Raw genomic sequence first — 288,358 nt, 5'->3', positions numbered from 1 at the left:
TTCCCTTTGAGGAAACTTTACTCCATTTCCTGGCCTGTTGCTATTCAAACTTCATACTTCATTGTTGTGGAAACAAGATGGTGCCTTCAACTCTTATTATTATGTGTAGAGAGAGGTGCCCTTGACATTACACCTGCTTCTCCAGGAATCTTCCAGGCTATCAGTAAGGAGCCAGACAGAACAGAAACCCTTGGGGTGAAGCCCAACACCCGTTGGAGTAAGGGGCAACTGACATACTTGGTCTAAGAACGTGCCTCGCTTCTACTTACCTATCCTCATCATCAGGGATAAAAAGGCAGCTCCAGAGACCCACGGTTTCCAACCCTCTATAGTCAAAGTCTCACCCCCAATCTCTCCCTTGGGTCCACACTGATCACTCTATCTCTGTTTATGAGAATTACCTCAAAAACCCCAAACTCCAAGGTCACCCCTCACCTCCCACACTGTAGTTCCATAAGGCTCTACATATCTCCAGTTCCGTCAACCCCTTTACCCTCCCCCCTGACCCCAAGCATTCCCACCGCACTGCCTAGACTCATGACAAATCACAGAGAACAAATCCCCTCTATTGCCACCTTCTTCTCCTGATGTTTGCTCATCTTTTTTTCCAACAGAAACCTGTTCCTCATGGGGACACTGGGCTCCCGGCAGAAAATTCTGGTATTGACTGTTTCCCCCAGACCTGGAAGGGAGGAAGTGTCTTTCTTACTCACCCCCCAACCTCCATGGCTGCTTTCTGGCCATTCTTCTCCCTTCCATTCTGAATCTCACTGTCAAGGTCATTTGCTGACCCCATGTCTTCCCTCCTCATTTCCCAAGGGTTGGTTCACTGTCACTCACTCTGATGCTACTTTGGTTCTAATCTTTAGTCATTTCAATACTCATGTGAGTAGAGACTTCCTTTCCCTGGGCCACTTCTATGGCAGAGACTAAGACCTCAGCATCCCCATCATTTATGGAGCTGTACACACACCATAACCTCAGGCATGTACATCTCATGGCTTCGTGCCAACTATCCTTCCACTCCCCTGAGAACTACGATTCACTGATTCTTAAATCTCTTTACTGTTCCTCATCTTCTTGATGGTTTCACTCCCCTCCCTTCGAGGCTGAAATTCCATGGTCAGTTGTTGACCTAAACACTCTGGTCCCTTTTCCTTCTCTTACGTGTTCCCACGTGCTTGGTAAGCCGCAAATTCGATGAAAGCCAACTTGCTGCCTTCTCGGCCCTCTACCTCTTTAAATACATGACCATAAAAAGCAAGTGGCTTCTTTATGCTGCCTAGCAGTCAAAAGATACCCTACTTTCCAAAACAACAATGCCACACATTCTGTCCTCCCAAACTCCCACACCTTCTTCCCCATCCTCCCTCTCACCCAACAACCTTTCTTCCTATTTCTCTGAAAAACTTGAAGCAACCAGAAAAGAACATCCATAGAATCCTACCATCACTGCTGCCCACCCATCAACATCGATAGTCAATGATTCTGGCTTTCTATTTGCTACCAGATCTGCTGCTATCTAAAGTCAGCCCCGATCCCTGGGTACCAGATCACACTTACGAGAAGTGTTATTTTTGCTACTTATATTAATATTTTCCAAGTACAAGAAGCTTCTAAAAGAACTTGAAGAGGACATTTCATAACAATTTGGCAGTACAGGAGATTTTACTATTATTCTTCGTATAGGCAACAAATCAAAGAGAAAAAAACACTTGTGTAAGCCTTGCAACTGACCACGGGCAGCTGTGAAGTAATGGAAAGAATCTTTGTTTGGGGCTTAAATGTTAGAGCTGAATGACCTTGGGAACTATTCCAGAGTCATAACAACTTGAGCTTGAACCATAATTCTGCCACCGATTTGGGAAAATTATTAAATAGCAAAGGTTTTCAGTTTTCTGTACATGATTGCACTGCCTCATATATTTTTTTAAAGGTTAGATGCATTGAATCCCATAAAATGTACCTGGTATGTATTCTTTTTATGTTTGCTTTCTTTTTCCTATTTTGATTTGTTAATTTTTTAATAAGTAAAATATGTGTGGTATTAAATGTTTAAAAAATTATAATATCATTTCCACGCTGTGGGAGGCAAAAGAAGGCTTACCCCCATGCTCTTCATACACACAAAGAGATGTCCGTGTCTTAATCTCTAGAAATTGTGAAGATGACACTTCCATGGAAAAGGGGACTTTACAGACGTGAGTAAGGATTTTGATGTGGGGAGATTATCCTGCACTGTCTGGGTAGACCCAATGTAAACAGAAGCATTCTTAAAAGTAAAAAAAAGAGAGACAGAAGTGTGAAGCAGAGGGAGATCGGACTCCAAGAGAGGAGGCTAAAGTGACTCCATGGGACAAGGACTCAATCCATGCTTTCTGACTCTGAAGAGGAAAGGGTGTCTAGCATGTGGGCAGTCTTAGGAAACTGGAAAAGGTGAGGAAGTGTGTTCTTCCCTACAGCCTGCAGAAAGGAACACAGCCTTGCTGACATCTTGATTTTGGCTCAGGGAAGCCCGTTTAAGAACCCTGACCTCCAGCATTGTGACATAATAATGTGTGTTGTTCTCGATGATTCAATGTGTGGCAGGTTGTATAGCAGCTACAGAAACCTAATACACATCTGTTAAGTCCAACCCACTCCTCACTCCCACCCCACTTATCAGTAACCATATTTTCTATTTTCGTCTTTATCTTTCCTGTGGATATATTTTTAATAAACAAATGTGTGTGTGTGTGTGTGTGTGTGTGTGTGTGTGTGTGTTTAGAGACCCCAAGATTCTTTATCTGTAAATAGTCTTTTTAGATCTTTATCTCATATCTTTATTTTTTTTCCTCCTCAATCTAAAAAAATTCTTTACATATAAAGGAAGTTAGCCTTGAACAGAGCCTTCTTCTGTAGCTTCAGTGAAGTGCAATTTCTTTAATAAATCGTGTATTTTTTGTCTATCTTCTTCTGAATCTCTGATGCTTTCTTGTTTCATTAGAGACTTTGGTTAGATTGATTCCTTTTCCTCCTTCACCTCTAGGTCTCAAGAAACTCATCTCTCTGCTATGTTTCTCTGTTTCCCCCAGACAAGGGTTTTCCTGAGATTGCTGCTCTGCTCACCTTCCAGACTTTTCCTTTTGACTTACTCCCCAGTATCCAGTCCTCTGGTCACTGGGCTTCAGGCTAGGTCCCCCTTCCTTGGAGGTCAAATCTTAGTTGACATGATCTGTGCTCTTCTGCCACTGAGACCCACTGCCCTCTGGTCTCTTCTGTGCAAAGCCCTCTTAACCATCCCTTCTAATGCAGGCTCTGGAAGCAGCTTTGCTAGTCTTGAATGAATAGTTCCCTAGTGGCACATGAACTGGAGGTTTGTACTACTGTCTCTAATTATGTTATAAAGGTGGGGCATGGGTGATTTCATTTGGCCTCCCTCTTGATCTGTATGATTTGGGGGAAGGGCGAAGATATTCATATTTACACCAGCACTAACAAGATCTTAGTATGCATGTATCTATGTGTGTATGTATTAAGCTCTAAATAAGTGTCTGCAGGTATCATTAATTGTGTTTTTAAAAAAGGATACATGGAAATCTGAAAATAAGTATTGGGAAAACTGGATTGCTCTGGGCAAAAACAAATAAAACTGCCCTCCCACCTAATATCATATTGTTCAAGAGTGGACTATAGGGGTGCCTGGGTGACTCAGCTGGTTAAGTGTCTGCCTTCGGCTCAGATCATGATCTCAGGGTCCTGGGATTGAGCCTGCTTCTTCCTCTCCCTCTGCCTCTCCCTTCCACTCATTCTCTCTCTCTCTCAAATAAATAAATAATCTTTTTTTAAAAAAAGTGGCTAATAGATCAGAATTTTTCAATCTTGACACTATTGACTGTTGGGGCCAGATAATTCTTAGTTTTAGGGGGCCATCCTGTGCCTCTAGGTGCCAACAGCACCCCTAACCACCCAATTCATGGCAATCCAAATGTCCCCAAAACATTGCTGAATGTCTCCCAAGACATTCAAAATCACCCCCCAGTTCTGTACCACTTCTGTAGAGGAAATAAATACCTGAATGGAAAAGAACAACTTTGTGACCTAGGGATACAAAAAAGAAAAAAAAATCTTTAAACAAAGCTTCAAACACACAAACATAAAACCAAACACCGATCAGTTTCATAACCTCACTCAGGGTTTTTGTTGACAATTAGACTGTCAGGAGTATTCAGAATCAGAAGGACCATTTTGGGCAGTTCCTAAACTAACTTAGGTGTCCAAGCTCACACAGCAGGCAACGGTGGAAAGGACTGGGGGTGGAACTGGGTGTGTTGTCTCACTTCACGCACATGCGCCTCACCTCCACTTGCTACCGGTTTCTGGAAAATTAACATAAGGAAGGTTATAGGCTGATGAAAACCCTGAGAGAATTAAGTTAGCTCAAATCCTGAAAGGTTTCCTTAAAATAGGTTATGTGATCAAGTTCAGCCTCTAGACTCAGAGGTATTCGAAAAGTTATCAATAATTTGAAAAATTATGATGGAAAGATCTGAGCATAACATGACCGTATAGTTATACCAGCAGGAAGTGACCCATGGCTGATGAGAAAATAGGACTTTTTCAAGGACTGGCAAAAAATCAGGTTAGAGGATAAGAGGGTTAAAGCTATGCTTTTGGAGTTAAGTCTTGTAAAAATGGCAAGAGGAAGACAGCTCTCGGGACCCTCTGAATAGGACCCACTCTCTGAGATAAGAGAGCCTGCTCAAATGCCACCATGGCCACCATGTCTTTCCAGCATACAGGGACCTTCATGTTCCCCAGCCGAAGACCTAGATGGCCCGTGGGAGGGTGGATTTGGCATCCTCTATCCTCTACTGTATCCACTACCCTGCATTATTTCTGTTGTAGCAAAAAACACACAAACATCATAAAATGTATCATCTTAACCATTTTTAAATGTACAGTTCAGTAGAGTGAGACGTATTTCTATGGCTGTGAAACAGATCTCCAGAATTTTTTTATCTTGCAAAACTAAAACTCTACGCCCATTAAATAATAATTTCCTTTTTTCCTTTCCCCCTCGCGCCTGATAGGGGCTTTCAGTTCTTTAGGCTACACACCCAGAAGTAGGATCTCTAGATCATACGGTAGTTTTATTTTTAATTTTTGGAGAAAATTCCACACTGTTTCTCATAGCAATTGCATGATTTTACAATCCTACCAGCAGTCCACAGGGTTCCAACTTCTCCACATTCCCCTTAGCATTAATTTTTCTGTGTATGTGGTTCTTTTTTAATAGTAGCCATCCTAACAGGTATGAGGTACCTTGCACTTTTAACTAAGCCATGGATGCTAAGACGGATCCAGATTTTCCCTATAGGAAAGGCGTAGCGCTGCTTTCTGGTTGAAACAATGCTGTATTTTCACTATGCTCTGTATGAGATTAAGAAAGTGTTAATTGCCAGTAACTAACATCGGGAGAGTCTCGAGGTCATTTCATAGAGGAAGGTTTGGGTGAGGGAAAATTCCCCCCCAGGTGCCGTCTGCAGGCACCATCACTGGCTAACCCTTCCTAGGCAGGTCTCACAGGCCACCTGTTTTCTGTCACATGTCCTTGCAATAAAATACTGTATTTTTGAATGTTTAACAGTTGAGCTCCTTTTTTTTCTGCTGTATTATTTGGCAATCCAAATGAATTGTTTCAACCTTTTTTAAATCATTTGACCACAAACCATAAACCTGACTATGCCCTGCCTGGACGGAAATACTGTAAATTGATAGCATTTCAAGTCATTCACTGCAAGATTTCAGCCACCAGGTGGCACCTAAGTGTTTAATTTATTAAAATCAATTGTCTGCATTGTTGGTTTGCCAAGTTTTAAATCCATTTGCTGGTCATATAAAGTCATTATATAGTCATTATTTATGATTAGAGAGTTACAACTACTATATTAGTTTCCTATTATTGCTGTAACAAATTACGACAAGTTTATTGGCTTAAAACAATACAGCGCCTTATCTTACAGTTCTGAGGTGAGAAGTCAAACATGGTTCTCGATGCCTTAAAATCAAGGTATCAGTGGGGCTGCATTCCTTCTGGAGGCTCTAAGGGAGAATTCATTTCCTCGCCTTTTCCAGCCTTTAGTGGCTGCAAACATTCCTTGGCTTACAGCCCTTTCTCCACCTTCAAAGCCAGCACTGAAGTATCTTCAAATCTCTGATTCTGACCTCCTCCTTCCACTTATAGGAACCCTTGCGATTCCATTGGCCCACGTGGATAATCCAAGATCATCTTATCTCAGCTCACCTGATCAGCACATTTAATGTCATCTGCGACCTTAATTCTCCCTTGCCAGGTAACCTAACGTAATCTCAGGTCTCAAGGAACAGAACGTAGATCTCTTTGGGGCTGTTGTTCTGCCTGCCACAGCTACTATATGCTCTGGAATTTCTAATGCATCTTGATTTTTAATATTTTGCCCTGTCATGCTCAAGTCAAACAGCATGCTCAACATTTTTTTCTGGAGTATTCAGAGAATCGACGCCTAAATGGAAAGATGTATGGATGAACAGACAGATGGACAAGTGGATGCTTGGGTGAATATTCAGACAAGTACAAGACATGAACCAATGTCTTTTACACACACCAACTCCTTTAAGTTCACAACTTTTTCCCTCATCCCCTTTGGTCTTACAGATATGAATCACTGCCATGGAATCAAACGTCAAATTCTTAGCTTTGGAAAACCTAGTCTGTGGATAAAACAGAATGATTTAGGGTGCCTGGGTGACTCAGTCAGTTATGAGTCTGCCTTTGGCTCAGGTCAGGATCCCAAGGTCCTGGGACCGAGCCCTGCATCAGGTGGGAGCCTGTTTCTCTGTCTCCCTCTCCTCCCTGCTCATACTCTCTCTCTGTCAAATAAATAAACAAAATCTTAAAAAGAAAGAAAGAAAAAGAAGAAAGAAAGAAAGAAAGAAAGAAAGAAAGAAAGAAAGAAAGAAAGAAAGAAAGAAAGGAGGGAGGGAGGGAGGGAGGGAGGGAGGAAGGAAGGAAGGAAGGAAGAAAGAAAGAAAAAAGATTTAAAATAGTACCTGAAAAAAATTTTTTTCCAATTTCAAAATGGGTTTATTCTATCCACAAAAAATTAAGACTCTTCTGGCTGTGAGAGAGAAGACACGGAGAAACAGGAAGATCATCTGCTCTTGTAAGCCCTGAGGTTCAATACTAGATTGGCAGAGACTGTAGAATAAATCAAATGAAAAGTTTGGGGGTCCAAGAAAAAAAAAAACACTTTGTCCACACTCCTATCCGAAATTTTGGAAGTTGAACACTCACATTCTCCCTGCTATACTGACAGAGATTGGCGAGTGAACAGGGCTATGAGGCTGTCAGAAGGGAGCAGTAAGGCAGCCTCATGACTTCAGAGAGTTATGGGGTAATAACTAAATCTTCTGCACACAACTGAGAAAAGGGCATGGAAGTTAGGAGAAAGAGAAAAGGAAAAGGAAAGTGGGACAAGCCATATGGCCAAGGACCAGATATATTCACAGAGTCTCAGCAGATGCCAGCATGGAGGACGACTTATGCCCAAGGACCAGATGGCACCCAGTAGAAGCCAATATACCATAGAGCATGCCCAAGGATTCAAGGTCTTCTTTTCAATGATGGGTGAAGCTAATGGAAGTCTCTAGAACTTAAGTGCAATCTCAGGAGGATAAGAGTGGGGATGGGATAAGGAGAAATATATCCTGAACTGATTGAAATTTACCTAGAGGGAAGAGTTTACCTTAAATAGATATATATATGTATATAATTTATATGAAATATAAAAAATACAAATTATGTATAATATATAATAACATTTTTGTTTAAGATGAGGCAAGTCTCAAAATGAAAATTAAATTGTGATTTTTTTTAAAAAAAACTTTCTGGTACACTTGGGTACATGGGTTGAAATTATATGTCTACTAGACGTAAATATGTAATAAATAAACAGGTAGATAAATAGAATTGCCAAGAAGTCCTAGATCTCAACTTTTTGTTCAAAATTATGCAATCACATTGGCATGCTATGTGGAAAATGATATGCTGGAGAAAACTTTGTACTAGTTAGGAAATTTGAATTTTGATCCTTAGTGACTAGCCCCAGTTTTCTTTCTATAGCCTTTTCTTCACAGAAAGAAATGCTGATGTTTAAGTGCATTTTTTCCATATTTCTACTGGTCAATAAATATCAGCTATGAAGTCAAGAAGTTACTTTAGGGAATACATGTCTAATGCCCATCAACCTAAAAATCTGAAGTATTCAACTTTTTTTTTTTTTTTTTTTTTTTAGAGAGAGGGAGTGTGAGTGTGTGGAAGACAGAGGTGGAGGGAGGAGGAGTGGGGGAGGGACCGAGGGAGAGAGAATCTTAAGCAGGCTCCATGCCCAGCACAGAGCCCAACAAGGGGCTTGATCTCATGACCCTGAGACCATGACCTGAGCTGAAATCAAGAACTGCCTGCTTAACCAACTGAGCCAATCAGGCGATCCATATTTAGCCTTACATGAGTCTTAATCTTCTATATTTCCACAATCGCCCCCATTAGTACTTATCTGAGTATAAGAAGAAAAAAACTAAAAGGTGAAATCAGGATTGTCATATGGAGTAAGGCATCAGCACTGATGCCCAGTTAAAGACAATCTCAAAGGGAGTATTTACTAAGGTCAAGGATAGCGAGGCTCTCTGAAAAGGGGGCTGGGTGCTACTATGTGAGACCCCAGTAATTCTGACCTCTTCAACCTAAGAATAAAGTGAGCATTGGATTTACCCAAAGTTAACCAATACTTGATTCTCTAGCCCTACGGGAACTATATAGGCCTTATAGCAGTGTAGAGGGGACACTAAAGGCATAATGGCAGTGCTGGCTACAAAACAGAATAAGGCTTGGGAAAACTTTTTAACAAATGCGGTCTTTCTCTCTCCCTCCCTCCCTCCTTCCCTTCTTCCCTCGCAGGCTTCTGAGCTGTGGTCTGTGCATCAAGAAATAAAAAATAAACACAAAGGGTGCTAACAAGTCTTCTGTGACCTATGCAGAATAGAATGAAACCCTTACTAATAAATGAGTCATAGAGAGAAGCTCTCATATACAGCTACATAGACCCAACTCTTAGCAATAACAGGTGCCGCCCGCTCCCAACTCTGCCTGACATCAGAGTGTAGGCTACCTAGGGCCACAACTGAGCAAGATTCAGTTTCAATATGGTAAAGACAACAGAAACTTATGAAATCAGCCAGAGAACAGTGTATCCTCTAACACCCTAATTATGCTTCATTTATTCAGATAATGAAATGATATAAAAACAATAAGGCAAGAAAAAGAAAAGGCGTAAGTACTAGAGAAGGGGGGGACTGTCCTTATTTGCATGTAACTAGATTGTATACACAGGAAAAAATCTAAAGATAAGCTATTAGAATATATGTAAATTCAGCAAGGTTTCCAGATATAAAAGCAATATACAAACATCAACTCTTTTCTTTCTATATAATAACAACAATTAGAAATTAATTTTTTTAAATACCAGCCGTGGGTATTATATAAGACTGATAAATCATCAAACTCTATCTCTGAAACTAATAATACACTATATGTTAATTAATTGAATTTAAATTTTTTAAAAAAGAAAGAAATTAAAATAAGTTTCAAAAATTAAAAATACCAAAAATATGCAAAAAACACCAAGTACCTAAAAATAAATGAAACAAAGAAAAAATGCAGACACCTATATAGAATACTATAAAACATGTAGAGAATTTAAAGACCCATGGACCAAAAGACTAACATGGGAAGAATAAACTATGTTAATGAATTAGAAGACACAAAATTGCCAAGCTATTAATTCTCTGCCGGGTCAATGTAACTCCAGCCACAGTCAGTAGGTTTGTTTCCCTGTGAACTGACAAACTGTGCTTAGACTTTTCATCACACACGATGAGGATTACTAACTAATACAGCAAAGTCAGGCTGACCTGGATTCTAAACCTAATTCTGCCCCTTCCTGTCTGCATGATCCAGGCCAAGCTACTTAACCTAGCTGAGCCTCACTTTCCACGTCTATAAAATGAAGACAATATCCCCCTCATAGGATTCCAAGAATAAAATGGACTAATTTAGATAATATCTTTTGCAGAGTTGTCAGCTACTAATATTGCCTTTTTAATTGTCTCTTTCTTTCAGAACGCTATAAGCTCCTTGGAGACAGGGACTGGGTTTTGTTCACAATTATAAGCGCAGTGTAGATGCTATGTGTTCAATTAATAAATGTCTTTGGAAAAAGTAAAATAGGAAATCTATGGCAGTTGGAGTAAATATTGGGCAAGAAGGCGCTCCTGGGGAAGGCAAGAGGGGTTTATAAGTAAGTGGGCAGAGTGTGGTAAAGAACATCTGGAAACAGACATCTGGATCTGGTCAGGGAGGATCTAGAGGAAAAGAGAAGGTACAGGACAAGGTGAAGACCCAAGCTTATACGGACCTCAACTCAGAGAAGTCTATCAACACAAGGCATAGGTTTATTATTAGGGCTGGTACACTATGGAAAGTGGGTCCCAGGAGGAAGGTGGAAGCTTCCAGGTGCTATAATGGGGGTGCATGGTTAAAAAAAAAAAAAAGGCATGTTTAATTACTATTAAATCAGGTAGTTCCACCCAAACAAGGCTTCTTTTGTCTTGAGTAAGAACAAAATCAGTCTAAAGCCTAAGGCAAGTCTGATCCTAAATTTTAAGACTGGGTGACCTCAGCTAGGAGAAAACACTGGAGTCCAAGTAGGCCCATCATGTATTGGAGACCCTTGCTATACACACTGATTAAAACATAAAGGGCGCCTGGGTGGCTCAGTCAGTTAAGCATTTGCCTTCAGCTCAGGTCATGGTCCAGGGTCCTGGGATCAAGCCCTGCACCGGGCTCCCTGTTCCGTGGGGAGTCTGCTTTTCCCTCTCCCTCTGCCTGCAGCTCTCCCTGCTTGTGCTCTCTCTCACTCTCTGTCAAATATATAAATAATAAGTATTTTTTAAAATCATGAAATAATAGGGGTTTTTTTTCTGTTTAAAAAATGCTATTGGGGAGAACTTGTTATTTTTAAGAACTTTTCTACTGAGCTCCGTTCGGGGACAGGGCTAGACAGCTATAGCAGATTGCGAGGTGGGACAGAGAGGGAATAGAAGGAAGAAGAAGCTCTTTCTTGAAGTATTCTGAGACCCCAGTAGAAAAAGCTAATGAGGATGAGAAGGGGCAAAGCTGGGCGGGACCCGCAGGGCGTGAGCAGCCACCGGAGTCCCAGACAGAGTTCACAGGGGCTGGGTAACTGGCGCTTGACCTGGGCCATGAGCACTGTCTACGGAGTCTAAGATACTACAGGGAGCAGCAGCCAAACACACTTGACAATGACAATCGATCCCAAGCAGGTGACCACTGAAGCAGAGCTCCAGCCAGGACGTGGGACAGTCTCCAAGGATGAAACTGTCCAGGGGGGCATGTCAGGGCTCTGGTCCTGTAAGGTGAACTACAGAACAGGGAACAGTCACAGCACAACAGATGTCCAGTAAAACTGACCCCACCAATATAGGAGATAAAGGGCATAGAATGGGCTAAAGACACCCAGGACTCAGGATTCAGGACTCATCCTTGGCACACCTAACCCAGACTGATGGCTGCGAATCCCATGCCCTAAGCTCCGGTGTGTATGATGCTCTGAGCGTGCTTTCTGGAACGGTTGGACGTAGCTCAGAAGTGGGCAGAGTTGAGCTGGTAAGTACAAGTCTTCCGTATCGTAGTGACTGAGGCTGGGAGGCCCGGCACAGATGCTCTACAGAGAGCTTGGGTCCGAGGTGACCCCACTGACCTCAGAGGTGGCCCCACTGACCACAGTCCTGGCGGTAGTAGGAAACCCAGAGCCTAGAGCTAAGACCACTGCTCGAAGGTTTAAAGACAAATATTTGCTTATATTTGAGGCCCTAGTCTTTGAGTTCATTTTAGACTGTGAGAGTCAAGATTAGAGAGGAAGGAAACCAAGGACATGTGGCCTGGGGCCAGAAAGACAAAAGGCGTCCTTGAGGCTCCCAGGGACATGGTCCTGCTCGGTTCAGCAGTCCTGGCTTCCCTGGGAGAATATGACTGCACGCAGAAGTGCTCGTGAGCAACAAATAGCCGAGCATGCCCCCTGCGGCTCTTCTCTGAGAGCCTCTGAGGTCAAGGTACTGGAGATCCAGGGTCACAGCCAACCTTCTTTCCTCATCGCCCCAGTGACAGGTGAGGACACCGGATAACAGAAAGGTTGACTGTTCTTAGACCCCATGCCTCGTAGCACTCAGGTGCTCTCAGAGTTCATAGCAGGGGCTAGAGCCGGAGTTTTTCCTTATTTGTCTTTACTATATAATCACTCTAAAAATCAAGGAGAGCACTGGACTGCCTTCAAAGTGGCCTCAGTCCTGGGCGGTGGAGGGGAGGTGCGGTAAACAATCACATCTCAAAATGTATTCGTGCTGGGTGGCCGCGCTCAAGGTCAGGAGCCGCACTTCCTCTTTACAGGGCCCTCTAAGCAGCCTGCAAGGTTGTTGATTGGCAGGTCTCTAATAAGAGCTGAGGAACATGAAATATTTGGATCCCAGATTACTTTGCCACAATGTGGCTTAGTAAAAAAAAAAAAAAAAAAAAAAGTGAGACCTACTTCTATAGGACACAACATATCACTAACTGTGAGAAAATCTTCACCAACACTCCCGGTCTACCTTGCAGAACGTTCAGACTGTCAATTGCTTCAGCTCGCTCTGCGCAAAGAACAGCCTTAGTGCATCAGTAACAATAGGACGCATGGTGTCATTGGCCACAGGCTCTGGAGAATCAACTCTGGGACGGAGGTTTGCTTGCATGAAGTTTACTGGGGAGTATTCACGAGCACACCCATGAGGGACAGAGAGGGCAGAGGGAGGATCAAACCGTGCTGTAGGGTCAACAGAGGCTGCCGACACCGACCCCACAGGAAGTCCGGAGGTGGGTGGTCCTCAGAAAAGTTCTAAATTTAGGCAAGGGGGCTGGCCCTTTACATCCAGCATCACTCAGTCCTTAGATGCAAGCTGACTCCAGCATGACCTTGGAAGACGCAGCTTCCTTCAGTCCTTGCGGGGCAACGTGAGAGAGGAGCTGGGCTGTGAGCCATCCGCCAGCAACACTCCGGGCGGCTGGAGCAGCAAGGGGCTCTGTCCTGAAGGGAGAGTCTCAGCAGGGCATCATGGCAACCGCGACAAATGCTGCCTTCAAGAATATAAACAGGTGGCCCATTTTCACAGCCAACTTCTTGCAGAATGGCATCACATCTTTGTCTAGACCCACTCTGCTACGTGCTCTGATGCACTTTGCAGATGGCAGGCTTTGATAAATATCGGCGTTAGATTTGTCTGAAATAAGACTTGCCCTATTGTTGGCACATAGTTATGTCACAATTTCATACTCTGATGACCCTATCATGATGGATGCATCTCGTTGACCATTTGTTGACCACAGAATGTACAACGCCAAGGTGAACTTTAATGTCAACTATGAACTGGGGGTGATTATGATGTGTCAATGTAGGCTCATCAATTGTCACAAATGTACTGCTCCGGCTGGGGGTGTTGGTGATGGAAGAGGCTGTGCATGTGTGGGGACCAGGATGAATACGGGAAATCTCTGTACCTTCCTCCCAATTTTGCTGTGAACTTAAAACTGCTCTAAAAGAATTGTCTTTTCTTCTTTTTTTTAATCTCTGGCCATGAGTATTAGTTTGCTAGGAGTGTCGTAACAGAATATCACAGACTAGGCGGCTTAAACAACAGAACTTTATTTTCTCACTACTCTGGGGACTAGAAGTCTGAGATCAAGGTGTTGCTAGGCCAGTTTCTTTTGAGTCCTCTGTCCTTGACTTGCAGTGGCCGCCTTCTCTCTGCATCCCCACATGGTCTTACCTTTGTACTTATTGGTGTCCTGAGGTTTTCTTCTTATAGGGACACCAGTCATGCTGGTTTGGGCCCACCTTTATGACCTCATTTTAACATAATCACGTCTAAAAAGTCTTTGTCTCCAAGTATAGTCACATCCTGGGGAACTGGGGGTTAGGACTTCAACAAAAGAATTTTTAAGGGACACAACTGGCTCATAACAGCATGTGGGAAAGGCTCATGCTTTCACTACCATTTTGTAGATAGAGAAACTGAGGCCAGGGTGTCAATGGCTCTGTGCATGCTCATGTTACCCATCTCAGGGGTTTGTCTTCTTAACTGTAATAGGAGTGTCCAGCCATCTGTCCCCAAGGAACCCTCTGTACACTCATTAGTTTTAGCACGGGAGAGCCCTTACCACTCATCTTCCACAAAGCTTGCTTTCAATTGTGGAATTAAGTGACTAAGTTGTTCGAGAACGGAATTTTTCTTCTCCATTACTCAGAAAATTGTTATTATCCCATACAGAGTCCTTCGCTCTCTTGCACCAGACTCCAGATCCGGTTTTAAACGTCGTTCCTGAGGCCAATCACTCACTCTCAAACCCTGTCCCCATTCCTATCCTGTGACCAGGCCAACCCCCTAGAAGGACGTTTGAAGCCCCCCTCCAGCTCTTGCTCCTGAGCCCAGTGAAAGCCCTAGTATGTAAGTCCTCGATTCCACTTCTCCAGTCCACACCCCTGCCCCCCGCCCGCTACACAGAGCCAAGAATACCCGCCGAGGAAAGGTAGTGCCCTCACACTCCCATCCCCAGACAGAGAGAGGGATGGGGAAGGGGAACGAACTTTTCTCAAGTGTCTCCCATGTCGCCTCCTTCAGTGGTGACCCTCCATGACTGCGTCCCAGAGATCCTGCATCTCTCTGGAAACCAAGTCCCCACTCGCTGAGCAGATTGCTACCTTTTGAAGAGCTGGGATGGGAACTGAGACACCAAGTAAAGCCATCCCTTCAGTTTGTCATGCAAACCTCCAGCCACACCTCTAAAGGGAAAGAATGGGATTTGGGAAGTTGGGAAGAGATGATAAAGATATCATGGGGCCACATAATGCCGTTGAAAAGTGGCTTTCTCTAGGTGCCTGGGTAGCTCAGTGGGTTAAGCATCCGACTCTTGATTTTGGCTCAGATCATGGTTTCAGGGTTGTGTGATTGAGCCCAACATTGGGCTCTGCTCTCCCTCTGTCCCTTCCCCACCCCTTCTCTCCCTCTCTGAAACAAACAAATGAACAAAAAACAGTAGAAAAGATAGATTTCTCAATGGGAGTACAACCTTTGAGTTCCTGAGTTGTGTTTAGAGACGAAAATTACCAGAAGGGAAAAATTCCTAGGAGAAAATCTGTCTTTAAGCTGAGCTGCTCAAGGCTAAGATATTTCTGCCTAAGATTCATGCCTGGATGCTGGCATATTATATCCCTGATGCCATTTTTCCCGTAAGTTCTGTGGGTTTTATTACCAGTTTGCATAAATAGTGTGATGGTTTTTTAAAATGCATGTGTTCTCTTATTGCAAATCTGACTACTCAGCATGATAGTTTCCCTAATATGCCCTAAAAAGATGGAGAGCTTGGAAAATAGGGAAAAGAAAGGAGACTAAATGCTATTATCATAAGAAATTATTAATTTGACCTTGATACAATACCAAGTAAATCTACCAAACTAAAGGCAATTATTTGGCTTGGAATTACACGATCCTCTGGAATTTCTCAGTCTCAGGGGGTTGAGAGAAGTAAAACTTGGTTTCATGACGGCTGGAGTCAAAAAGGAAATGTGGGTCCATAAATTAATGCTCAGGAAATTTTTACAAATATAGAAGTTAGATTCATGTCCCTCACTATGAATAATTTATTTTAATTTTATGAAAGGGGTACAATGTCCACTTGACTCAAACTTTTCATCACTAAAATAATTACTGTTTGATTTGAAACCAATCCTTGTCTTGTTTCTAAACTACCAACACTAAGGGTTCTGAAAGCAGGCTTGCAAAGAGGTGCTCGTGAGTGTGTGCTGTGAAAAAGGGGTGACTGGCCTTTATAACTTCTGCTTTGATCAAATTGTGCACCCCTTCCCCCCCCCCCCCACACATGGCCATCTTTAGCCCTACCAACTGGCTGGTTATTTAAAACAAAGCTGGCAATAGAAATTTCACTGAGCATGCCTGAAGGACGGTAGTGTTGTTTGCCAAATATTTCGAGGTCCTCACCTTATACGGACATGGTAGGATTATATTCCTGGGCCTCCTGTGTGTCTGGTCAATGGGTTGAGGCAAATTGATAAAAGGGTTGTACCCAAGAATGGTGTGGTACCAATGGGGCCACCCACCTTGAATGAACTCACACATGAGCAAGTTATGAAAATGTTCTTATTTTTATTTCTAAATTTTTTTATGTGTGGGGGTTTAAACACTCACACACACACATAATAATAATAATAATAATAATAATAATAATACCTACAGGAATATTTTTAAGTTTCACAAATGAAGAACCTAAAGTCTTAGGAGCTAAAGTATTTTACTCAAGGTCTAAATTAGACTAAAATCAGAAACACATTGAAAAGTCCTCTTATTTTTCTTCTGTTCCCTATTTTTAGGAAACCTACCATGACTTAACTGTCTCCAAAGTAGATTCAGTATTTCTGCTGCCACCCACCCTCCACCCCCATGCCCGCCCCTACCCCTGACCCCGGATCTAACTCCTGTCCCCCAGAGCAAGCAGGATCCATGCACAGTGACAACAGCTGGGCTGATGGAGCCACAGAGCCGGCCTTGGGCATGAAAGCAGACCTCGTCCAGTAGAGCCCCAACAGCTCCAGGCTTGTCTAGGAGCTCAGAAGATGGCTTGCTGTCTTGATCTTGCCAAGGCTGACCAAGAACCAGGCTCCTGCAAGTCATGGGTCAAAGAGTCAGTGGTTCTAGTTCCTTCAAGCGCAGTCACCAAACGTCATTCTCACTTTTCCCTCAGCAAGCGTTTTCACCCCGACAGCTTAGATGTCACTCCTGGCCAGAAGAGAAAGTCTTCCAAGGAAGCTCGGCTGTCCCTCATTCCAGCCTCCCTCTCCCAGGGCTTCACTCTCAGTCCAGGACACGGAACGTCCATGAGGAATGCAACAGCCTAGGCAAAATGGTTAGAACACACGTTAACAGGAAGAAGAGCTGGCATTTACTGGTAACTTAATTTGAACCAGGCGCTATTCTACGAGTTCCGAATATGTTAGCTCACTGAATCCTGAAACCGTCCTGGGAGGTATGTACTATTATTAGCCCCATTTCACAGATGAGGAAACAAAGGCACAGAGGCCTTGAACAATCTCCTCAAAGTCGCACAGTAGGAAGACTATTCTCCCAGCTTCTTTTTTCTGTGCCCTCTACCTTCTCCATGCTGCCTCCTCAGCCCTAAACCCGGTGCTCAGAGCCCTCTCTCCCTCTTCGGCTACCTAAGCTTGGTCTCTGGAATGACTCTGAACTTAGAACTTTACATAGAAAACTGTGTTGCTTCTCTCGGGGCATTTGCTCAGTCAGTCTCATGTCTCACTGGAATGAAGAGTTCTGCATCCTTTGAGGTGAATTCAGGCATAAACAAATATGTGGAAGGGATTTTACAGGAACTGAAGAGACTTCCCTGTCACGCTGGAATAACCCTGGGGAAAACAGGCTCTGTTTGCGTCAGAGGTAAGGCCCGCCCTTCATATGAACAGCAGAGGGCGCTGTGCAGCTGTGGCTTCATAACAAGCCTGTCCTCTCTCCCTCCCTCCTCTGCCTCCAGAATGGGATTCCCCCAATTAGAATCTATATCTGAAGCAAACCGCTGGGTTTTCACACCTCTGCAGTCCTTCCGTGATCTCAAGACCTCCTGACAAACGTTTCCTAACCGTGTTTCTAAGAGCAATCAAACCTGAGGTCACTGGGATATGAAGAGCTTTTCCACCCATGCTCAGGGTCTCAAGTCTCTGAACACAAAGCCAATTCTGAACTCCCACCCCCTGTCTCACCAATGGAATTCTGCCTATCTCCTCAGACCCCATCAGCCTTCAGTTTTGTACTCTGATTTCAGGTCTGAAATACTGCCTTTTCCTTATGGTTTTGCCCTGCCTCGGGCTGCACCTACCTTGCACTTACCAAACACCCGGTGTTGCTGAGCTGTAATTCTGACCTTGACCCATGGCTGGAGCTCCTCCCTTCCTCTGCTGAAGGACCTCCCAGGTGCTGGTAGGTCTCGATTCACTTAGAGTGAATTTCCTACGCCTGATGTCTAACTTGTTGCACCCCTAGCATGGTCCGCCCCTCTGTCAGCTGCTGTTCCTGATCCTTCTGGTTAAATGTGCGCCCAGATGTAAAAAGCACAGCTCCAATTACTGAGAAAATTCAATAGGCACAAGACCACCTATGAAGGATATGCTGAAAAAATGCAGTCCTCAGTGCGTGCCCCACGTCACAGGTTCAAAAATAGAGATTGAAGAATCACGTGGTGAGCATTTCTTTGGGGGGTTGTTAGTATACCCCCACCTCCCTCCCACACTTTCCCCAAGTACCCGTCGAAGCTTTGTGCACCTCCCCAATTCCAGGAAGGAGTGCAGTCCAGATTCTGGGTTCTACGGGTGTTCTCCAATTTTCACTACAGCCAACCAGGTATGCCCAAGAAGCTGGAGATTAGACTTTAACCGTGCCTCTCTTCTCTAGAATTGCTAGACTTAGTATCCCCAGGACGCAGAGTCTCCTCCACCTGAAACAGTCTAACGAACTTCCTAAACCAGGGCAAATTGCGACCTTATAATGGAAAGGTCAGCTTGCACAGGTCATCTGAATTACCTCTTGATGAGTGACTCCTGACGAAATAGTACAGTGATGTTCCACTATGGAGGAGCTCTATGGACCAGGAAATGGGCAGAGGTGGGAGAGGTAACCTTTTTAAAGGACTGCGATATACTTTCTCCCCCCTTTTAAAGTTCTAATATAAAAACGCAAATGTGAGGATGATTGATAAGGATACTATGCTGGTGTTTTCCCAGCACCCCACACATGCCAGGCAGCGGGTATGACAAAGCCCTCTTTCCTTCCCTCCCTCGCCCCGGGACCATGAACAAATGGCCCACAGCAGCACAACGTGCTGTAACACAGCAGGTCCCTTAAGAGTTCTACCAACTCCGAATGTCTTTGATTCCTTGAGATTCTTCCATTTCTGCTTGGCCCCATTGTTCACTCTTCGGCCCTGACTCAGAAAGAGAATGAATGTAAAAGACGGTATGTCTGCTGCCAGATGGTGTTTAAACAAATCTGAGACTCATCTATTTCCCTGTGCAAAGGCCATGAAAACTCTCCAAGACAAAACCACACCAAAATGGATCACCCCTGCCCACATCTCACTACTACCTCTCAGGCTCCTGGCTGCCACTTTGTTACTAACAATCTCCTCGTCACAGATGCCTAATATTTGTGTTCCCCTAATTTCATCTGTGCAGAAATATGTCTCAGAGGTTGGCTGTTAGGCAGCTAACTCGCTGCAATTCTACCCACACCCCCTTAGCGATGATTCTGGGCTCCAACTTCATGACAAGAGACAGGGTTGTTGCTTTGTGGTTTCAATCAATTAAGTCTTCCTTCTCAACAATGAGGCTATTGTAAGTGTCACCACTCACTGACAAGATGGAATTAGGGTGTGTAAGTGCAATAGACAGCAAGGGTGTATCCTCTATCAGTGCAGATGTGATGACATCATCCTCTCACTGAGGAAGGAGAAGGATGCTTGATTTGGGCATGTAAGAATACAAAAATACTAACTCGAAGGGATGTATACACCCCAATGTTGATAGCAGCATTATCTACGGTAGCCAAATTATAGAAACAGCTCAAGTGTCCACTGACTAATGAATGGCTAAAAAAGAAGTGAGATAGATACAGATATATAAATATAGATATGAATATATATATATGAATATATATGTATATATGAATATATGTACATATACTGTACATATATATATAAATATTACTCAGCCATAAAAAAGAATGAAATCTTGCCATTTGCCATTTGCAATGACATGGATGGAGCTAGAGAGTATTATGCGAAGTGAATAAGTCAGTCAAAGAAAGACAAATACCATATGATGTCACTCATATATGGACTTTAAGAAACAAAATAAATGAGCAAAGGGGGATAAAAGAGAGAGGGAGGCAGACCAAGGAACAGACCTTTAACTATAGAGAACAAACTGATGGTGACCAGAGGGAGGTGGGCAGGGAGATAGGTGAAATAGTTGATGGGGATGAAGGAGGGCACCTGTGATGAGCACCGGGTGTTGTATGGAAGTGCTGAATCACTATACTGTACATCTGAAACTAATACTACACTGTAGGTTAACTAACTGGAATTTAAATAAAAACTTTTTTAAAAGATTTGGACATATACACTGAGATGACATAGGTTTTAAAGATGTGCCTATTTTCATTTATGTGCTGGGCAATAAAGAAGTTTCTCATATCTGCACAATATATCCACCTGTTCCCTTCCCACCTCACTCCTCCATCACACCATAGGCAATAGTGTGCTCACAAGGGGCATTAAGGAGTTCATCACAACTTGAAAGCAAAGATTCTCCTTCAGTTTTTAATACTCACATCTCATCTTCAACGATTCATTAACTTAGATCCATTGGTTGGGCTTAAAGATGCATTCTAAATGGGAAAAATGAGTAACAGTAATGTCAGTAAGTAATGGCATTGACAAAAAATGTGTTTATATTTATGTGTACAGCCACCTAGAGATAAACACGTAAAAATGGAAACATAGAAAGAAGCACCTGAAATGACACAGGTGCACAGAATTATATTTCATTGACCCTAATGTTGTTAGCTGCATCATTATTTTTATGTTCCACTAAGAAAAAGAAAGAAAAAAACTGGCCAATTAAATCATGACATGGCACTGATTGTAAGATACATTCCAATTGCAGAAATGTTAAAAGGTAAAGAAAATGCCTATCTTAGAATTGATGAACCGGGGTACCAAAAGTCACACCCAATACTAGCTAACCGTAAATGCTGACTTTCAATGTGTTCAGAACATGTTTTGCTTGTTTATTTTTAAGAAAGTACAAACTGTTGGTTGAGTGAATGACTTCTTTCTAATTAATATGGCAATGATGGCAATTTCAGTTGGTACCTGAAAGACAGATAGCTTGGTCAAAGTCATCTTCAAGATCAATAAGTATACATATACTTCAATCCAAGAATAGGGTTTACTGAAAAGAGTCCCGAGCAAGGAGAATGCAAATTCTCATGATTATCTGGGTGGCTTCAGGCAAATCGTGTAAGTACTCTGGGCCTTGCTTTCCATACCTTTGAAATGACTAGGTTGGACTAGAATCTCATTTCTAACTCATCTCTCATTTCCCAGCTCTGGTGTTTTATGAATCTATGATCCTGGTTTCATGGTGTCCCATCTCAATGGTCCAGATGTCAAGTTGAAATGCATCCAAGGTGGAAAATTCTCTTGAGAGGTATATTCTACTGACCTTAAGCTTTAGTGGGATACTCCAAATTTGTCGAGTGAAGAAATGAACGAATGAATGCATGCCCTAATAGTTCTCTTTGCTAACAAACCCAGAATACTAAGCTATAATATTTGTCTCTGCATGACCCTGCTGAGAACAGAGACCCTTCAGTAAGGAGACTGAAAGGAGGGCTTACCTCTGCTGCCCTTGATCTCCCCTTCAGTGAAGACATCCTCAACCTCAAAGCATCTCTTATCTGAAGAAACAATGACAGTGAAGAAATGACAACATCCCCCAAACCCAGACCCGTGTCCTGAAACTTCGAGACCACTGACCCTGGCAGAAGCAGCATCAGATGGCCTAGCATAGTGCTTAGCCAATAATAAGACTTGGATAAAAGTTGAGGTGTACTTATGTTTACATTTAGGATTAAAATTAAAATTCTGGTTATTATAATTAGATTTAGGATTAAAATTAAAATTCTGATTATGGTTTTCATTCTTTTAGATACACTCACACACAGTCTTCTGTTGACTTAAGTGCACAAAATGAGGGAGTAGAGTTCTCTACTTTCCTCCTCTCAACTGATGCCTGAAACACCCCCATAAACTCACCCCCATGGACCAGGCTTTCTGATCAAAGCTGCTTCATCTCCCTGCTACCCTGAGTCACGTGAAAATTTTTGCAATGAGTGAAACAAATTCAAATTACCTTGTGGTCCATAATGGTTCCAAACAGCAAGATGAAAAACCCCTATGGCAAAAGTCAACAGAAGCATCAGGGATGGTTTGGCAGACCACATCCCAACTGGTACTGTAATACCACCAACTGATACTGTAATACCACTCTTCTAGATATCTCCAAGGACAGTTATTGGATATTAGAAACTTCAGCTTCTACTGATTCAGAGAAAACACAGTGGCGAGTATTTTCTGTGATCGTACCTCAAAGAAAGAGGGTCACCTTCATGTCTGTGCCTGACAGTTATTGCTATTAATTGAATGGCTGCAAATGTAGAATGGTGTTTGCCACCTTATTACATGTTTGCTTTCTTTCCAAATATTAAGTAGCTGTTCTTATTCATCGTAACAGTAACATGACATAACATGACATGGAATCCTGCAGGACAAAGTGACAATCATGGAAGATGTCTTGAGAAGTGAAACCTGGATGATAGTTTACTTTCAGTTGGGGTTAAAAGTCATGAAATAGCAGGGTCTCTGAGCTGGTGGAATAAGTTTATGCATAAAAGAGAGAAAACTGCAGAGATCTCAAAGACCAGGGTCTCTTCAAGTTTAAATTATTTGGTTACCTATAAAGTCACAATAATCGATAGCCAATCTTTTTAAATGGTTGGAAGTTGAAGTTTAAGAAAATTCTGAATCCTGCCATGGAGTGGAAGGAAGGCTGGGTTTCCAAGGATAGTTCCTTGGCAGAGAAACGCTAATCAGAAGATGAAAATTTTTAAATGTGAGTCACAGGGAAAGCTTGGTGAGAAAAGTGGGAGTGTATTTAACTGAAAGTGTTTCAATATTTTTCTGTCTATCAAGAAAAGAGAAAAAGAAGTGATTCGGAAAAGAAATAGAATAAAATTTTCTGGGGTTTAATTAAGTTGCAAAAAAAAAAAAGAAGAATGAGGTCATTAGTCACCAAAGTAACTTCAAGAGTTGGGGAGATTTATGCCAGTCCAGGAGCTTTTGAAAACAAAAAAACAAAAACAACAACAACCGTAAGTCAAATGTTTCCCTTTAAAGCCATGCCAGGCAAAGAGTGAAATAAATGTTCTCCATAGTTATTAAAGAAGTATGAGTAAGCTATATAATGGATCTGAGCTGGCATTTCTTAAACGTCGGCTTTATATTTTGTACCACGTTTTTAAACAGAGTAATAGTGACACGTTAATAGGAATACGTTGCTGCTTTACTAAGCAGTTATATTTATATGTTTAAAGCAGAGGTTGGAAAATTTTTTCTGTGAAGAACCAGATAATAAATAGTTTTAGCTTTGCGGGTTCTACAGTTTCTGTTACAACCACTCAACTTTGCCCTCGTAGCTCAAAAACAGCCATAGGCAAAATGCAAAACGAATGAGTATGGCTTTAATCCAGTAAAACTATTTACAAAAACAGGCAGCAGGCTGGAGTTCTCCAACCCCTGATTAAAAGCACAATTAAGGATATGAACTTGCCAAACTTGCTATTACTCATAGGTATGGAAAGCAGTCTGACAGCTTCCCAAAAGTACAAGCTCGGGAGCCAACATAGAGTAAAGCAACTAATAGAGGGATAATTTTGCCCAACCAAGTATGGTTGAGCAAGAAAAGAAAAGAAAAGAAAAGAAAAGAAAAGAAAAGAAAAGAAAAGAAAAGAAGAGATGATTTTAGATTCGTATCTTTAGCTTACTAAGGAGAAGGGTGAGGCCCAGAGAAAAGTGACACTTCTAGGGTCAGGCAACATGCAGCAAGATCCATTTCAACGAAGAACAGCCTACATTTATTTCACACGGAAGAGCCGTGAGAACTCCTAACTGGTTAACACTCAAAGAGATTGCCAAGTCCTGTTTCGTCATACTATGGAAAATGACTACTTCCCTGAGTTCCCAACTGCTAGAGAAAGGATAAAAACTGCTTTGTTTTGAGGCATACCATGTGAGCGTAGACTCACACATCTTTGACCAAAGACTGGTCCTCTATAAGTCACGGTCAACTTCTTCTGACACTGAAACTTTAGGAGGGATACAGGTGGGTCAGTTGAGGACAGAAGAAAGGAGATTCCCACCCAGTCAGCCTGATCAGCTAAATCCAACTTGACGATCAATAGGGTGAGAGATGCCACAGTTGACTGGCTCTAGGACATGGAAAGAAATGAAAGGAACATTTCGTATTCTGTATTTTTCGATCATAGCCATTTTTTGGTCGTATAGCCAGAATAACAAATTATAAAATAAAAATAATATCTCATAAATAAAATATTAATTAATAATAGTAGCTAAGAAAAGAAGTTTCTCTCTTGGTACTTACCTGGAAAGCATTGAGCAGGGCAAAGATTATATGGAATATCAAGGAAGTGCCTTCTACAAGTGTAGCTACTCCAAAACCCCAAGTCAATCCCAGCAATGGGGTCAGGATGGCAACGTTTTTGCTGATCCTCATAATTATGGCCAGATCCTGAGACTTGGAACTGCCAATAGAGGGCCTCTGAGTGTTGACAGCAACAACCAAAACCACCACAAGATTCACAGCCACGATGACTAAGGCTGGGATGGCAAATGCTAAAAGGGCTTTGGTATTGTCCCAGTTAAGCCAACAGGCATCAGGTCTCATGTAGCCTTTCTCTGGCACTGTGACAGCAACCGTGGTGCCAGCAATGACCAATGGGCACCCATAGCCAATGGCAAAGCCAATGGCCATCATGCGGGATTTCATCATCCTACGGAAAACCACCAATATTCCATAGATGATGAGCAGTGCTTTGAAGAACATCCAGAAAAACAGAGAGAGGTAGAAAAAGTGGCTGAAAAATGTCAGTGCAACACACCAGCTGGAGTCCTGGGCCTTTTTGTGGAAGTTAGAGTTTATGATGAACCACACGTTAGCCATCAGGAGCGACACGGCTATGTTCACGATACACACGTGACGCATGTATGATATCTCCGTCACGACCACCCGGGACCACACCGCGGCTTCAATGATCAGGCAAAGAATCAAGCTAAAGATGGAGATGCTGAGCCCAACGCAGGTGATGTAGTCCAGGACTTTGTTGTCTATAGATCTGGGGGACATTAGAATGGAAAAGGACATCACCATGTTGGTGTAGTTACACAAGCATTTCACTTTGTTCGTGATCTCCAGCGTGGTTTCACAGGCATTCTCATCCCACCTCCTCTTCCTGGAGTGCCAGCCAACACACTGGGCCCTGGCATTCCGGGATTTGTTGATCTTCTCAAAGGTGAATAAGACTTGCTTCAATCCTTCTGGTAAAATCACCGAAAGGACGAGACCATTTACAGGTCTAGGAAGACTCATATTTTGCAAGTGGACTTCCTTCAGTATGGCCCCCAAGGTGGGAAAAGCTATGCTGATGGCTTGGGATGCATTTGGTGGCAGCTCTTGCCTGGGAATTTCTATCATTCCTAAGAGACCCTCTGTCGTACCGTTGATGCTCGCGGAGAAACTGAACTTCTTCTCTGGGGTATTATGGCTGATGCGAAGCCCTTTTGCCTGAATGAAGAGTTCATCCACAAGGTTCTCAGAGTCATTGTGGACGTGGAGTTGCCTTGCGAACAGATTCACGGACTGCAACAAATCCGAGCTGGTATTTTTGTCTGGAATGAAAGCCCAATTTGAAATAGCTGCTGTGTCAAGGATGTGGTTGGCCACTTCACTATAACTCTGCAATGGAGAAAACATGGAAATTATGCTACGGATTTACACATTATTGTAGAAAGTCAATTTCTAAAACCTGAAATTTCTAAAGATCAAATGATCAGATCTTAGTTGACGTACTTCTCTTCAAATTCACTGTTTATTAGAATCTCATGCTAAGAGGTCTTCAGAGAGGGAAGTAAAGTAAAACAATCATTAAAATAATTTAAAAATCACAGGTAAAGTTTACCTGCTTTATTATGTGCCTGGGGCAGCATTTCCAAACTACAGCGTATATAACCCAAGATTCTCATGAGATATTAATGATTGTTTAATGGAGGGAATTGGGGGTGGATTCTATAAAAACCTAAATCTGAGAAATACTGCATACCATATTCTAATCCCCCCTTAGAAAGAGGGCCAAACTTCCTTAACGCATGAAAAGCTCTAAAAAGTCCTGCCATAGGAAACCTGCTTAACTTTGTTTCACCCAGAATTCCTACATCTGCTATGTACAGATCTCCCTTTTAGAAACGAAACCTCCATTAACGTTTCTCAAAGTAATTGTGTTCTACAGAATGAAATTTGGGCAACACTCGAGTAGACAGTCTTGCTCACAGCCATCCTTTTGGGATGTTTTCTTGAAAATAGTCAATCTGTACAAAACTATGTATTAAAAATGTGCTAACTTCTTGAAAACTTACATAAATTAGAGTGAATTGATATGCAAATTTGAAATAAAATTCCTATCATGGTTGTTATGGTTGCTGCGGCTGTCATACTTTGGACCTGAAAAGTACATTTGAAACTGTTTAAATGCAAGAATTGTTTAAAAAAGAAAGAAAGAAAGAAACCTGTCAGTTTTTTAAATGAAATTATCAAAGAATACCTTCATTTTCTCTTGGGTAACATTATCGGACAAATCTGTAGAAATATTTCGCAATAACTCCACTATGAATGCAATGTTTCCAGACGTGGCTTCTGATGATTTCACAACATCAAGTATGCAGGCATAATCAGTGGGACAGTTCCTGCGGATTCCTTGGGCTACACTCTCCACGGGCTCTGGAGCTCGAAAGTCAAGAATGTGCACGGGTATGGATGCTGCTGCAAGGGAAAGGCGTGCTGCAGTATTGAAGTCCTGTTTTAAAAAAAAATGTTGTTTTGTTCAAAATGATTAATTACTTAACATATGTCAGAATAAAGGAGCTAAGGTACAAATACACCACGTGAGGAAAACAGAGAAGCAAGTGGTCCTAAAAGGCGGTTTAAATGCCAAGAAAGATGGAGAGAGTAAGACGGAGTCACGCACAGACAAGAAAGTTCCACCCCAATTCCCACTGAGATCAGGATACTGACCTATTGCTTTCAGGACGGTGGTTTTAACTCAAGTGCGATAAGAGTTTTCTCCAGAGATGTGGAGAAATTCTGAACACAAAATCTGTCTACTTATTTTAATTTTTTGAAGGGGGAGTCTCATGGAATTTGCGTGCGTGGGGGATGGATTTGGAGATTGGCAGGTCAAACAAAGAATGATAAATTGTAATTTCAAGAAGTTTAGGGTTCACTAATTAGGCGAAGGTACACACAAATCCATCTTTAGAGCTCAAACTTTAACCTCTAAGCATTTACCATCATGTGAATGAGTTTCAGATCTATTTTTAAGAAAAGATACTGAGAGGGAGAAAGAGAGAGTGAGGAGGGGGGAGAGTATCCGAGAGTTTGGGTAAGGAAGGAAGGAGAAGAGACAAATTTCACCCCCTCCGCCTTTTTCCCAAGTCTAGATCTGAGATGTATTGTTGTGCCGAACAGAACACAGGAAAATGCCTCTACCATCTCCTGGGAAGTTAGCCCTGGAAGCCAATAGTAGCAAATGTGTCACCTTAAAGAGTGTTTCCACAGAAAGGCTTGTACATGTTTCAGTTGATTTTTGCCACTTGTTCTGATGACATGTGAATCCTATTTCTCCACGAAAGTGCTGAGCACAGGGCTGGCTGCAGTTGGAAGCAGAGATACAAGGTCCTTGGCATTTCGCTGAAAAGGGAAAGAGAGAGGAAGGGGCCTAATTAGCATTGCTGTGCTCTGATGGAGGCAGTTCACTCATTCTAGGGATTGGGGGATTGCTTGCTTCCCAGAGGAGGTGACATTGAGCAGTGTCCTCAGCCCCAAGTAAGGCGTGCCAGGCAGACTGCGGAGCTGCAGTCGAGGCAGAGTGAAGAGCACATGGAGAGGAGGGCTCGCAGGTCAGACAGAAAGGCGAGTTTAGAGCATCTGTGGGGAGCGGGGCAACAGATGAGGATGGGAGAAAAGCAGGAGTCAAGACACGAAGGACTTCAAATTCTGTGCAAATATGGGGGTTCCAGAAAACACGATTGGATTGGTTTTTGAAAGATAATTAGCAATAGCATAGAGCAGAAGGCAGTAAGATTTTCTATAAAGGCCCAGCTAGAGCTGCCAGATAAACTACAGAAAGCCCAGTTAAATATTAATTTTGTTTTCAGACACAGTTCAGTCTCACCATTTGCAGTAGTTATGGTCTATGGAGTTGCTTCCACAAACACTGAATGAGGGGAAATCAAGGCAGGTTCTTACCAGCTTCATTTTTATCAGCTGATTAATACATGAGCTTGTTTTATTTGTGTTTCTATTTAAAGACACTTTATTTATGTTGTTGATCCATTAACATTGAACTCATGGCCAACAGCACCATAACTCATAACAGCACCTGAGCAAAGCTTATCGAACATGTGAATTTTCTCCTTAAGGCCCATCATAGCCCCCTTAGGAACGCCAGACAGCACCTTAGAACTACACTCAGGGCCATCTTAAGCAGCAAAATCACAAACAAAAAGCCCATATGCAAAAAATATGGCATTAGTAATGCCACACAAAGAATGCCACACAAAGCATTACTTATTTATAGCAGGACAGCTAGAACAAGAAGGCTGACAGCCACCTTGCTTGGCTGGGAACTTGCACCTTAGCTAACTCGATTTTTTTTTTTTCTGTGAATGATCCAGAAAGCACTGTGACCAGTGATTTGGGGGTTACAAATAAGTTTCAAAGAACAAATACAGAATCCATGAATACCAGGGATCAACTGAAAATTAACAATTAAACAATGAATAAGTTTCTGGTGTTCGTATGATCTGTGCGTTATCATTTATTGTTTATCTGTTATTTAGGTTTAATGAGGCATTCCATATTTTTATTTGCTAAATAGAACAACTCAAGCCAGAGTATAAATATTTTCAGCGTTGGAGGTCAAGTGGTCTTTGTCAAAACTACTTAACTCTGCCTTTGTGGTATGAAGGCAATCAAAGACAATACGTAAATAAATGGGCACAGCTATGTTTCAATAAAACTTTATTTCTAAAACCTGGTGGCAGGCCTAATTTGATCCACAAATTGGGTAGATTGACTCGAGGCAGAGAGCCCAAGAAGCTGCTAAAGTATTCCCAGGAAGAATTGCCTTAAGATAGCGGTAATGGAATGAAAAGACGTAGATCCCAATGGGAGCTAGTAAGGTATTGAAATCAATACGACGTGGTGACTAATTGTGAGTCAAGGGAGGCATCTGTAGTTATGGTTTGGACAGCTCTGCGGATGACCCCATTCATGGAGAAAAGAAACGAGTAAGTCTGCATTTTTCTTTACCACCTACCCACGGTCCCTGGTTTTGCAAGTTATTTAAGCTTACTGATTCTCAATTTCTTCATCTATCCAGTTTGGAGGTGATGCCATCATCTTTTTACAAACACTGAATGAAGGAGCATCCAGCACTTCGATCAGTGTTGCCATAAACGCTCAATGAAGGCTAGCCTTCTCTCTCCCTCTTTTCTCAATTCCACATCTACGTAGCCATGTATTTTTTGCTAAAAATATATTTGGCCATGTCTGTGCAGAATCCAGTGATCTCTACTCTTTGGGTAAGAACCACGTGATTTCACTATCTTACTAGTAATGATTACCTCCATAGTTTATCTCCGAGTTTTTGAGTAACCCATCTCACCAACACAATACGTATCTTACATCACTTCCGTAGACTTCCCAGCACCAGAGTGTTACGTACATTTAAGCATTCTGAAAATCTCTTCACATGAAGGAATGAATTCTGCCCTGTTCCCTCTTCTGCTCTTGTTGGCTCATTAGTTCAAACAGATTTCCTTTTGGGGTTTTAAAGTGAACACCTGTCTTCTACTCTAAAACGCATGTGAATAATTTGCCAATGTGGGTCATTGACTCTGCCATGGATAATGGTAAAATTGTAAGAAAGTCTATCAATACTGGTAAACATTGAGAACTTGTTAGAGACTGTTATTCCATTTGAGAGCTTGTGGACTGGGGACGTGCTCGGCAATATCCATGCCCTTCGTTTCCTCTACTCAGTCTCCATATGGAAGAAGACTGCTCTGTAGACACATACCTTGTATCCTTCCAGTCTTGAGCCTCCCTTCAAGGTGTTGAAGTTTATCTCCATCCTGTAAAACATAAATTCCCAAAGGTCCTCTTTACTGTGGGACTCTCCTCTCTTATCTCAATGTAGAGGCTCCATGTGGAGGTGAAGAGAAAATGTGTTCAGGACTCAGAAGAAAACTGTACCAGGTCCACGTGTGGTATCGCGGGAATTTACAGACAGAAGCATAGAGGTGAGCACAGAGGGAGAACAAACTCTCCTCTGAGGAGGGCTAGAACCTTGCCAGGGGTCACTTGGGCCCTGAGGGTCCGGTTAGTGAATAGGGTACATATTTTGGAAAGTTTAAGTACCCAGGGAGAAAAGAGATGTAGTAATTATAATGCTAAGCTGGTCTCCATCTGTATTAACTGTAGCTATGAAATGGAGCTAATATGATCTACCAGGTATCATGATCCCCAGAGAGGAAGAAATAAGCAGGTACTAGGAATAATCATTAGGTGACAATAATAGGATCACAAACTCTTTTATAGCTATAAAGGGCTGTAAAAAATTATCTAAAAGAAAAGAAACACTTTATTTTATAGATAAGGAAATTAAGACTCAAAGAAGCAAAATGACTTGTACAACTAATGAGAAATAAAAGTAAGGTCTCGAGCCGAAGTGCTATCTGCCAGGCTAGTACTGCCCCCTCACAGCAGCTGCCTGTCTACATTCTCTGCGGCTTGCAACGTGATTTTTCTACTATACTGTTGCACTCTGTTGCACCCTGCAAATATACTGTTGCAGGGCCCAGCCTCCTCTCAACTTTTCTTGTTCCCTTTAAAAAAAAAAACAAAACAAAACTATCAGCCGGAGCAAAACTGTAGTCATTTGAAAATGTATTTAAGACTATGTTATTTATCATAAATTTAGCCATCTAGGAGGACTGACAAATTTCTCATGGGACCACCTAAGAATGGATCAAACTTACTTTTATGTGGACCTTGGATCTATAGTGAGAACATTCTATGGCCAGAAATAACATTAAACAGCAAATCGTGGTTGCCTGGGACTTCATTTTCACACATTAGGATCTTCACCTGCAATACAGAATGAAAGTGGATCCAGCTGGAGGTGATGAGGCCAGACAACACAAGCCTCAGCCAACTAACCAACCACTTGGTGACCCTGCTGGGTACTCTGAGATGTCCACACCAAAACATCCTGCTCCAAGAAAGGACACCAACGTCTACTTTCGGGCCAGCTAACGTGTAAAAAAAAGGGAAAGATTTTCTCTCAACTGTTAACGTGTCTACGAACAATAGACAGGAAGTGACGGAAGCACCAAGAAAGATCTATGTTCACCAAGGAATCATTTCTGATTATTTAATCCACTATTTTCTTTAACAGTCACATGTATCAAGAACGTGTATTTGCCAATCACAGTTCTGAGCACTTTCTTCGCATTACCTCATTTAATCAGATGATATAAGACAGTATTACCATCTTCATTTTATCAGTGGAGAAGACAAGGAACAAAGTGTGGAGAAACTATGAGTCAAGGGCACTCATAAAAAGTGGTGGAGCCAAGAGTTCGACCCAGATGGTGCAGCTGGAAAGCCAAGCTCTAGAGTGAGATCTCTCAGCACTGGTACTATTGACTTTTGGGGCTGGATGGCTCTTTGTTGTTGAGGGCTGTCCTGGGAATTGTAGGGTGTGCAGTCGCACCTCTAGCCTCAATGCACTAGATGCCAGGAACAGCCTCCTCCCCAGCGGTGACAGCCAAAAACGTCACCAGACATTGCCACATGTGCCCTGGGAGAGAAAATTGCTCCCAGTTGAGAACTGCTGTTCTACAGCGTACTGTCTCTCTGGGCAAATGGAGTCAATAACTTAAAATGAAACGAATATACTCTGTCGTCTGTTGCTGGAGCAAGCACTGAGACTCTCTCTCATAGATGGATTAACTATTGTACAGAGAACTAGAAGCGTGAGAAGATAACTCTCTGTTCTTTGGCCATATCTCTGTTTCTTGCCTTTTTCTTTTTTAAATATATAATTGACATGCAACATTTTATTAGTTGCAAGTGTACGACATAATGATTCGATATTTGTATTTTTATGAAACGATCAGTAAGTCTAGTTAACATCTGTCACCACACATGGTTACAATTTTTCTTTTGATAAAGGCTTTTTCTTGATAGTTCCTCCTTTCAAAGACCAATCTCCAAGAAAGCATCTTTGCAACAGTGGAAATTCATCAACATCGTCATGATGAGCACACCATCCTTTTCTGATAGGATAGTGGAAACTAAGACCAATTATCTCAAACAAAGTTCCTTAGAATGATTTTCCTGGTACAGATGCATCCACGGACTTCAGAGTCAGCGTGTACTAGGTTGTTAATCATATTTATGCTATGGATGAAGTACTTGACCTTGCTGAGCCTATTTTCTTTCTCATCCATTTCATAAAATGTGGGATGATTATTCATACTACGAACCACCCTTTATCAAGTGCCTCCTATTTGCCAGGAACTGTGCCAGATGCTGGGGGTAGGGAAATAAAGGGTGCTGTCATTTCCATAAAGGATGTCCAGTGGGGAATGCAGACAAGCCAAACCAACAGAAGAGAGATCATCTACGTACTGTAGCTAGTGAATAAGGTTGAGCAGAAACTGAGCCTCAGCAAACAAATTCCTTTATGCTGTCATGGAGATGAGCTAAGTCTGATCCGTCTAGGATCACCAGACAATCTGTGGCCAGGAAGCAAAGAAAACCCACTGATCAAGGATCAGACCCTCCCTGGGTGGAGTCAAGACTAAGATGGACTGTCATGACTCCGGTGAGCCTTCACGTGAAAGGATGAGCCACAGGCACTTACAGGAAGGCTTCCAAATTGTCTTTGAGCTTCAAATTCTTTGCATTCCTAACCAATGAACAGGGGGGAAGTATTTTGGCTTATACTATCATCTTGTAGAGCAAGTCTGAGCAAGGGAAAGGAAACATGGCAGCATGACAAGCAAAGTGTGGTAATGGATTTGCACAGTTGCTGGGATATGTGTGTGGGATTCAAGAGCTTACATGAGTGGATGGAAAGAAGTTCTCGTGTACGTGGCAAATTGGTGGACACTAAGCAATTTGCAATATTAATATTATTTAGGATAGATTTTTAACTGTCTTCACAAAAGAAAATACTAGAAGACCCAGTGTAAGTTGTCTCAGATGTAACTGTGCGTTTCACATATACACCTGTGGCTTTCAAAATTTTTTTATCCTGACACAATAATAAAACAGATCTTACATCATGACTCATTGGGTACAGACATATATATGTATGTGTATAGGTATCCATACATAAAAGTGGAAAAATACATAATTTTTATATTTCAAAAACTTTTACGTATTGCTTATCTTTCCCGCCTATGAGCAAGACACTCTGCTCTGTCTATGATTTTTATCCTGCATTTCACTCTGACATTCTTTCAGAAATTGGTTGCCACCCATTAAATTGAATCCACAACCCTTTAATGGATTGTAACCTACAATTTGAGAAGTAGAAATATCGACTGGAAGATTCATTTTCATCATCAAGTCGTAAATCATTCACTTCTCCCACTGAAGTGGTCCCTTTGGTCCTTCTCTTTACTATTTTTCACAGTTCTATCCAAATCTTCTTCCCAAGGTACGTGCATCAGGGAAAAAAGATACCTACATCCAGAGCCAAATAATAGGACTGATGCTGAGGGTAAATGCGATTCTCTTCCACCTAGAGAGCAATGGTTTGAAATGCACAGTGAAATGGGTGAAGACGAGCCAACAGGAGGCCACTTGTAAGTAATAATGCCTGCTATCTAAGGCTTCAGAAGGAAGACTTTTACCGTCCACGGTTTTCAATATAAGAACTTTACTTAAAGTTAATCTTGCTGGAAGAAAGTCAGGCATTTGGCACAATGATGTGATGTGATTTAGGAAGTCCAAAACCATTTTCCTGAGCAGTGCCAGGGCCCCTATAAGCCCACAGCTCCTGAAAGTGTTCAGGGACTAAAGGATCCAATAGTCATGGCATTTTCTGTAGATCATTACGCTCTTTGTGGAACATTATGAAATAATGACACATTCATTTTTTTCTAAGAAAAAATGTACTAACAGATCATTTATGTGTCATATGAAATCATAAGCATGACCACAAGAAACAGAAACTTTGAACTGAGCACAGTTAGCCGTTTGGAGAGTTTTGGTTAATTAATTTGCTATTTCATCATTCATGTTTTTATAGTCTGGTGTATGTAACCCATCTACCATTTTGTATGATAATTATATGGTAAGTGTCCTTCAATAATTACAAGTGGGAAGGAGGGGTTGTTTAATAATGTTACCCAAGAGGAGGCACGGCATTCTAATTGTTGCCTAGTCTGATTGGTAGGGATGGGTCAGATGGAGACATGTGTGCTCAAGGTAGCCCCACATGGTTGTTTCTCTTCTCACCAGAAAGAGTAGAATGGAAACTGTCCTATCGCGATAGAGACAGCTGAAGCCAAAAGCCAGAGCGTTCTGCAGAGCACACAATAAGCCAGTGCTTAGGAGCTCTGAAATGGGGAATTAAAAAATAAAAAGAAGCATATACAGCATAATTCACAATCAGAGGCTGATATTTTATGGAACAGAATGGAAGAAACATACTTAAATTCACCATTGATAAAGACTTAGTAATTAAAGCGAACTTTGAGTTTTGCATAACGTTGAACTGAAAATTTTCTGCAGATATAAAGTACTTCTGGGCACCTGGGTGGCTCAGTCGGTTAAACGTCCGACTCTTGATTTCAGCTCAGGTCATGATCTCAGGGTTGTGAGATCGAGCCCCGCTTTGGGCTCTGCACTGGGCGTGGAGCCTGCTTAAGATTTTCTCTCTCCCTCTCCCTTTGCACCCCCTCTCTTCCTCTCTAAAAAAAATTACTGTATATATAAATAGAAATATTATTTATATAGATGTGTGTGTGTATATATATATGTGAATATATAATATTTCTCCAATACCCAGCATAGTGTCTGCATATAGTAAGTGACCTCTTGAAAGAATGAAGAAAAGAACAAGGACACAGAATTTAAATAAATGTTACAAGAGTGGATTGTCCAAAAGAACATTGGCAAAAACACTGACAGTACTGAAAGAGGCAGCTTTCAGATGTGAACGTAATCAAGGACAACCTGCCTGGCCCGGGGTCTACTAGTGCTGAGAGAAGAGTGCTGGAGTCAAGAGGTCCTTCCCCCATGGAGAATCCAGAGTTATTCTATGTCCAGTATGCTTAGATTGCCTTCATACCTTTCACTGACTTCTGTCTTTGCAGTGTGGTCAGTTTAACAGCAAAATTGCATGTTTTCATAAAATTGCTCCTTCTCTAAACCCCTTGGGTATGGTGGCAGAAAAACGCTTTGTTGGAAAGAACTGTCCCTGGCCATTTAAATCAAGATCCTAGTACCTGGTGGGGGAACATAAAAACAGTACGCGGTAATCCTGACCAAATTGTGGTGCAACAATGTGTATTTATGCCTGGGGTTGACACATATTACACGCCACTTGTTTGCCAAGTTTGTAGCAGGCACCAAAGTTGAATTTTAAAAGAATGGAAGGAAAACTTGACCCTGAGCACATTTGTATACAATGACTTAAATGTTTTTTGATTGCAGGAAATCTGCCTGTTTTATTTAGTACGGCAAACAATACAGTTTGGCGACGATTGCAGTTGGCCAAGATATTGTGTCCTGAAGTGGGTTTCTGTGAAACTCTGGTCTCATAAAAGACCCAGGGGTTCCGTGGTCAGATCAGTCGGAGAAACCGTGTGTCCCAGCATCACCACCCCCAGCTCCTCACATATATATGGACGCAGAGCAGAGTTTCTGGGAATCCTTGTGGTAAAAAGACTGCTTCACTCTGGTCATACCAAATTTACCTTATCATCCAAAGTGCCTGGGGGAATTCAAGGCTACTGTTCAAGGACCACACGCCATCTTGGAACACATTAATGTATCCAGACTCAGACTACACGTGCATTTGTTGGGCACCTACCACGTCCCAGCACCCATGCTAATACCCTCACAGGAGGTCACTCACAGGGACCCAAAGGAGGGCCTCGGAGAGTAGCAGACCTGGCTTAGTGAATCCTGAAAGAAGGAGGCAATGGATAGGCCCACTTTAACACTGAGAAGAGTCAGAATTATCCTGACACGTGATCTCTGGGTGGAGAGGTGAGGAAAGGCAGGCAGAGATGGGATGACACTCAGATGTCTGGGATGATCCCAGGAAGGGGAAAGCAGATTCAGAAATGGATAATTAAAAACAGAAAGAGAAAACAAGACGCAGAAGACTTATGCCTGAGGCTTCTGTGGTGATGAGGTAAACAGTTACCTGACATTTACAAAGAAACGCGCCCTGCCTCTTGTTTTTCTGCCACCATACCCAAGGGGTTGTCATTAGGAGGTGAACAGGAAGGGATATTTCTCAGTCCCCAGCAGAGTGTAACAGGCATAATAGTTACCCGGTCAGCATGTGCTGAATAAGCGAATGGCCCCACAGAGAATGATACCAACTTCTGAAGTTTCTGTTTTAAAATCACAAGGCAACTTCTCTATCTTAGAGGGGAAGGTGAGCGTATGTGCTACTCTAGATCCTTTTGGAACCGGGTGATTTAAGTAGACATGCTACCAGCCTACCCCTTTGATATACTACTTGGAGCCTCTGTGCAAAAGGATTGTGAGGTCCTATCTAGGTTCGGCAAGAGACAACGCCACGCCAGATGAGTGATGTCTGCCCCAGGCATGGCAGCGTAAGCATCCTTTTTGCCCTGTCTCCAAGGTCAGAGCTCACAAGACACTTTCTTGGACAGACCTAGAAGACCCCAGCTGTTCTGAAACACCATCTCCTATTTGTCCCACCTCCCTTGAACTAAGAGCTGGGTTTCTGAATGAGTTGGAATTAAGAAATACGGGGCGCCTGGGTGGCACAGCGGTTGGGCGTCTGCCTTCGGCTCAGGGCGTGATCCCGGCGTTATGGGTTCGAGCCCCACATCGGGCTCCTCTGCTATGAGCCTGCTTCTTCCTCTCCCACTCCCTCTGCTTGTGTTCCCTCTCTCGCTGGCTGTCTCTATCTCTGTCGAATAAATAAATAAAATCTTTAAAAAAAAAAAAAAAAGAAATACAATTAGTCTGCCTGGGTCCTGGAGCTTGTTTCTGATCTGCGCTAGAATGGAGTTGTAGGGTATGAGTCATGGAACCGAGGCACTCCCCGCCTGCCCAGACATGCTGTGCGAGTGCTAGCATCAGGACTCTCAAAGCAAATTTAAAAAGGTACAGCCTAGGAACGATAACCACAATCAGTCAGGAAGGAATGCATTGGAAGCCGTGATCTCTCAAACCCCTCTACACAGAACAACCAAGGAGAGCCGGTTAGGGATGTGTGCAGACAAAGTGGACACTTCCCCAAAGTGTTCCCCTCCATGAACTTCACCCCAACGGGAGAGGGAGGTCCCATTCCACTTGTTGGCTCACCTTCTAGGCAGCAACTCACCTCACACTCATTGGCCAATCCCTTTGATGGGAAGGACCAGTTCAGAAAGGTTAACTGAGGGTGAGGAACTTAGAGTCTGCTGCCCCACATGTTAGGGTGTGTGTGTTTTGTTCCCCTCTGCTGAATTTCATAACCGTACATTCCGTCTACTCCGCTGGTGTAATTAGGGCTCTGATTATAGAGTCAGACAGCTAAACAAGTTGTTTGCGTGTTTCTTGGCCTCAGTAGCAGAATGGATTCAGTCACTCTTACCAGTTGTCCCTTGCCATGGAGAAGCTGTTTCATAAAGAGCCTTGGGGGAAAGAAAGATAGAAAAGATCTATTAGAATCAGAAGCATCTTATCCTGGGCTATTTTAGATGGCTTCCAGCCAATCTCTCTGTTGCTCAGTTTCTTTGCTGAGAATGGCAGTCTGGTTCAAATACTGTTGTGTTTGAAGAATCGCATGATGTCAGAGCTGGAAGGTATCTAGCCTCTCAACAACTCTCTTGAGACTTACAGGATCTTAAAGTAATGGAGAAACTGGGCAATTGTTCAGCTCCAGGAAGAAAGCTCACAGAGTACTGACACACACACAAAATAGCACCTTACGACACACATTTGAAAGGCTACAATTGTCCTCAGAGGACGAGGAATATAGGTGATTAAATGGTGTTCAGTAGACCACTCAAAACAAGGGTAGATGACTTTGCAAAAAGATTTTAGCAGTCAGGGAGGAAATGTTTCTTTTTTTTTTTTTTAAAGATTTTATTTATTTATTCGACAGAGAGAGAGACACAGCCAGCGAGAGAGGGAACACAAGCAGGGGGAGTGGGAGAGGAAGAAGCAGGCTCCCAGCGGAGGAGCCTGATGTGGGGCTCGATCCCATAACGCCGGGATCACGCCCTGAGCCGAAGGCAGACGCTTAATCGCTGTGCCACCCAGGCGCCCCGGAAATATTTCTTTTTAAGTTGATATAAAAAACAGCTCTGTCAGCCCCACTATAAGAAGAAACTACTCACGAATGCTTTATGATAATATATATACAACTTTACATTCAGCCTAAAGGAAGGGAATTGAAAGCTGGTTTGCTTATTCCCTTTATCAAGCAAAGGGACAATCAGAAAACGGAGTCTAATTCCCTGACAAAGTGCTTTGTATTTTCACTCCAAGAGTGAGCAATTAGATCCTGACAAATGACTTTTTAAAGAAAAACAAATGTAAAAGAGATCTAGGAAATACTTTAACCTTGAGCTAGCCAATTTCTAAATAATGTCAGGAAAGCTTCCTGCAGAATCAAGCATTCCAGAAAATACCACCATAAATCACACATTTTCCCCATTCCGGAATACACGCAAAACCAACCCGGTCTTCAGTCAGAGGACGGTTTGGTCCTGGCACGTGTACTCACCGCATCCAGGAAAGCTAGCAGCCGGGCGGGAGGGTTGGCACCGAGTTTCCGGCCGCTGTGCCCCACCATCACGGGTGCCTGCCCTTGCGCCTCCCATGGTCCCCTTCAGTGCCTGTGATCCCTCCTCTCCATTTTTGAAAGGGAAATCCAAGAGGCCCCAGTGCAAACCAGCCACCTGTTGTGAGAAGTCTGAGAACTGTAAAACCGCCCTGGGTTTCGAGGCTTGTGTAAGTCTGTGATTCACTCCGCGATGGGTCCATCAAGCACGCCTAAGAGAAATTACAGGTTTCTCCTGTCTGGAGTAAATCCATTAAAATGAGTCACTTGTTTGTGCTTTAATTCCTCGTCTGTATCTCAGACGATCACATGAGACCGGGCCGCATCTCCTGCACTGGTGTAATTAGAACACGGGGGAAAATGCAGAGTTGGGCCACTGTGGATGATGAGTTTTAAGGGCTATCACAGTTTTGCCTGTGTTGGTGTGGAACTTGGGGAAACACTGGCTAGGAAATCGGTAAATCATGATCTAATCCCTACCTTACACCAAAGAGATTTTTGTTTTATTTTTTGATAACTGGGCCAAGAGTTCTTCCCGAGCCTCGGGCCATGACCATGGGCAGTTCAGACACAGAAGGCACAGTGTCCACTTGCAAGCAGCTTCATGTGGTCTGACTGCCGACAGAGTAGCCGGGTTGGATTTCCTCTCTCACCACCAAAACCCACACATCCCCATCCTAGTGTCTCCTATGTACATACCGCCCCCCCAGCCCCAAAACCTAACACAAACCTCCATTTCAATATCACCAGGGGAAATGTTGACATTAAGGAAAAGTAAGGGAAAGGCGATTTTGTTCCATCTTTTACAGTAATGAAGATTAAGGAGGCCCCGTTTGTGGAACTAGGTCGTTTCTACTGAGGTTGTGAGGTAAGTGCCGGATCATTTGGGAATTGAAAAGCCGGTATCATCAAACCTGTGGGTGTGTAATCAAAGGCCTTTATTAAACACGTTCTACGTGCAACACACCTTGCTCTGCACTTCGGGCGTACGAAAGGGAGTGACACAGTGAGTACAGCAAGTGAGTAACCCGGTCCCCAAAGGTTTAGTCTTATCTGAGAAAGAAAATCTACGTACACCAAAAGGCAGAAAGTAAACGAACAATAAAACACAATAAATACTAAATATAAAGTGAGTGTCACGGATTATAAATATTATAGGAATCAGGTGGGGTCCATCAGCCCTTCCGGATGGACTCATCAGGGAAGACTTCATAGAAAAGTGAAAAGTGGAGCAGAGCTCAGACAGTGTGCCCCAAATAGAGCCCTCGAGTCTTTCCCAGGCAGGGGACTCTGTATGACAATCGTGGTAACACTGAATGAAAGAACTGTCCAGTGATATGCTCGGTGGATTTTGCTAGCTGACCCCCTGATGTTGAACAGACTGAATCAAATGCTTAATTCTTTTATTTAGAAGTCAATGAACTAAATTCCACGAGGGTGCCGGTCTCCAAACTCATGGCCAAGCCCACGGCTGTGTGTTTGCTCGTGTGTCTGTACGTACGTGAATTTACAGGCACTTTAACAAAAACAGCTAACATTTCCACGGCCAAATACCAGTCTAAGTATTTTACCTACATGTATTCCTTTAATCTACAACAACCCTATGAGGTAGACTCTATTTTTTCAATGTATGGGTGAGAAGAACAAAATGTAAAGAATTTAAGTAATTTTCCCAAGAATCATCATGTCTTAAGTGTCTAACCACGAATCTGCCTTAGACACTGGTAGCACCAATTTCTCCTTGAGCCACCTGAGCAAGTCACTTCCTTGGTGAGGTGTGAGTAGGACACTGGATGCCTCTCCACTCGGGGTCTTCCACAGTCACCCTAAACGTGCGGTTCACTGATGTCTTTCAGGAAGGGGCAGACTGGATGGTGGGCTGCAGGAGAAAAGGTACAGCTTCCTCAAGGGATTTCCAAACACTTCTGGAGTTTCTCTGTTAGCACCCAAGGAAGAATGCCTTTACTGCCATCCCATCCCAGGAAGCGGTCTACATCTGAGGAGAGCATCCTAGATGAGACTGTTTCATGCTTAACACACAATACAGATGAAAGACCAATCTCTCTCCCTTGATCGTGCCCAGAGTTCCCATCTATGAAATGAGGCCATTGGACACAGTCTTTTCTAAGGCTTTTCCAGATTTCTAATTCTAGAACTATTTGGCTTCACGAGATTCCATCCTCACTTCAATACATTGACGCTGCATAAGTCACATTTCCTTGTACTGAGATCTCTGCGTCATGAAAACTGGGACTGTGCCTGCCTCACTCCCTTCCCTGGAAGAGACTCGACAGAAATAACTAGGGAAATGTCAAATTAAAATCCCTTCCTGACGTCATTTGAGAAAAATGTGACTGTTGTCGCAAGATAAGCAATGCCACTAGAAAGATGACTTAACTCTGCAGGTTGGTTTCTTTTTCTACCTTCTGATTGACTTCTTCATTGTATTTTTTTTTTTTTTTTGCTTTTTCAAGCCTCCTTACGTAGAGAAAATTTTTTACAGTAAAAAAGAAAGAGACCCCACTCATTCACAAAGTGTGTCTCACTTTCCCTTTTGCAATGTAATATCATTAACACTGGCTTCTTGGTAGGATAATTAGAGGCTATTCACTGCCCCCTTTTCCTTTATCCACTCATTTTCTTCTGATGCAACAGTCTGGTGCTTGCTTTATAAAAGAACTTACCCACCCCCCCCACCCCCCACAAAAGGCTTCTACCTATTGTACTGCCTTCCTATAGGGTGACTCCTTGTTTAAACATCCAATTTGTTTACCTACAAGGTTAAGAAAATGAGCAGCTCTGTACTTGAAATATGATAGTCTCCCTTCCTCATCACTGGTTTCAAAAAAACATTGTTGGTGAGGGTTAACCTTACATCATCGGAGCAGACAGAGTCTCTCAGTGGTTCTGTGTCTTAAGGAGCAAGTTCAGAGCTGGAAGCCAATAGACTTGGGTTTCTAGCTCTGGCTCAAGCCTTGATTAGCTGTGGCCCATCACTCCAGGCTCCAGGCTTCTTAACTGACAATGAGCATCTTTCTGGTTCAAAAGCTCTATGTTTTTCACTTGGCTCACGGCCAAGTTGCATCTCAGCCCAAGCCAGGCTAACCGTGTAATCCATTTAAATTTGGACAGGTGGGCTATGCTGGCAGTTGGATTCCTTTTGTACAAAGAACCAGCAATGACCTATTTAGAGTGAGCCCAACTGTTGGTGACTATTCACGAGGGCCCCTCCCTTAGCAACCAGCAGAATCCAGCCAGGTGACATCCCAGGCCACCTTTGCCAACATGAACCAGACTCTCTTCCTGAGGATAAACATGACCCAACAGCATGAGCTGGAGGTTCCAGCAAGACCAGAGTCCTGCTCCAGCCCATTTTGTCTTTCTGTTCCTTTGTGGATGCCTGGCATGGCGTGTATATGTATGTTGACAGTTGTTGGGGAGAAGGGTTCAGCAGCGCAGAACAGCTTAGCCAGAGGGGCCCTCCGTCCTTCCCACGCTTCATGCACTCTTCCATCAGCAGCACAGCCTGGGAGGCTCCTTCATACTCCCAGAGGCAAGAAGACAGGGTGAAGTACATTTTCCCTGGGGCTCTGCCATTCCTGGAACGTATGACCTTGTCAAGAACAGAAAATCATAACTTTAATGTACAAGCAGCAAGACCCCAAAGCCTCACAACAGCTGCATTATGGACTCACTCTTTCTGGAACAATAAGCCCCTTTGGGTAGAGTCCCCTTGGCAAATGGGAGTCTTTTAAGTCACTCTGGAATCCAGGAACAGGCAATTTTCTGTTGCCTACAAATGCTGGGTTACAAGCCTTGTCTTTCTGTAAGCTGGACCACTTCCTTTCCTCTTGGAAAAGACCCCTTTCTTTGTACAAGGTCCTAGGCTGCCACAGGTCTCAGCCACAGCGGCTTACTGGAGCCCGGATGTACTGGGGTGGCGGAGGGAGGCTCTGTCTCGATATCTGAGCGCCTCACTCTCCATCTCTCTCCACTCTGTCTCTGTCACTGTCTGTGTTTCTGTATACATCTCTGTTTCTTTCTGTATCTTCTGGGTCTCCCTTTGTGGCCTCTCCCTCCCTGGCCTCTCTCTGCATCTCTCTGACTCACTGTGAATGTGGGTATCCTGTGCCGGGTGGCTAATCTTCTCCCTCTGGATCTATAGGGACACGGACACACAGGATTGGAAGACTTGTCTGCGCATGTCCACCTATCGCTGTGGCTTTCGTACAACCCAGAGTCACCACGCCCCTCAGTGTCTCTGTACTTCTGTTTCCCCCTTCCCTCTGTTTCTCTGTCTCTCTCTCTCAGACATTACCTCAAAAGTGAATTAACTTCTCTATTATCCCCGAAGCCTCTCACAGATAGTGTTTATGATAAGTCCTGGGCCACGGTGGGATATGTGGAGATGTTGTTGGTCTCACACCCTGGGGATGGGGAGTTAGAGAGGGGAGGGGGGCGGCAGCCATGCAGAGCTGGCACTTCTGCTCACTCTGCCCGAACTACACTCAGGCTAACTTACAACCACTCTCAGATATGCCTCATTGTTTTACAAAACCAACAAAAGTTTCAGTAGTGCAACCAATAGAAGCATGGACATAACTCTAACCATACCTAGATGAGAATGGCTTGTATAAGAATCCTTTCAACCAAGAAAGAAATCATTCTTAATTACAACAACTCCCTCTGCGACGTTTTTAAAAGAAACGTCATATAGATGGCATGTCTTTGAGAACCCCCTTCCTTCGCACTCACCTCCCAAGTTAGGGGTCTGACCGGGTTTGTTAGCTTGGCCCTTTGGTGGGGTGACAAGAGAAATCAGTAGAAAGGTTCTGTTGACAACAAAAGTAAAACTGCACTTAATCATTATTAGTCTATTTGCAATTATCACAATTATTCCAAGCACAGAGAGAGTGGCAACCTGTAGCAATTGATTTTATCCTTTCACTCCAACCCCTTCTTCTTTATATTAGCACCGCTGACAACATAGGAACAGGCCGGTGTGAGAGCTTCTCCGCGGCACTCGCCTGGCTCCCTCTCCTGAGGGGTCTCTCGTGTGGGAGGGAGGCGGGAGGAGGCAGGTGAGTGGCCTGGAGAGACAGAGCAACACTAGAATGCCTCCTAGACCTCAAATAGCTCTTCTCAGCTGGCGTGCTGGAACCTTCCATGGTACAGTCATCCTTTTATAATGTACGTGAGTCTAAAATAGCCTCGTGTCTTAGGGAAACGTTGTTTAGGACAAGTAATGCATTAACTGGCCGGTAGAATGACCACACAGACTAACGCACCACACTGGATATAAAAAGAACACAGACGCGCACATTTCGTATCCTGGGCATGGGGAGCGGGGACTGACACCTCACAGGCAGTTACTACCTACGAGGGGACAGAGTTCAGTCCGGCCTGTGGGAGGTTGCTACCCAAGGAGCAGAGGTCTACAAGGCAGCAGAGAAGGCCGACAATAAGCCTACTTCCTCTGAGGAGGGCTGAGAAAACTGACTTGCAGCAGCCTAGTTAGTGGGCAGAGGAAGGGTTGCAAGAAGTTAGCATAAATTCACCGGGTTCCTAGACCATGGTCCATAGCCCTGGCAGCTCATCAGAATCGCTGGGGAGTTAAAAAAAAAAAAAAAAAAAGTGACAGGCCCTACCCCCAAGAGTTTCTGGTTTAATTTTCTTGGGTGTACTTGGTATTTCTTAAAAGTTCTCTCGGTGTTTCTAAGGTGCAGTTGGTGTTGAAAACCACAGACTCCAACAACCAACAAACTGATAATAAAGTTCTGGGTATAATCCTGACTTTTCTTTTACGTAAAAACACAAAGGGAAGTGGGCCAAATGACTATTTCTGGATGGCACTGAAGGGCGGAATACCTCTGTGTGGCTGGATGGATTGGTACCGAAACGGTCTCAGAAAGGATCGGTGCCAGATTGGAAGGGTTCGCAAGAGCCCGGCCTCTCCTGAGAGCACCAGGCAGACCAGTGAGCTGGGGCGGGGGGTCCGCCAGGCGGGCTGGTTAGAGCAAATACGTACAATGCTAGGTACTTCAGGAAAGCGTGGATGAGAGGGTCCCAGCATTACAACCACCTGGGGGAGCTTGTAAAATTCCCAGACCCACCGCAGACCCATCCAATGAGACTCCCCAGGGCGGGACTCAGGCAACATGTAGAGAAGCTTCCTAATTGTCTGCAATCTTTGGCTAAGGTTGAGATCCGCTGCTTTAAATAATTATGGATGTTTATTCTCAATAAAACATAGCTTTTTAAAATTTCAGCTGGAAAAGATATGGAGAGATCAATAATCCCCCAGGTTTAGAGACCAAGGACCAAGTTTGGGTAGGAGGAACAGCAAAAGAGGTAGGAAAATAAAGGGAAGAGAAAGGAGGGAAGGTTGGGGGGGGGGCTAAGAAAATCAAAGGAGAGAGACTAGAAAGGCAAGGGATATGGGGGGGCAGTGCTGCCACTCAAGGTCACGGGGTGCCGCCCCTACCGTGGGTATGGATCCCATCCAAAGCTGGCGTGGGAAACTCTAGACTGCCTCTTCTCTTGTGATTGGGAATGTGCCCTGGGCCAACCCTGATGTCTCTTTTGCTGCCAACCGTTTTCCCGTGTTTCCCTCAGAAGGTGCCTTGGCGTGAGAATACATGATTTGTGCCCCGTGGAAGTGAAGGTCAAGGAAAGGCGTGTGTGCTACCAGACGGTAGAGGCTTCCCTACAACATGCAGAGCCGCCCCGGCCTTCCTTACAACTCCAGTAACCATGGCAGCCAGCCCCTCTTGAAAATCAAGCTCTGCGTCCGAATTTGCTTCCCTGGACTTCCACACTTTGTATGGGGTTCAGCCGACTAGAGTCAGAGAGAACGAGCAGGCTGTCACAGGAAGCTGGGATTTTTCTCTTCTCTCATTCCTCCGCTTCAGCACCGGCTTGCTCTCCTGCTGCCTGGGTTGAGGGTTGCCCCCCACCCCCCGCCTGGCCACTCTCCTCTAAATGCCTATAAGTCTGCTTTCCTCTCTTTGGATGTGGCGCCACTATTCTAGAAACAATCTGAGCAGCTGGGAGAGGTGCTCACGGGGCACTTCTGAACCACCCATACCACAGAGCATTTTCGCAACACTCCACATGCAATAATGAGTATGAAGGCTTTACCGCAGATATTCTGGAGATCCATTTTGCAGAAGTTACTCGACTCTTTAAAGCTTCTCTTATCTGGATAGAGAACAAAAAGAGTTGAGAATTAAAAGATTGTGAGAAGTCAACCCAGGTGCTGAGGCCGGGCAAACACTCTGGTGAGATGAGAGAGTGTGTTACCAGCCAGGCCCTGGCGGTGGGATGAGGCGGGGTCGGTAACTGGGAGAAGTGCTTCAGGAAAAAGTGGGGAGAGGGAGAGATGCAAGAAGATGAGGCTGGAACCGGAGACTTCTATTCAGAGGACTGACCCGTGAACCCCGTGGCTAAGAAATACAGTTTGCCGCAAGCTGGAGGAAACTTTGATTTCACTTTGGGAGTGGGTTTTTGGAGCACTTGAATAGTCGGACATTTCCCAAAGCTGGTCTGTTATTTGAACCCCCCTTTCTAGGGGCACCTGGGTGGCTCAGTGGGTTAAGCATCTGCCTTAGGCTCAGGTCATGATCCCAGGGTCCTGGGATGGAGCCCCACGTTGAGCTCCCTGCACAGTGGGGACCCTGCTTCTCCCTCTGCCCTGCTCGTGCTCTCTCTCTTTCATAAATAAATAAAATTTTTAAAAGAGAAAACAACCCTGTCTAGAGGCCAATCCATAGTTAAAAAAAAAAAGAAGAATCCTATGCAACATAGCACAGGCCAAGGAATGAAGAAAATAAGAATAATAAATAATTATATTTTGTTTTTTAAATATATATTAAATAGATTTAACATAAATATAAATATGAAATGTAAATATATTTAATACATATTAAATAATATATATGATTATATGTGGTATATTAATGCTAATGTAATATATAATAATAGAAATTAATATAATATACTAATGAAGCATGTTTATGTATTAAATAATATAAGTAATGTATGATGTATATATAATAACATGATATATAATAATATAAATTAACATAATATAATGCTAATATGGCATATTTATATATTAAGTAATTTTTTTAAGGTTTTATTTATTTATTTGACAGACAGACAGAGAGAGTACAAGCAGGGGGAGAGGCAGGCAGAGGAAGAAGCAGGCTTCCCGCTGAGCAGGGAGCCCGACATGGAGCTTGGTCCCAGGACCCTGGGATCATGACCTGAGCCAAAGGCAGATGCTTAACCGACTGAGCCACCCAGGCACCCCTATATTAACTAATTTATTAATGTATCGAATATATTTTGTTTCTGAAATTATATTTTGTTTTATATTCACATATTTTTCATGCCTGTCACCTCATTTTATTCAAGAAATAATCCCGTAAAATAGAAACTACTATTTCCATTTTACAATGAAGGACATTAAGAACAGGAGGTGACACCCAAAGTCAGTTGACTGCTGAGAAGATGAGACTTCACGTCATGTCCCCAGACTCCAAACCAGCCTGTCATTTTCCCTACATCTCTCCTGAGGAAGGCAGCACTGTCTTATTTCTATTCCATCTTCCCGTCCACTTCGTAAAACGTGATTCACCTCCCGAGGCCTTGTAGTTCTGTCTTCACAGTTAATGGGTACCAAACTGCTCCAGCTCAGCGTGACTTCACGCTTCCCAGGAAATGCGGTATTCTTTGTCACACATGGATCCAAAGGGGAAGAAGCACTCCCTGGGGTTTGGGGGCTGTGTACTCAAGGGTCCATGGGGATATGGGGAAACAACCTGGAGTTTCTATTTACATCTCTTTTTTTCTCACCCTTTTAAATGTTATGTTCATAACATGCAAAATACATACTTTGTAAATTGATAATAAACCCATCTGGGGACATATGCTCACTGCTTTTTACTAATCCTAATAAAAAAAAAGTGAGGATTCCTGGCATAAACAACTTTATGACAATTAATCATGTATGTCCTGTGACATCTTTGAGTCTTGACCTTTTACAATATAATGTTAAATGTAAGAGGTTTTGATCTTGATAGAAAGTTCCATGTCTTAGAGTTCTTTGCACATCTCACGACACCTGGTAAATTAATAAGTAACAATCCTGCTGATGATGCTTTGACAATAAATACTAGTGGTGGCATTATGACTAATAAGAAAAATAATCATATGGTATACAACTGTGTACTACCTTAAATGCTTTCTGTGTTTTTTCACTTGCAAAATCACATTTGTTCTTTACCAGGATCTAGCAGAAGAGGCAGGAAAATCATCATTATCTCTGCATTCCGTTTGGGGAACTGCGCTCCTGAGAATTAAGGAACTCCCCTAATGGCATGAAGTTAGTACACAGAGATAGAAAGACTGAAACACTAACACTCCACCACCTCTAAATAATTTTTATTAGGTCGATATGATAGTCTCATGACAAAATGAAGGACCAGGGTGAAATGCCTCTTTCATAAACCTCAGCTATTAACTTAATAATAGAGTTAATTGATTAATTAAAAATCAACCCTGCAGTGAAGGTGTTTGCATCTATGTTTTTTTTTTTTTAAGATTTTATTTATTTATTTGACAGAGAGACAGCCAGCCAGCGAGAGAGGGAACACAAGCAGGGGGAGAGGAAGAAGCAGGCTCTTAGTGGAGGAGCCTGATGTGGGGCTCGATCCCGGAACGCTGGGATCACGCCCTGAGCCGAAGGCAGATGCTTAATGACTGCGCTACCCAGGGGCCCCTGCATCTATGTTTGAGAGAGTTGCTTAGTTTGCTCACTCTAAGAGGCAGTGTCCTACAAAGGAAAGAGGGCGATCTTAGAAGCCTGAGTAAACGTTTGATATTTTATTCATTTGTTTAGTTTTTATCTGTTTTCACCACTCACCACTGACACACACTCCTCTGTATTTGGAAAATTCCCTTCCCCGAGTCTACTGCTCTTTAAGGTGGAATTCACTGTCCCCACCTTCCTTGGGGCAGAGATGCAGCCATGTGACCCGGACTCAGCCAATCAGACTGCAAAGAAGCAAGTGCCGGTGGATCCCCAACAGGCTGGCCAGGGGTGACCTCCAAGACAACAGGACCGGCAACTGTAGTTTAGCATCTGCTGCCTGACATTGGCCTGGTGAGCTGTGCTATCTGTGCCCGGGGAAGTGGGGAGGAGCACTGCTGTCTAGTTCTGTGCTCTGGATTGGGAATTGTTCCTGGCGTGTCCCCTCCCTGCCTACAAGCCGGAGAGACCTTCCCAAAGATGATCTTGTGAGATTTAATAAATCCTCTTTCTGCTGCAACTTGTTAAGAGTGGGTTTCTGTAGAGCTCATGGGCCGGGTTAATCACTCCGAGCCTTGGTGTCCACCTCCATACAACTGAAAGTAAGAATACCCAAGATTGTTTTAAGGACTAGAGCTAATGTACATAAAATACTTAGCTCCGTAGGAGTTTGCCAGATGGTAGATTTTACTTGCATCATAAAGAAGAGTGATGTCTTGTGCAAGTGTCTGCGCAAATGATTGAGATAGAGGATGCTCAGTAAGTGGTCTTTACAAGCGAGGATTTCAGGGCCAAGTACTGATCATGCAGGAAAAGGAAAAAAGGGAGGAGGAGGAGAAGTGGAAGAAGAAGAAGAAGAAGAAGAAGAAGAAGAAGAAGAAGAAGAAGAAGAAGAAGGAGGAGGAGGAGGAAGAGGAGGAGGAGGAGGAGGGGGAGGAGGAGGAGGAGAGAAAGGAGAAGGAGGAGAAGAAGAAGGAGAGGAAGAAGAGGAAGAAGGAGAGGATAAAGAGAGGAAGAAGGGGAGGGAGAAGAAGAGGAAGAGGAAGAAGAAGGAGAGGAAGAAGATGAAGAAAAAGATGGGGAGGAAGGGGAAGAGGAAGGAGAAGGGGAAGAGGAAGGAGAAGGAGGAGGAGGGGCTGGAGGAGGAGGAGGAGGAAGAAGAAGAAGAAGAAGAAGAAGAAGAAGAAGAAGAAGAAGAAGAGGAGGAGGAGGAGAAGAGAAAGGAGAAGAAGGAGAAGAAGAAGGAGAGGAAGAAGGAGAAGATGAAGGAGAGGAAGAAGATGAAGAAGAAAAAGAAGGGGAGGGAGAAGGGGAGGAAGGGGAAGAAGAAGGAGAGGAAGAAGAAGAAGAAGAAGAAGAAGAAGAAGAAGAAGAAGAAGAAGAAAAATTATCATTATTTATGATACCTTTGGGTCCAGGATTGTTCCAAACACCAAGATGAAGAAGCCCTGAGAAAGACAGAAAAGAGCCATTTTAAATACCAGTACTCATCAGTTCCTATTGTGGTAAAAAAACAAACCAAAAAACCCACCTAAAATAAAAACGATTTATTAAATCTTTGACTCTCTGAAGGTCACAACACCTAGATTCATCCATTCGACGAATATTGATTGCGCGTCTTCCATGTCCCAGCCTCTGTTCTAGACGCTTGGGATACCTCAGTAAATCAAACAGACCAAGGTCCGTGATTCATACCAGATTATGAGACTTTCTTTTTAAATTGGGCAAAATAAAAGTGTTTTGCATTTATCAGGAGCTCACCAAAATGTTTATCTCACCGGAATATAATACTCGGAGTAAGAGTCACAGAAGATGTTACCATGGACAGCAAGCAGCCTTGCAGTCCTTGCACAAACTGTAATGAAAGAAACTTCCACAGGAAAAAATCAAAAGCGGCTATGCTCAGCTTCTGTTAACACTCTCTACCTCCTTCCTCCATCCGCAATCCAAGATTGCTCCAAACCTTGCAAAGAAAAATCAAGTGCATGGGCCCTCAGAAGACTAAGACACAAAACAGATTGAGCTTCTCAGCACATAACGTGTGCTCAGAAACTGACGCTCCAAATAGGAGAACATGGCGGGAATGCCTTCGCTCCCAGATCCCTTGCCAGCCGTACAAAGACAGACCCCATTAAAGTCAAAGGGAAGCAGTTCCTCCATAGGAACAGTCCGTGTGAGCTGGCCCAAAACCACCCTGGAAGAAGGAAAGAAAAGTATTCGTCCCGTTTTCAGACAAGGAGAAAGAAACTCAAGAGATTCAATTTTCAACATGTGCGAGATAGCAGCACGCATTAGACAGTTTCTCCTGAAGGTGTGGCTGCTCGTCCCGGCTCACCTGAGAAGGGAACGAGATAATGACCTTTGGTTAACAAGGCATTCCCTTGTTAAGCTGCTTCGATTTCATAATCGAATGTGAACGCTTACCCAGGCAGAGGTCTATGAAGACACATGGATTTAATATGAATGGCGTCACAAAGAGGTTGCAAGCCGGTGGACCCCAGCAAGAGCAATACCAACCCCACTGCTACCTCTGTGTGTAAAAAAAAGCTTACCTGAGAGATGGAGGATCTCACAGGGACTGGGGCTGGCCATGAAGCTCATCCTTTCCCCAAACATACTAGATGTACCTATCCATTCAGCCAGGCCAGCAAGCACTCCAAAGCTTGGCGAGATTGCTTTTCTGTGTGACACTCTCAGCCTACAAGATAACTACTGAAATCTGTCACTGTGCCTACCAAGAAAATGTCACAGATGGCATGGCCCATTAGGTTACAAAGCGTCATTTGTATAAAGATACGTGGGACAAAAACATCCAGGCCTGGTTTCAATACTAGGAATACATTTTAAATCAGAATCTCCATGAATTTTTGCCTAGGAATTAAATTTTTTAAATATCTAGAAACCGTGACGTTAGCCTGTTTCCTCTAAAAAAATACATCCTTCTGGCTAAAGGACAAAGAGGAATTTCTCTCCTTATAAGATTTCCAATTTCTCGAGGTTAAACTAAGTATATTCCTATCTGCAACACTTGGCATAATGCCCAACACAAAATACTCAATAAATATGGCGACTTTGTCTATTTATTCATGTGCGTACCTGTGTCTAGATCTGTGTGTTTAATGGTTTTATTATGCAACCTGCATTTGTACAGTCACAAATACGTAACAGGGAAATACTCCACTTTTCATTGGTCCCACCTTGGGAAAAGTTACGCAAAATATCATTCAGAAAATTTGAATAAATTATTAATCAAGGGTTTAGTATCTGATTGATAAAAAATTCACTGGTGGCAGCTTCTTTGCGTTTCTTTTAGTAGATAAAGCACAATTTGAACAGATAAATCTCAAGGTGTTCTCCCAAATTTTAAAATATACACTTTATTGTTAGGGAAGGAATGTTCATATCACCCCACCAAAATGTGTCTGTTAAATCCTAGCACCCAATATGAAGGTATTTGCAGGCATGACTTTGGGAGGAAATTAGGTCACGAGGGTGGGGCTCTCATGGACGGGATTTGCGCCCTTAGAAAAGAGGCCCCAGAAAGCTCCCTTGGCCGTCCTGCTATGTGATGTTATAGTAAGAAGATGGCTATCCATCTATGAGGCAGGAAGCGGGCTCTCTCCGAACACTGCATTTCTGTGCGCCTTGACCTTGGACTTGCCAGCCCCCAGAACCATGAGAAATAAATTTCTGTTATTTATAAGCCACCCAATCTATGGTGTTTCTGTTGCAGCAGCCCAACTGGACTGAGACAGTTACTTTTCTCCCATGAAAACAGCTATGAGGGGATCCCCAAACCTTACCCAGCCCACAGTTACTCTCAGTAAAAAGGAGAGAGGATACCGACCAGGAGCTGTGGGTTACACAGTGAGCAGTCAAGTCAGCAACTGACTACATACTGACTGTTCCCTAGCAAGGGGGGTGGTTGAGCTTTAAAACCAATGTGGGTGCTCCCACAGGGCTAGGACCGGGAAACCTCCAGAAGAGAATTTCTCCTACATCTTCTGGACCTCGCCATGTGTTCAGGGGACTCTCTTTTCTGTCTGCTCGAACAGCACCAGCTGCCCCTCATCTTGGTTCATCCTGAGACTCTGCTCGTCCTGCTTCCTTCCTCTCACTTGATTGTGTCCCCCACCTCAGCAGATCGATGGCTCTCCTTTCTTCCCTCCCACACTGGGCATCCCGAGGATGCCCTGGTCCACTGATACTCTGGGAAATAGCAATAACCAGCTCTCCTAATTTGTAGCACTTGTCAGTCTCCCCGGTTAAGTACTCCCACCCTGGCTAGTTTAAATCGAGCAACGCGGCATCACCAAACGTGGAGTTAGGAAGCAGGGGGCACATCATTATACAGTGTTTCCACCGTACAGATACAATAGGTGCAAATAACCTCACATAATTAGGAAGTAATGTATTTTGAGGCTGTAGGTCCTTACACAAAATCTTTGTTTTATTTAATTATAAGTTTACATATTTAATTTTTAATGAGGACAGTTTGCAAAACTCCTGAAAATAAGAAGTCATTTCTCTTGACGAGTACAAACCAGCTCCAGCACACCAGTGCCTACAGCCTGCCCCAGTGTCTACCCTTCACCTGCACCCTGCTCTCAGCTTCTCACCTCCATCAGTACCGGCATTTAGATGAGCTCCACCTTCCTTGGCAGGAGTCAAGGCAGAAACTGAATTGAAATTATAAATTGATCCTGTCACGACAGATAAAGGAGCTCATGGTACCAAAATGCAAATGCTCACAGCCTAGTCCAGAGCAAAACTCACAGGCAAGATGGCCGCGGGGAGACGAGGCAGGGAAATGCGGAGGAATAGATATGTGAGCCCCTTCAGGGCTTCTGACAAACAGCCATGGGGTGCGCTGAACAGAAATTTAAGACCACTGGGTGGTTATCCCAGCCCTATCTGTGACTGGCTGCATAGCCATAGGTAAACATGGGTAGCTGCATAACCACGGGTAAAAAGCTATACAAAAAATGTAGGATGTGGGATGCCTGGGTGGCTCAGTCAGTTAAGCGTCTGCCTTCAGTTCAGGTTATGGTCCCAGGGTCCTGGGATCGAGTCCCACATCGGGCTCCTTGCTCCACAGGGAGTCTGCTTGTCCCTCTGCCTGCCACTCCCCTTGCTTGTGCTCTCTCTCTCTCTCTCTCTATTTCTGACAAATAAATAAATAAAATTTTTAAAAATAAATAAAATAAATGTAGGATGTAATTCACGTTTTCTAGAATAATGCACAGAAACAGAGATTCAAAAGATGAGGTGCCCCTATTATTATTAACCTTGTAAGCCAAGGCATCAAAATGCTTATTGTAAAACAAAATCATTTATACCTCAATTTTGAAAGATAAAGGAGAAACTATTTGACTTCAAATCTCTATTATCCATCAGGTAAAACAGTTTTCTTCAAATAAGCCTACATTCAGAAAAAAGGATTATTTTAAAGGTCGTTAGAAAAATAAAAGCTTTCTTATCAATTAGTTCCTATCTACAAATTTAGCATTCAATATAATGAAAGAAAAAAATGAAAAAAATTTTTGGTAAGGAATTATTGAATAGGAAATACTATACAGCCATTACAGAGACATATTTATACATAGTAACCTAGTAAGAGGCTACCATGTATTTTTAAATGGAAAAGTAAGGTATGTAATAACATATATTTTTAACCCCTAGATGATGTCAAAATATATTTGTATATAAGCATAAAAATTTGGTACGGAGACCCATGAACCTGTGAACATTGCTTAATTCATAGAGGTGAGAGAAGAGAAGGGAAATTATTTATCTTTAATATCATTCTGTATGACTTGCCTCATTAAAATAAGATGGTTTCCAATGGGAACTAAAAATTCTAAATGGAAAGAAATACAATAAAAGTGCACATTTTAATACCACTAGTTAGGTACCTAGATTTGGGGGAAGCGGTGATGTTTAATTTCTAAACAGGAGCAGCTCAGCCTTACCGTTGGGCTATCTATGATCTTTAAGCCATTTTGGTACTTGGTGCCTTCCCACTCAGTGTTTTATTTCATTTTCCTAACACCCCTATAAGGTGGGCAGTACTATACCCATTTTTTTAAGTGAAAAAAATGTGGCTCAGAAACGTTAAGCAAATATCCCAAGAGAACCTTACACATTAGTAAATGAGAGAGTCAAGATTTGAACCCAGACCTTTTTATTTTATTTAAGTTTATTTCCTGACTCACTACACTACTCCAAATCTATTGTAAATACGATTGCAGAAGCTCCTGATAACAAAACTTCTTCCTGAGTTCTCCCACTTAGTACTGGGTCAGTAGCGTCTAGACTTACCTGGAAGGCATTGAGCAAGGAGAAGATAATGTGGAAGGCCAGGTTGCTGTCATCGACGACGGTGGCGATCCCGAATCCCCAGGTCAGTCCCAGCAGCGGTGTGAGGATGGCAATGTTCTTACTGATTCTCACGATGGCTCTCACTTCCTCGAACATGGAACTGCCAATGGCGGCTCGCTGGGTCTTGACAATCACCAGTGTGACTGTGATCAAGTTTACGACCACGATGGCCAGGGCTGGGACCACAAAGGCCAGGAGGGCCTTGGTCATGTCCCAGTTGAGCCAGCAGGCCTCAGGCCGTAGGTAGCCTTTGCTGGGCTCAGTGGCAGCAACCGTGACGGCAGCAATGAGCAAAGGGCACCCGTAGCCGACTGAAAAGAGAGCGGCCACCAGGACTGACTTGGGCAGTGTATGGAAAACAATCAGGATTCCATAGAGGATAAGGAGTGCCTTGGCAAGCATCCAGAAAAACACAGAAAGGTAAAAGAAATGAACAAAAAATGTGGCTGCCACACATGCGTTGTGGTGTGTCATGGGACCACTAAGAAAGGAAGCCACAATGAACCACACGTCAGCCATCAGCAAGGTGGCCGCGATGTTGGCGACGCACACGTGGCGTAAGTACGAGATCTCTGTCTTGGTCACTTGGCCCCAGACCAAGGCCTCAATGGACAAGCAAAGGATCAAGCTGCAAATCGAAATGCCCAGGCCTATGTACGTGACATGAGTCAGGATCGGGCTCTCCAAGATGTGGGGTGACATAAGAATAGAGAAGGAGGTGAACAACTTGCTTGGCCTACATTTGCAAACAGCTTGCTGAGAGTTTTCTTGAATCATTTGACAGGCCTGCTGGTCCCATCTGCTCTCCAGGGGGTGCCAGCCAACGCACTGTGTCCTCCTCTCCTCTGACTTGCTGATCTTTTCAAAAATCAGTGAGATTCTTTTAAGTTCCTTGGGCAAAATGACAGACAAGACGAGCCCATTCACGGTGACGTTTTCCAAAACACTGGCTTCTAGGATGGCCCCGAGAGTTGGAAATGCAATGCTGACAGCCTGAGAAGGGGCAGGAATCTTCTGAAGTTCATCTCTACTGATGAGCACCCGTCCAGTGATCTCACTGCCCGTGTCGTTAATTCTCATTGAAAAAGTGAAATTCTTCCCAGCGTTGTCTTGGGATATGGTGGTGCCCGTAGTATGAATGAAGGCGTCTGATATGTCAATGGGATACTTATTTATAAATAGCTTTCTTGCAAAGGAATTGACCGAGTGTAGCAGGACACAGCTGCTGTTTCTTTCAGGGATGAAGGTCCAGTTTGAGATGCTTCTGCTGTTAAGAATGTGGTTGGCCATGGTGCTATAACTCTGCCAATGAAGAACCAGCATTAGTACTGAGCCACTCCCCGCACCTGCCAGGACAGTCAAGATTCGCTTTTATACAGTGTGGTCCTCCAACTAGCCACCTAGGCATCCCCTAGGAACTCCAAAGGATGGGATCTCAGGGCCCATCCCAGACCTAGTGAATCAGAATCGGCATTGTGATGAGATCCCCGGGGTACACACAGGCCACCGAAGTTTGAGCTGGAGAACACAGAGAGGAAGGAATTGCCCTCGTGTCATATATGAAGCATTTCCCTGTGAGGCAGGCCAGTGGGCAGCCTTCCCCAAGCTCACTGAATCATCGGTTCCCCTTCACACCCTGGTGAAGCCAGCCACTTGCCTCCCCTGTTCCAAGTGTCCGTCATGCAAGGAACACCTATGAAGTCCCAACGGTGTGCAGGACCCTGGACAGGAACATGGCAAATCGAAATTTGATGCCAGAGGCTGAACCTCCTTTTTCTCCTCTGCCTCAAAGATTGAAAATAAAAGAAGTGAATCCAGGTCCACTTTCACACTTCCTGCAGCACACACATATGGCTGTTTTCTTTGCATTCAGTTATTTTCCATTTTAGCCGCCTGTTCTGACTCACAAGGAAAAGTAGGAAAAGTCTCTCTCTGCAGGAACCAGAATGGTTCCTAGGCATTTTCAGTAGCCAAAACAGACATTGGGAAAGCTTAATCCCGTGTCAGATCCAGCACCCCGTAAGTGCTGTCTCTAAACGCGTATTGGCTGTGTTCACTTTCTCCATTCCTTTGTTTATTCTGTGGTGAACATTTACTGAGCGTTTACTATGCCAGGCGTCACAGACACCGATGTGAAAGACCCTAAAAAGCCCACAGAATACTCCAGCGAACCTGCATTCCTTTCCACCAAAACATCATTCTAGGGAATCAAGACCCCTCACCTGCATCTTCACCTCGTCGACACCTGTCCACAGTACCGTGGATATGTTGTGTAAGAGCTGCACGATGACAGCAATGTTCCCCGGGCTCCGGGGAGACTGCCGAATGTTCCTGAGTACACAGGACAGATCCTGCGGACACTTCTGCATCAGCAAGTCTGTGATGGTCTCAGACTCTTTGGCATACTCTTTTATGACTGTATTGCTTCCGAATGGTTGAACCGAATATGAGTTTGTCTAAGAAAGGGCAAAAAGAAAGTCTGTGTTAGGTTACTTTTGCTTTGAATGTGAAAGTAGCTTTGATAAAATTTAAGATAGCCTTATCATGCAATTGTACATTGCAAAATGTTTTTCCATTTTACATCTTCATAGTCACATTTGCTCTGGAATAACTTGCCCTATTACCAAGGTATATGAACAGAAAACCGAAGTTCCAGGTTGCCAGCTGCCGGCTCCTAAACCCTCCCCCTCTAGAGAGCGCATGTTATCTTTAGCATTCAGACCCCTTCTGTGGATACACACCGTATGTATGTCCTGTGCCTCTGATACATTTCTAGTGTCATTGAAGCTTATTTTTACTAAGCGTATTTTAAACATAGAAATTCTGAACTAGATTTGGCTGAAACAACTGACACTAACACAAAAAGAGTGACTGAAAATAGTGATAAACGGTATCTCCTACAGATTCAGGCTCTGGGTCCCACACTTCAGAGCAGGGGTGCCAAACATGGCCCCTGACTGGCTGCCTGTGTTTTTGTAAATAAATTTTATTGGGACCCAGTCTGCTCATTACTGAAGTATTGTCTATGGCTGCTTTCACGCCACCATGGTGGAGCTGAATACTCGCAATAGAGACCCTATGACCCACAGGGACTAAAATATTAACTATCTGGCCCTTTACAGAAAAAAAAAAAAAAGAAAGAAAGAAAACAAAACGGCCAACCCTTACATCAGAGCACACTAATGTGTGGCCTCCTCTAGCCTGGTCCTTCACAAGACAGAGGGACTGTGGGCCTAGAGGATATGCCTACTCAGAGCTCATGTCCCTGCATCTAGACACTCAGAGTCCCCGCTCGGCAACCCCAAGCCCACTTCCGGGGCCTGCATGGGCCTCTTCCCTAAGTCTACACTACCAAGGATGGGCCGTGCCACCAGTATGCTCACCACTAGGCCCAAGGGGTGACAAAGGGACACCGGTTTTCAGGGTTATGAACATGTGACCTTGGCTCCCCACCACCCTGGAGGAGCTGGATAGAATCTGATGGGAGACCGGCAGGACATACTTTACTTAGCAGTCTGGAAACTTAATTTCAAGCATTTAGGTATTAAAACATATGGTACGTGGGTCTCTGTGTGTATCTTTGCCCAGATTCCTCAAATTAGGGGTGGGCCCATTGGGAGACACGCTGGGGGGGGGCAGCGTTTTGAGGTCTGGTCGGGGACTTCAGGTTTAGCATCCACTGGCACTCCCCCTGGCCACCCCCAAAATCACCGAATGGGGATGTTCCCCAGACCAATGCTAACGCATTGACTCCTCTGAAGGAATCAGGAGCCGAACGTCAGAAAGGTGAAGCCCCTACGAGAAGAGGAGCAAAAGAAACAAAAAGAGAAGAAATAATATTTCGCCTGATTGTATTTATCAAGATTGAATTTTTACAAATGTGTCATAACTTGAGTATGTGCGGAAACAGGTTCATTTTTGTGATGAGGAAGTCCTTCCCTTCAGGAGCCTGCTCCTCGTGCTTTACTGAGCCCAGCAATCACCTGGGGGTCTTGACAGCCCACAGCTTCAGATTCCACAGGTCTGGGCTGGGGCCTGAACTCTGCATACCTAGAAGTTCTCAGGGCAGCCTGTGCTGCTGGTCAGAGAAGAGGACATTGAGGACCGAGGCTTTGCAGTAAAGAGCTAAGAGCAAAGATGGAGAACTAGGCCACGATCATTCGCGACAGCTCTTCTAGCTTTGACCTGAGAATCAGGCCCCTTTGCATCATGAAGCATGTGGGAGCCCAGGGCACAAACTTTCAGATCCCAAAGCGAGGACCTCCGTTCTTGTGCAGAGAGAGACAGCGCGTAGGTGTTATGTATTCACGCACAAACGCACTCACCTACCAACCCTGCCTCGTGCCCCCCCTCTCTCTTATTGACCATGCCTATGCATTGCTCATTTGGGGCTTCCCTCTGCATGTGAGAGAAAGGATATTACCTCAAAGATGTTGAAGGCATTAAGAGTCCGGCAGGTTTCCGTGATCTTGTGCCATTTCTTTTGCCTGCATAAAAACCCCGTATTTCCCTGAGTGTCTGGAGGGCAAGGTTGGCTGCAGTGGGAATTGTCCACACAGACACCATCACATACATCTGCAGAAATAAAAGGTATCAGCGTCAGATGGCGAGCTCGGGGCTCTGCACGGCGTGGGCCAATCACCAAGGTGTCAGCACAACGAGGACACATCAACCCCGCGGACGTCAGATGTATTTTCTTTGCAAAGTGGAGGAAGATTGAAACAGATCAGTGATCGTCATCTATTTCAGTGACAAACACCTACTGTCTCCAACAGAATCTTATCCAGAACTCAAATGTATAAAACAGATAAAAGTGGAGCTACCCCAGTTGAAGTGACAAGGAAGAGCCCACAGCTCCCTCAAACTCCTCCAGCTCCCCAGAACACGGTATGGAACCCACTGCACCCCATGTTCTGTGAGAAAGCTCCCAGCTCCAGAACTTCGTAATGAGTTAGGTCATCCATGAGTTCTCGCAGAACTGCTTTGGCCGCTGCTCCAGGCTGGGCTGGCTCAATCGAAAGAGTTTATGGCAAAGAACTCTCTGGCCAGGATGGCACAGAGGGTGCTGGAAGGAGAAGAGGGGAGCAGGGGTCAAAGGTATAATTTAATATGAGAAAACGAAAGAGTCCAAATGCGAGCCATCAAGGAGTCCCGTCTGTCATGCCGTCAACAGAGGGCTGAGCGTGGCTCTCTGTTATAATAAATAAACAAAACTTCCATTTGATCACTAACCACTGCCAACGTACCATGTGGCCTGGCAGGCATCTTCTCCTTGCTTTTGTTGGCAACCTAGAAAGGGAAAATAAAAATCCGCATGAAAACTAATCGTTGCAATGCCAGCCCAATGATCTACTTTAGTCACAGACTAATGGCCACGTGTGAATCAGCTCTGACACCAGGACGCCACCAAAAAGCCAAGACCATGAAGTATGGCCCCATGGCTCCATTTTGTCATCAGTCTGGATGGCGACTCAGCAGGAGCCCTCCTTCCTCTCCAGCAAGAAGGACCAACATTCTATCCAAGAAATACACCATGAGCAGAGGTGGACTTACATGGAAGTTAATGGAGGCTAAGCTTTGGAATCCCTTGCTTGTAATGGGTCCCTTCAAAGCACTGAGAGAGGGTCTAGCAATGTGTTCACACGACCATATATCTAATTAAATTTTCAAAGGCAAAATAATTTAACCATCTTCTGTTCAGACTATTTTTTGCCACTCCGCCTTGCCCTCTTCCCAACACCCTCATTTTGAATGGATAGCACTAGAGAGGCTGTAGGTATATATGGAATCTGGACAAGTATAAGTTGAGTTGGGGATCCATCTAGTTTGAATTTAATAGGATATATTTAAGAAGTTTGCAGTCATTTCCATATTACAATCTGGACATCAACACATAATGGCATTCATTTTAGAGTATTTACAATTCTTAAATAGTATTTACAATTACTCACAGAACGAGAAAATTCTAAGTGTTCTGGATACCTTGCAGCTCATAGTTGAAAGAAACTTATTAGATGCTTCCCCAAAGTTGACAACAGTCTTACATATTTACATGACATTACTAATAATGAAATGAGAAGGTGAAAGATAATTTTCTAAACTAGCAATAATAAAAAACAAATTTGATCAGCAATGATAGAGGAAAAACTGAATAATCTCTCTATTTTCTCCATAGAAAAAAATATTATAAAATTATTGACATGCAAGTATGCAGCCAAAAATACACAGAAAAAGATGTGGGCAGTTTACTAATAAAAATATTGTGATTTTACTGGGTTTATTACTTAATAATGCTGAGTAATTGCTGAATGTAAAACTCTTTAGCATTTCTAAATTTGTTGTAAAATTTGAAATTTAATTAGTTTCCTGGATTTAAGTAGACATTCCTTTTCCCTTAATTTAGTATTTGTAATTTTGTATTCCTGTTCTTTGAGGGAACTCCCTCCAAGTCTGGCTTCCCCCTATCATGAGCACTTCCCACCTCTCCTGATTAAAAACCCTTCTCCATCCCACTCATTCATATCAGACTGGAGCCCTCACTGAAAGGCAGTCTCACATTGTGGTCAACGGATGTACTCCGAGAATAGACCACCTGAGTTTAAATCCCAAAACCACCACTTGAGACCTTAGAAAAGTTCATCTCTCTGGGCCTCAGTCCCCTCACCTGTAAAGTAGGGTGAGAATGATAGTATTATAGGGGCGCCTGGGTGGCACAGTGGTTAAGCATCTGCCTTTGGCTCAGGGCGTGATCCCAGCGTTGTGGGATCGAGCCCCACATCAGGCTCCTGTGCTAGGAGCCTGCTTCTTCCTCTCCCACTCCCCCTGCTTGTCTCTCTCTCACTGGCTGTCTCTGTCAAATAAATAAAACAAAATCTTTAAAAAAAAAAAAAGAATGAGAGTATTATAATTGTGTGATCCCTCAGAGCACTTTAAAGAAGAATGAATGAGATCATCCTACAGAAAACACTTAGAATGGCACCTGGAATATTGCAAGTAGTATTTAGGAGTGAGATCCCATTATTACTCTCTGAATAGGGACTTCCTGAGCATCCGAATATCTATTACATACAAAGTTCAAGTTTGTCCCGTCCAAGAAGTCTTTCCTTTTTTTTTTCTTTCTTTTTTTTATTACAATAATATTTTTTTATTATATTATGTTAGTCACCATACAGTACATCCCCGGTTTCCGATGTAAGGCTCGATGATTCATTAGTTGCGTATAACACCCGTGCACCATGCAATACGTGCCCTCCTTACTACCCATCACCAGTCTATCCCAATCCCCCACCCCCCTCCCCTCCGAGGCCCTCAGTTTGTTTCTCAGAGTCCATAGTCTCTCATGTTTCATTCCCCCTTCTGATTACCACCCCCTTTCTTTATCCCTTTCTTCCCCTACTGATCATCCTAGTTCTTATGTTCCATAGATGAGAGAAACCATATGATAATCGTCTTTCTCGGCTTGACTTATTTCACTTAGCATTATCTCCTCCAGTCCGTCCATGTTGCAGCAAATGTCAAGAAGTCTTTCTTGATCCATCTCTGAAGGACACATCCTTCTCTCTCTGGCTCCTGTAGGATTTATTATCTACACCACCATAGCACTCATTCAATGCTTCACATACACATATACTCACCTCCCTGCTATTTACTCTCTAACATATTATCTCCTCAGGTGAATTGTATGTTCCTTAAGAACATGGATTGTGTATTGTGTCTTTCCTATCACCCTGAGCAGCTAGTTCTGTGTCTCACACGTATGTGTGTATATGTACATATTAACATGTATATGTATACTGACATGTGCATGCATGTTATGTTTGTGTGTGTGCATAGAGAATGAAAAAGAGAGAGACTGAAATTTCCTGTTTCTGTGCCAGAAGTTTGCTCTCTAGTGGCTGGGATGAGCCATGGTCCAATTCTCCAAGTTCCATTCCAAGATGGAAACCACTAGTGACTTAGCTATGTGAGTAACGTGTGGAGTCCATGTCCCTTTCTCCTTCACAATATTGTTTCTCTGTATGTTATCAAGAAACAAGCCCAAATCTTCCATTTCCTCTACCAATAAGAATTTATGGAGGATCTGACTTGAGCATTTTAGGGTCTGTCCAAGGGGAAGAAGGTATCACTGAGGATTCGTGAAATACAATGTCCTTCAAAGCACTGATGTAAAATGACCCCTCGTTTCACAGTCTAGAGATCCAAGCCTTGCTATATGCCCAGAAGACTTACAGGCTTTTGACGCAACAAGAATAATAAAATGGCATTTTTTGCATTTTGAAAGACCTTCTTATTTTATAGGTAAGGAAGGTGAGTCTTCGATAGGCGAGGTGACTTACCTGACGCCACGCAGGGGGTTCCTCTTAGAGCTGGGTCTAGAACTCAGCTCTTCTCAATCCTGTGACACTGTCCTTTCCACCAAGTCGGCCCACACGCAAGTGGAGACAGCAGAGAAGGATGTAGGGTGTGGAAAAATGATGCCCTCAACCCATCCTGAGAGGGCCGTGGTCTCCAATACACCACAATAAAGCACTTCAAAGTGAACAACTCTGGATAAGCCTTGGCCCATTAAACAGACTCCCATGAAGTCACATTGTATTAATCAGATATGTGCGCAGAAGACCATGGTGTGCTATTTACAAGGAATTCTGGAAACTCTCCCTTCTTAAGTGAAGGACCTGATTCACTTCTTCCCAATTAACTTGCCAAAGCACATGCATACCCAACTCCTCCTGGTCGCTTCACTTGTAGGGTAGCCTCTAATATGAACCTTTTGAGCTTCAGACATCTGTGATCTTCAGCAGAATACTATGAAAAAGACCCTTTGGAAACCTGTATTCTGCTAAACCTGAGAAGCTGCCCGAGTGAGAAGAGAGGTCAGGAGAGGGGTAGCACCCAGAAACTCAGCATCCAGCAATTTGTAAGTTGAGAAGAAAAGGACGGAATGTTCGTGAAGTGGTCCCCAATAACCAAGAAAACAAAACCAACATCCCAGGCTCTGCCTGCTCTCCAAGTTCTGTCTTGTGGGAAAATATGGATGTGGAAATGAAGAGGGGAAAGAGAACCAAGCTGTGGGGTCAAGACGCCTTCTGGAAGAGGTCTTTCTGAAGGAGTCTTTAGCCTGTCCCAGAAGCAAGGACAGCAAGCAGTTCAGTGCTATGGAGAAGGGGAGTCATGGAGAAAACTCCCAGCCAGTAGCACACTACTTAAAAGGTAAAGTAAATATCATTTGGAAACTCCTACAAAGAATTTCCAAAGTCTTTCTTTCCTAAGGAGGGTTTTGCTAAGAAGGCACATAATACAATGGAAAGAACAAGAAACAGGATCTGAAGAAACAGGGGTCCTGCCTTGGTGGTCCTGTGGCTGGATAGGTATGTAACCTCAAGAAGATCACATTCCACAGCATGGGCCTCAGTTTCTCCCTCATGTAAGAGATGGAGTTTCACCAGTTGATCTCAAAACTCCCTTCCAGATCTTGTAGTCCAATAATAATACACTATTCCCAAGAACATCAAAGTAGTTTTACGTCTCTCTCTCCATCTGTCTATCTCAATGATCCTCCACACCTTATTTTAAGTAAGTAACGGTTACAGACATTAAAATGACTTATGGGGGGGCGCCTGGGTGGCTCAGTCGTTAAGCGTCTGCCTTCGGCTCAGGGCGTGATCCTGGCTTCTGGGATGGAGCCCCGCATCAGGCTTCCCTGCTGGGAGCCTGCTTCTTCCTCTCCCACTCCCCCTGCTTGTGTTCCCTCTCCCGCTGGCTGTCTCTCTCTCTCTCTGTCAAATAAACAAATAAAATCTTTAAATAAATAAATAAAATAAAATAAAATAACTTATGGGAAAATATTCTAGAGAGAATCATAGGGCTCACTGCCCCACAAAATTTAAAACCAGTATGTCACTACAAACTTCATCCCAGTTAAACCTTGATTGATCATTGACTATCTGAGGGGCTCATGGCTCCTTCCAGCCCATCCATTGTGTTCACTCTCAGGATTCTCAAAGAGATGTCATTTTGGGTGGGACAATGCTTCATTGAGCCAAACCATTCCTAGGTCCCACCCACTAAATGCCATTAAGTATCTCCCAGTCACTGCGAGATAGCCCTCGCCACCCCCACATTTTCAGGTGCCTCTATAGAAGTAGCACCCCTCTGGTTATGAGCAATGAAAACTTTCACCGCCAGAGGATATGAAAATAAAAAGAGTTTATGAACCATAAATCATTTGAGCCTCATTGCCTCTGAGGAACTCAGAAAAAATCAAAGGAAAATAGTTTGAGGCTATTAGCAAGAATGGGTTTTGGATACCTGTCGTTGCAATGTCTTCTGGTGGGACCACTGCCTCCTGCCTCTGCTTGGGCACACAAGCCGCCTGACCGATGGGTTTTCATTTCCATTTGCTTTCCCACCCGTTCCTCCTCCCACCTCCCTTTGCTTACCTGGCACAACGTCCTGCAGGACTCTGTGGGCAGAAGAAACACGAAGTAGTACAGCAAAAGTATATGAGTCATCGTCTTCCACACAGCTGCCTTTCTTGCTTCTAGAAAAATCAATGGAAAAGCAAAGCGTCTCCAGTCTGAAGCTTTCAAAGCTTGTCGTTGCAGACCCAGTCAACCTGTAAGTCTAGGTTCCGTCCTTCGTGCCGTCAACTCAGACTTCTCTGCCACAGAGGTGGCAGCCCTGTGGCCTCCCGTGGACGTCACCGGGGAGCAGCAGCTGGGACTGGGGAGCGGGAAGTGCAGGCAATGGGATACCTGCTGTGGGAATCCTTCCAAAGGAAGCTGCCTGCTGGGCAGTAATGAATAATAGCCCGTTTTCAGGGAACCAGAAGGATGGTTCACTCCCTGGGTTAGGCAGGCCTGAGAAACATGTGGGTGGCTACGGTAGAAGAGCTGGGTTCCTATGTGCAAACTCAGCCCAGAAGTATCTTTGGAAGGAGACTAAGCTCCGGGCTTGGCCTGTGATCCTCACTCCCACCGAACTCTGGAGCTGTGTTTTCATAGGGAGGTAGCAAACTTCAAGACTGATCTTCCACAAGTCCTGCCATTGTTATTTCTGCCCAAAGTGATCAAAACTATGACGGTTCCTTGGCACCTAGAAAAGTGCAGGACACATGGTGGGCCCACGATATGCTCATTATAGAAAAAGGAAAGGAGGGAGGGAGAGGAGGTGGTCAGGAAGAGCTGACGATTTCTATCAGGTCCAGGCTCTGCAGACGACTCACATAAGTTGAATTTTTTTAGTATTAAATTTTAATGATTTTAATATTTTTCATTTTGAGTGAAATCCTCTTTGAAAGGTATTTGAGGTTGCTTTGCTTTTAGATGGAAGGGTGCAGAGGACTTGGTGTCAACAACAAAGGCCAGGAGCTTTTGTGATGGTTGATATTTGCTATTTGACCATTTTTAGACAAAAAGGAATAACCTTTCTCCCAGTCGTGCATAATTCTACAGCAAACAACACCACTATTTTAAAGACTAGGCAAAATGTCTTTTTAAGCACATTGCCTGCAGTGAAATACTTACCTCACTGAAATCCAATGACTATTTAAAATATTTTATGTGGCCTGTTTCAACCTGTTGTTAGGGTTTTCTGAAGGTCCACAGTTCTTTAAGCACAAGGATTACTTTGTTGCTCATAACTTTCAAATGTATTTAGTAGCAACCCAGATGGACACACAATTTCAAGTAGATTTCAAGTAGATTTCACGTTGGCTTCCTTTTTTCCAACTTGTATCTTTCAAATGGATGAAAATCCAGTATGAAAATCAACAAAGTGACTTACCACAATCATCACCAATGCAGTTACTGCTTTGGGTAAAATCATCAAAATTAGAAAGAAATTAAAGCCACTGATGAATTTGTTGACCTAATTTTCATAAAATCTGAGCATGAGTCCATGTTTTTCTGAATCACATGAATTTTACATTAAAATTCTCATCACACAAAATGTTTTCTCTTTAACTAAAACTACCTTTTAAAAAAAGATTTAAGGACTAATAGAAGACAACAAACTTTTGAAGGGTTAGCTCTGTTCTGACCAGACATGCAAATAGATTTTTTTTTAAAGGGGCTGGGAAGAAGTTGAATGATTAGATCAGGTGGACGGATCAATATGGAATCTATTGTTTGCTTAAAATTTTTAAGGTGTTGTATTGAAAAAAAAAGTTTTATCGTCCTGGTGTTTTAAGTTTTAAACATAGTTGTTTTAATGTTATCAAAATGCATTTTGATTATTACTAAAATTGTTTTTGAGCATGGCAAAATGAGCACTTTGTGCTTTATGTGGTAATGACCTTCACAAATTTTACAGTAGGGACTTCTTTGATAGTTATGCTACTACTAAAATTTTGGAGCCCAGAATTTTCTAGCAACTGCTTTGGTATCTGGGACTAGCTTGTCATAGAAGAACTGAGGACCACAACTCTGGAATGCTATCTTTGTGCAAGTTTCAACAACAATGGGACTCTAGGTGCATTTTGAACTTTTTCTTAGTTCTTTTAACTGGAAGAAACATTTTCTAAAGTTGGCTCTTTTGGTATTTTGCTTATGAAACTCCTCCGTAAGTAAAGTGGACTTAAGTAAAATCAATTTTCTTCCAGATTTGTTGACATTAAGCCATAGTCATTAGCTCTTTTTTTATTCCTTTGAAAGCAAAAAGTTTGGAAGAAGCCAAAAGTATAGTGGCAAGATAGCGGCAGGAATCCAATCTTTTGACCCACGCCACCCTTTTCCTTCCCATTTTCTTTTAAAAAGCCTCAGGTCTCCAATGGTTCAGACCTCCTTAGCCTGGCTCAGCCCTACACCTTTCTGCAATGCAGGGGTAGCCAGAGTGTAACTCTTCTCTCTCAAACAAATGTTCGAAAATGTTGGTTTCATGTGTATCCCAAGCCAAAAAAAACTTCATTACAGACATTCATTTCAGAAAAGACTTATCTCTCAAGAACATACAACCTGAAAAAACAGTTACCTCATGCAATTCACACCAAAAAAACATGAAGCAATTACATCAGCGCTGACATTTCACAAAGTAAAATGTACCAAATACAAAATGTTACAATTTTTTCAATGACGAAACCATGTCCCTTCTTCTTTATAAAGAAGGAGAAGGAGAATAGTAGAGTGTACAGGTGCTGTGGCTAGATCTGCAGAGATCATATTTCCAAACATCCAAACTAGAATATTTTTTCCCCTTCTCTGCTCTCTGCTTTCCAAATCTGAACAAGGTGCTTATGATGTTCATGTATGTGTTTATTCAACAAACATAAAATGAACTCCTCGTTTCCCAGCAATGTCCTAACAGCTCGAATTTAAACGACCAAAGGAGAATTTCTTTCCCTGTCTGCTCACCACCTCAGGGAAACCACAGGCTAATGAGGCTTCTGAGGCACCTCCAAGGCTTTGGGAACTTGGATCGGCTTTGCTCCTTAGAGACCTGAAGACTCTAGGAGTCAAAACTAGTCAAAGCAGCATGACAGCAAGAATTCCAAAGTTCCAGATTTCACCAAGCGATTCTCGTCTTCCTTAACAATTTAATTTTGAACTATCTCTTCCTCTCGGTGTCAAATTCCTCCACCCCAAAGCCATGTGGTTGACTGGCAACAGGCACAGCTCACTAATGAAGGACAAAGGAGGCAGAGAGCAAGCACGTGAGTGACATGCCGGGGCGTGTTCTGCGTACGGCCCCATCAGAAACAAACATTTGCTTCATTTAAACACACACACGTAAGCAAGAGAGACCGGAGCAATTTTATAGGGTGATTTTGGAGAAAAACTCGACAACTTGAACCCTTAAATCTTGATTAGGAAAACACAAAAGTATTGGAACACGATTCATGGCAATCACAAACAAAAATAAACAAAACTCCAGACAGAACTTTATCAGCCACTCAGGAGTATTTCAATTCTCAGCTCTGTCAGCTGACAGTCTGCAGCTATTACTTGCATAATTAGGTTTTGTAGCAAATTGCTGAGGCTCCCAGTGAAATCTGCAAAATACTATCCGAGTTCCCAAAGAGATTGTGGGAATATATTTGGGATGATCTCAGGGGTGGATGATCCCACTGTGTCTGTCATTTACCCATCCACTGTTTTATCTCTAGTCAAACACCAACCCCATCCCTCCCGTCTGAATGCAGACATCATGGATGGCAAGAGGAGAATCAAATAGTTACTGTCTGTTTACTCTGTGTCTGGCACTACGTCCACATTAACTCTTTTAATGCCATCGACTTGTTCTGTGAGACTGAAGTGACTTCCACAATGTTCCAAAATTAAGGGGCTAGAAGTTGACCCTGCTGAACCTCGCAGGTACTAAGTGGTGTATTTGGGATTTGAACCCAGGTCTGTGATTTTTTTTTTCCGTATGTCGAATGGTTTTTCTGATAGGAGAAAGAGCTGATCTTTGTATGGGGTTAATTCTTTCAGAACAGTTTCACATGTAACTTTCATCTTAACATCATAAAATTTTATGAGCTAGACAGGTTCTTTAACTACATCATTCTGTCCCATCCTCCTTCTTGTCCTGAAGATGTAAAAAGGCTGATCACCATCTCTAGCACACACACACACACACACACACACACACACACACACACAAGATAGATAGATAGATGATAGATAGATGATAGATAGATAGATAGATAGATAGATAGATAGATAGATAGATGATAGATAGATAGATAGATGATAGATTAATGATAGATGAGAGAGATCTAAGTTTAAATAACCTTAAAGAAATTTGCAAAGTAGAATTGCCTTCATCTGTCCTTTTCCTGCATCATGTCCCCTGCTGCACCCGGACGCTCAGGTCTCTTTTGGCTCCAGTCTAGAATCTCCTTCCTTGGACAAAGCTCCTCACTCTGAAGCAATCTTTCCCACATCAAGGGCCTCCTTTCCTAGGTCTTTGTCCTTCAGAATCCGTTTACCTGACAAGAAGGAACAGGTAACTAATAAGATAAGCTTCCTCGCACTGATGTGAAAACGAATATAAGTGGTTTTGTGATTCAGTCATTTAGTTACTTCTAAAAGTAACCTCTCCCACAGTGGGAAATAAAGGCACTGACCCAAGTCAATGGGCCAGATTCTTGGGAGCAAGGACACTCTCCATGTCCCAAGCTACACCCACAGAGCTACCTACCCACAGGGATAGATGAGCCCTCAGTTTTCTCCAAAAGCCCAGTTTTTTAAACTTAAATCATTTCCATTGGTATCCCTGAACCTTGGCTGGTTTCTCTAAACCTTTTTTGAATTGGCTGCTTTCCTCCTAATGCGTGCCAGTTTCAAGTGTGCCGAGTAATGGATGATTACTCACCCCTGAAAGGTAAATAGTAAACAGGGATGAGTGTGCAGAGGACACCTGTGTCAGGCACTTGGCATAGGTGCGCCCCAAGAATCAGCTCCCTCATGAGTCACCACAAAACCCAGGAGAGAATTTATCTGACAGTCAGAGCTGCCAGGACAAGTTAAAGAGATTATAAAAGTATACAAAATTTGGAAAGGAATGCTGAAAAACCCGGTAAACCCAAATTATTGTAGCACTGCAACACTTCTGGACTCTGTTGTATAGAAATAATTTGTACAGGAAAAAAGCATGATATGCAAATTTGCCGATGGCAGGTTTGTATATACAGTAGCAGAAAAAGAGTATGGAAACAGTACAAATGTCAAACAATAATGAAGGGAATAGGAAATTATGATAAATCTTATATAAATCTATGATAACTCTATATAAAATTATGATAAATCTATATAAAATCTATGATACATCTATATATATGATAAATCTATATGCACATTTAAAAACATTCATGAAGAGGTTTGATAATAGTATGAGTTAGCAATATGACATATTTATATATTTATTAATAAATTAAATATTATAATTATAACATTATATGATATTAATGGGAACATTAGTCAATAAGGTACTCTCTTAATAATATGCACATCCATAGAAAAACACTGGTGGGATTTCTCAGTTAAGATGCTTGATTGGAAATGAATCATAGAATGTTTCCCCCAGCGCTAACAAAATATTGAAAAACGGCAAAAACCTCACTAATTGCAAAAAATGTGAGAAGGGGCAAAACCTAAGGGAACAACTTCAAAAACTCTTAAAGAAGCGGAAAATTTTGAAATGGAATAGAAGGTAGAAGCAGAGAACAGCTCCTAAACTTTATCTTTCTTTTCTCTTCCCCTTTTAGCCAAACTAGAGTGGAAAAAAATCTTCAGAAATCTCCTTAGTACCCCGAAATATAAAGAGAAGCAAAATGTGAGAATTCTCTTATTTCCTCTGTTTTAAAAGGAGAAATTTTCAAATTGGGTTGGCAATAGACTGTATGTGGAGAAGGGAAATTATGACTGATGGGATTTCTCTCTCTCTCTCACACACACACACACACACACACAAACACATGCAATAAGTTCAAGCTATGATTTTTTATTACACATCAGCTTCTAAAAGAAATGATAAAATACATATTAAGATAAAAAAACCCAAAATCAAACTATCAGAAATTTATGGGGGCACCTGGTTCAGCTGGTTGGGTGTCTGACTTTTGATTTCAACTCAGCTCATGATCTCGGGGTCCTGAGATGGAGCCCTGTGTCAGCCTAGATGCTGGGCATGGAGCCTGCTTGGGACTCGCTTGCTTGGACTCTCTCTCCTTCCCTCTGTCCCTCCCCCTGTCCCCCCTGCTTGCACACTCTCTGTCTCTTTCTCAAAAAATAAAAATAAATAAAAATTCATGGGACTTCAACAAAAAAAGGAATGGTAAAAAGTAAAGTATCGATATAAATCTTGAGAAAATCAAGCAGAATGCTGATAAGAAAAGAAAAAGAGAACTACAAGTAGAAAGAAGGTACTAGAAATGGAAGACAGACAAAGATAACCCACAGCAAGAATAAATCCAAACAAAGCCCTGAAAATGAACACAAATAAAGTGTAACCAAAGATTTAAAAAAAAAAAAAAAGAGTGTTGAGATACAAGAGTGTTTCCTTGAAATTTAGAGGGGAGTAAAGATCGAAATAAAAGTACAATGTAGCCGCCAAAAATTAAGAAGTGAAAGAAAACGAAAAGCAAATATGAGGGTGCAAAAACCTTATCCTTCCAGAAAGGAATAAATCCACTCTGCCTAAAATTAACAGGGATTTTTTTTTTTAATTACTACCTCCAATCTCAACAAATTTCATAATTGTTTTTTTAAACATTAGAAACATCTCCTAGGGGATGCCTGAGTGGCTCAGACAGTTAAGGGTCTGCCTTCGGCTCAGGTCATGTTCCCAGGGTCCTGGGATGGAGCTCCCCATCGGGCCCCCTGCTCAGGGGCGAGCCTGCTTCTCCCTCTCCCTCGCCTTTCCCCGCTTGTGCTTTCTCTCTCTCTGTCAAATAAATAAATAAAATCTTTAAAAAAAAAAAAAGAAACACCTTCTAGAAAATAGTATCTCTGGATGTTATTGTAAGGGGGGGAAATCTTCGAAGTTCAAAAATCGCTTAGGTTTTAGATGTTTCTTTTCGTGTGTATTTAATTTAAATAAAACTAAATTTAGTAACTTCTACTTAATAGCAAATATAGTATAATCACCTCTTCGTACTTGTATTGCTTTCTGCTTTTCTTTATCTCTAGGCATCTATCTGTCCTTATAAATCAACATCACATCAACATCACAGAAAATATATGGAATACTATTTAATCATTAACGATGGCTTTTTCTGATATCAGAATCGGGCATCATTTCTTGCATTTTTATCCTTTAAATTTTCTGCTCTCTTTGAATTGTTTTACTGTATGTAGATATTATTTCTACCAAAATAAAAGAGTGGTTTAAAAAGGAGGGAGTGAGGGGCGCCTGGGTGGCTCAGTCCTTAAACGTCTGCCTTCGGCTCAGGGCGTGATCCCAGAGTCCTGGGATCGAGCCCCACATCAGGCTCCTCCGCTGGGAGCCTGCTTCTTCCTCCCCCACTCCCCCTGCTTGTGTTCCCTCTTTTGCTGCCTGTCTATCTCTCTGTGTCAAATAAATAAATAAAATCTTAAATAAATAAATAAAATAAAAAATAAAAAGGAGGGAGTGAGTAGACGGGAACCAAATATAGCAACATATGAACAGCAGGTAATCTGGAGGTGGGCGTGTGGATGTTTTGTTCCTTTCATCTTTACCCAAGGTTTTTCTAATTTCTAAATATTATTTTTTTAAAAGGAAACATAAATAAAAACACTGGAAGGACACCAAGAGTATTAGCAACTACAGGAAAAAGATAGAATAATTTCCCACATACTCCTCTCTCTGTGTAGGGAATATATATATATAGATACATATAGAATAAATTTTCTACAAATAATTAGATTGATAATTGGAAAAAACAAGCTTTTTAACATTGTGGCATAAAGAGCATAAAAGAAGTTAAAAATCAAAAGATCTATGCTCTTCTTCCAATTTTGTCATGATTCGTTTTATGAAATTTGGCAAGATATTAACTTCTCTGAGTCTCATTTCTTCAATCGTTCATTCATTCAGAAAACATTTATCTTGGGCCGGTTTCATGCAAGCACAACTTAGGCTCCAGAGACAGTTATGAAGACAGCAAGACAGGTCTTCAGGAATCTAAAGTGTAATTAAGGAAGACAGAAAATATAAATGGTATAAATTTAATATCATAAGTATTCCCCTTGAGGGATACAAAACATACTTTATGGCAAAAGTCAGAAACTATGGCAAAAAGCCATAAACTCTCCCTATGGGAATTTGGGGGACCATCACGAACAAGGTGACTTTTGGTGTGGATCTTGCTGGAGGCAAGGGAAAACAGCACCAGACAGAGAAACAGCAGGTCCGAAGCAGGAAGTATAAATTCGGGATGACTGGGAAGGTCACAGCGTCAGAACATCAGGTGTGCGTCGGGAAAGCAATATACGCAGCTCATTAGCTAAACCTGTGTTGATGCCAGAGTGAGGTGGGTTATGTGCTCCAGTAAAGCAATGGGATTTTTCCAAGGGAATGAGGAGTCATCAAATCCTTTAATGACAGGATCAGATTTCGTTTAAGAAAATTATTCTACCCACAGCATACAGGATAAGAGAGAAGGCAGAGATGAGGGCCAGGAAGCCAGTGGAAAGGCCACACCTAGTCCAGGTGAACAATCGTAAAGACCAGAACCATGGCGATGGCATTCAGATGGATTCAAAAGACCTGATGACCAAAAGAGTAAGAAGAAGGAGTGGAGAACGGAATAGGATTAAAAATTAGGTTTAGAGGAGTAAGCAAAATTCAGGGAAGAAAGCATATGTGGAAAATGTAGCAGAGAAAAACATAACGTTGCTGTGTCTAGACTAAGCATCTGGGTGAGTTTTGATGACGCAAATCGAGAGGAAGTATAGGAGAAGCAATAAAAGTAAGAAAACTGGGCTAAATATTTAGGTAGTACTTTCAGGGAAAAATGTGTCTCAAGACCGATGTATTTCCATTAATGCAAATTTTCTCCTACTTCTATCATCTTTGACCTTTCCATAGACTTCGGCACTTTTTTTTTTTTAGTAAAACCCTGCTAGTGTCATGGCTGTGGAATGCAGGGAGCCACAACGCACTATGCTTCTGCCAAAGGCTCCCCGAGCTCTCTCACCCACATGAGTGAAGACTCGGAAGTGAACCAGCCCAGCATAGAAGCGCATAATAATTAATCCTTATAAAATAACTGTTAGAAGATGGAAGTGCATAATGGTCTCAATCACCTAAGAATGATTTCTGAACCGTGGGTGTCTATAAAAGTATTAAATTTGAATTTTATATAGTATAAGTGCTCACGATTATGCTTATTGATGAGTCATAATTCCACTTTCTTGCCACAAAATGAGAATATTATTGTGAATATTAAAGTGAGAAATTATAAAGAGCGCCCTTACTCTGATCAGCACGGCAGCAGAGGGATTAAAAATGTGGATTTCTTGGGGCGCCTGGGTGGCGCAGTCGTTAAGCATCTGCCTTTGGCTCAGGGCGTGATCCCGGCATTCTGGGATCGAGCCCCACATCAGGCTCTTCCGCTATGAGCCTGCTTCTTCCTCTCCCACTCCCCCTGCTTGTGTTCCCTCTCTCACTGGCTGTCTCTATCTCTATCGAATAAATAAATAAGATCTTTAAAAAATAAATGTGGATTTCTTGGCTTGGTGCCTTACACGTTACATTAAAATATGCATATTCATTCAACTGGAGATATCTTTACCCAGATCACAAGTTGGAGTTTCCGATTACTATTTCAAATTGAAAATAGTTATTGCAGGTGGAAAAGGTCCATGATTTTGGGGCTCCTTAAGTGCCTCGCACTTGACCCTTGGTACTCTCAATTATATTACATGCATTCGAAAGTAATCAGTCACAACTCATATGTATGGAAGAGTCATGAATAATTATTCTCTGATATAAATAGGAAGAGAAAAATGTCCTTAAGTAGATCTTCAAAAATAAAAATAAATTAAAAAATTAAAAAACAGTATGAAAACAAGGAGCCATTTACCTCCTAAACCTGAAAGGATATTTCCATCCTGGTTGAGTTCTGTGTTTAGGAAAAACCCCTTCCTCTTTTGGTTCCTTACATTTTACATGCTTTCCTGTGTTACACGCCTTTCCTTTTCACTTTACTTCTTGCTGGAATGTACCTTTTTAAACTTCTTTCCATGAAGATCTCTGAGTGGCAAACTCTCTTCATCTCTGAATGCCTGAAAATGTTCTTGTTTTATTCTCATTTGGGATGATTCAATGAAGGAGTAAACGGTCAAGGCATCAATGTTTCTGCTCAAAGGGTGATTTGTTTATAATTCGGTCCTTGGGCAGAAGAGACTTTAGCACCAAATAAGTTTTGGAAGGGCTTTCACGGACAAGATCCCGGGAAAAGGGCAGCGGGCAAAGAGAACCAAGACACGGTGGGCTCAGAGGAGTGAGGCAGAGTGTCTCAGGCACAGCCAGCATTTTGGAGGGAAGCAAGACCTTCCGGATAAATCCACGGAGGAAGAGTCGGTACTCGATGTATTTAGGACAAGTACCCAAAGACCAAGATGATTACGTGCGGCAGCACACACACATTTAGGAGTCGTGAAAGCAGGCTGGCCCAGATGGGACTGTGTTTTGCACTGTGACTGAATTTAATTAGCACTGAAACCCTATTTGAGCCAATGATGGAAAATTCGCCCCTACAGGGTAAAGGCATTGATTTCCACTTTAAACTAGGTCTCTTTTGATCAATTCAATATTTGCTCCTTCTTTTCCTCTTTTTTCCCCCCCGGGGATGATATCCGAGCGTTGGAAGAGAGGCAGGCTTGGTGCCTTACACGGAAGAAGAGAGGCAGGCTAGGATAAGCCTCCAACCCTGCGAGCTAGTGCTGAGCTGGGCGATCAGCGCTGGTCTTCGGGCCCCAGTGCTCAGCCCTGCACTGCCCAGGCTGAACCATCTGTGCCCCACCCCTTCTCTGACAGCCAGGTCCACAGAGGTCACACTGATTATTTTCTCAATGTCGAAAACTACCCAGATCAAGCCCAGTCTCTGCCACTTCCCAGGGGCATGGAGAACTGCCCCTCTGTCTTCGTATGTTCTTCCTCCTCTCCCTTCCTGTTCTGATTCCTTCAGAATCACAGTCTTTCTCTCCCCTAAAGTGCAGTTCTTGCTACAGGAAGCCCAGTCTTTTTGGAACCCGCTGGAAACATGGTACTGTTCAGCCATTTTGCATTAGCTTTGTGCATCTCCTGCTTTTCTTCACCGATTACTGCCCGCCCCTCCCCAAATACCCAGAGCATAGACGCCCTGGTCATCAACAACTCAATGCCCCTGGAGATGACAGGACCTTCTCTGGGTGACTCAGGGGCATGGAGCACTAAAATCTGAGAGCCACAGCATTAGGGACCGTCACAAAAGGTTTGCACCCGAAGCTTGCACAGAAGTGATAGCACCACTCGCTTTCAGTTGCAAGACAATTTGAGACTGCTTCAGACTCAGAATTCTTGCCAGACCCTGCAAGAGGCAGCCCCTTGAAAGACAAGACTGAGATAGAATTTCCTGCAAGACAGTTGGGGTGGGAGGTGTGACTCAGAGCCTGCTAACTGGTTCAGAGAATTTCTTTACGGAAACACGAAAATGTATGCTTGCTGCAACTGGAACATTATGTCTAGAAAGGACCTTTAATGATGCCGTTTATTCATATACATTATTTAATGCATAACAACTTACAAGGCCTGCTTTGATATGGACAGAGTTTTTGGTTTTTGTTAAATAGATTGAATTTGTATTTTGCTATACAAAACTTTCGAAAGAACAGAATCATCCTCCATCAGTCCATTCTTTTAAAACAAAGACATAATTTGAAAAATTGCTATAATAGAGAGGCATCTGGGTGGCTCAGTTGGTTAAGCGCTTGGGTCTTGGTTTCCACTCAGGTCATGATTTCAGGGTTGTGAGATCAAGCCCCGCATCGGCTCCATGCTCAGTACAGAGTCTGCTTGAGATTTTCTCTCCCTCTCCCTCTGCCCCTGCCCCCCCAAGTAAATAAGTAAATCTTTTTAAAAGAGAAAAATAGCCATATTAGGAAATAAAGGCTTTGACTTCTCAACAGCCAGATGTTCCCGAACTTAGCCATTCAGAACGCAATTTGCATTTCTTTTGGAAGAATATACTGGGCACCTATAAGATTATTGTTATTAATAATTTCGCCTAGCTGGCCCCCACAGCACCATGTGGGTCTGGAAACTGCTTCCATCTCTCACGTTTCCTGTGGGTGCAACTGCTTTGAACATGAGCCTGGCCAAAGCTGACCCCAGCTGGGCTGACCAGTCCTCACCCCAGGGATTTTCAAACTTCCATAGGAGAAAAGAAATGGGACTCGTTCGCTTCTAGAGAAGCTGACAAAGAAAAAGACCATAGCAGAAATTTCTGACTCTGAATTTCCCAAAGGAGCTTTGAAAAAAATTGCCAATGTCTAGATCCCTGTCTAGACCCATTGCAGCAGAATTTCTGGCAGTCAGGGGCAGATACTAATATTTCTCCAAAAACTTTCCATTTTATTTTGAATAATTTCATGACTACTGCAAAGTTGAAAGAATCATACAGTGAACACCTACCCACGCCTTCACTTAGATTGCATTAATTGTTGACATTTAGTGATGAATGGGTTATTAAACACTCCCCAAGTGATACTAATACGCAGAATTGAGACCAACGCCCAGTGATACGTAACTGAGAAGAACACAACTATGAAAAGAAGGACAGTACAAAATGAAGCAGATACACCAAGAAGGAAAAAGATTTTTTAAAAAGAGAGTCCTGGTGATGCTCAGAACCCTGTATTTCATGCCCTGGGTTCTAGGAGATACCCTAGAGTCCTTATAATAAAATCACCTTTGGGACTTAAAGTAGTGTGATTTGAGAGGTTGCTCGTTGCAATCAAAGGTTCAAGAATAATACACAAAGGCAGCATGACTCTACAGACTCACGCCTAACTAAAAATAAAACCAGAGTCTATTTGGCTTGCGAGATCAAGATTATGCTAAGAGAAACACATTTTTTAAAAAACACACAGAAGCCATGAATACCCAAGATAATGGGATTAAAGATAATTAGACCACATGGTTAACTATGGTTTTGTGGAAATAGCCACTGTGTTCTAAAGCAGACTGTTTTTCCACCGGTGAATTAAGTCCAACCTTGCATAATGCAGGCAGAGTTCCAAGGCGGGAGGGGCTGGTGGCCGTGGGAGTCCTCTGCCCCAGGTGTGAGAACGAAGTATTTTATCAGTGAGGTGGTTTAGAATCCCTGGAACATGCTGATAATAAAAGGGAGACCGACTTGTAGTCAGTTCTATTATTTTTTAGATACGTTTAGAAATATTATTCTCTGTAGACCCCGCAACCCATCTGGCCCAGACCCAGGACAAATCACTTCCACCCCAGACCCCGTGCCCCCGCTCCCAGGTCCAATTTTAGAAAGACCAAGCGGTCGCCAGGCTTGGCGCTGTCCCCTGATCTCAATATCTTTGAATAAGAGTTTTGGTTTCTGTTTACAAATTTTCCTTCATTTTGCAAAAGACAATGATGCCCTAACTCTGTATCATGCAAATACAGTTGGAAGGGACTTGGGCTCACACCCTTTTAGGATATAAGCTGAACAGGCATAAAGTACGCGTTTCGCAGTCTTATAAGGTGAACTACTTGCCCAGCAATGTATTTGAAATCATTTCTCTGAGCTACAAGTAAGTTGATGTTTCCAAACGCTAAGAATAGAAATGAACTCTGAAAGAGGAAATTCAATACAGTAAACCAAAGATAATGTGAGATAAACTCAAGCCTCACCCTTTCGTCTGTGAGTTTCCCGTAGAAGAGGAAAAACACACTTTGTCAAAATTCAAAGGATAAAAGTTTTTAAGCAAAACTAAACTCTCAAAATTTGCATTCGAGAAATAGTGATGGAGAATCCTTCAGGAAAAGGAAGAAGAGTGAAGCATCCAGCACAGCAGTATTTTAAGGAACGCTGTGAAAATCAGCGCCAACAGAAGCGTTTGGGCATCATCTCCCCTTCACGAAGATGGACGCAATGCAGACAAGCTTACGAACCGAGAGAAATCACCCCAAAGGCCACACTCCTCCTGAGAAAGTCTGGTCTGGGGAAAATAAGGTTCAGGATCAAATTCTTAACGCCATAGGTTAGTTGTTGGAAGCGCAGGATTTCTTTTTTTTGTTTTTTTTGTGAAGGTGTAAACATATTCCTCTGTTTTCAGGGGGACTTTAAAGCTGGTGATGGCTAGTAAGTCCAAACTACAGCTAAAACATTGCAAAGGTTGATGAGGAGAAATAACGATTTAAAAACAGTGAATTCATGTCCGTATTTGCACTCAATCAGTTTAGGTCATCAGAAAAAAATAATAATTTCTTTAAAGATTCCAATTTCCTGGACTCTGATATCTGGATGGGATCAGAAGAGCAGAGGGTAATAAAAACAAAATATTTTCGTACCAGGCTACAGATCTTACCAAATTACATAAAATGCCTCCAACTTACCAAATTCTTTTTTATTATTTATTCGCTGCGTATGTTATTAAACCCCACATTACAAAGCCTCGCAACTGTAGAATCATAATGGGTTGCTCATCTCTGAAATTCCTCTCCGAAGGAAGTCACTGGAAGGAGAAGGAGGTTGTGGGAGTACTCACTGTGGCTAGCCGACAGCAAAGTCACTGGCCCAGCCGCCCCACTCCCTGGCAGCCCCAGGGATCAGTGGCTTTCCTTCATGGTATCTTGCAAGAGATCAGCAGGCTGGGCTCGTGTAGCTCTGAGCAGCCAGTGTAGACCCGAATGGCAGATTCTCAAGCTGAGGCATCCAGGCTGGGCCCGGCCCTGGTGCCAACAGCCAGTCAGCCCCACATACAGGAGCGCTGCAGCCCGACAGACAAGTCCTGCATGGGAGTAGCTCCTGCCATGGGAGGGGCCCAGAGAATGGATGAGTCACACATTGGTGATCCGCACACAGACTTTCACAAAAAGCAAGGGCTTCCCTTTCTGGCAAGGGCGCCAAGACTACAGTGGTGGCATGGGATCTGGGGTACGCAGCCATACCTGTGAACATCCTCATGAACCTGCCTACGCCTGAAAATGGAGTATGTATGGAAAAGAGGAGTATCTATGCCTGTGGCTCTGTCTTTGGCTGGCTTTCGGGTCACGAGGATTATGATAGTATGGGTCTCCGATTGGTCTGGTTGTCCCGACATCCAGGCACGAGGTAGCATGGCAGTTCATAACCTCTCTGTGGGTGGACGGGGTCATGCAAGCTGTTCTGCTATGGTGAGTGCCAATTCAAAATGGTAGCCCGGGTCCCTGAATGACCGTAAGAAACAGAGGGCCTTGCTGGCCTGTGATGGGCATGAGCCAAAGATTGCTCCTTATTATTTTTAGTCACTGAAATTTGAGAATTATTTGTTACTGCAGCGTAACCCAGCCTCTACTGACTGACACGAGGACCAAGGCTCTTGGAAGGCACCATGGACAGTGATGTATTTTTCTAGCTTTGAAACACTCGAAATTCCTTTCTAATTCTTTTTTAAGCATTCATGGATTTTCTAGCTCTCCAAAAAGGCCCATGTTTCAAAAACCACACTTCTGTTTATTTATGGAGTGGCATTTTTCAAAACCCTCACTAAAAAGTTCTTACAATGTTGTGACAGGCCCCCCCTTATTTTTAATCCCAGCACTCTCTCATCCTCTTTTGCTTCTTAGATAGTTCTCGATCTTCTAGGGAGTGGCAAGAGATTTGAGAATCCCCTTTGAGGCTGAAATCCACTCAAGTCCATCCATCAAATGGGAAAATTCAGTATTTTTGCTGTGCATATACAATGTGCCCAATATGCCATTAGTGGTGGATATATTGATTTACATGAAATACGACCCTGACCTCTCAGGGCTCACAGTCTAGTTGGAAAGAGAAGAAACATACATGTGAAAATGGACAAGGCCTTCTTTGTTAAGAGCTGAAGCAGTTGGTCCAATGCAGGGGAAAGTGGATGGAGGCTGGTGGTTGGGGCCACTTCATGGAGACTGCCCGGCTGGGCCAGGACACAGCTATTTATAAGGATGAGCAAATTTTGGACAGCGGGAGAGAATGAAGCTTGCCCAGAGTTCCTTTGTTCAGCAAACTTCTATTGGGCATCCACTAGACACCAGGAATGTAACAGCCGGTAGTGTTCTTACAGATCATCCAAGCCCACCCTCCCACTGCACACTGCAAAAAGCAACTCGACTCTTCTTACCTGGGACACTCGACTTCTTAAAAGGTAAGTACTGGCCTAAACTAAATAAAGCAGAGCTCGCAAGCACGCCTCCAGCCTCTTCACCCGTCGCACACTGACTCACACGTTACACGCTGGTAATGCCTTACTGAGTGTTTTCATCGTGTTATTTCAAGTGTCCAAGCCGCCGTCAAGCTGTGCGCCATGCCCAAGGCCACTTTCCTACCTCCGGTTTCCGGCTAACTCCTTGTCCTCGGTCAGGATTCAATCCCACCGGCTCTTTCTTGAGAGAGTCTCCTCCAGAGCCTGAGGTGAAACCGAGGACCCTTCCTTTTGCACACGTGTGCTTCATCTCTAATTTTGCGATGTTGGAATCTGAATCTTCCCCTCCGAAGTCATCTTCACAGAGTTGCGACCTAGTCTTGTTCATCTTGCTCTAGCTTACAAATTGGTTCATATCCCTTTTCCATTCCACTGGCCTCTTCTACAGCCTGAAAGGCCTCCGCCCACCCCACCCACAGCTTCACCTGGCTGACTCACTCTTGTCTGCAGGTGTTTCCTCTACTGCTGGACCTTCCATGATGAACCACCCTGGCCCAGTTCCCTGAGATCCTGACCGGACCCGAAATCAAGAGTTGGACGCTCAGCCTACTGAGCCACCCAAGTGCCCCTGAACTGTTATCTTATGCTAGTTCAGCTTACAAGAGAATGTTATAATAAAGTTTTAACCTGGCCAAAGGTCTTAGAGATTGGCCTTGTAGACCAAACTTCCAATGAAATACTTCCAGTAATGAAGAGTGGAGCCCTCAGGAAGCAGTGCTCACAGTCCCGCTGCAATGACATTATTCCCCGAGTGGGCTCCGATAGGCTTCTTTGGGATTGACGGCTATGGTCAAGCTGGTACCTATTCATCTTGTCTTTGAAACCCAACCCCAAAAGAAATGCCTTCTCCATGTCTGCACACAAGCAGACGAACCCGGCAGAGATAGAAGTGCCATATGTCACTTACTCTAAGATGTCACTGATTGTAAGATTCCCCTTGCTTGATGGCCCACTGAGAAAAAACAAAGCTGATGATTAAACTCTAAGCAATGATATGACTATGGGACTGTCAGACAAGAAAAGGGGGCAAAACTGACAAAGAATAAAAAAGTCTTTATTTGGCATCTCAGAATTATACTTGGGGGAGCACGGATTCCAGAGTTGCTAGAAAAGTGTCCCACTCATGTAGGGAAAAGAACGAAGTTTTTCCGAAAAAGAAGCATAGGGTAATTACACAAGATAGATAAAGAAGAGAAGAGGGAAAAAGTTGCTAATTTGGTGCTGACCGGTTGAGCCACTTTTGATTACTACCTTATTGATTAATTTATTGGTGCTATCAAACAAAACTGTCCCTGGTATGTATCAATTAACTTCACTGTCCTCATTTGATCAGAATGCCAGTTGCGTTGTTGAAGCTTCATAAGCAACTGCTTTTGAAAGGATTGCTCCTTCTGGCCCAGCTTAAGAGTTCACTGGTGGGAAAGGAAAATGGGCGTTTCAAAATGGAGTCTCTCACGTCCCGAAACTTTATACAATCCCACAGACCAATACTAGAATATATCTCAATTTCAGAGGTGCGTCTTAGAATTGATAAAATACAAAATATGGTAGTTTTACTTTAAAATAACGAATACGGAATTCCACAGCCCCTCTATGCAGGGGTCAATCCTGCTGTGATTTCCTGCAAGCCCCTGGATGACGAACGACAGTACATTTGTTCTCTTCAAACCATTGATGTAACTTCTCCCCACCCCTCGTGGTACCATCCTTACTTCACATTTTACAGAGAAAATAGAAGCCATCAGATAAGAACTCTATCCGCTTCTCACCTCCAGCCCCACAAGCACCACACCCCTCCACCCCGCATGCACTCCCACCTTCTCCTCTTTCCTTCCTGTCATGTTAGAGGATTGTCTTCCTGTCAAAATGTGTCCCTTCCCAGGGGCTCTATCCCTTCTCCTCAGGCTTTCTCAAGGACGGCATTCCTTTGGATTTCCGACGTCCTGCCTCATCCATCTCTGCGTCCACAATAGGTCATCCCATTAACGCTCAAACGTGCTCAAGTGTCTTCCTTCCTAAAAGAAAACAACAGCCCCTCCTTTGTACCCTGTGTTCCTACCGACTCTGCCCCGGGTCTTCCTTCCTAGCTAACCTTCTCCTGGGAATTGTTCACACGGCTGTGTCCACTTCCTAATCTTTGGGTCTCCCTCAATCCAGTTTTTTCCTCACGTTAGTGCAGCCAATGTAGAAAGGTCACCGATGTTCTCCATCTTAATAAATCAGCCTTATCAACTCTGTTCTCTTCTCACTTCATCTCCTGGCAGCACTCAACTCAGCTGACCACTTCTCCCTTTTTTGAAACACCTTAAAAAAATTATTCTTATTTTGGTAAAATAAATAAATAAATAAATATATTCAGGGATGCCTGGGTGGCTCAGTCGGTTAAGCAAGCGTCTGCCTTTGCCTCGGGTCATGATCCCAGGGTCCTGGGATCCTCCCCTGTGTGGGGCTCCTTGCTCAGCACAGAGCCTGCTTCTCCCTCTGCCTGCTGCTGCCCCCTGCTTGTGCTCTCTCTCTCTCTCTCTGACAAATAAATAAATAAAATCTTAATAAACACAATTTACCATCTTAACCATTTTTAACATTCAATAGTGTTAAGTATATTCATATTTTTGTGCAATAGATCTCTAGAACTTTTTCACATTGCAAAACTAAAACTTAACACCCCATTTCTTCCTCCTCCCGGCCCCTGGTAACCACCATTCTACTCTCGGTTTCTATGAGCTTGGCTTCTCTGGGTACCTCACATGTTGTGGAATCATACATTATTTGTCTTTTCGTGACTGGTTTACTTCACTCAGCATAGTGTCCTCATGGTATATCCATGTTTTAGCGTCTGTCAGAATTTCATTCCTTTTTAGGGCTGAGTAATACTCCAGTATGTATATACACACATGTTTATCTGTTTATCTACCAATGGACATTTCGGTTGCTGAAACACCCCTTACCTAAATCCACCTGTTGCTTACCTTCCTATTTCCTCTCTGGTCTCTTCTTTATGACTTCTAAGTTTCCCAAGTCCTCTCTCCTCATCCCTTGCCTCACTTCCCTCTCCCCCTACCCCACATCTGTCCTTACCGGGGTAGCTCCTCTACTTCCACGGCCTCGATCTGCAGGCCACATTTCTCCTCAGCTCCGCATTCATATGTCAGCAAGTCCTATCATTTTTTCCTCAAAATACATCTCAAATCTGCCCATTTCTCTCTATCTCCAGCCAGTCCAGGACAACTTTTCCCCTTGCCTACACTAATACAATTTCACGTTGTCTCCCAGATTTTGCTCTTGCCCCCTCAAATCTGTCTTTCAAAAGTCTCCTCAAACATATATGCGATCATATCATTTGCTGTCTGCGAACCACTGATTAGAACCTACTTTCATCGCACTGAGAATAAGGTTGGTGCTCCTCATATGCCCTGCAAGGCCTGGCTGACCTGGGACATGTCTGCCTCTCCAGCCCCACCTTGGGACTCTCTTCTTCCAGTCTGTTCTGATCTAGACATAGGGCCCAGAAAAATCTCTAGAAACATATCAAGCTGTTTTATACCTCCAGCCATTGTGTATCCTGTTTCTTCTGCCTAGGACCACTGTTCCATGTCTCCTTCACTCCACCCCTTTGCCCCACTGTCTTCTTCACACACACACACACCCCACATTCTTCATGGGACTAGCTATTTCTCCTCTCTAGCATGCCAAGTAGACTAAGATGAAGGAAGAGAGGCACCTGGGAGCAAACCTTAAAGAGGCTCTCACTCAGGGAAGTGCCAAACCTGCGCTTGACTGAGAGTGAAGGCCTCCTTAAGCCTTGTGTCCTCAGCCTCTCTCCTGCTCTACCTCAGTCCAGCCTTACTCTTCTCTCGGGTCTTAGCTCCAGTATCGTTCTCAGAAAGGCCTTCTTTGACCGTTCTCTCTAAATAGGGACCCCCATCCATCTACCCACCTACCCCATCATCCTGAATTACTGCACCATGTGTTTCTCTCAGTTCCAAGCTATAATTATCTGCACATTTATTTATTTGGGGGCTGTCTGCTTATCCTCCACTTCCACAGATAAACCAGAGCTGTACACACACAGTAAATGTTTGGTTGTTAATGCATTCAATACCCACAATTACTTATCCTTGAAAGAACATTGGTTCAAGTTCTATCAGTCTCTGGTCACCTTCTTCTGCCTTCTGGGGGTGGAGGAGAAAGGAGAAGGATAAGAGTTGCCACAGGACTGATACGGGAAATACAGTTCCCTGTGAGCTCTTCGGATTTCCAAGGGTGAGCAAAATTCAAGGATTACTAAGACTTTCTTGGAAGGAGCCAAAGAAATCTTGACATTTAACACAACATTCAAAATTTAAAGGCCATGTGGTGTGATATAGGGGGTTCAATTTCTGACACAATACAACTTTTGCTTCGTACGTAAGAGCAACACTTCACTTTTGACAGGTCAACGGCCCAAATGACAACCCAAACAATTCATTGATCAAACAAAATCAAGTTCGTTAGACCTGTTGTATGTATTAAGAGAATGCCACCTTGGCAGACTTCGTTGGTTTCTGAAGAGGGAAGTCAGGGGAGGATATTTACAGAGTTTTCAGGCTGAAAACTGAAGAACTGGTTGGGATTGGCCAATCTATGACCTGAAGACTTGGCTGGATGGGAACAACCCAGCAAAGGTCTCCAGCACGTCTTGACGAATAAGCTGTTGCAGTCGATAATAAGCTGTTCTATGTGGTTCAGAGCTTATCTCCCAGGGCTAAATATTTCCTGAAGAGCAAGTACTTAAGCTATTTTTGCTTATTTGCGTGTGTGTGTTATTTCACACTGGGACAGGAAAGAATGTTCGGTTCCAATATTGTTTAACACAGGAAAGTACGTTGGTTTGAATTCTCAGCCATCAGGAAAGCTTCTTTGTCAAGCTCTAAAACTCGCCCTCAACTTTAATTTGCATTCCCTCTTCTTTGCCCACCCCTCACCTTTCTTCAACTCCACTGTTTAGGTGGTCGATAACTTCGTTTCCCATCTTAATCACGAAAGAGGCTTTTAGGCTCAAATTTGATCAGCGGGAGAGCCTATCATCTTCCTCTTCCAGCCTTATCATCTACCGCAAAATTAGCCATCGCTGGCTAACTTGAAGAGTCTGGTTGCTGGAAGGGACTGTGATGGTGAATGAGTCCCATGGGGGACGTGTTTCCTTTTCATTGTATTCATCAATTCAGCTCAAGCCACCTCCTTGTTTTCCTTTTTAAAGGACTGGTCCTGTCCGCTGATGTCCTGTCTTGTTTAATATTTACTGGCCGTTCCAGTTCTGGTTCACTTCCAGATGCATCTCCCAACGCCTTCATTCCGTGTGGAGGCTGCTGTCCTTGTCTGGGATCCTGTGGATTTGGGTCTCAGGGGAAGGCTTCCAGAAGCCCCCACTTGCTTGACTTCTCAGGGGTTGCTGAGCTCATGGGTAAACACTTAGCTGACTTGTCGACTATAGAAATCCTTCCTAAGAGTAAACAAGAGTAACTCCGAAGAGCAGTCACAACCAACACTTCATACAGGTGGCATCAAGGGCAAGAAGGGGTAACACTAAATATACTACTTTTTAAATGTATATAAGGTTAGAGTTTGAACAGCCCTTAAAATTCAAGTTTCTAATTTTTCCTTTGAAGACACAGATCCAAAGATGTGATAAAATCTACTTAAGGTCCCTGAGATGGGGGAACATAAGGCCAGGTTAGAAGCCAGATCTTGACTCCCATCTCCTAGTTCAAGAGTAGAAAAAAAAAAAAAAAAAAAAACAACTACTCAGTAGTGAATAAAAATACTTACATGTAACCTAGACTTTGCCCCTTGCGTTGTCTGTAGATCCTGTCTTGTAAAAGTTTTTATAAGAACAAGTTTTAGTTCTTATTAATTCAATTTAGGGTCATAGAGGTGTCTAGGGGGTCCTAAAGTAGTATCTATTAAAATAGGCTGTAGAGACACATTAAACCCTTAGAACTGTATGAAAGTCACGTGTGTGCACGAGTGCATTCTTCTGAACCAAAAGAACTGCTGAGGGATTCTCAAAGCATGTAGACCCACTGCACCAGAGCCTGGTTCTCCAGAAGGCACATTTCTGCCTACTCATCACCAAGCAGCTATGTAAACTTGGCCAGTTACAACCTCTGCTTCCCTCAGTTTGCTCATCTGTAGGTGGGGGTGTGGCAGACCGCTCTTCGTCCACCCAATATTTATACTCCTTTTTCCTTATTCACAAGCTCTGTCTGATCTTTTTCAGAGTTGCAATGTGCTCTGTGAAAATGCACACATTCCAACAGACCCTTGTGACTAGAGCTGGGGACGTGACCAAGTTCTGGTCGATGAGATGTTAGCTGAAGTGACTGGGTGAGGCTTTTGGCAAAGTTCCTATTGTTTTCCATCAAAAGAAAGGGAAATCGGGGGACCAGGCATGTGAAAGAAGGCATTCCCTCTTTCTACCTGAGCTTCAGATGCAATACCTGTTCTGTAAAATCAAGAATGAAAGCCACATGCTAAGGATGGCAGGACAGAAATAGGGGAGGTTGTGGTCCTTGATACCTTCCTCGAGCAGTTTACACAAGTCCTTGGCTGACTGCCTCCTGATTTGTGACCTTATGAGAAAAAAGTTACACCGTGCTGTGATTTTGCTGTGTTGTGCTTTTTTTTTTTACATGCATCCAAATACAGGATTTGATAATATTACCTTCCTCAAAGGATTGTCAGAGTTAATCCATTTAAAATCCCTTCCAAGGGTACCTGGCACATCGCACGTCCTTGTAAGTGTTAGCTATCTTCACCACCACTCCTACTAGCACTAACCTTCTCCCACCGCTGGTATTGCTGTGGAATAGCTCAGAGCATACGTGCCTTGTAGGGCATAAAAAAAAACAGAAGAAAAAACTGGAAAAGTAAATACAGATCACAGTGGGATGTGCTTTAAATATCAGGCATCAAAGCTCATGAATCTAATCAGCCTTCACATGGGTCTAGAAGAACAAAGTTTTCTAACGGACTATTAGCCCTAGGAACTCACTGCCTCATGATAAAGAACTCTTCGTCTTAAGAAAAAAAGTTCTCCTGGGATGGAAAAGCCTCATCTGGGACAATGCGCCAGGGTCAGAGGGCGTTTGAGTAGAGCAGGACATTTGTTTATTACTCTTTACTATTCTCTCATTAGGTCTTTTTAAGATTTTATTTATTTGAGAGAGAAAAAGAGAGCAGCAGGGAGAGGGAGAAGCAGACTCCCCGCCGAGCAGGGAGCTGAGCAAGGAGCCCGATGCAAGGCTCGATCGCAGGACCCCGGGATCATGACCTGAGCAGAAGGTAGATGCTTAACCGACTGAGCCACCCAGGCGCCCCTCTCCTCAGGTCTTCCCTAGTCTCACTTTCTCCTCCCTGCCTCACCATGGGTGGGTATTAATGGATTTGTATTAATGTCGTCTATTGCTGCAGCTACCATAGCGTTTATCACCCAGGGGAAACCCGGGCTGGAGCCTCAGCCTACTGGGAGCCCACGCAGAGTAATGTAAGCCTTGTGAAGAAAGAAGTAGGGAGTATAAATTGGTACAATTCATTTAAAGACTCTGGCTGCATATATTTAAAGCATTAGACATCTTCATATCATTAACTCAGCTGATAATGCCACTTCTAGGTCTTTATCGTAAGGATGTGAGACGCACCCAAATATTCATGTAAAAGGAGGTTTATCGCAGCCTTATAATAGTGAAAAATGGAAATTTATGCAAATGTCCAACAATCCAACAATTAAATATATTTTATAGTTTATGACAGAATATTACACATGTAAATTCATATTTATTTTTAAAGATTTTATTTATTTGACAGAGAGAGACAGCCAGCGAGAGAGGGAACACAAGCAGGGGGAGTGGGAGAGGAAGAAGCAGGCTCCTAGCGGAGAAGCCTGATGTGGGGCTTGATCCCAGAACTCCGGGATCACGCCCTGAGCCGAAGGCAGACGCTTAACCGCTGTGCCACCCAGGCATCCCTAAATTCAGATTTTGAGGAATATTTAATGATGTGAAAAAATTAGTAAAATGTCAAGTAATAAAATATCCGATATATATCCATGCCACGGATAAAAAATATTAAAAAAAATATTTGTAATTGTTCTCTCTCTTCTGGTTACCAGATTTATGGGAAATTTTTTAGACTCATATTTTCCAAGTTTTTACAATGCCTATATTTTCTAAATAAAAAAAGTGCAAAACAAAAACATTCATCAGTCAGGATTTCAGAAAACAGAAGCAACTTTTTGTAGTCCAGGTACGGAGGGTTTTAATCTAGGGAATGGGAGGTTTACACATCTGTTGGAAGGGCAGGGGAGCAACACTAGGAAGCTATCACCGAGAGTCTCAGCCCTCACCTGAAAAGCAGGTGATTGCCAAGAGCGCACCAGAAACCACAGGGTCTCTAGGAAGCCCAGCCCACTCTCACTGCGCTCTAGGGTTGGAAGGGGCAGGCGGGAAAAGCGCCCAGAAAGACCAGCTCGGCCTGAAGCAATCCTAGCACCACACCGCACGTGACGGCTGGCAGCCCGCAGCTCAGGTGTGCGTGGCCCAGCTCCGGCCACCTGCAGCGCCTCTGCCTCTCCGTCCGTCTGCAGGCCGCCCCCCCATTTACCTGCAGCCCCGGCGGAGGTAATGCCATATAGTAAAGTTAAAAAAAAAAAAAAAGTGGGGCGCCTGGGTGGCACAGCGGTTAAGCGTCTGCCTTCGGCTCAGGGCGTGATCCCGGAGTTATGGGATCGAGCCCCACATCAGGCTCCTCCGCTATGAGCCTGCTTCTTCCTCTCCCACTCCCCCTGCTGTGTTCCCTCTCTCGCTGGCTGTCTCTCTCACTGTCAAATAAATAAATAAAATCTTTAAAAAAAAAAAAAAGTGTCTAAAACAAAATGCAAAAGCAACAAAACAGTTAAAAGTGGTAATACTGTGAAAGTGTCCACTTACCTCGAACTTCCCATTTGGGGCACCCACGTCCTGAGGTTCTACCAGGGGGACCTTAGGGGGTCTCTAGAAAGGTAGTGTCCAGCCAGCCCAGCTGCCTATTATTCATGAAACAATATGTAAAGGGTTCATTGTTCTGTTCTCTTCTGTTTTATTTTTTTTACCTCAGAGGATTATGCAGATGACAAAGGATTTGTACAGCACCCCACAGTGTCAACTCTGACAGAATTCCATGAGTAAGTCCCTGCTCAAACTGGGGACGACATTTTGAAATACACCCTCTAAAAACGTCCTTTCCCTCACTCGTGAACTGAATTGTTCCCCTAAGGCCTTTCCAACACTACCGCAAACAGAAGGGAAGGAGGCTGGGATTTAGGAACATTTCAGTGTGATAAGAAGCAGAGAGCCTGTCGCAGGCAGAATAATCGCCTCTCTTCCCCATGCCATAGATATCCACGCAGAAGTCCTAATCCCTGGAGCCCGTGAATATATCCCCAGACACAGCAAACAGGATTTTGCAGATGTGATAAAGTTAGGACCTTGAGATGGGGAGGTTAGCCTGGATTCCCCGGGTGAGCCCAGTGGAATCACAGGGGTTCTTCAAAGTGGAAGAAGGAGATGGAGACTTGGGGTCACAGAGACATGTGATTACACGAAAGGGTGGAGAGAAACAATGCGAGGACCCACCCCAACATTGGTGGCTTTGAAGACAGAGAAAGGGAGTCCTGAGTTAAGAAGCCTCAGCAGCCTGTAGAAATTGGAAAGGGCAAGGCAAGAATTCTCCCCCAGAGCCTCCAGAAATGAACTTGGCTGGCCCTGACAACACCTTGGATTGGTGCAGTGAGACTTCGGATCTCCATCGTGTAAGATGCTACCGCCTGTGTTTATGCCACCAGTTTGTGGTGGTCACAGAAGCAATGGGAAATGAATACAGAGAGCTTCTCCTGGGCTAGGAGGGGCCCGAAGGGAGGGCGAGAGCAGGGCAAGACAGGAGATGTAAGTATCTTCTCAGGTCTATACTCGCCTGGGAAGGAAAGGGCGGAGGGAAGCAAGGGGCTGGGGAACACACAGCTACACTTGAGGAGACCCAAGAACGAGGGACAAAAGCCCGATTTCCCCTAACATTTCATGGGGAGTTTCAAACTAACCAGAGGGGTCTCCTGAGGTGCCGGGCATGTTGCTTAACGTTGAACCGGGACAATAAATAGTAAAACCAAAGGAAATAAGAGTGTAACGAGCTAGGTGTTAGATAACCATCTCTCTTCCCCTGTCTGAGCATAACTTTACCCAGAGATCTGTGGAAGCCTTAGTCGGGGGGAGCTTCGAGAATTGCTGGGAAAATCGGCATGAGATGAGGCAGTGCTACAATCAGAGACTTGTTATTGGAGATTTGGACAGAAACCAAGTGTGTTATCAGTGTGATGCCATGAGAAATGCATCAGGACAAGCAGCACCTTGGTGGACATGGGATCAGTGAAGATACCGACACTTTATTCCGTTTCTTCTTTGGAGAGAAAAGTCGTTTTAGGCTTAGAATTTGAGCTGAAAGTAGATTTGCTTTTTCAGGCATAGTCACAGCACCACGGACTCTCCAGCGACTCCCAGCTCCGGGCGACCATGCCCGACTCCAACTCTGTGGCAATTACACTAGGCCCTTCGGGAGAAGACAGAAGCGGCAAAATCAGAGATGCTTTATCAGAATCTCCGTAAGAAGCCCACAGCACGAGCGCACTATTTTGTGAGCTGGTTTCCTAAGTGCCCATGGATGAGATTTGTTCTCTTGGGCCCAGTTGATGCCAAAACACATTGCAGGACAAAATGGAGAAAGCAAAGCAGCTCCCAGAGAAGGACGGATAGACAGTGGAAGATCACATGTGTGAGAGCGCTGAGGAACCGCTCTAGCAATCTGGGTTCAAAGGAGCCTTCATGATATGAACAAACAGGAGAAAGATGGTTCTGTTGCTGCTGTCGTGATGATTGTTTGCTCAGGGGAAAAACAAAGCACTCAAGGCCCGCCTTCTCTCTCTTCTCTGAGTCTAAGAGGGAAAGGCTTTAAGTTATAGGAGTAATTTTTTTTAAATCTCCTAAGAGATCAGGGAAGAGACAAGATCTGAGTGATTTGTCAAGTTCACACAGCTACTAATTTTTTAGAGCCAGTTTTCAAAGCCAGATCTCTCGGATTCCAAGGACTCAATTCTTTTCATTTTATCATGTGGAGCTCAGCGGAAGTGGCTGGGCTAGGAAAGTGTGGTGCTTGTGTCCCACTCCTGCGTGAATTCAAAGGGCTGGAGCCCCAAGGTTTTATTTGCAGCTTCTACAAGTCTTTGTGGTTTACTCAAGACACACAAAAGCAGCTGAGATTTGATTGCCATCTAGTGGTCATTTCTTTACGGGAACCAAGTAAGGCTTTTCTGTCTCCGCTGGACTGAAAAGCCATGAAAATCACTTACGTTTGCAAAGATGGACACTAAAACAGAGAATGTTCCTTATAATCTTATGTGTGACCACATCACACAAAGAAATCTAAACAGACTGTGGGATCACTGAAAATGGGCTTTGTGAATTGTCCAGTCTAACTCCCTCACTGATGGAAAAATTTAATAGATAATATGAAGGATTACAAAGTCTGAAAGAACTAAGAATAGAAGAACTTCCCAATTTAGGCTCCTTCTTTCCCATATGATAATTATCTATGTCGGGCTAGCATACCATCAAGAGCACAGGCTTCAAAACCTGTCTGGGTTTAGCTCCGTCTCTTATTGGCCAAGTTGCTTAGCCTTTCAAGCCTGTTTCCTCATCTGTGCAGGATAATAGCACCTATTACATAAAATTGCTGAGATACGTGATAGATGACAAATGTTACTTGCAACAGTGCTTGGAACATGGTAGCACAATGCAAACATTAGGTCACTATTTGACACGATGCCTATTTTTAAAGATAAATTTCCTGTTAACCTTAGGGTAATTAAACTGACCATTTAGGGGCCCCTGGATGGCACAGGGATTTCTCTTTGCAGGATCAAGCCTTTGTTTTAGAACAATGTCTTACACATCTGAATATCGCACAAGCATCTAAAAAGGTACTGGTGTGTAGCGTCTGACTGCCCACCTTTGAACGGTGTCAGTTACTTGCTGACTAGCTCGGGAAGGAGCATGAGGTGGGGAACTGTAGCTTCAATTCCATCTGTTACCTAATCACCCTCTCATCAGGGCTGTTTTCTTTCCTAGAGCACGTCTCCCTCCCCTGCGTTTTCAGCCTTCAAAGTAATAGTTACAGTTAGCGTGGCTTCTCTTTCAGTTCCACGTCCCCTGCCATTCTGCTGGACAGGATTTGGGCCTAAGACGATCAGATGAACATTTCAGAGGAATCTGCATCTGACGCTGGTCTGCGGAGGCTTATGTCAGTCTTCAGGCCGTCCGTCATTTTGCTCCACATCTCCAAGCATTTGGGAGGTTATTTTCTTATTATAAATTGAGGTTGTTTCCTTATTGGAAAGCAATGTTTTTATTTTACATCTCTTTTTTAATCTATTAAATCTATTTTTTCATCCTATGTGTTTTTAGTCAGTTTCAAGGGAGACAAGGAGTAAAAATGTCATTACTCTGTTATTTCAGGTTGTAGTTGCATTCTGTTCGATTAATATGTTAAGTGACTTTATTGAAGAATTAAATTACTCAGTACACTTTTTAAAAATGAGTTTTTCTTTTAATAACTTTATTCACACAATTTTTTTAGGAACTGAAATGTAGCTAATAAAAAACACTTGTAACCTGATAGGAAAGGATACCACCCAATAGTTGCAAAATGAAAGTCACAACACCTTCTGTGATAGAAAAGATTATTGGCTCTATACAAAAAATATTGATACCTATTTCTAAATTTATTTTCCTTATATACAAGCATATTCACAATAAAGGTGTTAGTGGCAAAATAAAAGCAATAATGTTTAGTATTCAGAAACAAATTTTAACACCAAGATCCAGTTTACTCTCTAAATCTTAATTGGCAAGTAATAAAGCCAAACATTCGAGTTAAACTATCTGCTCTTATTTCCTAGAATAAGACGAAACCTGCAAATTGTTATCTTCATATAAAACCATCTGCACAGGGATTGGATTGTTCAACCTTTTCAATGTCCTTTCAAATACTAAAATTCTATAATCCAAAAAACGACGTAGTTTTGGAATGTTGGTGAAGTTCTGGAGTCCACGGCCAAGAAAGTATTTTAGAGCTGTGTTTGGTACAAAAAAGGTTTTCCCAAAGCATGGGGACAAGGCGCTGCTGCCCTGGGACTGTGAGGAGCAACTGATTTTATACTTCGGGGTGGGGGGAAGTAAAGATAAGGGAAGTTTCAAAAGGATTTTCATATGCTAAAGAAGACTCACAGGATCCTGGAGGCCTTGCTGTTGTTAACCAAAGCTGTTTTCCCTCTAGTGAGGCATTAATATACTAAGACAGTTGGAAGCTTCCTGGAGGAACATTATACTCTACCTGCATCAAGTATTTGTCAATGGGCTGCAGGTTATAAGGACATTTAATTTTATCTCCATTTCCTTCTGCCTTTGTTTCCCAATCAATAATAATAAAAAATAAAATTCTATATAATCCAAAACCTCACCATCCTATGCCTGGAACGCTTAATTTATGCCTAGTGTTTATCAGGGCCAGCAAGAAGCATGTAGAAATTTCCAAACTACATTTTTAACTTAAATGACTTGCCACATTTTTTTTTTCTGTATTATTTCGTACTGGTGACTTATTCCTTTTCTATGATTCAAATCTTCCGGTGCATTTCTAAAAAGCCTACAGTCGTGTATGTGGTATATTTTCAGCAAGAGTACATGGGCCTTGATGTCTTCTGGACTCTTGTTTTTTGATTTTACCAGGACTTCCAGTTGTGAGATCAGAAACCCAAAAAATTTAAGAGCAAGTTATGCTTAAGGAATGAAGCAGTGGATGGATAGCTGGGATTTAGGAATGACTGTAATCTGTTTTAAAATCCTTCTGGGGGCGCCTGGGTAGCGCAGTCGTCAAGCGTCTACCTTCAGCTCAGGGCATGATTCTGGCGTTAGGGGATCGAGTCCCACATGGGGCTCCCCCGCTGGGAGCCTGCTTCTTCCTCTCCCACTCCCCTGGTGTGTTCCCTCTCTCACTGGCTATCTCTCTGTCAAATAAATAAATAAAATCTTAAAAAAAAAAAAAACCTTCTGGATTGTTTCCATCTCTTCATGCTCTATTTAAAGATCTGTTCTTCCAAATCTGCTTTTTCCAGAGGACAGACTATTAACTGAGAGCGCCCCCATGCTGAGATCAGTGCTTTCTGTTTCCAAAAAAAAAAAAAATCTTTCAAATTTTTAAAATCTCAGTCTCTAAGTCAGGAACTCAATTTGGGTAAAGTATTCTCCCTTAGGGTCAATCACTGGGTGGTCAGGGAGGCAGAATCTTTAAGACGGTAGCAGTTCTATTTGAATATAATGCAAGTGTAAGGAGTTATCTCCCCCAAAAGAAAGAGATGCTATACTCAAAAACAGGGGGAGAAGTACTATGCCTTTCTTTTAATCTTATCTAATCTGCATCATAGAAGAGTACAACAGAAGCTTCCATTAAAAAAAAAAAATCCACTCTACAACAAGTATTCTGTAACATACTTTATGTAAGTCATTTCAAATTATCCCAATACACCTGTGAGGTAGAAATTATCATCTCACAGTTCCAGGGGAAAAACAGACTCATAAAGGTTCAGTAAAAGTCACATAGGTCTAGAACTTTTAATGCTTTCATTTTACTATTTACATTGTTTCCCTTTTTTGGAAAACTCAAAGTAATAGAATTTTCATCATACTTTGCAATAAATACATGCTGATGTTAATGAACAATAACTACTAAAGACCAACACAACTGGCAATACTATTCTTTATTGTTTTCTTTCTGAGGGAGAAGCATGCTTTTTTACAGCACCTGTAAACAAGTCAGTGAAGTATACTACTTTGAGTTTCCCCACATATATATTATTTTTATCTTTTTGGAATGTTAGAATACCACAACACCAACTCCATTACATAACAGCTACTGAAGGCAAGTCAGGCTACAACAAGGGTAAAATTTTATGGCTAAAAATATTCATAGCAGCAACTTTTAAAAGATGATTTTATTAAATCAAGTCATTGCACTTGGTCATTTTATTGCTAACAGCAAAACAAGGCCATTAAATTTTTAACGCTTCTCATTTCTGATTTTAACTGATTGTCTTATTCTGTTCATACATTTCAAGTTTAAAAGTAAGAATAAAATGTTTACCAACAACTCAAGAAAGCACTTGGGTTTTTTTTTTTCCTGTGATCACAGTAAAGCATAAAAAAGAGAACCCCCATTCTCTTCCTATCTTCAGACTTAAATTTTGTGAAGAGGTAACAGCTTTATAGTAAGACCAACCACTAAAGCTTAGTGGTCACACACAGGCACACACATACAATACTTCCAATATTGAAATACAAGTAGGAAAATTAGTAATATTACGTGTTTCAAAGAACAGCAAACCCGAAAAATACATTCACTAATAATTTGGCAACGACAGATTCCATGCTGTTCATCTCTAGTCTGTCATTTATATTCACTCATGGAAAAAACAATGATTTATCCCCAAATAAAGGCTACTATCATTATTTACCATTTTGTGATATGAACTTCATGAACAAAAATAATAAAATTCCCATATCAAGAGCAAACACTGGTAAATTGCTAGATTGAAGTAATCATTTTTTTCCCTTTGAGTTTGGCTTTAAGAACTTCACTTTTTGATCAAGGGCAGAAAAATACAGCCACAATACTTTAATTTTCTAATAGAGACAGAGTACTTTAATTTCTATTCTGACAGGAGTATACAAAGCAGACACTTTAAATGTATGTCAGCATTCATGACCATCTTCGTTTTACGCACTAGTGAGAAAATGACCAAGAAAAACTTTAAGAACAGCCTGAAATCTGCTGGAAACTTCCCTCACCCCATTATCAGGGTGAGGAGGGGTCACTTAATAGATGTTCCAGTCAGAAAGCTGGAGAATGATTTCTAAGATACAATGTTTTTATTTCTACCTAAGGACTTTCATTAAAACAAAATAAAATCTAATTTTTTTAGCAAGAAGGAAATCATTCAACAAGTCATTTAAAAACATTAGGAGCAAACAATTTCGTTTCAGTAGTGACCTCATCAGAAAAGCCCAAGAGGTTTAAAGAGTTAAAATGTACATACTCAATGCACAATCAGGTTTCCCCAAAAGCACTAATGTAAGCTGTGAATTTAACATTAAGTAATTCCTGGAATTTCTATTATATTCTACTTCAGTTCTCTTTTATGTGCGACAACATGGCAAACTTTCTTTAACACAAGATTTTGGTATGTATAGATTAAAACTTAGAGGGAAAATATCGATTTGGTCATTTAAAATTACACAAACGAAGCATGATAGGTGGTACTCAAAATCTGAAAGTCTTTGCTATAATAAAGCTTAAAATCTATTTTTTTTAAATGAAAAGTCAATTTTTCTATTTTCAATATAAACCCACATATTTTAAGACATGTTATCTATAGATATAATATTTTAAAACGTTCAACTGTTCATAAGTGACTCTGAAGAAACTACTAATTCATCCATCCTGTGAAAATGCATTTTGAATATGGTCAACTATATTTGGTTTTAAATAAGCTGTACTGTTATGTTTTATGATATACTAACACTCTGGCACCTAAATGACAGCCTAAAATATCTCCACCAGTTAGTTTGGTCTTTTAGGGAAATCACACATTGTAAAACCTGAGTATTTACATAATGATAATTTGTCAAAGTATGAAACCTCACACTGAAGTTCTCAATGTTCTCAGTTTTGTTCTCCTCATATTACCATTATTAAAAATCAGAGGGAGCATGAAGAACTCAATCACAAGATCATAAAATGAGTAATAACTGAGTCTGTAAAATAAGCAGAAAAGTACAGCAATAAGGCTGGTGTTTGCATATTATATGTGCTGTCGTTTGTAGGCACAAGTTAGGGGTTAAATTGACATTTTTATTTTTAGTTCCTCAGATCTAATGAATTTAAAATATAGCTCGTATTTTCCCAAATATAGTTAACAATCCAATACATTTTAACTAAATTCCTTTTATGAATCCTATAGTGCAAGCAATACAAAATATTCTAAAAGTTGAAGAAATTATTTTGATTGTTTCATTAGTTATTACCATATGCTTGGGTGAATAATCTGGTTTATAGCTAGGAAACTCCTATTTCATCACCCAGAGTATAAACAGCACTGCAAACAAACAGGCACAACAGTGTAATCCTGGGTAAGAAGCTAAAAGTAAAAAATATATATATACAAAGTTTATATCCCTTATGTATTATGGGAAAAGTAGTGGCTCTATTTACTATAAAGCTAATTTGTCCCTCTCAAATAGTATATTTTACAGATTATTTGTAAAGATATCACCATATTTATAGTATAGATCTCTTTAAAAATAATACTACGTTTCAATAAAAAAACTATTGTCAACTTTCTTTCCTTTTTATACAGATTCAGTAGTATTTTCAAGCAAACTAAAAAAAAAAAAAAGTTTGCAATTCCAGCACATAAGAAATAAGGCCTCTTTTTTTCATATTGGCAAAACAATATATATATAAAAAAAATCCACCCTTTCCCTACTTTTCTACAGATTATAGTTCAAATACTCATATTTCTTTATCAGGACAACAGCATTTGTTATTTTTAAGTAACAAGTCAGTTGAAGTTCATAGTGTTGCTTCTGAATCCCTGGAACCTTAAGAACAGAGGCCATGCCATTTCAAGAAGACAGGACTGCTTTTTTCAGCTTCTCTATTTCCACCTAAGATATAAACATAAGTTGAAAACAGATAAAATATCTTTAGCCACATTTTTTTATTTTATCCTATGTCTTTAAGATGCAATCATACTTTGAAAACTCCAGATTTTGATTTCCATTCTAAAATCCAATTTCCAATGGTGTCATCAATATAGGAAAAGTTTAACATAAGAACACATCACAATACAGGTTCCTAAATGGCAGGAGACAACCAAAACAGCAACCACAGTTGTTTCAGCCAGAACAATATTAAGTAATGGGAGTATGTGAAAAAATACTGTAAGAAAATCAGCCCTCCAAAGAACACGAGAATCCCTGAAACCAAGTTGAGAAATGTACAAGTACCTGTAATTAAACAAAAGGGAGGCAGTACAGAACTGTAAAAATAATAATAATAAAGGACCAGTTTAGTCCTATGTTTTTCACTTACTACCCATGTGAAATTGGCAAATCCTTAACCTCACTTGGTCTCAATTTCCTCATCTATAAACAGTTATGTTCTAGACTAAGTTCTTTTTAAAACCCAGGAATATATCTAAGATTCAGTCAATATGCTGGAAATATTTCCACCTTTAGGCAGAAGACATTCGTCACTTAACAGAAATTCACAATTTAAGAAACATAAGAGAATTAGGAAAATTCAATACATGTTCACAATAACTACGGTTAATTCTGACGCGTTACAAACCGTGAAGCTGAAGCACGAGATTAACTACCACACCAGGTGTGCCACGCTAGCGAGTCGTACAGAACTGGCACTGACGGGGACCAAGGCTCTGAAGCCCAGTTTTCTACTCTTCCCAATTATTTAAGGTTTTGATGATCTCTGACCTCTCCCTGCACGTGGAAATATATAGGCTTTACCTGCTCCTGATACCATTACCCTGTCCTCAACACTGCATACAAACAATACATGCCACAGCTAACCTCTGACAAATAATTCACTATTAAATGATAAGCACTCTGCCACAGTCAAAATGTATAATTTCAGTATGTTCACAACCTCCTCAGGGATTTTAACCATTCAAGTATGGTTTGTTAATTTTAGGATCTTTCCTAATATTAATCTTCCACTAATATGATTATTAGGTAAACATTTAAACAGCACTGGTTTGGGACAAGTCTTAGTCTTCAGCCTGGACTGAGACAAAATACCTTCAATCTTTAGCATGATGTGCTATTATCATTTCTATTCCAAAGATACATGAACCAACTGTACCAATTTTAATAAGCAAGGATGGAAAGAAAACAGGAAGAGGAAAAAAAACCACTGGTGAAACAAGGAGTAGGGGACAGAAAGCATAACCCTGCACTCAATCAGTAATACTCCTTATAGACTGCTGTCACATAAATTTAGATATCGAGCAAATATTTTCATTGCTAGAGTTTCTCTTCTAGCACTTTCGTGGTCATTGTTCACCTTTAGTCCTTTTATCATTCCTCAGTATGATTTAATACGGTATCTTAACTTCATTGTTCAAAGGACTACTTTTAATCTTTAGGGAAATATAATGTCTGCTTTCAATGTATGATCTTAAAACTCTGTCTTAGTAAGTGTGTTTTTATAATACAAGGGTCAAACTTTCCCCATCAGGCAAAAAGAATTCTAATACAAATCAGTGCGAGGCTAAGTAATAGCTGATTTTGCTAAAAAACTGAATCAAATGAAATTCTTCAAAAATGAAATAATTCATTTGACTACTCATGATTTTTATGAAATTAAATCAAAATAGAAATTTAACACTGTATTAGTTCCTCTTGCTTATATCACCTTATTTTCATATACGAAGATGTGTATGCAGGAAATACGAGGAATAAAAATCAAGAAACTTGTTTTTAATTTCTGAATTTCTGTGCTACACAATGGGAATTTAAAAGATTTTTAATATGTATTCTTTCATTTGACAAAAATTTATTCACTATCTAATCTGTATCCAGCACTTTGCTTGGAGCTATGGATGGACGAAGATAGGACAGACAGATACACCCTCAAACAGTCTTACAGTCTAGAAGATGGGCAAAATAAGTCCATAATGTCACAGTGATAAGACAGAAAACTCTTACTTCCTATCTTTTTCAAAACAAAGGACATGAATTTGGAAGAAAAGAAAATTACTTTTAAATCAGAAGAAGATGGGTACTAACTTAATGAGGTAAGCTCAAAATCTGTGGAACTTAACGCACGAGAAGATGAAATAAAAGGAAAATCCAAGAAAATACAGTAAGAGCAAACACTCAGACGAATTAACTGTGAGGGACAACTGAGAATCAGCAAGCAAGAAAAGAAGGACAAACTTAAGGACCAAGACATAGAAGACCTCACATGCTAAGTTGAGAAGTCTGAACTTTATTCAGCACGTAACAGAACGTTCTTGAAAATACTAGGTAAAGAAAGATTAATTTGAGATAAGAATGAGAAAAACTTAAAACAGCTAAACAGAAGATAAAGAGCATGGGAAAAGGACAGAAATATTAGGAACAAAGAGATAAAGGTGAGGGAGGAAAGCTAACAGGCCTGAATGTGAACGGAACTGGAATGGAAGTACCACGTCGGAAAGACTTGAAAGGCAATGAAATGATCAACAGAAACAGAAACTCAGTGCGGCAGGAAAGGAAGATGATAAACGTAAAGGGGACATGCTAGTTCTAAGATCATAGCGGAACAGCCAGGGAGCCGAGCAGCTGCAAACAGGACAGAAGCTGGGAAAAGAGGAATTAGATTCAGACGGGAGAGGCATGAGAGCTAACCACGATGCTTGCGGAAAAGAGTGAGCAGATGCGATAGGAGGGCCAAGGGCAGTTCTGAAGGAACATTTCCCTTAGAGAAAGGAAGAGGAGACTGAAAAGTGGACTGAAACAAAAGAATGCAGGATCACATAAACCAGGACAGAAAAAGTGGCAATGGATTTAAAAATGCGAAATGCTGTAGACACTGGAGAGACATCGGAGTTACTCCAGTAAACCTAAAATGTAAGAGGCTATGACTGAATTAAAGGTGAAGAATTAGGGGCGCCTGGGTGACTCAGTCATTAAACGTCTGCTTTCACCTCAGGGTGTGATCCCAGGGTCCTGGGATCAAGCCCTGCCTCGGGCTCCCTGCTTCACCGGGAGCCTGCTTCTTCCTCTCCCACTCCCCCTGCCTGTGTTCCCTCTCTCGCTGGCGGTCTCTCTCTCTGGCCAATAAATAAATAAAATCTTTATAAATAAATAAATTAATAAATAAATAAATGTGAAGAATTAGAGACCACAAACGCACATTTTTTTTCGGTTGTTTATTTTGCAGTAAATGAAAAGTGAAAACTACAGTAGATCAAGAGGGCAGCTGGACTTGAAAGGAGGCTTTGGTTTTTTGATGAAGAGGGAAAATTGAGTATTTTCATGGAAAAAGGGAAAGTGCCAAGAAAAGGGATATGTCAGATGTAAGAGTAAAAATGGAGTTTTGATAATGTCCCAAAGACCTTCACATGTAGTATCTCAACAACTAAAGCTAAACAGCGGTTAAGTGACTTCCTCAAGTTCAGTGTAACTTAATCCCTGAGAGCTGTTTCTGAAGTCTGGCTGTTTCTGTTAAAAATTTCAGCTCCACTGCTGATTTAATCACTCTAAACCCTAGTTTCCTCATCCTTAAAAGAGGAATAATCATCCTTACAAGTTGTTATGTGTGTCCACTGAAATAACGTACAGAAGGTGCCAAGCCTAACTGACACATAGTTTAGAGCTTAGAGTCACCAGTGTAAGTCAGAAGAGGGGCTCAAGGTTTTTGTTTTTTTACCAAGTCCCATGCTCTTTTCTGTTTCACAATGCTAACAAGAGAAACAGGGTAAGCAATAAGGCAAGGTAAAAATAGGGAGGCAAATGAAATACTTCAGTACAGAATGGGAAGAGCCTCCGAAAAAAGGCAGAATACACTTTCTCTGAAATATGCAGAAAGTAAGAATATAAATGAAGACCAAAGTTAAGCGCAGATGAAAAAAAGCTTAAGATAAAAAAAAGTGAAATTGTCAGTCATCAGCAAAGAGTGAAGATGATGACATTACAGTTAACGAAGTAAATGCTCAGTGAGAAATCCTGTCCACAAACCCACAGCCATCCCGTTATCACCCACCCCCCTCGCCTCCAGGCAACAAAACAAAAAACAAAACAAACAAACAAAAACCAACCCAGAATTAAAAAGAAAATAGTTTAACTGTGGAAAAAAAAGAGAAATAGTTCAAGGAAGCAAGAGTGCAAAAGATCTACAATCACACACTCTTTAGAGGCCAGAACCACGTTTGTCGTACTCATGCACGTGCAGCTTACTCAAACCTCTCGCACACTGCCTAAGACAGCTAGAGCTCCAAATACCCGCGGCGTGAGTGAACAGAATGTGACAGGGAGTCAGCAAGAGATTAATTAAATGCCTATCGATCAGCAGGGAGGGTCCAATTTAAGTAGGATAGCATCATATGTAGGGAAACCAATCGCCTAGCTGAGATGGAAAAACACACCTAGTTTATGCTGACTACAATCTTAATGTTAGGGAAATGAATTACCTCTAGGTTACTTCTCATTGCCTTCTCCTCTTCCAAATCCTTTCGTAGTTTTTCCAGTTCTTTCCTAAAAACAAACTATTTATTACTGTTAAGTCTTTCATTTAAACAATATATTTGACTAATGTTAACAGGATATAGCAAAACGGGGAAAACTTTTTAAAGAAAATAGCCATATTGATTAAGAAAAATTTCAAATTCACTAATGGAATGGTTCAATACAACAGCTAAAAAAACCTCAGCAATACCATGGCAAACCTATCTGATAAAGAAATTTTTAAGTGAATAGAGAAAGCAGCTCATGATAAAATAAAGAAATAATAACTGGCCTTTACAAGCAATTTTCCATATTCATTTATCATGCATTTCCCAGGCTGGACACTCTAAAGCCCAAACAACTTGGTAATGTCAAAACATGTCACAGTACAAGGTCAATTATTTAACAGGATTACCTAGACTTTACATTTCTCTCTATATATTTTTTAAAAGTAAACATTACATTAAAATTACCAAACCAATAAACAAAATAATTTTAGCCAACAATCCTTTCTCTTTAACTCGTTTTCATTTTTCTGTGTTCCCGTCTATCTTTTTTATATAGTCATCTTCCCTCCACAGCTGAAAGTATATATCCCGTATTATGTCTTTACACAAAGTATTTTAAAATATTTCCATGCTGCTAAAATTATCGTATTTCTGATAATTGTCGACACTCAAAAATCCAGGTTTTTTGGTTAGTTGCTTTTTGGGAGAGAGATGGAAAAAATAGGAATTTTATTTAAAATCACTATTATACCAGTATATCAATTTCTAAATCAAAAAGTAGGGACATTTTCATAGCCTTCTGACATATGCTAGGAAATTCTCTTCAAGAGTATTATAGAAATAATAGCTTGAAAAACCAAATGAAAATGCTCAGGAAGAAAGAATATATGAGAAAGAAAGGAACTTTTAAATTCCATAGTTTCAAAACTAGTTTCTTCTGTGGTTTTAATAATTATAAAGCTCTCATGTTTTATTGTTTCAATTTAAATTATAATTTAAAAGTCAATTTATCTAGAGTTTATTTTGGCATAGGATAGAAACTGTGCTAAAATATTAACTTTGTATTTCCAAAATGTTACCACTAAATTAAATAATGCTTCCTTTTTCTAATTATTCTATTATTCTGGGTTTATTATACATTTAAATTATATCTAAATGAGAATCTATTCCTAAAATATTTATTCCACTGTTTATCACATTTTTATTATTTTTAAAAACACAACTGTGAATATAAAATTTTTATGTAACATTGTTTTCTTTTTACAGGAACAGATCAACCTATATCTCTTGTTCTATAACCTTACAACTAAAGAAACAGATTACTAATATATTTCTGTCAATCATTCTGTGTCAATATCCTTCAATTTTTTTTACTGATTTGTTCCAAACATTTTAGATTCTAATACTGAATGCATAAAGACTAGTTATTTGTAGGCTATAAAGATAAAACAATTTAAAGACCTAAGAATTCCAAGTCAGCTCAAGAAATCAGTTATTACCAATACGTCTGATACTCAGAGAGACCCACAATCCTATTTTTCTCTCACCTTCATAGGAAAAGTTCTATAGCCTTTATGTCTTCTTTTCTTACCACATATACAAATATATCTTGAAACAACACATTTACTATTTGGTTTTAATGCTTTTCAAGCTTCATGTAAATGAAATAATACTGTATGCATGTCTCTGACTTGCTTTCCCCACCCTCAACATTTTTTCAGATTGATTCGTGTTGACACATGTACCACAATCCATTTATTTTTTTATTGCTGTACCTGTATATAGCATTTCGTTTTATCAACATACCAGTATGTGTTTATCCATCCTCCTGCGATGCTCTTATTTTTCAGATTAAAAAATCTGCCATCCATTTCATTTGCCAGAGGAAATAAGACTTTGAAAACACCCTTTGGAAAGACTTCTAAAATATCTGATATATGTTTTAAAATATGTATAAATCATAAATATTTTATTCATCCTACAGCTACTTTAAGAACACCTACAGGCAATCTATAAATGTAATTATCAGTTCATTAAAAATAGCAGACTTGGTATCAAAAATGTAAAATGTCAAAATCAAATTAGGAGCGTTCTCTGACTCGCACATGGATGGTGTTCAATAAACACTAGATGAACGAGCTTACAGTTTATAATGTGTATATTACGGAATCTGTAAAAAAAAAAAAAAAATCCGCAGGACTCAGACTAATAAACTGAAGGAAAAAGACCCATCATACATCAAATTAAAAACTCTCTCTCTTCATATACATGCATATATATATATATATATACATATATATATACACACACACACGAGCAAATGTACTTTTTAAGTAGTCATTCAAGATAATTTTTTTGGTTCTATCTAAGAGATGTTTATAAAAATACTCTGCAACTACAAATACACCAATTGTTAATCTCGGTATCGGTTTTTTTTTTTTTTAAGATTTACTTATTTACTTGAGAGAGAGAGAGCGCGCACATGCGGAAGGGGCAGAGGAGGAATCTCAAGTGGACACCCCGGTGAGTGCGGAGCCGGACGTGGACCTTAGCTGAAGCCAAGAGTTTTGGACACCTTATCGACTGAGCCACCCAGGCACCCCTCAATATCGTTTTTAATAAAGAATCCAATGCCAACTGAGAACTGGGGGAGAAATGGTACATTCAGTTCCGAGGTAACATGGTTTCTGGCAATGATTTTTACACCAGATTCCATACACCAACAAATACTTTTAGAGGCACAGGGGAAGCTGAGATAGGGGAAGAGCACCTGACCCCTCACCCTTGGTTCAGTTGGATTAGCTGATCTTTGACCTGTGTTACCTATTGGGCCTTTGTAGGACTATGTTTAAAATGCTAACAAGTTTTATTTTATAAATGTATACACACACACACACACACACACACACACACACACGTTTTAAAGCTCAAATAATAACGGTTCTAGAAAAATATCTCGAAACCAACAGAAAATATGATTTCAGTTCTAGCTCTGCCTTTTAAGAACTGTATGATCTTAGGTAAATAGTTTTACTATTTTACCTTATTTTACTTACTTCTTCAGTTAAAAGAAGAGAGGGGGGCTATCGTAGGTGACCTTTTACATTTATTTTCGCTCTAAAAAGTCCCTAACTTTCCCTTAGGATCTCACCACATACTATTATTGAAAAGTTTCAGAATTAAGAGAACAGCCTTAGAGATCACCTATTCCCAACCCCTTGGTTTTATTTACATACCAATCTGAACCCTAACAGAGACAGTGATCCAGTCCCTCTGAAAAGTAAATATACATATAGATACACTCCAGATCTGAAATACAGTGACTTTTCCTAGTATTTTTAAGACTAATTAACCCTTGTATTTGACCAGAAGATTTAAATTATAGGTATATATATCCCTTTTCCATAATAAGACTATGAGAACAAGTTTTCTAATTCAAGTTTTTTGCAGAGAGGGGAGAAGCACTATTAATAAAAATCTCTTTGGAAATACACTTGCTTATACCAGAAATCTGGCAGATTACATCTCTACTTCACAGAATTTGAAAAAATTCTTTACATATGTGTTAAGTAGTTTCCAAAGAAGAAAACAAGGGCTACTTACCCATGATCCTTTTTCAGTGCTTCTACAATGCACACCAATTCAATAATCTGAGCTCTAAGTTCATCCAAGGGATTTTTTTTCCCATCATCTGATTCTACTTTAGCTTTGATTTCTAATGGAGTTAAAAAAGCAGCCGTATTTGGTTTAGAAGCACTTGAAGGTGTTGAAAGGTACACAGATGGCTGAAAACGTAATAGAAAATTTTCTTATTTTATTTGTATTTATATTTAAGTTCAAAAAAATTTTATAGCAAGGAGATAATTAAAATAATACTTCAAGATAAATGGTGACTTTGGAAAATTCAAAAAGCAGTTTGATATTCACAACTGGTAAAACCTCCGAACAACTAAAGAATAAACTTGCAGTCACTAGGAGTTTACGTGAGAAATGTCAAAGGATTTATTAATAATGAAAAAAGGGGAAAAAAAAAGAAAAACCTATTTATCTTATGAATGGTTTGCTGAGTGGAGCATCTAGAGGCAAGAATATATCAGCACTATTAAGGTGCTGCTTTGACCCTCCACATTAAATAGTCATTATTTAAAATATCCAGAGAGTTTCATTTAAAAGTAATTATGAAGAATTGAGTAAGTCCATGGAAGAGGCATTAAAATGAATCTATGGCCTGATGCCCTTTCTATTTCACTATTTCACTAAATAATACTATTTCACTAAATACTGTTTCACTTTTATTACTATTTCTCTAAAATAACCAAGAAGTAAAATTTCAACCAACTGTTGACAAGTTGAGAGAATCAGATTAAGTGTTCTGATAAACTAGAATAGCAGCCAAATGCCCTTGGAATGAATTTGAAAAGGAAACATGAATTTCTTAAATATAAGATGTGTATAGGTTGTGATGATACTATCTTAAATAAAAATAGCAAGAGTTTAGAAGAGTCTTAACACCATGTAATAAATGGAAGAATCCATGTATACTGCCATTCATTCCAGTATATATTCAGTGCTTATTATGGTGCCAAACACTAAGCTAGGTTAGGAGTAAACGAATGATGGCTTCTGGCCTAAAGAGTATATGTTTAGTGGGAAAATGAGATCTAGGCCTTAAAAAAATATGAAATGCATAACATTTATACTACCCATTTAAAATAAGCTCTTTTTAAAAATGACCTACAGTGGACAGTGTGACTTTAGTAACTCAATTTTTTAGCAGGAAATTTTTTATTTCTTGGCAGAAGAAATAATTTTTAGAAGACACTTTAAATTCCACAATTTTGGTGTTCACAAAGAATCCTACAAATTATACAAATCTTAGGCCACAATGCCCCTCACCTTTGGAGAGTAGCATGAATCCTTTTTAAATTCAGACGGCTTTAAGTTGGCACTATCATCTTCTTTTGGTAACTTCAAGATTTTTTCTGGGCTTTGAGTTGGCTAAATGATTTTTTTAAATCAAGAAACAGAAAATACCAAAGAAGGAAAAGGCAATAAACATTTGGATAATAAACTAAGTAACTTTTATCACTGTTTTCAGCAGCTACTGTTCCAGATATTCCATTATTGTTAACAGGATATTACATAATTTCAAGCTGAATAACACACTTGCATATCTGGAAGGTAAAAACAGCCTGCTTCTTAGCAACGAAAATTTTCTCGACTTTGGTAATTTAAAAGCACCATAGCGCTCAAGAGCTAATACGTTAATAATAAAATACTACTGGCATTTCAGGCAGTCTATAGAAAGCATAAAAAAAAGAAACACATTTAAATACCAGCATTAGTACTATAAAAAAACCCATGACTTCAGAGGAAAAGAATATTCTTGTTCTTTCCTAAACTGAATATGTACCACTCAATTCTAATTATTGTTGTGAGATGGGTAGATTACACAGATACCCTGACCCCTTTTCACCCTGTGCTCTGTGGTTATGGTCTCAGGACAGCTCTTTATTCCTGATTCTGTAACCTTCTATTGCAACCCTCTCTGAAATGAACATGACCCCTTTAACTCCTTAAATATAACCAACTATTTGCCACTTAAGTATAACAGCTATCTTCCTGATTTTTAAACTTTGGTGGAGTTATAAATCCTCCCTCATTCCTATCTTTAGAAGAACTCTAGATTTGCTAAATTCTCTGTGTTTTAGAACAGTATAACTCACAGAATGTCCACCATTGAAGCGGCCAGGCAACCTTCTTCCAGGCATCTTCGGTCTATTTGCAGTGAGATGTAGCAAGTTTTCTGAGGAAGCTATGTCATCAAAATTTACAAGATCTGGAGAATAAAATTAAACATATCTACTAAGAGATAACTGTATATTTTAAAAGGTAAAAAAGAACGTTTCTGGATTTCTAGCAAACTATACATTAAAAAGTACCACTAGGACTCACAAGTTAACCTGTGCTTTTCATATGCATTTGGAAAACAACACTCACCCTTAAAAACAAACATCCTCTTTACCTGACACATTTTATAGCATAAGACTTCACTAACAATAGAAAGTTCATGTTTCTAATAGAGTTAGACCTCAACAGAAGTTCTTGTTGAAAAATACAAATCTGAACCAAAAATTATGGTATCATAAAAAAATTGTCATCTTAAACTCGTGCTTGTAAAAATGGCTGATCTACTTCTTCAACTCATGATTAATTACAATATATCAGAAAATTAACACATCAAATGTTTTAAATTTCAAGTAGTATCCTGATATTCAAATTTTAAGAACGCAACTATATGTGGGACCCTGATGCTTTCCAACTGTAAGGTGAAATTTAATGCATCTTTATGTATGTGTGGGTGGGTGTGTGTATATACACACACCCACACACAGTGTTTTGTAGCTGGGACTCAAACTGTTCATAGTTCACTGCACTTTTGCTTAGACATAAGCATATTTACGAACTATAAAATAGTTCTAAATTTAAGGCAAACAGGATATCAAGGAAAAATGCTACAAAGATCATTCACTTGTTCTCCCACCATCAAAGGCTGGTTGACCTTTGATCCAAAAACTTGGGTTTAAAGAAAAATCTATGTAATTTGCATCTCTGAAACAATGGCACATAATACCTTCCCTTTTTCTAGAGGATTCAGAAAACCTTGCTGAAAGAGTTGATTTTTAATTTTGAAACCTAGAAATCTGTAAGTGATACAAGAATCCTAAGGATAACTCCAGACACTTCAATTGTCAATACAATCTTCCTTCAGCCCAGATTCCAAACTAGGGATGTTAATCACAGTTGAGATACTCGATATGGCAGCAGATATCTTTGGTCTGGTCTTCCAGATACAGAATTAATTCTGCACATTCCCATTGCCTAGATGTTTATAATGCTTTCTGTCAAATATTTAGATATCCAAACTCAGTGATTTGTTATTTCTAAAAAGACATTTAAAGATAATTATTATTACTACTGCCCTCAAAGCTTATTCATCAATTTTCATATTCAAAGTAATCAATTTAGAAAAAAATGTTAAGGGTAAAAGGGCACAAAGGTAAGGCATAAGAAAAGGTATCACTGTTCAGCAATATGTGTTTTATAACAAATTTTTAAGTATTTGTTGACCTCTGTTAATTCTCTTCCATCCTCCCATTCTGGGATTACTTTGTATATTCTATCTTACATCTAGCCATCTACTCACCAGGCTAATACATCAAAACAGACAACTGAATATGCTCAATTTAATTTTGGTCTTGAATCTTTTGATAATTGTTTATAATTATAAAATATTACAAACCATAATAAGAGACATACTGACTTTAATAGAAAATGCATTATGTAATATGAAAGACCTTGGGTTTAAATATATTTTTAAATATTTCATTTTATTTGTAAATTTCATAAAGAAAATCAGTTGTTATAAAAAAATGTTAAAAATATGCTGTAGTTTGAAGGGTTAAAAATTGCTTTTAACACTGATAAATGTGTAGTGACAACCTATAAAAAAACCCTGAAAAGTACAATCCAATAATTTTGGCCTGTGAAGATTATTTTCAAATGCATATTTAAGCAACTTGCAGAAAGAAAAAGAAACAAACAGAAAAACATAGGAAGGGATGAAGATAAATAAAACGGAAAGGATAAATAAAAGGTAGATTTATAAAATTATAGACCATGCTCATGTAAAAATGCCTTCCATATGTCCAGTTTTGGGCTACACCACCAAGACAAATAATTTTACTATTCTAAAACTCTCTCAGGTCCTCCATTTAAGCCATTAGGTTAGGAAAATAAAACAGTGCACATTTTGGACTCATGATATATTTGAACACATTTAAAATTTATCTAAGGGTAATAGCAGTGGATTTATACTGTACACATGGCCTGAAAGGCATGAAAATTACTTAACTCTTACAATTATACTGCCACTCTGCCAGCCATGTATGTTTCTACACATTGCTTAAGAAGACATGGAATTTTAAAAAGTCAAAATGAAATATCAAATTCTGGGAGAAAACAAACTGGCTTTTACAGTTTTCAATTAAAAAAAAAAACTTTTGTCAAAAAATATCTTAAACTAATCAGGAAAATTGTTCCAACATAAATTTCACTTTATTTTCAAATGGAAAACCAAAAGGGTTAGAATAGACAGACAAACATGTACACTTTTAGTACAATTACAAAAAAAAAACCTCAATGTGCACCACCTATTTATATGGAATATATTGTTTTGATTTCTTTTATAAATCGTCATCTTACCAAAATGGAGAAAGGTAGGATAATTTCCTGACACGTAAGAAGGGAAACATGGCAAACAGGCTAGGAAACAAAATCTGGAAAGAAAAGTCAAGGATAGGAATGTCTAGAAAAAAGACTAAATCAAAAAAATTATTTTACAAAGCAGGAAAAAGGAACAGTTGTAGAATGAACAGAACCATTTCAATGTTTAGCATATACCTACTGCAGTTTATCTAAACTCACACAAGATGTGTATTAGATTTCAGATTATTTTGTCTTTTAAAAGAAAAAATGATTAGTATTAATTTCAGTATACCATAAGTAGAAAGAAGCCTTTTAAATTACTCACTGAACACCCAGACAGCTTCAAAAGGATGTTTTAGTAAAAAATTAGATGTCAGAGTAATAAATCAATATATTAACAACTCATTAATACAGTTATAACTAAAATTAAACTACCTTTCAGTCAAGTTTTAGTCTTCAGCTTATGATAGTAATTACAATGAAAGAGGCAATTTTAATTCTACGATATAATAAAAGAAAAACATGACAAATGGTATTTTAAAATGTATCACTATAAAAATACAACTTACACAACATTTAAAATCACATAATACATAAATGAATCTTCAATTATGCCTTATATGACACTCTATAAAGATACTATCAAGAAAATTATTATAAGAAAATAATAATTTTAATCTCTGCTCTTATTCTCCAGGTATATTCTACATTTTGGGTGTGTTTTGTTTTGTTTTTGTGTCTTAGTTTAGATATAGACTCATTTTGTATAGTGTCTACCACTCAACAGGTAAGCATCTTACTAGAAAAATTCCACCTTAAATTCTTTCTGGAAGAAATAAATTAAATAAACATTGAGAACGTAATTCAAATAAAAACAGATCAACTATCAAAACAAAACAAAGAATGCTTCACTATTTAACAATGAATGCTTTGGGATCAAATAATAATATGTATCTCTAAAATTTCCTTTTAACCCAAGAAGAATTTATCATAGAAAACAATCAAAAAGGATAAAATACTATACGATAACACTACGAGAGCACCTCAGCTGTGCTTTCTCAATGCAATAGGTATGTTACCACTAAATTTTCTATCTTGTATTTTAAGACTAATGTGCAAACCAATTTTATGTCCCAGAGAACTTAGGATTTTAGAAACACTTAGGCCATGTAAACTTTATAATTAAGCAGTAGTAGCAGTAAGATGATCCTAAACCAATTTTTAATGAAGTGTTTGAAAAAGAGAGGAAAAAAATTAAAACATGGTTCTAAACAACTATGCAATTTATAGTACTATCTTATATATGAGAATATATACTGAAGGACATTTATTTTAAAAATATTTTATAAATGGCTTTATATACAGTATAATCATATCTGAGAATAGTGTCAGAAATTTGTATCCTTTATAGGGAAGAGCAGAAACAGAATGCGATGAGATTAACAACAGAGGAAAGGAAAAGAAGAGAAATAACAGTTTATAACATCTTCCATGTCAGGTATTCTAGTAGGTATCATAGAAATATTGGATCATTCAATTATCATTTAAGTACAAAAACAGATTAAGAACCAAGACAATGATAAATGAGCTAATAATTTTAAACCCACATTTTTAATAACAAAGTCAATGTACTTGCTACTATATCATCACCTGAAATTATTATTTTATGTAATAATAAGACTCTAAGAAGACTTTCGTGTATGTTTTAAACTTTCTGAAACATGTTAAAGGGCTAGGCTCATATGCTATTTTAAAAATTTGAAACCTCGAACTATATCAACAATATAAATCATGCCTCAACCTAATGCCAAATTTGAGGCTGTATTTGATGTAGAACGCAGTGTTTTTAAAGATGTCAGTATCTCAAAAAAAAGAGTTTAAACTCTTTTTTAAACACTTCTATACTACAAATACTAAACACATAATATTCCAATAAAAAACAGAAATGAAGAATAGCCCGAGTTGAGGTTCAGAGCATGAGCTATATGCTATCAGCGGTCAGGCCTTTTGTTTTAGCTACTACTTGTGCCTAAAATACTAATGGGATGTAACACTTCCTCAGTAAATATTTCCTATCTAATATACACACCATTTCCAGAACTTACAGGCATATCTCATTTTACCATGCTTTGCAGATAACTCCATTTTTTACAAATTGAAGGCTGGTGGCAACCCTGCAATGACCAAGTCTATTGATGCCAGTTTTGCAATAGCATTGCGTATCTCTGTGTCACATTTTGGTTAATTCCCACAATATTTCAAACTTCTGCATTACTATTATGCTTGTTATGGTGATCTGTGATCAGTGATCTTTGATGTTACCATTGCAACCATAATGAACTGTACCCACGTAAGATGTTTAACTTAATTTGTAAGTGTTGTGTGTGTTTTGACTGCTGCACAGTGAAGCAATTTCCCATTTCTCTCCCTCTCTTTGAGCCTCCCTATTCTCTCAGACACAGTAACATTGAAACTGGGGCAATTCATAACCCTACAATGGCCTCTAAGTGTTGGAGTAAAACGAAGAGTCACACATAGCTCACTTTCAATCAAAAGCTAGAAATGATAAGCTTAGTTAGGAAAACATACAGAAAACCAAGAGAGGCCAAAAGTTACACCTCTTTTGCCAGTTAGCTAAATTGTGAATGTGAAGGAAAAGTTCAGGAAGAAAATTAAAAGCGTTACTCCAATGAACACACAAATTACAGAAAGCAAACAAACTTATTGCTGATAGGGAGAAAGTTTCAGTAGTCTGGATAAAAGATCAAATCAGGCACAACATTCATTCCCTTAAGCCAAAGCCTAATCCAGAGCAAGGCCCCAACTCTCTTCAAGTCTGTGAAGGCTTACAGAGGTGGGAAAGCTGCAAACAAAAGTCTGAAGCTAGCAGAAGTTGGTTCATGGAGTTTAAGAAGTCATCTCCATAATATAAAAGTGCAAGGGAAAGCAGCAAGTGCTGATGCAGAAGCTATAGCAAGTTACACAGAAGACCTAGCTAATTAATGAAGGCTGCTTCACTGAACCACAGATTTCCAAGGTAGATGGAACAGCCTTATAGTGGAAGAAGATGCCATCTGGGACTTTCATAGCCAGAGAGGAGAGATCAATGCCTGGCCTCAAAGCTTTAAAGGACAGGCTGACTCTCTTGTTAGAGACTAATGCAGCTAGTGACTTTAAGCTGAAGTCAACGCTCATTTACCATTCCGAAATTCCTAGGGCCCTTAAGAATTATGCTAAATCTGTGCTCTATAAATGGAACAACAAAAAAGGATAGCAGCACATCTGTTTACAACATGGTTTACTCAATATTTTAATCCCACTGTTGAGACCGACTATTCAGAAGATTCTTTTCAAAGTATTACTGCTCATTGACAATGCATCTTACTACCCAAGAGCTCTGAGGAAGATGTACAAGATTAATGTTGTTTTCACGCCTGCTAATCTAACATCCATTCTGTAGCCCAAGGATTAAGGAGTAATTGTGACTTTCTTCTGACTTTCAAGTCTTATTATTTAAGAAATACATTTCATTACACTATAGCTTCCATGGATAATGATTCCTCTGATGGCTTTTGACAAAGTAGATTAAAAACCTTCTGGAAAGCATTCATGATTCTAGATGCTATTAAGAACATTGGGGATTCATGGAAAAAATCAAACAGGAGTTTGGAAGGAGTTGATTCCAACCTTCACGGATTACTTTGAGGGGTTCAAGACTTCAGAGGAATAAGTGACTGCAGATGTGGTGGAAATACCAGGAAAACTAGAATTAGAAGCAGAGCCTGAAGATGTGACTGAATTGCTATAATCTCATGATAAAACTTTACAGATGAGCAAAGAAAGTGGTTTCTTCAGATGGAAACTACTCCTGGTGAAGATGCTATGAAAACTGTTAAAATGACAATAAAACATATAGAATAGTAAGATAAACTTAGTTAGTAAAACAGAGGCAGCGTTTTAGAGGACTGACTTCAATTAGAAAAAAGTGCTACTGTTAAGTAAAACGTTATCAAACAGTATCACATGCTACAAGGAAACTGTTCATGAAAGGAAGAGTCAACTGATGTGGCAAACTTTACTGTTGTCTCGTTATAGAAATTGCCAAAGCCATCCCAAACTTCATCAGCCACCACCCTGATCAGTCAGTAGCCATCAACATTAAGGCAAGACCCTCCACCAGCAAAAAGATTATGACTTGCTGAGAGTTCAAATGATGGTTACCATTTTTTAGCAATAAGTTATTTTTTAGTTAAAGTATGTACATTTTTTTAGTCATAATGCTAATGCACACTTAATAGACTATACCGTAGTGTAAACATAACTTTTATATGCATGGGAAACAAAAATATTCTTTTGACTCACTTTATTGCAATATTTGCTTTACTGCAGTGGGCTGGAATGGAACTCTCAGTATCTCTGTGGTATGCTTTGTGTATTTCCTGAACTTAACTGGGTGTTAGGTGTAGTACACCAAAGGCAGCCTGATAGTGGAAGGAATAAAGGACAGTAGTTTGGAAGTTAGCGGTTAGTTTTCTGTCCTTACATATGTCTCAGCTTCTCTCGATTACTTCCTTATTCATTTGAAGAAAAAAACAAAACAGAAATCAGGAATTTGCAAACCCTGTTTCACAAGACCTCTTTGTTTTTTAAGGAAGAGTAAATAATGGGTATGGATAAAAGTAAAAATTGGGACCAAAAACAGTAAAAAAATCAAATTTTACAAACCACCAATAGCTTCACATTATTACGTGTGTTTTTTTATTTTTTTAAGATTTTATTTATTTGAGAGAGAGAGAGCACAAGCAGGAGGGAGCAGCAGAGGGAGAGGGAGAAGCAGGGTCCCCACAGAGCAGGGAGCCCAATGTGGGGCTCAAACTAAGGACCCCAGGATCATGACCTGAGCCGAACGAAGCCACTTAACAGACTGAGGCACGCAAATGCCCCTAAAAGATATTTTTTAAAAACCTTCTATAAAGAACATTTTTTTGTTTTTATTTCACTAACAGTAAATAGTAATATTCACCAGATAAAACACACTGAATATATTTGAGTGAACGTCTCTAAAATACAATCAACATCTCACTCTCCAGAAACTATAATGAACATGGCTTCATCCAGAGCAGGCAGGATCAAAATATATGATGAAAGGATCTATAAAACATTCAAATTAAAAAACTGAAGGAGGGGCACCTGGGTGGCGCAGTCGTTAAGCATCTGCCTTCAGCTCAGGGCGTGATCCCGGCGTTCTGGGATCAAGCCCCACGTCAGGCTCCTCTGCTAAGAGCCTGCTTTTTTCTCTCCCACTCCCCCTGCTTGTGTTCCCTCCCTCGCTGGCTGTCTCTACCTCTGTCAAATAAATAAATAAAATCTTTTAAAAAAATAAAAATAAACATAAACATAAAAAACTGAAGGAGAGCACGTGTAGGTCAGAGCTTTTGTACTGGCAAAATGACAATTCGGAAAAATAATAAAATCATCTAATAGTTTTGAAAAGGCAGTTAGTAGCATATCTTACAATACAGTGACAAAAAAACCCTAAGTATAACTGGCCTTTAAGTTTGAATGTAAAGATGAAATGTTAACATGAAGGCTAAAAATATTAAGACATTAAAACTTTTAAAAGAATATCATGAGCACTTTATATAAAGGGGATTTAAAAAGTTCTCTTCTGCTTTATGTGATCTTGGACACTTGATGTGCCTACAGCTTCATTACTTTAGAAGCAAAACAGCATCTGCCTTTTAGAGTTACTATCAAGATAAAATAAGAATATATTTAAGAAAGTGCTTTGAAAATGTTTAAAAAAACTAAGACCAAAAGCAAGGTACTGTACAATAATCATTACTACAAAGTAATGACAGTGCCAGGCTTTTAATATTGAGACCTTCATCTGATAAACATTAAACTTCTGTTTCAGGTTTTCCGTTTTACAACTAAGAGGTATAAAAGACCAGGGAAAAGATGATTGATGGGTTGAAAAATCAGTCCTAAAACTAAGGAACAATATTTAACTTAAGAAGTAAAGCCTGCTGATACACACACAGAGAGAGAGAGAGACATAAAAAGCATATTTTCTTGAATTAGAAACAAAAGTATCCTGAGATAACGTAGAGAAGTAAAAATAATCAATATAATCTAGTGCTGGCATTGATAATCTGTTCTTTGTCCTTAAACTTTTAAAACTAAAATGTATTCATATCTGCCTGAGTAGTATGGACATTCCATTATGAGGGGACAGACTACATGACAAATGGACGATTTTTTAAACCATTTCTCAGTCCTTATGTGAATCAAGTATTTTGCTCATTTATCTTCTTTTAGTTTTATTTTTCTATTTTGGCTTCATAGACTTTAAACAAATTTTAATTAATTTCCACTGTATCTATCCACACATAAAATGCATGCACAAATTTCTTAAATAGCTTCTGAAAACTGTATTGGCAACTTTTTTTTTAATGCACCACCTTTCTCCATGTTAACTTACCTGTTTCTTTAGAGCTCCTAACTGTAAATGAATCTAGGTCTACTGATTTTGGTCTAAGTGGTAACTGTTCAGAATCTAGCTTTGGTTTTGATACCGGCTCAGTTTCAAATTTTGATGAACTGGTAGAAATTTCCCCATTAATCCTGAAATGAGAAAATCAAACATATGTAGAAATCACTTGTGTGTGAATCATAACCATTTTTTAACATTGTGAATTAATGACACTAAAGATGTTATAGCACGATAATTTTTCTTTCTGTTCTACAAAATTATTTTCATAAACATAAGCCTCCACAATAAGACTGATCACAATAAAATCAGAAACGTAAAAACAGCCTAATAGGTATGTATTCACCTAGTATGAATATAAATCATTTAACAGAGAATCATTACAGTCTATAGAAAGAATCTGGAAAACAAATACTTTAAAAATTATTTTGACATTTAGAAAAACAGTACAGCCATTTATGTCAAAGGCAAGTAATTAATAAACTAAATTAGGTAAGTTACCTAAATTAAAATTACCTAAATTAAAATTCGGTAAAACTTACTTGGCTGTAGGAGGTGGTGGAGGGACTGGTTTTTCAGGTCGCTTTGGGTATATTGTTCCAGGAGATCTCAATAAATTATTAGCTTTGGTGGGTGGAGTAGGCTTCTTAGGTGGGACTTGTGGAGCGGCTGGTTTAGAAGGTTTCTGTTCCAGTACTGATTTTTCATCTGATTATTTAAAAATATTTAATAAGTTATTAACAATCAAAATTATTTAGGTTTTTCGAGTTCTTACAGCTAACATCAGGCTGAAAACGTGTGAAACAGAGACATTATTTGTGTATGTGTTCGCCGTTTTAAAGTTATAATTTAATAAGCTTAAATACCTAAAAAAGCTTACTTTGGTGGGAAGGAGGAACACTAATAAGCTTCTGAGCAACAAATAATGCCTAGTGCTTATTGTCTTCCCAGCATCCTTTGTTTTTAGGGGTGGTATACTACTCAAATATAATCACATATGATTTTACTCTAATCAGGGGACAATATTATCTATACTTAAATCCAGACCATTTTCTGAGGCTAAGTATAGGAAACTAGTGACATTTAACATACTTATTTAAAAAAATCACAATGACAATGAAAAAATATCAATTGTTAAGAAAAACAGGCTAGCTTGACTAGTCACAGATGAGGAAATTACAGGCTTGTATTTACAATCCTCACAATTGTACTAGGAATATATTAGCACAATTTCATTTTTTCCAGTTTATTAACACTGTTAATAATTCTATGAACTAGATAAGAAAATATGCTGGAAATAAACAACACTGGGAAAGATTTTAAGCCATTTAATAAAAAAACAATTTTATCACCAAAAAGGCATGGTACTATACACAATGATATACTTGGTTCCTAACCTTTCAGGTACTAAGAATAAATATTAAAATTGACACACACACGTGACTCTTAAACACAGAGAACAACCTGGTGGTTGCCAGAGGGGAAGTGGGTAGGGGAATGGGCGAAATAGATTTTTTTTTAATTGACACAGGTGCACACATACTAGATATTCATGATGTAGCAGTCAGCAAAAATGTGTCTAATGCATATATGCAAAACTAAGAAACTCTTAAGTGCGATACCGAGTTAATTTTCAAAATTTACTTGGTCTTTGTAAAGAATGTCTATCACAGGACCACAAATAATTTCATGAGATTTCATATCAATCAGAAACTGGTGACTGTGTATCTTGAACAAACACTGCCAAGCCAATGGGTAAACCCTTGGTTCAAAATAGTTAGATTTAATCTAACAACAATGAAAATACAAATTACCATTGTTTCAGTTTTATCATCTATGCATAGCTTCCTTGGATCATCTGAAAATACAGCCTAGTCTATTGGTCCTCACGTCGTTCTAAAATCCACTTTCATATGCCCTCAAAGTAAACAATGCATCATGTAATAATTACACCATTATACCATCAAATTCTAACTAGAAGCCAACAGAGCCATCTGCATCATTTATAAGTCAAACAAACTTAAATCTCTAGAAAATGTTAAAAAAGATGTTTTATATAAAATATCAGGAAAAATACTGAAGATTAAATAGAAGTTCACTGATTAATTGAACATACTTCTTTGAACAGATATATAGCTAAAAGCTTGAAATCAATCCAACTCTGCAGTTTATTCTAAAATAAAAGAACACATTTAAATATTCCTGGAAATCAAAGGTGACAAAACTAAGATTCATCATTCCCGGTATAGCCTTGACTAAATCAACAATATAGTATGTTGATTTATCATATATGATGGCAATGTATTTGGGTACTAGGTTTTACTTACCTTTATTGAGGTGAAATTTACCTAGCAATTTAAAGTGAACAATTCAGTGCGTTTAGTAAATTCACAATGTTCTGCAACTACCACCTCTATCAAATTCCAAAACTCTTCCAAAAGAAGAATCTGGTTCCCATTTTTCACTGACTCCCCATTTCTTCCACCCATCTCCTGGCAACCACCAACCTGCCTTCTGTCTCTACAGATTTAGGTATTCTGGGCATGTCATATAGAGGAACTCATACAGTATGTAAATTCTGTGTCTGGCTCATTTCACAATAGCATAATGTTTTCAAGGCTCATTCTCAAGTAGCACGTATCATTATTTCATTCTTTTTGTGATTAAGTAACATCCACCACATGTATATAGCACAACTCATTCATCTGTTGAAGGACATCTGGGTTTTTTTCAACCCCTTGGCTGTTAGGAATAAGGCCGTTATAAACATTTGCATACAAATAATTGTTTGAATATCTGTTTTCCATTCTTTTGGGTATATATCTAGGATCATATAGTAATTCTATGTTTAAGTTTTTGAGGAACTATCAAACTGTTTTTCATAGCAGCTAAAACATTTTACATTCTCATTAGTAAAGTATGAAGGGTCCACTTCTCTACATCCTTGTCAACACTTGTTAATTTTCATTTTTATTATTATTATAGCCATCCTAGAGAGTGTGAAGCAGCTCACTGTGGTTTTGGTTTGCATTTCCCTCATAATTAATGATACTGAACATCTTGTCTGAGCTCATTAGCCATTTGCATATCTCCTTTAGAGAAATGTCTATTTCAATCCTTGGCCCATTTCTGTACTGTCTTTTTGCTGCTGAGTTGTACTAACTGTTTATATATCAGAACACCAGACCCATTATATATTCCTGCTATTGCATATAGGATTTGCAAATATTTCCTCCCATTCTGCGGTATATCTATTTACTTTCTTCATAATGTCCTTTGGTGCACCCAAGTTTTTAATTTTAATGAATTACAATTTAACTGTTTCTTTCTTTTGGTGTCTGAGCTTTTGGTGTCGTATCTAAGAATCTACTGCCAAACCCAAGGCCATGAAGATTTAGCCCTGTGTTTTCTTCTAAGAGTTTTAGTTTTATACCTCTTATATTTAGGTGAATGATCTATTTTCAGTCAAATTTTATATATGGTATGAGGTAAGGGTTCAACTTCATTCTTTTGTATGTGGATATCCAACTGTGCACAGAATTTTAGTTTAACTAGAATTCACCGAAACCAAGAGGAAATTTAAAGAAAAAACATCTTGTTAGTTTTTCAAATGCCCAAAGGAAGAAATATGTAAGGTACAGATGTTATGATAATTTAAGACAGAGAAAAGAATTATCGTTAAGTGTATGGACAAAATTTTTTACTCAAAGCAGCTAAAATATATGGCAGCTAACAAAATACAGCAAAATAACTGAACTATGCCCTATCTTATTTACTACAGAATATAAAAATATATTACTAACACTATATGTAATAAGTTTATCCATTTGTTAATTCGGATGAGGTTTAGTTCCCCACTGCACGAGTAAGAATAGAAAAACAATTCTCAAAAAATTAAAGATGGAAATACCATATGATCTAGTAATTCCACTACCAGGTATTTACCCAAAGAAAACGAAAACACTAATTCTTTTTTTTTTTCTTAAAGATTTTATTTATTTATTTGACAGAGAGAGACAGCCAGCGAGAGAGGGAACACAAGCAGGGGGGAGTGGGAGAGGAAGAAGCAGGCTCCTAGCGGAGGAGCCTGATGTGGGACTCCATCCCGGAGCACCGGGATCACGCCCTGAGCCGAAGGCAGATGCTTAACGACTGCACCACCCAGGCGCCCCGAAAATACTAATTCTAAAAAATATATGCACCCCCATGTTTATCAGTGCATTACATACAATAGCCTAGATACGGAAGCAACAACCTAAGTGTCCATCAATAGACAAATGAATATGGAAGATGGGGGGGTGTACACACACACACACACACACACACACACACACACACACAGGAGTATCATACAACTATTAAAAAGGATAAGATCATGCCATTTGCAATAACATGCATGAACCTAGAGAGTATTATGCTAAGTAAGTCAGACTGCACAAGCAAATACCTTCTAATTTTACTCATAAGTGGAATTTAAAACAATAACAAATGAATAAACAAAAAGAATCAAACCTATAAATACAGAAAACAAACTAATGGTTGCAAAGAGGGGAGGGGTGTGGGGGGGGTTGAACAAAATGGGAGAAGATGATTGGGAAATACAGGCTTCCAGTTATAGAGCAGGAAAGTTACAGAAATGAAAAACAAAGCATTAGGAATATAGTCAGTGATACTGCAATAGCGAAGTATGGAAACAGTAGCTACATATGTGGTGATCATAGCATGATGTATAAACTTGTTGATCACTACGGTGTACACTTTAAACTAATGTAACATTGTGTGTCAGTTACATTCGAATTATTTTTTAAAAAAATAGAAAAATAAAATAATTATACTGGCACTAAAGCATGAATGATTATGAGTGCATCAATTCAGACTGAAAAATCAAATCCATTCTTTATCGATGGTTACTCAAAGACGTGTTAGAGAAAAACACAGTACTATCCAAAAAGTAGCAAATGTATATTTTTTTTTTGAGAGAGAGAGCACACACTCGTGCACGTGTGGTATAAGGAAAGGACAGAGAGAAGGAGAGAGAGAATCGCAAGCACACTTTCAAAACTCTAAGTACAAAGCTCAAAAAATTATCACACATGAACACACATGAATACCACTCAGGCCAAGAACTGAACATTAGGCACATTAAGTTCCAATCATGGCGCTTCCCAATTACTACACAACTGCTCCTACCCAAAGGTGTCTTCTAACACTATAGATCACTTTTGCATTTTAAATTTACATCAGTAAAATCACAAATTCATGTTGTTGCACAGTATCTTGGTATGTGAATATACTTCAATTTATTTATTCATTCAACTGTGAAAGGACATTTGTGTTGTTTCCAAATAAGAGCCAATATAAATAATCCTATGATAAACTTTCTTATTTGAATCTTTGGTACATACACAGAGCACATTTCTCCTGGATATATAACTAGGAGTGCCAATGCTGGCTAATAGGGTATGAATACATTCAACTTAAATTCTCCAGATTAGATATAACAATTTGCATTCCCACCAACAGTGTATGGGAGTTCTCTTAATCTGAATCCCCACCAACATTTGATATTGTTAGTCTCCTTTTCAAAATTTCACCCATGTTGGTGAGAATCTTACTTTGCTTTTAAATTGTATTTCCTTGCTGAGTAATGAAATTGAGTGACTTTATACTTTGATGAAGTATCTATTCAAGGCTCTTAGCTGCATTTTATCAAGCTTTTTCTTACTGATCTGTAGAAATTCTTGACATGTTCTGAATATAAGTCCTTTGTCATTTATCTGTGTTGTAAATAATCACTTCCTACTCTTTTGTCTTACAGTAATGTCTTATATATCCTGTTAAAGAAATCGCTTCCTACTCTAAGGACACAGAAATACTGGTTTATAGTATCTTGCAGAAAATTTGTGGAGCCACTATCCACATGGAACTTTTATGCATATTGTAAGATATGTAGGTAGGTATAAGGTATTATAAAGTAGGTGTACAGTTTAAGTTTTATTTATTGAGGAATGCCCTTTATCACTTCTCTACAGTGCAACTCTGGTCATAAGGCAAGTACTTATCAACCTATTTCTGGATTCAAATTTATGTACTATGAGAGGTAGAGATTAAGACTTGGTTCTTATATGAATATCAGTATCATTTACTTCATCTTTACCTGCAAAAACAACTTCTCTTTATAAATCACATGGCCTTAATTAAATGTCCCTCTTAATGCTTCTCGCTATCCTGTCTACTTTGTCAGCTATCAATATAAACCAGCTTTTTTTTAATTGGCATTTGCCCGACATATTTTTGTCCACCCTTTTAATTTAATCATTCCTGAATTCTTCTCATTAGGATATGTCTCGTTAGCAGGCAATGGTTGGATTTTTTTTTCAGTCTAACAATTTTTCTTTTAAATGGAATCTTTAGTCCCATTTACATATTCTGTAACTACTAAGTATTATTTTTTTCTTGCTTAGTCCATTTTATTTTTTTCTCCTTTCTTGCCTTTTTGTATTTTTGTTATCCATATTCTCCTATTATCTTATTTATACATTATCCTATTTTTTGTAATTGCCTAGAGATTACAGCACATATCCTTTAAGTCATATATAAATTCTTCTACTGCCCTAACACTTTCACTCCATTTACACCTTGCTGTCTTGTTGCACTTTTATTTCTATAAAAGCCCAGAAGATATTATTAATGTTACATACAGTCAATATTTAGATTTACGTGTCTATTTAAGTATCTCTGTTGCTCTTGCTTTCTGTATCTCCAAGTTAACATTTGGAACCATTTCCATTCTGCCTGAATAACACCCTTTAGAACTGCCTAGAGTGCTAGCATGCCAGTGATAAATTCTCTCAGATCTGACTAGCCTAAAAAAGTCTCTATTTCACCTTTTTTTCCTAAGATATTTTCGCTGGCATTATACTTCTAGGTCAGCCGTTATTTCCTTCAACACTTTGGTGACATCATTCCATTGTCTTCTGGCTTCAAATTTTTTTCCACTGAGAAGCAACTGTCAGTCTTATATTTGTTCCTCTAAAGTTAATGTGTCTTATTCTCTGGCTGCTTTCAGTATTATCTTATTTTTTGTTTGTAGCAGCATGACTATAACGAGTGTATGGAGTAGTTTTCTTTGTATATATCCAGGCTGGGCTCCATATTATTTCTTGATTCTGTGGCTTTTTGCTTTTCCTCATTTTTGGAAGACTGAAAACCATTGTATCTTCAAATAAGGTTTCTAGTCCCTATTCTCTCCTCACCACCTGGATCTTCAATTACATGTACATTAAACCTTTTCACTGTATTCGATGTCTCTTAAGATCTTCTTTTCCACTGTTAAGATTTAATTCAGAAATTTTCTTTTGAAAACATACACACATATGTTAACATATACCCACACATACATATCATATATAGTTGACCTTGAACATGTTTGAACTATCCAGGCCTATCTATACACAGATTTTTTTAATACAGTATTGTAAATGTATTTCTTCTCCCTTAACATTCTCATTTTCTTAGTAACATTTTCTCTTTAGCTTACTTTACTGTAAGAATACAGTATATAATGCAAAACATGTGTTAGTCGACTGTTTATGTTATCAGTAAGACTTCTGGTGAACAGTAGGCTATTAGTTAAGTTTTCGTTGAGTCAAAAGTTATATGGGAGGGATGCCTGGATGGCTCAGTCGGATAAACATCTGACTCTTGATTTCGGCTCAGATCATGATCTCAGGGTTGTGGGATCAAGCCCTACCTCAGGCTCTGCACTCAGCACAGAGTTGGTCTGTCCCTTTCCCTCCGCTCCTCTTTCCCTCGTGTGTTCTCTCTCCCCAATAAATAAATAAAATCTTTTAAAAAAATTTTATATGGGAATATCTGACTGTGAGGTGGGTCAGCATCCCAATCCTGCATTGTTCAAGGTCAACTGTATATTTTATATTTATACAAATTCATTCATACTTACATTCACATTACATTTACATTTATATGGTTTCTAGTTATGCCAAAATTATCAATCACATCTTTTATTATTTTGAATATATATTAAGCATAGATACTTTATAGCTTGTGTCTGGTATTTCAAACATCTAAAACACCTGTGGATCAGGTTCTATTTTCTGTTGTTGGTTTCTAGTCATGTGTCGTATCTCCAAGTCTGGTTATTTCTCTATGAATACAAGACATGAGACATTTATGTGAAAACATACAGAGATAATTTAAAACTCTAAATGATGTCCTCTTCTCCAGGGAATAGTTTACTTTGCTTCAGGCAGCCAGGCTAAGGTGCAATAAAACCCCAGATCACCTTCTTCCAATCAGACTGAGACAATTAACAGTTGGGCCTCAGTGTTTCTGAGAGCTAGGTCTACTTCCATTTCACACTTCCTATTAAAGGAAGTCTTTCTGGAACCCAACTCAAAGACCAGGAGTTCACTAAGGTATCTGCTTTTTTTCTGGCCCCTGAACTCTAATATTCGTCTCCTCAAACCCAAAAATATATTGAAAGTTCTTTTTATAGGCTCAGCTACCACTTTCAGAATTGGCAAATGCCTCAAAAGGAAACACAGACCAAATGCCAGACCGTTTCTTGTACCCTTCACACCTCTTCTACATTTAGTATATATGTATATATTTCACACAACCCTTCCAGTTGTTCTCACTCAGATCATTCTCTGCCTGCCTGTACGGTCACTCATCAGTCTTCTTCAAGAGTTCCAGTTCATCTAACAACTTCTTAAATGTACATATTCTAAGACTCCATGCTAAACTCTCTTTCTATTCTCATTTTAAGCAACCTTCTTGAACATTACCCATATCCATACATTTAACAGCTAAGGTCCAAGATAGCATCTTATAAATAAATGCTTAATACAAACTCTCAGCAAAGATTCATCCCATATTTCCTATATTCACATCAAATTCCATTTCAAAAGCTGAACTCATATGTATTTTCCCCCAGAAACTGTCTTTATTTTATAATTCATACCTTACTTCCCCATCCTCACAACCCTTGGGATTTAGTCAGTAAGGTGTACTAATATAAAACCTAAACCACCTTCCTTATGGTAGAGCCTAAATTTATGTCAACATCTCTAGCAGATAATGTAGGCGATTAACTCAAATCTATCCTACCTTCATGATTATACCACGGTAGTAAGTGCACATTCTTTTTATAAGACTTATTGGTCTGGAATTGAACATGTACCCAAAATTAGTCCAAGAAACTGAAAAGGACTTACAGTCCATGACTGTGGAGAGGTTTTCCTCTCTTTCCTACCAAATGGACAAGATATCAAGTTGCCCTGATTGTCACAGTCAGCATTCCTGTGACCTCAAGGAAAAGAATCTGAAGACAAAGTAGACACTAAGGATGGCAAATGGAGAGAGATATAATCCAGGTCCAAAATGAAATTATTCGGTGGGGGGTCATATGACTCCTACCTCTAGACTTCCAATTATATAAGACAGTTTCCTTATTGTTTCAGTTTGAGTAAAGATTTTTTATTCTTTGCTCTTAAAACATTCCAATTTCCTTTTTATCCATACCACTACCACATCTATTCAAATAGCAACAGAACAGTTTCAGAAAAATACCTGAACATGTCACACCAGTTTTTAAAAGACTTCCAATTACACAATAATTATTGTATTGAGTATGCCTTATGCATTATATACTTACTTTGCAAGAAACTATAGAACCAATGTCAAATAAAATTCACACACACACACACACATGCACACACACACAGACCCTACACCTTTGACCCCATGGGATTTAGTCAAATGTCTGAAAAAGAAAATATACACAAAATATCTGAACTAATATGTGATAATACTGAGAAATATCTACTTCTAGAGTAATAAAGAAAAGACTAATGCCAAGAACGTGACATTCAGCTGGACATTTTAAGCTAGAATCTGAAAAATTAGAAGGAATCACATATAAAAAGATTCTGAGGGGAGTGCAAGACAATGACGGGATTCCAAGGAAAGGACACTATACCATGTAACTGGGAGGGGAAAAAAACTCATTCTATGAACATTATAGAGCGGAGGACTCTACTACAGAGTCAACAAGTAAAGAGAAGTATGGAATATACTAGAAAACTCAATGGGGGGCCAGATCCTTCAAAATCTAGTAGGCTAAGCTAAAGCTAATGTGGTCAGGAAAGTCTTCTTTTGAGACTATACTATACTATAAGCTAAAAATTTTTTTCCCCAAATGCAACAGGAAGTATTCAAACACAGTAATAAGTTCATGTCCCATGAGTCATAATATGACTGACACACATTTCTATGAAACATGTACATACACACTTTATTTCCATAATATAAATTCTGAAACCCTTATCACTACTTTAAATCTTTTTTGAAGAAAGACAAGATATAAACAAATAGTTAAATACAACTCCTTGCCATAGCACTGAAAGGCCTTTTATGAATTACATAAGTGATTCTTAATTTTGTCTTCAGATTAGAATCCCATGGAGAGCTTTAAAAATACTACGACCTGAGTTCTACCCTATAAAAATTCTGGAACAGGATCCTTGGCACCAGCATATTTTTTAAAAGACACCCAGGTAATCCTGATATACCACCAAGACTGAAAACAACTGTACCAAGCTCCCCTGCTAGCTTGATTTCTTACGACTCCTCTAGTTACCTATAGCCATTTCCTGAATATGTTATGATTTCTCTCATTCTTTTGACATTCTCTTTCTGTGGCCTGGTCACCTTCTCTTTTCTAGTCAACCCATTATGCTAATTTTCTAAGTCTCTGAATAGTTACAATCTCTTCTTTATCGCACATATTAACTGGTCTACTAGCAATTGTCAGAGTATCACTTGAAACAAAAAACAAACAGAAAACAGAAAAAAAAATTTAATCTTCCTAGTGATTGGCAGAAGCCAGCTGCCTCACATATACCTACTGATTTTGCATACTGTTAATGCATGTTTAATATCTGATTAAAAATCTGTTTCATGTGTGGGTTAAGTATAATAAAGAATATTTGCTACTAAGATTCTTAAGAGGTCAAGATTATTTTTAGGTTCAAATTGGAATGATTCTTTGTAGAACATTAGAGATAAGTACTGTTTCCTGTTTGGTAAGCAATCTGAAACTATTCTAACAAAAAGTCTATGTAAAAAAAACAAATCTGGCAACAATATGAAATATAAGCCAGACAAGGGACTAAAGTAAGAGAAATCAGTTAAGAGAACAAAGGAACACGCAAGAACAGGCAGAAACAATACTAGCAGTAGAAACAGAAGCACTCTAAAACATTGTTCAAGTTGTTGCTTGTATAGTTGACCCTTGAACAACAGAGAGTTAGGGGCACCAACCTCCCAGCTGAAAATCTACATATAACTTTTGACTCCCCAAAAACTTAACTGAAAGCCTGCTGTTGACCAGAAGGCCTTACCAATAACATAAACATTCAAACAACACATTTATTCTATGTTATGTGTATTATACACCCTATTTTTACAATACACTAAGCTAAAGAAAAGGTTAATAAAATCATAAGAAAATACATTTACAGTGCTATTATCATATTTGTTGGGGGAAAATTCATGTATAAGTGGACCTCTGCGGTTCAAACCCATGCTGCTCAAGGGTCAACTGTATATATAATCTAGTATACTAGATATAACTACTGCAGATCTTTCTGCACAAAGAGAAGTAATTATTTTCTCCAAATTTATAACAAAAAATGATGTTTTTAATAAAATACATGTGTACCTTGGAATAACTTTATAAGTTTATATGACAAACATAGGCAGTTAAAATTAGGTAATACATAACAAATCACGTCCAAGTTTTAAAAGTTAGAACTCACCTAACAAATTTTTTTAATTTATTTTAATTAACACTCTAAAAAAATAATTAAAACATAACTATTTAATGCTTAGTTTTCTTATAGAATGAAATATAATGAAACACTACATTCTTACTGAAGTAATGGTTTAACTTTTTAATGAATGTAAATTGGTATCAGTTTGAGTAAAATCTTAATTTCCTATCTATCTTGACAAAATACTTCCTCCCAGAAAACTCCAAACGGTGCTAAATACCGAATGGCTGTTAAAAATCAGTATAAATTATTCAGTGTGGAGAGATATTATTATTTACAATGACAACAAAAGGAAGAATTACTTTTCTGAAAGTAGAAGAATTAGTCTCACCTTTTTCTTCTGGCTTTGTAGGAAAATACTTCTTCTCTGTAGCTATAAGCTCAGGCTTTGGAGCTAAGGAAAAAAACAAAGCTAATACTTAAAATAGTTTCAAAGCACAAAGACAATTATACTACTAAATAGTACAGGTTAGTTTAAAAATAACATCAGAGAAAAACATGGCTTAACAGAGGAACAATGTACCAGAATCACTAGGCTAAATATCTAATCCTGCACCTACCACTACTACATGACTAAGTAGTTACTTTGTGGCCTCAGTTCCTTCATCAAATGAAGGTGTTCATATCTTCTATAATACCACTCTCCAGTAGAACTTTCTATGATGATGGAAATATTCTATTTTTGTGCTATCCAATATTGAGAATAGAGACTTGAAATGTTACTACTGTGACTGTGAACTCAATTTTTTATTTTATTTAACTTTAGTTAAATTTTAAAAGCCCAAATAGGACTAGTGACTAAAAAGCCTCCAACACCAACTGCTATAAAAATTATTTTTAACTTATGCTTTACTTGTTCTGGGATTAGGTCAGCAAATACAAAGCTGAAAACTTGGAAGTAGGGAAGGACTTGTATTATTTTAAAATAAAGCAAATCTTCCAAGAAAAATAATTGTACTTCATCTGTAAAAATCAGAAATTGGGGCTAAATTTTACAGAAATAGACAAAGAGCCAGATTATAAAACTGGAACCCTGGAAAAGTCTTCTAAGAATACCATAATATATTCAACTTCTTAAAAAAAATAAACAGTTTGCTTAACCTTTAGCATACTCTCTGAAGAAATACAAATTAGTATTTAAATGAAACATTAACAAATGGATTTAATGTGAAAAAGTAGAATAATTGGCCAGATCAATATATTAAGTATTCTATCTAAACACATTTAAACTTTGTCAATTTTCTTAATTAGAAATGACAAGTTATAACTAAAGTATACAAATTATTAAGATCCTATTTTATACAGTTTATGCTTAAAAAATACTGATATTAATACATGTGAACACTTAATTTTTATATATTTCTAAAGTTTGTATATATCACATTATATATGATTTTTGCTAATATAAGTGGTTTATACTTAAAACCCAATTTCACCATTTTATAACTTGAAAATATGAAAAACAGCAAACTGAATAATGTGTTTCTTACATACCTGGACCTTTAACAGGCGGTGGTGGTTTCTTTGGTTTCTATTAAAACAACAATGGTGAAGATACATGAACACTTACATGTTACATATCTATACTTAAAATAAACTCTGATCATTAATATTCTAAATTGAGGGAGTATCTCTCCTCATCCCATCCCTGCCAAAAATTAAAAACAGTAAGACCTTAACAACCAAAAGGTCACTGACAAAAATTTAATCTATTAGAACAAATGCCTTCTGCTTCCAAACTCATTTTATAAGGCCAGCATTACCCTGATATCAAAACCAATCAGGCATCACAGAAAAAAAAAATTACAGGCAATATCCCTGGTGAACACGGTTGCAAAAATCCTCAACAAAGTATTAGCAAACTGAACAATACATCAAAAGAATCACACATCATGGTCACTTACGATTTATTTCAGAATGATTCAACATCTTCAAATCAATCAACATAATACTCCATTTTAACAAAATGAAGGATAAAAATCCTATGGTCATCTCAACAAATGCAGAAAGACCATTTAAAAATCCAACATCCATTTATAAAAACTCTCAACAAAGTGGGTACAGAAAGAATGTACATCAACTTAATAAAATCCATACATGATAAGCCCAAAGTTAACATCACACTCAATGGTAAAAAGCTAAAAGCCCCTCCTCTAGGATCAGGAACAAGACAAGGATGCCCACTCTCACCACTTTCCTTCAACACAGTATTGGAAGTGTTGGCCACAGCAATTAGGCAAGAAAAAGAAATAAAAGGCATCCATATTGGAAAGGAAGAAGTAAAACTGTTTACTACTGGAGGACAACATATATATATATACATGTGATATATACACACACACACAATGGATTATTACACAGCTATAAAAAGAATGAAATCCATAGATGAACCTAGAAGATAATATGCTAAGTGATATATGTCAGACAGATAAAGACAATACCATATGATTCACTTATTGTGAAATCTAAAAAACAAAACAAATGGAACAAGCAAAGCAGAAACAGACTCACAGATACAGGAAACAGACTGATGGTTACCATAAGAGGGAAGGGGTTAGGGAGCAGGTGAAATAAGTTGAAGGGGAGTAAGAGGTACAAACTTCCAGTTATAAAATAAATAAGTCATGGGGCTGTAATGTACAGCATAGAGAACACAGTCAACAATATTATAATAACTTTGGTGACATGATAACTAGACTTATGATAGGGACCTTTTGTAATGTATAAAAATATCTATAACACCTAAAACCAATAGGATATTATATGTCAGTTATACTTCAATCAATCAATCCTCAATGAGGTTGATCATTCTATGCGGGGGAAGGGATCAAACTGCAGAAAAGCAAAATATCACTGATGAATGACTCAGCGTCACTTTAAGTCCTGTAAGTAAGCAAAGACTGCTTCTTACCCTCCCAAAAATCCACTGACAGAGTAATACTCTAAGATCAAGAGTAGCTTAAAAGAAGATTTTCCAAAAAACTAAAGTGTAATTTCTTCCAGGATAGTGTTAATTTGTCTAACTACTATGAGAGAATTTTTCTTTTAATTATAATAAAGTAACAAGTCTAAAGTTACTTTTCAATATAGTCAGCAGGGAAAGACCAGAAATAAAACACAGAACTATTATTTTGTTTTACTACAGTTCAAATCAATTTTACCTCAGTGTATAAATTGGAAACTGCCTCAATAAAGTTATTCAGTAACAATGCAAAAAACCTGTTTTTAAAGAAATATTGGCAAAAGGTTCATTAAACTATTTTCATCATTGAAAAGTAAAAGCTTACTGGAAAGTCTTTATCCAGTTCATTTATCTGAATAGCAAAATTATCCGGAAATACTCCTTCTTTACCATTAAGTTCACCCTTCCACCAGCCAGCTTCTCCAGTCTCCTATAATGCAAAATGAGGAATAATTAAAATAATTGGGGTTATCTTTAAATACGAAAAAAGTTTACAACAGAATGGGAAAATATTGAATTGCATTATTTTTACAAGGAGAAAAAAGGGCTAAAGAGATCATAAGGTCTTCTTAAAAGCAAATATTACCCACACATTACTTCCAGCAATAGTTATAAAATTGGGTTTCATTATTTTTTAATAAGTCAAATAATTTTAAAATTCAGTTTACAAGGAGAAAGGAAGAAGGAAAGTGGGAGAGGAGGGTGGAGGGAGAATATGATTTTCTAAACTGTGTCTTACTTAACATTCTTAACACTTTATATACCAAAAAACAAGCACATTATTCATTTGCCTTAGAAATTAACAAGATATTCTACAATTCTTTCCAGATACCCCCACTTCCATGAGAAATTGGATGTTATCAGTCCAAAACTGTATGGGTACTAAAAATTACATACACTAAACCATCTGATAACAAAATCAATTTAAAACAAGGGGAAATTTTTCAGAAATTATTCTATATGGTTATAACAAAACCAAAATATTTATAGTTTTCTTCTATTACAAATAGTTACGGGATTCTGCCCAAACCCACATAGTCCTAGGTTTTCTTTTTCTTTTGCCATAATTTATTCCAAGTTATAAAATTACTTCATTCTTTGAAATAGCTGCATCACTTTCCACTGTATGGTTTTATAAACATTGACATACTGATGGAATTTAAATTGTTTCCTTATTTATCTTCTTTTTCTTTTTATATACAAACATTACATGGGGGGAAAATGTAATGAGGTGAACTAGGAAGTGAGAACAGAAACCTGGAGGAGTTGAGGTTAGAGAAAAAACACACATGATGGTAAAAATAATCCCCAATAAATCAATTATTAGATAGACAATAAAAATTTGCTCAAAAAAACCTTTCTGAGCACTATGTGCCAGGTTCTCAGGACACAGAAACAAGACAAAGGTCCAGCTCCTCTAAAGCTTACATTGTAGGAGGAATATAAGAATGAATAAATTAAATAATGCACTGAAAAACCAAGAAATATCTTACCTTACTTATCAAATAGATTATCTCCCCCTCTTTAAAAGAAAGCTCATCTTCATTAGTACCTTCATAGGCAAATAATGTTCTACAACATTCCTTTGCTAAAATAAAGAATGTAAATGATGTAGTTTAAATAAATTGATTCTTTCAACAATACTTATTAAGTCTCTACTTTGTGTAAAAAAACGTATACTAGAAGCTATTAAAGATGAATTAATAATTTTGGCCAATACTATACACTGAATTAAGTAACAATGTCATTAATCCATGCCCTCAAATAGTTACTAAGTGCCTATGATGTTCTAGGCACAATTCTAACTGCAGGGGGATACATGGGTGAACAAAGCACACTAAAATCTTTGACCCTGTAGTACTTACATCTCATAGGGTCTAATACTCTGACCAAGTAGTATAGTGTTAACAAACATCTGCAAAAAATCTAATAATGTATTTGAGCATGCTTCATCCCCAATATGCAAACTTTATTCGAAAACTTACCTTTAGTTTTACTTTCTATGTCTGTTTTTGCTATGTCCACGCTCTGCGCCTTGGATCCTACTGACTGTATAACTGAGGGCTGGAACAGAAAAGGATGGTATCAACTACTTTGGGTGAGAATTAAGGTAATATTCTTAAAATTTCCATCTGCATTAGCCAGCTCTCCCTAATGACACCTGTAGCCAGGTTAGTAATGTGACTGAAAACTCTGCAACGAAAAAGATAAAGATGACAAAAGCTACCTAAATGATAGCTCAGAACTTCACATTTTTAAAACCCCCCCCTCATAAGGAGAGGATAATACACATTTTCTGCTACCAATAATACAGAACTATGATTTAATTTTAAACCTCTAAAATCAATAAAAATAATAGCTTCTGGGACTCCTGGGTGGCTCCGTCGGTTAAGTATCTGCCTTCGGTTCAGGTCAGGATCCCAGGGTCCTGGAATTGATCCCACATTGGGCTCCCTGCTCAGCGGAGAGCCTTGCCTTTGCCTGCTCTGCCTGTCGTACCCCTGCTTGTGCTTGCTCTCTCTCTGACAAATAAATGAATAAAATCTTTAAAAAAAAATAGCATCTGAAAATGTACTGAATACCAATCCCTGAGCTAAACATTTTACATACATTATAACTTAATCCTCAAAACAATCTGCATAAAGTAAGCACTACTACATGCTCCTTTCATAGATTAGGAAGCAGTTAAGTTACCTGCCCACAATAACAGTAGTTTAATAGTGGAGCCCAGATTTGAACTTAGAAGGTCTGACTCCAGAAAGTGGCTCTTAAACAACAGCACTAAACTTCCTTACGATGACATACAGAAGAAAGTCTTTATACTTCACTGCTGCTACCTGAATGAAAATACCTAGCTAATGTTACAACCTCTATAACTATAGTCTAGTAGAAAATTTTACCTTGTAATTGACTAAAGTAAGTCCTTCATACTAGTGTTTTCCTTGACTTCTCTCCCCAGAAATAACATGACATTTGAACCTTAGCAGTCATTAGTTCAAAACCTAAATGTACCAACTACCTATCACTGGGTGTTCTGTTTATCTTTTAAGATACTAACTTTAACTTCTCCCAATTCTAACCATCATTTCTTCTAATCTGATGTCACCTACAAACAGCAAATGTGTTCTCTACTTCATCAATTCCTGGATCAGTGGTCAAAATGAGGCTCAAAAGGCCATCACATAGGGTGACCCGGAGACTACTCTCACTAATAACAACTCCTAAGTAGTGAGCATTTTAAGTGGCATTTGAAAGAGTACTAGTGTAATTATTAATTAAATAAAGTTATTTGATATAAAGCATAAGCAAAGGAGCCCAATTATCTAATGTCCCTCATAATGCAAACACTGCTTCTCCAACATTCCTGGCTGTTATATCGCTATACAGCACCATTCCAAAAACCACAAGAATTCCAATCTTTACCTTTAAAACCAAGAATCAATTAGGCCCCATAATTTTACTGCCAGACAGTCTCAGAGCTAGGAGAGGGTAAGGTAGAAAGTACAAGTTCTCTTTCCTGAATCCAAATCATTATTACATGAAAGTATATGTAGCAAGAGTCTTATAAGTGAAATATAGCTGAACTAGGCAAGCAAATACTGAAATACTTTAAACTCTTAAGAGTTAAATACAGACATACAACTGAAAACTAAAATGAAACAATGCCCTAAAAGTCAATGGAAAAACCTCCTATCTGAAACAAGCAGTCCGGATCTCTAAAGTATGAACCTCAGAAACAAGAGACTTGCAATTACTGTTCCAGAAATTCTAGCTATTTTCCCCCAAAACAAAGCCTTACAGGTTTATTTTAAAATCTGTTATTAATTTGGAAGGAAAAAATAAATAAGGATCTTACCAAGTAGTAAAAAATAAAGTAAAATTAAAATAAAATCTGTTATTAGATGTTATAATTTATAGTACATTTGTTTTGATTCATTTCACAACGCCAGTGAAATGCTAATGAAAAATAAAGTTCTCCATACATTTAGAGAGGGAGATTAGCAGATTTCACCATTGCTGACAATCCAGAGGAAAGTTAAATAGAGCCTAATTAACTTAGTATCTCATTGTGAATCCATTTTAAAATGACCCATGTTAGGCCTATTTCAAATTAAAAGAAAAAATATGTAATTTTAGCTTTTAAAAGACAAAACAAACCCAAAAAATCGCCTTTTCTATTTTTACCTATGGTAACAAAAAACTCTAAAGTTTCCACTAAGAAAAACTGGTGTTAAATTTACCAGTAAACATTCTCATTTTATAAGAACCAAATATAAACATTAAAGTAATCACTATAAAGTGCAGTTTCTCAGTCTTCTCACTCATAACCAATTATTAGTGATCCCAAAAAAGGAAATATGAGTTGCAAACTAACTTTTACATTTTAAAAAATACTCAATGAGAGAATGAGTACAGTTAATCTAAGTTCATCATTACTACCTTTTCTGTTTTCTTCTCTTCTATTTCACTACCAGATGTTCTTGTCCTGAGTTTCACAGACCCTTCTTTAAAAATATCTCCAAATCCAATTCCTCGAATTTTCTTTGGCTGTGTAACTGACCCGGGTGCAGTTTCATTCCCATTCCCCGGAGATGGTAAAGGTGAGGTAGTCCCAGTCAAAACAGTTTCTGAAAGAATAATTTGTTTTTGAAGAATATAGAATCACAAAGATCTTGGTATTCCCCTTCCATACTTTTTATATTCTATACCTCCTAATTAAAAAAGGTAAAATAAAAATAAAAAATTAAATGACGGAGCACTAAAATATCCAGAAAAGTAAAATTCACTTAAACTGATTTTTTTGGATATTGTTCAAAATGATAACAATTTTAGGAATACTTAGTAAAATGCTAATTAAGAAATCCAAGAAGTCATGTTATACAAGGTCCTTAAAAAAAACATGTCAAAATTCACAGCTCTTGGCCAAACATGATAGAATGTAAGAACAAAACATTACAGACAAAAAAATAATTTTCTAGAAGTTATATAAGATTCAATCTGATCAAAGTAGAGGAGTTTCCAAATACAGCAACTAATAATATTAGCAAATTCTTATTTTAAAAAGTCTGTTTTCATTTTTAAAAGTTTAAGATCAGGGGTGCCTGGGTGGCTCAGTTGTTAAGCAGCTGCCTTCGGCTCAGGGCATGATCCCAGGATCCTGGGTTCGAGCCCCGCACTGGGCTCCCTGCTCTGCTGGAAGCCTGCTTCTTCCTCTCCCACTCCCCCTGCTTGTGGTTCCCTCTCTTGCTGGCTGTCTCTCTGTCAAATAAATAAATAAAATCTTAAAAAAAAGTTTAAGATCATTTTATATCATAGATAAATGAAATAACTTAAGTCTAAATTTGAACTAAAAATTTTTTAAATTACAATTAGAAACATTTTTAAGAAATTTTAACATTTTATAGGAAATTTATCTAATGTCCTCATAGGACATTATAGGAATGTCCTATGCCCTTTCATTCCTCTTTATAGGAAAGAAAGTTGTTTCTACAATCTTGCTTGGCAGCAAAGGATCTTATTTATAGGCTTTAATGAGTTTATGAACAACCCGTGGAAAACTGTATGAGTATTTTTTCAGCTTATTTTTCTGAGTATACGAAGTAAATCTCTTATCAGATTCTCAAAAGGCCTTATAATCTAAGAAAAAAGTTCTAGAGTGTATCATCCAAGAAAATTCCACATTTCAGAATGGGGTGGAGGGGTAGGAAAAAACACATAGTATCAGTTCACTGAACTAAAGGAGTGTGTTGAAGTTTAACAGTAAGAATAACAACAAGGTAATTAATAAAAACGGGAGTTACATTTATTTGGGGCTTAATCTATGAGAGGCACTTGCTATGCACTGCACATGAATTTTATCTAATTTGCATAATCACTCATAGGCTTAACATTAAGAACTATTATTCTTCATTTTGAAAATAACTGGGTAAAGAGATAAGAACTTCCCCCCCCCAAAAAAAAACTTTTTCAAAGCCATATATGTAGTAACAAAGCCAACATTTGAACTAAATTCTAGATGATCCCAGAACCATTTTAAATTATTAATAACAATAATCATTAAATCATTAATAATAATGGTTCAAACAACAAAGCCTCCACTCAGACATCTGAAACATTCGAGAATTAAAAGAAACAACTTTTATTAACATAAATGTAATGCTAACAAGTACAGTGATCTATTCTAACCACTTTTCAATATTAGTCTAAGCCACAAATTTTATATTTTTTAATATATTTTAAATCAGTTTATTAGAATGCTTATATATAATAAAATGAACCAATTTTAAATGGATACGCTAATAACTTTTGACAAATGTATGTACCATGGAACCACAACACTCAAGATACAGAATACTTCTGTCACCCCAAATGGACACCCATATACCACCCTCATCAATCCTTCTTAAGTTCAAGCTTCAAGAAACCTTGATTTTCATTCTGTCACTAAAGGTATCTTTTTAGAGTTTCAAATAAATTTAATCCTACAACACTTAAGTCTTGTGTCTGCTTCTTTTGCTATGCAGAACGCATAAACTGTATCTATGCTGTTCCATGCATTCCTACTTCATTTCTTTTCATTGCTGATTAGTATTCCATTATACAGATATATCACTATTTATCTAGCATTAAGAATGTTAGCTGCAGGTTTTTCATAGGTGAGTTTTGTCCAATTTATAAAGTTCCCTACTGTTGCTATTATGGAGCTTTTTTACTGAAATTAAGTGTTGAATACATAAAATTCTCTTTCTGCATCTGAGCTGGCCATCTTTTAAACTGTTTAATATAGTATATTAACTTTTGAATGCATGGGATACATATTTTACTTCTGAATGAATGGGATAAATCCCATTAATCATAATGTATAATCTTTACATATTTTGCTAGGCTTGATGTGCTAATGCTTTGTTTTGATTTCTGTGTTTATGCTCATGAGATAATGGTTTATAATTCATTTTTTCATGACTTCATCTGATTTTTATATCAAAGTCATACAAACCTAAGAAATCTGAAACACTTTGTAGAAGATTAAATCCTTAGTAGAATTCAGTATTTTGTGTGAACACTTTTGATAATGAATTCAAATTTCTTCATAGGCTCAGACCACTAGTTCTATTTCTATTTTGGTTAAGTTATACTGAACCGTTCAAGGAATGTGTGCATCTAATGTCTGATTATCAGTAAAATTTTTTCCTTTTTTCTTTGAGCAACCATTAGAGCTTTAACAATTTATACCTTTTTGAAAAACTCAACCGTTGAACTTCTTGATTTTCTTGAAAGTTGGTTTGTTCTTTATTTCATAGTTTTTGCTCTTATTTCCTGACTTCTAATTATTTCAGGTTTACTTTGCTCTTCTTTTACTGATTTCAGATAAAAACATCATTATTGACTACTGTTTTTCTTTTTCTAGTATTAGCATTGAAAGCAACACAGTTCTTTATAGGTGCCGTTTTACCAGCATTCCACAAATTTTTATTGTTGTTTCCTTTTTTTTTTAATTTGAAAAACGAGTTTAATTTCCCTTACAATTTCTTCTTTGATCCACAGGTTATTTATAAATATTGCTTAATTTCCAAGTAACTGAGAATTTCCCAAGTATCTATTACTGAAATATCTCCCCTGGGGTCACAAAACCTACTGTATAGGACTTCAAATCTTTTAAATTTCTGATACTTGTTTGATGCCCAAACATTAAGGGTCTACTGGTAAATATTCCACGTACTCTTCAAAAGTATGTGTATTATACTGTTGTTGGGTTAACGGTTTCAAAACATCAACCAGATCTACTTATTTGATCATCTGACTCTTCTATATCCTTACTAATTTTTTTGGCCACTGGTTCTATCAATTAGTGAGAGAAGAATGTTCAAATTTATACATGGATTTGCCTGTTTCTTTCAGTTCTGGCGGTTTGTCTTATGTACTTCATAGTTCTTGTATTAGGTTATACATATTTACAACTGTTATGTAATTTTTATGAATTGAGTCCATCATTATAAAATGTTCCTTTTTATTCCTATTTTTTCCTTCGTATATTAATGTATTATTATTAATGTAATCATTCTAGATAGCTTATTCTTTGCACAGAATACCCTTTTTTTTTTTAAACCTTTATCTCAATATTTTGAGCAAGTTTCTGGTAGGCAGTATATTATCCAGTCAACTGGCCTTTCAATTAGAGTTTTTAGACCATTTATTGTTTTTAACTTTTTTTTTTTAAGTAGGCTCCATGCCCAGCGTGGGGCTTCAACTCTTGAGCTCAAGACCTGAGCTGAGCTCAGACTTAATGACTGAGCCACCCAGGTACCCCTAGACCATTTAATTTTAATGTAATCACTGATGTGGTTTAAATTCATGATCCTGCTATTTGTTTTCTAGTTCCCCAGTTGACCTTTGTTCCTTTTTCTCTTTTTTTTTTTTTCTTTGGCTTTAACAAGAGACATTTATTTTTTCAGTTCTGGAGGCTAGAAGCCCAAGATCAGAGTGCCAGCATGTGGGGTTGTGGTGAGATCTCTCTTCATGGCTTACAGATGGCTGCCTTCTCACTGTGTCTTCACATGGCCTTTCCTCAGTACGTGCACATAAAGACAGTGGGCTCTGCTGTCTCTCCCTTTTTTTTTTTAATTGAGATATATAACATTATATTAGTTTCAGGTGTACAAATAATGATTCCTATGTGTATATATATATTGTGAAATGACCACCACAATAAGTCTAAATAACATCTATCATCACACAACTACAAATTTTACGATGAGAATTTTTAAGATCTACTCTCCTATGACTTTTCAAATACACAACACTGTTTTATTAACTACAGTTACTATGCATCCCCAGAACTTATTTATAACTGGAAGTTTGTGCCTTCTGACCACCTTAATCCATTCCACCCATCTTATACCCTTTGCTTCTGGCAACCACCAATGTCTTCTCTGTATCTTTAAGATCAGTTTTGTTTGTTTTTAGATTCCACATCTAAGTGAGGTCATATAGTATTTGTCTTTCACTGTCTGACTTATTTCACTTATAATAACGTCCTCAAGGTCCATCCATGTTGATGCAAATGGCAAGGTTTTTCTTCTGTTCTATGGCTAAAAAATATTCCATTGTGCATTTATAAAACACATTTTCTATCCATTATGTAAACAATGCTGCCATGAACACAACGGTGTAGATGCCTTTTCAAGTTAGTGTATTTCTCTTCCTTAGGTAAATGACCCAAAGTGGAATTTCTGGATCACTAAGTAGTTCTGATTTTTTGAGGAACCTCCATACTGTCTTCATTAGTGGCTGTACCGATTTACATTCCTACCAAGAGTACAGGGGGGGTTCCCTTTTCTACACACCCTCACAAACACTTGTCTTTTTGAGACAGCCATCCTGACAGGTGTGAGGTGACAGCTCATTATGGCTTTGGTCTGTATTTCTCTGAATATTAGTGATGTTGAGAAGCTTGTCACGTATATATCAACCACCTGTACCGCATCTTTGAAAAAATGCCTATCCAGATCCTCTGCCCATTTGTTAATCATGTTTTTTGAGTTGGATGAGTTCTTTATATATTATGGATATTAACCCCTGATAAGATATATGATTTGCAAATATTTTCTCCCATTCCATAGGTTGCCTTTTCATTCTGTTGATACGTTCCTTTCTGTGAAGAAGCTTTTTAGTTTGATGTAGTCTCACTTGTTCATGTTTGCTTTTGTTGCCTTTGCTTCCGGGGTCAGGTCCAAAAAATCATCTCCAAGACTGATATCAAGGAACTTACTACCTAGGTTTTCTTGTAGGAGTTTTATGGTTTCGGGTATTTGTTCAAGACTTGAATGCATTTTGAGTTGATTTTTGTGTTTGAGGTCTCTCTTTTAAAAGTATTTCTTCAGCATTTCATTTTATTATTAACTTACTAGCAATTCCTCACTGTTTTATTTTCTTAGGGGATGCTCTAGGCTTATAATATTAATCTTTAACTTGCCAAAATCTACATTCAAATAAGATTATACTGCTTCACGTGTAACGGCCTTACAATGGGTGCATCTCCATTTCATCTGTGTTTACAGCTGTCGGCATTTGTTTACTTCTACATAAACTATGTTCCCCATAATACATTATTTTAAAGTCAATTATCTTTTAAAGAAATTTAAAATGGAAAAGTGTTTTATACTTATCCACGTATTACCTATATTTCTGTCACTCTTCATTCCACTTATATAAATACAATGGTCTACCTAGTATCATTTTGCTTTTTTCCTAGAGAACTTTAATTCTTTAGAGGACAGCAGGTCTGCTAGCAATGAATTCTCTATTATTGTTTGAAAACTTTTATCTCACCTTTATTCTGGAGAATATTTTCACAAAAATAGAATTCTGGGTTGACCACTTTTCTGCTTTCAGCACTTCAAAGGTATCATTCCATCGTCTTCTGCCATAGTTTCTGATGATTATCTGTGGTTTTTATCTTAATTCTTCTCTACTTGAAGTAACTTTTTCCTCTAACTCCTAAGATTTTCCACTTTACTGTTTATTTTCAGCACTTAATTATGATGTGCCGTTGCAAGCCCTGTGTGTGTGCGTGTATGTGTGTTGTGTGTTTGTCTATGTGTGTTTATCCTTTTTTGAATTTGTAAATTTATAGTTTGCATCAAATCTGGACACATTTTAACATTCTTTCTTCAAATATTTTTCCTGACCACCTTTTCTCTATTCTTTTTCTGTCTACATGTTAGACTATTTAAAATTATCCCAAGTTTTCTGCAGTCTTAATACTGTTAGTGCTCATTTTACACTTAACAACTGAGCCACCCAGGCACCCCCTGAAAGGCTTTTTAAAGTGAAACAATCTATGATATTAATAGCCCACACATTAATAAAGGTAACTTCATCAAATTATTTTAAGGTACAAGTCTCAATTTTTAGAATTATGGCCATAAAATGAAAATTTTCTTTTAGATTTAGTGACTGTAAACTTTACTGGAGTCATTAAAACATATCATTAAAATAAATGCCTAGATATTAAAAATATCTAAATACTAATGATAGATTGATTACTTTCAGCTCATTGAAAACTGTCAAAACTACTACAATGACTTTTTTTTTTTTAAGATTTTATTTATTTCACAAAGAGAGAGCACAAGAGAGAGAACAAACAGAGGAAGCAGCAGAGGGAGAGGAAAAGGGTGAGAGGAGCAGGGAGCCTGATGCAGGCTCCATCCCAGGACTCCAGGATCATGACCTGAGCCGAAGACAGATGCTCAACTGACTGAACCACCCAGGTGCCCCTAATAATGATACTGAATCAACAGCTGGAAGGCAGCACAGTGTAGTAATAAAGCACATCAACTCTAGAGTCAAATCTTAATTCATATCACCATTTCCACTGTATGTGCCCAGTTTCTTCACCTATAAAACAGGATTCTTCATAGGATTGCAATGAGGATGGAACTGATTCCTGTAAAGTGCTTAACAGTGTCTGGTTCAGTGCCTATTATTTTTCAAGAGTTTAAAGATATATTGCTGAGCACCATTCAAGTAAGAGAGAGCATGATCACATAGAAGAACCAAAAAATAAAAGGGAAAATGTCTTAACCACTACAAGGAAGAATAGGTAGAGAAGGGGGAGGAGAGAGAAAGGAAGAGAGGTATATGGGGAAAGAGGTCAAACAGGACGTTTTATAATCAGACAAAAAAGAAACCTTACTATATGTTATTCCTAATATTTTTATGCCTACTTTATCTGTCAGATTGTCCTTGAATTTCTAAGCTTGTAGAAAAATTACATCTACATTTTATGTGTGCCACTGTCAGTCAAAAAACATAACAAGCAAGTCTTATTAGGCCTAAAATTCTTTCTCCCTTTTCCATTAAATCTCTATAGCAAAAGCCACTTAATGTCTTGTACCTCCGTATAAAATGACTTAAAAGAACCAAAAGTCCCAAAGTACAATTGTTGGGAAAAAAAACAAAAATAAAAAAGCAAGAATCTATGTCAGCTACACTGAGTGCTAAAGAAAAGTAATACAAAGTAGAAACTTGATGAAAATACAAAGTATTTAATAGAAGCAACCCAAGTTCACGATTGAACTAAATGGGGAACTAATATAGAATATGTTAAAGTAAAACATGTAAACGAAGTAGGACTTAGAATCTAAATTTGCTGGCACAAATTCCCCCTTTTTACTCCAAAGACTATCTTTTACCATCACTCAAAGATTTTAAAAAATAATCCTACATTTCCTAAGAAAATGTTGCATGTGTTTTAAGTAGTTAAAATCTGTAGCCCTTAGTTCCTAAGCAGAATCTTTAGAAACAGCATCTGGCTATAACCCAATTTATAAAGACTCATAATGTATTACCAGTAAAAGCATCAAAGCCCCACAACAATTTTCCTTTACAAAGCTATTTACTTCAGGTTGTTCAAGGTGAATGCTAATGTGGGACTACAGACACCAAAGTAAGGGTGCACCACCTTAAGTCCTGCAGACCAAGCGGCAGACCACCAAAGTTCAATCCACCTCCTTTGGCACAACCATGTACACCACGAGTCCACAAGATCCTGTGCCCCACTACCAATAAGCACTATCTTCTTTTTCAGAGCTTGAATAATCAAATTAGAACACTGCTGACTTCTCCCAAGAGAATGACTATTTCTACCCAGAAGAAACAAGAACTTCTGAAGAACAATCTATCAGAGTTCTTGAACATTTTATGCCATGAATTCCTCTAGTAGCCCAGTAAAGCCCAGAGGGATGCAAAGCTCTAAAGATTTAACTATTGAGAACCTTTTAATCTCCTCAAAGCTATGACCTCTCATTCTTAGCATCTCTCCTCTTTTATAGAAAAAAATCAGAAGTCAGACATCTCTCCCTCAGCTTCCTGGCACTAACTCTGATGTATTGCCAAATCAACTGAGACCTACGTGATACCTACAATATGAATCTCATTCCCTCTACCTTCTGGGTAAAACCTGTTCTGGTGATAAATCCCATTCTTCCAAATTTGCATCTTCAACTTCTGCCTCTCTACTTGTTCTCTGCCATTACCATTTAAAAATGATCAAGACTTTTCCTTCTTAAGAACAAAAACATTCTTGAATATATGTTGTTTTCAATGGCTGCGCTGCTTTATACTTTCTTTCTCCACTGCCTCCCCCCACAATCAACTCAGCTTCTGTCCCAATCACCTTTCTTCACTGCTCTTACTTACCCAGGCCATTAATGATCTCTCCATCCCTAAATCCAGGATTACATTTTCTCTCTTACCCTACTATCTTACTTCACAAGGAGCATCAGATATTACTGCCTATGTCTTCCCTGAAAAACTCTCTTCCCTTGACTACCACACACTCATAGGTTTTCTCCTGGCTCTCTCTCTGTGCCCTCTTGGGTTTTCTTTTTAGTAATTCTATCTAAGCCCACACCATAAATGTTGCTATATAGGACTTGGTCTGGAGCTCTTTTCTTCACTCTAGACAGTCTCTCTGGGTGATCTCATCTAACTCCAAAGGTTCTGCAAAGGCTGTGAGACAGGAATGTTTCTGACATCTTTAAGAAACTATAAGGAGACTAACATGAACGAAGGGGAGAGTTAAGTAAGAGACAAAGTCAGAAAGGTGGGGGAAGGCATTGGGAGTACCAGGCCAGAGGGCTTTGTAGTCAATTTTAAAAGACTTTGACTTTTACTCTAAGTAAAATATGTACCTACTAGAGTGTGAGCACATTAACATTCAGGAGGCAGGTAATGGCAAATTAACAGCTCACTGCAACTGTACAGCAAAAGATAACTTACACCAGGGGAGGAGCAGTAGAGGCAGTAAAAGAAAATAGTTCTTTTTTTATTTTTAAGATTTTATTTATTTGAGAGTGAGAGAAAGAGATCATGAGCAGGGTGAGGGGCAGAGGGAGAAGCAGATTCCCTGCTGAGCAGGGACCCTGATGCAGGACTCGATTCCCAGGACTCTGGGGTAATGACCTAAGCAGATGGCAGACACTTAACCAACTGAGACACCCAGGCACCCAGAAAATAGTTCTGTACATTTATTTAGTAGGTGACAAAATCTGTTAATGAATCAAATGTAGAATGTGAGATTAAAAAGAAGAGTTAAAGATGAATCCAATTCTTTGATTTAAATAAAAGAAGAATGGAGTTGCCATTAATTCAGATGAGGAAGACTGTATAGAGCAAATCTACGTGCAGAGAAAAGGACAGATGATCAATTTTGACTACCTTAAGTTTGAGACGCCTATTAGACATCTAAATGGAGATTTTTATAGGCTTAAGGTGGGGAGAAGACTTTTACAGGGGAGGAAAATACCAAAAGCTAAAGTCACTGGCTTTATAGAATATGGGGGGAACTGAAAGCAGTTCCTACTTAGCAAATAAAGTGGAATGTAAAAGATAAAGGACACTGTAACCAAAAAGAGTTACATATATGACAAAATGAAAAAGGAGTCAGTTCATTATAAAAATGGAAACATAACGCTTCCTTACAGAAGCAAAGCTTTTCCTGAAATTGAATATTAGAAGATATTTATCTAAACTAGTAAAACAGACTAAAAAGACTGTAAAAATACCAATTACAGACAGAGTATGTTACACTTCGTTAGGGCATAGCAACAGTAGATTACAGAATTTACAATTCTGTAAATAATAATGCATAAGATGGAACTCTTAAATCAAAGCTTAAAGATCTATATTCTTTTATCACAAGAGTTCTAAAGTTCTTATAAAGCACCCACTTCCCGGCATTCAAATCAATATGCAAAAACTTTCTGCCTAAAAGTCAGAGTTTAAAAAAAAAGGGGAGGGGAATTATAGTGTACTTCAACCACTGACTTCCCACCCCATAATCACAAAGTTCCACATTTAGAATGCAGTGTTATTTTAAAGGGGTTAAGCAAGCAAGGAAGTACATTTTTAACAGACACACTTTTACGAAGTTACTAAAAATTCAAATAAGGCTGAACAGTGCAAGAAAGTACCCAAAGTATTTATAATTATAAAAATTTAAAATAAAAATTTACAAATATAAAATGTAAAAATATAAAATATGATAAAATTTAAATTGTATTTCTTTTGCTAGTGGTCCCATATAGACTTAAAATTTGGGGGCACCTAGGTGGCTCAGTCGGTTAAGCGTCTGCCTTCAGCTCAGGTCATGATCCCAGGGTCCTGAGATTGAGTCCCGCATCAGGCTCCCTGCTCAGCAGGTAGCCTTCTTCTCCCTCTGCCTGCCACTCCCCCTGCTTGTGCTCTCTCTCTCTCTGGCAAATAAATAAAATCTTTAAAAAAAAAATTTTGTACATATTTTAAGAGCTGAGTTTACATGTCATCATAAACATCATTTCACCATAAGCTTTAATCATAACAACTTTTGAGGGGGGGTAGGGGCAGAGGGAGAGGGAGTCTTAAGCAGACTTCACACCCAGCACAGAGGCCCCAGGCAGGGCTCAATCTCACAACTCTGAGATCATGACCTGAGCTGAAATCAAGAGTCAGACGCTTAAACAACTAAACCACCCAGGCGCTCCAAGTGTTAAAAATAAATATCAGAATATCCAATACCTATGAAACATACGAACAACAATATGTATCAGAAGTAATTCAGGGGGGGCGCCTGGGTGGCACAGCGGTTAAGCGTCTGCCTTCGGCTCAGGGCGTGATCCCGGCGTTCTGGGATCGAGCCCCACATCAGGCTCTTCCGCTATGAGCCTGCTTCTTCCTCTCCCACTCCCCCTGCTTGTGTTCCCTCTCTCGCTGGCTGTCTCTATCTCTGTTGAATAAATAAATAAAATCTTAAAAAAAAAAAAAAAGAAGTAATTCAGGGGACAGTCTGCTAAGTAATAACTGTGCCACTAAATTTAAGCCAGATGTTTTCAGTACTTGTTTGTTCTCAATGGTTTTTACACATCTTTATGACATAAATTCTGACTTTAGAATACCAAGTATTCTCAAATAAGTATAACAAAAAATAGTATGTTTTTATGACTCATATATCTTCCTATCTAAATGATTTTCTGTATTTCAATGTAATCAGCATCTGCATTGAAAGAATGATTTCAATGTCCCAACCCCACCCCACTATAACTCCCAGTATTAAAACTTATTCTGCTTAAAACTTTATCATGTCACTATTCAAAATGGTTAACTCCACATTTTTTTAAAAAGGAAAATTAAAGGAAAGAATGGGATAAAGAAGTTAAAATAAAATAGCTGATAAGAAAGAACTAATATCGATTATGCTTCAAAACTTGCCAGGTACTACGCCAAGTTCTCTCTTTCTCTCTCTATATATATAATCTGAAAAATGAGAGCATGCTTTATAAGGTACTGATTAAAAAAAGGACACAAGACAGAAGCTGACCAAAAAGAAGACAAGCTTTTAAAGGATTCATTATTTATTTCTTTAATTCACGTAGTTTAAGGTAGAGCCTTAGAGAAATTTAGAACCTTAAAGGGTTCACTGCAAAGTTAAGGAGAAAAAAATATACAGTGGAAGAGCACTTAGAAATGGGAGGCAAATTAAAAAAGGAAAATTTGCACCTTCCAGAAGACCATCACCATTCATACTAAATACATGAAGTTAGTGTTCTTTTCATTAGTTTTTAGCACACGTACAGAGCTAAGAATACACTTAAGCTCCTCTGAAAGGCCAATGAGCTTTAAATAAGGGATTTTTAAAAGAGGATCCATGGTTGTATATGGGGTAGATTGTATTAATATTCACATTTCGTGCCCCACCTTGTAGGAAAGTTACATATCCCTACTCTGTTTCACTCAGGCATAGCCATAACGGTCCAATATAATATTAGTGGAAGTAATATGTGCAAATTTGGAGAAGTTTTAAAAGCCATGTTCCTTTTTCCCTGCCTCTGTGTTTAAGCCATGTGTTAAAAAGGAGACTCTATCAGTCTAAGTCCCTAAATGACTATGTCTTTGTTTTAAGCCACCATGATTTTCGTTGTTTTCACTGGAGCCTATTCTTTTTTTTTTTTTTTAAGATTTTATTTATTTGACAGAGATAGAGACAGCCAGCGAGAGAGGGAACACAAGCAGGGGGAGTGGGAGAGGAAGAAGCAGGCTCATAGCGGAGGAGCCTGATGTGGGGCTCGATCCCATAACGCCGGGATCACGCCCTGAGCTGAAGGCAGACGCTTAACTGCTGTGCCACCCAGGCGCCCCCGGACTTCCCCATTACACTATCCCTCCCCAAAGTGTTGGCCCTATAAAAAGGCACATAAATGACATGAGAGAAAATCTAATACTCTGGAATAAAAATTAAACAGATCATAAGCTATTCATTTTTTGGATCCCTATAGTAAGCGGTAAACAAAGAAAAATAACAGTCTCTGTCTATAAACACGCTGACAGTCTACTGGAGAGGAAAAACAGAAACACGTATAATAGCCATAGGTGCCATGATAAAAGTCTGAATAGACTGGTCAAATGAACTTCAACAAGAGTGTTATGGCCGCTCAGTGGGGAAAGGACTGTCTTTCTGTAACAGCATCACCATGGGTCTCAAGGGTAATTATTAACCTTGCTTCAAGTTTATGCACTCCTTGCTTGCTGACTTAAATCCCTTGATCTGCAGAACTTACTTTCTTTGAAATTTGCAGATCACTGACCTTGAGGACTAAAGGCCCAGACTTTCCCAGAAGATAAGGCCTGACTACATTCGAAAACAGCTGCCACTGAGGCAGCAGGTCTGTTCTAGGTCATGTCAACATATGGTTACAACACCTGGGAGCCTGCTTGTCCTGCAGGTAACCACCCTCCCTTATTCCCATTTACAACTCTGGTTTTAACCTTCACCTGGACAGTGAAGATGGTCTACCATCTTACCAGGTTGCCAGCTTCCTGAAAAGCAACTTTTCCTTTCCCACCATCACTTTTCCTTCGAGTATTGATTGTTCTAGCAGCAAGCAACCAAACCTGAGCTTGGAACCAGTTCTCTTTCCGGCAACATCCTTAACAAATGTTGCTAGGAAAACTGGATATCCACATGTAAAACAATGAGGTTGGACCCTTGTCTTAAACCATACACAAAAATTTACTAAAAATCAATTAATGACCTAGACATAAAACCAAAAATTATACAATTCCTAGAAGAAAACATAGGGAGAGAGTTTCATTAGCATTGGATTTGGCAATGATTTCTGAAATACGATACTAAAAGTACAAGCAACAAAAGAAAAATTAGACAACTGAGACTACCTATATGAAAAACTTTTCTACATCAAAGGAAACAATTAACAGAATGGGAGAAAATACCTGCACATCCTATATCTGATAAGAGATTAATATCTATAATATATAAAGAATTACTACAACTCAACTACAAAAGGAAAAAAAACACAATAACCTGTTTGAAAAACAAAGGACTTGAACAGATACTCCTCACAAGAGGATACACAAATGGGCAATGAGCACATGAAAAGATGCTCAAGATCACTACTCATCAGAGAAATGCAAATCAAAATCACAATGAGGTATCATCTCATACCCATTAGGACAGCAAATATATATAAAAAAAAAAAAGAACAGAAAACAAGAGTGTTTGGTGAGGATGTGGAGAACCCTTTACACTGTTGGTGGAAGTGTAAAGTAGTGCAAACACTATGAAAAATAATACGGCATTTCCTCAAGAAATTAAAAATAGAACTAGCATATAATTCAGCAATCCCACTTCTGAGTATATATATCCAAATGGAAAACAAGGTCTCAAATATCTGTATACCCATGTTTTAACAGCCCGTCTTTTACTCACAACTGCCAAGAGGGTTCCGGAAACAACTCAAACATCCAGGAATTGGTAAATGGCTACACAAAATGCAGTACATACATATAACAGAATATTATTCAATCTGAGAGAACTGTCACATGCTGTAACATAGACAAACTTTAAAAACATTATGCTAAGTGAAATAAGCCAGTCTCAAAAAGAAAATATTGTATGATTCCATTTATATAAAGTATCTAAAGTAGTCAAATTTATAGAAACAGAAAGTGGAAAGGCAAGGAATGAGGAGTTATTTAATGGGCATGAAGTTCTGATTTTGTGAAACGAAAAAGTTCTGGAGATCTATTGCACGGCAGTGTGAATATACATGACACTACTGAATTATTCTAAAAAAAAACGGTCAAGATGATAAATTCTATATAATGTGTTTTTTATAACAATTAACAATTTAAAATAAAACTTATATAGAGGAAAACAAGGAGAACAATTAGAAGGAAAAGGAGTTTAGAAAATAACATCTTCTAAGATAGTTACAGAGCTGCAGATTGCATTTCTAATGTTTCCTAGAACATTTCTGAAAAGATGAAAATGTGCAAAGTAATTTTAAGTGACAAACAATATATTCTGTTTAGAGCTGTCTCCCACCAGCACCTCTTGTACTCAGACCATTTTAATCCAGACTGATATGTACTAATTTAAGTTTGTACTTGTCTTATCCCTCAGAGACCTGGACCTTAAGCTTCTGGACTGCAGACGGGATTCTGTGCCCTCACAAAACCGATCTAGCACTTAGCACATAGAAGGCTTAAGAAATATTCCCTGATTAATCTGGCCTCTACTCTTCTTAAGGTCATTTATTTTATTCTAAAAACAAGATTAAAGTTAAAACTATTCACCAGACTGATTTATACCTTCATTCTATTACCTATTATTACTAAAATGGATTCCTAAAACTCTTTCCTGAAAATTCCCTTAAAAGTAAAGTAAACTCAATTATTTATTTCATTCATCTCTATGACTAACGGGCTTAAAGATGAAATTATTGCAGACTAGAATGTACCCTGTGGTATTAAACTACAATTAAATGTACCAGTAGAAATAGGTAGGCAGGCAGGTAGGTAGGTAGATAGAGAGATGGATGATAGGTAAAGAGATAAAGGAGTGCGTGTGTATGTGGGCATGTGTGTACATGTGTAAGCATTCCCTCATTTTATCTACTAAGAGTGCCCAGAAGGAATATCACCCCAGGATCAATGAGCACGCTTGTACTCAGATCTCAGTGTTTAACCACTATACTTCTCTAAAAGAAACCAACTTTGTCTGGACAAGTAGCTGATTTTAGGAGGAAGTAGGGAGAGTTCAACATGGGCCTGAAACAATTGTACAAGAAAATAACAAAGTGCTCAAACAATGATGAAGACCTGTTCAGAAGACATAGCAATGCAAACTGATCCATAATGAAAAAAAAGCAGACCTATGATCACCTGAAACCAGAGGCAGAAAAAGAAATGGACTGCTTCATGGAACAAGGAATATTTTGGGGATGAAGCAAATGTTTTGTACATTTACTGTGGCAGTGGTTTTCATGGACGTATACATCTGTCAAACTCATACTGTATATATTAAATAGGCAGTTTATTATTTATAAATTACATTTCCAATAAAGTTGATTTTTAAAAAATCACAGAAATTAATTTGAAGGAGCTTTCACTGGCCAAATCTGGTGGTATCAAAATAAATAACAGTAACAGATTAATACCTAGTGAATTAAATAGAACCTACTGTTGAGTCCACATTGACAAATAAACTGAGCAGAAAGAAAAGTTCTTTAGAGATGAATGTCAATTTTACAGTCTCAAAGTATCTCCCCACAAGACACTTAACAATTATAAAGAAAACAGCAGTACACTTACACTGGCAGCACAGCTTTAGCTAAGTGATCAAATTGAACATCACCAAAAAGAAAGCACACAGACATCATGTGCCGCCTGATACAAGGCAGTGAGATATCATTTTGTAATCCTGTTAATAAAACACAACCTGAAACTAATCATGAAGAATCTGAAGGAAAGCCCAAACTGGGATCCATTATATGAAATATCAGCGTAAACCCTTCAAAACTGTCTAGAAAAACAAAGAAAGACTGGGAGACTATTCTAAAGAAACTTGAAAAATAAATTCCCTGTGTGGTCTTGCCCAGAACTGGGAGAAAAAAAACAGCTATACAAAGCATATACTAAAACAATTAAACCTGTATGTGAACTATGAATTAAATATTATTGTCAATATCAAATACTGTCAATATTTAATGTCTTGATTTTGAAAATATACTGAACCGCACTACATACATTTTTCCATACAGAAAAAGATCTATTTACCCTGCATTACCACTTATGAATTTAATTTCTCTTAAAAAACAAAAACAAGGGCACCTGGGTGGCTCAGTCAGTTAAGTGTCCAGACTCCTGGTTTCAGCTCAGGTCACGATCTCAGGGTTGTAAGATCGAACCCCACATCAGGCTCCATGCTCAGCACAGAGACTGCTTGAAATTCCCTCTCCCTCTCCCTCTAACCCTCCCCCTGCTCACTCACACAAGCTGTCTCTCTCTCTAAAATAAATAGACCTTTAAAAAAAAAAAAACCAAAAAACTAAATTCCACAGCAATTCTTAAAAATAATGTAATGTAAATTTAGCTTTGGGATAAAATGTTCTCAATCATACTTATAAATGGTGAGCAAATTTAAAATGAATTTGTGGGTAAGCCTATAAATGGGGGCAATCACAAAATATTAAGTGACATTCTGGCTACACAAAAAAATTTATTATCTGAATATGAACAAGAACAAAAGCAAGATTTTTTTTAATTTCTAAAATCTCTGAAGTAGTTAGGACATTTGCAAACTCAAATCAAAACATTATATTAGTACATCTTAAGTGGAACGAAATCAGATAACATAAGCAGTATTAATTTATAATCAGGGTACTAAACATTTACTTTGGGTTGAAACAGACATCAGAGAAAGAAATATATTAAATTATTTGCCTAGATTTTTAATTCATTTTAAGTCCCTGTCATAAGCTGCTTTTTAAAAGTAGAAAAACTGAAGCTCATATTTCAATAAGAACAGAGTTTCAAAAAATACCAAATAAACACTAGATCATATATAATTTTATTTAAATCTATTCAAATTTTTAAAATAATCTACCTGAATCCTCCTGGGCTTCATGAGCTTCACCATCATCTGTTACCTCTAATTCTTTCACAAAATTTGAGGGAAACAGTCCCAACTTGTTGTTCAGGGTTCCACTCCACCAGCCTTCTTCTACCTGAAAAAGTTCACAACTCAAAAATAATAAAAGTTCTCTTAAGTAAAATCTTCCCGCTATGGGAAAATTAAGCTACATTAAGTGAATGAGCACAAAGTTAGTGATGCAAAATAATCCCTCTAAATCTGTAAGAAAAAAAATGGTGAAAATATATTTTAAGTAGATTAAATCTAAATTGATTAGACTTATCATATATGGGATTAGTCCTATCAGTAGCACTTTACAACATTTACAATGAGAATTTGTAATGAACTGCACTCCTCAATGTAAGTAATTTTTATAAAAATATCAGATAACCAAGAATAAGGTATTAACAGCAGGAAGTAGATAGCTCTCTTCTGGCATGTTACTCTTTTAAACACCACTGAGCCTCAATTTGTAATTATTTCGATATTTATAATATATTTCATGTATTATTTAAGTATATGAAAATTCAGATTTGGAAAAAGCTTGATGAATATAACTTCCCAAATGCTACATAAAATTACTAAGTCTTTTACACTTAAACAGTGAATCTTAACCCAAGTAAGAAAAAGAATCCCTTATTTTTAAAATCCAGATCTAGACTCTCCTAAACACTCCCCTCACCTCAACCAGAAATATCCTTGGGAACCAAACTCTTTAGAAAAATATTTACATTCACAAATAACAATGTTACTAATTTTCATGATTACTTAATACTATTTAGTAACTGTTTTAAAATGTGTAATTTCTGGGGCACCTGGGTGGCACAGCAGTTAAGCGTCTGCCTTCGGCTCAGGGCGTGATCCCGGCCTTATGGGATCGAGCCCCACATCAGGCTCTTCCGCTATGAGCCTGCTTCTTCCTCTCCCACTCCCCCTGCTTGTGTTCCCTCTCTCGCTGGCTGTCTCTATCACTGTCGAATAAATAAAATCTTTAAAAAAATAAATAAATAAAATGTGTAATTTCTGCTAAGGATGCTAAAAGGTCTGAATAAGGTAAAAAAAATTTTTTTTAAGTAAACTATTCACTGTTAAAATTCACATAACAGCAGAACATGAAATATCACTGTGAGAAAAGGCTCTTTATTTTGTTTAAAATGTGTTTTAAATGTTTTTCACTTCAGAATTACAAAGCAAACTTATAAGTTATTCATCCAACAGGCACTCACTATGTAGAAGCTAGTGAAAAGACTGAGTTTTGCATATGAGACATCTCTGCCCTTCAGTGAAACAATCTAAAGAAGAAAACAAACACTAAACAGATATTACAATATAACATAAGAGGTGCTATAACAAAAGTATGAACGAAATGCTCCAAGAGCACAAAAGAAGGGCTTAAAAGATTCAAAAAAGGCTCCCCTAAATTGAAATGACAAAAGAGCTGGATATTAAAGGTTGAATAAGAATATTCTAGGTACAAACCAAGTTAAAAATACGGTGACATAAAAATAAAGGACTTATTCCTGGAATATGTACAGCTGAAATACAAGACAGCTAGAATACAAGCTGTTTGAGGGAAAAACAGAAGGCAGTAAGACTGAAGAGTTCAGAATTTTTTAGCAGACTTAAGGAGACACCAAAGGATTGAGTTCTTCAAACCATAGTGATGGAGATATACAGACCAAACTGTAACAGATACAACTGAGAAAAACATCAGGAAACTTAATTATCTATACCTGCAATCCCAGCTTGGCAGTAACTGAGTAGTTAGGGTAAATAACCTTTTAATTCCTATAAATTAAGGAATTCTCAAGAGGCAGGATAGTATAGCAGTGGAAGAATAATGACTCAAACTATGTGGATTCAGATTCTGGCTCCTCTGCATCCCACGCATATGGACTTGAGCAAAAACGGCTCAAACAAGATCTCCTATCCCACATGATCAACTACAAGATAATTTTGACATTCCACCAACAGGTGGTCTTGTCCTCATTGTCTTCAATCTTGCTGGCTTTTGACATGCTTGTAGACAACAGAACGTGGTGAAGGTGACACTATCACTTCCAAGGTCAGATTGTAAAAGGCTATCACCACGTTTGCTGAAATGTTTACACTAAGAGCCCTGAAATGCCATGTAGTAAGTCCAACTATCTTGGGGCACCACACAGTGAGAGAAAGCCAAGTCAAATAGAGAAGCTACCTAATAGGTCTCCACAGGCAGTCTTCGAGCCTTCTAGGTACCAATCACGTCATTAAAGAGCCTTCCCATGATTCCACCAGCACCCAAACTTTCAGTCTTTCCAGTTGAGACCTCCAGACATCATGGAACAGAGACAAGCCATCCCAACCGTACCCTATCTGAATTCTTGACTCACACAACCCATGAACCTAATAAAACAGCTGTTCTTGGCTACAAAGTTTGGGCCAGCATGTTATGCAGCAACAGTAACTAGAACAGCCAATCGCTTATCTTCCATGCTTCCATCTCTTCATATATAAAATGGTTATAAAAATTCATGTCTCCTTAAGTTGTTTAGAAATTTAAAGAAAATAATAAATGTGAAACACTTAGCATAATGCTTCAGACACATAGCCTCAATAAACATTAACTATTATTATTGCCATCTGGTGGAAATAAAACAGAATTGTCTCGTATATATACACTGGAACTTAATATAAGTGATAAATTACATGATGTTATAACATAAAATCAGTCCCTATGACTATATGTGATACCAAAACATATGATTGAAAATGGGATCTTCAGCTGCCAAATAAAACTTTTAATATTCTTATAATGGTAAAAGAAGAGATATGAAAAGTTATGTCTACCATACTTTTAAATCTCATTCTAAGATATTAAAATGTGGGGAAAGTGTTTTTGGTTCACATTTGACTGTGACAATTCAAACAAGGCAAAGCTTTTAAAAAGATTCCTTTCTTGTATCCCTCTGCTACGCAGAAGGTAAAACTGCTTCTATTTTACTGCTTTGGGCCTAAAGTGAATTCAGAATCAAAGAAAATGTTTATTTTTATTCTTAGCTACTTAGATTACATTAACTTTAGCTTAAAAATTTTTATTCCTAAAGTCAACACATACAACAGGCACAGTACACAAATACCAGGTGTAGTAAGAATGAGTAAAGCTTTATTCCAACAGATAAAATAACCCTACATTAAGACATTAAAGATCCATTTTAAAACCTGTATCTTAAAATTTTTATAAAATACAATGAAAATCACAAAAAAATTCTAATGAAAAATTAATACTCTCACAAAGCAGTTTTCTAATACCCAGAGTATCAATTCCAGTTGCTATTTTATCTCTAGCACATGTTTTCCTTACCTCTTCACTAATATCAATAATATCTCCAACTTTCAGCTCCAGTTCATCCTCATTTTGTGGAATATACTCAAAGAGAACTTTACACTGACGCTTCTTGGTCTCTAAAAGAAGTAACATAGTAAAAAATGAGGTTAAAAAAGATCATTGAAACAAACAACAGCACCTTTATTTACACACCATATTTACTGCCATAGAATTCATATGTATGAATAAAAACAGAACATGTAAGCATTCTGAGCAGCTAACCACAATCAGTTCTGGTTGGCTTTTCACCCTGCCCCCACATTACGTGTGCCAAAATAAATTCAAACCAAGTACAAATAAGTTACAAGGCTCCCAGCCATGAAATTTATTTATACATCTAAGCCCACCAATTAGACCAAAGTAAAATATCCAATGCCAATTGTGATACTAAAAATATAAACAATAAAAGACACTGTTGGCACAACAAATTTTTTCACAGACAAGCTGTCTTCCAAGCCAGTAATTTCCAGACTACTTCTTGATCAAAGTATGGAAATATTCAAAATGCACTAATTTAAGAGCATCTGTGTTAAAGAGACACAAAATGAACAAACCCAAAATGTATCTTACATGCTTTAAGAGTTCTATTTTCTGACAGATAAAAATCAAACTCACACAGGTAAAGACAGTAATTTTACTTTAAGTTTTCAAACAAGTTTCATTTATTCACATAAGTGACAATCATTTATAACCATCCAGGCTTGTGGTTCTCAATTTCTTTCCAACTCTAAAAGTTGAGAAGTTAGATTTACTCCCATCTTTAAAACTGAATCATTAAAGCATCTATGGGTAGATGATCAGATATAACTGATTCAAGGGTAACTTCTTGCTATTCAAAGTACGTTCCTCAGACCAGCAGCAACAGTACCATGTCAAAGCTTCACAGAAATGCAGTATCTCAGGCTCCACCTTGGACCTACCCGTTATGGACTGAATTGTGTCCTTGACTATACTGGGAGGTAGGCCCTTTGGGGAGGTGATAGGGTTAAAAAACATCATAAAAGTGGTGCCCTAATCCTCACACACACTTAATTGTGCATGTGGGCATACACACACACACAAGGCCATATGAGGATACAGCGGGAAAGGCAGCTACCTGCCAGTCTGGAAAAGAGGCCTCACCGGAATCCAACTCTGATAGCACCTTGATCTTAGAATTCTAACCTGCAGAACTATGAGAAAATAAGCTTCTGCTGTTTAAGCCCCTAGTCTGTGGTGTTTTATTATAGCAACCCAGGCAGGCTGAATCAGGATCTGCAGTTTAAGATTCCCCTAGATGACTCTCAATCTTGTACTCCATGATCTAATTATACTTATTTCTTATTGCTGGAAAACGACAAACCCTATTCCTTCTAAGACTTAACATATACTGTTTTGGGGGGCACATGGGTGGCTTCAGACGGTTAAGCATCTACCTTCAGCTCAGGTCACGATCCCAGGGTCCTGAGATAGAGGCCATGTCAGGCTCCCTCCTCAGGAGAGACAGCTTCTCCTTTTCCCTCTGCCCCTACCCCTGCTCATGCTCTCTCTCACTCTCTCTCAAATAAAATCTTTTAAAAAATATATATTGTTTATTTTGCCAAGGACGCTTTATTTTCATCCACAAAGTCCACCTTTCTTGGACTTCAACTCATCCTCAGGTCTCAACTATGAAGAAACTTCTTTGCAAACAGCTTTCTGGATCAGGCACTCTTCCTTTGTGCTTCTACAGCACCCTATACTTATTTACTTCTGTAACCTACCTGTTACTGACAACTCATTTTTTCCTTTATTCTATCATGATTTATTTTCTTGTATGTACTCCCCATACTCTGTAGGCTAAAGATAAACAGGCACTGAATTTAACTGCTCTCTCCCTAGTACCTAGCATAGTGCCTGGCCTATGCTAGGCCCATTAAATATTTTTCAACGAATCAATGAACAATTATCTAGGCCTAATTATATGACATCAATGCCAAGAAATATCATACCAAGAGTATCTACATTCCATCAACCCTTTACCACAAGCAATCCTAAGATTTTTCTTAATAATTTAAATGCACACTTAAGGAACTAAAAGAACTTAAGAAACAGGCAACGATTAGTAATAAAATACAAATACATAATGAGATAGTAAATATTTAGAGCAAACCCCAAATAACCCCAAAGTAATAGAAATTAATAGAAAGGACAGGTTTGAACTGCAGCAGACGTGGAAGAATTCAAAGAAAAATGGTCAGAGTTACACAATTAAAGATGAACACAATACAAGAAGGTGGAAAAGATGTGGCAGATATTCTAGATAAAAAAGTTTTCCCAGAGAAATAATTGATAATACAAGGATTCTAAAGAGGTTGTTGCTGACAACAAAAGAGAATGCTGAGAAGCAGTGTAGATAGATACAACTTCACTACATCAAATCAAGTCATAACATCTCCAAATAAACTCTCATATATAGTTTGAAAAAAAAAAAAGATGCCGTGCTATTGAAGAAATAACACTGGTTTGGAAGTCAGAAGACTTGGGTTCTAGTACAGCTGTCATTTCCTCATTATCTGACCCAAGTTCTCTGGGAATCAATGTCCTGAACTACAAAATAAAAGAGCTGGACTAGACAACTATAACAGTTACTTCAGCTCTGACATTCTACGAAATTGTTTATCAGAACAAAAAATAAGTCCAACGGAACCTCCAAAACAACACAAGAAGCATATTACATGCAATCGATACCATGGAAGAGGGGCGGAACAGATGACAGTCAACTAGAGAAATCGAGAGTCTCCATATAAGAAAGTTACACCTCAGTAATTATTTCCCCCACTTCATAATGGAATTAATAATTATATCTGATTTTAAAAATTTGTTTTACAATAGAAGGAACCAAAGTAAACACTGACCATACGTTTATAACTGACCTAGAGTTTACAGTAAAATTTTTCAAGCGTCACCTTTCATCACATCTCAGAATAAATTTTTAAGTAATAATTTAATTTTTGCATACTGCAGGAAAACTTCTCATCTCTTACACTATAGATAAATACAGTCCCTAAATACTTTTGGAAGTTGAAGTGAGCTTGAGAAAATGTGTTCACTGTAGTTAGCACTTCGTAGATGAAAGAGAAATGATCTACATTACTGAAAACAAATTCTATTCTGCTCAGAGTGCACTTCAAAGAAAATCCTATCATTTGATAATCTTAGGCCTTTAAAAAAATGTAGCTTGCTTCTTTATAATGAATATGAATATCTTTTAAATGATTTAAAGTAGATAAAAAGTATTAATTAGCCCCCCTGCACGCAAGCATATCAATTAACTTTGAGGAGCCTAGTTATATCATAACCAAAAACTTCAAGTTTGTGGGGTTTTTTTCCCTGCTTACACTAAGCATAATACACCAGAATGTTTTCCAGAGTAGTTTACAAAATTATTTGCAAATAATTTTTCCCCTAAAGGAAAGAGCTACATTGGATAAAAAAATATCTGAACAGCCCCTATTATTACTACAAAATATGAGCAATTTTTATTTAAAAAAGAAAAATTTTTCATGATTCCATATTTAAATATGGTTTACTCATAAGGTGAAGTGACTGCCTATTTGAACTCGTCTATTAATTGTGAGCACAATGAAAGGGAATTTTGAGATTTTTTTACATTCTAAATGGCACATACAATATCTGCTCATACGTATTAGTCCAAAGTATTTACCGAATTTCTACAATATATCAGAACCTCTGCTAAGCACAAAATAGTATGTACAAGAAGACTACTCAATAAAAGGATGTCTGAATATAAGCCAATTTTTAAAATAACTATAACCAGTATTTTATCACAAGCAACCTCTATATAGCTTTTCAGATCTACAAAGAAATAAGAAAATTTATCAAATTGATGTTTTGTAAGTAAAGTTATTGATAAGAAAGAACATAAAGGAGGTACAGCAAAAGCAGGGATATATTTCCAGGCCTTTTATGTACCAGTACTATTCTAAATCCTTCACAAATATCTTCCCACAACAGATAATAAAGCTTGTTGTCATCATTATTTCCCCATGAGAAAACAGGAACCTGTCCAAGACCCTAGAGCTAAAAAGAGGCAAAACTAGAATTATACCAACATATGACTCTTGAGCCTTTTATCTTTCCACTTTACCAATGCTGCCTCCTTTACAGATTACAAAGTGCCTTAACACAGCTGATGAATCTAGTCCTGCCAGATCCTTACTACCTATAAATACCATGTACTTGCTTATCTCCATGGGTCTTCTTCCAAAGGCAGCAATTCTACCTGTAATGTTATACTCCCCAATCTTCATGTGAATGAGATGTCTTACCTAAGAAAGGCTTAAAATATGCCTTGCTTGACAACACAGTACAGAACTGCCCCTTTAATCATAGCTGCATACTTTATACATCTCTAATATGGTTTGTAATAGTATAAACACTGTAATAATAATCACAAACATTTATTGAGCACTTCTAATATTTACTTGACGTGTTGGTACCTCTAAAACCTATGACATAATTATTACTATCACCTCTGTTTCAGAGTAACTTGATGTTTTCCCCTGTTAGACTGCAAGTTTTTAATCATTATCCATACCCAGTTTTATTTGGCAGATTTGATTGCCCACATTAACACTGTTCTCATGGTCTTCAAATTCACAGATAGTAAAGCATTCAGCACATCAATGCTGAACAATTTTCAAAAAAAAAACTTCAAAATAATATTTTGTATATTTTGGAAAAAAAATTCTGTAAAATTTTACACTCAGTAAAGCTACTTCCTATTTTTCCTACTGAAACAGAAAATCCTAAGTTTTCAAATGTAGGTCCATCAAGAATAGCAAATATTTTCATGGCTCTGAAAAATAGACCTAAATATTCAGATCAAACAGAGCTCTTAAATTATGGAACCATTTCTCATTTAAGATTACAATTTTCAATCTCCCCATCAAATACAAAATGAAGACCATACCACATTCAAAAGATGAATGCTAAAATTTCACAGACAGCAGCAAAACGATTCCTGATCCATTTTCTAATGTCAAGATTTTTTTTGTCAATTTATGTCTCCAGTAAGCAAAGAAAATAATCAAATAATAAAAACAATCATTGCTATATGCCTGAATCATCCTTAAATTTTTTTTCTTATCCTCAGCAATAAAAAATCTCATACTGCTTAGACCATTAATTGAAAGATTCAAGCTGTTCAAAGACTCTAGCTCTACTGCTGATATACTGCTTGATTAAAACAATCAAAATCTTAGAAGATATCATCATCACCATCATAAAGAAAGAACTCACGTGATTAGGAATGAGATATCTTGTCACAATATACTTTCAACTGATTCAGTTAAAGAAGTATTTTATATATATACAGATATAAAGACTGTGAAAAATGCTAACAGCAAACTTAAAGCGTTTAAAATATTCATTGCACAATTATCCCTTCAACTTTTCTATAAGATTTATAGAAAATAGAAGAACACCCTGCCCCATTCATTTGAGAAGCTGCAGCTGGAGAGGAGTCAGTTCAGAGTCTTTTTTCCCTTCTGAGTCAAAATATTTTAAGATTAAAGAGCAGAGCCTGAGCTAATATGCCCCTATTTTTTAAAATGTACGCTGTAAAAATGTATAGTCAGTGGCCATATTTTGATGGTATTTTGAATTTTCATTATTTTCTTTAGCGCTGACTCAGAATCATCAGGAGGCATACTATTTGCTACCAGTTGTTTTCTAGAGATGAAACAATGAAGACTGGCATTCTGGTCAACTAATTTTTCATGCAGCAACATCAATTCTGTAGCAACTACTACTAGTGATCTACCAGTATCAATTTCAATGTATCTTTTACATTCAAAATAATTATTAACTAGATAAAAACCACTTCTGCATGAGTTTCCACTAATAAGAAAAGTTACAAGCACTAATATCTTCCCTCAGGTATAGTTAGGGTAGATTCACATCTGGCATCAATTTTTTCCAAATGCAAAGTGAAATATCTACTAATATTCCACACTGAATGGAATACAGAGTTGTGATGCTGAAACATGTCAATTATTTACTAAGTAATTTTACTCTACAATATTATCTCTGTGCCTGATTTTATAAGGGTTTCAGCAGCGATGTGACTTGGACCAGTTTTTGCTATGAGATGTGCAAATTTTTCTCTTCTATAACTTAAGCAACTTATAGTAATTGTCCTGGAAAATATTATTCTGTGCTCACTCTAAAAAATACCTGTTTGTTTTATCACAGTTATTATGGTTAACTTACACACAAAGGCAAAAGTTTCAATGGCTTTGTGACCAGACTTCACAAAAAAGTCTACACTTTTTTGGCTTGGGAGACTAGAGAAAAATAGCTAACAAGCCCAGTTTTCAGATACCTACCACCACAGTATGTATGAGAAACTCTCTTTTTAAGTTGCTTAAACAAAAATTCAATACACATGCAGATTCACTTATCTTGGCATACAGAGATTAAAACTGAACATTCACATTGCTGTGATTATATCAACTTTTACAATTCTTTTTTATTATTATTACTGGATAGTAGTATTCACTAGTATTTAATAGTACAATAAACAACCTTTAGAATAACTGGTCTATTTTGTGAATTAAGGATATGATACAAACAATAACCCCCCCCAAAAAAAAAAATCAGATAAAAAAAAAAAAAACCTTAGCTTGCTTTTCCTGGAAAATCAATCTGAACGCAAAAACAACCTGCATCCTGTTTTACATGTTAGCTAGCACCAAATGACCAATTTAGTCCTTGCAGCACATGCACTTAAAACAAGTTATGGAGGATCCTCAGGAAAAAGTCTAAGCCTCCTGGCACCAACTACATAACGGTTTTTCCTTTTACAAGAAAAAGAATTATGACCAGTGTTCTTGAGGAAGGTAAAATTGAGTGTGTCCCTTCTTATTAGGAGACAAAATGAATAAAATAATCATAACCTTAAAGTCCTTTGTCTAGTCTCTACTTAAGAAAACTGTCCCTTTATAGCTCAGTAAAACTAAAGAAAGTGGTAAATGGATTTTATAATAGACAGAGGTCATAAGTAACTCTCCAGTGGGCCTAAAAATTCTCCTGTGCACAAAAATTCCATATAGAGGTTCACCTGTAGGATATGAAATAATCTCAGTAATCTGTCCCCCAGTCTCTAAAAGAGAGTCTGAGCGTCCAGGACAATTAAAACTATTAAAACTGTTCACCTTCAGGCAGCAGTCTGAAAGCAGTATGGGTAATATCTAAATATTGTTTGTACAATGAATTTACTGGGAAACAACACAGAATCCTTTAATTGGTCTTATTATCATGAAATCTTTTTCATTTTTATGAAAATGTTTTCATTTTATGAAAATAATCGAAGGATGATAGTACCCAGAAAGTAAATGTTTCCCCCAAATTCCACAGACAGTAGCACAGAAGAGGCAAGATATTAAGGAGACTCTGTAAAAATCATAAATAGTCTTATATTTGTAAAATGTATATAAACAAAATTTCTTTACTGTAAACCACTAGGTACCACAAGGGATTTGCAGACCATGATATCAAAGACACTGATCTAAGATAAATGTGGTTAAATACTCATTTAGTACTTATTAACTCAAATTAATCATAGTAATCAGTATTCAGTCTCTCAAGGGGCTTCAGGTCTTATTATGTGAAAATACTATCTGCTCCCATAAATGCTGTATTTTGTACATGTTTAATGTTTAATACTTTAATAACAGTCTTTCCCAATACTGTAAGCTTTTCGAAAAGCAAAACTACCTGTCTTTTTTACCCCTTTCTCACCAGCAGCAAAATAAAGCTCAAGAGATTAAATGATCTAAGGTCCTAAGATGGACTCAAATTCACATCTGATTTCAAATGTGGTGCTTTCCCTCTATGCTAAAATGTTCTAACATATTTATAGAGTACTAAATACCTAAAAGGACTCTGCTGGGACAATCACCTCGGAAAACTGAATGTCTATGTTAGATGTCTAACCAATGAAGAAAACATACTATCAAAATGCATGCATCTATACTGCTTAAATATGAGCAGACATCTTAGCATAAAATAAATTTTATTTATGGTATAAATATATAAATGGTATTAAAATAAATTTAAGGCAAAGCATCAACTATTCAACAGAACCTGTAAGGCTAATAAGAAAACAAAGCCTCATATTTTAATTTCTAATTCCCATAAATAATTCCAGCAGGTCATGCTCAATTATTTTATGAAGAATGACTACAAGGGCCAATAACTAGTAACACGTGAATATGTAGGAAGTTTCTGCAGTCCGCTACAAAACGTTAAGCTAATTTTTCTTCACATAACTTATGAACAGTTATAAAACATCCTTTACTTTGATTTAAACAGGAAAGAAATTATTTACATACTCTTCTTAATGTTTTTGGTTTGTGGATGTGGTTGAATTCCTCCAGCTGGAAGTCCATAGGTGCTTATTCGTTGTACAAGACTTGCTACATTCCCATGTCTTTCCCGTTTAATGGGCAAACTGTCATCCTTGGATTCTGTCTCTCTCTTAATTTCCTATAAAAGGGGAAATCAATAAATAGGTAAATTAAGTTGTATTTTATTAAATTAAATCCTCAAATGTAAAATACCCAACAACAGGTACAGTGATTATTATATAAAACATGACAGCAAATTTTTCTCTGCCCCCACATACCTAAAGAATACAACACACTTTGGTAACAGTGACTTATGAGTCTAAGTCTTACCAGAATTGGAGACAGAGGTAAAGAAAGCCAGGCTGAAACACCATCTCCACCCCAAGATACAAAGAAACTCTGAGATATATAAACAATGAAACAAACAATAATTCTAAATCAGGGTAGGCAAACTTTTTCTATAAAGGGCCAGATAGTAAAATATTTTAGAATTTGTGGGCCATATAATCTCTACTCGAAAAATGAACCCTACCATTTGTAGTGCAAAAGCAGTTAAATACTTAAATGAATGAACACAGCTATGCTCCAAAAAATTTTATTTATGGACATTAAAATTTCAATTTCATATAATTTTTACATGACAGTAAATGTTGTTCTTCTGATTTCTTCCAACTATTTATAATATTCTTAACTAGCACTGTCAGCTCATGGGTGTTATAAAAACAGGTGATGTTCAGATTTGGCCTGTGGGCTATAGTTTGCTGAGCCCTGTTCTAAGTCATAGGTCTAACAGAAGATATGCAAACCTTCATGAAAAGAAGGGGTGCCTGGATGGCTCAGTGCGTTGAGCATCCAAATCTTAACTTCAGCTCAGGTTGTGATCTCATGGTCATGGGGTCGAGCCCCAAGTCTGGCTTGAATCTGCTTGAGATTCTCTCTACCTCCCCCTCTGCCCCTCCCCTTGTTTGTTCGCACTCTCTCTCTCTTTCTCTCTCTCTCTAAAATAAATAAATAAATAAATAAATAAATAAATAAATAAATCTTTTTTAAAAAAACCTTCATGAAAAGAAGTATGAAATTAAAACAAGACAAACGGGAAGTCATACCATGTTCAGTGATTAAAAGTTCAATTATTTTAAGGATATCGATTCTCCCTAAAATTGATGCAATGATGCAATGCAATCCCAACAACTGTACCACAGATTTGGGAGAGCAATAAACCGGTTTTAAATTTGCATAGACCAAAATACCAAGAACAGCCAGAATACTTCAGGGAAAACAAAGTGAGGGGGCTTTTCTTTTTAATAAGATATAAAGAAAAGCTATATGATACTATAAATTAGACAGTGTGGTACTGGCATAAAAACAGACATAGCAATAAATGAAACAAAACAGTCCATAAACAGAAAAGCTTGACTTAGACAAAAAGCAAAGAAAAACATATGATGTTCATAAAACTAATGTTCCATATTTAGGGGGTTGGGAGAAAACTGGATTCCTACCTCAAACATTTGATAATAAAATTTAAATATTTCTGTTCATTAAAAGTAACCATTATAAAAGCAAATCACTAACCAGAAGATATTTTCCACATACAAGGTTAACAAAGAATTTGTATCTCTAGGTGTTTACATCTACCACAAGGTTAACCAGTTGTTACTCTCTAGCTGGTAGGATTTCAGACAATTTTCACTTCTTTATACTGTTCAGAATTGTTTCATGTTTGTTTTGTTTTTAACAATTGTATCATCTTACAATGAGAAAAAAGGCTTTTCATTTTGGGAGAACTATTACATTGGTCAAGAACTGTGAAAAGTCATTAAAGTATAAACCATGGAAAATACAAACTATTTCACAAAATGGGCTGCTTCATTTTTACTGGTAATGCACTTAAGGAAAAATACTCCAATTTGCTATTAACACATGGGATATCAACATCTGAAAACCTCACAGTTTTCAGACTGCACTAAGTATTTTTCAAACTAATAAAAGCATAAAATCTTTGTAAAGAACGGTACTTACCACTTCAACATGCTAAAAAGTGTTCATTTTGAATTCTTCTGTCTCATGAGCTGCCCACATTTTAAAAAACTGAAAGTCATATCTCTGAGAGCTACTGTCTTCTAATACAGGGACCAAGAACTTGGCTTGACATTCAAATTTTGTTCCTCTGGAAAGTAACTCCAATTTGACCAAATGTGATTAAGAGTACAGGTTCAGGAGACAGAAAACCTGGGTATAAATCTTGATTCTATCCTGTTCAATGGCTATGTAACTTTGGATATTTGTGTTACCTTTTAATAAAAATTTACCACATGAATTAGTAGGATATATTGAGACAATGCTTCTTGTTTCTAAAAAAAAAAAAAAAAAAAAAAAAAAACTAGAACGTATTGCTCATGACCTAGAAACATTTTAAGGACCTTCAATATTCTCAGAGACATAATCATATCTAAGAATATTAGATATAATAAATCTTCTGAGGGCACAAAACATAAAAGGAAAGGGGGAATGTAAATTAGAAATATATAGTCTACCCTGAATAAAGACGACTCAGGTTTACAACCTCCCAAATACATAGTGCCAAGTAAGATGTTTAATCGCAAGCACCAAGCAACCTCATCTAGTAAACCTGCAAATGAAGTTTGCTTTGAGCTCCACCTCCTCTTCCTCTGGAACCTCTTCCTGCTACAATCTACCACCAGATACACTCACTCACCAACCACAGTGCCTCCAAATTCCTCTTTGGGCTATTCTCTTCAACAGCAAACCTGACTGACTGCTATGAAGCGTTACTCAAGTGTCCAGTGTCTCTCCCTTCTTCTGCCCTTTACTTCCTTTTACCTAATCAGTCAGTAAATAAACTATCAACATAGTAGTATCTACTTTCTACCAACTTCACTTCCTTCCCTAACTTTGAAAATGACTCCAGGAAATCCAGTAAAAAAGAATCCTCACTTGGAGAGTATCATGTACTGACAACGAACTCAGAAAAATTTTGAATTTCGGCCTACAAATGAGAAAAACCTCCTACAAAATAGGTAATATCAATGCAAAACTGGCCAAGAAAAAGACAATGTGGATAATCTCCATATAAATAAAATGCAACTACACTAATTTGTTTCATACATAAGGAGTAAGAAGAGGCAATTTAGAGGGAGGTAAGAAAGATAAGCAAATGAGAGGGAGCTAAAAAGTTTGGAAAGGATATAGTTATTCTTCATCTATTAAGATAATCAAAGACACTTAACTCTGCACTAACCAAAAACAACTTAAAAGATGATCAATCACATTCACAAACCACTTCTTCATGTTTTAATATATCTTCATAATATAATAATTCAGTTATCTAATTATAGCCAGTGCATGATCATAATCTGAAAAAAGAAAGCAATTAATTTTCATATCACAGCATTAAATAAACATCACAAAGAATAATAAAAACCAGATTAAAGGGCAAAACAGTCTTTTTTTGTTTCTCAAATGAAAGAAGTCATCCTAAACTGAGTCAGTTCTTCTTATGCTAATTAAAATTTAAGGAATACACTTATAACATTAAGGATTTCCAAAAGTGTTATGTAAAACTAGAAGCTCCAACTTTACAGAAACATAAATCAGAAAATATGAAAAAGTGATATTACTAAAGATGTATGAATATAAGCAGAATTAAATGTTTATTTCATATGTCCACTGTTTTAGCTTTGGCTATATCCATTAGACCCACACTTGAAAAATGAGGTTTTCAACCTAACAAAAATGGTTTACCCTATTCCTAAAGTTTTTATTTTGTTTTTTAGAAGTAATAATATATAAGGAATCGTCTACCTCAAGTCATTCGATTTTCATTTTTATGTCTAAATTAAATCAGAGAGTAGCAAAACACCTTCAAGTCCAAAGTGAAAGGACCAAAAGGAGAAAATCTCCTTAACGTGAAATCAGTACATACATTCTGAGTGCCGGCATATCAAAACCATGAGGGAAAACAGTAACAGATATAACAGGACTATTTTGAAAGTTTCTAAATTTATTCTCTCCCCCAAATATGCTGTTCTCCACATAACTGCTGTCTCTCCAACTTGGACAAAGGGCCTTCCTATTGCAACTGCCCCTCCCCCATTGGAAAAGGCAAAAGTAGGAAAAGAGAGAGAAAAAGTTATGTACATTCATTGTCAATGGAATCCTACTCCTTTCTCTTTTTCCATCACAAGAATGTTAATAAGAGCCAAGTGAAATAGAGTGGGAAAAACACTAAATAAAGAACTCAGACATACTATACTGGTTGAAAACACCCCAGTAATTTATAATGGTCACATTTTTCATACTAGTCATATGGATTTAAAAATCCTATTTGTGCTTCGTTCTAGGAGGAAGAGATTACGGCAGGCAATGAGGGCTAATATATCTACAACTCAACAGACATCAGACCTACAGGGAGATCCTTCTCCCAAAGCTGCTAGGCTCCTTAAGGCCAGAGATAACATTATCAAGCAGGCAATGAATGCTGATCCAAAAAGGAAGATCAGAAAATAATCCCAGAAGCCCAGTTTCTGCCACTCACACTTTCCAGGCTTCAATTATTTCTACAATTTGAAATATCTTAGCAGAAACAAAATTTATTAACTCGTTAAGGGGAAAAAATCAGAATTTAACTTTCCAGGTAGGTAAACATTAACATGATTTATATAGTGATGTCTTAAATTTAAATTTATGGTTTAAATATAGGATATAAAAGGGGAAGAGGATACCAATGATTCAGTTAAAAAGATTTTTCTATAGATAAGAGTCTGTACAATATCTACCATATTCCTAAATGTGGAAGGAGGTTGGAGGAGAGTTATAAGGAAAGAAATGTACTTTTCACAATAGCCACTTCATAGTCCCTGAATTTTGTTTCAACATGTATTATTTCAGTGATTTTTTTTAATAAAAAATTTGATGTGCTCACAAACAACAGTGCTACAATGCAGTTTGTTTCAGAGCATTGGAATCTCAGTTGTATGAACACACATTACTACATCTAAATCCTTACACATCTTTTCTAGCATTACCTGTACTAAACACTTCCTTTAACGCAGTGAATACGGCCTACATAGGATTCAAAATATTATAAAAAATATCCCAAGTCACAGAACAAGTTGCTCTTAATCAGAGTGTATACTCAATGTTTTACAGTATGTAACAAAATACGTACTACAATGTATCATAAGTAACTACATACAACTTTGACGTTTTATCTACTGTTTTTATTGTAATTCCCAATAAGTAAAGTTGTCTTCCATTTTATTCTGAGATCTACAGTTGTTTTCTCATCTAATGTGTTTCAAATAATAAAAGAAATCAACACACTTTTTAAAAGTTTTTAAACACACTTAAAGACTTAATGTCTGCTTAACCATTTAACCCATGGAATATAGACATAAAATGACGAACATCCTTAAATGCAAGATAAGTTGTCAAACTCCCTATTTAAAAAAAAAAAAAAAAAGATTCAATGAGGGGTGCCTGGGTGGCTCAGTCAGTTAAGTGTCTACCTTCCGCTCAGGTCATGATCCTGGGGGCCTGGGATCAACTCCTGCATGGGGCTCCCTGCTCAGCAGGGAATTTGCTTCTCCCTCTCCCTCTGCTGCTGCTCACTCGCTCTGTCAATTAGTAAATTAAAAAAAAAAAAAAAAAAAACTTAAAAAAATTCAGTGATTTAAATCTTTTTCTAAATGAGAAAAAAACTGCTAGAAATTTAAGTCAAAATAAAGAAAAAAATACACCAGCTTCCAAAAATACTTAAATGTTAATAACTTGTTTCCTTGTTCCTTATTATATCAAAAAGTCTGAAACACTTTATCAAGCTCTGAGAACTCTTCAAAAGGGATCAAAATTTCATTTTAAACTTAAAAAGATAGGAAAAACCATTTACTGACATCTGAGACATCTATGAATATAACCACTTATATTTTAAAGTAAAACTATCATAACATCATGTAATAACCTATAATACCATCAGTATAAAGCTCACAAGAAAGCTAAATCAAAGCTCACAAATTAACATCCCTTATCCACACTGTCCTGCTAATATAATATTCTTTAAGTACAACTAATAAACATATTTGTTAATTTCTTTTAATATCTTATTTCACTGATATTTTTCTGCTTTTCTTAAGAAAAACTAGCTATTACTACACCATTTCTCAAAGGAGAAGTTCCTTCTACATAGTGAGTTTTTAGACCATTAAGGAAATGCCTTTCAATCTCTATTAAAATGCATAACCATCTATCTGATGGTTACCAGACGAGGGGGGTTTGGGAGTAATGGGTCAAATAGGCGATGGAGATTAAGAAGTGCATTTGTCTGGTGATGAGCACAAGGAGATGTATGAAACTGTTATTTTACTATGTTGTATATCTGAAACTAATAGAACACTGTATGTTAATTAACCAGAATTATAATAAAAACTTTTAAAAAATGCATCACAATCTAGATGTCCCTCATGGAAAGATGGAACAGATAAACTGTTTCCTTATTCTTCCCACTAATTACAATTAAAAACTTTAGACATTACCTATTAAAAATAAACAAATACAATATTCTGAAAAGTGGAGAAAAGAAGATAGACCAGCCAAGACAGCCCAGGTTCCTCAGAACCTGGTTAGTGAGTTCACTAGGTTTTCTTTTTGCCTCATATTCTAGACTGAGTACTGGAGAAACCAGCAACTGTTATCACCATGAGAGGAGAGGAAAAAAGCTCCAAGGAAAGCCTGCTCTCTCCAGCAGAAGGACCAAGAAAAGGGTAACCGTTGGTAACCTAGCAAGACCAAAACCAATCTGCTGAAGTCAAATAATACAGAGAGAAAAAAAAATCAAACTAGCAGGGAGCCTAGACTTCTACCCTCACCAGGCTGTAACCAGACCACCCACTCATGACCACTACACCATTTTTCCAGCCAGGCTGGTGTCAGAGAAGGCCAAGTGGAGAGCCAGGACTCTCCTACCCACCAGGTGGGAATGAGCCCCCTTCTCTCTGTCAGTGGAGGCCACAAGGCAGCGCTAAGGGGGATTTTCATTAAGGGGGATTCAATGGAGGACTACTGAGCCTCAACTCCTACCCCACTCAGCAGTAACATGGAGCTCCTTCCTCTCCAAGTGTCAAGAGAGACAGAGTGGGAAACTGGACTTGGAAGTAACTCATTTTTTCTTTTTTCAGCACAGGTTCTCTCTTTAGTAAAATACAGTTTAAAAGTAGATCCAAGGTCCTCAACCAATGTTATGATTTTTTAAAAATATTTTTACCGCCAGTACTTCTACCAGGACATGAACACAAATCCTCAGCTTTTAATAACATGTCCAGACAAATGTTGGCTTTCTCTCCTTTCTCAATAATAAAACAACTTTCCAAAGGCATTTTAGTTGAGCCCCTTTATCTTCTTAGAACACCTTTTCCACTCCAAAGGGCTTAACAAAAAAAAAAAAAAAAGAAAAAAAAATCATTTCCACCAGATCACTTGTGATCTACATCCTGACTCCAAAGGCCATGTTCCTTTCCTAATGCCATGCTGTCTTCTTGACACAGCTCTAGGAGAGCAGTTGGCAACCACAACTAACACAGTAAGCCTACTTTCCTCTAATTTCAAGATCCTTCTCAAAGAGAATTCATTCCTTACCTCCTCTGCACCCTTCTGGGTTTTTCTGGCCAAACAACCTCAGAGATCCTACCCTAGAATGCCCAAATTAAAGTATTAAACACCATTTTCCAACTCCCACAACTCTTTTTCCTTTCAAAGCACTCCATGACTATCAGAATTATCATCTTATTGATTCAATTTTTTCATGTTTGTCTTCCCCTCACCATTAGAAAATAAACTCATAAAGGTAAGTGAACTTATCTGTTTTACCCACCATTGTGTCCCCAGCATCTATAAAAAGTCCTAACACATAGGAAGAACCTCGGTAAATATTTGAACAAATACGGCAAACAGAAAAGAATAAAAAAATGGAGAGGCAGGGTATGGGGAGGATATGCCACAGTACTGCCACTGATCTTACCAAAACAGCTCAACACAAAGTGCCGGGGAAATCTGGTTTCTCTCTTTTTTTTTTTTTAAGATTTATTTCAGAGAGAGAGGGCACAAGCACACGAGTGGGGGAGGAGCAGACAGAGAGGGAGAGAATCTCAAGCCAATTCCCCGCTGAGCAGGAAGCCCAGAGTGGGGCTCAATCTCAGGACCCTGAGATCATGACCTGAGCAGAAACCAAGAGTCAGCCACTTAACCAACTGAGCCAGCCAGGCGCCCCGGAAATCTGGTTTCTTATCAGGGATACTGAAGAGTCCCATTATCCAAAAAGAACTGAAAACCCTGCTATAACTACTGCAAGAAAAGACATGTGGTTGATGAAAACTACAGGCTTCAAAGACAGCTTACTGAGAAGTATCCCTTACTTGGTGCTAAAGTTGATGTTAATCTTACTTGCAATAAAGAAAGCTCTTATTTTACTTATATTTAACATAACTCACCAGCTGTACTACATGAAATTCTGTACGAAAGCATGTATTCCTTGTGCTATGCCACCCCTGAGATTTTAATGTTGTTATTATATATTCTTAATGATAACATTGGGCCTTCTATTTTCCTTATTAAACCTTGTTTTTCAGCATCATTTCTAGGGATGGAGGCAGTAGAAAAACGTGAATGAAACTGATTCCATTTTATAAAGTTACCTACAGATAATTTTACATGAACATTGCAAGTTCTGCTTCATTTTCCACATATCTCATTATTTGTACATTCTCTGCATGTTTCCATTCCATCTTCAGTCTTTGCAATGCCCTCATGTCGAATCTCAAGTTTAGTTTTGGGGAAAAAAAGGTTGTTTCCATAAAATTGCATTTTGAGGAAGCAGTTTGAATTTTCTTCTTAAAGGGTCAATGCTAAAGGTTATCAAAAGCAATTAATTTTGTAATTCTAACATCTTTCAACTATGCTGATGCTACTGGAGAATTTCAAGGGCTAAGATTCATATCACTTTGTCTTTAGATTCTTAAAAGCAGAGAATGTTACAAAATGATCACATTTCTCCAATAACCAGCACATAATATATAAAATAACATTTCTCATCTAAAAAAAAGGCTGACATTTGCCTATCACAGAGCTATCAACTACCAAGTCCTTGGCCCACCAACTATTACCAGTATGACTTTGAGCATAAATGACATATTCCCTGTCTAACTTTCAAAGATGTCAGAATAAAGTAAGAAAATGTAAGGGAACTTGTGAAGTCTTAACACAAATAAGAGGTATTATGCCTATTAACAATCCCTTTGTTTTCATTCTCACTGCACAACTCAGATCTCCATTACTATACTTTATAGCCTCAACTCTCTCAACTTTCATAAAACCTTTCCTTCTAAGATTAATCCATTAAAGTATTCTATCTTCCCTCGCCTGTCTCTAAAACCTCTGTGATTTCCCTAGTATCTTTTAAATAGTTAATACCTTTACATGATACTCAAAATGAATGGTACCACTGGCTTTAATCCATACTTTTAGCCTTAAATCCCATCATACACACCCCCACAGAAAAACTTTCATTCAAACAAAGTAGTCCATTATTTTTACCACAAAACACTTTGCGCTTTGCCAGACACAGAGCACACCAATTATTCATCTAACTTCCTATCTTTAAAGACCAAGTCAAGTGTTACTTTCAACATCTTTTCTGAAAAATATTTTTCCAAGATCCTTTAGCACCCATCATCTTTATCACACATTTGACGTTCAGCCAATAATGCACTGCAATTTATCCTGTTTTCATGCTGTTATCTCCCCCAATAAAATAAGTTGCGGGAACTCTTCTCACCACACCCCAAAATAATTCAGACAATTACTAAGCATTTGTTTAATGGAGGAGTGTTTACTTTGTTTCATCTCAATTACAAAGACCCAATATGCCAAATACCAACAAGTCACAGCACTGCTACTGAATCTCAAAGTTTACACGAACAAATAAATCAGACACTTGACTCTCTCTACTTTAGTCCAAAACACTGAAGTTGAGAATGAGGAAAGATCTGAAAAACTAGCAAGTTTCTTCCCAATTTGGGCTCAATTCTTAAATATTACAAATCTGTGAGGAAAGAGTAAACTATTCAATATTTTTTATGTGAAAAAAAATTTAATTACTGCCTAACTCACATCTGTACAAAAAGTAAAGCAAGACTGATGACTTATATTGAAAAACCAAAACTTTAATGATAATATAGAATATCTTTAAAACCTCCCTGCTCCCAAGTTATACTTAGACAAGCCATAAAAAGCACTTACTAAAAAGAAAAGACACATAAGCAGAAGGAAGACAAAGGACTAGCATTCATAATACAGAATTCACAGTATTCACAATAAGAAGTACTACAATGAGAATGAGCAAGAACTCAATAAAAATGGACAGAAATATCTGGACAAGCTAGACACAAGAAAAGAAGTTTAAATGGCCAATAAATGTGAAAAGATGCCTAACTTCCCTCATAATCACAAAAATGAAACACTGAAACACGTAGTTGTTACTGTAGATCTATAGGATTAGAAAGAAAAGGAAAAGAAAATCTGATGGTATCAAATGTTTATAGCAACATGGAAGAAAGAAACTCTTTTATACTGGTAGGAATTTAAATTGGTGTAATTATTGAGAAATTAGACAATGTCTAATACAGCTGAATATGTGTGCATACCCTAGGATGCAGCAAATTCTCAGCAATGCATACAACCTACAAAAGGATATTCATTGAAGCATTGTTTTCAATAGCTAAAAAATGAAAACTAGACCTATTTTACCTCATAAAATGTGGTAAAGATCCAGAATGGAATACTACAGGACCGTGTAATCTCTACTGTGAAACTACATGTACATTCCTAAACGTCTGATCTTCTGGGGGAAAAAGAAAATCATACACACTAAAATACCACTGATTATGTGAAAACTAAATCAAACACTAAAATACCAGTGATTATGCAAAAAAAAAAAAAAAAGTGTAGGGTTTGGGACATACCAATTTAGACCTATGCAACTGTGGAAACAGAGCCCTGAAAATGAAAATAAAAATAAGTAACAATAACTGAAACCTTAGAAAATGTACAATAAGTGGGTAATAACTTAAGACTCCCCAAGCAGATGACAGGTGAATTCCTCCACAGCTATTAAAAACGCGCAGAAACAATAAAGTAGAAAGGCTGGTTTATGGATGTTAAGATAGTGCAGAGAGAAGAGGAGGTAAGCACCAGGAGTTAAAAAATAGAACTTTTTATGCTAGGACTGTCAACTTTGAGGAAAATACCCAGGTACAGATGATCACCTTAACAACAACAACAAAAAAAGGTTTCACTTAGGGGTGCCTCAGTTGGTCAAGCACCTGACTCTTGGTTTCAGCTCGGGTCAGAATCTGAAATCAAGCCCTGCATCAGGCTCCCTGCTCAGCCTCGAGTCGGCTTGTCCCTCTCTCTCTGCTCCTCCCCTAACACACTCTCACAGGCAAGGTCTCAGTCTCTCTCATTCTCTCTCTGGAATAAATAAATAAAATCTTAAAAAAAAAAAAAAAAGATTTAACTTAAAAGCTAAAAGAACTCCTGTTTACACAAGCAGCCAAGATGAGAGCCTCTCCCATTCTTACTGAAATTATAATTCTACACTCTTTATCACAGCTCCCTTTACCTAGAAAATAACACAACTTTCCCATTGTCCTGACATCATTCCTCTATTTACCATTTTTTTAAAGATTTATTTATTTATTTGAAAGGGAGAGCACAAGTACAAGCTTGTGTGCAACTGGGTGGAGGGGCAGAGGTAAAACTCTTCAAGCCAACTCCCTGCTGAGTGCAGAGCTCCACTTGGGACTCGATCCCACAACCCATGAGATCATAACCTGAGTGGAAACCAAGAGTCGGACACTCAACCCACTGAGCCACCCAGGCGCCCCTCTTTACCAACCATTTGTGAGCTAACTACACAGTGTTATAAAAATATGTTGTAGGCAAAGTGACTATGTTATGTATCACATTGAAACCCATATTAAGTTTTACAAAGCCACAACCTAACAATTATGCCCATGTCTAAATCCTACAAAATACTATTTGTTCATGCACAGGTAAATATGTATAAAACTATGTATTATAAGGATACATATAATTTCAGAATATGGAGTTTGGAAGGAGAAAGAAATGATAAGGAGGTAACAAAACTCAATTTTATTTGTAATGTTCTACAATGAAAGTAATACTCTAAAGCAAAAATGCCAAAACGATAACATTCTATAAATAAGTTCATGGATCCTTGTTCTATATTCTTTTAAACTATTTATTAAATCCTCTAAAGATGAAATAACACTGCAAAGGGACAATGAAATGGACAGTTTGTCACAAAACAAATTTAGTGTCCATAAAGGTTTTTTTTCCAATAAGCTGCAAAAATTATTTGACCTTTCTATCCATCTTCCAGCCCAACTGGAATATCAATGCTCTTCAGTACAGCTATCTGAAATAATAACAGGGATGTGAGTCTTTTAGAGGAAGCCTAGTTAGCTCTACCATCCACTCCATAGTCTTAAATTTACGAAACAACCTATGTACCTTAATGTAACCATATTTTAAGCATAAGAGGCTTATTTTTTATTTTTTTTTAATTTTTTATTATGTTAAGTTAGTCACCATACAGTACATCCTTAGTTTTTTTTGATGTAGTGTTCCATGATTCATTGTTTGCGTGTAACACCCAGTGCTCCATGCAGTATGTGCCCTCCTTAATACCCATGACAGGCCTGTCCCAATCCCCCACCCCCCTCCCCTCTGAAGCCCTCCGTTTGTTTCCCAGAGTCCATAGTCTCTTATGGTTCATTCCCCCTTCTGTTTACCCCCCATTCATTCTTCCCTTCCTTCTCCTACTGATCTCCCTGCTATTTCTTATGTTCTATAAATGAGTGAAACCATATGATAACTGTCTTTCTCTGCTTGACTTATTTCACTTAGCATAATCTCCTCCAGTCCCATCCATGTTGCTGCAAATGTTGGGTAATCATTCTTTCTGATGGCTGAGTAATATTCCATTGTATATGGACCACAACTTCTTAATCCAGTCATCTGTTGAAGGGTATCTCAGCTCCTTCCACAATCTAGCTATTGTGGTCAATGCTGCTATGAACATTGGGGTGCATATGGCCCTTCTCTTCACTATGTCTGTATCTTTGGGGTAAATACCCAGTAGTGCAATGGCTGGATCACAGGGTAGCTCTATTTTTAACTTTCTGAGGGACCTCCACACTGTTTTCCAAAGTGGCTGTACCAACTTGCATTCCCACCAACAGGGTAAGAGGGTTCCCCTTTCTCCACATCCTCTCCAACAAGTGTTGTTTCTTGCCTTGTCAATTTTTGCTGTTCTAACTGGCGTAAGGTAGTATCTCAAGATGGTTTTGATTTGAATTTCCCTGATGGCTAATGATGTTGAACATTTTTTCATGTGTCTGTTAGCCATTTGTATGTCTTTTTTTTTTAAAGATTTTATTTTTATTTATTCGACAGAGATAGAGACAGCCAGCGAGAGAGGGAACACAAGCAGGTGGAGTGGGAGAGGAAGAAGCAGGCTCATAGTGGAGGAGCCTGATGTGGGGCTCGATCCCACAACGCCGGGATCACACCCTGAGCTGAAGGCAGACGCTTAACCGCTGTGCCACCCAGGCGCCCCAGCCATTTGTATGACTTCATTGGAAAAGTGTCTGTTCATATCTTCTGCCCATTTTTTGATTTGATTATTTGTTTCCCATGTATTGAGTTTGAGAAGTTCTTTATAGATCTTGGACACCAGTCTTTTATCTGTAGTGTCACTTGCCAATATCTTCTCCCATTCCGTGGGCTGCCTCTAAGCTTTTCTGACTGTTTCCTTGGCTGTGCAGAAGCTTTTTATCTTGATGAAGTCCCACAAGTTCATTTTCAATTTTGTTTCTCTTGCCTTTGGAGACGTGTCATGAAAGAATTTGCCGTGGCCGATGTCAAAGAGGTTACAGCCTATGTTCTCCTCTATGATTTTGATGGATTCCTGTCTCACATCGAGGTCTTTCACCTACTTGGAGTTTATCTTTGTGTATGGTGTGAGAAAGTGGTCAAGTTTCATTCTTTTGCATATAGCTGTCCAATTTTCCCAGCACCATTTATTGAAGAGACTGTCTTTTTTCCACTGGATGTTTTTTCCTGCTTTGTCAAAGATTAGTTGTAAAAGGCTTATTTTCAAGGGGACAGTGAATTATAAATTCTAACTTTCCCTTAAATCTTCATATATACAGCTGAAGTAATAAAGCCAACTTATTATTTATCGCTGTTGATTGCCTGTGGTTAATTTTTTCAGTAACAACTTTACTTTAGAATAATTTTAGGCTTACAGAAAAGCACTACAAAGGTAGTACGCAGAGTTCCCAAATCCCCTTCACTCTGTTCCCCTAATGTTATTATCTTGCATAACCACATTACACCTGTCAAACCTAAGAAATTAACACTAGTACACTACTACTAACTAAACTACTGACTTTATAAAGATTTCATCAGTTTTTCTCACTAATATCTATCTTTTTGTTCCAGAATCCAATCCGGGATACCACAATGCATTTGGTCATCAGGTCTCCTTGGGCTCCTCTAGTCAACATCAGTTTCTCAGTGCTCTCTTGGTTTTCACGACCTTGAAATTTTTTTTCAGCCCTGGTCAGGCATTTTGTAGAGTGTCTTCAATTTGGGTTTGTCTGATTCTTTTTCTCATGCTTAGATTGGGATTATGGGCTTTGGAGGAAGAATAAATACAACAGAGATGAAGAGGATACATGATATTAACATAATATATCACTGACGATGTTAGCTTTGATCAGTTGATTATGGCAGTAGTTGCCAGGTTTCTCCACTGTAACGTTGCTATTTTCTTCTTCCACCTATTTTTTAGTCCAGCCCATTCCTGAGAGATGCCCCTGAGGGATGCTTCTGAGGAGAGGGGAGGGGATGGTGTAAAAGGAAGTATCTACAAATATTTGAAATAATTCTGTGAGATTTATCCCTTCCCCCCATTTATTTATTTACTCAACCATTTATCTTCATCAGCAGGGACTTATGTATATTTATGCTCCATTCTGGGTAATAATCAAATCTAATCAATAGGTTATTTTGTTGCTTAAATTGTTCCAGCTCTGGACACTGGAAGCTCTTTTAGATTGGCCCCTATGCTGTTTTGACATGGGCCATCATTCTGTCATTTTTTTTTGAGCCCTTCCTTCTTTCTGGTACTACAAGATGCTCCATCATGTATTTTCCTTGCCACAGCCCTAGAATCAGCTATTTGTCTAAGGAGCCCTGCTTCCTTTTATTGGAGAATAATATTTAGAAACCAAAAGCCGGACACTGGGTATTGTCACTGCTACTGGTGTGTCACTGTTTCTAGGCTGTCTCAGTAGAGAGAGCTGAGAAATGTATGTATGTATGTATGTATGTGTATTAACCCAAGTATTAATACACACACATATAAATATATCTATGTGTGTTGGTACATATTTTAAACTAAACATGAGTTCATACTGATGTCTCCAACTCTAATTTAGTACCCTGTGGTTACTTTTTAATCCCAGATTATGCTTCCCTCTATTATCTAGCATCCTCAAACTGCATGCTCTATTCTCAGGCAGTTCATTAAAGTCAAGTTCTAGTGTTAGTTGTACTGAAACAGGAAAGTAACATGTATTGCAAAATGCAGTCCTGTGACAGGTCATCTCCACTACTGGGACAACACATCAGCACAGAATTAAGAGAATTATATAAATACTTAACTTTTACCTTATTTTTCTTTAACTACTGTTCTATTACCTCAATATATTATCTCTGAAAAGGCACTTTCCTTTTAAAAAGAGAGAGAAATGAAATGAGAGGTCAATGTCATGGCTTACTATATACCGACTATCAATATATCATTTTAAGTATAAGAAAACAGAGAAATTATGTGTGTGGTTTGACTTATACCACCAGCAAAGGACAAAACTGGAACTTGACTGTGTTGTAATCCACTTATTCTACTCCAATTTCCAAGGTATCTGCATTACACTCCATTTTAGGTTATAAAAAATAAGTCAATTTATAAAACAAAAAATAAAAAACAAAAGTGACCTTCTCCTATAAGTTCAAGTCCCTATTACAGCTTTTCTTGGTGGTTTCAAGAGATAAAATATAGTTAGGTAAAGTGTAGTTAGTTCACCTCTGAAACCAATTAATATTATAGTATGACCTCATATTTAGAGGTAAAACCATAATTAAAATAAACACAAATTATCCAGGGAACAAATATTTACTAAATACCCACATTGCGCAGGTGGATATTACTATGTAAGGTGAACAAACCAATGAGACACATTCTAGCCTTCCCAGAAGAACTCATAATTATAATCTAATGAGGCCATTGATATAGCTAGGTATAAGAAAACTAATACAGGAAACAATTAATTTTAAGTATAAATATACAGATATTCTTTATTTTTTTCCTTCTCTAAACTATTGAGAACTTTGTAAATGATTTAAGAATCTTGATTGTTATCCGGCAAAAGTGACTAGAATATTTAAAAAAGGAATGTTTGGTGGTTAAAGAGTAAACTGTTACTTTGATAAATACCTGCGGCAATGCTGAAACTTATCAGAGGAATCTAAGATATTTGCAAAGGGGCTGCAAAAGTAATAATATACAATTAAACTTGAGTCAACTATCCTGGATTTCAGTTCAAATTCTAGATCTTCTTAGCTAGTCAACATTGGGTAAACCATGTAACCTCTCATCTATGTGTCACCACATTTAAAATGAGGTTATCATCCGCCCTACTTATAAGACTTGTAGGCTCAAATAAGAATGTACACACAAAACTACTTCGTAAATGAGAGTGCTACCCAAACGCAAAGTACCATATTTTTTTAAAGACAGGTAGATACATACACACATATATAAACACACATGTACACACACATACACACAGTGTTATTATACACCAGGACACCAACCAAATGTAAAGTAAAAAATTTACCTTCAACATTTTAGTTTTAAAATACATGTATTTCTGAAGTTAAAGATTAAATCCTACGAAGCAACAGCTAGAAATTTAAGCGAGAGTACTTACCTTAACAAAATTATCAGGAAACATTCCTCTTCTCCCATTTAGTTCTCCTTCTAGCCATCCTTCCTCCTGCAGTTTTTTCACATTCCTGATGATTTCACCAACTCGAATAGTTAATTCATCATCATGTACAGCATCGTAGTCATACTCCACAATATAGTCAACTAAAAAAAAATAAATGTCTGAAACTTAATTCATGAAATACAATTAACCATATTAAAAAATTTAAAACTAAGAAGCCTGTTTAACAACAATATTACAAAGACATAATCAAGGCTTACTTTGATGATTTTAAATATTTGGCTACCAAATTTCTTGATTGTCTTCATATAAAACACAGTAGAAATTTTAAGCAGAAGCTTCAATACAATGTACAATTCATGCTATCAGTTGTTCTACAGTCAGATGTATATATTGTTAGTGACAGATCATCTTTATAGTGGTCCCTATGATCCCCATCTCCTGATATTCATGGCTTTGTGCAATTCCCTCTCCTTGACAGGGACATGACTTATGACTGACTTCTAACCAACAGAATACGACAAAGATGATAGACTGTATATGACTACATAAGATTTTAATGTCTATCTTGCTAGGAAACTCGCACTTGCTGGCTTTGAAGATGCAAGCTGCTTTGCTGTGAGCTGGGCTATCAAAAAACTGATGAAGGTCCTGGCTGACAGCCAGCAAAAAATTGAGGGCATCAGTCCAACAGCCCACAGAGAACTAAATGATGCCAACCACCATGTAAGCTTGGAAGCAGATCCTTCCCCAGCTGAGAGCACAGACTTGGCCAACACCTTCACTGCAGCCTTGCAATAGTATCTAGTTAGTCACACCCAGACTTACTGAATCACAAAACCTGTGAGATAATAAAATGTGTGTTGTTTTAAGCTGCCAAGTTTATGGCAATACTGCTACTGGAAAACAGAAAATGAATACACCCTGAAGTAAAGATTAGTAAGGATCTATTTTACCGCCTCTAAGTACAGAATTTTAGATTACAGGACATCATATATGCATACTATTAATATTTTAAAGGGCTCAGTACAAGAAAAGCAATAACAGATTTCCTATTCAAGATGGCAGACTAACCATATCTCCATTCATCTTTTCTTCCTCCTATAAGAATGATTTTTTAAAAAGCACACACACACACACACACACACACACACACAGAGCTACAAGCAAAAAAAAAGGGAAAAGGATTATGGGCAGGCATTGCTGGTTGCCAAACCAAAAGCCATTCCTACACTGACTCCCCACCTCCTTCTTCCTTTCTTATCGAACCCTAATTTTGTTCAGGTATTTTGAGATCTTGTACTTTTACAAATGCAGCTTGCCCTCATTCCCAGAGGGTTAAATCTTTACTAGTCCAGACCAGGACTTTTCAAATACTAAGGTACAGTCAAGTCATCTTGTTGAATCTTGCTTAAATGTGTACTCTGAAAAGGCCCTGGATATCTAATGTTGCTGGACAAAGAATAAATGGTCTAAAGATAGTTTATTTACTAAAGACTATTTATTTATAGTAATTTCACACAAACACACATGCACACACACAAGCATGCACAGACTGGTTTTCAAACACACATGTGATGGATGGATTCTACCAATAAGATACAAGCAAGGGTTCAAGGAAAGTTTTATCCAACCTTAAAAACAAAACACAAGGAAAAAAATGTCTTCCTGCAGACTTTAGATATTCCTCAGTGAGAATGCAATGCCCAAAACTGCTATAACTAATTTCAGATATTCTTCAGTGAGAATGTAATGCCTAAAACTGCTGTAACTATTTAAGACAAGAAAAAGATGAAGAGATTGTCTCAATGCCTTCTTAAGACAAGAAAAAGATTATGATGGAAGAGAAGAAAGATGAAAATGACCTAGATCTTTGCTAAATTTATCAAACTACTATATGAACCAACCCCTGAGCTACAATACCATTAGTTTTCTTGTTACAGAAGTAGTTTTTTCTTAACTTTTTTTTAAGATTTATTTATTTATTTGAGAGAGAAAGCACACGCATAAGCAGGAGGGTCAGAGACAGAGGGAGAGAGAATGTGAAGCCAGCTCCACACTGAGCATAGAGCCCAACTCAGGGATCGATCTCACAACCCTGAGATTACGACCTGAGCTGAAACCAAGGGTCGGATACTTAACCGACTGCGCCACCCAAGGGTCTCAGTTTTTTCTTAATTTCTAAGTAAATTTTAGACAGGATTTCTACTTGTAGCTGAAAATCCCAACCTGAGAAGAAAGCCAAAAAGAAATTTTTCAAATTTATAAAAATGGACCCATAACTGATAAAGCCAGGAACAGAAAGCCCAGAGAATTTCAGGAAACTACAACAGATATCAAATTGCTCTGGAGCATCCCATAAAAGCTAGAAATTCAGAAAAGGAGGGCTTATGGGAAAATGAAAAACTGAAAATAGGGGAATTATCTCTACATGGAAGAGCTAACACTATCAACCACAATAGTTCGAAGATAATAATGCTATATACGCAGGCATTTTTCTCTGAAGGCCAAAAACTAAAGGGTTAGTCCCCTCCCTCCACCTCCCCCGCAGCCCCCCCCCACACACACACACACAGTTTGGAGAAACTAGTACGGCTCCTATGGATGAGCACTGGTTTCTTAGAGAAATGACTACTGATTTCCAGAATTTAGACGTCTCCACAGCAATGAGCAGCTCCCCACCTGATAACTGTAAAATAAAACACTAAGTCCTATTAAATAGTGTCCCCAGCTTATTATTTTTTATTCATAAATATGAACAGACAATAGTTAATCATGAAAAATCATAATAAAACGAAAAATTACTCCTAGATGAAACATACACCCACCTCCCCACTTCTACCCTCCAAAACAATTGAGTCCTAAAGCCATTTATGTATGGAAGAGCACAGTGGGGAAAAAGAGGGGAGGAGGTTGGGGGTGGGGTACAGAGGAAGAGTCTGATGTGAGGTATCCAAAATTGGGGTGGGGTAGAAGCAGGAGTCAAGCTATCCACATATGGATAGCATCCACATATGGGGGTTTTCCTAGTACAGCATATCAGCAGTCTAACGCAAGGTGAGGAGGGCATCCATCCATGTAGAGGCAACCTGACATGGTGTTTCAGACCCTAAGCACAGTGGAGAGGGCTTCCAAGCTAAGAGGTAGCTTGGTAAGGAATACCAAAGGCCAAATGTTGTTAGGGGGTGGGTGGCAGATTTCCATGCAGAGTTACGGAAGGGTAAAGGCAATCTAAAATGAGGACTAATAGCCCAAGGAGAACAGGGTTTTTGTGCGAGGGTGGGGAGTGACAGCAGAGATGGAAGACTAGCTACATCCAAGAGACTGATCAAATAAGTAAATATATTAAGGATAATGGAAGCCAAGTGTCTCTGTGTCAGAGAAGGGAGTTGCTAATATAAAGGAGAAAAAGCTAGATTCAATAATGTGATACTAAATGAGAAGTATCACCATGAACTTAAAAGTTTTCAAAACATAGATATACACATAAATAAAACACACACACACACACACCAGCTCTGTCCACTGAAAGGGCCTAAGACGAGCAACAGTGTAATGGCGATAAGCATACCTAATGCTGAGATCTTAAAAACACCACTTTCTACTAAAAAGAACTAGGAATCCTTGGGAAGACAGGCAATTCCGCCATTAAGGCAGGAAAAGTACAAGATAAGCCTGGGACACAGTACTGTGCCGCAAAGCAAGGAAGTTAAAAAAAAGATAAGGTGATGCCAAAGGACAGAGAGAAGTGATATCAAAAAGGCTCCTACTGGCCAAATCAATACAATTTGAGCATCAAAATAAAAAATGACAGTAACAGAATATATCCCATTGAATAAAGTAAGAAATCATGAGTTCAGGCATGTATAAATAAATGTTAATTTTTTAACTCTATGGTTAGATTGTAATTAAGTAGAAGATCCTGGTTTGTAAAAAATACACACTAAAATATTCAGGAGAAAGACTATCAGTCAGAAAAAAAAATGTCTTTGTACTGTACTTATTTCTACAATTTACCATTTCAAAATAAAAATTTTAAACATTTGTATCCTCAAGAGATATAACAAAATTCATAAAATCAGAACAGAATGTTATGGAAAAAAAAAAGAGAAAATAAGAAGGGCTGAGAAATCTGTATCTTCTGGGGCTCCTGGGTGGCTCAGTCGGTTAAGCGTCTGCCTTCATGATCCCAGGGTGCTAGGATCCAGCCCCACATCCGGGGGCTCCTTGCTCAGCAGGGGGCCTGCTTCTTCCCCTCCCTCGCTGCTGCCTGTGCTTATGCTTGTTCTCTCTCTATCTCTCTCAAATAAATAAATAAAATCCTTAAAAAAAGAAAAAAAAATCTGTATCTTCCAACATGTCACATTAACTTTTTTTTTTTCTTTTTGAGAGGTGGAGACAAATCCAAGAAAGTTTTCCAGAAAAGGTAAAGCAAAAAGGCATAAAGAAAATACAAAAGACTGATATCAATCCAGACAATTCAACATCCAATTAACAATTCTAGAAAAAAGAGAGAGCGAAATAGAGAACTGACAATGAAATAACAAGAAAATACGCCAAAGCTAAATGAAACAAATCTTCAAATACAAAGAGGTCTATGAAAATCCAGTACAATAACAAAAAAGTAAGTACTCACATCTAGATGAAATTTCATAACAAAGATAAATATATCCCTGAAAGCTCTCTGAAAAGAAACAGAGTTCATCTACAAAAGAATGAGAATCATCAGAAGACTTCTCATTGAGGACACCAGATTCTACAGGAGAAATAAAAAGGCAAGGCCGCTTAAGTATTAAAGGAAAATGAATTCCACACTCAGCCAAATCAGCAGGTAAGTAGGGTGTAACATTTTCACACAGGCAAGGAAGAGGAAATTAACACCTACATATGACCTTACATATTACCCAGTAAAATAAAAAATATGAAACAAAAGAGAAGACTACATGAAATCCAAGAAATAGTAGAGCCAATCCCAAAGAGTAAGAAAAGTGCTAAGATGGCAACTGCACAACAAATATAAGGAACAGTCTAGACTAAGCAGGAGATAAAAAGTTCTAGGAGGTATTTGGGAGCAAGGAGGAATGAGGAATAGACTGTTTTTTAATTAACTTCAGATTTGTAAAAGCTAATAATGCATGTGGTAATCACTAAATAAGAGTATAAAATGCCAAACAAAATACTGCACTTGCAGTTTCAGCTCAAACACGTGAAAAACTTAGAAGCTATTACTCCCACCCCTACAATAAGAAAAAGGCTAAACGAACTGAAAGTCATTGACTTTCCCTGGACCCATCAGAGAAACGAACACACAAGGCAAACTGCCAGCTCAAGATATGGAGAGACAGACAGAACCAGGAAGTGAAAGCCAAGAACTACTAGATCACCTCAAATACAAACAAGTGGACCTATAAACTGATAAGAACATTATATTAATATCCCAGGGCTGTCGTAACAATCACAAACTAGGTGACTTAAAACAATAAACTATTCTTTTCACATTTATAGCTCTGGAGGCCAGAGTACAAAATCAAAGTATCAGCAAGGTTAGAACTTTCTGAAGACTGTGAGAAAGAATTGCTTCACACTCTGCCTTGGCTTCTGGAGGCTGACAGAAATCTCTGGCATTCCTTAGCTTGCATAATTCCAACCTCTGCCTCCATCTGCACATGACCTTGCCCTTCTGTGTGTCTCAAGTCTCCCTCCCCTTACTCTTAATAAGAACACTGCTCACTGGATTTGTGCTCAGTCCTAAATCCAGGGCAGTATTATCTTAAGATCCTTACTTACATCTGCAAAGACTTCATTTCCAAATAACATCACATTCATCTATACCAAGGCTTAGAATTTAGACATATTTGGGGGGCAGAAAGTTAATCCACTGCTAACACCTAAATGGTATTTTTGATGAACTACTACAGGCTGAACATGGAATAGCATCACAGGAGAGTCACCCATTCTCATGGGTTGTACTTCCAGGAACCCCACCAGATTCTCAGAGTTAAGAACCCATAAAATCTTCTTGTGCTTCTGGCAAGGAGAAGCTAAAAGAAGTCACTGTGAAATAACCAGGAACCAGAGCATTCACCATAACAAAGACTTAATCTCTACAGAAAAGACTTTACTGGGCCATATCCCATATGTGGTAAGGTCATTTCTCTGATTCTAGTCCCTACTTACCTTTCTGTCTCAGACTAGTCAAGGTTACAGTCCCACAACACAAACCCACTAAAAGTTTGAAATTTAATTTTAAGATTATAGGATGCTTCATTTCTCCTATACATTTTCACCATGCAAGTGAGGCTCCAGTACTGCATGGTATAAATTCCATCTGAGGAGGAGTTCTGAGGAAAACCCAAAGACAGCCAGGAAGACAAAAAAGGACTCTGAAAAAGTGAAGCCTCTGGCACCTACACCTAGAGCAAATATTAAACACAATACAACTCTTGGACAGACTAACATAAAATATCACAGTCAGTATCTGTTTATCTCAGCTCCTATTTCCAAATACATAATGTCCAACTTTCAACAAAAAATTACACATCATGCTTTTAAAAGGCAAGAAAAAACACAAAGACAAAGCAAGCATCAGAGACAGACTCAAATATAATACATATTTTGGAATCAGACAGGAAATTTAAAATAACTATGATTAATATGTTAAGTGGGGGAATAATGGGGAGAAAAAGACAGCAAGCAAGAACGGATGGGTAAGGTAAGCAGACGGAAACTCTAAAATCAAAAGGAAATGAAAGAAATCAAAAATACTAACGGAAATAAAGGATGCCAGGGTGGCAGGTCACTGCCCCAGGAAATGAGGGGTCAGTGCTGAAAGGGAAAAGTGGGTGCCACAGCAAAGGTGGTGTCTCAGAGGGGATCCGCAGTGGCAGCACCTCAGAAGGAGGTTCCAGGCAAGGTAGGATGCACGGGCAGCAGCCACTGAGATGCTGGCCAGCTGGCTGGTGACCTAAACTGAAGGGACAAGTGGCATGCTCAGCAACCACAGCCCCGACACTTTGCTTCAGTTTTCTAAACTTCGGGCTCCCTTCCACCAGACCTTTCTGCCCAGAATCAACAACTTTTCAACCCTCTCCTCCCCCAGCTCCTGGAGCTCCATGTGGGGTAGGGACCAGCACTGAAATATGGCCCTGAGGAGTTGACAGGCAGCAAGAAGGTCCCCGGTGCTCAGGAGGGGGGAACTGTGTCAGGACAAGGGGGAAGGCACTAGGTAAAGGGGTAAAAGCTCTCTGCACCTATCCTCACCTCCGCCCTCTGCCATTGCCCATTCTGTGCAAGCAGCCCTCCTAAGCACCAAGGCTGTGAAGGTGTCCTGGTAATCACCACTAATGGAAGCTGCCAGCACCACCATCTGGGCCTCAGAGAAAGCGGTCAGCTTTACCCAGAAATCAGTATGGACAGCACATAGGCAGAAATGCTCCCAGGGCTCCTGACAGTTCCACAGCAGGGGCAACAGGCAAAGGGGCGACCCTTGTCCCTGCTCAAAGATGACACTTCAAATAAACAAGAGCTTTTCTGTCAGAAGTTGCATCAGTGTTGCATACTGTTTAATTTCATGGACTCAGTTTCAGACTCAAAGACCAACAAAATTAAAAGAATAACACTGAATGAACTGAGTATGTTTCAAGTAATTATAGGATAATTTGTCAAATCAGTGTATTATGATAAAGTAAAAATGATCAGTGCTGGCATCTTCCATACTCTTCCTCCAAGTGATAATCTAGATTTTGATCCAGAAAAGGATGAACTTGAGGCCTCTTGGCTTCACATACAATTGGTGTAAAGAGTTAAGATTTTTGGAGAGTTCTGGTTTGGAGAGCATTGCAAAGTGATATATGGACCAGAAATCTGTAAAACAGTTCCTGACCTTTTCAACAGTGAAGGTATCTCAAAGAACAGGAATACCTAAAGACTGCTCCGCACTGAATTTATAGAAAATTTCTTGGATTAAGAGCAGTCATCAGAAAACAAATTAACAACACTTTCCTCGGGTTTATATATGAAATAACATTTCCATGGGGTTGGTGAACTCCTTAAAATATTGGTAAGTTTTATCAATGGCTTTATGCCATACCACTGAGAGCAGAACATAAATAATATCTAATGAAGGCTTTTACTCTTATGCATACTGCAAAAGGATTAGCTTTGTCTCATGCTCAGCTAGCCTACTGGCTTATATAGTTTCTGGAGAAAAACACAACACTAATATGAACAGTGATCACAGGACTGCTAAACTTTTGGCCAAAAACATGCAGTCAGAAAGAGGTGATGCTTTCAGAAGAAAATGAGAAATCACAGATGTCACTGAACCAACACAATTCCAAAGAACTGAAGGCCCCTTTTTAAGCAGATATCCAGGTGTGTATCCAGTTCTCAATCTTAGGTTGGAGAGAAGGTACTGCACACTTCTGGAATAATGAATATATTCTTAGTTTGAGGAGAATATTAATAAAATCCTGACAATTACATTAGGCAGTTTTTTAAAAATCTCCATGAATACTGGAATTAGACCACTGTAGCACTGACATATAACATGCTAAAAACCCTAATGGACATAAAAACAGCAAGCTTTCCAACAACCTTACCAGCTCACACAAAGATGAGAGACAAAATGAGTAAAAGCAGAAATTGGAACACAGAGGTGCCTGGGTGGCGCCCTTGTTAAGCGTCTGCCTTCGGCTCAGGGCGTGATCCCGGTATTCTGGGATCGAGCCCCATGTCAGGCTCCTCCGCTAAGAGCCTGCTCTTCCTCTCCCACCCCCCACCCCCGCTTGTGTTCCCTCTCTCCCTGGCTGTCTCTGTCTCTGTCAAATAAATAAATAAAATCTTTAAAAAAAAAAAAAAAGAAACAAAGAAAAAAGAAATTGGAACACAAAGAATTATATAGGAAAAAATTAGAGCAGCAAAAACTAAAGAAAGCTTAAGAAAAGAAGAATGGTGCTTACAACATGCACGGTATTCTCAGCAATAGAAGTGACAAATAAAAAACTTTAAAAAAAAAAAAAGGAAGAAAGAAAGAAAGAAAAACCCTACACCACTACTGGATAGGCACAATTTTGTACACTGTTTTGAAACATGTAAAAATTCTGGAACAAACCACATCAGTATAATTAAAAGGCCAATTTATTTCTAGTAAATGTAAATGAAAAAAATATATAGACTAAACATAGTTCTGTGCTATACCGTGGTCATAGTACACTGTAACCTTTGTCTCATCACTGATTTACTGTGTCACTTTCAATTTATGAGTGAGATAATTATGAGAGTGGTAAGAATTATGATCTGAATTTTTTAACTTTTTTGCACCTGTAGGTATATTTTTCCTTTTCATAATGCTCTTCATATTGTTACAGACCTTATGTTAGACCTATGAAAAAGAGTACTTCCTAAAACAAAACTGAGGTATAATTCTTACACTTCCCATTTCTCCTAGAAATATGATGAGGGGAATTACCCATTCTAAAAGTTCCTTCATTACAGATATTATTTTTATTCTAAAATCTAAGCAAAAACTTAAATCGCCAAGCTTTTTAAAGCACAAAATATAAATAAAAGCTGGGAAAATATAACAAATAAGATAAAGGATACCATGAGTGGGCTCATCACCAGACTAAACACCACCAAAGACAGAATCAGTAAACTTGAAAACAGGTCAATAGAAACTTCCCAAATTGAAATGTAAAGAGAAAAAAAAATTAAAAAAAGAAAGGAAACAAAACAGAACATCCAAGAACTGTGCAACAATTCCAACAGATATAACATATGAGTAACTGGAATGCTAGAAAAGGAAGATAATGGAGAATTTTCCAAAATTAATATCGCACACCAAACCACACACCTGGGAAGCTCAGAGAACACAAAGCAGGATAAATGTGAGAAAAGTCTACACCTAAGCATACCCTATTCAAATTGCAGAAAACCAAACACAGAAATTCTTGCAAGAAGCCTTAAGGAAATAAACACCTTACATATAGAAGAACAAGGGTAAGAATACAGCAGACCCCTCTTCAGAAACACTCAAGAGAGGGGAGTAAACTATTCAAAGTATTGGGGAAAAAAAACCACCAACTTAGAATTCCAAGAAGGAAGTTTATAGATCAACCTTAAGAAATAAGAAAAATCTCAAATAAACAATCTAACCTTGTATCTAAAGGAACTAGAAAAAATACAAAGCTCAAAGTTAAAAGGAGAAAGAAAATAATAAAAATCAGAGCAGAAATAAAGGATATAGAGATTTTTTTTTAAATAGAAAAGATCAATAAAACCAAGAGCTGCTTTTTGAAAGATGAATGAAATTGATAAACCTTTAGCCAGACTCACCAAGAAAAAAAGAGAGAACTTGAATAAATAAAATCAGAAATGAAAGAAGTAACAACTAAGACCACAGAAAAATAAAGGATTATTAAGATACTACCATGGAAAATTATATCCCAACAAATTGGCCAATCTAGAAGATATAGCAATCAGACGAGAAAAAGTAACAAAAGGTACCCAAATTGGTAAGAAAGAAATAAAATTGTCACTATTTTCAAATGACATGACCCTGTATTTAGAAAAGCCTAAAGACTCCACCAGAAAACTTAAGAATAAATGAACTCAGTAAAAAGTTGCAGAATACAAAATACCCAGAAATTGGTTATATTTCTATACACTAATAACAGAACAGCAGAAAGAGAAATTAAGAAAACAATCCCATTTGTAATTGCACCAAAAAGAATAAAACAGCTAGAAATAAACTTAACCAAGGAGGTAAAAAACCCATACTGTGATAATTATAAGACACTGAAGAAAAAAAATGAAGACAACACAAATGGAAAGTTATACCACGCTCGCAGAGTAAAATAATTAATATTGTTAAAATGTCCATACTACTCAAAGCAACCTACAAATTCAATGCAAGCTCTACCAACATACCAAAAGTATTTTTCACAGAACTAGAACAAATAATCCCAGCATTTCTATGAAACCACAAAAGACACTAAATAGCCAAAACAATCTTGACAAAAAGCAAAGCTGGAGGTATGACAATTCCAGATTTCGAGATACACTATGAAGTGATAATAATCAAAAGTGTTGTACACACAAACAGATACTCAGATCAATGAAACAGGATTGAGAACCTAGAAATAAACCACATTTACATGATGAATTAATCTACAACAAAGGAAGAATGTACAATGTGGAAAAGACAGTCTCTTCAATAAATGGTGTTGGGAAAACTGGACTGCTACATGCAAAAGAATAAAACTGGACCACTTTCTTACACCAAGTAGAAAAATAACTCAAAAAAAACACCTAAATGTGAGACCTGAAACCATATAATTCCTTTAAAAAAAAAAAAAAAGAAAGAAAGAAAGGCAGTAGTCTCTGACATTGGCCTTGACAACGTATTTATGAATGTGTCTCCTCAGGCAAGGAAAATAGAAACAAGAATAAACTATGTGGACTACACCAAAATAAAAAGCTTTTGCCACAGCAAAGGAAACCATCAAAAAAAAATGATATAGTTTACAAAAACATATACAATAAAATTTTAAATGATTAAGGCAAGAGACCAAACTAAATGTAAAGTACAAACCAAATCTGTAAAATATATTTATTTTTTAAGACCTGAAAGACATCAAAATAACTGTTCACTCTATAGAAATTTACAGGTGTTTTTTTCTCCCTTATTCTAAGCTTTCTAAACTTCCTAAAATGAACAGCTTTACAATCAAAGATGATACTAACATTGGTAATTCATAATGTGCTGTATTTACAGAATGTTAGTGTGGTAGAACCCCAATTATGCAAGTGTTCCTTGTTAAAATGTCGCTCTTTTCCAGCTAGGGTTCATTCCAAGGTGATACAGGAGGGTATCTGATGTTATGCTCCACAGTATACATCAAAATCTTTCACCTAGAAGTAGAGCTAGTTAGAGCTCTAGGATATGTTTCAACCCTGAAGGAATCATTAAAAAGCCGTAAATCCCATCCACCCTAGTCTGACAGAATTCTCCTATAATTTAGTTACCAAGACTAAACTCGATACAAAAAGATTAATCCCAATCTCCCAACAGCACTTCACTGTCTTAGAAACCACAAATTCTACAGTACACGTCATATGGAACAAGAAATGTTCCTGACTTACAAATGCACTGTTTTTCAAGTTCTTGCCTATTTACTCAATTTAATAGTGCTATCTGATCTGAGCCATCTACTTAATTATAACGCCTATATTTGGATATGAGAATTGTTAAATTTCTCTAATGATATTCTCATATATAATATGTATACACATATACTCTCTATATATAAACATACACAATGTTTTTCAAAATATTATAGTAGTGAGTCATGAAGTGTGGCAAAAAAATATGTCAGTCATACTATGAACTCCTCTTTAAATTATGTTGAATCACTCTAAATTATTTGTGCCATCTTGCAGGAGAATTATACTGAGTTGACTTTCAAATATTTTATCCACTTTAACAAAATCTCTACTCAAAAGTCCAACTTTCATTTCAACAGTTCATGCGTAAGTAAAATTTACTTATTCCTTAAAAATTAGTTTGTTATAAAAGCTATTTTATACATAGTTCAAGTAGCATTCTATTTTTAATTTTTTTCAGATAAACTACAACCAAAAACACTAACTTCCCATTTATTAGAGCTAAGTGAACCAGATCTTCCTAAAGTCAGTAAACTTCAAAATAAATTCATCCTAGATTTTGGGGGATGTTTTTGCCAGTATACAAAGAGCCATCCTAACCCCAAAGACTTAAGTTATGATTTTTTAAGTAACCAATAAACAACAGTAGCACTTGTATGGTTAGCTCACCCAGCAATCCACTTCTAAAACATCTCAAAAGATTAAATACTTCAAAGAAGCCTATCAGAATGAGCAATGAAAAATAAACTGGAGCCACAAAAGATTACAGAATACACAAAGAGATTTGTCAATTCAACACTCTAAAATGGGATGCCGCAGAGCTGGGGCCAGACTCAGAGGCTCAGAGGCTCAGAGGCATGTGACATCCTATGAAACTGGGCTGGTTCTTGGTTAGGCTATAAATTTCCAACCCTAAAAACCTCAATTAAATGGATAAATTTCTATTTAAAAAAAAAAAAAAAAAGTATTACTCAAGAGATTAAAAATAAAACCAACAGCCATAATCCAGGAATAAAATCAGAAAGTTGCCTAAAAATAGTCTCAAAAACAGTTCCCAAAAACAGATGATTTGTTTTAAAGGTTAATTCTTTCGAAACTACCACAAAACACAAAATAAGACTCCAAAGCTTCACTATCTATAAAATAATCATTATTTAAAAACAATTTAAGTGATATTAAGACCAAAAATTGCACCCACAAATACACTGTCTCAAACACATGAGGTTCTAAATAAAATGTCAATAAAGGGAATTCAAATGCATAGATAATTAGCCACCACAATAAACAGGGGATAGAGGTTTAATCTTGGAAAATCTGGAGCAACTGGCTGGCTCGGGATAAAGCATACAACTCTTGATCTCAGGGTCGAGTTCAAGCTCCATGTCGGGTGTAAAGCTTACTTTGAAAAAATAATAATAAATAAATAAATCTTGGAAAATCTATCATATAAACAGATAAAATAAGAAAAACCACATGATCCACAGATTCTAAGTAGCAGTCAACAAATTTGAGCATTAGTGTATCTTGTGTGAACTCAATCCCTCTCATCCCAGTAAAAAGCTCCTAACATGAGGTCTTAACTTCAAACTTTGCCCCAGAAAACACATGTTTTGGGGCTAAATTAGCAATTCAGTTCTTCTCAGGATAACTATATTTATAATATGCACATTCAGACCTAATTTATATTAGGGCAGTGGTTCTCAACCAGGACATTTTTGCCCCAAAGGGGACACCTGGCAAAGTCTGGAGACATTTTTGCTTGTCATGGCTCAGGGAATGCTACTGGCATCTAGTGGGTAGGGGCCAGGGATGCTGTTAAGCATCCATCAATGAACAGGACAGTCCCCCACAACAAATTAATTTCTGTCCCAAAACTGCTAAGGATGAAAAATTCCATATAAGGGGAAATATGCTACATACCAATTTTCATCTCAAACCACATCCTGTAAATTCCAGTTGAGTGAAAAAGAACTCTTCTCAGGGCACCTGGCTAGCTCAGTCAGAAGGGTGTGCAACCCTTGATCCGAGGACTAGGTGTGAGCCCCACACTGCCTAGAGAGATTACTAAAAAATTAAGCTTAAAAAAAATTTTTTTTAAATCTCTTCCCTCACACATACACATGCAAACATACACACACACACACACACACACACACACACACACAAGAAAGGAAGAGGGTAGGAGAAATGCAAGGGGGGGGAATGGAAGTAAATATCAAACTGTGGTGAGAAGCTTCTAAACTTAAAAGAGTCAAAATTTAAAAGTAGGGGCGCCTGGGTGGCACAGTTGTTAAGCGTCTGCCTTCGGCTCAGGGCGTGATCCCGGCGTTATGGGATCGAGCCCCACATCAGGCTCCTCCGCTATGAGTCTGCTTCTTCCTCTCCCACTCCACCTGCTTGTGTTCCCTCTCTCACTGGCTGTCTCTATCTCTGTCAAATAAATAAATAAAATCTTTTAAAAAAAATTTTTTTTAAGTAAACAAATTGGAAACTAGGAATAAAAATCCACAGAAAACCAAAGAATTAAAAGCATTTCTAAGAACCAAAAAGAAAAATAATACAACCAAGGTTTAAAAACAAGCAAAAGAAAATGTAGTATTTAAAATGAAGTACAGCCACTCTAAGAATTTAATCCTCACTTTAAAAAAAAAAAAAAAAGTAACATATTTTCTCAACAACTTGGCCTCACAGGACCCCCCGGGGGGAGGGGGGCACACAGGGGGGTTGCTGATAGTATTTTTTAAGGTGTCTACATTTTTTTATTTTTTAATAGTGATTTCTTTAAAAAACAATTAATAAAGAAGTGATTTTTTTAAAACAAAGGAAAGTCTGAAAACCAAGGTTAAAATTCTTAAAATCCAGAAATTTTTTTTAAAATTATGCATAAAATATCAATGGTAATATTTTAAGTTCACCAACTATATGGCCCTAATAAACATGTTTTCTTCTCATAATGAAAAGTTACTTCATAAAAAAAAATTAAATAAGCAATTTACACAAATTCCAAACAGGTTTGAGTTGTATGGACATTCACTAGGGAATATTTACTTCGGTTCTAATCAAAACAATATAGATAGATATCACAATATCTAATTAGGTCTGTGAAATTAAATGTACTCTATATTATACCACTTGTTATATTATACTACTGAGCTTTAACCTTTGTTTATTATAGCAAAGGACAAAATACAAAAGTTATACAAAAATCAACAAAACTATACTCCACTGGGGTGCCTGGGTGGTGCAGCTGGTTAAGCGCCCAACTCCTGGTTTTGGCTCAGGTCAAGATCTTGGGGTCAAGGGATCAAGCCCCACTTAGGGCTCTAGGGATCAAGCCCCACTTAGGGCTCTAGGGATCAAGCCCCACTTAGGACTCCACGCCCAGCACAGAGTCTGTTTAAGACTCCCTGTCCCTCTGCCCACCCCTCCCCTCTGTCTCTATAAAAACATACTCCACTGTAAATTCAGAAACAATTAGAAGCTTTATTCCAAAGAAGCAATAATATGATAGAAACACTTTAATGGTTCCACCTCTTATTTCCTATTAAAAAAAGATAAAAATTATTCCCAGGATTAAATACCTTTTTTTTTTTTTTACCAGAACCAAAAGTCTTTACCAGCAACTTCTTTCCAAGACTATCTTTACATAAATGCAAAACTGATGAGCATTGCTTACTGTCATTAACCAGTGACATTTCATTATCTAGGTTCCCTAAAGTTATCCAGAATGTCAAAATACTAATAAGAAAATTTCCTCAAGTTCATTAAAATAGAACTGATAATCAGCATTTCTTACATTTTTTTCAACAAAGGTTAAGTAAATCACTTTAAAATCATACACAAAACCCACCCCTCCTTTTTGTATTTTAAATAGAGCACAAAATTTGCATATGAGGGTACTTACTCAAAGAGTATTCAAAGAGAAGAAAATATGTGGTGTAAGAAAATTTTTACACAGTATTACATTCCTTTTATATTACCAAATCAGATCTGTGACAAATCTCTACAAAAATCATATAAATTTTAAAAACAAAAGTATTTTAATCTCACAAAGACCAATTACTTAATAATTAGTTGAAAACAAATTACCATGCACACGTGACTAATGGCTCCTTCCAAAATAACAAATCCTAAGAACAACAAATATACAAAATCCATCTGAAGAGCAAACAAGGTGGAAAATTCAACTAAATAGTCCTCATTCAGATTTGTATTCCCACTATTAGAGAAAACACTATAGAAATTGGTTTTAAGCATGTTTCAAGCCATATAAAATACCATGTATTTGTCATAAAATTTTATAAATTCACCAAAAAAGCCTTATGATAGTCTACTGGATACTTAAGTAAAAGACCAAAGTGTAACACACAGAATTAGTTAAAAATCTTTTAAGAGAAAATAATTACCCAAATACATGTACAATGTGTAATACCAATCCATAATTTTAGGGGGATAAAGATTTAAATTTTTTTATTCTTAAACCACATTAGGACAGTCATTTCAATCCATATTACTTGCTCTGTTTAGCTCAACATTTTCCCCACCAATGTTTTAAGAAATAATTAAGAGGGGATGCCTGGGAGTCTCAGTCGGTTCAATGTCCAACTTTGGATTTCAGGTCAGGACATGATCTCAGGGTCACTGGATTAAGCCCCAGGTCAGGCTCTGCACTCACCTGGTGGTCTGCTTCTCTCCCTCTCTCTCCCTCTGTCCCCCCCTCCACCCAACACACACACTCACTCTCTCTCAAATAAATCTTAAAAACAAAACAAAATTTTAAAAAAAAGAAAGAAAGAATTAAGAGGACATGCTTTAAAATCACAGCAACAGAAACTTTAATCCAGCCTTCTCCACATCCTCTCTCTGACCTTGGGTGAGTAACAATCGCTTTAACTTCAATTTCTGATTTTGAAAAATGGAAACAATGATGTTTTACCCCAGAATGCTCCAGTGGAAATTAAATAGTGAGTAAAATACCTAGCATTGTAAGCATTCCCTAAATGCTAATAATTAGCAAAATTTCAATTAAAAAGAATTTTTAAGGTTACCAAAAAATGGAAAGTTGCTTTAAAAGGCAATTTCACTCTTTAAGTAGCCCTTAAAAGTGTAATTAAGTTATATAACTCCAAGAACCTATAAGAAAATCAGGATCATGAAATCATTTTATTTTCTCCATGTTTCCAAGCGTTACACCAAAAGTAAATACGTGCATTAAAAAATAACCTAAATCCTTATACTCAAAGAGGTGTTAAATTCAAATTACCAGAAAACATTATCTGGCCAGGGTTGAGAGCAGGGGACTTTGTTTTATTTATCTTTGTATTCCCAAGCCCCATCACAGTGCCTAACATATCAAATGTACTAAACAGCTATTTGTAGCACTGAAATGAAAGATATTACATTGCCTAGAATTTTAAATTCTTCTTTCAACACAAGTATAATGATACTTAATACTCATTCAGCATATATTTGAGTGGCTGCTACTAGAAGGTAGCCACTTGTTCCAGGTACCAGGGAGGAAGGGAGGAAGGGAGGAAGGGAGGAAGGGAGGAAGGAAGGAAGGAAGGAAGGAAGGAAGGAAGGAAGAAAAAAAAAAAAAAAAAGAAAGAAGCTGTGCACTCCTGGAATATATACTCTACATTTATATTCTAAAAGGGTAAGACAAATAAGCAATAAACATGTAAATAAGGAAAATACAAAGTAAGTTACAATGTAGAAAGAATGGATTAAAAAAAAGTAGGGCAGGATAAGGAGGATCAAGAATGGCTATTATCTGTAACCCTAAGGACACCTCTCAGAGGAAGAGTTAAGAATTGGTTCCACATTTACAGTAGTTAAGAGTAGCACAAGCACTGGAATACACACAGTTGCCTGGATTCAGTAGTAACTACTTAACTACTTCTGTGCTTCCTTCCTAATCTGTAAAACAAGAAAAATAACAGAACCCAAAATTATATAGATTTGTTGTGAGAATTAAATAATGCCTGTAAAGTGCTCAAAACTATGGCTTAAATAGGAGTACCTAATAATATTCACCAAATGTTAACATCCATCACAGTATACTGCAATATACTGCAATCTCCCCACTAATCATCAGCAACCCAGGGTAAGGAACTTGTCCACCTTTTTATTTGGAATGCTTCTCTCAGAACTGATACACAAGACCTCAAGAAATATCTGTCTAATTTAAACCAAAGTATTTACTGACAAGACAGGATTATAATTATTATTATTGTGGGAAAAAGCAACTACTGTGGGACGTGACTGATTACAAAGAACCAGAAATGTTAAAAGGTGGGAAAGAATTCACAGAATAGCTATTTAAGAGTCCTTGAGAACTTTTTTCAGAATTCAGACCTCACTGAAAATCCAATAAAAGAAATAGATCCTTTGCCCAAAACAATTCCATCACAGAGGTCCATGCAAAATGTTACATGTTTAAAACTGACAGGCTCTTGAAATATATTCCGATGTCATTTCTGAGAACACATTATATGCCCAATAATTATTTCTGCGTTTTTCTCTTGTGCTCTTGGCCAACAGCATTTATTTGTGAAATACCACTCTTAAATCTTACTTATCTAAGAAGTTAAGCATTAAAAATTGAAAGAACAGCTCTCCAATTACTAAGGCCAAATAATACCTTCAGGTAACAATCCGAATGTCGTTTAAAGGCTTCAAATTCTCTAATATACCAGAAGGCCAAGTGCCAAAAACTGTATTTTATTTAGAAGACAGAATGAAATAAACTTCAGGCCTACTACATGCAATCTACTAAGCTGAGCATTTTTTTCCAAGAGAAAATATATTTAACTTATTTAACTGTAATAAATCATCACTAATTAAATATCTAATACGGAATTAATCAGATAAAACCAAAAATGGTTTATCATTAACAAACCCTAAAATAGTACAATTCCTTATATAATAATTTGCAATTGAATAACTTAGAAATATTTTTGTATATATTCTCATTAGATTCACAACAAACCTAAAGGTTTACATTCTAAAACTGCCACGTGACTACTAAGCACTTGAATTGTGGCTAGTCCAAACGGACATGTTAGATAAATGTAACATGCATATCTGATTTCAAAGACAAAAAAAAATGTAAACTATCTCATTAATTTTTATACTGAATATATGTGGAAATAATTATTTTCTTTAACCCAACACATCCAAAATATTAAAATTAATTTTACCTGTTCCTTTTAACTTTTTAACATAGCTATTAGTAAACTTTTAATTATTTATGGAATTTATCAGGTTAGTATGCTTCAAAGAACATGTGTATACTTGCTTCGCAACACCCATTTAAGATGATATAATCTCACAGTTCAATCAACATTGTTTAAGTTATTTTAAACAAATGTTTAAGCAACTTAAGCCTTTACACTTAAATTTGTTTAACACGATAAATTGGGGACTTACATAGAAATGTCTCTGATTTGTGAAATAGGTAATTTTCCCTTTATTTACTAGGAGAATGTAACATCAATGCAACACAGACAGGGTAAGCCATCAGCAACCCACCTGACAAGACACTTACTATCCCAAATTACGCTATTAAAAGAATTTAAGAGACTCAATGAGTCTTACAGAAAGGATTAAAGAATTTATTTCTTTTTTTAAAATTTTATTTTTAAATAATTTCTACACTCAATGTGGGGCTTGAACTCACAACCCTGAGACCAAGAGTCACACAATCTGACTGAGCCAGCCAGGGGCCCCTAAAGAGTTTATTTCTGAAAATAAAGTTAGACTTCATACCACCTTGAAACAGTAGCTCCAGTAGTCAGCATTTTGTTAGCCTGGTTTAGGTGGACATATTTCAATATACTTAAATTTTGTATTATTCATTAGACTGGCTGGATCCCTCTCCCCAATTATTCCAAATTAAAGTATTATTGAATCACAGATTTAGTGGATGCATAGCAGGCTTACAATTTTCTGCTAATTATTAAGGGGGTTAAATTTTTTTAGTAGAATAAGTGATACAGTCTCTGACAACAATGAGCTCAGGGCAAATAAGGTCATTCATTACACATGAAATGAAGAGAATAACAAAGGAGTTTTTATTTAGGCTTTACACTACGAGGTTCTAACTGTAAATTCAACTGGGTTTAATTAAATATAAAGAATATGAGAAATTCAGGAAATATCTGTACGAAAGGAATTATCTTAGGATCTAAAATATCACCTTTACATCTTCATTTGACATTCATTCTGAAATTCTGCACTCTCAACAGATTTATTTTCATCATTTAAGGCAAATTTTTTAACTGCTTTATAAAATGTGTTAGATAAGAATGGTCTGATTAATAGCTAAGTAAAAATGGAGTCTTTGTCTTATTTATACACACACACCCCAAAACAGCAAGACAAAATACTCAACAGAGTGCAACCTGACGCAGCAGAGTAGGAATTTAAACTAAAGTCTAACACAAAGCTGATATTAGGAGAACACATTTCTAAAGAACTTAAAGTTTCTACTCCAGAATAAATAAGAAGCATGTAGGAGAGTATACATTTGAAAGATCAACTTTAGTATTTCCTAAAATTCTTTAGCCAAGACTGATGGTCTCAATTCTACAAATATATTAACTTCTGTGTTGCAAGTGAGTGATCAGAAGGCAGTTCGGCTGTAAGAGCAGACAGCAATGCCTAAATCAAAGGAACTTGTTTCTTCAAACTCTTCTGGCAGCGATTCTAACAGTGAGGCTGACAAAAAGTTAAAGAGGAAAAAGCAAGTTGCTCCACAAAAACCTGTGAAGAAGCAAGACTGGTGAAACTTCAAGAGCCCTGTCATCCTCTGAGCAGAGCAGCAGAAGAGACAATAACATGTTTCAGATAGGGAAAATGAGGTACGTCAGTGTTCAGGACTTTAAAGGGAAAGTTCTAATTGATATTAAAGAATACTGGATGGATCCAGAAGGTGAAATGAAACCTGAAAGGAAAGGTATTTAAATTCCGAGCAATGGAGCCAACTGAAGGAACAGATCTGACATTGATAATGTGGTAAGAAAACTATAAAAACAGAGCCATATAAAACCTGTACAGTTCTAGTTGTTTTAATCTGTCTTTCTACATTGGCTTTTGTTTTCTGAACATTGTTTTCCAAGCTACTGTATATCTGGATTGCAGAACAACTTGTAAGATGAATACTTTTTATGTGCCTTATTAAAAGTGTTCTGAGTGAAGCTAATTGTAAACTTTAAGGAGGACTGCTCTGTGCCCACCACCTGGTGTAAAATAAAATCAAGTAATATAATCTTAAAAAACAAACAAACATATATATTAATTTCTATACTTAAAACCAAAAACAAACAATTTGGCACTTATTATAATAATCACGATAAATAAATGCTCTAGAAATTTCACTCTTACAGTTACTAAAGTCAGTCTAGATGTTAGGTAAATTTCTGGCCTCAGTACTAGGGCACTGATAGATACTAAGAACGTTAAGGCGGTTTTAATATTTCAGGTAAAAGGATCTTAAGTGTACCTAACTCTAAAGACTCAGTGCCAGGAATAGGAAAAATACATATATATAAATATCTTGACTACTGCCATGTCACTGGTCAAACTAATGAGAGAGGAACAAATGCCTTCTAACACAGGAATCTATATCCTGATCTTCCTCATGCTTCTGTAACATTTTAACATATCTGAAATGGAATACATCCTCTTAATGTGCTACATTCCCTCTTGTTTGGATTTCTAATGATTCATGTGTTATTTTATTCCTATCATGTTAAGTCATATCCATATCATAGCACTACAAGCCATCCCAAAACATTCATGACATTCATCAACACTGGGAGGGAGGAAGAGAGAGGAGCATTTATGTTAGAATCTCCAGGGGTTGAGGAATTTTTTTTTGAATCCCAGTGATTCCAGTAATAGGCCCAACCCATAACACTGCTATAAACTACTTAAGACATCAAAACATATTTGTCCTAATCCCCCCAGTGCCTAGCATGACATTAATCACGTTCCTCAGATTAAGGCAAATACCTCTTTTTTTTTTTTAAGATTTTATTTATTTATTTGACAGAGATAGAGACAGCCAGCGAGAGAGGGAACACAAGCAGGGGGAGTGGGAGAGGAAGAAGCAGGCTCATAGCGGAGGAGCCCGATGTGGGGCTCGATCCCATAATGCCGGGATCACGCCCTGAGCCGAAGGCAGGCGCTTAACCGCTGTGCCACCCAGGCGCCCCAAGGCAAATACCTCTTGATTAATCTTTCATATAAAGCTCCTTTCCTTGACCATAAGACCTTGCAACAGAACCTTTCTCTTAATGTTGGTGGTAACTATTTGTTACTGTTAACATAAAGTATTTTTCTACTAGAAATTCCCAGTAATTAGGTGCCACCCAGTCACTCTCTTGCAATTACCTGAACACCAAACCATCAAAAAGAACCTGAGCTACTAGACACTAAAACAGATCCTGGAATTTAGGATCCCATATTAGTCACCTCTGTTTTGTAACTTAGTTGGGAAAGAGAATAGGATCATGATGGAAACTTTAATAACAGATATAGAATTTGAAAGATTATAAAATGCAAGTCTCCTAGAGGCACTGGAAAGGACTGATATGGTATAAATAGAGGTTCTAGGAAAGAAAGAGTCTATATAACACTGCCATATCTGTCAACAGGATCAATATCTTAGGCTACATATCAATTTAGAACAATAAATTTTTTAAAAGCAGAGCTTCCTCTTGGAGTAAAAGTCCTTTTAAATGCAAACAACTAGTAAATACATTTTCAGTTGAATGAAATCTGTCACTGAGAGAGAACATCATCCAGGTACCAAGACCTTCAGAAACAAACAAAAGCCAAAATAAAACAAAAAAGAAACAATGTCAAATTTAGTCCAAAGGAGGAAACTTTTAGGACCCCAAAAGGAAAATGCCTACCTCACTTGGAGCTAAAACCAGAGTCTCTGACTGAAAAATGAAAGTACATTAGACCCACGAACACAGGTTTGAACTGCCCAGGTCCATTTATACACAGATTTTTTTTTTTTATATAAATAGAGCATGATACTGCAAATATATTTTCTCTTCCTTCTGACTTTTTTTTTAAGTAAGCTCTAGGCCCAACATGGGGTCTGAACTCACAGGACCCCAAGATCAAGAGTCCCACACTCTAAAAATAAGCCAGCCAGATGCCCCCATTCAATTTTAATAACATTTTTTTTTCTCTAGCTTATTTTAAGACTACAATAGATAATACATGCAACATACAAAATATGTGTTAATTGACTGTTTTATCAGTAAGGCTTCTGACCAAAAGTAGTCTATTAGCGAGTCTTAGGGGAATCAATCAAAGTTATACTGGAATTTTCAACTTGGGGGGAAGGGGGCGTTCAGCACCCCTAACCCCGGAGTTGTTCAAGGATCAACTAGTTATTATAACACAGTCTTGGGTCAGAGAAGCCCTAGTAAGAGTATGAAGGGAATTTTATCTGCTTAACAATGGTATTAAATGACTCTGAACTAGTCTAAGTATCTAACATGAACCTAAAAGAAAACTGGAGGAAAGGGAGTATGGTAGGAGGAGTGAAAAGGACAGATGCACTTTCCAAAAACAAAAAACAAAAACCCAAGTCTTTCTAACAAATACCCAAACTCGACTTCAGTGAACCAAGAAACCAATAATTATTGATACTTTCAAATTGCTTATGTCTTACTTGCCTGTTTAATATTATATTGGTAGTTACAACTACTCAACACTTGTTAAGGATTGTGTGCTTATTTCTAAAACGGAATGGTAGGCTGAAACTGTAATCTGCTTTGCAATGGGTCTGAAAGAGGAGGAACTCAGGTGAAAAAGAACAGCAAAGAAAAAGCAGACACATCAAATCCCTGGGACTGAATAAACAGAAAGAATCCCAGACTGTGACCAGTGAATACCCTCTCAAGCATTTAGACAGAGAATCTCATTCCACCCCAGTTATCCCCAGATCCAGGTACGAACACAAACTACTAGTATACTCTCAAAACAGAAAATATGTAAGAGCTATAGCTTTGGAGCTCAGCATCTTTCAGTATTACTGCTTGGCTCATCCTAAACAATTCCAATAACCAAGTTCATTTTTGTGCCTGGGAACAAATACCTACCTTGTATCTCATAAAAATCTGAGCCCTGTCTGGTTTGTTTCCTTATGGCTAGGTCTTCAAGGCCTGCTGCCAAACCCCATTTCCTCCCCTTTCCCACAGGATGTCAGTCTGAATGTCTACCTAGTGCCTGCTACCAACCACCATCCCACTCCCACACCAAGGCATCCCACTCCAGCTATTTGTCTATACACTGCCTTTTACTACACGTCCCTCATGTTAACAGACTGACTACAGGAATATATGGACCTCTATCCAGATTACCCAGACCAGTGTTTTGGCCTCTCCTCCACCTAGAAAGACCAAAATCCTACTTGAGATCAACCTAATAGCTGGATATCAAATCCTACAACTAAGCAAGTCACAGATCCACCATAATAATAACAACCCAATTTACCTAATTTCAATCACATCATATTAGATTTTATTCACCCTTTCTCTTTTGAACACAAACTGAACACTTTCAGATCTTTAACACCTTGCTTCACCAGTTTACCTAGAAAACAAAACTGCAGCTTTGTCCTCTTCTCAACCAAATCACGAGTCATTACATCTTTTTCTGCCTATCTTCAAGCCCTTGCCATGACACCCCTTTTTACATACACATCAGAAAATTAAACATTTATCATACTTAAAATACATGTTTTAAGTTTTTAATTCCAGTTAGTTAACACACTGTGTTGTATTAGTCTCAGGTGTACAATATAGTGATTCAACACTTCCATACAACATCCAGTGCTCATCACAAGTGCAGTCCTTAATCCCTATCAAATACTTCACCCATCCGCCACCCACCTTCCCTATGGTAACCCTCAGTTTGTTCTCTATAATCTAAAGTCTGTTTCTCACGTTGTCTCTTCTTTCCCTTCACATGAGTGAAATCATATGGTATTTTTCTTTCTCTGACTTATTACACTTAGCATTATGCTCTCTAGCTCCATTCATGTCACTGCAAATGGCAAGATTTCATTCTTTTCTATGGTTGAATAATATTCCATCGTGTGTGTGTGCACACACATGTATATATATGCCACATCTTCTTTATCCATTCATCAGTCAGTGGACACTCGGACTGTTTCCATAACTTGAATATTGTAATTATTTACAATAATTATAATTATAAACATAGGGGTGCTGGGGCTGCCTGGGATGCCTGGGTGGCTCAGTCGGTTAAGCATCTCACTCATGATTTCAGCTCAGGTCATGATCTCAGGGTCACGAGACTGAGCCCCGTGTCAGGATCTGTGCTGGGTATGGAGCCCTGCTTAGGATTTTCTCTCTCTCTCTCTCTGCCCCCCACTATTCTTCTCTCAATCAAATCAATCAATAAGCACAGAGGTACATGTAGCCCTCTGAATAAGTATTTTTGTATTCTTTGGGTAAATACTTAGCAGTGCAAATGCTGAACCATAAGGTAGTTCTATTTTTAACCTCTTTTGAGAAACCTCCATACTGCTTTCCAGAGTGCTTGCACCAAGTCTGGATTCCCCCGAACAGTGCATCAATGTTCCTTTTTCTCCACATCCTCATGAACACCTGTTGTTTCTCGTGTTGATGATTTTAGCCATTCTGACAGGTGTGAGGTGATAGTTCATTATAGTTTTGATTTGCATTTGCCTGATAATAAGTGATGTTGAGCACCTTTTCATGTCACTGCTGGCTACTGTATGTCTTCTTTAGAAAAATGTCTATTCATGTATGCTGCCCATTGGTTATTTGGATTATTTGGTATTTGGGTGTTGAGTTTTCTAAGTTCTTTATATAGTTTGGATACTAACTCTTTATCAGATGTATCATTTGCAAATATCTTCTCCATTCTTGCCTTTTAATTTTGTTGATTGCTTCTTTTGCTGTGCAGAAACTTTTTATTTTGATGTAGTCCCAACAGTTCATTTTTGCTTTTATTTTCCCTTGTCTCAGGAGACATATCTAGAAAGAAGTTGCTATGATATCAAAGAAGTTACTGCCTATGTTCTCTCCTAGGATTTTTATGGTTTCAGGACTCATATTTAGTTTTAATCCTTTCTGAATTTATTCCTGTGTATGGTGTACGAAAGCGGTCCATTTCATTCTTTTGCAAATTGTTCCCACTTTTCCCAACACCATTTGTTAAAGAGACTGTCTTTTTCCCACTGGATATTCTTTTCTGCTTTGTCAAAGATTAATTGACCTTATAATTGTAGGTTTATTTCTGGATTTTCTATTCTGTTCCATTGATCTATGTATCTATTTTTGTACCAGTACCATACTATTTTGATTACTACAGCTTTGTAACGTAACTTGAAGTCCAGAATTGTGATGGCTCCAGCTTTGCTTTTCTTTTTCAAGACTGCTTTGGCTATTCAGGGTCTTTCGTGTTCCACACAAACTTTAGAACAGCTTGTTCTAGTTCTGTGAAAAATGCTGTTGGTATTTGGATAGGGATTGCATTAAATGTGTAGATTGCTTTAGGTAGTACAGACATTTTTAAATGTTTATTCTTCTAATCCATGATCATGGAATGCCTCTCCATTTCTTTGTGTCGTCTTCAGTGTCTTTCATCAGTGTTTTATAGTTTTCAAAGTACAGGCCTTTCACCTCTTTGGTTAGGTTCATTCCTAGGCATCTTATTATTTCTGGTACAACTGTAAATAGGACTGTTTTCTTAATTTCACTTTCTGCTGCTTCCTTATTGGTGTATAGAAATGCAACAGATTTCTGTACATTGATTTTGTATCCTGTGACTTCACTGAATTTATTTATCAGTTCTAGCAGTTTTTTGGTAGAGTCAGGTTTTCTATATAAAGTATCATGTCACCTGCAAATAGGGAAAGTTTTACTTCTTCATTACAAATTTGGATGCCTTTTATTTCTTTTTGTTGTGTGATTGCTGTGGCTAGGACTTCAGTACTATGCTAAATAAAAGTGGTTGAGAGTAGACATCCTTCCTTGTCTTGTTCCTGACCTTAGAGGAGGAGCTCTCAGTTTTTCCCCATGCAAGATGTTAGCTGTGTTTTTTCATAGATGGCTTTTATTATGTTCAGGTATGTTCCTGCTAAACATACTTTGTGGAGGGTTTTTATCATGAATATATGTTGTACTTTGTCAAATGCTTTTTCTGCATCTATTGAAATGATAATATGGTTCTTAGTCCTTTCTTTTATTGATGCAATGTATCACACTCATCGATTCGGAATGAAGTACATTTCATAAAAAAGGATATTCTATCACAGATGAGAGGGCAAAAAAAATCACAGGTCTGGATTACATACAAATAAAAATCTGGAGGTATTTTTTCATTAGCAAATGGAATGAACCAAAAGCACTTCATGTTTAACAACTCTGTTTTTATCTCAAATGCCTTAAAAGTTGTATTTTATTAAGTTAATGTGACATCACTTTACTTTGCAAACTCCTCATTTAGAGAAGTATATGGCATATGTCAGGCTAGTTTCCATAGGAAAATATAAAATATTATCAGTGTGAATTTCCACCCTTAATGGGATTTTATATAACTGTAACTATGCAAAATTTGAAACACTTAGAAAAACCTGATCACTAGTACTTAGTAATTAAGGAATACAACTTATTATTAGTTTTGTTAGTGATCCAAATTTGAAACAAAAATTTCCTAATATTCCTAGTTCATGCTCTGGATTAGTTTAACTGAAGTAAATCCTGAGACTGAAAGGTGAGCCCTTAGCAGGCAATTTCCATTTGCCACTACTTATCTTCATGAATCAAGATTTTCTCCAAATAGTGCAACAAAGTAAAATAAGGAAATAAATCACTCTATTACATTGGTGCACAGATCATCTCTAATCCAATTGCACTTTCCTGTCCATTAACACTGCCTCATAATTTAAACATGTTGATTGGCCATATGTGAGCTTAAAAAAAAAAAAAACCCTTTAAGAAGTTCATTACCTTACCTAAAATTAACAGAAATTCAATCCTTAAAATCCACTTACTTTTTCAAAAATAAAAATTCACATATTTTAACACTTTGTGTCATTCACTGTCTTTTCTCCTCCAAAATGCAGATCTGTATTTCTGGAATAAGAAAAGTTAAGTTTTGCCTTTCTATATCTCTAAACTCTACCCAAATAATTTCACAGAGAGTACCTCAAATTTTTAATGTTAAACATTCTTGTATATTTAACAAATGAAGAAACTAAAAGCAGTGCTTTAGTTTAACATAAAATTCAAGGAAACTAGTCTCTCCTCGTACTCATCCCATTTACTTTTCCAGAAACTACTAAACTTACTATCAATAATAGACTTTTTCAAAATATAATCAATATTGGAAAAAATCTTCCTACATAATTTTTATAAGGATACATAAAATTAAATTTCTGAGGAAAAAAAATGAATTTCTGCATTACTACAAAACATCTTATCCCACCAATCCTGTAAATGCAATATGGCTCCTAAAAAGCTCAAAAATTAAGAATTGTTTTTATAAGTTGGTGCAAGAATTAGGGAAATCATTTGAAAATGAAAATAACAGCAATCAACACTGGCCATGTTCCAAACACTTTACAAGCATTAGCTCATCCAATCCCCACAACAACCTATGAGGTTATTTTTACTGCATTTACAGAGTAAGAAACTGAAGCAGAGACAGGTTAAGTAACTTGCTCAGTCACAACAGCTAACAGGTGGAAGAGCCAAGATTTGCTTTAAGCTGTCCGAGTCCAGAGCTCTGCTCTTAACTCTCTAGCTATGCTACCTAAAGAGTGCACATGGTAGGAACCATCACTTAATAGGTATTCAAGTTATTTCAAAACAAAGAAATTAATTTTTTTATTCTGCGACACACCAGATAAAATAACATATAACTATTTTAAGCTGCCATCTTAAATCATACAAAATAAAGACTGCTTATAACAAAACCAAGCAAATGAGATTTATATTAAAGGGGAAACTCCTTTTAAACGAGTTTGAATGAATTATTACATGACCAATAAATGTAAAGTATACATTCATATGGAAATGTCTGACAAATACCTTTCAAAAATTAACTACAAATGCCCCCAAGCAATCAATCTTCAAAACACATGCTGTGTAGTCAAGTTGAGAGCATACAAACATCACACTTTACCTAGATAATGTGGCAAATTGCCTAACCAGAATAGAGCAAGAGAAGTCACTAAGAAAAGGCCTCTGAACAATTAAAATAGATACTCCAATGTCAAAATATTGATGCTAATTTTCCTCAAGATAACATCTCACACACTAAATAAGAACATACTTATTTTCCCCTTATGCAGAATTACAAATGTGAATATGATTCCTACACTTGTAGAAAAATTAGAAAAGGGAAAGTGAAGGGGGCACTAATCACAGTGACAACCAACCAATAGGAAAGCAGAAAAATATTTATTTAAGTAACTTCAAAATGCAAAGGAATCTACCAACAGTCCTATACACAGTCCAACACACCCCTCAAGGCATCACGGTAACTGATGGGTCATAAATGATGACCCTAGGCCATCAAAAGGTTTAATTACACTCTGCATCCTATTTAAGACAAAAAATAATTACATATTTTAGTATGATTTTCATCCAAATCAGTGAAAGTGGTTTTATAATTTGATGCTTAAAGGAATGAACCCTCAAAATACTCAGTAAACTCAACTAATCAATTAGAAAGGAATTCATGTGAAAGTTCCAAACAGCAAAGGTTTTACTGTCTGGAGATTTAAGAGCACTTTGTGTACAAAAGCTACCTGAAAGACATAAAAGTAGAAGTCTAGCAAAATACAGAAGAGCTAAGTGAGGATCTGTAAACACTGTGCTTAAAGCATTTCCCACAAAACATTGTGTGGGCAGAAGGTGCCACATCAGCAGTAGTCTGTATTTGTCCTGCTTCTAAATCATTTGTTAGTTGCATGAATTATTAATTTCGGTTAACAGTGTGCTGATATGAAGAGTACCAACTCTCAACTACAAAAAATGAGAGAGTCCTCCTGATTTACTCTACAAAACCAACCTGGGATTATTCTCATAGAGCATGCTTACGCTCGTCAGTGGCACAAATTTATATTTTATAATGGCACACATTTATAATGGCACACACACTTCCTTTAAATTGCTTTTAATTTTTAAAGGATTAAGAGAGTGTCTAGCCCACACCGAAATGTGTTATCAAAAGAACTGTTACACTACTCAACAAAACTCCCTTTCAAACCAGGCTGCAACACATTCTGCTTTTTCTAGCTCCAAACAAAACTTTAAAGCACATAGTAAATAACATATAAGGCCTTGTACTTTTCTCTCCTCTCGCAAGGAAGTCTAACTCCAAACAGGAAACAGCTTCTCAAAGGGTTCAACACTGAAATCCTATCAAACCCTAACTCAGTCCTCAGGAAGAGATTTAATATTTAAGTGCCAACACACTTGCCTAGGTAAAAACAAAATAAATACTCAAGCTTCCCTGTCCTTGAGACATCCCTCCCTTGAAAGTTTTGGCGGAGGAAAAAAATTACCTTTCCTAATAACAACAAACGGAAAACTTATTAAAAGGCCAATCTATACAAAGCCTAGCAGAAGATGAAGAAGTTAAAAGTGCTACTTTGTCAAGTTTTTCCATCGCCCTCCCCCATCCGATCAGAAGTGGGGAGGGAAGGAGGACGCTGGGGAAGAGAGGGCAGTTCGGGCTAAGGTTAGCTGGGCAGTGGGCGAGGAGAGGGGACCGGGTGCCCCTCCCCCATTCCCTCACTTTTCCCGAGAGCAGGAAGAGGCGAGGAGGGGAGCGCAGGAGAAAGCACCCGAAAGCCCTCCGACCAGTTTCTCCGCGACAAGAGCAAGGTGGAAGGCAGCGCGAGGAGGGGCGGTGGGGAGGGCTGACCCCGGTCCCTCCCTGCGGAGACCTACAAGGGGAACCGCCTGCCCGAATCGCCGAGGTCCAGCCGGGCGGCGGGAAGCGCCCGCGAGTCTCTTACCCATGCTGGGGGCTCCCGCGGGGAGAAGCCCGGCGCCCCCTGCTCCTCCTCTGGCTGATCGCGCGGCCGCACTTGCGGCGGGAGGCGGGCTCCGCGCTCTGCTCCTGCCCCTCCTGAGCTCAGGCGGGGCGAAGAGGCGCCTCCATCCGCCCGCGGCGTTTCCCGGACAGTCCCGTCGGCGCGGCCCGCGAGCAAGAAGCGACAGCCGCGGTTCCTCGCGCCTGGCCTCCGCCGAAGCCGCTGCGGCGGGAGGGCCCTCCCCCGCCCGCACAGACGGCGGCTTTCCCAAACCCCGGTCGTTCCCGCAGCAGGGGTGGGACCTGCCGGTATGTCCAGGCCGCCCGCTCCAACCCGGAGCGCCGGCCGAGCCCCGAAGCCCGCCTCCCGCCGCTCCCTTCGACAACCGTCGTTCTAGAACGCGACACCGAAAACTGAGGTGGAGACCCCACAGAGGCCGGGAAGGTGCCGGGAGCTGGACCCGGGAGGAGAGAAGTCTCGCGAGAACCCCTCGTTCTCCCTGCCCCGCCCCCTCCGCGTCCCGTCTCACTACCCGGCACCCCAGCTGGTGCCAGGTGCGGTGACGTCAGGGCTGAGGAGTCGCGCGCCACCCGCGTCCAGGTGCAGTAGGCTGAAGAGGAAGGAATCCGGAAGAGCTGCGGCTACTCCTTCGCCTTGAAGTTCTGCACAGCTGGGACGGCCGTTTTGTATGGTTTGTCGCCCCAGATGGATACGAAGTTTTTTGCTCATAAGCAAAGTGAGCCTGTATTGTGAGCCTGTGTTGCCCCACTTTCCGCGGGGGCGATGAGGTGTTGCTTTGTGCGGAGCAGCAGGTTCTGGGGGACATAACAGAAAACAGATGGCAAGAGACAGAAACAGAGAACAGAAAGAGACCTCTTACTTTCAACCCTCAGAGGCCCAGCTGCTCCTGGGACCCCCGTAGTTTACCTTGCAAAGTTCTTAAGGAATCACAAGCATTTGTTCGTGGGAAAAAAACAAAACCCTAGGCACACACACAAAAAATTATATTTTACAGAAATAAATTATTGGTTCATTTAGCCTCTGTCAGCTGACTACGATATCTAAATCCCTTTACTTGAGCAGGGGGAGAAATAGTCATGATTTGAAATTTTGCCAGGCATTTTTTCGAGCTTCAATGAAGGACATGGGATTACTGTAATCAAACATGAGCATTTCTTAGAAGAGTTGGAAACAAGTGTAATTCAGCCAGCTTTCTCCCCCACTGTTTAAATAGACCCAATTCCAGACAGATGTGTGGAGAGCAACATTTGTTGACTGCCAACTACTGTGCCTAATGCTTTTTAAAGAAATTATGTCATTTAATTCTCAAAACTATGAATTGTAAGAATTACAAATCTAAACACTAAAACTGCCTTGCTGTTTGGAATCAAGCAGACCTGGGTTTCTGAAACAGCACAGCCATTTACTTTTTTGTTGGATCTTGGGTAAACTAACTAAACCTGGCTGAACTTCAGTTTCTTGAGTCTGAAAGAAATCTTTACACTGTATAGTGTCTGTCACATAGTAACAATCTTCTAAATATTTATTCTCACTATAGACCTGCTTTATAGACCTGCCTTTGCCATCTTTTAATATTTTTTCTTCCAAAAAGGTTGCATATGGTACCTTTATAGCAAGAATTGTCAATCATAATCAGAGCTGAAAAGGACAAAAGAAAAAAAGGTTAATATGCATACCTAAATGAGATGTACATGTTGGTTGTGTTGTATTAAAACTACAGAGCATGTGCCCTTTGTCAATCAGATATTTTTTAGTACAGTCGACATACAATATTATAGGAGTTTGAGGTGTACGATATGGTGATTCAACATATATACATTATTACACTAGGTTGTTGCAGAATTGCAGGGTTCTTGTCTCACCGAGTTGAAGAATGAATCTCCTAGACACAAAAGGGTGAAGTGAAAGTTTATTAAGTGAAGGTAAGAACAGAAAGGAAAGGAAAAAACTCTCTAGGGTAAGAGGAGTCCCTAATAGGTTGCCATTGAGGGCTTTTTTGGTGGGTCTTTTACAGAAAACTGACCAGAGAACTTGACCTCACTAGTGGTAACACCATGTTTATTTCCCCTTCAAGTTTGGTAAATTTCAGTGGCCAATTTGTAACTTTCATGAAAATATCTTGTCTATAACATTTGAAACAAACAAGATGGTCTCCTTACATTCCCTTAGCTCTGGTTTTGCTTGTAACTTTGATGAAAATATCTCATCTGTAACATTTCTCCTCATCTGGGATTTCTTGAGCCTGGTCAGTAGCCCCCTACCTATCTCTTCCTACCTAGCCCTGCCTGTCCTTTACTGTGAACACCAGGATAAATTAAACTAGTATTTCTACCATACAAAGTTGTTACAATATTATTATCTGTATTCTCTATGTTGTACATTGCATCCCCATGTTTTGTTTATTTCATACCTGGAAGCTTGTACCTTTTATTCTCCTTCCTCCACTTTGCCCATCCTTCCACTCTCTTCCCTCTGGCAACCACCAGATTCTTCTCTGTAACTGTGAATCTGTTTTGTTTCATTTGTTTTGTTTTTTAGATTTCACATATAAGTGAAATCATACAGTATTTGTCTTTCTCTAACTGGCTTATTTCACTTAGCTTAATACCCTCCAGGTCCATTCATGTTGTCACAAATGGTAAGATTTGATTCTTTTTATGGCTGAGTAATATTCGTGTGTGTGTGTGTGTGTGTGTGTGTGTGTGTGTATACCACATCTCCATATATATATGCCACATCTTCTTTATCCATTCGTGTATGATAGACACAGGTTGTATCTGTATCTTGACTATTGTAAATACTTCCGCAATGTACATAGAGGCAAAAAAAAATCTTTTCAAGTTAGTGTTTTTGTTTTCTTCAGATAAATACCCAGAAGTGGAAGTGCTGGATCACATGGTAGTTCTATTTTTAATTTTTTCAGGAACCTCCATACTGTTTTCCATTGTGGCTATACCATTTTGCATTCCATCAATAGTGCACAAGGTTTTGTTTTTCTCCACATCCTCCTCAATACTTGTTATTTCTTGCTTTTTTGAGGGGGGGGTACTAGTCATTCTGACAGGTATAAAGTGATATCGCATTGTGGTTTTGATTTGCACTTCCTAATTATTAGTAATGTTGCATATCTTATGTATCTGTTCGCCATCTATATTTGGTGTTTTTTTGTAGAAATGTCTGTTCAGGTCCTCTGGCCATTTTTTAACTTGGTTATTTTGGTTTTTTGTTAATATTGAGTTGTGTGAGTTCATATATTTTGAATATTAACCCATTAACAGTTATATCATTTGTGAATGTCTTCTCTCATACAATAAGTTGTTTTTTCACTATGCTGCTGGTTTTCTTTGCTGTGCAAAATTTTTTAGTTTTGTGTAGTCCCATTTGTTTGCTTTTGTTGCCCTTGCTGGAGGAGATAAATCCAAAACAGATATTGCTAAGACTGATGTCCAAGAGTGTGCTGCATATGTGTCCTCCTCCTAGGAGCTTTATACTTTCCAGTCTTGACATTTATATATATATATATATATATAAAATTAGGTATATATATATTTAGATATATATATATATATATATATATATATCCTTTATTTTGTTATATTAGTCACCATACAGTACATCCCCAGTTTTTGATGCAATGTTCCGTGATTCATTATTTGCATATAACACCCAGTGTACCATGCAATATGTGCCCTCCTTAATACCCATCACTGGCCTGTCCCAATCCCCCACCTCCCTCCCCTCTGAAGCCCTCAGTTTGCTTCCCAGGGTCCACAGACTCTCGTGGTTCATTCCCCCTTCTGTTTGACATTTAGATCTTTAATCCATTTAAAGTTATTTTTGTATGTGATGTAAGAAAGTGATCTGGGTTCATTCTTTTGCATGTAGTTGTCCAGTTTTCCCAGCATCATTTATTGAAGAGATCCCTGCAATTTGATCACAGATTAATTGACTATGTAAGCATGGGTTTATTCCTGGACTCTCTGGTCTGTTTTATTGATCTAAGTGTCTATTTTTGTGAGAGTAACATTCTGACTACTAGACCTTTGTAGTATAGTTAGAAATCTGAGAGTGTGATAATGCCAGTGTTGTTCTTTTTTCTCTAGATTGCTCTGGTTATTTGGGTCCTTTTGTGGTCCCATGCAGGTTTTAAGATTGTTTGCTGCTAATATTTGCATAGGTGTTCATCGGAGATATTGGCCTGTAGTTTTCTTTTTTTGTGGGGTCTTTGGTTTTGGTGTCAGCGTGATGCTGGACCCATAGAATAAGTTTGAAAGTGTTTCTTGTTCTTTATTTTTTGGAATAGTTTCAGAAGGATACATATTAACTCTTCTTTAAATGTTTGGTGTAATTCACCAGTGAAGCTGTCTGGTTCCAGACTTCTATTTGTTGGGAGTTCTTGATTACTGATTCAATTTTACTACTAGCAATGAATCTGTTCATATATTCTATTTCTTTGTAATTCAGTCTTGGAAAGTTGTGTGTTTCTAGGAATTTATCCATTTCTTCTAGATTGTTTCATTCATGACATGTAATTTTTGTGGAAGTCTCTTATGGTCCTTTGTATTTCTGTGGCATCTCTTGTGCTTCTCTTTCATTTCTGATTTTATTTATTTGGGCCCTCTCTTTTTTCTTGATGAGTCTGGCTAAAGGTGTATTAATTTTGGTTTTGTGTTTTAAAGAACCCGCTCTTAGTTTCATTGATTTCTTTATATATTTTTAAATCTCTGTTTCATTTATTTCTGCTCTAGTCTTTATTGTTTTCTTCCCTCTACTAATTTTGGGTTTTGTTCCTTTTTTTCTAGTTGCTTTAGGTATAAAGTTATACTGTTTATTTGGGAATTTTCTTATTTCTTGAGCTAGGCCTGTATCACTATGAACTTCCCTCTCAGAACTGCTTTTTTCTTTTTTTCTTTTTTTTTTTTACACAGTACTACTTTTGTTATGTCCCATACATTTTGGTTGTTGTGGTTCCATTGTCATTTGTCTCAAGGTATCTTTTTATTCCTTCTTTGATTTCTTCGTTGACGCATAGGTTGTTTAACCTCCAGACTCTCCCTGCCATGTTTTATGTTTTTGCATTTTTCACATCTTATTTTTTGAGTATCCCTTGACTAATTATTGTAGATTAAGATAATTTACTACTTTTGTCTTTTGTCCTTCATACTAGCTATGTAAGTTGTTGATCTATTACCTTTACTATATGTTTACCTCTACCAGTGAGATTTTTTTGCTTTCATAATTTTTAAATTTCTAGTTATGGCCTTTTCTTTACCATTTAATGAAGTCCCTTTAACATTTCTCGTAAGGCCAGTTTGGTGTTGATGAACTCCGTTAGCCTGTGCTTGCCTAGGAAACTCTTTATCTCTCCTATTCTGAGTGATATCCTTGCTGGTTAGAGCATTTTTGGTTTTAAGTTGTTTCCGTTCAGCCCTCTGATTGTGCCACTTCCTTCTGGCCTGTAAAGTTTCTGCTAAGAAAACAGCTAATAATCTTATGGGTGTTCCCTTGTACATAACCAGTGGTTTTTTCTCTTGCCGCTTTTAAGATTCTTTATCTTTAAAAGTTGACACTTTGATTATAATGTGTCTAGCGTGATTCACTTTGGGTTCATCTTATTGGGAACTCTCTGCTTCCTGGACCTGGATGTCTGTTTCCTTTGCCAGGTTAGGGAAGTTTTCAGCCATTATTTCTTCAAACAGGTTTTCTTTCCCTTTCTCTTTTCTCCTTGGGACCCCTATAATGAATGTACGTACTCTTGATGTCCTAGTGGCCCCTTAAAATATCCTCATTTTTTATTCGTTGTTATTTTTCATGCTCTGATTGGGTGATTTCCACTGCCCTGTCTTCTACATTGCAGCTCATTCTTCTGCATCATCTAATCTGTTTGTCGATTCTCTAGTGTGTTTTTCATTTCGGTTATTGTATTCTTCAGCACAGACTGGTTCTTCTTTATATTTTCAATCTCTTTGTTGGAAGTTCTCACTGTATTCATCCATTCCTGTCCCCAGTTCAATGAGCATTTTTATGACTATTACACTGAACTTTATCTGGCAGATTGCTTATCTCCATTTTGTTTGCAGTTTGGGGGTTTGTTTTCATTCTTTTTCCTTTTGTTCTTGAAATTTTTGTCTTTTCTTTCATTTGGAGCATCTTTCTCTGTCTCTTCATTTTGCCTAACTCTATGTGGCATTAGGTAGATCAGTAACATCTCCAGGTCTTGAAGGCTTTATGCAGAATGTGCCCTGTGAGGCCCAGTAGCACAAACACCCTTGGTTATCGGAGCCAGTGTCGCAGAGGTATCCCCCGTGTGGGCTGTGTGCACCCTCCTGTGTGCACCTGGATCATGACTGGTGTAGACCTGCTGTTGTGCAAGGCTTTCCTGTGCTGTGGCTGTATGGTGGGCCCAGCCATGACTGCTACGCACAGGCTGTGAAGTACAGCTAGCCCCAAGCCTGTCTGGCTGAGATACCTGGCCATGACTGCTGCAGGCACACTGTTGTGCACGCCTGCCTGTGAGGCCCAGCTGTGACAGCCCTGGGCTTGCTGGAGGGCTGGGCAGGCCTCCAGTGTGGCTGGCTGCAAGGTCCAGGTATGACCGTTGCAGGCACTCTAGTGTGCAGGGCTGGGCGCCCCGTGTGGGGCACTTGGAGGGACTGCCGATGCTGGCCAAGGCCTCCCACAAGGTGTGGTGGGGCAAAGGGAGCTGCTTGATAGGGGTTCCAGTGCCAGCTGAGTTTGCCTCCTGGGTGTAGGGGGGTGGGGAGCCACTTGGTAAGAGTGCTGATCTGGGTTAGGTAGGTTGGGTGAGGCGAGTCTGGGGGGAACACTGGGGCTGGCAAGTGGTGCCAGCACAATAGATGGACAGAGTCAGAAATGGCACCCACCTAGTGCTGAGCCAGCTAGGTAGAAGGGAAGTGAAGAGAAGTGGTGCCCACCAGTGCTTCCATTGCTGAAGGATGTTCTGACAGATCCCTGCCTCTCCAGCACATGTCCTAAAATTAGTCAAGGGCTCTCCTTCACATGATACCCAGGGGCCTTTCAAACTGTTGGCGTGGCAGTGAGTGATATTGTGTGTGGGCCCTTTAAGAGCAAAGTCTCAGTTTCCTGCTTGCCCTCTAACTCTCTAGGTATAAGCCAACATAAGCCCGCTGGTTTTTAAAGCCCGACATTATGGGTGCTTGTCTTCCCAGTGCAGGTTTTCTGAGCTGTGGAGCCCAATTTGGACCCCTTGTCCCTCAGGGCCTCTATGGTTATGATATCCCTCCCACTGTAGGTCACTGCATCAGGCTGTGGGTCCTGACTGGACTGCATTTCCACCCCCTTCTACAAATCTCATTGTGACTTTTTCTTTATATCCTCATTTGTGTAAGATCTGTTAGCTTGCAGTTCATTCTCAGAGATAGTTGTCCTGTATGTAGTTGTACATTTTGGTGTGTTTGTGGGAGGAGGTAAGGTCAGGATCTTCCTACTCCACTATTTGATCCCCTCCTCCAACAAGTATTTGTTGAGTATTATGTTCTCTGTCTCCTACCAAGCAAACAAACACAAGCTGATGTACAGCCCTTCTACTCAAAGATTTGTAGTTTAGCTTAGACATGGGCATATCATTGGTTAAAAGTATGAGGTAGTGAAGGTGAAATGCCTGAGAACTTAAAGGAAAATAAATTACCATAAGCAAGGCAAACTTCAGGGAGATGGTATGAATGGAACTAAAGCTTGGAGGAAGGCAATAATTTCAGCCTGGAGGAGTCTTAGAAGTAAGGAGTGGAGGCAGATATGCAAACAGACTATTTCTGAGTTTAAAGAAGTCTGTGTGTCTCCAGCAGCCCATAAGAAAGTAAACAATGTAAAATTTGAAAGAATGAGGCTGGTGAGAAGCAAAAGAGGATTCATGAAAGGAGACAAAGAAAAATATAATGCATAGGAAGAGAACACAATTCTTAGGTCTCTAGGATGCCAGACATTCAAGAAGACCAATGAATCGAACTAAAGAGAGGTTAAGGAAAACAAATAGAAGGAGGGAAAAAAGAGCACTGGATTTGATAATAATATCTTCAACGGTATAATTTCAGGATATATGTAACAATATATGATAGATATAACTGTATGTATTCAGAATATATATAACAGAAAAGTTAAAAGTCGGTTAAAGGTTTCAGTGGCTAAATGATTGATAAGGGAGTGGAGGCCACAGGTAGGTAAGGTGACCAACCATATTTTCTTAACCAGAAGTCAGGTCATCTGATCTGCCAACAAGATAAAAACATTTACAATCAATTCTATCCTAGAAATTCCAGGATCCGTTTTATTTCCTAGTAAACCATGTACTTTACGAGTTTGAAAAGCAGAAGAAGCAAATCAGTTTGCAAATTCAGAGGGCAACATCCCATTGGGGTAATTGTTGAGGTATTGTATCATAAAAGAAATTGGATCAGGGAATAAGACCTGTAAGAAAGGTTGAGAAGTAATCACCATCCCAGAGCTGATGCCGCCTTCCAAAGGTAAAGCCAGAGGAAATCCCAATAGAAGAATGAAATCTAGAAATAAATTTTTAAACTTACAAAATGGCATGTAAAACTATGTTCTTAACTTTCAAGTACTAAGCAAATGTTTGTGATTAATTTCTCCATGGAGGTCTTTTCATCTTGTGAGTCTCGCTTTCCCAATGAGACCTTCAAAGTATGGCACTATATTTTATACGTTTTCCATATAGCTAGCACTCAGCTCAAAACCTTGCTTTCCTCAGCAATCACTCTTAATTGGAGGGTAGAAAATATGATGAAAAGATAATGTCATACTTACAATGTATTTAGATCTAACCTCAAATACCTTTCAGCTAAAAACAATCCTTTTGTGTTTATTTTCTTTATTGTTGCCTTATAATGAATTAGATTTTTCTATCCATCTTCACCCTTCTTTGTATTTCTAGACAAATGGACTAATACCACTCCGGTCATTCACTTTCTTTTTTTCTGCTGAATACTGACTATGTTCATCTGGTATCAAAGAGAATATTATAATCTCTGTGAAAACATAACTTCAGACCAAACGTAATTCACTAAATTGCCATCATTTTTACCTGATTTTTTCTTAGAAATTTATCGGAAGGTATCTATATTGAAAAAATCAGCTACCTTCTTTCCTTCTGGTAAAAACTATTCTAACCAGGAAGCTTATTCTGAAGGAAATTAAACATTAACTCGATTGTGTTATTTTTAAAGCATTCATTTAGCTCAAATCTTACAGGCAACTAATTTTGTTTCTTCTTTCTTGGTTCTACGGTACTAGATTTCCTGGCCAGTTTTCCTATTGTTATCTTGTTTTGGCTTGGCTAATTTACTATACACTTAAGCACAAATTACATCAATGTATAACCTGAATTTTGAAAATCATTCTTTAGAAAACAATTGCAGGAAATAATAATCTCAAACACAATGCCTATATTGTGAGATCACTGAAGCTGGAAAATCTCCCTGCTCAAACTGTGACCCATCAGCTTGCAACAAAATCCTGCTACTCTGTTAGCAATTTTGGAGATGTGCTCAAACATATGACCATTCTAAGCACTTTTCATTATTGCACATTAAGAAGAAGGTTAGGGGCACTTGCGTAGCTCAGTTGGTATCTGCCTCCGGCTCAGGTCATGATCCCAGGGTCCTGGGATGGAGCCCTGCACTGGGCTCCCTGCTCAGCGGGAGAGCAGCTCCCTACTCTCCTCTCCGCCTGTGCTCTCTCTCTCACTGTCACTATCTCTGTCTCTCTCTCTCTCAAATAAATAAATATAATCTTTTTTTAAAAAAAAAAAGAAGTTTAATTAAATACACGGTGAGCCCATCCAAACGATTCACCGCTTTGCGAACTGAAATGACCTTTTTAATAATGTTATTTGCCCTTTATTCAGGTAAGTAGTGTCATCACAGAGCTGGTGTATAACAGTTAAGTCATAGAGCCTTGTAGGCTCTCAAACACAGTCTCTTTCAAGAAGCATTACTTTTTCAAAATGTTTAAGCTAGTCTCTTTTGAAGGACCAGATATTTTAAGTAGTCCCAATGACAAATACACTTGCATTTTTCAAATAGCAGGCAATTCAATTATTCACAAAATATTATGTCAAGAATTTCCAGTCATGAGTACTCATTTGTTCAACTCAACAAACATTTACTGATCACCCATTACAGATAAGCACCTGCTTTGTCATAAATATAGAGATAGAAAATACAGTCTCTGCCCTCAAAAGGGGAACTATTGGGGAGCCTTTAGGGGTCCATTGAGGTTGCCTGGTAAGAAGGACAAGGAAGAGTATTCAGACAGCCAGGTCAATAGGCAGGTATACAACTGAAACCCTGGGATGCCTTTTGGGGGGGCGAGGCTCAGGAAAACAGATTCAAACACAAAGGGCTCCATGTATCATAGAAATGATTTAAGGTCTTATCCTAGAAGTTATGGGTACTTAATGAAGGATTCTCAGTAAATAATTGATTTGCTTTTTCAGTCATATCTATGGTCACACACAAAAAATGGGCACATCTCAAAAAATTTGATATAAAACATTTGGTTCAATAAACATTGATAAAGTACCCACTACCCTCGATCAATTAGACTTTTTTCTAATATAAAAAATATCTAAGTCAGGAGTTCCTGGTGGCTGAGTCAATTAAGCCTCTGCCTTGGGCTTGGGTTGTAGTCTCAGGGTCCTGGATCGAGCCCCACATTGAGCTCCTTGCTCAGTGGGGAGCCTGCTTCTCCCTCTCTCTCTGCCACTCCCCCTGCTTGTGCTCTCTCTCTCCCTCTCAGTCAAATAAATATATAAAATCATTTTAAAAAAATTTTTAAATAAAAAATGTCCAAGTCAATATAATATACAAGGCACTGTGCATATGTAACACAGCAAACACAAACTCTGCCCTTAAGAAATGTGATGTATGCTTATTTAAGTAAAATTCACCTTATTGCAGAGAATCTGCAATTTGAATCATCATGGCACAGACCAATAAATGGGGCACATTCTCATGTCAGGAATGTATTTGCAGTATTCTTATTTAGATCATTTTGCAGATTTTAAGCAGTAAATACAAATGACCTGTTGCCCAATATTCAGAAGTGATATTTGTACTTATCACAAGTTCTCTACTCCAAGGTAGCTTTTTTGAAAACAAAAATATTCATCATCTGTGTTTTCGTCCCTTGTGCGTTTATATAAATGACAGAAGAGTTTTTTTGTGTGTGTTTGTTTAGTACTAACCCAAGGGCACTCTCCACAGAGGATTCTATCTATAATCATTATCCCTTGGGCATTACCCTTTCTTCATCTGGCCCTAATGTGACACGAAGAAGCACTCATCAAATTGTTACATTTCTGTGCTTCTGCCCACCTAGCCAAGAACTGTTTCTGAAACAAGAAGTGGAATTTTTATTTCAGATCCCTTGTAACTTCCTTCACTGCCCAGATGACAATGCAGCTTATGCCCCCTCTGACAATGGAACCCTTAAGCCACCTGTTCTCATATTAGTTTGCTGCCCAGAATTAAATGCCTGCCAGAGCAAAAGAAGCTCATAAACCAAGACGTTCCCCTCTGCACACTACTGAGAATTCACATTCCATTCTGCTGGTTTCTGGGCCGGGTCTCACCACTCCCCCACTGCACCACATTCTAGACATGCTCCTAGCAGCTCTTCTCCATCTCCTCGTCAGCCCACAGCTCCTTCCCCAGCTTTGCCTTTCCTCGCATCTCCTTAAGTATCTGAGAGCAAGTTCAAGTGAAACATGATACACTTCCACCTTCTTGCTCCTGAGGCTTATACTAATAGCTCCACTTCACAACCAGGGAACCTGAGTCCTTCCAAATGATCTCCTGCACCCTCTGCTTACCTTCTTTACAGAATCGATTCTTCTTCGACATGGACTGTGTCCTCTTTTTTTCTCTTGACAGGCTTATCTCTGATTTGGACCCTTCATAATTTTATATTTGGCCTATCTTTTCTTAACCCTTAGAGTCCTAGAGCATATCTTCCTCCTTTTCCATTCTTCCTTCCCCATCCTTTTTATCCACCTTATGCCACATCTTTTCTAACTCCTTAACACTGTTCCGGGATTGTCAGTCCAGTCTGCCCAGTCTAGTAAACCTGACATACGTAGCCTCTTTAACCTCCTAACCCTCCTTCACCATTAAATATCTTTTCAAAGAATAATCTTGGACCTTACTGAGACTCTTTTGAGGTTACAGTTGTTGACACATTAATAGCATATAATCTCAATGCATTCCTTAAAATAAATCAGTAAAGTAGGCAGCATTATTTCTTGTTTCACAGTGTGGGCAACAACAGCAACATTAATAACAGCTAACGCCATCTGACCATTTTAAGTCTTGGGCAATGACCTAACACTTCATATATTTCATCTGACATGATACTCACAGCAAGGCTATGAGTCATACTGTTATCATCCCCATTTTAAAGAGCAGGAAACTAAGACCAGTAATTATGACCTTGCCTAAGATCACATAAATATTAAGTGGCAGAGCCTGGGCTAATTCCATGGCTAATGTTCCACCTTATCTCAAGTCAGTTTGCTCCTTGAGCCAGGATTTCTTCTTTTGTTTAAAGAGGTGGAGAAAAAAGAGAGGATAAGAGGAGGATCTAAAGGGATCTTTCTTCAATGATCCGTTGTAAAGATCAGCAAGGAAAGGGCCTGGCACAAAGTAGATACTTGATGCTAATTTCTTTTCCCACCTTTAAGCATTCACTGAAGTCCTGTACAAGGTGCTTGTGTAAATGGGTGTAGAGAAACGATAAAGAAGGCATCATGGAGCTTATGGTCTAAGGAAGGAAGCTGCATTTCCCAAGTACGCAATGCAAATCATCTCTATTAATTCTCACATGCCACCTGCTACATGACTTTCTTAAATGTGTTCTGTCCTTCATAAACACTGTCCTTATACTTTTCCTAAGACATTTGGTGTGTTTTCTTTTGTAATACAACTTCCATTTCCTGTTATGACGGTGATGTCCTTGAAGACTGGGACTATGCCTTACCTATGTTCTGCATTCTTGCCAACTAGTAACACACAGGACGTACTCGATAATTATGCCCTAAATTTAACAATAGAAAAACACTGTAAAATTATATCTCTGTGTCCTCAAGATTTCAAATCAAGGAACTATTACTTCAGTGATTAGATCAGATTTTTCTTCTTATGAATGCTGTCTTATAAATGAGTTTTCCACCACTCTGCAACAAACTCTTCCTGGAGATGATTAGGCAAGATGTGATTGCCTAAGATAGATCCTTAACCAAGTGGTCCCTTATCTTTTTTAGTGAAGGCAGCCCCTGTTAAAGAATTAAGAAACAGTTTTAAGTTCATTTTTTTACATGCTGAATTTCTTAGAAATGTTATCTCAAAAAAGCCTGAAGAAGTATATTCAGAATAAATGCATTCTATTTATTACAAAGTCATAATTTTTTCTAAGAATTATGGGGTGGGAGGGAGTAGTGAAATAAATGCTGATGGTGTGAGAGAAAAGCTGGCACAGCCTTATCTACTCCACAGTCCACACCAGAGCAGCCACTCCCAGAGGCAAAGTCTGGGCTCCATTAGCCCGGCCTCTGTGCAGACATGTAGCCGTGTTTCTATGCGTGTTCTCTTTCCATCATGGACTCACCACCTTATTCTTCAAGCCTTATCTCTCACCCCTAAAGACTATGCAAAGCATGAGGAAATCCAGGCTATTACAACACTACAAGGTTGTGTGCAAAACCTATTAAAGAGTCATGACCTGCTGATTGGGAAGTAAGTCACTCCCTACCCACTACCCATGTGCGGTTTAACCTCAGATCAGGTTAGAAACGAGAACCCAGAATTTGGAGACAGGCTCAGTGTTTCAGAATCTGGTTAAACAAGAGCATTTACAAAGCAGAAAGGTGTTGTGATCACCACGCATCAGAGTTTTGTTAAAAGACAAAGCCCAGAGAGATGATACTATGCCAAGGGAAACAGCTTTGTAGAAATTCCTGTTTCTAATGGAAGCCCACATTCAGATCTCTCTTCCCCAAATGAAAGTGTTAGTTAATGAGTTTATTTGAATATTCTTGAAACCAAAATGAAAGGGAAAGGAACTTAATGGCAGACACTTTGAAGAGACAGGAACTGAAAGCGCTTGGGGACGGTTTCCTTTGTGGGGGAAGAACCCTGAGAAAGAGGAACTCTCTAATTTAAACAAATGTATTGAGAGAACTGTCAGACAGTAAGAGGCCTGAGGGAGAAACTCTCTCATTGATTGATTCATTCATTCGTGTTGAGAGAAGAATGGGTTTTTTTTTTTTAAGATTTTATTTATTTATTTATTTATCTATGTATTTGAGAGCAGGACAGCACAAGTTGGGGGAGGGGCAGTAGGCGAGGGAGAGGGACAACCAGACTACCGGCCAACCAGGGAGCCTACTGTGGGGCTTGATCCCAGGATCTGGAGATCATGACCTGAGCTGAAGTCAGACACTTAACCGACTGAGCCACCCAGGCACCCCGAGAGGCGAATGTTTTAACTATGACTCAGGATGACTTTTTTTAATGAAGTAATCAATTGAAGTCAAATGTATCAGTATAAATTTTTAAATCAGCCTATGCTTAAATCCATATTTAATCACATCTACATTCTTATGCTTTTCTTTCAGATTATGTAAAAAATACTTATTGTACAAAATTCAAACAATGCAAAAATGTGTAAAATAAAAGGTAAAGGTCTCAAAGAATCCCACATTTCAGAACAACCACTATTAACAGTTTGATTTATATTAACTGGAATTCTTGTTCATGTTCTTACATGTAAATGGCTTATAATTATACTACAGATATTGCTCTGCAGCTGTACTTTCTCAGTCCACCCATAGGCATATTCCCATGTCAATGAATTTACTTCCATGACAAGTCATTGCTCCAAATGGTGCATTTCATTTTTTGTCTGACCATGACTAAGTCTATATTAATGATCTTTTGAATTATTTACAAGTGGTTTTACTTTTTGATACTGTAACTACTTCCTCAGCGAAGATCTTTGTATGTAGGTTTTTGCACACTTGTGTGAAATGTTTCGCAGAAGTGGAATTGATAGATCGAAAGCCATCCAAATGGGTTGTACCAATTACTGTTTTTCAACAATTTACACAGCCACCGAAACTGAGTATTAACAATCTTTTCAATGTAATCCATATAGTAGGAGAAATAGTGTTACCTAGTGTTTGCATTTATATCAAGGAGTCTGAGAATCTTTTTAGATTGACTACGTTTTATTTCTTCGTCTAAAAATGGCCAACCCACCAAGCCACATCCTCGGTTCATTTTTCTATTATTGTTATTTATCTTTTTCTCACTGATTTCTAAGAACTCATATCTAGGGATATGAGTAATTTTTCTGGTATCCATTTGCTCATAGGGCCTTTTCTCCTCTTGCCATTGGTGGATATGGGGTGGTGGGGAGATATGGCATGCTGGCCCACGTAGACTGCTTTCCCAGTTGGCTTCCAGCTGAGTTTGGACAATGAGAGTCCCTGGTGGAAGACTGGAAGGTGTGGAATCCTAAGCAGGCTTCACACCTGACACGGGGTTTTATCTCATGATCCTGAGATCATGACCTCAGCCCAAATCAAGAGCTGGATGTTTAACAGGCTGAGCCACCCAGGCACCCCGTAATGACTTCGGAGTTTTATGTCACAGTTGAAAGGCCTTTTCTCCTCTGAAATTATAAAAATAATCTATCATTTAACCTAGTTTCAAAATGTTCATTGATAAATGATATATAATCACAAAAGTATGTATGTCATAAATGTAGAGCTTGCTAAATTTTCACAAACTGTAAAATCTCTAGTCATTCTAATTTCACTTTTTACACGTCAGGTGATATGTTTGGATTTGATTTAGGGTGGATAGAATGATACTGGAATTCAGGGTTGTTTTCCCTTCAATGACAAGCGCTTCATAACATTTGAGAACAGTAATCCATAGTACTCCTACAGATCTGAAATGCCACCTATATCATATTCTTAATTCTGTATCTCCTTAATCAATTTCTGGACTCTGATCTCTCTATACCTGTGTTTGTATTTCACTATTTCTCAATGTTTTAATATGAAATTGTGAGAAATACTCCCTCGCACCCTAATGACTCATCCCCAGAATATATACTGTTTTAAATGTGTAGAATTACAAAAGGGCCTTGCCCCTGCAAGAAAGAGTGAGCCAATATCAAAAACAATCTCTAGGTCAGGTAACATAGGTGTTAATAAATTGTCATGTACAACTCTATGCAGATATTTATCTTTCTACTGCCAGTTTAGCCAGGACTTGGCACATAGAAATATTTAGTAAACATGTGGTTCCCAAGCCTGATTGAACATTAAAAGTATGCCAGACACACATTTTGATTAAATTCCAACTGAGTATTAAAAATCAGTCTTCATCAGAACTCATGATCAAAGCTGGGTATGGTCATATAAATTGAAATCATAGCACACACAAATAAATCTGAACTTTTCATTAAAAATTATTACTCCAACTGAACAAGAAATGCATCTATCTTGGAAACTTTTTGCAGATAGATGTTGGGCAAAATACGTAATTTTTGTATGGTAAGTTTGTATGGTAATTTGAAAATGAGATATCAATAAAAGCCAATTCTTCCTTTAAAAATCATTATTCCAACTTTATTGAAAATACTAGAAGTTGAATTTTTAAGTTTAGCATTATGGAGCAGGAACAATAATTTCTTAGCACTCTTATCTGCTCAGTTGCTCCTATGGTCATTGTTAAGCAAAGTCTGCAAGCTTAAAACAGTAGTCGGTGGGTGGCCAAGATACTTTTAGAGTAGTTTTGCCCAGATATGACAATGCTGTAATATTGCCACCATGTTTTCCAGCTTCCCTCCGTCTCCAATAGTAATTGACTAGAGCAGTGTCTCCGTAGATTCCCAAGTATGTGGAATTATCAGGGACTTCTTTGTAACTCTTGTTTTTGTTGTTTGGTTAGTGAGAAAATTGGTTGTTTCTCATTTATCCTGTTTTGAAATTTCTTCAAAGTCTTTACTATGTCTGAATGAAGATAATATGAATATTGTGTGTGGTTTTGAAGTTTTTCTTCTCCGTGAAATATTAAAGTGGTACGATGGACATCCTGCCTTTAATTTCACATCACACCATGAAAAGAATCCCCAAATAAGAAATTTTTTCTTGAAATATCAATTGTGTATTTGGAAAGAAATAACTAAAAGTTAAATATGCTTCAGAAACATTTTTTTTCTTTAATGTAATGAATGCCAACATTCCCAACACTTCCACAAAATAAAATTAGAGGAAACATAATCTCTATTTATCTTCCTTGTATTGTTATTTAAAACTTAATAAACATTTAAGGCACAACAAGATTTGATGTTCTTCCCAAACTCTTTCTCAATACTCTCAATATTTATTTATTTATTTATTTATTTATTTATTTAGAGATGTGGGGGTAGAGGGAGAGAGGGAATCTTAAGTGGGCTCCACGTCTCCACGTGAGATTATGACCAGAGTTGAAATCAAGAGTCAGACGCTTACCTGACTGAGCCATCCAGGCACCCCAATATTTATTTTTATACTCCATATAGTTTGTTTTATTTTCAGCTTCTAGAAGGCACCTGTGCTTCTTGACTTATAGTTCCTTTCTCTGTCTTCGAGGTCAGCAACTTTGCATCTCTCCAGTCATTCTTCAATTGTTATATATTCCTCTAACTGACTCTTCTTCTGCCCCTCTCCTCCACTGTTAAGGATCGTTGTAATTACATTGGGCCCACCTGAAAAATCTAGGGTACTCTCCGTATTTTAAAATCAGTTGATTTGCCACATTAATTACATCTTAATTTTTTTTTTTTTTTTTTTTTTTTTACTATTTAATGCAGCATGGTCACAGGTTCCAAGGATTAGCACATGAGTATTTTGGAGGGCTATTGTTCAGCCTACTACAGCTTACACATTTATATACATTTTATAAGCCAAGATTCCGTTGCAGAGAATATAATCTACTCCAGTTAGCTTAAGCAGAAAAAAAATCTATTTCAATGGCTTCAGAACTGATGATTAAATAACTAGATTTCAGCTAAGCTTCCAGGAGTCGTTCCCAAAGAACACAGTGCAAAACCGTGTTACCAGAGAGCTGATGTTACTGATATAATCAGGTATGTATACGTGGAATCTGGAGGCTGTGGGTAAGGCTGTTGTCTGTAAAAGTTACATCACCGCCACTACAATCAGAAAGCTGCCTCTGCTAAATTGGAAATCCAGCACTCCACTGCTGAATTGTGCAGCCTCTGCCGTTATTCACACCAACAAAATGGATGCCTCTTGCTCTCTCCTCACTTAGCTCAGTTTCAAGATCAAGTGTCATGCAAGTGCATCTGATGAGACGAGCCTAAATCGCATCAGGAACACTGATTATGATGGAGTCTGGGTGATGTTATTTTCAGTTTTCTAGCTCCTGCAGCACAGGAAGGCATGGTAGCAAGAGGTTAAGAATGGATAGTAAACACATTAACCAAAATATCTGCTAGATGCATACATGGTATGTTTCCAGAAGGAAATAAAAGAAACCAGCACAGTGGATGCAGCTGGGAAGGGGAATTTGAGTGATTGGAGGCTAGGATAGGAGGGACACTTTATTTTCACTGTACATCCTTTGTAACTATTGAAATTGGTACTTTGCACGTGTATTTGTTTTTTCACAACTAAATAATTTTTAAATAGTATAGGGCAAAACAAAACCGAGTAAACTAAAGTAAAAATAAAAAGATCTCCAATGATTCTAACACAGCTAGTCCACAGACCAGGGTAACCACATCAATTAATACTTGCTGAAATTAATGTATTTTCTATTTGGGCTAGTTGAGGAAGAGCATAGTTAGCTGCAGAGTAACTGATAATTATTGGATTTTATTTTATATTGTATTATTTTGACATCATCTGTGGGTAAAAAAGTAATCTGTACTTTTACTTATTTTCCTTACCCTGCATTTTGCTCTTGTTATTTTCTCATTTCTTAGCATGACTAGTTAACTAATACATACACAAAAGACTGACTTGCAATTACCAATCACTTGGGGAAGGCTAACCATTTGGACTGAACTCCATAGCCAGGAACCACATTTCCCCTGTCGGCACCTGTAAGGATTGCAGGCATGATGCCCGAAAGGGAACAGTTCTGTAGGACGGTCTTACAAAAGTAAACCGTACTAAACCATGAAACTACTTTGAGGAGTACATGAAACATAATGCTGAGCCGGAGGGACTAGAGAAAGGCTTTTTTTAAAGACATGGGGACAGAAATGGGGAATCCAGAGGAAGTGGTATTTCGGCTGGGGAAGATAGTGAGGTGATTTATGCAACATCAGGGTTGGTATCTGGGGATGGTCTTTCTAATAGCAGAGTCTGAGCAGTTGAAATGAGGAACTGAAATTTAAGAAATGTAAGAGAGGGCAAATCTGCTGGACATATGCATTTAATAATCATCGAGCACATGTAAAACCTTTACCATAAATGTCTTGATGAAATCTGCTTTCCCACCGGCTCCAACCATGTTTCCAGTGTATGTAGTGATAGGAGTCTCACTCTTAGTAATATAAAATGAAACCTGTCAGTGGGAAGCGAGTAGAAATGGTTTTCTGAGGCTTTCTCTCTGGGAAACGTGGCATACAGCTCTATAATCAAGTTGCTGATCCCTCTGGGGAGATGCCACTGAACTGGACCGTGGACTCCCGGGGGGCTAAAGGAGTAAGTGGAAAACCATCTCGTCAGCTCTATACCACAGTGCGGCATCCGGGAGAAGGTGCACTGATTTCCCTTCTACAGCAATCGAGAGTTTCTGAGAAAATGAGACTTCATTTTTTTTCCCCAGCTTTATTGAGGAAGAGTTGGTATGTAAAAAACTGCACATAATAAATGTATACAACTTAGTTTGGACATATGTATACATTCTTGTTACCATCACCATCCAGGTAATAAATATGTCCATCACCTCCACAAGTTTCCTTGTGTTCCCTCCACTTTTTTTTTTCTTATGGTAACACGAAATTGACCCTCTCTCAATGAAGTTTTCAGCGCATAATACCTTATTGTTAACCATAGGCGTTGTGTCGTACGACAGTCTCTGGAATTTACTCATTACTTCTGACTCAGTAATAGTCACAACCCTTTGGAATTAGGCCATTAATTGATCAGGAAAGGGAGTAGGTAACTCTGTGTAGATACTTAAAATAGGTCTTCTATGTCCCCCCACCCCCGCACCCCCACACTCACTTAAACCAGCTGTCGAAAAGCTGCCTTCAAAAGTTAATCACTGACTAGAACCAGAAAGATGTTTCTTGGCTGCTCTCGGTACTGCAAGATGTGACTCTAGAAATCTGCATGTATACTCATGATTCCTTGGAGAATTCACTGGGTGTGGAGGAAGAAACCGCTTCAAGCAGTGACCTGACCCGTGACCAGAAATCTGACTCCACCGGAGCAGTCGTAGACACTCTCAGATGCAATCTCGGCCGGTGCACGGGAAGAGGTGCAGGGCCAGCTGCCTGGGGCTGAGGTGTCCAGGCCCCCAGATGACTCAGGCTTTTTCTGCGGTGGACAGGAGGAATGCTACTGTGGGACTAGGTGTAGAGGTGGCTGGTGACTTTCCTGTTCTGCTCAGTATTAAAAGATTTGCTTTGTCAATAATTCGTAAGGTCAGGATGCTGGGAAATGTGGCTGTTGGCACCAGGTATCAAATAGAATAATCCTGTCGCCGAGATGTTCACCTCTGCGGTATGATTTCACTTTGCTGAGAGGCTGAAAGCATCTGCTCAAAATTACTTCCTGATCTCCTGAGGCAAGGGAAAGAAAAGCAAAAATAAGCTATTCGGACTTCATCAAAATAAAAAGCTTCGGCACCATGAAGGGAGCAGTCAACAAAACTAAAAGGCAACCTACGGAATGGGAGAAGATATTTGCAGAGAACATATCTGATAAGGCATTAGTATCCAAAATATATGAAGAACTTGTAAAACTCAACACCTCAAAAAACAAACAATCCAATTAACATATGAGAAGACATAAACAGACATTTTTCCAAAGGAGACATACAGATGGCGAGCAGTCACATGAAAGATGCTCATTATCACTCAGCATCAGGGACATGCAAATCAAAACGCTAATGAGATAGCACCTCACACACCTGTCAGAATGGCTAAAAGCAACAACACAAGAAACAACAGGTGTTGGCGAGGATGTGGAGAAAAAGGAACTCTCTTGCCCCATTGATGGAAATGCGAGCTGGAGCCAAGTCCGGAAAACAGTATGGGGGTTCCTCAAAAAGTTAAAAATAGAAATACCCTATGATCCAGCAATTGCATTAGGAGGTATTTTCCCAAAGAATACAAGTACTAATTCAAAGGGATACATGCACTCCAATGTTTATAGCAGCATTATTTACAATAGCCAAGATAGGGAAACAGCCCAAGTGTCCCTCGATTGATGAATGGATAAAGATGTGGTATATGGCACACACACACACACACACACACACACACACACACACACACACACAGTGGAATATTATTCAGTCATAGAAAAGAATGAAATCTTGCCATTTGCAACAACATGGATGGAGCTAGAGTATTATATTAAGCAAGATAAGTCACAGAGAAAGACAAATACTGTATGATATAACACTATGCTAACTGGAATTCCAATAAAAACTTAAAAAAAAAGTACTTCCTGTCATTCCTCCTGAAGTTCATTGAACACAGAGGGGCTGTGCCCTGTTTTGTGAACCTCTAAGTGCTTCCTTCCCGGGGAGGGAGTGGATGGAATATGTCCCATGGCAGGCAACGGAGGGGAAGAGCTGGAAAGTTCACTAGGGCAATGGTTCCATATTATGATTTTAAGCAGTGGAGTCTCCTTTATTTTTCCAAACAAAATTTTATGTACAACCCTGATGCAGAAAAGCAGAGCTTTTGTGTTTGGGGCTAGACTGTTGGGATTTTGGTCCTTCCTGCTAGACCCCAAAAGTTGGCCCTCCTAAATTTTAAAAATTGTTGCAAAGTAGCAAGTGTTCTTTAAAATGTGAAAACCCATGCAAGAATCTATTGATAGTTCAATACCCCTTAGTGTGAATTAATTTCAATCAGATATCTGTTTTTCCTAATAAACGGCTGAAATAAATGCGCCAGAGAATGTCCATTTTAATGAAATAGAAGAAAAGTAAAATTAGCTTTGAAGCATGTGGCATTATGAGGTAGGGTAGACATAATGGCATGTCTCAGGAGGGGTTTGAGCCTGGTTCTGATTACAAAGACGAAAACTAGGACACTGTGACCGTGAGGAGTGGCTTACTTATGTGGCACTTAGGCCAATTATTGCCTGTGTGACTTTGTGCAAGTTACCTGACTTCATCATGTCTTGGTTTCCTCATTTAGAACATGGTCACGATAATAGTACATATCTTATAGTGTTCTGAACTGATATTTTTTTTTAAACCTTAGGACACTGTCTGACACATAGTAAGCACTCTGTAAGTATGGGAATCAACCATTCTTGACTCAGGATTCATAGTAGCAAAAAGTATCTATGCCTTAACCGTGACACACACTAATTCAATTACACAAAAGCTATCATTGTACTTTTACTTTACTCAGAAATCATGTGATAAAAGTTGGTGTGTAATCTTTATCAATACAATCCTAGAGAAACCAACAACCTTTGACATCAGAGATTATTCCTCTACAGAATAGATAGATGTCTGAGAACTTTTGAAGGGAAAAAGCATGAAAATTTTTTCATCTGCATAATAAAAGCAAAAGCTTGTCTCCAAAAAGTATCCTAGTGCAAAGAATTATCGAGTGTAGTCTATTTGCCAACATGAAGTAAAAATTCAATTCGTGTGTTCTGGAAATGGAAAATGATAGAAAAGAAACTTCAAAGTGCAAGCAGGTGATCAAGAAATTTACCCAAGATTTAGAGATACAACTTCTGATTATTCTGATGATTTTAACTTCCTCATCCCTACAATTTTGTAATAGAAATGTGGAAGGACAGAGTTTCACTGCTGAAAAAGGCCATAAAAGGCACTTAGTTCAACTATTTACCTGGTTTGTGAAGCTATCCTTGTCAGGTAGAATTGTCTATCCTTCAACCCTATCTTTAATTGGGAACTCGCTGCTCCTTGAGGCAAAGAAACCTTTCTTCAGATACCTCTGAATAATAAGAGTTGTTTATATTATTGTGTTTCACTCTGCCCTCATAGGGCCTAACAGAATAAGTCCAACCGTTTCTCATTGGTCCCTTTAAAAATGTGAAGAGAGGGGCGCCCGGCTGTCTCAGTCAGTAGAGCATGTGACTCTTGATCTCAGGGTCGTGAGTTTGAGCCCCACGTTGGGCAGAGATTACTTTAAAAGATGTGAAGATTGTCTCTTACTTCTGAGTCTTCACTTTTCCTAGCTTGACATCCCCAGTTCCTTTGACCCTTTCCAGCTGATGTGTTTTATGTGTCTTTCCCCTTCTGGTTGATTGTCTCCATTCTAGGTTTTTCAACAAACTTTTAAAATGTATCCAATGTCCTTACTAGTACAGAGGAGAGAAATATACCGCCTCCCCCTCTAGGCCCTCTACTTCTATCATTGAAGCCATGAACGCTTTTGGTGACTGAATCTTACCCATCTTTTCCTGTGGTGTAGTAGGATTTGGGGTTTCAAGTGTGATTCATTTTGTCCCTGGTAAAAGTTAAATTTAGCTTCTAGCGATCTTTTTCTTTCGGATTATAATTTACTGCCATTCAACGCACTCACTCTGTCAGTTTCATGCTACCTGGAAATCTGACAAGTGGGTCTTCACTAATATAAAATTTCTAGTAGAGTCAAGGACAAAGACAGCTCTGGACCACACTATCTGTTTCCATGCTGACATTGATACGATTGCTATGCTTAATCATCTGAATCTTGGCAGTGTTTTGCAACTAGACAGGATTTATAAGTAGCCAAAGCAGGCAGGTGGTTTCAAAGGCATCAAGTTTTCCCAACCCGTCAAAATGCATCTCCAGTTCATTCTCAATACCTTGGGTTCTAATAGGGTCTGAGATTTTTCTTCTTATTAAAATGAGCTGGCATCTGGGACACCTGGGTGTCTCAGTCTGTTAAGCATCTGCCTTTGGCTCAGGTCATGATCCCAGGGTCGTAGGATTGAGTCCTGCATCAGGTTTCTTGCTCTGTGTGGAGGCTGCTTCTCCCTCTGCCTGCTGCTCCCCCATTTGTGCTCTCTCTCTCTCTGACAAATAAAGAAAATTAAAAAAAAAAAAAAGAAAGAAAGCAAACAGTCTCTCTCTCTCAAATAAATAAACAAATCTTAAAAATAAAATAAAATAAAATGAGTCAGCACCTAATAGCACTAAATCCTTCAGTCTTATCTGAGTGTACATTTATCAGCAAATTCTGGGACAGCAGATTTTCACAGGGAGTAGAGTGGAGACAAACAGCAGGAAGGCCCAGGGTATCTGAGAAGTAAGGGAATTTGAAAGAAGATCGGAAATGCCCTAGTAAATTTTACTTCAGCTTATTCAATGTTTTTGGAACTCAAACTCTTTCCACAGTAATATATGATTAGCTAAACTTTTGTGTGAATTTAAAAATAATTTCACCTTTTTCTACAATATAATACAGAACTTTATAGTGGGTAGTAGGTCTCAGATGAGCAATAAATGAAGTAACAAAGTAATAAGTGAATCTGGGTCCCATAACCACAGCCCTGCAGACTTTTTAAGAAACAAAATTCAAATACTAAAGAAGGGGTTTTAAGTTTAAAATATTCTCTTTATGGTGCACTGGGTGTTATACACAACTAATGAATCATCGAACTTTACATCAGAAACCAGGGATGTACTGTATGGTGACTAATACAATATAATAAAAAAAACATTAAAATAAAAAAATATTTTCTTTAAGGTCAGCATAGTATTTAATATTATATTAGGAAACTCACTGTATATATTCCTTAATAATGGCTATCATATGTGAAGATATCCAGTCTTTTCCTATTTCACAAATAGGAATTCTCTAATTATCTAATAATTAAATAAATTAAATAATTATTAGATAACTATTAGATCATTTTAATTTTATAAGGAATATTTACTTACCAACAAATAAATTTTAAAAGATTTATTGTATTTACTTTGGGGAAAAATGTAATTGTTATGGCATCAAAAATGGATAAATAAAAAAATAAAAGTATTGATAAATATTTAAATAAATAAAAATAAATTTAAAAAATAATAAACGTGTTTTGAATTTTTGCACTTTCCACATAAGAGAAAATCAACTACTCTTTTTTCTTTTGTGTTTTGTTTGCAAATGATGAGGTAACAGAGGTTGTAAGCACCTCCCTGCAAATGACACATATGTGAATAGTCATGTCCAATAACTGGAAAATCATAGCGGCTGTAATCCTTGCAATTGTTTTGTATTTAAGTTTGATTTTTTAAAAAGAAATCAATCCATTTGGATATACTATTTAAGAATTTGATTTGATGATTGAATCTGATCGATCTGGAGGGGATCAATCTGAGACTTGGAGAATTAGTATCATACTTACGGTCCTCATTGATAATCTTGTACTTTGTCATTCGTATTTCTTTTGTTTCTGAGTTATTAGCTAAGAATGCAATATGAGTATAACAATATAAGAATAACAGAATGATGTAAAGCTTTATATCCACCAAAAACTTCACAGTGAGCAGCAGGTCCCAGCTGAGTGATAAACCAACTGACAGAGTAATAAGCAAGTGCATCTCAACACCATTAACTGAAATCCTGTAAACTTTTTAAGAAATAGTAGGATAGCAGATCCTGACACTGCCTTCAACAACCTGATCTCTTGCACTACTGGTTGGGAAACATTTCATAATTTTGCACATGACTGAGAAGTTCAACGAGAGGTAAAACCTAAAAATCTTGGAACAAGTTTGGTGAAAAGAAAAATAAAACCTCTGTCTACTCTCATTCAGTAAACCTAGTGATTCCAAAGTCAGTGAAAGATAACTAACACTGTATACCACTGAGCGGATGCAGTAAACTTATTCTGAATGTTGTGGGTCTCTTCAAGAGAGAGACCACACAATTCAACTAAAAGACATCTCGAAACAGTAATCCTAGGCAACTGGTGAGTAAAACACTTGACATTGCCCCAGGTGAGAGTTTCTCCAACTGTACTGTCCACCTATATCACGTGGGGGTGTTTCTGAAATGCAGATTCTGATTTCGCAGTTGGGAAGGGGGCAGCTGAGATTCTGGATTTCTAACAAGTTTCCAGGTGATGCTGACGCTGCTGGTCCAGCCACAGGCGACTCCAAGACCCTCTCCAGAGCTGGAGGAGAACGCTAAATAACCATGCTCATCTCAGTCAATGAGGTAAAGTATAAGGGAAAACCATAAAGTGCAAACACAAGCTACTTATTATAATTGGTACAATCTATCCGTCTCCCTGTTTGTTTCAGTCCCTGGACTGGACATCTTCCAGGCAGGCATGAAACACCATCACCATCAACAACAAAGACTCGTGCTTACCCCAAATCCATCTGTCTCCTAACTAAGACACACCACCCACTGAACCATTATTTGAGTTTTGTGAAGCGGTGAAAGCTGTGGTTATATATAAACAAAAGCAGTAAAGAAAGATAGGTATACAAATGGCAGGTGGTGAGGAAAAGCTGGCAGAAAAGGATCAGAGAACCTTTGCTAACTAGAAAAAAAAATCTCCTATACTAACTCCTATTTGCTTTTGAGTTCAGACGGGGATACTCGTCAAGGAAATGTTCACATATTTTCTACATTTGTAAATGAAAACATCACATACTGCATGAAAAGATGATATGAATAAATGAATGCAATAAACCATAAATTGTCTTTTACTATTGGGGTGGGAATGGGGGTTACTTAAGGTGGATAATGGCTACAAACCATTATTGAACACCTACTGTATAAAAACTGCTTTACATGGCTCCTATTTAATTTCCACTCAACCTTGAAAAACAAGTACAGTATTGAAGCACCCATGTCACAGTTGAAGAATCTTAGACTCTGAGAGGTCATAGAAATTGCTCATTTGTATATTGGCAGACCCAGACTTTCAAATCCGTTATATCATAGATCTTTACAACGCCAGTCCTCTATATTTAAAACGACATATAGATTTTTGTTTTGATGTTGATATTTTGATATTTGACTACCTAGAAAAACTATAACCACTAGTAAGTGGGGAGTGGTTAGGGAAGGCCACATTGATGACAAATGCTTTTCAAATTAATTTTTAAAAATAAAAAATAGGTATAAATGGAAAACTTCAAACTGGATATAAAGTTACAAAATGAAAAGAGAAGTCTCTTCTGCCTCCCATCTGGAAATGGAATTCCTGAGTCAACGATTCAGAATCTCTAGGGATGGAGCCCCAGCACCAGTAGGAACACTCGTGGTAACTTTGAGGCACAAAGAGCGTGAAAACTGATCTAGATCTTACCTAGATAACCCCTACAAGTGAATCTTTCATACTGAGCCTGCTGTCACATAACTGACTTGATTTGAAAGTTCATTTTCTTTCCTTTTTCACAGTTACCTTGAATCTTTAAGCAGTTGTTGAAAGATTCAAATGGCATCGTTTTCCACCAACCACTGGGTGATATATTCGAAATGCCAGAACAAAGTTGGTGAACCGATCAAATCTGGATCCACCTGTCTGTGCTCCCGGGAGAAGCATCATGTGCCTGTGAGTCAGGAGACCTGGCTGGCTGTTTCTGGCATGTTCACGAGATCTCAAATCTGCAGCCAGGAAGGAGGCTACAGAGGAAGGGTTGTTTTTGTTTGCTATTGCTCTTGGTTTTGTCTGTTGAATTTTGTTGTTTTTTAATGATCTTGGATGAAAATTTCATTTGATGTGTTATTTCCTAGACTCTGTGAGAAAGTTTATGCGTACTTTCAGGGATTTCTAATGGCTTCTTGTTGGGTGCCAAAATGCCATCGATACTCTTCTAGTCTCATTTAACTTCTTAGAGCTCAGTGATTGGAAATGATAACGGCGGTTTGAACAGAAAACCATTGCCCTGGGGAAACAAATGGAAATACAAAGTACTTTGTCAAAGTCTTCTTGATAGCCTATAACTGAAGATAACTTGTTTACCATGTAATTTAATATGGAAATTATTCAATGATGGTAGCTTTTAGACCGGCAAAGATCAGAAAGAACTTTCTCCCCCAGAGTTGCAGTTAGTAAAACTTGGCTAGGAGATTAGATTCACCTTGTTACGTCAACACTGAGCATGAAAGAGAAAAAAAATTCTAGCCGATGGCTGCCAGCAGGCAGTTTTTATTCCTTACTAGCTACACTCAAGAAACAGGACACATTATTTTAATCTGTCTTGTCTTCAAATACCAGTGCAGAAGGAGCACTGGATACACAAAACTAAGAAAAGAAGCTGAGCTAAGGACAGTGAAGCATGGGCGGACTTTGCTGAATGAAATTTAAATGTATTTTTCTTTTTTCATTCTTCGATCAAGTAGTTAATATTTTCTTAAGGAAATTTTTTTTGTCCTTTCTGGCATGAAGAAAGAAAACATAGAGTATATAAAAATACAAAATCAACCAGTGCAACAAAACTGCAAAGTTTTTGGCTAACTTCAAAGGTTGGTGTGCTGAATATTTAGGATTTTCGATCATAAATGCAGAAATTCTAGACTGCAGTTTCTAGACTATTCAGATCCAATTTCTAGACTACAGCTTCCAGAAAAATATGAATGGCCAAGTAAATTGACCCTAATAAAGTGATAATTTTCCCATGCCAAGTTCCTGACTAGAACGAGGGGTTGGACATATATTTAGATAAAATGCCAATTGTATTTTGAGATAATAAGCAACTTAAACCCTGGACAGTTCAAATTTTGAAATCATTCAAATAAGAACAACAGCAAAAAAGAACTAACCATGACAATTTAAGCTATCAAAACAAAAACAGAAGCAGGGTTTTGACTATGCCTAATTTATTAAAAAACAAACAGAAGTTCTTAGATTTTTCTAGTACAGAATCGTACAGGTCTGTCAACTTCTGTTTTGCTTAAATACTCAATAGTGTGGCCCCACAGCAAACTAGGAAGCCTTTAGAAGACAAGGGTGATATTCTATCCGTGCCAACTGTAAAAATCCAGATCGGTTTTATTGATTTGAGCCACAGCATACAGAAGGGTGACAAGAAAGCGATGGCACCATGTAAAAGAGGACAGTGTAGCAATTTAGAAGAACTGTCATTCTAATTGCTCCTCCCACTTCTGGGAGAAAAGGATACCTTCTATGAGTTCCTTCCACAATGGTATCCAAAAATTCAAGGCTTTGTGTAATATCTGTCCAAGTCTGTCATTGATTGCCATGTTCAAATAATAGCATCCCATGTACCGCCCACCAACTTCATAGCCCAGCTTGTCTTTTCTTGTTATATATATTATTTGAAATTTTGAAAATTTGATATTAAACTGACCTGAAAGGTCATTTTTTTACATAAAATTATTCATCAACTTGCAATGCACAAACGCATCACAAAACTGTGTCAGAAATCATGCATTCAGGTAAAGGGAGTAAAAAAACTAAACAAAAACAAAAAATATTATTTGTTCAAATATTTAATGGATATATTTTCGTCATGTACTATATGCCACAATTTTAAACTCCAAGAAGATTTTCTTGCTCTCATTACACTTATAACATGTTTTTTAAAGATAAAACTTAAACTTGATCGGTAATCCTTATTCATAACTTAGCTTGCTGAGATTTAAAAGAAAGAATCATTCACAAAATCATGACCTGAAATGTATAAAATGAAAATATCTCAGTGTGACACTTTCTACATTCTAGAACAAATGTAAATGAGATAGAATGGCTTGAAACTGCCAAGAAGTTCAAAGTAGGCAAATATGGTTTGTCTCTGTCTCCGATTTTGTCTTGTTTTATTTTCCCTCCCTTTTATAGAAAAAGCATATTAAACATTTGAGGAAGTGGGGATTTTACCATAAGAGACTCTTAACCATAGGAAACAAACTGAGGGTTGCTGGAGGGGAGGTGGGTGGGGGAATGGGGTAACTGGGGGATGGACATTAAGGAGGGCACGTGATGCAATGAGCACCTGGTGTTATATGCAACTGATGAATCACTGAACTCTACCTCTGAAACTAATAATACATTATGTGTTCTTTGAATTTAAATAAAATCAAATAAATGAAAAAAAGGACCACCATGATCTACATTCTCATAAAACACTTTAAAAATATGAAAGTTACTTTGAAAATGTAATTATGCTTTCCAGATCATGGCAGAGAGCAGAAATCCAGCTCAGGTGTTGAGAACTGGGCAGAGGAACAAGTGGACTACTCCCAGGTGAAAGAATGTTCGGAGCAGCACAGGAATCTTGAGATCCAGAAGCAGGAAGGCAATCAAAGAAAGAGAGGGCTACGTGTTGGGTAAGGCACAGTCCCTACTAAAGACATTAACAAGGAGGCTAAAAGGAGGGACATAAGAGTTGACATACTGACCCCAAAAGCTACTTTTCAGATTATTTTTCTCCTTTTCCAATACTTCCAATTCTATCTTTAGCCTTTCTGGATTGATCACGTAAGAGTGACTATTTTCTTCCTCCTGTTTGTGACACCCTTTACTTGCACTCTTCTTAATGTTCCTACCATTGAGGTGCCCTCAGTCTTGAACCTGGCTGTGTTATGGATGGATGAAATCACTCAAACAAGAAATTTCTGATACATCAGACAAGATTTGAAGAAGCCTCAGGCTCTCTCTGTGAAATGAAGGGGTACGTAACTTATCAAACACGGCAGAGACTATAACAGAAAACTTGGTTTTAGCTTGTTTAAACCACTGAGAAAATTTATTGGTTCACAAAACTGGAACTTCAGAGACTGAGCAGGCTTTGAAGTTGGCTTAATTAAGTAATCCAGCAACTGCTTTCCCAATTTTCCTGGCCGTGCACCTCTCTGAGTATTGATTCATTTTCAGAGTGCATCCCTCCTGATGACAAATTTGGCTGCAGAATTTACAAGCTTCACATCTCCACCCCTTAACATGGAGAAGAAGAGCGTCTTTTCCTGTCTTCTCCTTTAAACAAGGGATATTCTTTTCCTAGAAGTTTCCGAAAACGTCCCTTCTTGTTGTCTCAGATTGGGTCCCATTCCTATGCCTAATCCATTGGATTAGTTTACGAGAGCTCCCATAACAAATTGCCACAGACTGGGGGGCTTAAACAACGGAAATTTATTTTCTCGCCGTTCTGGAAGTTAGAAGTCCAAGATCAAGGTTTCAGCAGGGTTGGTTTCTTCTGCAGCTTCTCTCCTTGGCTTGCTGATGGTCGTCTTCTCCCTGGGTCTTCTATCTCCCTTTCCTCGGTAAGTGTCTGTGTTCAAATTTTTCTCTTATAATGACATTGGTCATATTGGGTCAGGGCTTACCTCCGTGACCTGCTTTTAACTTAATTACCTCTTTAAAGGAATTATCTCCAAATACAGTCACGTTCTGAGGTACTGGGGATTAGTGTTTCAACATGTAAATTCTGGAGGGACGTAATTCAGCCCATAACACCCATCCTAATAACAAGGACCTACCTGAACAGATTGACTTAGACTGAGATTCTGAACCGGTGAGATCATCCCCACTGCTAAGTCAAGCCCATCGCCAAAATACACCGGCAGCGTCAGGGAGGCTGGAAGACCAGGTGAAGATTGGGCTGAGAGAGGGGACCAGCAACCATCGATAGTCATTATAGGACAGTTAGGCTAAGTAATTGCTAAGATTTCTCTTCGCTCTAAAACGCAGTGATTCAAAGCCCCGAGTATTTTTCCTCATAATGTACTAAAAGGCAATTCAATACAAAGCAACAGGTGGAGCTTTGATGACTGTGGACCAGAAATAGGGGATCAGAAAGCGATATTGCCAGAGAAGCCATCGGGGCACGATGACATTCCCTTAGAGGTGTGGCTCTGTTTTCTTGAGATAGTGGCATCGGAAAACAAGACCATAAGCTTCAGTCAACGGTGGATGAAGGAATTAAGGAATCACTCAGCTGTGTGTGGGGACAGGAAAAAGTGGCTCAGCGTAGCCTACCTCTCATTATCTTGAAGACGGTAAGAGTTCTGCAAATGTCACAGGATGCTGATAAAGACAGTTGACAGAAAACCTCTTCAGCTTTTGACTTGACCTTTGATTATGTCAGGTTAGGCCGGGAGAAACTGATGCTTAATAGGTTAAAAATGATGAACGTATTGGCAATTTCATGGTTCGACCTAATAAAGGCTTTTCCCAATAGGCCTTAAAGATATGTGCTCTAAAGCCTAGCAGCAAATAGAAAGGATTTATGAAAGAAAATACATGTTAGAACATAAATTCACTTTCAGCCTGATGGCCTCCATAGACTCCATTTATGATATAATATAAAATGATAGGGGCGCCTGGGTGGCACAGCGGTTAAGCATCTGCCTTCGGCTCAGGGCGTGATCCTGGCGTTGTGGGATCGAGCCCCACATCAGGCTCCTCTGCTATGAGCCTGCTTCTTCCTCTCCCACTCCCCTTGCTTGTGTTCCCTCTCTCGCTGGCTGTCTCTATCCCTGTCAAATAAATAAATAAAATCTTTAAAAAAAAAAACCTAATTAAAAATGATGATACCAACAACTTGACTTACAGACAGAAAGCTAAATTACATTGCACACAGTGTGTTTCCATATCTGTGTTTGTACGTTTGAAAATCTTCAAACTAAGAAAAATAATGGCATTTAAAAAATCTTAGATACCTTTCCCCATTTACACTATGTAACTGAATCTCCAGCGATAGATGGGGAAAATTGATTTTCTGAGTTTTATAAAAATAGTAGCAAAATGATTTCACTCCCTACCCCACCACTCACCTTCCCTGTCTTCTAACTTTATTGGCAGTGAAACCCCCAAATTTATCTAATGGGTCATTTGCTTTGTTTGGATCCCACATTAGAATTTGTTCTTAAATATTTTAAGGTATGTATTAAAAGTTCCAGATAGACTTTAATGGAAAAGAAAAAATTGGCCCCAGACAAATGAATCCCCAAAACTTTTGGCTTAGATTTTAGTCTCATTTTCTTTCCCCCAAATATGGGCAGAGATTTCAACATTTTGTTATCAGAATTTTTCTTCTTTATTCTACTAAAGTTATTTCATGTTCGTAGACATTTTATGTTGAGGAAGCTTCTTTTTATTATTCAATATCCCTCCCTTTAAAAGTATGTTTGATCTATGTACGATTCACACTGATAAAAGAAATTAGAAGACTCCCAAGACTAGTTCCTATAAATTTCTAATATGGAAAAGCATCACTTACAATGCCTATATGGGGAAGTTAAGCAGAAGAACCTCAATAAAAGATTTGAGATTAAGATTGCCTTATTAATTAATTAATTAATTAATTTAAAAGATTTTATTTATTCATCAGAGAGAGAGAGCACAAGTAGGGGAAGAGGCAGGCAAAGGGAGAAGCAGGCTCCCCACTGAGCAAGGAGACAGATGTAGGACTCGATCCCAGGACCCTGGGGTCATGACCTGAGCCGAAGGCAGACGCTTAACTGACTGAACCACCCAGGCAGCCTGAGATTGTTTCATTTACTTAACATGTTGTCAAAGAAACATAATTTTATTTGCACAGACTGTGAGATACTAAAATTTCTTAGATTTTTATAATAGAACAAGAACATCACTTGTTAATCAAAATTTGGGGGCAGTGCTGCTGGTAGAACAATGTGTTTCATTCAAACACAAAATAAGTCTAGTTGAGAAATTAAAGGAATGTCATTTTTTCTTTTCATTTTTCTTAAGGTGATCTCTAAAAAATGCATCCCTATTATTCAATTTGCTGAAGTATAATTACTTATGTGGCTGTGTCTGGCAGAAGCAAAGTGCAAAACTCATTCCCCCCCCCCCCCCCCCCGCACGGACACAAGGGCTCCCCTGCATTACAGACTGCTGTGGGAGGTGTTTATTTTGCAATTAAATAAGAGTTAGGAGAATGTTCTGAAGTTATTGCTTACTGTCCCTCCCCCTCTCCTCTCCCAACACCTTTTTTTAAGGATTATTAAAACCAAGGCTGAAAGTGGTTTTGGTAAAGTAAAATTCTGGTCTTAAATAAATTAGTTAACACTTAACAGAGGTACGTGTAACCATTTCCATTTCACTTTTCCTAACAACCCCTTAGGCCACCATCGCCAGTTTTCGGTTCTACGGAGACGTGCATGCCAGGAGTTGCCTCATTTGATTCTCTGTTTGACACTATTAGGGCACCTGTAATATACGAGGCACTGTGCCAGGAATTCTGATCAAAGTAACTTAATGGCTTCTTAGAGAAAATAAAAATACGTGCCTAAATAATTATAATGCAAGAAGGAAGGCAACGAGTACCCCGAGAAGGACAGGCAGCGTTAAGCTCCAGGGGAAGAAATGTTTGAAAGACCAGGGCGGTTGGAGGTGCTGAGAAGTGACAGGGAGGGCTCCCAGGCAGAAAGAGCAGCATATGCACATGGCAAACTGAAAGGCACGTCTAGGAAACACCGAACAGTGAAGTGTGGCTCGAGTGTGGGACACGAAGAGATTCACGAGGAATTAGCTGGAGAGATGGACTGACCTAGATGAGAGAGGGTCAGAAATGCCAGGCCAATGAGTTCGGTGCCGTTCTATGGACAATGGGAAGCCACAGTGGATTTTGTTTTAAGTAGGGCAATGACAATGGCCCCAAGTGGCGATTTGTATAAACAACTTACTGTAGGGCAGAAAACAAGGTGGGAGAAGGTTAGAAGGCTTTTGTGTGTCCAAGTGCAAGCTAATGCAAGTCCGAATTTTAGTGTTGGCCAGCCTCCTATTCCTTTTCAAGGCCCCCCTGACCCTCTTATCTACCACCCAACTACAGGCCTAACAGATGAAGTCTTGACCTACCTTTCCTTGCCTTTTCTCAATCTCCTTTGCTGTCATCTTCTTCCACTGATCAAGATTCTAGGCTTCCTGACTTCTGCCTTTAACTCTGAACCCTACACATCTGACCTTCATCCTTCCTCTTCTAGCATTTGGACGCTAGTTTTCTCCTAGGCACTCTGGTCGGATTCACTTTTCCATCCTTGGATTATTGCATTCTCTCAGGTGGGCTCATGATACCTCAGCCCCAGCCTTAGCCCCACAGAGCACAGTCTCAGATGTCTGAGACAGGATTTGCAGTCGCAAACAGAAACTACTCTCATGAGTGTAGACAGAAAAAAATACTTTAAATTAAAAATTTTTTTTAGGGGCGCCTGGGTGGCGCAGTCGTTAAGCGTCTGCCTTCGGCTCAGGGCGTGATCCCGGCGTTCCAGGATCGAGCCCCACATCAGGCTCCTCCACTAGGAGCCTGCTTCTTCCTCTCCCACTCCCCCTGCTTGTGTTCCCTCTCTCGCTCACTGTCTCTTTCTCTGTCTAATAAATAAATAAATAAATCTTAAAAAATAAAAATTAAAAAAATAAATAAATAATTTTTAAAATATTTTATTTTTAAGTAATCTCTACACCCAGCGTGGGGCCCAAACTCACAACCCTGAGATCAAGAGTGGCATGCTCCACTGACTGAGCCTGCCAGGTGCCTGGAAAGTAATTTAGATTTAATAAAGTATGTTCGATACCTCATGGAATCTCCAAGAGGGCTGGAAAGTCAGGCCCAGAGGCTCTGCAGCCAGGATCCATGTGCACATCATATTGTGAGGTTGCCCGGGGTGAAAGGGCACCATAGCCCGTGCCAGTCAGTCTGGGGACCCAACAAAGAAATTTCACCAAGCAGGTTCTGGGAGAGCAATGCCTCTGTTGCCATTCCTGTGAAATGGTAGATTGCAAAGGCTCCTACTTCCTTCGTTTGTTTGCTTCTGGGGTGAAATCTTTATGATTATAACTGATTGGTGAAGCCTCCATTTGTGGAGAGATGGCATGAACATGGCACTGATGAAGCTGGAGCGTTAGGACCCCTCACACGCGCAGAGCCCTTCCAAGTCCCTGGGAGAGTCCTAGAAATGTCATAGGTTTGGGACAATTTGCAAAAGAAAGATACCATAACTGCAACTCTGTCTTCCCCACCACACTTACTAAATGTACACAACATGATCAACCAGGAGTTGTGAAGCTTTAAAGAAACTTTCTAGGGGCGCCTGGGTGGCTCAGTCATTAAGCGTCTGCCTTCGGCTCAGGGCGAGATCCCAGGGACCTGGGATTGAGCCCCGTATCGGGCTCCTCCACTGGGAGCCTGCTTCTTCCTCTCCCACTCCCCCTGATTGTGTTCCCTCTCTCTCTGGCTGTCTCTCTCTGTCAAATAAATAAATAAAATCTTAAAAAAAAAAAAAGAAACTTTCTAAACTATCAATAATTTTTTTTATTGACCAACCTTGCTAAAGGAAAGACTAAAATATCTTTCTGTTCTTTCTATTTTTTTTTCAAGATTTTATTTTTGAGTAATCTCTATACCCAATGTGGGGCTTGAACTTATAACCCTGTGATCAAGAGTCACATGCTGTACCAGCTGAGCCAGCCAGGTGCCCCTCTTGTGTAGAAAAAAATATTAAAGGGGCACCTGGCTGGCTCAGTCAGTTAAGCATCTGCCCTCAACTCAGGTCATGATCTCAGGGTCCTGGGATCGAGCCCCATGTGGGATCCCCTGCTCAGCAGGGAGCCTATTCTCCTTCTCCCTCTGCCGCTCCCCCTGTTTGTGCTCTATCTCAAATAAATAAATAAAATCTTTAAAAAAATTACAAAATCATTGCATGTGCAGAGGCAGTCAAAAAGTATTATTTTTTCTGGATTTGTGACAGTTGTGGCACTGGTCAGCTTTTTAAAATTTGTAATTTGTTTTGATTTTTTTTTTCTAATTTGAAATAAAGATTTAATTTTTAAACCCAACTTTAAATTCATTATTTTGTTGCTTTTTATTGAAGGAGGACCCCTAAATTATATTGGCTTCATTCCCCACAAAACCAGATCTGGCACTGGCCAAATTCCTGATTCCTAACTTCACAGGCTGAGAGCTGTGGGCAAACGTGGGAAGGGTGTTTAAACATGCCGAGTGGCCCCAAACACAATGAATGTCTATTCCATTGTGCTTGAGTATAGGTCTGGCACGTGGAAATGACACCCCTCTTGAGGAAATACACTTGGGTACGTTTTGGGAACAGAATGGAGAGGCAAGAACACAACAGAAACACCACGTAGACACGAAGAGAAATTGGATTGTGTGTGAGGAGAGAAAGCCCTGAGGATTAGCATGGATGATTATCAGGTTGGTGCGGCTACTAAGCCAGATGGGGATCTCAGAGCCGAGAGAGGTTCAGCGAGGAATTGGGAAGACAGACATTTGGTTTTGAATGTTCAAGGACTCAAACTGTGCAAGCCTCCGCAAGGACTGAAGTCAGCAGATCCACTCGTAGTTAATTCACCATCTCCGAGCGCTGATGAAAGGTAGTAAAAATTTCACTTACGAAGTGTAACTTAGCAGCCAAAGGAGGAAAATAAAGTAAGAGATTAATTAATTTATTTTTATTTTATTTTAAAGATTTTTTATTTTTAAGTAATCTCTACACCCAACATGGGGCTCGAACTCACAACCTCAATTTGAAGAGTCACAAGCTCTATCCATGGGGCCGGCCAGGAACCCCAGTAACAGATTAATTTAGAAAAAAAAAGATTAACAAATATAACTGAAGGGCAAATGTAACCAAGACATATTAGACAAAATGCCATGCTTGTGATTAAATACCACATATCCTGCTTTGATTTTCACCCTGTTAGTCTAAAAAATAGCAAAATTAGGAAGGATCACCAAAACAAAACATGGTTGGCTTACAGAAACAGTTAAAATAACAGCAGCTCTTTCCAGAGTGCTTACTACACTCTAAGTATCATACTAAATAATTACATTTATTACTTTCATTATTCCTTATAACAACCCAGTATGATAGTGTCATTATTCTCATTTTACATAGAGATAAACTGAGTCTTAGAGTAGTTACATTACCTGCCAATTTGCAGAGGTCTAGACTCTAAAACCCATACCAGGACATGCAACCAGAGCATTATATTGCGTTTCAGCATTCAGCTATCCTGTCTTTATTATTTTTTTTGGAGCGCACCTACGTGGAAAGAGCATTATGCAATTATATATGCTTTGTTGCAGCACAATCATGACAAGTTAAATTTATCTTTGATAGCCTCTCATCCCTTCCTAAGAACAATGGCCTAGCCAGCTGCACAGAAATAAATGACCAAGAATATTGGGTTCCTCAAATGACTGCCTTTGGTGACTCTACTGTTTACGGTGTACCTCGGCGTGATTAAGGGAGGCAGCTCGGCTTAATGTGAGTTTGTTTGAAAAACAGGAAGAGAGAAATTATTTGTACATCATGGATTACATTCAGTCTTTCTTTGCCTTTCAAGTTTCAGATGGAGAATTTAAGCAACGGGTCTCCAGGGAAAATGAGACGAGGAAGCTATGAGCATCCTTCCCTGGGGCTTGTGTGCCAGTGTCGAGAAGCACAGGACGATTACATAGTCCAATATTTCCCACCAACGGAGGTAGAGGAGAAAGAGAGATAAACCGGCAGATTAACTGTTTCCAATGTCTCATTGAGTCAGTGAGAGCAACTGGGTATTTCTAGCTAAAGCAACCATACCTGTCCTGAAACCGGTACTGCACTCTAAGTTAACTAATTAGAATTTAAATAAAAATTTTTAAAAAGTAACCACACCTGAATGTTTAGCCTCTTGTATTTCCTCCACCTTTATCACAATTACTTTTCTTCCTTATTTGTTTATTCTCTGTCTTTGCCCTAGAGCATGCATTTTTTCACAAGGATATAATCACCCTAAAGGTAAAAATTGGTTCTTGCAAGGGGAAAAAAAAATCTTTCTACATATAAAGCACAGATAGTAGATACAATATAAAACAGATACATAGTGTCTCTGTGGTAGTAAAATGTCATAATGGGGGTGGTTAGGGAAAAAAAATATCTAAAATGTTTCCTTGCAGGGAAGTTAATGTAAAAAGATAGAAGAAGACTATTCTAGGGGGTAAGTTTCAGAAGAGCAAGGCGTGCAGAATCCTGCAGGTTGCAGCCCCGGTGCCCAGCAATGCTTTGCCGAGTAAGGGCGTAATAAGTATGTTGCAGAATCAACTCTTCATTTGCCTTTCTCACAGCAAATCACATCTCACGTAGTGTTATCATTATGTTCAAGTGGAAAGGAGAGGGATGCCTGGGTGGCTCAGTTGGTTACGTTTCCCACTCTTGATTTTCGCTCAGATTGTGATCTCAGGGTGGTGAGATCGAGCCCTGTGCAGGGCACCCATGGTGAGTAGGGGAGTCTGCTTAAGATTCTCTCTCTCCTTCTCCCTCTGCCCCTCACCCACGCACGCTCTCTCACACGTTCTCTCTCTCTCTCTAAATAAATAAAATCTTTTTTTAAAAAAGATTTTATTTATTTATTCGACAGAGATAGAGACAGCCAGCAAGAGAGGGAACACAAGCAGGGGGAGTGGGAGAGGAAGAAGCAGGCTCCCAGTGGAGGAGCCCGATGTGGGACTCGATCCGGGAATGCCGGGATCACGCCCTGAGCCGAAGGCAGACGCTTAACCGCTGTGCCACCCAGGTGCCCCTAAATAAATAAAATCTTTAAAGGGGTAAGGAGAGTTGGGAAAGGAAATTATGTAGAAGAAATCTTTTTTTTTTTCTCCCCAGAAAGGAGGCTGAGTGGGTGGGGCAAGAGTATATACATGAAGTTTCAACTCAGAAGTGAAGTCATTTTTCAGAAAGTTCTGTCACAGTTAGCCAGTGTTGACTTTTAGATCTCCCCGTGACAAATACTTCATTGAAAAATAGGCACACAGCATTTAAGTCAAAACTTTCTTATTCTTATGCTCTGTCCAGTGTCCTTGCTATAGGTATTGTTATCTCTTCCACGAGTCCAGACTTGGGTCTGAAGAGCTCAAGGTCCTGACTGCCAAGAAGGTTTTGTGAGTGGGTGTAAAGTATGGGAGAAGAGAGCCCAAAGGCTTTCAGCCACTTCCTAGTATCCATTCCTGGCCAGACAGGCCCCATGCCTTGCTTCCTAACAGACTAATATTGGGTTCCTTTAAGGTCAGGGTTGGGATAGCTGGCGATAGTTGAGACAGTGGTCATTTCTTGTGGTCTCTTCCTGTTTCTCCAGTCCGAGACTTCTTCCTAAAGCTTCCTCTCATGGAGTAAAAGTCACAACCTCAAAGGGGTCTGTAGAAAAAGAAAAAAAAATTATGCCACACACATGATCTGATGCTGACAGATTTCTCCTCAACGCTATGCTTTACATGCTCACGGTCATGGGGAAAACTTTCAGTATGAGGATCTTCAAGGACTTTCCATCGTGTAGTGCCCCTTCTATAGACCTCAGCCTCCTGTTCTCTATACCTCAAATGGCTTGAGATTCCTTCCTGTTGGCTTACGCAGACAGAAACACTCTTAACAGCATCCTATCCCTAGATGGAATCTTTACACACTGATAGAAAACTTTCCGAGTAAAGCAATACTGATAGGAAAGGAATAGTAAATAAATCTCTTTAGAAAAGGTAAATTATCTGTTTATGCTGAAAGAAGCAGCTGGAGAATGATTTAACAAATGTCAACAGATACAAATGTCAACAGATGATGTATGAGAATATGTCCCCCTACCTTTCCATTCATTCGGAAATCTCTAAATGTTCACAGAAATGATTACACAAGATTAAATGGTTTGGGAGCATAGAAAAATGTGCCCTGTCACACAAAGAAGAGATTTTGACTGCGGGAACTTTGTAGAATTCAGAACATAGAAGGATTGTTAACCTTTGAGAAGGGTCCACTTTTCTGAGACTTTTGGAGAGGGAAGGATGATGGATACAGGGAAATAGGAAGGTGGAAAGTTCACTCAGGTTTCCATGATAGGTGTCTCTTGATCTATCTCCAGAAGGAACATTCTCAAGATCTGACCTCAGGGCACCTGGGTGGCTCAGGTGTTAAGCGTCTGCCTTCTGCTCAGGTCATGGTCCCAGGGTCCTGGGACCGAGCCCCACATTGGGCTCCCTGCTCAGGGGGAAGCCTGCCTTTCCCACTCTCGCTGCTTGTGCTCCCTCTCTTGCTGTCTCTCTCTCTCTGTCAAATAAATAAATAAATAAATAAATAAATAAATAAATAAATAAAATCTTAAAAAAAAAAAAAAACAAAACCTGACCTCAGTGGAGCTCATATTCAAAATTATTTTTGAGGTGCAAGTAAGTGCTCCCCTGGAGTTACTATTCCATTCTGTCACCCATCAAGCATTTTCTGAAATCAGTGAGCCCCTGTGACAGTGACAGTCAGAGCTGGCAGGTTACTTCTGGTCAATGGAGATCTTAGCCAGACTAGCACTATGAAAGCTGTCCCCCCACAGGAGGGTAACTAGGGTCATCAAGTTTAAGTGAAGGCAGTGAAGAGGAACTGAGGACTTTGAACTGGGAAAGAATTTGAAACAGCCCCTACGGAAAGTAAAGTATATCTGGGAGTTCATGTGCACTGAAAAAGTGTTCCTGATTTTTAATAATCAAAAGATGAAGGAGGGGCGCCTGGGTGGCTCAGATGGTTAAGCGCCTGCCTTTGGTTCAGGTCATGATCCCAGGACCCTGGGATAGAGCCCTGCGTTGGGGGAGGGGAGGTGTCCCTGCTCAGCAGGGAGTCTGCTTCTCCCTCTCCCTCTGCCCCTCCCCCTACTTGTGTGTGCTTGCTCTCACTCTCTCTCTCTCACATAAATAAATAAAATCTTTAAAAAGAAAGATGAAGACATTTCTACAGTTTTTTTTTTTAATTTAGAGAATACGAATGATCAAAATCTTATGTTTTTTTTTTTTTTTTTTAAAGACAGAGTGAAAAGGGGCACCTGGGTGGCTCAGTCGGTTAGGCGTCAGAGTTCCTTTCAGCTCAGGTCATGATCTCAGGGTCACCATGCCCCTCATCGTGCTCCACACTCAGTGGGGAGTATCCCTCTGCTCCTCCCCCCACTCCCATGCTCTCTTTCTCTCTCTAAAATAAATAAATAAATCTTAAAAAAGAAAGAAAGTGAAATTATGGAAGTGTAGCAGAGGCTCTCTTAATACACTTCCATTTAACCAAATGTCGAGATTAGCCAATCCTCTCCATTCTTTCTGTAACATTCTGGCAGCCGCCCATGGCCAGTTCACTACTTTCTAGCTCTCTTCTACTCCCATCGGTTGAATTGTTTGTGCGAAGAGTACGTGCTATTACAATGATACATTTTCCCCTTCTTAAATGATGATATATTAAGATGTCCTTTTTTGGTGTACAATTGTATGGACACTGACATACCGTGCTGTATGCAGAACATACTACAGAGATTCATATAACCACCACCACAATCAAGATACAGCAAAGTTCCATGAACCCCCCTCCCCGAAGCCTCGCAGGCTATTCTATTATAGTCACACCATCCCCCTCTCCCAATCACTGATCTGGTCTTCAACCCTATAGTTCTGTCCTCTTGAGAATGACACACACGCATTTAAGCAGTATATCAGCTTCTGAGACTGGCCTCTTTCATTCAGCAGAATGCTTTTGAGATGCATCCAAATTGCTCCATGTTTCATCGTCTGTTTCTTTAAACTGCTGGGTGGTATTTTACTGGATGCAGGCACCACAGCTAGTTGAGCTACTCATTTGGGTTGTTTCCAGTTTGTGGCCATTATGAATAGGGCTACTAAAAACATTCATGTACAGATTTTGGTGTGAACATGGCTTCCGTTTTTCTAGGGTGAGTACCGCAGGAGTGGATTGCCGGGTCATACGGCAGCGGTGTGGTTAACTTTATATGTCACTGCCAAATGGCTTTCCAGAATGGCTGTCCCATTTTGCTTTCCCACCAGCAGTGTATGAGAGTTCCAACTGCACTGCATTCTTATTAGCACTTGGTACCGTCAGTATTTTTCAAAGCCACTTTGATAGATTTGAGGCGGTTTTCTATAACGGTTTGAATTTTCATTTCACTGATGGTTAACTATATTATCTTTTCATGTGTTCCTTTGTCACCTATGTATCTGTTTTGTTAAGTGTCAACCATTATTTCTTCAAGCATGTTTTTATGCTTATTACTGTTTTAAAGTAAGTTCTAGACTCAACGTGGGGCTTGAACTCGTGACCCCGAGATCAAAAGTCACATGACTTCCGACAGAGCCAGCCAGGGGCCCCTCTTCAAACATATTTTTAGCCCCGTACTCTTACTTCTTTCCTTGTGGGACTTCCAGTGGCCATGAGGAAGGATGTGATGGAGAAATGGTCAATACGACTCCGAGCTTTGGGGTTGAATGATTGAATAGTGCCAGTAACGAAAATAGGGAAGCAAGATAAGGGAAGCATGTGTAGGGGCAAAGAAGTGGTTATAGAAGGGCAAGAATAAGAAGGATGTGAGCTTTACACCCGTTGAGTTTGATGGGATGATTATCTATCCAAATGTAAATATCAAGCCTGGGCCAGCATCCTCTTTCCAATCTCTTTCTTCGCTCATAGAGTCGGCCATCCACGGAGAACAAAGGAATAGAAAGGAGCTTTTTCTTAATGTAGCTTCAGGCTGGAAAGGCAACAGACATATTTTTAGCATAACAATAAAACAGAATTTTAGCATAAAAATGCTAGGAAGGAGTAAATCTTCCCAGGGACAGGTTTGAGTGTTTTTTTAGATGTTCTGTCTGAAGCCACGTGCGTGGAGGGTTCTCCTTTTCAACTCTTTGATCGGGAGCAGCCCTCACTCCCAAACATGTATACTCAACCCACCCAACTGCAGTTGTAGATGTGTTTAAGAATGACTGCAACTCATCCGGTTGCGAAATAAGAAAGGGTTGATAGGACTTAGGAGTTGGAATCTGTGGCACGGGCACACTCAACATCCATCCCAGCCCTCTACCTACCCTTTCCCCAACCAAAAATCTTCCTTTCCCAGACTGCCTTGTAGTTAAAGCTGACCACGTGACTCAGTTTGGCAGAGGAGAGATAGATAAATAGAAATTCTCAGCTTTGTTTCTTTTTTTTTTTTTTTAAGATTTTTTAAAAAATTTATTTATGTGACAGCCAGCCAGCGAGAGAGGGAACACAGCAGGGGAGTGGGAGAGGAAGAAGCAGGCTCCCAGCAGAGGAGCCCGATGTGGGACTGGACCCTCGGAACGCGGGGATCACTCCCTGAGCCAAAGGCAGACGCTTAATGACTGCGCTACCCAGGCGCCCCAGCTTTCTGTTTGTTTATATCTGGAATGCATATCGTGCTTGGAACTGCAGCAATCAGTCCTAAGGAATGGAGAAGCAGGGAACGAAGGATGCCTACTTTCTTACAGCAAGCCTTGGATTCTTATTCCTTTGGATACACAAATCCCTATATGAATAAACCACTCTAGCTGAGTTTTTGTTGGCCATTCTCTGGGATTACATGAGGTGGCCTGACTAGCTAACAGTTAACACTGATTTATGGCAGACTGAAATTAAGGAAGACTTCCTTCCGTGATAAGGTGGCATGGTGCCTCGGTTACACCGCTGTTTGGTACGAGATGACAAGAAGACAGTTTAAAAGGGAGGGTGTTCATCTGGAATTCATGATCGCAGTAATGATATTTATAGCTAGTTACATGACATCAAGCACAATAAATGATACATAGTAGGTACTTAGCATTTACTGTATGAGTAAATGAATGAGAGTTAATAAGATAGCAAACATTGAAAGGTAATTTTACTATCCCTTCTAAACTGAATCACCTACAATTCTCCGCATACTCCCACCTGTCTCAGAGTCATACCATATACCATTCCTCCGTCCCAGAACACCCCTCCCTCTCCCACCTACACACGTCCCTCCCTCACTTTAAAACTCACACTGCTCAAAAAAATATTTTTTTCTTCTTTCTTCTTCACCCCGACCAGTCTCAGTTGCTCCAGTAACCATACCTGTTCGCACGGTATTAATTTCGTATAATGTCACTAATTACTGTGTGTAATTGTGAATTTCTACAGTTTAGATACAGCAAAAGTATCTGTCTCTATTTTTTTCTATGAGATTGAAAGATGCCCAGAAGGGATATATATATCTTTTACGTCTATTCTATTTCCTTATACTCCTACCTTTGAAAGCTGTAGCTATTTTTCGCTCAGTAAACATTATAAACTGACTCATGCGGGGACACAATTCTTGCATTACATCAAGAAGAAATGTAAATGACAAGTCAGATCTAGTTCTCTAGTCACCAAACAAAGGAGGAAGAATGATCATCTGAACAGTGTTATGTCCCACATTATATAAAAATATAATATTTAGCACTGAACTTGGAACTTAGCACAAATTTGGACTTCACTCTAACTTTTTCAGAAGCCCAAAGAAAGACACTTAGGTCCTGGGTCTGGCTTCTTGTTTTATTTCATAGGAAATGAACTGTTCCGTGGATTATTTGATATATATATATAGCCATCTCTACCCTGAGTAAGGAGTTTGGGATAGGAAAAATAAGCTCTTCTGAAAGAGAGAAATCTTATTAGAAGCAATTATGTAAAATAAACCTCTAAAGATACATCCCATTTCTGTGGCCGTACGGTCTTAAAATATTACAGAAAGTAAAAATCAGCATTCGTGGAGCTCAAAAGATCCTAATGTCATTTAGCCTAGTTCCCTTATGTGACAGATAAGGGAACTTAAACCTTGACAAGTTTTGCTTCCCTTTCCATGATAAGATTAGATGAGATTTGGGGGAGGTCATATTCAGTTCTCAAAATGAGTTTGTAAGTAGTTCTGGGAACCTCTCTTTAATATTGTCTTTGGGCACATGCTGGAGAAAATGTTTTTGGTGAAACCAAGTCAGATGTAGTTAGGTTTTCTAGCAAAGAGAACTTTGCACAGAGCACAAGTGGACAGACTTACATCAGATTGAAACTTGCAGTAGGCTCCAGTAAAGTTTAATAGCAATAATCATAATAACTATGATTTTTGACAAGATGCTGCTGCATAGACCTGAAAACAAACCAATAAACAAACAAAAACAAACAAATAAAACCCATGTGCAAAGCTAATTAGACCTGGCTATCAAATGCAAGGAAATGATATACACAAAAGATGATGCTTAATTCTGGGGAAAAAATCAGCAGTGAGGGGCTCCCGGGTGGCACAGTTGGTTGAGTGTCCAACTGTTGGTTTTAGCTCAGGTCATGACCTCATGGTCATAGGATCGAGCCCCACTTTAGGCACCATGCTCAGTGCAGAGTCACCTTGGGATTCTCTCTCCCTCTCCTTCTGCCCCTCTCCTCCCACTTGTGCATGCTCTCTCTCTCTTGCTTGCTCACTCTAAAATAAGTAAGTAAATAAATACATCTTTTAAAAAAAATCAGCAGTGGAGAATAGTAAATGCACCTCGAATGGAGTGTTCGGTTTTATTTTACTTTGGGTAACGGGTTACCTTGATCAGTGAGTGCGTTAAGAAGCAAACTGAAGGAAGAAAATATATTCCAGTCCTGGTTGGACTACTGCTTATCTGTATAATTTCATGGATCTGTTCAACACCCTTCCCACGCACACTCTCTTTCCCCTTCAAATACCTCTTCAGACTGAGATCGTAATCCCAAAGTAAGGGTAGGAACCAATAAGAGTGATTGCTAAGTAGGGGTGCCTGGGTGGCTCACTCAGTTGGGTGTCTGACTCTCAATTTCAGCTCAGGTCATGATCTCAGGGTGGTGAGATTGAGCCCTGTGCTGGGGTGGAGTCTGCTTAAGATTCTCTCTCTCTCAACAAACTGAAGGCCTCAGAGGGGAGGGGGTGGGGGAATGGGATAGACCGGTGATGGGTAGTAAGAAGGGCACGTATTGCATGGTGCACTGGGTGTTATACGCAACTAATGAATCATCGAGCCTTACATCGGAAACCAGGGATGTACTGTATGGTGACTAACATAATAAAATAAAAAATCATTAAAAAAAAAAGATTCTCTCTCTCTCTCCCTCTGTCTCTCCCCCTGCACTGAGCACTTTCTCACTCTCTTTCTCAAAAAAAAAAAAAAAAAAAAAGAGTGGCTATTAAGTATATATATGTGTACACACACATATTTAAACTATATGTAAATATTGGGCAATAAACTCAATGGAGAAAACAATTTTAAAATAAAGATAAATAATGCAAATACTTTGCTTTCAATATAATTTTTACCATGTGTGATTTTACCCACCCATATTAAATTATAAGGCATTTTATTACTGAAGCCCACGTTAAATTATGCCACAGGGGGACAATACAGAAACAAAATGGTAGAGGGATGACATCACAAAGGCAAAATGGCTACGGTAATTCAGAGTTGGTTTCTGCACATAAGTCAGGGAGTAATAGCTACCGGAGCCAACTGTCAGTATTTCAATTCATTACTAAAAAACATGTCTTACATTTTGCATTATAGCTGGATGGGTTGAGCAAGACTCCAAGTTAGAGCTTAGCTGTAGCTTTCGTATGCTGGAACAAGTAGACTGCAGAAGACCAGGGCTTTTTTAAAACTTCCTGATGGTTCAGAGTTTTTAACAAATACGTCTGAGTCTTCCCACTGAGAAAAGCTTGTTTTTAGGAAGGAAAACCCCAGGGCCAATGCAGTGCAATACCTGCTTTGTTCAAGACAATGTCTAGAGGTCCAGATAGATTGGGTGGGTGTGAACGTGTTTACAGTGTGTATTCCATTCCAGGGAGCTGACTCAGAATTCAGGAGCCTGGTGCTTCAGCCACCCACAGCTGTCTTCTAGACAATTCTAAATATTTGAATCCTGATGCCATGATCAAGTGAGCATCTAATACAACACCTGGAAGCCATATTGCTTCCTAACTGCCCACCGACTCTGGAGCTGGTGGAGGGGTGGGCAAGGAGGGGCCAAGAATCTCACGGGCTTGCTCTTTAACAGGACAGAGAATAACATGCAAAATACAGAGGACAAAGATGAAGGCTGGTGGCTGGGGGGTGCGGGGGAGAGGGGTGGGTTGCTATTTTCTTTTTCTTGATAAAATATTTGCCAAGATCAGAAGCAGGAGATACCGAAGTTGATCTCTACTGTAGGAAACTTTAAGCCAAACTCAGCTAACAAAACATCAAATTTGGCATCATTGCTAAGCATGAAAACAAGTACCGTATCTAATAAATACATGTTGGCTTCTTTCTGCCTTTCTATTTTCTCCTCCTGCCTTTCACCAATTCGTTATTCATTTGGGGCATAGGATCTCTAAGGGAAACTTCTAATTGTTTATATATAATATGATGCCTAATTGTACAATCATTTGGGCTATTTCTTGGGAAAAATGAGGAACGCAAGCCAAAGTTATCCAGTTTTAGAAAGTCAGAAGAAACTGAAACCTGCTTTTAAACTGCCTCCTTCCTTTTCTACGCTTGCTGTACTTCTGGAAGGGAGAGTCAACATGATCCAATCGTAAGTGATTGGGTTTGGTATGCTGGGTAATGATTAGCCAAGGGGAAGGAAGGTTTGCCAGGCTGACACAGCCCCAGAGCATTTCTGGACAAGAAGCAGGAACAGCCCAGCCAAGGAGCTTGATCACTGAGGCAAATCGTTCTTCTTTAATTGGATGCAAATCATAGTAATACTTAGTGCAGGGAAGACATTTAGAAAGTGGATTGTTTCTATGTACCTGTCCCTTTGTTTATTTCCTTTGCAGGAAATATTATCATTTCAAAACTTTAGACTGGAGAAAAAAGCCAATGTGAGGACAACTTTGGTTAAAGAGGAAATGTATGGTTCTGAAGTGTTTACTCCTGACCTTCTGCTTAGTTTTACTTTTTAAATTGTTGTCTTCTTCCTAGTGACTCATTGTAATACTAATTTTTCATTAGGTAACTTCAAGCTTAAAAAACTCTTTCCAGTATTTTCTATGACTAATTTTTCATTAGGTAACTTCAAGCTTAAAAAACTCTTTCCAGTATTTTCTATTACTAATTTTTCATTAGGTAACTTCAAGCTTAAAAAACTCTTTCCAGTATTTTCTATTAAAGCAGAAATACAGAGCTTTCTAAGCTCTTTTTGTTTCTTTCTTCCTTATGATTTTTTAAAACCAAACTTATCTTCTAGTTTTTCCCCAAAGATCTAAAACATGAAATGTGATTGACAGATTTTTCACAAAACCCAGGAATGATTTGAGGCTTAAAAATAAAATGGTTGGAGGTTTATTGTCAAGGCCTCAGAGCAAGACTTGCCCCTACATCGTTTTTTTGTTTTTTTTCCCCTAAATTGCTTACATTTTTAACAATAAGCTCTATGCCCAACATGGGATTTGAACTCATGACCCCAAGAACAAAAGTCTCATACTCTACTGACTGAACCAGCCAGACACCCCTTATTTGCTCGCATTTTTGAACAATATTTTGTTTCTTCATATCCTTTATGGAGAATATCCTCATCTCTTAAATATTATAATTTACCCCTCTGGAGTCAGGAAGGAGATACTGAAGTTAAAACCATTCATTTGTGTACTATGCAGTCCTCATTATTCAGTCCCCCCCGATTTCAGAATTATCACTCTCTACCTGTCTTTGAATTAGCTCTTTCATTTTATTTATTTTATTTTTTTTTATGATTTTTTATTTATTTATTCGACAGAGATAGAGACAGCCAGCGAGAGAGGGAACACAAGCAGGGGGAGTGGGAGAGGAAGAAGCAGGCTCATAGCGGAGGAGCCTGATGTGGGGCTCGATCCCATAACGCCGGGATCACGCCCTGAGCCGAAGGCAGACGCTCAACTGCTGTGCCACCCAGGCGCCCCTGAATTAGCTCTTTCATAATGGCATTGGTAATTCACCAGAAAGCCACCATTACGTAAGAACGTACTGGACTACTAAAGATAGTAGACTATTCCCCCTTGTCTTTAGCAAAACTATTCGTGTTATTTCATAATCGTTGAGGCTTTATTTATTTTAAAAATTAAGTTATTGACCACGTTATCTACCAAAAGAATGAGGTCGGATTCTTACTTTATACCGTATACAAAAATTAACTCAAAATGAATCAAATACTTAAACATGAGACCTGTAACTATAAAACTCTCAAAGAAAACATCAGGGAAAAGCTTCATGGCATTGGATTTGACAGTGATTTCTTGGATATGACACCAGAAGCATAAGCAACAACAAAAAAATAGACAAGTTGGACTTCATAAAAATTAAAAACTTCTGTGTACCAAAGAGCATTATCAAGAGTGAAAAGCCAACCCACAGAATGGGAGAGAATATTTACAAACTATATATCTGATAAGGAGTTAATATGGAGAATATATAAAGAACTCACTCCTACAACTCTATAATAATAAGACAAATTACCTGATTAAAAAATTTAAGACATATTTAATGTCTTAAAAAATAAGACAAATTACCTGATTAAAAAATTCAAAGACTTGAATTGACATTTTCGCAGAGAGGGTATACAAATGGCCAATAAGTACCTGAAAAAAAAAAAAAAAGGCCCCAAATCACTAATCATTAGGGAAATGCAAATCAAAACCACAATGAGATACCACCTTACTCCCATTAGAACAGCCATTATAAAAAAGAAATCAACAGAAAATAACAAGTCTTGAAAAAGAGGTGGAAAAATTGGAGCCTTATTCGTAGCTGGTGGGAGAGCAAAATGGTGCAGTCACTATGGAAAATAGTATGGAGGTTCCTTGAAAGACTAAATATAGAATTAGCATACGATCCAACAATTCCACTTCTGGATATATACCCAAAGTAATTGATAGCAAGGATGAACAGCTACTTGTGTACTAGTGTTCATAGCAGCATTATTCACAATAGCCAAAAGGTGGACACGAATGTCCATCCATGGATGCATTGATACACGAAATGTGGTACTGCATGCAATGAAATATTTTCAGTTTAAAAAAAGGATACACGCTACAACATGGATGAACCTTGAAGACATTTCGCTAAATGAAATGAGCCAGGTAAAAAGGACACATTGTGTATAAATCCACTTATATGAGATACCTGGAATAGTCAGATTTATGGAGAAGAAAGGAGCAGGGGCAGTAAGTGGCTTGGGGGGGGGGGAGTTATGGGGAGTTATTATTTACTGGGTAGAGTTTCAGTTTGGGATGATAAGAAAGTTCTGGAGCTGGATTGGAGTGATGGTTACACAACAGTGTGGATGTACTTAATGCCATGAACTATATGCTGAAGAATGGTTGAAGTGGTAAATTTTGTGTAATACCTATTTTACCACAATTAAAAAGAAACACACACATTTATCTATATATTCTTAATTTGGACTTCCCTAACAAGCAGACCCTGGGACACCAGGATTTGAGAATGAATAGTGTAGTTGGGATCCCCAGAACCATTGTTGGCAAGTGGGGAAGAAAGGCAAGAGAAGGCAAGTAAGGGCGTTCATGTTACCAAGCCTGATATCACCATATAGAGCTGGAATGTAACTTAGCTGGGAACTCTGGGATCCCGTATAACACAACCTGAGAGCTAATTGCCTGGTTGGGTGAAGGAAAAGGAAAACGGGTCCACCAGCTCCCATCAGCCATTCTTTTTTTTTTTTTTTTTTTAATTTTATTTATTTATTTGAGAGAGAGAGAGCACAGAGGGAGAGTGAGAGGGAGAAGCAGACCTCCTGCCTAACAGAGAGCCCGACGTGGGGCTCCATTCCACCCCGAAATCATGATTCAAGCTGAAGGCAGACGCCCAACCCACTGAGCCACCCAGATGCCCCCCCCCCCCCCCCCCCCCCCCCCCGCCCAGCAGCCATTCTTGAAGGGCTACTCCCTAGACATCTGCTCGTTCCCTTGAGCCGGTGAAGCAGAGTGGACGCCTATGGCTTGACAAAGTCTTTGGGCAAAGGGATCCTAATCTGGCAGCTGGACGTAGTAAAGGCTGAGGCAGTGACAAGGTCTGTCTCAATATATTTAATTCAGACTTAAAACAAAAAAAACCTAGTTCAAATGGATGGCATTAATAAATAGGAAGAGATTTCTCCATTAGGCAGACCCTCAGTACTATAGGATAGGGCTTACGGGATGTGCAGTATACATAAAGCACCCCATCACCCCCATCCTGTGACTGTCGGACGTTGAACTGTTTACTCTGTAGTATCTTGTAGCTTTGGCCCAAGTTTTTCACTCCCCAGTCTGCTGCTCATCCCCTGCTCCAGTAAGGAAAAGCCCCCGGTAGCCTTCCTTTCTGATGAAGGAAAACTTGGACCAAGAATCTATTCTCTTCTGAATGTAATTAAAGCTCATTTAGTTATTTTTGTATCCCGAAACCTCTATACGCATCTACAGCTTTTCCTGTAAGTATTAAATAAAAGAAGGAGGTGAGGTCTGATGGGAAGCAAGGATGGAGAAATCTCTTGGAGGATAAGAGGTGGGAGGGGGTCCAAGAACAAAGCTAAACGGGGCTGTAAAGGAAGGAGAAAGATCAAAGCTGAATTCATGTACATTTCAATACCAGGGACAACTCTCTTTGTGAGACTATTTATTGTAACATTGTTTGAAACTTTGCAACTTTCTCTTTGTTTGGTGTTTTACCTGTTTCCTATTTCCTGTTATAATTAACAATAAAACCAAACGTAACTAAACAAAAAGCCCTTGGAAAACCTTAAAAAGGTTATGCGATTTTAAGGTGGTCCTGGGGTCACATACATTTTTTCCTTGCAGAGGACACTGGGAGGACTAAAATCCTCTTGGAGACACCGTTGAAAATGGAAGCTGATGGTTCCACCCTGATGAGGTGGGAAGAAAAAAAGAGCCCACCATACCTTTATCCTTGGCACACACTACAGTTTGCCACTCTGGCTTAGAGCCGAAGGAATCCCCACCACCCCATGGAGTGGGGAGACGAGACCATAGTCTCTTGGCATAGTTAGTTGTAGCAAAACCTTCCCCGTGGAACCATCGACAAGTGTAATGGTTACTTTCTTAAGTGCCGACAGCAAAATCACAGTTTAAATAAGATTTCGTCTTGGAGACAAAATGTCTTACCATTTCTCACTTTGGGGACCAAACCCATTTTCATGTCAGGAAATTCCTCAACTGGAAGATTCAGTGAGAGGAAAAGTTAATGTTAACCGTGGAGGAGATTTTGCTTTTCATTTACCTGTCTGGCTTGCATTCTTAGATTTATACACACTGTATGAGCTCGTAAGCCATGGCAAGACACAGAGAAACTTTAAATACATGCCACTAAGTAAAAGAAGCCAACCTGAAAGTCTACATGCTGTATGATTACAACTATCCAACATTTCAGAAAAGGCAAAATTATGGAGACAGTAAAAATAGCAGGGGTTAGGGAAGGGAGGGATGAAAAGGCAGAGCACAGGATTTTAAGAGCTGTGAAATTATTCAGTATGATACTCTAATGGCACAGGCATGTCATTACACATTTGTCCAAACCCATAGAATGTCCAACACCAAGAGGGAACCCTAATGTAAAAGGACGAATTTGGCTGATAATGATGTTAATATAGGTTCACCAATTATAACAAAGGCACTGCCCTCGTGGGGGATGTTAATAATGGGCAACGTATGTGTGTGTGGGGGCACAGGGTATATGGGAAATCTGTGTGCCTTCAGCTCAACATTACTGTAAACCTAAAATGGCTTGAAAAATAAAGTCTGCTTAAAAAAAAGTGTGCTGTACGTTCAATTATTGTGTACTTAAATCCATACAGCCTCTTTCCTGGGTCTCCGAAGAGGATCGTCTTGGGTGGATGTCGCCACCTCGTGGCCAACTTGGGGAACTGTCCAATGCAAGCCTGCCTTCTTTCTCCATCAGAAGCAGGGTGTCATAGATCAGATTTTTTTTTTGATAGTCACCGTTCCAGCGCAGCAACGCCCATTAGAGATAATTTACACACACACACACACACACACACACACACACACACACACACACACACACACACCCCAAACTCGTCTTACAACCGTCCCTCCCCACTATTGTTAATTGTTTCTTCCTGCTCTCCCGCAAGGCAATTTTGTTATTTCCCTCTCTGTCCTTTTTTTCCTTAATTCGTAACTCCCTCACTCAAGTTAATGGAAAGCACATGTTTCACAAATTATGAGGCACATTGAAACCAATGTTACAAATTTTAAAACTTTTGTGTTCCCCAGAACTGCTCTTCTTTCAGTACCCTCATAAAGTTTACAGGGGGTTTCTCCTCGTCTCTCAGTTAGATCTGCTTTTTCTCAATTACCGGTATTTAAGGCAACATTTTGTTCTAAGATTTTATTTATTTATTTAAGAGAGAGAGAGAGAGAGCACGTGCCTTGGGGAGGAGCAGAGAGGGAGGAAGAGAGAGAAGCAGATTCCCAGCTGAGCAGGGCCATGCAGGGTCCATGTCAAGACCCTGAGATTAATGACTCCAGCCGAAATCAACAGTCGGCCGCCCTACCGACTGAGCCACTCAGGCACAAGGCAACATTTTAAAATCACTTAAAATATTACTTAATACATAGGTATTTGCCGATTTGTCAAAGGAAAACTGGTAGGATAAACCAAGAACTAATAAACATAATTTCCTGTAGGGGGTGGGAGAGAACAGAGTTGAAGCCTGGGATAGAAGACACTTCCCTGAACGCAGTGTTTGTTTAAGAAAGCAGCTTAAATGAAGTATAATTTACACAACATAAAATTCACTCATTTTTAAGTGTGCAATTTAATGACTTTTAGTAGATTTACAAAGTTAGGCAACCATCACTACAATCTAATGTTTTAGAGTAATCTCTATTCCAAACATTGGGCTTGAACTCATAACCTGGAGTTCAAGAGTCACATGCTCTACTGACTGAACCAGCCAGGCGCCCCAACAACAATCTAATCTTAGAACATTTCCATCAGCTTCCAAAGAAATTTTATCCTTATTTGAAGTAACTCCTCATTTTCTTTTCTTTTCTTTTTTTAAAGATTTTATTTATTTATTTATTTATTTATTTATTTATTTGTCAGAGAGAGAGAGCGCACACGCAGGGGTAGCAGCAGGCAGAGGGAGAAGCAGGCTCCCCACTGAGCAGGGAGCCCCATGCGGGGCTCGATCCCAGGATGTTGGGATCACGACCTGAGCCAAAGGCAGACGCTTAACCAACTGAGCCACCCAGAAAATAAAAACTCCTCATTTTCAATCCTAAGTCTCACAAAGTCCATCATCAGTCCAGTTGTTTGTTTGTTTATTTATTCATTCATTCATTCATTCATTCATTCATTCCAGCCCGGTTACTTTACGTAGGACCCTAACTAGGATGACCTTACTGCAAAGCTCCAGGGGATTACATTCACTTGTAAGCCATGCAGATGGTGCCTTGTGGAGCATCTTGTGTCTTGCTAGACCCCAGGGCTGCCGCTTAATCTCTGTTGCATGAAATACAGGTTATAATATTAGTCAACGGCAGAATATCATGACATAGTCACAATTTCTTTTTTTTTTTTTTTTTTGGTGGGCTGCACGCCCAATGGTGGCTTGAACTAATGACCCTGAAATCAAGTGTCACATGCTCTACTGACTGATGCAGCTTGGTGCCCCGGAAAGATCATGACATTTTTAGAGCAGGGAATCATCACAGCAAAAATTTCCTACTGCTCAAAACTGTATTCACGTTATAAAGCCGCATTATCTGTAACAGTAGCTGAAGATTATGAATCTCCAACATCTAGTGGAAAAAACAATGAAAATACCCTGATTATTTGCAGTTTTTAAAATAGACTTTAGTTTTTAGAGCTTTAAAGAGTTTTTAAAAATAGACTTTTTAAAATAGATGTTAGTTTTTAGGTTCACAGCACAATTGAGTACAGAGATTCTCACGTACCCACAGCCCCCACGTATGTATGGCTTCCTTCATTACCCCCTATTTGCAGTTGTATTTCTCCTTGGTATCTGATTCTAGCTGGAGTAAGTTGTGAGGTCATTCCTTCATTCATCTAACAAATACCTGCTAAGCATTTATTACGTGCCAGGCACTACATCGGATGATAAGAATAAACAGTGAACAAAAACTCACAGAGCTTCTATCTGGAGAATTCAAACATTCATGAAATACCCCCCCACGAATATAACTGTAGGAAGTGCTAGGAGACAGGAGCTCACAGTCTGTAGAAAGATACAATCAAAGAGGTTGCACAGGAGGCTTCATCTAGAGGGACAGATGACATGTCACCTACTTCTCTTCTAGTTTTTTCCACATCATTACCCAAGCTTTTTGTGCATAAAACTCCTCTCCTCTTCAACAGTCCTGACTCTTGCCGTCCCAGAAACCCAGACAAAACAGATGAAATAGGTAGTCACCAGCCCCCCATTTCTATCATTTGCTGCAATCTGAATACAACTCTATGAGGTGAGAACATTTGGAATGTTGGACTTCAGGCGGCCTTCTTCTGAGCAATCTTGATAAAATGCCATGATTTTAGACAAAGCAGGAATTCTCACCCGTGATTGGAAAAGTGAAATTAATTCAATAACTAGAAAATATGTATCACAATGGAAGGAACTCTATCACCCTGGCTGAGTACAGAGCAACACAAGCCTATATATATGTATCCTAAGGCCTACCAGGCACTAACAATATAATACTTGCAAGAAAAATGTCAGGGCAAGAATTTTAGCCTTGATGTGTTTAGTGATTAAACTGTTTCCTTGAATTTCTAGGAAAACCAAAATAACTCATCAAAGGTTGAAAATATATAATCAAAGAGCTTTTTAAAAAGTCTTCATCGGGGGTGCCTGGGTGGCTCAGGTCACGATCCCAGGGTCCTGGGATCGAACTCCCGCATCCCATCGGGCTCTCTGCTTCTCCCTCTCCCTCTGCCTGCCGCTCCGCCTGCTCGTGCGTGCTCTGTCTCTCTCTCAAATAAAGAAATAAATAAATAGATAAATAAATAAAATCTTCAACACCCTCGCCCCCAAATTCAACGAGTGTCATCTCATCAGAAACTATGCAAACAGGAAGATAATGGGAAAGCATCTTTCGTATACTGAGAGAAAAACTGCCGACTTGAAATGATATACTTGTTAAAAACAACTTTCAAAAATGGAAGCAGAATAATGTATTTTCAGACCAACGAAAGCTGAAGGAACTAAGCGGCAGCTGACCGGTGCTATAGAAATGTTAAAGGAGGTCCTCAGGCCAAAGGAGTGTCATTTCAGATGGAACCTGAATTCTCACAGAGAAATAACACCCAAACGGTAAAAATGGAGATTTTTAAAAAAGCCTTTTCCCCCCTTAGTTTTAATGACTTTTTAAAGTGATTGTTGAAAGTGAAAATGCCGACAACGTATAATGGAGTTCATAATATATGGAAAAGCAGAATGCACGGAAGCGTGAGCACAAAAGATAGGAAAAAGCAGTTGGAGGAATGTTTTAAGGTTCTCACGCTACACGTGAAGTGGTAATACAGTATTTGACGGTAGGTTGTGATGCCGAATGATGCAGACAACAACCACTGAACTAGTTTTTAAAACAATGTAACTAATAAGCCAATAGCGGAGATGAGTCCCAATAAAGCGAGGCGGTGATTATAATTCTTTCCGAATCCACCAACCAGACATCTGCTTGGTGCCTCCACGGGCTGTCTCCGTCCTTACCCTTCAGCCGCTGCGTTGCAGGTGCATGGGGTCCGTCTTCAGCAGGAGTGCGCTTGAGCCTGACCCCGCGATGGAGAAATCAGACCTCCGGATGCTGCTCTTGTCTGACCTCATCCCACACGTCCGTGAGAAGCATCTGCAGAGCTCCAACTCCCTTCGCAATGAAGACAAACTTCCGTGTTACTGTGCCTACGGCTTCGAGTCTCCCTCCTATTATCCAGACCCGGACTCTTGGTATATTGTGTATACTGGAAAGATCCAATAAACCTCTTTTCTCAAGATACAGAAGGATGGAAGAAACCGGAAAACTTTGGAAGCTTTCCATCGTGCTAACCATAAAGGTATCAAAGAATTAATATCTAGGGACGCTGTGATTGGCTCAGCAGGAAGAGCACGTGACTCTTGATCTCCGGAGGGTGAGTCTGAGCCCCATGCTGGGGGTGGAGATGACTTAAAATAAATTAATTAATTAAAAAAATTAATATCTAGAACCTGCATTTTTAACAAGCTCTAAAGATGATTCTGATGAGCCCCGAGTCTGAGACATAGGGGTGTAGGAGAGCCACAGGCTTTAGAAGGTGATGGGAATGATGGTCTACCTGTGAGACAGAGCAGGAAGAGTTTTCCCTAGGAACTGGGATTTTTATTTTTATTTATTTTATTTTATTTTATTTTATTTTATTTTATGTTTTTAATGATTTTTTATTATATTATGTTAGTCACCATACAGTACATCCCCCCCGGTTTCTGATGTAAAGTTCGATGATTCATTAGTTGCGTATAACACCCAGTGCACCATGCAATACGTGCCCTCCTTACTACCCATCACCAGTCTATCCCATTCCCCCACCCCCTCCCCTCTGAGGTCCTCAGTTTGTTTCTCAGAGTCCATAGTCTCTCATGCTTCATTCCCCCTTCTGATTACCCCCCCTTTCTTTATCCCTTTCTTCCCCTACTGATCATCCTAGTTCTTATGGAACTGGGATTTTTAAACAAGCTCTCGAAGTCACTCTAATGTACGCGTTCTGTGGACAACATGGGGGAAATCTTGCCTCTAGGATGGCAGTGACTGAGCATGAAGACTTTGAACCCAGACTCTAAATACTGCTCTTATTACCTATGCAACTTTTGGGAAGTTCGTTGGCATTTCTGTATCTCAGTTTACTCATCTGCAAAGTGGGACTGATAACAGTGACCACTTTGTAAGGCTTTGAGGATTGAACGAGTTGATAAACGTAAAGTGTTTAAACTACAACAAACATTCAATATTCAATAAAAAAAAATAGAGCTTCATTTCCATTAGAACACCCCTCTACTAAGAAAATTAAAAGTGATGGATTTTTATTTACAAAATCATTGGGCCCGTGTATAATGTTCAGATTCCTATCGAAGTTCAAGGAGTTCAAAACCGTGAGAGGTTTTTAAGCAGGATATATGATTTCATTTCCAGCACCCTATTATTTGCCCCTAATCCACATGTCTATTTTTACCGAGATGTCTAATCTGAGGGACTCATTATATCCTCAGAACTGGAGTGCCTGCAAAAAGTTAGCTCTTTAAAATGTGAGTTTGTAGCAGATGCATGATTAAGAAAATAACTAAGTCTTTTAAGATAACAATTTTTGGATGGTTCTGCACCCCCCCCCCCCCCGATCTCTTATCTGATTGAAGCTCCTTCGTAAATCAAAATATTTGTTCTAAAGTTGACAAGAGCTTGGGAATTCTCAACAGATGGGATCTTAAATGGCTCTGGAATACTTCAGTTATGTGAAACAAAACAAACTAAAAAAATAACTCCAATCTTCCCAGGGTTTTATAAAATTATAAAAAAAAATTGTTTGCTTGGTTATGAATTTCAGCCTAACCCTGCTTACTAAAATGCCTCTAAGACGAGCATTTATGACTATTGAGACATCATGCATATATTACTCAAGTGTGATGCCGAAAGCTCTTGATTTCAGTTTATCAGGGGTCTAAGTGCTCTTTTTGGTTGTGGCTCTTCATAGACATCACTCTTGCCTATCCATCACAGCTGTCATCTTCTCCTCCACCTTGATTAAATTGTGTCTGTGACCGGGGAAGTTGGTAAAAGCAGAGAAGTGTGCTTGCTCTGCCCCACCCCCACCCCCGTATCAGCTTAAGGACAAACAAGGGATCTCTACCCTAGATGGATTTTTTTTATATTGTTCCTCTTGTCTGTAGTGCTCAATGAAATCAATAAAAACATTCTTGCCTTAAGATCAGGAACATGCTTTAGCTCCCATGTATTTCATAGTAATATTTCCTATTCTCCACACTCATACGACTGAGCAATATTCGCCAATTCTTTTGGTTGAATAATTGATAACATATGCGAGACATCCTTAAGTACCTAGGGCTTGTTTTTGGCCTCCACAGAGCTCCCAGTTGGGACCACAATGGAAAGTGACTTGCCAGATCCTATAAGACCTAGAGTCAATCTGGTTCTTAGCTCTAGGGACTGAGCAGGTGACACTAATCAGCAAGCAAAGTATTCGAATGACTTTAAAGACTGGTATTTCTTAGGGTTCCTCAGCCGTCTTCTCCTCCTCGAGACATTCTAATAGCTTCAGTTTCCATCGCATGTTGGTGGCTATCAATTCTATATTTTCAACCCCAGACTCTCTCCTGAGATCCAGACCCATCTGACCCAGTGACTGTTGGGTATCTTATCTTGGCTAATCCATGGCTATTCTAAAGAATTCATCATCACTTCTCTCCCCTCCCAAAGTACTGCTGCTTTTTTTTTTTTTAAAGATTTTATTTATTTATTTGATAGAGATAGAGACAGCCAGCGAGAGAGGGAACACAAGCAGGGGGAGTGGGAGAGGAAGAAGCAGGCTCACAGCGGAGGAGCCTGATGTGGGGCTCGATCCCATAACACCGGGATCACGCCCTGAGCTGAAGGCAGACGCTTAACCGCTGTGCCACCCAGGCGCCCCCAAAGTACTGCTGCTTTAGAAGATGTTTCTTATCACAGCGAATGACACACCACTCACCCAATTTCTCCAAGGAAAATCAGACTTGACTTGTCTTTTCCTGATCACTTTCCAACATGCACGCATAAACATTCAGTTTCTATCTTTCTCAATATATCCGGAATCCACCTAATTCTCTTCATGGCTGCTGCCACCATCTTTATCTTTGGTGTCCCTTGAAAAGCCTTTCTATCCTTCTGGTTTCTGGTCTTGTCCCTTTCTGACTGTCTAACTTCAGCCAGCGAGGTCTTTCTAAAATAGAATTTAGATCATGTCACTTCCCTGCTTGAACTTCCTCGCAGGGTCCTTGCTGCCCTGTAAATAAACACCAACTCAGCATTGCTCACTGTATTGCTCACTGCCTTCAATGCCATCCACCCTCCTCCCCACCTGGACTTTGTGAACTCCTAGTTAGCTCTAAGCTCTGGCTTTGTTTATTATTTCCTTTCCTGAAGTCCTCAGACCAGGTCAGCGTCTCTGTTCCCTCGACACCTATGCTTACCCTTCGTAACACTTATTTTATATTAACTTCTCTGACTTCTTTATTACACTGGAAGTCCTTTGATAGAAAGAACCGTGTACGGTGCAGCATCATAATACCGTCGCCTGGCAGGTGTTCTGCAAATATTTATTGTGTGAACTAACGAACGGGTTCACCTCGAGCAAAAGCGTCAGCACTACGTCTGTTCTTAGTGTATGTGTCTGTGTCCTCTGGCAACAGAATAAAACACAAAATAGGAAAGTTTCCATTTAAGATTCTGTGATCCTTAGAACAGAATTGTGAGCCATTAATGGCAACATATGATTCTCATTGTGTTAAGGAATTGGAGTGAAGCATATAAAAAGGTAAGGTGATTAATTTATTTATTAACACAGAAGGCCCTACTGGGTGCCAGACCTCAGGAGAAGCTTTGGAATTGCTGATGATTAATATCTGTTGACTGCTCCCTAGGAGTTCAAAGTCAAGTGGATGTTAGACTTACGAAATGCTAAAGCTGGGGGAGACACAAAGGAAATTCAATTCAGCCCCCTCCTTTTACAGAGATGTAAATGGTTTCTGCATATTACTCAGTAACTATATAAAAAGAGAATGTTTTCCCCTTTACACACCTGCACTCTCCCCCACCTTCAATTAATCCACTTCCTTAAAAAGGGAACACCATATCAGTGATATTATGAAATCACATTATGAATCAACATAAGCTCACCTTGGAAGGGGGAAAAAAAAGTATGGGCTGCCAAAGTTGCCCGGAGGGGAAATTTCTATTCGAAATACTGGCATCATAAATGCTTTAGGAAAAAATATTGCATGAAAGAGTTAAAAGCGATCATTAATTAAAATCAGCAAGCTGTGTTAGTGGGATATGGAAAGAATTTTATTACACAATCATTTGACTCAAGCATTTATTGACCAGAAACTGGTTTTAAAAGAGAGACTGGTGTTATTAAACAAAGAGAGAAATAGTTTTTAATGGCCATTTTAGGAGCTTCAGTAAAGTGACCATTTGTGTACATTTCCACATGTGGATGTCAGGCAAAGATAGGCAGGCTGGTTTGCCCCAGGTGAGATGTGAGGAAGTGGCCTGCTCGGGGCTGTTTTTCTTGGATGAGACAGGCCCTTTGCACAGGGTATGTGCCCCACCAGAGGAGACCAAGCTGAAGGTAGCTTAGAATTAAAAGGTTGAAAATATCTACATCTTCAAGTCAGAAAACCAGAAATGCTCACTTATGGAGGGTAGTCGATGCCTTCAATATCTGCTTCACTCCCATGTCACCTGTTTCCGGAAGCTCTGAACAACCGTAAGTGGGGTTTCGCATGGACTGTGTTTATATTTAGAGGGTCACAGAACTTAAGGGACTTCATGTGGGCAAAAGGTTTACTGTGAGGTTAAATAGATTGCCCACTGAGGATAGTTGCTACGTTATTATACGATTACATATATGTGCGTACACATACACATTATTACATACACAGATCACTCTTACATATGTATCAGTACACACATATGTATGACAAGTACATATATATTATATATATATTTAAAGAGAGACAGACTTGTGTGCATCATAAAATTGTACCTACTGGGAGCAATTTTATTAATAAATCAGATTACTCCTCTGTCAAACGTTAGGCATGATTTTCCCTGTCCTTTTTGTTTTGCAGACCATGGGAGTGTGGGGAGGGCGGGGAGAAGCTTTTTTTGGGGGGGTGGTTATTCAGTAGAGTGGCAATGATACTATTCCGTTCCTTCAAGTAGAAAAGTCAAAAGTTACATCTCATCTCAGAGATTCAAACCGCCTTTAATTTATACGTTGATCTCATGTGATTGGACTGGAATGCAATGGAATTTCAATTAGGCATGCTCACCACAGAGAGAACAAAACACCCTGCATTTTCTAATTATGTGAGCACCGAGGCTTGGATGATAGATGATGGGAATGAAACCTCGAGGCAGGAACCGTGATGTGCTTTCCCAGTGCTCAAAGCACTTACTTCCTTTAACATCCATTTTGAAACTGGTGCCTACTTTCCTTCTGCTCCTTCCTGCGCTGGCTCTATGAATGTCCTCCTTTGCCCTCTGCTATCCTCTGCTTGTTCTGGTTGCGTGAGGCTTAGTTTCCTCTGTCAGCTGTCCGCTTCTAGAGATTCAGGATTAACAATACCCTGAAAATAGTCTAATGACTGTATCTGATTATGCCTTGCGTGTAAGGCTCTTCACTCTTCTGTTTTATGCTATTTTGAATTTGTTTACGATGTCTTCAGATTTGGGGTTATTATCCCAATTTTACAGTTGAAGGGGCAAAGGCTTATGGTGCATATACATATTTTTAAGAGGGTTGTTGTTGTTGTTTTTGTTTTATATTTTATTATTTTTTTAAAGTAATCTCCACACCCAACATGGGACTTGAACTCACGACCCTGAGATCAAGAGTCGCGTGCTCCACTGACTGAGCCAGCCAGGTGCCCCTCTTACGGTGCATATATAACTTGCCCCAGTCCCCCTGCTGGTCGGTGGTGGAGTCAGAATTGGAAGCCAGTCTGACTCCAGAGCTTGGGTTCTTCTCTGCATTACACCCTCCATAAACCCCAGCCCCACTGCCCTCGAGGGTCACAGAGTATCCGGCCTATGGTGTTTACTCAACAAAAATACACGTGGACTTGAAGTGAACCCCAGTGGAGCCTTCTTCCCATATTAAGTGAGCAAACCTTCAAAGGAAACAGAAAGCCAAGCAGACTCATAGACAGAGAGGTTGACATGAGACCTGACCACACGGGGCTTCCACGCCACTTCCCAGTCCAAAGGTGAAAGACTTCAAAATGACTCCAAATTAATTCTGCATAAGTGGGACAAAGAATTCAAAGCGACAACTGCCAACTCACTTGAGAGATGGCTAGGGATGAATTTGGTTCCAACCGAGCAAAAATTCAATTTTGGCATCCACTCAGCTCAGAAATAAGGTCAGTTGTTTAAAATTGTGTCTCAAGGAAAGGCTGAGTGTCACAGGTGATTATCTTCAAAATTCTCCAGTGTCCTGAGGGACCTGACAGGCATTTTAGAGCACTTGCCAGAGAGCATTTGCATAAGCATTGATTAGCCAGGCTCCCAGCTTGGTTTGCACGTTGGCAGCATTCACCCCAGTGCACCCTACCATCGGGTTTTCTCAGGTCATTTTAAAATCTCATTTCCCTACAGCAACAATTCTTTGTGTTCCTCTTGCATATCCTTCTTGGAGCAGACAAGCCATCATTCTCTTTGTTCTTAACGAGGCAGCCAATTATGGATTTTGATACTTAAGATTCTGAAACACGATATTTGAGACAGACTTACTTTTATCCACAGATCCCTAGAGCATAATCTAATTACCAACAAGGTATGATGCCCACAGTCTTGCAGGGAACTCTGGAATAAGTGCTCTATATTGACCAGAGACATAAATAATAGATCATTAATGCATGAACCAGCATTTACTGAAACCCAAGAGTGTTAGATATGCCACGGGATGGTAACAAGGGGGTGAAGACCTTCAAAGGATTCTCCCAGTGGCGGGTGGGGCCAATTTCCTGTCTGGTTGTGAAGAAGCCATAGGATGACCAGGGCCTGCCCTGCTCCCATTGCAATAAAGACAAACAGTTCTTAACTACGCTTCCCCTGGAGGCCAGCAACAGTTCCTGAAGGGGAGCAGAGTTGAGAGGACTCTGGTTGTAAAGCACAGAGGAGGAGGAGGGAAAAGGCCAGATGTGAACCCACTACAGTGGCAGTTCTTAGATGGAAGGCTGGAAGAGCCGCTCTGTTGGAAGCCAACATAAGAATGTCCAGCCCGCTCTCCAGCAAGTCTCTACTGAGGAGCTGGAGGCCTTTCTCCGTAGTGAGTTACACAGCCCTCCAGCTGGAGCTACTCAGTACACAAGCTCTGTCTATTTGTAGGTTGGCTCCCCTTGGAATATTTGGCTGGCTTAACATCTCAACCTTGTTGGGCTTTCCTGGACCCTGGCAATCGCTGATATAGGATATTCACAGTGCATTTGACCCATCCTAAACTAAACCTGAGTTAATTCTGCTGTCACCTGCGGTGCTTTCAGTTGGAAAAACTGGCTTCAAGTCTCCATGACTCTGATGTGACTCAATGAAATACTAAGTAGAGTCAAAAAGCTGATCATTTTGTTGAGTCACTCACGCATTCATCATTCATTCAACGAATCAACCAGTATTTATTGAGTGCCTTACGTGTTGCTGGGTACTGTCCTAGGTGCTGGTGATAACGTAGTGAGAAAAAAATGACCAAAAACCCAAAACAAACCCACACCCCCCCCCAAACAAGAAATCCTTGACCTCATGGAGAGATAAGAGAATTAGATTAGACTATTATAGACTATAGTATGCTGGATGGATGATGTGAAGCCAGAAGGAGAAAAATAAGGCAGGGGAGAGAGAGAAGGGATAGAGTGTGTGTGGTGGGGAGGCACTGCAATTTTAGAAACGTTAGCCAGGGAAAGACTCCTGAGAAGGCAACATTTGAGTCAAGACCAGAAAGAGGTGAGGGAGCAAGTCATAAAAACCAGGTGGGGGAAGGGCATTCTGGACCAATGACAACATGGTGCAAAGATCCTGAAGGGAGAAAGTTGCAGGAACACTAAGGAGGCCAGAGAGGCCGAGTTGAGCGATGGGGTGGTGGGTAGGAGGAATGAGAGTCAGAGAGGGAATTGGGCAAGGGGGTGAGAGGGATGGAGGCAAGAAGGAGGGGGGACTTTTTGGGCCATTGAAAGAACTTTAGGAGTTGATGGCATCAGTTACACAGGAATTTTTCCTTTGATACCGTTTGATGATGGATGCAATGGTGTGGCTGTGTAGGCAAGGAAAGTGACTAACACCCATTTACGCAGAAGTACACTTCTCTACGTAGGCCGGTGAGATGGCAGTGTTTGTTCGCTACGGACTCAAATCTTGTCTTTCTTTCAGCCCCTCTTCTATCCGCATCTCACTTCCTCACTTAATTCAGACTCTGCTCCAATGACGCCTAGTCAGTGAGGCCTTCCCTGACTACTCTGTCTGAAATGGCGCCTCTCCCTCTTTAGTCCCTTATCCCGTTTCATTTTTCTTCGAAGCACTCAGCATTGCCATCCTTATAGCATAGTTGGGAGTCAATGGGTTGGTTCGTCTTCCATTTTAACAGCATCGTTCTGGCTACTATGTTGAGAATGTATTGAAGGATGTGAAAGAGGAAGCAAGGAGACTCGTTATTGACTGAACATTGTTTCTCAATGGCTGCAGTATAATAGGTCACAGTTCATGTAGAAGATCTTGTACACATGTTCATATCATTATCCATTTAACAATAGGCACCAGGAGTTCATTATCGGCATGCGCATTCTCTAGTCTGAAACAATCCTGAGAAATACGGTCTACTATCCGACAACTGTCCTCTGAATTTTTTGGTCTAAATTATACAGAACAAGATAAAGACACTGAGAAAACACTCCCCTGCACGGAGCAATAGCGCTGGGCTAAGATGAGACATATTTATTGTATTATCGTCTTTGAGGTTCACGAAACAAAGCCACCATCTTCCACTACGGCAAATAGGTATCTGTATTAGACACATACAGACTTGGGGGACAAGGATGAGAGAGGACAGAATTTTTAGAGTCAACTCCTTGCCACCACTTATTTATTCCGCCTCCGGAACATCTGATGCTTTTAGGCCTAAGGACCCTCCCAGGGACTTATCTTCCTTTTGCTAAGTAGGCACACAAAGGACGGTTTCTCTTGTCAGATGCTTCCGCCCTCAAGGATCTGGAATGAAAGTGCCCTTCTGGAGGGAACCAGAAGTTGTGGAGCTTTGCCCGGGAAAGGGTCTCCCAGAGACCAAACCCCTCTCGGGAATGTCGGCGCTGCTGTGAGGGTAGAGTCTAGGCCAGGCGGTGGCATGGATGGAGGCATAAAGATTTCAGTTCTGCTCAGTCACTAAATGATTCCCAGGCCTAGAGTTCTCATGTTACCTCTCTGGGCCTTAATTTCCTCAAGTTTGATCAGGGAAAGCCAAGATAGATTTAGCGAAAAAACAGGTTGCAAATTAATGCTTCTAGAAGGATCCCATTTCCTTATTTGCCTTGATAATATGAAAAACAAGCCCTTTCAGTTTGTGTTGTGAGTGTCACAAGCATATACTATATAGATATATAGAGGATTTATGCATAACATGCCTAGATCTATGTAAAGATATAGATAAATATACATGGGTAAACACAAAGCAAGCTTTTCACTGAATGCTTGGCTCTTTGGCCCGAGTCTTTTTTTTCATTACTGGCACTAAGCTGGCTGGGCCACGGATGACTCCTCCCCCTGGGTAGGGTGGTGAACCTGCACTCCAACTCAGTGTCCCCCACGACTATCGGTTGCTAGCAAATAATGGTCCTAGAATCTTGTAACGGAGTGGACACCCACACTCATCCTTTGGGTCCCCAAGCTCGAGGCTATTTTTCCCTATTTGCAAGCACATGCCCCATAAAAAGGAAGAGTTACAGAGGGTGAAACCCCTCTTCTGGAGCAGAGCCCCATGCAGTGTCTAGCTGCACCCAGCCCAAGTTTATCGGTCCACAGAAGAGAAGGAGGGGCCCTTATAACTGCTTCCCTTCTGCCCCGGGTTCCCCCTTGCACTAAATGCTACTTGCAGGTGCTCAAGAAGGCTTGGATTGACTGCCATTCAAAGTGTTGACATGAAAGTGGGAGTGGGCTGTGTTGGGTGGGCTTGGGGTTGAAATGGAGGTGATGAGGGTTAAGATTATTAACTTCGCTATACTTTTAAAGCATACTTTGGTAGGCTTTTATTTATTAAAATGAGCATACATTGCAATTTTTTAAAAAAGATTTTATTTATTTATTTGACAGAGATAGAGACAGCCAGCGAGAGAGGGAACACAAGCAGGGGGAATGGGAGAGGAAGAAGCAGGCTCCCAGCAGAGGAGCCTGATGTGGGGCTCCATCCCATAACGCTGGGATCACGCCCTGAGCCGAAGGCAGACTCTTAACCGCTGTGCCACCCAGGCGCCCCCCATACATTGTAATTTAAAATCTAGTCACTAAGACACTAAAGATACTAAGCATAGATGCTGACTTGCTGCCTGTGGCCTTTCATGTCATTAGGAGAACTTGGCCGAGCACCTGTGCTTTGCTTATGCTGGTCACATATTGATGGTTATAAACTCAGGGCTATTTCCCAAGATTTCTTGTTAGTAGATTTGCAAAAGAGAGAGAGAGACATTTTGATGTTCATACAGATCTTTTAAAGATATTGAGATTTTAAAGACACTTTTAAAATATGAGGTAATTTTAGAAAGAAATTAAAGCTTTTGGGTCCCTGAGCCAGGAGTAAATTTGAAGAATTAAAAAGGTAATTGGACTGAAACTGGGTTAATAAAACCAACTTCTGGAGCTAAGGGAATCACAGGGTAAGGAGAGCAATTTGACTGCAGAACATCCCAGACATTGCCTGGCCTTTCTGACCCTTCAGCTTCGGGATCTTTTGGGTTGATTCTTCAGGATGACATCTTCTGCAAACCAGATCTGACCCTGCAGCTCTGCACTATGATTGTTGGCCCTCATTTGACTTGTGGTTTTTTAAAGTTTGTGTGATCTTAGCTTCTTTGGATACTCGTTTTCCTACATTCAGATTCCTACCTTACTACTTCTCTCCCAAGCTGAAAAACATGGCAATGGTCTTTTATTTTTATTTTTTAATTTTTTTATTTTAATTTTTTAAATTATATTATGTAGTCACCATACAGTACATCCCTGGTTTCTGATGTAAAGTTTATATATAACACCCAGTGCACCATGCAATACATGCCCTCCTTACTACCCATCACCAGCCTATCCCATTTCCCCACCCCCCTCCCCTCTGAGGCCCTCAGTTTGTTTCTCAGAGTCCATAGTCTCTCATGCTTCATTCCCCCTTCCGATTATCCCCCTTTCTTTATCCCTTTCTTCCCTTACCAGTCTTCCTAGTTCTTATGTTCCACAGATGAGAGAAACCATATGATAATTGTCTTTCTCTGCCTGACTTATTTCACTTAGCATTATCTCCTCCGGTGCCGTCCATGTTGCAGCAAATGTTGAGAACTCTTTCTTTCTGATGGCTGAGTAATATTCCATTGTATATATGGACCACAACTTCTTAATCCAGTCATCTGTTGAAGGGCATCTCGGCTCCTTCCACGATTTAGCTATTGTGGACAATGCTGCTATGAACATTGGGGTGCATATGGCCCTTCTCTTCACTACGTCTGTATCTTTGGGGTAAATACCCAGTAGTGCAATGGCTGGGTCATAGGGTAGCTCAGTTTTTAACTTTTTAAGGGACCTCCACACTGTTTTCCAGAGTGGCTGTACCAACTTGCATTCCCACCAACAATGTAGGAGGGATCCCCTTTCTCCACATCGTCTCCAACAATTGTTGTTTCTTGCCTTGTCAATTTTTGCCATTGTAACTGGCGTAAGGTGGTATCTTAGTGTGGTTTTGATTTGAATTTCCCTGATGGCTAATGATTTTGAACATTTTTTCATGTGTCTGTTAGCCATTTGTATGTCATCATTGGAAAAGTGTCTGTTCATATCTTCTGCCCATTCTATGATTTATTTGTTTCTCATGTATTGAGTTTGAGGAATTCCTTGTAGATCTTGGATACCAGTCTTTTATCTGTAGCATCATTTGCAAATATATTCTCCCATTCCGTGGGCTGCCTCTTAGTTTTTCTGACTGTTTCCTTGGCTGTGCAGAAGTTTTTTATCTTGATGAAGTCCCACAAGTTCATTTTATCTTTTGTTTCTCTTACCTTTGGAGATGTGTCATGAAAAAGGTTGCTTTGGCCGATGTCGTAGAGGTTGCTGCCTATGTTCTCCTCTAGAATTTTGATGGATTCCTGTCTCACATCGAGGTCTTTCATCCATTTGGAGTTTATCTTTGTGTATGGTGTGAGAGAGTGGTCAAGTTTCATTCTTTTGCATGTAGCTGTCCAATTTTCCCAGCACCATTTATTGAAGAGACTGTCTTTTTCCCACCGGATGTTTTTTCCTGCTTTATCAAAGATTAGTTGCCCAAAGAGCCGAGGGTCCATTTCTGGGTTCTCTATTCTGTTCCATTGGTCTATGTGTCTGTTTTTGTGCCAGTACCATGCTGTCTTTGTGATCACAGCTTTGTGGTACAGCTCGAAATCCGGCATTGTGATGCCCCCAGCTTTGTTTTTCCTTTTCAACAGTTCCTTGGTGATTCGGGGCCTTTTCTGGTTCCATACAAATTTAAGGACTATTTGTTCCAGTTCTTTGAAAAATGTCCTTGGTATTTTGATTGGGATAGCATTGAAAGTGTAGATTGCTCTGGGTAGGATGGACATTTTAACTATGTTAATTCTTCCAATCCATGAGCATGGAATATTTTTTCATCTTTTTGTGTCTTCCTCAATGTCTTTCAAGAGTGATTTATAGTTTCTAGAATATAGGTCCTTTACGTCTCTGGTTAAGTTAATTCCAAGGTAACATATGGTTTTTGGTGCTATTGTAAATGGGATGGATTCCCTAATTTCTCTTTCTTCAGTCTCATTATTTGTGTATAGAAATGCAACTGATTTCTGAGCATTGATTTTGTATCCTGCCAAATTACTGAATTTCTCTATAACTTCTAATAGTTTGAGAGTGGATTCTTTTGGGTTTTCCATATAGACTATCACGTCATCTGCGAAGAGAGACATTTTGACTTCTTCTTTGCCGATTTGGATACCTTTTATCCCTTTTTGTTGTCGGATTGCTGTTGCAAGGACTTCTAGTACTATGTTGAATAATAGTGGCAAGAGTGGGCATCCTTGTCGTGTTCCTGATCTTAAGGAAAAGGCTTCCAGCTTTTCCCCATTGAGAATGATATTTGCTGTAGGCTTTTCATAGATGGTTTTTATGAGATTGAGGAATGTACCCTCTATCCCTACACTCTGAAGGGTTTTAATCAGGAAAGGAATGCTGTATTTTGTCAAATGCTTTTTCTGCATCAATTGAGAGGATCATATGGTTCCTGAGTCTTTTCTTGTTGATATGATGTATCACGCTGATCGATTTGCGAATGTTGAACCATGCTTGCATCCCAGGTATGAATCCCACTTGGTCATGATGGATAATCCTTTTAATGTACTGTTGGATTCTATTAGCCAGGATCTTGTTGAGGATTTCGGCGTCCATATTCATTAGGGAAATTGGTCCGTAATTCTCCTTTTTGATGGGGTCTTTGCCTGGTTTGGGGATCAAGGTAATATTGGCCTCATAGAATGAGTTTGGTAGCTTTCCTTCTGTTTCTATTTTTTGAAATAGCTTTAGGAGAATAGGTATTATTTCTTCTTTGAATGTTTGGTAGAATTCCCCAGGAAAACCGTCTGGGCCTGGAGTTTTGTTTTTCGGAAGGTTGTTTATCACTGACTCAATCTCTTCATAATTAATTGGCCTGTTTAAAAAATCAATTTCTTCCTGTTTCAGTCTTGGTAGTTTATAGGTTTCCAGGAAGGCCTCCATCTCTTCCAGATTGCTTAATTTATTGGCATAAAGCTGTTGATAAAAGTTTCTAATAATCCTTCCAATTTCATTGGTGTTGGTTGTGACCTCTCCTTTTTCATTCATAATTTTATTAATTTGGATCCTTTCTCTTTTCTTTTGGATAAGTCTTGCCAGTGGTCT

At 39.0% G+C, this 288,358-nt stretch overlaps 3 protein-coding genes and 2 pseudogenes across 5 annotated transcripts; 2 read left to right on the top strand and 3 right to left on the bottom strand.

The window, feature by feature from the left end:
- Positions 1 to 16,330: 16,330 nt before the first annotated feature.
- LOC113261222 (adhesion G protein-coupled receptor F4) lies at positions 16,331 to 39,386 on the bottom strand. 3 transcript variants are annotated; one of them, XM_057303931.1, is made up of 11 exons: positions 39,181 to 39,386; positions 38,044 to 38,083; positions 31,220 to 31,328; positions 30,259 to 30,313; positions 27,715 to 27,866; positions 26,722 to 26,973; positions 24,489 to 25,859; positions 22,182 to 22,223; positions 21,667 to 21,726; positions 20,596 to 20,652; positions 16,331 to 17,095 (listed from the first exon to the last, which is right to left on the bottom strand). In XM_057303931.1, the coding sequence occupies exons 3-10, from the start codon at positions 31,304 to 31,306 to the stop codon at positions 20,605 to 20,607; spliced, it is 2,067 nt and encodes a 688-aa protein (XP_057159914.1). In that variant the 5' UTR covers positions 31,307 to 31,328; positions 38,044 to 38,083; positions 39,181 to 39,386; the 3' UTR covers positions 16,331 to 17,095; positions 20,596 to 20,604. The 3 variants fall into 3 exon arrangements, with proteins under 3 accessions (XP_057159914.1, XP_044243004.2, XP_057159915.1); XM_044387069.3 differs by lacking the exon at positions 38,044 to 38,083 and having other exon boundaries at positions 39,181 to 39,380; XM_057303932.1 differs by lacking the exons at positions 22,182 to 22,223; positions 38,044 to 38,083 and having other exon boundaries at positions 16,672 to 17,095; positions 39,181 to 39,368.
- A 2,595-nt stretch (positions 39,387 to 41,981) lies between these two features.
- On the bottom strand, positions 41,982 to 80,808 carry LOC113261037 (adhesion G-protein coupled receptor F2). Its single transcript, XM_057303934.1, has 10 exons — positions 80,614 to 80,808; positions 65,872 to 65,972; positions 60,679 to 60,721; positions 59,856 to 60,007; positions 57,655 to 57,888; positions 55,373 to 56,734; positions 50,458 to 50,499; positions 46,378 to 46,437; positions 43,993 to 44,069; positions 41,982 to 42,850 (listed from the first exon to the last, which is right to left on the bottom strand). Exons 2-9 carry the CDS (start codon positions 65,941 to 65,943, stop codon positions 44,022 to 44,024), a joined length of 2,013 nt encoding a protein of 670 aa, XP_057159917.1. The 5' UTR covers positions 65,944 to 65,972; positions 80,614 to 80,808; the 3' UTR covers positions 41,982 to 42,850; positions 43,993 to 44,021.
- Positions 80,809 to 97,147: 16,339 nt separating this feature from the next.
- On the bottom strand, positions 97,148 to 218,156 carry CD2AP (CD2 associated protein). The gene is made up of 18 exons (XM_026507290.4): positions 216,400 to 218,156; positions 185,166 to 185,326; positions 167,995 to 168,148; positions 159,593 to 159,693; positions 156,223 to 156,343; positions 138,720 to 138,907; positions 136,265 to 136,343; positions 135,773 to 135,867; positions 134,605 to 134,709; positions 132,812 to 132,848; positions 131,649 to 131,711; positions 120,002 to 120,167; positions 119,451 to 119,593; positions 110,425 to 110,537; positions 109,595 to 109,696; positions 108,302 to 108,483; positions 104,657 to 104,720; positions 97,148 to 100,127 (listed from the first exon to the last, which is right to left on the bottom strand). The coding sequence occupies exons 1-18, from the start codon at positions 216,401 to 216,403 to the stop codon at positions 100,086 to 100,088; spliced, it is 1,920 nt and encodes a 639-aa protein (XP_026363075.1). The 5' UTR covers positions 216,404 to 218,156; the 3' UTR covers positions 97,148 to 100,085.
- On the top strand, positions 192,527 to 193,817 carry LOC113261225 (serine/threonine-protein phosphatase 2A 56 kDa regulatory subunit alpha isoform-like; annotated as a pseudogene).
- On the top strand, positions 206,009 to 206,381 carry LOC123001485 (activated RNA polymerase II transcriptional coactivator p15-like; annotated as a pseudogene).
- Positions 218,157 to 288,358: the final 70,202 nt, after the last annotated feature.

This window comes from Ursus arctos, unplaced genomic scaffold (genome assembly GCF_023065955.2).
Source record: "Ursus arctos isolate Adak ecotype North America unplaced genomic scaffold, UrsArc2.0 scaffold_29, whole genome shotgun sequence".
Taxonomy (NCBI): Eukaryota; Metazoa; Chordata; class Mammalia; order Carnivora; family Ursidae; genus Ursus; species Ursus arctos.
This window is presented reverse-complemented; position numbering and strand designations above follow the sequence as displayed.

What these genes read in the sequence shown, in the direction of transcription:
- CD2AP (XM_026507290.4), bottom strand. An exon ending in TTATTGATATTAGTGAAGAG is followed by an intron (nt 156,344 to 159,592) that starts GTAAGGAAAACA and finishes GAACTTTTTCAG; the next exon opens with GTAGAAGAAGGCTGGTGGAG. An exon ending in AACTGGATAAAGACTTTCCA is followed by an intron (nt 132,849 to 134,604) that starts GTAAGCTTTTAC and finishes TTGTTTTAATAG; the next exon opens with AAACCAAAGAAACCACCACC.
- LOC113261037 (XM_057303934.1), bottom strand. Translation starts at nt 65,943, where the DNA reads ATGACTCATATACTTTTGCTGTACTACTTCGTGTTTCTTCTGCCCACA. An exon ending in CCTGCAGGACGTTGTGCCAG is followed by an intron (nt 60,722 to 65,871) that starts GTAAGCAAAGGG and finishes TTCCCTTTCTAG; the next exon opens with GTTGCCAACAAAAGCAAGGA. An exon ending in GGATCTCCAGAATATCTGCG is followed by an intron (nt 44,070 to 46,377) that starts GTAAAGCCTTCA and finishes TGTTGTCAACAG; the next exon opens with AACCTTTCTACTGATTTCTC.
- LOC113261222 (XM_057303931.1), bottom strand. Translation starts at nt 31,306, where the DNA reads ATGAAGTCCCAGGCAACCACGATTTGCTGTTTAATGTTATTTCTGGCC. An exon ending in CTGTGGAAACACTCTTTAAG is followed by an intron (nt 26,974 to 27,714) that starts GTGACACATTTG and finishes TTTTTAAAACAG; the next exon opens with GACTTCAATACTGCAGCACG. An exon ending in GGAGATCAAGGGCAGCAGAG is followed by an intron (nt 20,653 to 21,666) that starts GTAAGCCCTCCT and finishes TTTCCCATTTAG; the next exon opens with AATGCATCTTTAAGCCCAAC.